Raw genomic sequence first — 281807 nt, forward strand, 5'->3', positions numbered from 1 at the left:
CATTTCCCCTGTTGCCTGGGGGGGGGGGGCTTACAAGGCCTTAGAATGCCTTCTGAGGGCCAGAGAGGGTGTGTGGGGCATACTCGCAGGAAAGTGTGCAGGATTGCACCCTGAGCTCCAGAGCCTGTGCATGTCTACTCAGCAGTAAGTCCCATTATATTCAGTGGGGCTTACTCCCAGGAAAGCATGGCTGGGACTGCAGCCTCAGTCTCTGGGCGGGATGCGGGTCAGCCCAGACAAGGCAGAGGCGTGGTGTTCCCCCCACAGGGCGCAGGCGTCCTCCAGCCGGTGGGGCAGCAGCTTTGGCCGGAAGCGCTTGCCTACCCCGGCTCTGCCTGGGCCGGACGGCGGCAGGCTGTGCTGGAGCCCGGGCAGCTCTCGCTCCTCCGAGGGCTCCTGGCGACGAACACGGCGGCAGCTGCGCAGGCCGAGGACACCCTGCCGGGCGGGCTGCCGCTCGCGCACCTCTGGGCCAGCAGCGCTCGCAGGGCTGAAATTCTTCCCCGGTGGCAGGGAGCAGGCCGGAGGTTCGGCCCTCGCAGCGCTTCGAGTAAACTCCGACGCCGGCTCGGCTGTGCCGAGCAAGGCCCGGACGCTGCCTTTGCGTCACCATGGCAACGACCAGCGCTTCCACTGCGGTTGCGCACCCCTCTGGCCTAAGCGCCGGAAGATCAGCGCAGTCAGGACACGCGTGCGCTCGGACTCGCCCTTGGGAAGTTGCGCGGCGACGGGAGGCGGGCGAAGCTCCCTCCTCAGCCCCCGGATTGGCTGCCGCGTGTCGAGTCTGTTGCAGCCGCTCCTTCCTATAGGCTCGTTCTTCGGCGGAGGCGCCCTGAGGCTGAGGCGGCGACAGGATTGGTCGGAGGCTGCGCCGCGCAGCGGGGCCGCGCCCGGATTGGGCCGCCCGGGAGGGAGGCGGGACCCGGGTGCCGAGGGCAGAGCGTGGGTTGGCCGCTCCGTGTGGTGGTGCGAGCGGAGCCGCCTGAGGGGAGCCGAGCTTCGGCGCGCGCCGTCAGGGAGGCAACTGAAGGCGGCGGCCCTCCCGCCCACGGCGGAGAAGTAAGTGCTGCTCCTCCGCGCAGCGGCGTGGAGTCTCCCTTCCCGGCCCTGAGTGTGGAGCTGCCGACTGGCCGCTACTCTTCCCCCCCGCCTCCTGGGCACGCAGGGAGCGCCCCACGGCCTCCCTCCTCTCTGCAGCGGCCACGGCCCGGCGAGGGGGGCAGGCTGGGGCCCCTTCCCGGCCCCCTTGTGCAGCCTCGGCCAGCCTGAGGAGGACTGCGGAGTGGACTCGCGGCCGCCAGGACGGGCCGGAACTGCAGCGCCTCTCGGGGCGCGCTGGAGTGCAGGTGCAGAGCCCAGCTGGGTCGCGCTTGGCGCCTTCCCGAAGCCGGCCCGCTTGGGCTCCTCTCTCCTTGGGCGTTCCGGATCCCATCAGTACTCGGGAGCCCAGTCCTGCCCACGCTTTCCTGGGAGTAAGCCCCATTGGCTATACTTCTGAGTAGACATGCATAGGGCTGGACTCTCAGTCTGTCATCCTGTCCTCACTTTCCTGGGAGTAAGCCCCAGTGACTCTGATGGGACTTGCTTCTGACTAGATAGGCATAGGGCTGGACTCTAAGGCTGCTATCCTGTCCACACTTTCCTGCTAGTAACGCCCATTGAAGACCATGGGACTTAGCTCTGGACAGATATGCATAGGATTGTGCTGTCGGTTCAAGGAGTGCAGGTCCTACAGTCTCATGGAGAACCTTATCATAGCTAATGGAATCTCCTTGTCTGGATGAAGCAGAAGTCAGTAGACGTGAGGTGACATGTCCTTTGCCTGACCACATGCCCATATGGCCAGCCAGGGAAGGTGATGCTGTATTCTCCCTGGAAGGTGCGTTCCCACCTCTTGTATACAGGGCAGTGCATACTGTACTGCTGGCCTGGGTGTTCATAGAGGTACAGGTGTGTAAGACACAAAGTGTGTGGCCTTTGTAGAACACTTGAGGTCTCTAAGTGCCCTGTGAGTCTGTATTGTCTTCCCTACTTCTTTTGCCTGTGGACTCTTTGCTGAGTGGCCAGATAAGAAGAAAGCACTGGGTTGCCTGATATTTAGGGTGTTGCTGGAGGCAAATCCAGCTCGGAATGCCTATACAGTAGAGGGGTGTGACACAAATACAGCACTGAGCTTGAGCCCAACTTCTGGGCTGCTACCTGAGCGAATCAGCACCAGTTGCTGATGGACAGCAGTGCATACAGCTTGTTTCTTTGGGGAAAAGCAGTGTACCTTTGAGCAAACTGGACATTGCAGGTAAATGAATGTAATAGAGCAGGGGTGCCCAAACCCTGGCTCTGGGGCCACTTGCGGCCCTCGAGGACTCCCAGTTTGGCCCACGGGGAGCCCCCAGTCTCCAGTCAACCTCTGGCTGGAGCCTGCACTGGCCTGACACAGCTGCACTCAGCATGACCCCCAACTGTTCAACCTCTTGTGTGAGTTGTGGAACAAGGGCTCCCTCCAATGCTTGCTGTGTCATATCTGTGATGCAACAGTGGCAGCAAAGAAAAAGCTGGCCTTGCTTTGTGCAAGTCGTTTTATAGGCCTTGAGCTATTGCAAGACCTTCATTCATTTGTATAAGTTCCATTTCTAATATATTCATTTATGTAAATTTATTCAAATTTGAAATGTAAATTCATTCTTTTTTCCCTGGCCCTCTGACACAGTGTCAGAGAGATGGTGGCCCTCCTGCCGAAAAGTTTGGACATCCCTGTAATAGAGTTCTGATGTTTTAAAGTTGAAAGCAATTTTTAAAAGGCTGCCGAGGTGCAGCGGTGTCAGTACAGTGCAGTATTTGGACTAGGAATATGGTGAGCCATGTTCTCTCCCCACTCATTTGTGAAGCTTGCTGGGCAGTCTGGGACCAGTCACTAGCTCTCAGCCTAACCTACTGGTAGCTTGCAGGGTTATGATGATAGAATGAGAGAATCCTTGTACACTATCTTGAAATCCTTGGAGGAAGGTTGGTATGGAAATAGCAATAGCAAGAGCGGCCTTCACCCAGGTAGCCAGTGGAGGAGAAGAGTAGAGGCTTGTTCCTGTGTTTTGGAAAAGTTCAGAACATCTCACTGCATTCCAGACCTCTCTAATGTTGAATGCAAAGTCTGGGAGATCCACTATTCTCCTGTCTCACTCAAATAAAAAATTCACTTACTAATGGCAAGGTAGCATAGCAATTTGCCTCGTGTGTTCAGAATGGCCCCCAAAATACTTTCTTGCTGCAAAACTTCAGATGTGGGTTACAAGGGTAAATACCCATCTAGGAAAATGTGCACCCTCAAACCATGGTTTCATTTTCAATGTGTCTGAGTTCGCATGTGGGGGGAGAGGGGAGAAGCAGCTTGAGAGAAGGTAATGATTTTGAGCAGGGAGACAGTGGGGTAAAGTTTAAGGAGTTCCTTTCTACTGTTTCTGTAGTCAAAATCTTAGTGTTCTTAGGATGCTTTGCTGTATAATGTGTAGTTTGGCCCTTGGTTTTCTGTAAGTTTGCAAGTTTAATATTCCTATATGGAAGGCCTTTTTGCATAAGAAAAAAACATAGAACCCACGTGTTTATCATGGTGTGCAATAGATGAGTTGTCTCCTGCCTTTATGTATAGTGAACAGATACTGGAAAGTTATTCTGTGCAAATATATGCAGCAAAATTCTTCCACAAGTAGTTGTCACCTATGTGATCTATACATGGGAAGTACCTTTTGAGTAGGGATTTTAGTTATCCTTACTTTTAAGTAACTCTGGACAGAGGATGCCTGCCTTTTTAGATGTAGATCTACATTGTTGCAAATCAGTTAGTTCAGCCTTACCTTATGCATATGGATATCTATGGACAGAATGCCAGTGTTCTGCTCTTGTCAGAAGCAGTACGGTGCTTCTTTGATTTGGTTCTAACTCAGAACTTCCAAGCTTGGACAGTCACTAAATGTGCCATGGTGGCCAAGTTTCAGTGTATTTGTTGTGCCTTTTTGAAATGTACTATGTCCAGTCAATTAGTTGGAACAATAATTGCAATGCTTATGTCCCATCTTAATAATAATAATACTGGCATTTGTATACTGCCTTTTTAGTAATTGGATTACTCCAATTACTTTGTTCAAGGCGGTTCACATAGGCAGGCTATCTCTAAACCCCCAAGGGGATTTTTACAATAACAGAAAGGTTCTATCTTTCAAGAACCGCACAACATTTCAGATGGATCTTTCATGGTCTGATATCACTTTTGGTCCCCAGTTGCCTCCCACGCTGGCTGACAAGCAGCTCCTTCATCTCTCACTTGAAGGGTAGCCAGGACGCTTCTTCGCTCACACCAAAGAGCAGGTGGAGTAATTCAGCTCAGCTGCTTCAAAGTCTCGCCATTCACAGAGCTGCTGGTGGCCTCGAACTGGTGACCTTCAGGTGTTCTCTTCGGGCTCACGGAGGCTCTACTCTCTAGACCAGACCTCCTGTCTGGTCTTATGTATATTTCCTTGGAAGTAAATGTACTTAGGTGGCAGCTGTTGCAATTTATTATAGATGCATGTGGTTTACGTATAGAAAATACACTGAATCCTTCTTTAGCTCTGTGGCCACCACCCTTTCTTTTGCCATTCTCTCATATAAACAACTTTGCTTAAACTTCAAAACATGTAAATTTATACAAAGAACCAAAGATTTTTTGACACACTAGTGTCCTATTTTCAGGTGAAAGCTATTACTGTTCCTGAGTGATATCGATTTCATCGTGGAAATCTTAAAATAATCCTATTGAAATATAACTTACAAGTTCTCCATGTGTATGCAGTATTACATATATGTTTGCACTGAGTTCATTGTACCATATGTTATCTAACAACAGTTTTATAGCAGATCATCATTTTGTTGCAGTAAAAATTCTGCTGTCTGTCTATTGCTATAAACACAAAACTGTTTTTCTATTTCATTAAGCAATATAACTTTGCTAGTAGTTTTCCATTACTGAACACCACAAGAAGACAAAGGTAGAGTGAGAAGGTCTATAGAGATTGCATGGTGTTGAGAGTTACTTTGGATTATTTGCCCATGGAAAGCATTCTCCCTTCTGTCTCGAACATATAGTTGTCATGGAGGAATATCAAGAATTTATTTAACCTCTCATACTTGGCGGAGTTCATTTCCCAACAGATATCCAGGTAACTGGAAGTCTCTTTTTACTATACACTCTCTCTTCTTTGGAAATTCGGCTGTTTGTTTCTGAATGGCATCATCCCAGTCTTCCCTCTGGCTTGGTGGCCTTTCACATTGCTCCACAGTTATCTCACTGTCCCTTCCCTTTGGTTTTTACCCAAATGCTCTCATCCAACCTTCCTTTTCACCTTCATGTATTTTGTTGCAAACACAAAACTTCCTTAAATATATGGCACTACTCTGTCTTTCCTGTTTTGTCTATTCGTCTTGAATAAGTTACCGCAGTCCACTCAGGCACCTCATCCTGCTAGGTTCCAAAGACTCCTCCTAGATTGTATTCACTTTAGCATCAGTTCTAGTTCATCTTGCTTGTTCCCTATGCTTTGTGCCGTGGTGTAGAGACAGCTGAAGTCACAGGTAGACCCACCAATCTTCTCTTCCAAATGTCCCTCATACTGGCATTTCCCATCATTGAAGTCCCAGACAGCTCTACATTACCTTTTTTGACCTTCAGCATTGCATTAACCATGGAGTCCTCTTCCACCCCCATGTGGCTTAGTTTAAAACCTCCCTGGCTGGGCTCACAAACTTATTCAAAATACTGTACAGTTTTCCTGGTCATTGGGATGTAGCCTATCACTTGTTAAAAGATGTCCATCTTGGAAGCATAGACCACGGTAATCAAACACTTGGAAGTTTGGGCTCTTAGTGAGTTTGAAACCAGCTCCTGTTGTGTCTCCGTGTCAGCACCCCTTTCAAAATTTGGAGATTTTTTTCTATTTTTGGAAGGCATACTTTGTTTTGGATTCTCACTTAAAATACTTTCTGCGTATCCCCAACGTCCAGGAGCAAGCAGTTCTTTGAAAGGTGATGGTGGAAATCTTGTTTAAAGCTCTGTCATTGTCCTTGTTAACTTTGTTAGTTTCTTTTTCCTAGTGACCACAGAAACCAAAGTGCTATTCCTTTGAGTACTTTGCTCCAAAAAAGTCAAGAGAAAAGGCCAGAGAGGAAACTGAATTTCTTCTGGAAGGTGGTAGTGATGATTCTGTGCTTTTGAGATTTATACCATATTAGCAAACTTGTGCTGTTGTTGCATTTGACTCCTCACTTCTAAAACTACTGCCAAACTATAATGGACATGCTAATAGAATATTCTGTGTCAAAATCGCTGTCCTTTTGGGTGTGTGTGTCTGAAATTGTCATGGGCTGTGGCTTCTTAAACATTTTGAACAAAATCTTAGAAAGCATTGGTGCACAGCAGTACAAAGGGAAGTTGGAATTGGCTCCAGAAAAGAGTGTTGGTGAGTCTGTTTTCTCATGGTGGTTGATCTTTTCTGCACCTGCCATCTTTTGTAATGAGTAAATGTGGGGGAAAGATAGAAAACAAAGTGGGCATGCACGGGATTGTGAGCTGACTAAGATAGAACCACAGCATGCTTGTTCTATCTGAGGGTTGGAAGAGATTAAAAAAGGAGAAAGCCTTCATAAGAACATAAGAACATAAGAACAGCCCCACTGGATCAGGCCATAGGCCCATCTAGTCCAGCTTCCTGTATCTCACAGCGGCCCACCAAATGCCCCAGGGAGCACACCAGATAACAAGAGACCTCGTCCTGGTGCTCTCCCCTACATCTGGCATTCTGACTTAACCCATTCCTAAAATCAGGAGGTTGCGCATACACATCATGGCTTGTACCCCATAATGGATTTTTCCTCCAGAAACTCGTCCAATCCCCTTTTAAAGGCGTCTAGGCTAGACGCCAGCACCACATCCTGTGGCAAGGAGTTCCACAGACTGACCACGCGCTGAGTAAAGAAATATTTTCTTTTGTCTGTCCTAACCCGCCCAACACTCAATTTTAGTGGATGTCCCCTGGTTCTGGTATTATGTGAGAGTGTAAAGAGCATCTCCCTATCCACTCTGTCCATCCCCTGCATAATTTTGTATGTCTCAATCATGTCCCCCCTCAAGCGTCTCTTTTCTAGGCTGAAGAGGCCCAAACGCCGTAGCCTTTCCTCATAAGGAAGGTGCCCCAGCCCCGTAATCAGCTTAGTCGCTCTCTTTTGCACCTTTTCCATTTCCACTATGTCTTTTTTGAGATGCGGCGACCAGAACTGGACACAATACTCCAGGTGTGGCCTTACCAACGATTTGTACAACGGCATTATAATATTAGCCGTTTTGTTCTCAATACCCTTCCTAATGATCCCAAGCATAGAATTGGCCTTCTTCACTGCCGCCGCACATTGGGTCGACACTTTCATCGACCTGTCCACCACCACCCCAAGATCTCTCTCCTGATCTGTCACAGACAGCTCAGAACCCATCAGCCTATATCTAAAGTTTTGATTTTTTGCCCCAATGTGCATGACTTTACACTTACTGACATTGAAGCGCATCTGCCATTTTGCTGCCCATTCTGCCAGTCTGGAGAGATCCTTTTGGAGCTCCTCACAATCACTTCTGGTCTTTACCACTCGGAAAAGTTTGGTGTCGTCTGCAAACTTAGCCACTTCACTTCTCAACCCTGTCTCCAGGTCATTTATGAAGAGGTTGAAAAGCACCGGTCCCAGGACAGATCCTTGGGGCACACCGCTTTTCACCTCTCTCCATTGTGAAAATTGCCCATTGACACCCACTCTCTGCTTCCTGGCCTCCAACCAGTTCTCAATCCACGAGAGGACCTGTCCTCTAATTCCCTGACTGTGGAGTTTTTTCAGTAGCCTTTGGTGAGGGACCGTGTCAAATGCCTTCTGAAAGTCCAGATATATAATGTCCACGGGTTCTCCCGCATCCACATGCCTGTTGACCTTTTCATGAGGCTAGGGAGCCTGTTGTTGTGGCATGCAGTCTTTTCTAGGCTTTCCCTCCTTCCTCCTAGGTTCTTAGGGTTGGTGAGGTGAAGCCAAAGTGGTCTTTCTTCCACTTAATTGTTGGGCTGCGAAGTTGGAAAGGGAGACATAGGTTTTGCCATGCAGAGCTTACTTTGTAGTCTCGACAGTTGTTGGCACTGAAGAGCAAAGCAGCTTTGTCCTCTGAGGAGTCAGGTGGGAGAAATAATGAGAGGGAGAACTTAGGACACTGGAGTGGCATGTGGGTAATTTTCCTCTCTAGAATATTTGAAACATTCATATACACAACCTTGGCAAATTGCTGGTAAAATTTAGACTCTTGAATGGTCCTGGAGGCTAAATTTAGGCTTTTAGGCAGGAAGCTGAAAGCCAGGACCTCAAAGGTAGCGTTCTCTGAAGTGCTACCTGTTCCATGCGCAGGGCCAGCTAGGCAGGCGGAGATCAGGGGTCTCAATGCGTGGATGAGATGGTGGTGTAGGGAAGAGGGGTTTAGATTCGTTAGGCACTGGGGAACGTTTTGGGACAAGCGGGGCCTGTACAAGAGGGACGGGCTCCATTTGAACCAGAATGGAACCAGACTGCTGGCGCATAACATTAAAAAGGTGGCAGAGCAGCTTTTAAACTGATCCCTGGGGGAAGGCCGACAGGAGCCGAGGGGCATCCGGTTCGGGACTCCTCATCCCTATGGGATGAGGATAGGGAGGTTAGAGAACAACAAGACAAAGGCAGAGTAGGAGAAGAAACTGGGAAAGATAGGGTGATGGGATGTGATAGACGGTTTGGCACAATGAGAGGATGCGGGGACAAAGGAGCAAATAAGCAGCCCATCCTGGGGCATTCCGTGTATAAATGCTTTTATGTGAATGCCCGAAGTCTACGAGCAAAGGTGGGAGAACTGGAATGTCTGGTGACAAGGGAAAATATTGACATAGTGGGCATAACGGAAACCTGGTGGAATGCGGAGAATCAGTGGGATACCGCAATCCCGGGCTATAAACTCTACAGGAGGGACAGGCAGGGGCGTGTTGGAGGTGGGATGGCCCTTTATGTTAAGGAAGGGATAGAATCCAGCAAAGTAGAGATTGAAGGTGGGTCCGACTCCACCGTAGAATCTCTGTGGGTTAAATTACCAGGCTTGTGCAGCGATGTAATACTGGGGGCGTGCTATCGTTCTCCAGACCAGAAATCTGATGGGGAACTTGAAATAAGGAAACAGATCAGGGAGGTGACAAGGAGGGACAGGGTTGTAATCATGGGGGACTTCAATTATCCTCATATTGACTGGGTCAATTTGTGTTCTGGTCACGATAAGGAAACCGGATTTCTTGACGTGCTAAATGACTGTGGCTTAGATCAGCTAGTCACAGAGCCCACCAGAGGACAGGTGACTCTGGATTTAATTTTGTGCGGTACGCAGGACCTGGTTAGAGATGTAAACGTTACTGAGCCATTGGGGAACAGTGATCATGCTGCGATCCGTTTTGACGTGCATGTTGGGGGAAGAATACTAGGCAAATCTCTAACAAAAACCCTTGACTTCTGATGGGCGGACTTCCCTCAAATGAGGAGGCTGGTTAGAAGGAGGTTGAAAGGGAGGGTAAAAAGAGTCCAATCTCTCCAGAGTGCATTGAGGCTGCTTAAAACAACAGTAATAGAGGCCCAGCAGAAGTGTATACCGCAAAGAAAGAAGGGCTCCACTAAATCCAGGAGGGTGCCTGCATGGCTAACCAGCCAGGTTAGAGAGGCTGTGAAGGGCAAGGAAGCTTCCTTCCGTAAATGGAAGTCTTGCCCTAGTGAGGAGAATAAAAAGGAACATAAACTGTGGCAAAAGAAATGTAAGAAGGTGATATGGGAGGCCAAGAGAGACTATGAGGAACGCATGGCCAGCAACATTAAGGGGAATAATAAAAGCTTCCTCAAATATGTTAGAAGCAGGAAACCCGCCAGAGAAGCGGTTGGCCCTCTGGATAGTGAGGGAGGGAAAGGGGAGATAAAAGGAGACTTAGAGATGGCAGAGAAATTAAATGAGTTCTTTGCATCTGTCTTCACGGCAGAAGACCTCGGGCAGATACCGCTGCCTGAACGGCCCCTCCTAACCGAGGAGTTAAGTCAGATAGAGGTTAAAAGAGAAGATGTTTCAGACCTCATTGATAAATTAAAGATCAATAAGTCACCGGGCCCTGATGGCATCCACCCAAGGGTTATTAAGGAGTTGAAGAATGAAGTTGCAGATCTCTTGACTAAGGTATGCAACTTGTCCCTCAAAACGGCCACGGTGCCAGAAGATTGGAGGATAGCAAATGTCACGCCTATTTTTAAAAAGGGAAAGAGGGGGGACCCGGGAAACTATAGGCCGGTCAGCCTAACATCCATACCGGGTAAGATGGTGGAATGCCTCATCAAAGATAGGATCTCAAAACACATAGACGAACAGGCCTTGCTGAGGGAGAGTCAGCATGGCTTCTGTAAGGGTAAGTCTTGCCTCACGAAACTTATAGAATTCTTTGAAAAGGTCAACAGGCATGTGGATGCGGGAGAACCCGTGGACATTATATATCTGGACTTTCAGAAGGCGTTTGACACGGTCCCTCACCAAAGGCTACTGAAAAAACTCCACAATCAGGGAATTAGAGGACAGGTCCTCTCATGGATTGAGAACTGGTTGGAGGCCAGGAAGCAGAGAGTGGGTGTCAATGGGCAATTTTCACAATGGAGAGAGGTGAAAAGCGGTGTGCCCCAAGGATCTGTCCTGGGACCGGTGCTTTTCAACCTCTTCATAAATGACCTGGAGACAGGGTTGAGCAGTGAAGTGGCTAAGTTTGCAGACGACACCAAACTTTTCCGAGTGGTGAAGACCAGAAGTGATTGTGAGGAGCTCCAGAAGGATCTCTCCAGACTGGCAGAATGGGCAGCAAAATGGCAGATGCGCTTCAATGTCAGTAAGTGTAAAGTCATGCACATTGGGGCAAAAAATCAAAACTTTAGATATAGGCTGATGGGTTCTGAGCTGTCTGTGACAGATCAGGAGAAAGATCTTGGGGTGGTGGTGGACAGGTCGATGAAAGTGTCGACCCAATGTGCGGCGGCAGTGAAGAAGGCCAATTCTATGCTTGGGATCATTAGGAAGGGTATTGAGAATAAAACGGCTAGTATTATAATGCCGTTGTACAAATCTATGGTAAGGCCACACCTGGAGTATTGTGTCCAGTTCTGGTCGCCGCATCTCAAAAAAGACATAGTGGAAATGGAAAAGGTGCAAAAGAGAGCGACTAAGCTGATTATGGGGCTGGGGCACCTTCCTTATGAGGAAAGGCTACGGCGTTTGGGCCTCTTCAGCCTAGAAAAGAGACGCTTGAGGGGGGACATGATTGAGACATACAAAATTATGCAGGGAATGGACAGAGTGGATAGGGACAGAGTGGATAGGGAGATGCTCTTTACACTCTCACATAATACCAGAACCAGGGGACATCCACTAAAATTGAGTGTTGGGTGGGTTAGGACAGACAAAAGAAAATATTTCTTTACTCAGCGTGTGGTCAGTCTGTGGAACTCCTTGCCACAGGATGTGGTGCTGGCGTCTAGCCCTAGACACCTTTAAAAGGGGATTGGACAAGTTTCTGGAGGAAAAATCCATTATGGGGTACAAGCCATGATGTGTATGCGCAACCTCCTGATTTTAGGAATGGGTTAAATCAGAATGCCAGATGTAGGGGAGGGCACCAGGATGAGGTCTCTTGTTTTCTGGTGTGCTCCCTGGGGCATTTGGTGGGCTGCTGTGAGATACAGGAAGCTGGACTAGATGGGCCTATGGCCTGATCCAGTGGGGCTGTTCTTATGTTCTTATGATCTTTGGCAAGTCCCTTCACAAGTCTAATGAGAAGCATTGTGTTGAACTAAACAGTGGTCAGGGATTATGAAAAAGTGTTGGAGTAAATGGTCCATGTCATCATGATGAAAGATTAACAGAAAGTTGTCCAAAGGCTCAGTGCCCCATGGAGCTGGTTATCAAGCAAGTAGTATAAATATCTAATCTTTGATCAACTATAAGGTATATGGATCTGTTGTTCAGGCTGGAAAAACCCTTCAGTGTTTTTCTGAAACTCCCCCTAGATGTCAGGGACATCTCAGTGTTAGGCATCAGAGTACAAAGCAAGTTCTCCAGCTTTATTTCTTGTTTTATTGATGTTGCCTCCTAAAGGACTTTCTGATTTTCAGATTGAATACTATGAAAGCAACTGTTATATGAAGTGTTGAACAACTTACTGCAGACTGATAGATGGTAGAGATGGAAATTTGGTCTGATTTGGAATCATAATAACCTTAAGTATATACAATATGAACAAAGGAAATAGGAGCAGTCCATTCACCTCCTCAGATAATCCAGAAAGACTGAAAATTCTTAGAGTATACAACTGACCACTGCAACTTGCTGCAGCAGGTAGAATGATGGTGACTTGCCTGCCTGGTGCAAAAGTTGCAAATGTCACACATCATCTAGGTTGGCTAGTGAACAGTGCTGAGGTGAAGGCATTAGTCATAGTGCACATTGGGTACCAGTGACTTTGGGAAGTATGGAAGAGGGTTCCAGGAAGCCAAATTTTAGGTTATTGGGTAGAATACCCAGATCACCAGGTTAGTATTTTTTAAAATGCTATCTCATGTGCAAAGCCAACTAGACAGTGGAGTGAGGGTGTCTCAGTGCATAGGGGAGACAGTAGTATTAGGAGGAGGGGATTTGTTAAATAGTAGGTAATAATGCTGAACCTGCACAAAAGGGACGGACTGCATTGCATCTGAAATGGGCTCAAGCTCCTGGTTCTTAACAGTAAAAGGGACCAGTGGCTTTAAATTGACCTTTAGAGGAAAGCTGACAGGATCTGGGCAGCATCTGGTTTGAGCCAGAGCATCCCTCCAGGGGTTGGGTAGCAAACATAGATTGTACTGAAAAAAGGGAACAACTTAAAGGTGGAGGCGGTGACTTGGAATTACACTGCCCACCAACAAGGTAATTCTGTCATTCCAGAGGTCAACTGGGGTTTCAACAGGCAAGTGGAAAATCCCCAAGAGCCATCTGGAAACGAAGCCAAAGCGGATCCATTCAGTCTCTGGGGGCAGACCGTTTTTACCAGATCTCTACCCCTGCAGAGATTAGAAGCTGCACCAAACCTAAATCCAACCAAATTCATGATCTGGCCACGACAACAGAATTATCACAAATTTCCCATCCTGAGGATGTAGACAGGATTCTCTGGAGTGTGAGACCATCTTCTTGCCAGCTCGACCCTTGTCCAGCGTGACTAATTAAAGCTGCTGGGGAGGGCTGGCCAAGTGGGCAGGGAGGGTAGTGAATTCATCTCTGAGGGAGGGAGTGATGCGGCCGACCTTGAAGCAGGTGGCAGTTGGCCCCTTCCTGAATAAACCCTCCCTGGATCCCACTAATTTGAACAACTTTCAGCCATTCTTAAACAGTCTGTTTTGGGGCAAGGTGTTCGATTGGTTTGTGGTGTCTCAGCTTCAGAGGGTCCTGGAGGAAGCTGATTATCTACATTTTTTCCAGTCTGGCTTCAGGCTGGGGTTTGGGACAGAGACAGCCTTGGTGGGTGACCTGCGCCAGGGAATGGACAAGGGGAATGCATCCCTGTTAGTCCTCTTGGACCTGTCTGCAGCCTTCGGCACCATTGACCATGGCTACAGCTGCTGTCAGTCACACCCAGGGCAAAGAATGCTAAAGGAAGTGATGTTGTGGGAGATATGTTCATATTGGGTTGGTTTACTTTAGCAACAGTGTATGGATGTAACCAGAAGTGAAATATCAAGTTGCATCATGTTGTATTGTACTGTAATTGGTTTAAGAGAGATTTGCCTTTGTGTGCAATTAGGGGAAGAAAATTAGACTAGTAATTTTATAAACTTGACCAGTTACAGGTGGTGCCTCATTATCCACACTGTTGGCAACCTTCAGTCTCGAAAGACTATGGTATCGCGCTCTGAAAGGTGGTTCTGGAACAGCGTCTAGTGTGGCTGAAAAGGCCAATTTGGGAGTGAATTATTATTCACTCAGATCATTATCCACAAGGTAACTGTTTTTGGACCACCACCACCCCCACGTATAAGCAAATCCACAGTTTTCAGCCCCTTACACCCTCCAAAGGGGATCAGAGTTGTGCTTTGTTCACCTCTGGAGGGCTTTCTGAGAAGCTGCGCGCAGAATAAAGTCTGCAGAATGACCGGAAAAACTCTACTTCAGGTTTCCAAAGGGAAACCAGAAGTGACTTTTTAATGCCGGGGAGGCCCAGGGAAACCACGAAAGGCATTGGGAAGCCTTTCATGGTTTCCCTGGGCCTCTTAATATTTTATAAGACATTAAAAATGTTTTTTGGCCATTCTGAAACCTGCAGAGGCTGCAAGTAGATGCACACAGCCTCTGCAGGCTTCAGAAAGTCCTCTGGAGGCGACCGGAGCAAAGCACTTCAGTCGTTTAGACTCCCAAGTTCTTGCATGAGGGCAGACTTCAGTCTGATATTGCCCTGAGACAGGCTAGTGACAAGTGCCTATAGTGAGCTTGTTCCTTCTGCACCTGGCTATGAGGTATCTTACAGCCTTGATTCAGATAAGTAGCACTTAAGTGCCTGTGACCTATCTTTCCAAAGAGGCAGTTCACATGCATGGTTTTCACTCTTAATTCGAAAGCGGTGATGTTTCCGGTTGGTGAAAGAGCCACATGTTCCAAATTGCTTGTAATGACAGGGGAAAACAGAATGGGGTAAAGACTCCAGACGGAGATGGCCCTCCTATGCCTTCTGGTGTGCCAAGTTTCCTTAGAAAACTTACCATATTTGGCCGTTACCTACAGCTGATGAGCTCCAAGAAGAGCGAAACCTTTTAAAACAGGTCCTGTAGTATTGGCCTAAAAAGCTGTTCTTTATGTGGCTTGTCTGCCCTCAGCTTTTTCAGTACTTCTCAAATAAGCAAAACAGGTAAATTGTGAAGTCAGGGGTGCCTGAGGCAGGTCTGCCACTTGCCCATAAGGTGCCTTTGTGCAAATGAAAAAAAGACCCCCTCTTCCTCACTGTGCTTGCTGACAGAAATAATGGTCCTCTGGTCTCCTTCTCTTGTCTGTGATGTGAATGTGATGCTCTTGTGCAGTGCACAACCATATGCAGTGACTCTGGTCTGAGACTACTCAGTTTGGGGAATTTTAGCCCATCCTACTCTAGAGGCTAAAATATATCCAGTGATTCTTTAGGAAACCTTTTCTATTCCTCTGCCCCTCATCTTCTGCTTTACCTTCCTGTTATTGAATGCATTTTATTTTTACCATCTACCCTCTTATGTCAGAAAAGATGCAAAGAAAGAACTTGTTAAATTCTTTTTTAAAATTTAGTGATCTCTCCAACATTGCAAAAATCTCTCTTGGCTTCATGAGAAGAATTTGGGCTGCTGCTCATGCCTGGTTCAGAGTTCTTGGTCTTTCCTGAAATCCAGCTTGACATAAGAGTCAAGCCCAGTTTTTACCCATTTCTAAGGTGTGTCCTTGAAATCCACTCATTCTGATAACTGGCCTCTCTTAGAGAGCTGGTAGAATGTGGGAATCAGATGGGCAGGTTGTATGTTCTTACCCAGCAGTTTTTCTAAGAATAGCTGGACTCTGTGTTAGAGAAGGGAGTTTGTGCCTCTCCAGTGGAATGTAAATGGGAGATAGGAGGCTGTTGCGGCTCCTTTGAAACCACTAGCCCAATAGCATCAAGACTTTCTTTCTGGTAGTTTTCTAGTGATGAATGTGGAACACTAATGTAGCAAAATCAGCTGAAACAGCAGTTTTACACAGCATCTGGCTGGAAAGGAGCCAAGCATGAGAGCTGCTTACAAGGGTGTCAGAAAATATGAAGGGTTACTTTCCTTACTGCTCAAGTTCATTAACTCATTCATACAAATGAGTTATGACAAGTAAGGCAGACTTACTTCCAGGATCCTTTCACCCTCTTCTCTCCCCTGTCCCTCATTCTGCTTGTGCCACCTAGAATCTGTATTAAAGAAACTGGGTGCAAAGGTTTATTTAAACTGCTGGCATCTACTTCCTGCTAGACATACTCCAGTTCTCATTTCCCCAAGTAATAATTGTTCACTTAGCGCAGTGGTTTCTATTGGCTGTTTCCCGTGTGACTTGCCAGAACGTATTAATATCGAAACTACTTAGTTTTTAAGTCCCACTCCAAGAGGTTGACTTTATTAGAAGAGAATTCTTAGCTGAAACCCTGACTTTGTGTCTTTAGGATGATTGAGGAGAGTGGAAAGAGGAGAAGGACTGTAGCGGAGAAGAGACAGCTGTTCATGGAAATGAGTAAGTAGGACACTTTATGTGTACAGCACAACTGAAGAGTATATTGCAGCCCTTTTATAGAATGTGTGCAGATCCTGTTTCCTCTCCAGGCAGAGCGGGATTATCAAGTCAAAGCATCAGGGGCTGGTTCCCTTCAGTTCATGTTGCCTTTCATTTTCCAGTCACTCCTGTTGGTGATCTTTCACATGTTTTGCTGTTTGTGCAACATTTCCTTCATTCTGTGAATTCATAATGGCATGCCATGTACCTTCAGGCATGACCAAGTGCCCTGCTCAGCTGTGGTGAGAGCAGCCCCCTATCCCATGCCCTTGCTGCTCGTGCCTGCTTCAGTCCTGGTTCCATTTCTTGGTATCTGAAAATATGCCAGATGGAACTAGGTTGAGCAGGCTATTGCATTTTGTTTTGTAAGTTCAATCTTGCATTATGGCGGTGTTTCATTTTTGCCATTTTAGACGGCCCCAACCACTCCAGAGGAGTCTGTGCACTCTTTGAGAGATGCTTCTGGTAGAGTCATGGAACTAGGAAAGTCCTGGTAGATTTCCTGTTGCCCTGACAGTTCCTGCGTTCACTGTTCAGCCTGTAACAGTAGTATCTATGTTTGGGTTCTAAAGCACCTGGCATAGAACTGATCCAAACTTTCAAACAAACCGATCTCTTAAAAGGGTGAGGACTCTACATCTACCTTAGATTGTTAAGCTTGAATTTACAATCTTCCTTGTGTAAATGTTGATGTTGAAAAATAGTAAACAACCCACCCTGCTCCCACTCTGTCTTTTATCATATTGTTACAAAGACTCTTCTCCGCTAGTATCTGTGACAATTTCGGCCACAACTGTTCAGGAAACTCCTACTTGACATGAACTGTTGTGTTCTAGAGGAAAATTGTAGTTCTCACAGTAAAGAGGAATCAATACCTGGGCCCAGTGGATGTTTGCTAAAGGAGAATCTGTCCTTGCCTTTACCCTGCAATGACAGCCAGAAGTGAAAATCAGAATTTCTGACCCAATCAAGGAAGTGGAAATGTACATAAGAGCAGCCCCACTGGATCAGGCCATAGGCCCATCTAGTCCAACTTCCTGTATCTCACAGCGGCCCCACCAGATGCCCCAGGGAGCACACCAGATAACAAGAGACCTGCATCCTGGTGCCCTCCCTTGCATCTGACATAGCCCATTTCTAAAATCAGGAGGTTGCTCATACACATCATGGCTTGTAACCCGTAATGGATTTTTCCTCCAGAATCTTGTCCAATCCCCCTTTAAAGGCATCCAGGCCAGATGCCATCACCACATCCTGTGGCAAGGAGTTCCACAGACCAACCACACACTGAGTAAAGATATTTTCTTTTGTCTGTCCTAACTCTCCCAACACTCAATTTTAGTGGATGTCCACTGGTTCTGGTGTTGCATGAGAGTGTAAAGAGCATCTCTCTATCCACTTTATCCTTCCCATGCATCATTTTGTATGTCTCAATCATGTCCCCCCTCAGGCGTCTCTTTTCTAGTCTGAAGAGGCCCAAACGCCGTGGCCTTTCCTCATAAGGAAGGTGCCCCAGCCCAGCAGTTTCCCTCTTTTGCACCTTTTCCATTTCAACTATATCCTTTTTGAGATGCGGCAACCAGAAGTGGACACAATACTCTAGGTATGGCCTTACCGTAGTTTTGTACAACGGCATTATAATATTAGTCGTTTTGTTCTCAATACCTTTTCTAATGAAATACCTTTTCTAATGATCCCAAGTATAGAATTGGCCTTCTTTACTTCTTTACTGCCGCCGCACATTAGGGTGACACTGTCATCAACCTGTCCACCACCACCCCAAGATCTCTCTCTTGATCTGTCACAGACAGCTCAGAACCCATTAGCATATCTGTGAAGTTTTGATTTTTTGCCCCAATGTGCATGACTTTACACTTACTTACATTGAAACGCATCTGCCATTTTGCTGCCCATTCTGCCAGTCTGGAGAGATCCTTCTGGAGTTCCTCACAATCGCTTCTGGTCTTCAGCACTTGGGAAAGTTTGGTGTTGTCTGCAAACTTTGCCACCTTACTGCTCAACCCTGTCTCCAGGTCATTTATAGAGAGGTTGAAGAGCACTGGCCCCAGGACAGATCCTTGGGGCACACCGCTTTTCACCTCTCTCCATTGTGAAAATTGCCCATTGACACCCACTCTCTGTTTCCTGGTTTTCAACCAGGTCTCAATCCAAGAGAGGACCTGCCCTCTAATTCCCTGACTGTGGAGTTTTTCCAGTAGCCTTTGGTGAGGGACCGTGTTGAACGCCTTCTGAAAGTCCAGATATATAATGTCCACGGGTTCTCCCGCATCCACATGGCTGTTGACCTTTTCAAAGAATTCTAAAAGGTTTGTGAGGCAAGACTTGCCCTTACAGAAGCCATGCTGATTCTCCCTCAGCAAGGCTTGTTTGTTTGTGTGGTTTGAGATTCTATCTTTAATGAGGCGTTCCACCATCTTACCCGGTATGGATGTTAGGCTGACTGGCCTATAGTTTCCCAGGTCCCCCCCCTTTCCCTTTTTAAAAATAGGCGTGACATTTGCTATCCTCCAATCCTCTGGCACCGTGGCCGTTTTGAGGGACAAGTTGCATATTTTAGTCAAGAGATCAGCAACTTCATTCTTCAATTCCTTAATAACTCTAGGGTGGATGCCATCAGAGCCCGGTGACTTATTGATCTTTAATTTATCAATGAGGTCTGAAATATCTTCTCTTTGAACCTCTATCTGATATAATTCTTTAGTCAGGAGGGGCTGTTCGGGCAGCGGTATCTGCCCGAGGTCTTCTGCCGTGAAGACAGATGCAAAGAACTCATTTAATTTCTCTGCCATCTCTAAGTCTCCTTTTATCTCCCGTTTCCCTCCCTCACCATCCAGAGGGTCAGTTGCTTCTTTGGCGGGTTTCCTGCTTCTAACATATTTGAAGAAGCTTTTATTATTCCCCTTAATGTTGCTGGCCATGCGTTCCTCATAGTCTCGCTTGGCCTCCAGTATCACCTTGTTACATTTCTTTTGCCACAGTTTATGTTCCTTTTTATTCTCCTCATTAGGGCAAGACTTCCATTTACGGAAGGAAGCTTCCTTACCCTTTACGGCCTCTCTAACTAGGCTGGTTAGCCATGCGGGCACCCTCCGGGACTTAGTGGAGCCCTTCTTCCTTTGCGGTATACACTTCTGCTGGGCCTCTATTACTGTTGATTTGAGCAACCACCATGCCGTCTGTAGAGACTGCACTCTTTTTACCTTCCCTTTCAACCTGCTTCTAACCAGCCTCCTCATTTGAGGGAAGTCCGCTCGTTGGAAGTCAAGGGTTTTTGTGAGAGATTTGCCTGGTATTCTTCCCCCGACATGCATATCGAAACGGATCGCAGCATGATCACTGTTCCCCAGTGGCTCAGTAACATTGACATCTCTAACCAGGTCCTGAGTACTGCACAATATTAAATCCAGAGTCACCTGTCCTCTGGTGGGCTCCATGACTAGCTGCTCTAAGGCACAGTCATTTAGCTTGTCAAGGAATCCAGTCTCCTTTTCGTGACCAGAACACAAATTGACCCAGTCAATATGAGGATAATTGAAGTCCCCCATGATTACAACCCTGTCCCTCCTTGTCACCTTCCTGATCTGTTTCCTCATTTCAAGGTCCCCTTCCGGTTTCTGGTCTAGAGGACGATAGTACGCCCCCAATATTACATCACTCCTCAGGGCTGGTAATTTAACCCATAGAGATTCTATGGAGTCGGACCCACCTTCAGTGTCTAGTTTGCTGGATTCTATCCCTTCCTTAACATAAATGGTCATCCCACCTCCAACACGCCCCTCCCTGTCCCTCCTGTAGAGTTTATAGTGGTATCCCACTGATATTCCGCATGTAGGCAAAGTGATTAACCTTTGGGCTGTACTGCTTCAGTTTGTAGGTAAGGAACATGACTCTGTGCTCTTTCATACAGAGAAAGATGTCAGGTCAGGTAGTAAGGTTTTTACTCAGCTTTTCCCCTGGCATGTTAGTTAATGGTGTGCAGGGAGCTTTTTCTATACAGAATTCATCCTGCTGGTGGCAAGGGAGCTCAATCGATAGAATTGATGTCATCCATGCAGATTTCCCATCTTAGTGAGAGGCCTTCAAACGTGGCTGAAATGGGCACTGGCCATCTCTAACGCATCTAACTCTGATCTTTTCCCAACATAAAATAGAAATACTTTTGATTATTTCTCTTTCGTGCCTTAACAGGGGCTCAGAATTTTGATGTCATCAGATTGTCAACATATCGGACTGCCTGCAAACTGAGATTTGTGCAAAAAAGATGTAATCGTAAGTAAAATGTTGATTTTCTGTGAACTATTTTTTAAGATGCAATTACCATTTTTCCCAGAACACGTCTTATTGCTCTAGTTCAGTCTTAAGAACGATTCAAGTCAAAATCTTCTACCTTTGGAAAACATGGATACAATTTTTAAAATAAAAGTGCAAAATTTATTTCTTAAGAGATTTATATCCTGCACTTTCCCTTCCCACAAGGGAGTTGCTCAAAGCAATTTATAAGAGTAAATGCATTAAAAAATTAAAATTAAAAAGCAGCAGAACCATAAAAATAATAGCAGTAGATGCTGAAGAGGGCACCCCAACAAAAGCCAATCTTCCCTCCTGTGGGAAAGAGTTCTGCAACTTGAAAGACTATGTTGGTGTGGGGGGAGAACCACAAAGTGACTGAGGCAACCACATGTTCTCTATAGAGGCAAAGTTCATGATCCAACAATGAACAAAAGTGATGTTGTGTCTTCCTACAATTCAGTCCCTGCTTGCTTGCATCATGTCTGTGTACACTTGTGCTGATCCATATGGAGCACAAGGCAGAATCAGGTTAGGGAAACCAGAAGGCTGACCAAGGGGAGTAGTGCCTAGTGGTTATCGTTCAGCATACCCCTTCCTGCTCTCCAATTTACTGATTTATTGGGTCAGCAGCTGCAGTGGGGAAGAGGTGGAATTGATGAATATCTGTTGCTACCATCCTAGCTGAAGGAAACCAGATTGGGGGGGGGGAGCATCTAAGAAAAACGTCTCCTTCTAGGATAGTACTGAACCCACTGGTGGTTCTTTCAAACCAAATCGCAGCGGCATCTGTGAGCGATCAGATGTGACAATTCACTGAATCTTCAATTAACATGGACTAGTAAGCGGTGTTCAACATGCATGTTCTGGAGGTTATGCTTTGCATATTTACTTACACATGCCCCCAAACATGCATGTCTAAGGGTCTTTTAACCTTTGGTCAAGATGCGCACGCTCCACGAACTGTCAGCATAAGAACAGAAGGAAACTTAGGAGTAACTTGGCATCCACTCAGTTGCAGACAATGAATTTATTGAGAATAATTAAGATAATTAATAAAAGCAATGATGTCAGGTAATTTAAAAATGCATACAGTTGAAGAAAGAGATGGTTTTTAAGTATATTGATGAAACATCTTCCAGGAAAAACAGAGGCAGAAGCAATGCTTAACAGAAGGGGGATGTTACCTGTTCTTAAAGCCAGAGAAGAATTCAGCTCTGAGGGAGGTGCTGGTTGAAGCGACACACTCGAATTCCACTTATACTTCCATTCACATTATCTTACTAAACATAATTTTCTCTGGGGGAAGGTGCAGAGGGAGACGGGGTTCAAAGTCTATAGTACGATTTCATTCATTTAAAAAGAAAGCAACTTCGGTTTAGCCTACACCTGCCTCTAATCTTAAGGGATGTCATTAATCGCCTGTTTTTTCCTCATATATTTTGCCTGTTTTTCTGTATTTTTGGACACTTAACTCTCAAGAACAGTGGTTCTCAAACTTTTAGCACTGGGATGTACTTTTTAGAATGAGAATCTGTCAGGACCCACCAGAAGTGACATCATCAAGCAGGAAAATTTTTAGCAATCCTTGTTAAAAGCATATACACAGTAGCCTGTTAAAAGTACAGATGTATCACATTTCCCCAAATGCAGTCACATCCCCTCATCAAGTCTAATAAATTAAAAATAAAGTACTGAAATGAATGGGGACCAACCTGAAATTGGCTCGTGACCCACCTAGTGGTCCCAAACCACAGTTTGAGAAACACTGCTCCAGAAAGTCTGGTGCAAATTCAGCAACCTAAAAAGTTGCTGGGACATACTTTGCAGGCAGCCATTGCCCTTTGTTCGAAGATCCATTGTCTCTAGCCCCATGTATGCTTGTAGATTGGGGAATTCTTCCACATCTGGAGTAGTTTGACAGTAGCTGCACTGAATGCAGCAACTTGCAGTTTCCAGCAGGGGGAGTCAGAACCCCAAGAACCCTTACCCAGAGTCATCCAGACCCTCTTGGAGTTTGTAGGCTTAGCTGGAGTGAAAAGGAACAAGCAAAGCAAATGTAATTCCCATGTCTTTCTCGAAATACAGTCCCTAATGCCAGATCTGGAAAAACATACTTTGTGCTGACCTTGAGAGATCTAGTTCTGATGGTGTGGCATTATGGCTGGAATGAGAAGAAACCACCTGGGCACTCCATCCCACCCCTTGTCTTCCAATTGGGCTCAGGTCATGTGCCACTCTTAGTGGGGAGGCTTGGCTAGGATGGAAAGAAAGAGCAAACCATGTTTTTTTCAAAATTGTGTTACAAACAAAGAACCTCAGAGCAGCATTCCAACAAAGGGCTGCTGTACCCAAGATGTTAGGCAGTCTCCCTGGGTGACTACAGCTTTCCAAAATCTTCTTGGGACTAGAAATGTCCAACAAAGATGGAAAATATGGGGAACACCCCAGTCGTATGTGTCACTTCTGGTGGCCTATGGAGATACTGGTAGGTCTGTGCTGTGCTCGGGCAGGCTTGGAGGAGTTGTCCACTGCAGTGCTCTGAGAGGAAGTGGAGCAGTAGCCGCCATAGGAGTAGCTGCCTTTAGGAGGGTGACTTGCCCCCTCATAATGCTGTCCTGATCAAGCATTAATGAGCTGTTAAGTGGTAGTCAAATGTCAGCATGCCTGAATCAAGCAACTAGGGACAAAGTAAGGGATTTCTCTCTCTGGGCGGTTTCAGACAAAGTGTTAAACCATGGGATAACCCTTCATGGATGTAGAGCTCCTCTCTGTGCTCTCAATAAATGGGTCACTCTGCAATTGACAAAGAAATGACTACTTCCTGGATGTGGGAAATATATTACCTTTCCTGGATTATGTCATCAGGTTACCTGATTGGAGGAGTAGGACCCACCTGGCTCCAAGGGGGGGAACATGAATAGGTCTGTGGCCTGAAAGAAGTGGCAACCATGTTCTCTTCCACATGGGTGTTTGGTCATTTGTAGAGGGACAGTCTCTTTTGAGAATCTCACATTTGTATAGTTTGGGGTCAGCATCCCTTTTTTTGTGTCCTTGAGAGAGTCTGCCCCAAATTACACTGGGCACATGTGTACGGATACCTTTTGGTTCTGAGGACCTGTTTAAAGCTCACTTGGTCTGTTCGTGATTTGGCGCTTCTTCACCTTTTCCCATTTGTATAAAAAAACCAAGTGGTGAAAAATTTCTCCCCCAACTCTTGAATAGAGTGTTTTCCCATATGTTTTCACTGTGTGCGCTTGACCTGTTCTACCTTTGCCCTTCTCTTGACCACCTCCTCCCAAGGAGTGTCTTCACTTTCTTCATCCTGTGATGGACTGGATAATGCACTGCAAGTTGGGGAGCAATCCTCCCATTAGCCTATGTGGAGGGGTTGTTGTTCTCTGATAGAGCCTCTCTTTCTTTGCATGCAGAAGGGTTCAGTTCTTCGACTAGGGCTGAGGCAAAACCCTGTATCCAGTCTTGGCAAACTAGTGCCAGTCTAGTAAATGGATCAATGGCAGGTAGACAAGACTGCACCTGAGCAGGCAGTAGAGACCATATAACTAAGCCTAATTCTGGCAGTGCCACATTAAGGTTGCAGTACAAAATGCTTCGAGAAGAATGGAGCCTGAAGTGTGGTCTGAACACTGTTATAGGATGGGGAGAATGGTGAGTCTAGAGGTCCACTCTTGCTTGATGTTTCTGGTTAAGGCGCTAGCTAGTTACATAGACTGTTTCTGTGTAGAAGATTCATTCTCCAAACATTACTGCATCATATAGGAGGAATGCTGCTTTTTCTACTAAGAAAATTTGAAGCTAGAGTTCTGATTGTTGTTGTTGTTGTTGTTGATGGGAGATGTGTTATTTAGTAGTACGACTTGTCTTTCCCTTTTCCCTTTAGTTCACCTTGTGGATATCTGGAATATGATAGAAGCCTTTCGAGACAATGGCCTTAATACGTTGGATCATAACACGGAAATCAACGTGTCTCGACTAGAAACCATAATTTCATCCATTTACTACCAGCTGAATAAACGCCTTCCTTCTACTCACCAAATCAGTGTGGAGCAATCCATCAGCCTTCTCCTCAATTTCATGATAGCAGCATATGACAGGTGAGCGATTCCACTTTTGCAGTAGTCTCTGTTGTTTCTGACCAAAGGTTTGTGAACTGAGAGCCTGAAGTTGTCTTGTTCCTAACTTGGAGCATGTGGTGTTCTTAGTCTTCAGCAGATCATTCCCATCTTTCACCCACAGAAGCTTGTTTGAGCAAGATTGCTTGATATATTTATTTCCCATCCATTAAGGAACCTTACAAAATTTCGTAAAGTTACAATAAAACAAACGAATGGCAATCAGCACTGGATAAGTCAGGAATTGTATGAGTCACACTAATAATAAATGAAGCTTTTTTTGGCCTTTTCAGTCATTCTGAGGCTTGCCATGGCTGCAGGCAGTTGTGTACGTCCTCTGCAGGCCTTAGAAAGCCTCCAGAGGTGAGGGGAGCCCAGCAACCCTTGACTCTGGAGGGGCATGCAAGTGGAGGGACTCTGGGGGTTAATTGGAGGACTCTGGGCTTAATTGAAACCTTGGATATGGAGACACCCTGTACTGCCCTGCCTTAAGCAGTGTTTCCCACTAAGGTGTTACTAGTTGCACAGCTAGTAAAAAAGTGGACTGTGGTTGGGTAGCAGTAACTGAACATTCAGTTGTACTAAAGTGTAACCCTGACTTCTGAAGGCAAGTGTAATGAGAAGCAGCATCTGAAAAGGTGTTGCCAAGTAGCCACAGTGATGGAACTGGCTGAGGCTTTCTTTGTAAGTCTGGTTGAAGCCAAAGGTCCTCCATGTAGTCCTGTAACCTGTTATTGTACTGCACACGAATGCATGGCGAAAATAAGTGCTACTTGCATTTGTAACCAGCACTCAGCTTAAACACCTATGTTCCTTACTTAGATTTGCTGCCTTCCCTTCTTTGGAGGTTTTTGGGGTGATTCTCCAAAACCTTTCTACATGTTAGCTTCTCGTTCTGCAAGATTTTCAGTTGGCTGGAGTGTAATCCTAGGACTTCTTTTCCCTATCCCAGCTGGCAGTGAGATGAATGATGGAGTTACATGCAGCCAGCTTCCAGCTACCAACCTCATGCCTCCAGAACATAGGTCCCCAAACTTTTAGGCTTCGTGACCCACCTCAATGTCTGCAATGGGTTGCAGGGCTGCGAGGCATTATGAGGTATGACATGGAAGTCACATCTGGGTCACACAGTGCATGAGCCGCATCATTAGCCACGTGGTGTTGAGCCTCATAATGCAGTACACTCCCAAACTGTGTGTCACAACCTGATTTTTGGGACCCACCACAACCAGGAAGCTGCAGGCAGCCCAGGGTGAGACACAACACAACACAACACAACACAACCAATGATGCCTGCCAGCTGCCTGGTCACAGCAGACCATGACCCACTAAAAATTGGGTTGCCACCCATAGTTTGAGAATTGCTCTAGAAACAACTGTGTGGTGATCTTGTGAGGTTGCCACGATCCACCCTACACTGCTGTGTGGAAGAGGAAAGGCACACAATCTGTGCACCTTGCTCTTCCCATGTACCCTGGCAGACAGAAGGATAGTTGCTGCTATCAGAAAGGCTGAAGTGGGGGGGGGGTACCCTACCTCACTCTACCTGCCATCTGGGGGAAGTTCAGTTACTGTGCTGGAGATGCATGGCCTTGGTTTTTCTTTGAATCCTCTTTCTTTCTCTCCTTGTTGTCCCCCATTTTCAGTCCATTGTAAAATCATACTGTTCTTTCAGTTTGTAGTCTTTCTAAAATAGGACCCTTCCTCACTATCTCATCCTCACCAAATACTGATGTGCATCCTGGTCACTTTTCACCTCAGTTACTGGATAACTTTACTTTTCTGATCTTTTGTCACCTCCCATCTGTCCAGTCTTCTGCAGCAAAACTCATCCACCGTGCCCTGCCCTTACATAAATCCCTGCGCTTGGCTTCTTCTCTGTCCACTTCTGTGTCCTGCATAAACTTCTTATCCTCAGCTATATGCCTTGTTTTCCCCTTCCCTCTCCCCCTTTATTTGGATATCGTGCTACCCTGTTTCACAAGGCCTTTAAAACATCCTTCGATTCTTTTGGCCTGCAGATTTGGGGTCTCAACGCTCTCTCTGTCCCTGGGCACCTCTGCGTTCCTTGACCTTTGTTCCATGGATCTGTTCCCTTTTCCACAGGTCTGAATTTGTGAAGCCGCCTTTTGGCCCTTCCTTCCCCATCCAAAAGAAAAAATGGAACATATCTTGGATGTTAGGAGGGCCTTGAGTTTTTATTTCCAGGACCCATAAGTTTTTCTTCTCAATGCTAGAACCAGGCTGGGTCATTCATTAAAACTGATTAGTGGGAGATTTAGGGTAGGCAAAAGAATGGACTTCTACACACAGTGTATAGTTAGTCTGAGGAATGTGTTGCTACCAGATGTGGTGATGGCCTAGAATGGATGGTTTCAAAAGGGGATTGGACAAGTGACTATCTCTATAGGATCAGGCAAAGGGGAGCTGTGCCAGATGCAACTTTTGCCTTTCTGTCCTGCTAGGAGAATTCACAAAGGCAGCTGGTGAGCCACACTGGGCAACAGGTGGCTGGACTAGAGGGGCCTCCTTAGACTTGATGCAGGAGCGTTTTCTTATGTTGACGCTTTTGTTCCTCAACAACAGAAGAGCTAAGGACTTCAACTTGTTTAGACTGGCTTGTGGGTGAAGCAGTTGACTGCATGCTCTGGAAAAGAGACAGAATATGTAGTTTTTGTTTGAAAAGCAGTATATAAATACAGTGGTTCCTCTTTTTCCGCAGATTTGAAACCCATGGATTTGGCCCACCTGGTTCTGAACCTCCTGGAAGTGACCAGAGGTTGCCTCTGGAGGTCTTCTGAGTCATGGGGAAGCCATGTACGGAAACCAGAAGTTCTGCAGACATTCTGAGGCATGGGGAGGATTTCATTATCTGCGGTTTTCTGCATCCGTGGGGGTTCCAGAAACAGAACCCCCATGGGTGCTGAGGACCAACCTGTATTCTTAATACAGGTGGGGCCTCCATATCCGTAGATTCTGAATTCCCGAATCTGTCTCAACACTGGTCCCCCAGACTCATGTAGAGCCAGACTTGGCCCCACCTGAGCCCTCTGGAGATGACCAGAGCTCTGCTCCATCACTTCTGGAGGGCTTTCTGAAGACTGCAGAGGTAGCGTGTGTCTGCCCACTATCCCTGCGGGCTTCAGAATGGCTGTTCCTGGCCAAAAATGCAACTTCTAGTTTCCTGAGGGAAAACAGAAGTGACTTTTTTCAGCCATATAAGGCATTCTGAGGCCCAGGAAAGCCCACCAGTGGGCTCAGAATGCCTTATATGGCAAAAAAAGTCACTTCTGGTTTCCTTCAGGAAACTGGAAGTTGCATCTTTTGACCAGAGACAGCCCATTCTGAAACCTGCAGAGGCAGTGGGCAGTTGCGCACTACCTCTATGGGCTTCGGAAAGCCCTCCAGAGGCGATTGGAGCACGGCTCTAGTCCCCTTCAGAGGGCTTAAAGGGACTGATCACAAATTTGGTTATCTGCTTATTTCAGCATCTGTCAGGGGATAGAGAATGGATCCCCCGTGGATACCAAGGCCCCACCTGTAATTGTTACCCTGGTGGAAGTGTTACTTGTGGTGTTTGCTTGTTTCTCTTTAGGGTAGAAGTTCCTATTCTTGACCTGCCATAAGACTGAAAACTTGACAACTGATCAAGTGAGAGAAAAGCAGGCTGTGTTAAGGTGAAAATACTGCCTGGGTTATATTTCAGTAAAATGTCAAAACTTGTGGATTGGTAGCATCCTGAGATTTTTGGTGTGATTTTTTTCCCCTAACTTACCTGTGTGTGAGAGCCCAAAGAAATTTCTGTAGCAAGAAGACTTTGGAGTTTGCCCAGGTGGTAAGGCTTCTGTTCTTTTCTGTGTGGAATACTGAGTATTGGGATTGTACATGTTCTTCATTCTGCAGGAGCTGCAGATGTTTCCAGTATCCACTGGGCTGAATGCTGGCAATGGCTGTGTACCTGCATGTTGTGTCTTCTCTTATTTTTGCTCCCCTTCCCACACTGATCATATTGATCCTTTTTGCACTTTACTTACCTCTCCTGCTTACCTCAACACTTCTCCTTGAAATCTGAACTCTACATATCTCTGTGTTTCTGTCAACCCACACATGGAAGCACATGACTTTGGTCTGGTGGTCTCGGATCGCTGTAATAACTGGAAGACCTTGACTAGCTCTCTACTCATTGGTTCCCACTGCTTCTCTCAAAGAGTCAAACTGGCTTTCATGCCTATTCTGCAAAGGCACTGCATCTGTGGCGGAGAAGCCAGAAGCCTGTATGTTTTGCTCATGTAATTACAGTATGTAAATCATCCTGCACTAAACATGTCTGGGATGGTTAACACAAAAAGAACAAAAAATAGATGAGAGCAAGAAATACACAATGCAACAACTATGAATAAAATAGCTTCTGCTTGGTGGCAAGGACTGGAGCCATGCTGGTGCTCACAGATAAGTGCCAGAGAAGGCAGGAAAGGCAAACTTCTGAGTAGGATCTGCCACATGCCCTTAGAGAGGGAGCTAACCTTTGGGGCTGCCTCTTGCAGCAGGAAAGGTATGAAGCAGAAGAAACAAGTGGGTTTTTTCCTGTAAGATAATGTTTCTGCCGGATGGGTTAGGACACCATGTGGCTCCAGCACCCATCTGTGGGTGCCTGCCTTGCATCTTATGTTCTTCCTTGCCTTCTCAACCATCAACATCAGTAACCACCGCCTACTTCTAGTAGCCTCCAGCACTCCCTCTACACCATCTTGGGCAACCAGAAGTCACCAGTTATTAGTGTGAATGTTCGATGACTATTCCCTTGACCCTACAATCCCATTGTTTCTTATGAGAAAAAATGTTTTTAACTAACAGGTTTTTGGATTTCCAGGAACACAAGCCCCATGTAAATTGAGAGCTGCCTGTGCAATCCCAATTGCTAGCTACTTAGTGTTGCCTCAGGATCCTGACTTTTGCCTTTGATGGGTAATAAATAGATGTCTTCTATGACCCAGCAGCTGGTCCCAGTGGCAGACCTGGCAAAACATAACCAAGCACCCTTATGCTTAAGAAATTAAGCGGTAATGATGCCACTGGGTGAGAGGAAACCACCTGGTCACTCCAGCTCAACTCTTTATCTAGATGGGGTGACATTGGCTACCCAGCTGGTGGGCATGTGCCAGTCTCAGCAGGAGGCTTAGCTAGGAGCTGTTGTCCCTGAAGGATGCCCAGGTGTATATATATAGAGAGAGTGATACAGTATGCATCAAGCTAGCTGTGACTTTTGGGGAATGGCATTTCAGACTCCTGGAGAAGCATGCCAGGGAAATGGCTGCTGCATATGGAATTGCAGACAGTCTCTATGGGAGGCTGCAGCATCCCAAAGCCCTCTGGGGGCTAGAATGGCCAAAATTAAGGGAAATCAGTAAAAAAAGGAGAAAATCAAGGCATTCATAATCACTCACATGCACTTGCTTTGTAATGCAAACCCAACTGTGATTTCTCAGGCTGTACATTCAGCAAAACAGAAGCCTGTGCAGTTGGTATAAGAAAACTTGGATGCATCCGAAGTGGCTACAACTTCTTCTACAGCATCCTTAATGGCTTTTCAGTGGGGTGCTGCCCTGGTACAGGTAGTATAAGGAATTGGCTAAATCCGTTTATCTGATGTTGGGGAAATGACACTGGCAAGTGGACCGGTTCATATTTGCGGCCCTGGGGAGCTTTGAAAAATTGCAAGACAATCCAGTCGGATCCCCGTTCTAAGCAAAATCTGAAGGGCAAAATCTTTAAGTTCGGTTCCTCTTGATGTGGGAGACACATTTGGAGGTGGTTGGCAGCAACTGTATGCCCGATCTTGTCTGATCTCAGAAGTTAAGCAGGGTCAGGCCTGGTTAGTACTTGGATGGGAGACCGCCTGGGAATACTGGGTGCTGTAGGCTTATACCATAGTCTTTCGAGACTGAAGGTTGCCAACCAAATTTGGAGGTGGTTGTAGGAACTGGTAAAGCTCAAAGAGGATGGGGAAATATTCCAGCTTAGCTTCAGAGTTGGAAGAACCCAAGATTCCCCCTTGCTAGCAGAGTGGAGCTTTCCAGAGAGCAGCAAGTTCAGGGTATTGCCCTAAGAAGTCCCTGATCTTGTTTAACAGTCCCCAAGGCTAGTGGCAGTGACTGCAGAATTCTGTGCTTGGATACAGTAAGAGGGAGTAGCCTTCCTCTTGGTCTGAACCAAATGTCCTTCCATATGGCCTCTGGATAAAAGTGTGAATGTCTGACCACCTTCATGTGTCCTGGATTGTGCTTTTGTTGTCATCATTGTTGAAGTAGTTAGGAGCATGTGTGGATACACACTTGTCTTTCTCCAGCAGTAACTTGAGACTTCTGTGAGGTAATTGTGGTCTTTCTTTTACAGTGAGGGCCATGGGAAGTTGACAGTATTTTCCATAAAAGCAATGTTGGCAACTATGTGTGGTGGGAAAATCCTGGACAAGTTAAGATGTGAGTATTTTAAGGAAATGTCCTCTTGGAGGAAAATCTTTCTACTTGCTGTATTGGCACAGATTATGTTGACTGAGAGTAACTGTCTACTGCTTTCTTCATTTGGTTGGCCGGAATTCGTTTATTACTGGTAATGAATTCCACTCATGGAACACAAAAATTATTCCATACTATGATTGTTTTTGTTCTACAGTAAAAAGGGAATTTTTGGCAAATACAGGCATGTTTGCACTTTTTTTTTCTGTGCCAAGTTCATGCCTGAGTTTTACTTAATCAGAATTCACTTAAACCCCAAATGGCTATGTGGGTGTGTTTGTGGTGAGTGCTCATTATCTGCCTGTTTTCTGAATTTGAAACACCCTGGAATATGCCTTGGCCATTCTCTTGATCATGTTTTCACAAAATCTGACCCTTAACATCCTTCCTTGATTGACCCAGCTCCCAGAATCCTTGGCACCTTTTTTTTGCTAAGTCCCACCCTTTCACTTCTTCCCTCCTTGCTCTGTGCTCAGGACTTACCTCCTTTTTCAACACCAAAATGGATGTAGTCCATTCTGTTCTTGCCTCCTCTGGCTGCCTCCTCCCCCTCTTTTGCCTCTCTCTCACACACTCAATGAATGGACTGCCCTCTTGTTCTCACCAAACCCAGTTTCCCATGCCTGCTCATTTTCCAGTTCCTAGTTTCCTTATCCCCTGTCTGTTATCCCCATTACCACATCACCATCCTGTTGCTCCTGTTTGTTTTTTGCTTTCATCCAGTATGCCACTATCTCCCCATCCTCAAAAAGCTATCCATTGACCCACTCTCTGTCTCCAGCTACTGTGTGGTCTCACTTCACCTCCAGATGTGCTTTGGCTGCCTGAACTTCACTTTTGCCTCATCTGCTTTTGCCCCCCTTTAATCTGGCTTTCACCTCAGCAGTCCACTTGAGACTGTCCTCCCAAGTCACCTCTGATCTTCTAACTGCCAAATCAAAAGGCTGCTCCATTCTGTTCTCATCCTCTTTAACCTCTGTGCTATTTTGTTATATTTGTTTGCTTGATTCCAGGTATGCCTGAGGTTTTCATGACTCTGTCCTCAAAGGTTTTTTTTCCTACCTGTCTGATCCTTTGTTCAGTGTTTTCACAGAGGGACGGGCTGGCTTCACTGGCAGGGGCTCTCCAAGGCTCTGTTCCTTCTCCTTAGTACTTTATCTCCAGTACTGTCCCTGGCTAACCTCAGCTTTCAGTATCATGTATATGTGCAGACAATACCCAGCTATACCCCAGAACTTTCTCCAGCTAACATTTCTTCTTGGCTTTGTAGCCAAGCTCAGTATGTCCAAGATAGAGTTTATTATTTTTCCTCCCAAGCCATCCTCACCTTATCTGTTGTTGTTATGCGTTTACAGTGTCCCTCTCTGCACTGTTGAACAGTCTTGATGCCTTGACTTTGACTCTTTTCTCTCTTCTCTTCCATTCCCCAAAGTGTGTTTCTTCTTTTTGCAATATTGATAGGATCTGGCTTTCTGCCCCCTCAGCTAAAACACTGGTTCATACCCTGAGTCTCTTGTCTCGACTTCTGAAACCTCCTCCCCTCTGGTCTTCTGTGGTCTCATCTTAGACCCCTCACTTCCATCAAGCATCCGGCTGCCATAACCATTCATCACTCACATTGCTACGGCCATGTTGTCACCAATCCTCCTTCAATCCCTTTGTTCATTCCTTGTCTGCTCCAGAATCCAGTGTAAGTGTGTGCCTGGCATGAAGAAGGGGTAATTTGATTTTGGAAGAGAGCTCTTGGTGTGTTTAGCTTATTTGGAGAGTGTTTGTGTTTTGGGGGTGCTTGTGTGTTGTGAATAGGACGAGAAATCTACTCAAAGCAATCCATGGTGTTTACTCCCATGTAATTATATTGTAACTGAAGGGAAAACTAGCACATAGGTGTAAAGAAGATAGTGGATGGTCAGAGTGACACTGCTGAATATGATTTCTTAAAGCCAATGTATCCTAAATTGGTGGGGGAAATGTGCTGGTTGTAATCTGTACTGAACAGCTATTGTTTCGTACCCCCTTTAGCACAGAAAAAAAAAATATTTCTTTGCCCAGTGAGTAATCTGTGGAATGCCTTACATTTCACCCACAACTTTGATGGGCTTCCTCAGAGGCTACAGGAAGTTACTGTAGCCTCTGAGGAGCCCATTAAAGTTGTGGTTGAAATGTAAGATGCTAGTTTTTAGTGTAGTTCTTTTTATCATTGGCATTAGTTTTTGGCTTATTTTAGTTTCAGTTTTTTTAGTCAGATTCCAGTTTTAGTTTCCAGTGTTAGTTTTTAGTGTTAGCTCTTAATTCTTGTTTTTTTAGCCTCTATTTTCAGTTTTATTTTTAGTTTCTAAACTTTTATTGAGGTTTTCAGTTTAGTTTTATAGCATTAGTGATTTTTTTTAGCTTTGAGCTCTAGTTTGGACCATGGCGTTCAAGCTGGGGTAAAAACTGTTGTAGTCTAGTATGGAGCCCAGCTGTGAAAGCCTTCGTATGTTTAGTACCATATATACTTAACTCAAAAAATGTATGCCTTAAAATTGACCCTGCAAACGAGTATATACAGAAGCCCTCTGAATGCCAGATGAAGGGAGTTGCAGCAGGGTACAGGTATCTTCTTGTCTTAGAATCATAGAATTGGAAGGCACCTAACGGGTCATCTAGTCCAACCCCCTGCCTGTAGGAGGAAATCTTTCTAGAACATCTCCAGCAGGTGCTTGTTGAACCTCTGCAAGCTCCCTTGACTGCTTCCTGGGGCATCTGATGGGTCCGTCACAGCTTCAGCTGAAGCCAGCAAAGGGATGTAAAGCTAGCTGTTGTCTGCATAATAATGTCACATATCAACCCCCTGAATGATATCTCCCGTGGTTTCATGGAGAAACTGTTGGTGTATAGAACTGAACCCTGTGGAACACAACAAATCTGTGGTACTGAATGTACTTTTTAGTTACATAAGACAGTGGCATTTTTGTTTTCTGGTTTTTTGGCCATAACTTTTGATAGAATGGAGATATTTCACTCTGGTTTTTTATTCTATCTGCTGTAAATTACACATTGAATGGTATATAACATGGTAGTATTATTCCTATAAACCCTGATTTTAGCGCATCGCCCCCCCAGTGCATGTCACCCAGTGCAGACTGCACCCCGCTAGCTTTGCCACTGGCTTAAAGTATTAGTATTACCTCTCCTTTTACTCCAAATTCAGCTGGTCACCAAATCATGCCACAAGAGTATAAGAATTTGGCCTTCACTTGTGTTCAATTGGCAAAAACTAGTTTCCTTAATTTAGAACAGACCAATGAGACTGATTGTTCGAAGAGCCAATGAGATGTTATGACACAGCATGGAACCAATAAGGTGTTAGTAAGGTGATACGGGGTGTGTGACCCCATTAGTGACCAAAATCATGATTTGTAGGAATAATACCATCATGTTATATACCATTTGATGCGTAATTTACAGCAGAATGCAATGAAAGAAACCGCTTTGAACTATCTCTATTCTATCAAAAGGTATGACCAAAAAGCCAGCAGGGGTGGGGCAATAGTATATCACCATTCTTTCAAATTGTAAAAATCCCTATTTAATAAGGGATTTAAATAAAGCCTGCCTATGTAAACCGCCTTGAATAAAGTCTTGAATAAAGACCAAGAAAGGCGGTATATAAATATCTGTTATTATTATTATCACCATGCCTACCACCCAGGTCTTTGCCTCGCCCACTGCATGGGAGGAGGTCCATCATGGGGGTTACACGCTGGCCTCCCGTACTGGGTGGTGCAAACCCTCGTGATGCTGCTGCTTTGAGCGTGTTCCAAAGCGTGAAAGATGTTATCCATGGATAAAGAGAGAGTTTAGAGAGGGTGGCTTGGAAGGAAAGATGTCTTGGATATATTGCATTTGAGACATCAGTGAAGCATCCAAACAGAATACATCAGACAGGCTAATGGAGGGTGAGAGTTCTAGGATAGGGATGTGTATCATTTGCATGTAGATGGTTCTCAGAGCTGTGAGAATGAATGAAGGAAATGTGACTGAATGAAGGGATTGCGAAGGGCTCCAGAAGGATCTCTCCAAACTGGGAGAATGGACAGCAAAATGGCAGAGGCGCTTCAATGTAAGTAAGTGTAAAATAAGGCACATTGGGGTAAAAATTCAACACATATATGCTCCCTGATGCATCTGGTGGGCCACTGTTATATGGGAAGCTGAACTAGATGGGCTTATGGCCTGATTCAGCAGGCTCTTCTTATGTTCTTCTGATGTCATCCTGAGATTACATGTAGAGTGAAAATCGCCACTGGCCCAGACAATTAGAGATGTTGAAAGAGAACTGCTATGATGGGAGTCTTACAACTGTGTGTGATCAGCTGTAGCCTAGAGGTCAAAATGGGATTAGGACAGACATTTCCAGTTGGCAATAAGGAGATTGGTGATTTGTATGAGAGTAATGCTGTATTTTCCTGTAAATAGTATGAGAAGCTGTTTGGCTTTCCTCCCCCATCAGCAAAGCCAAGGTGCCCCATCATTGGTTTACTCCGCACCATACATGATGCATTTTGCTCAGAACACAGGGTCTTTATTTCCAGTGTCAGCTGCTTTATATTCTGTATTTGGTTTTATTCCTGCTGCTGTACCTTAGTGTTTGAATTTATTACATTTTTGTTTCAATTTTTGTAAGCTGCTTTGTTGTTCACACTGCAAACAGGATATTAATATAACCATCTGGCATGTTGGTTTGCTCTTCACTTCATTCTATCTCTGATCCATTTTCTATTTTTCCCCTGCTGTGCTAATTTTATTGCTAAAGCTTTTAATTACCACTGTACTAGATGGTGCCAAACATTTAAGAATCACATTTAATTCCCTCATACCATTCCTTCAAAACTTCTTTATCCAAATACACCGAAGGATTTGGACTGTAAGTCCCTTTTAAAAAGTAATAATCTTGTTAAATGCTTCTGCCAGTCTTCCTGCCCCACTAGCCTGAAAGATTTAGAAAAGTTTTTCAGTAATTGGCAGATACAAAAACCGTGAACAGAAGGCTGGGAGTGTGACCACAAGATGTTCTTCATCTTCCCCATTGGATTCAAATTAGAGTTTGAGGTGGGATGGCTTTGTTGCAAATTAAGCCAATTCTTTGTCTATTGTGAAGAAGTGGTATGGCTTGGGTCCACCTGAGAAGTGGGATTGTATCATATTTCTCTTCTAATCCCTGATTTTAAACGCAGTTCTCAAATAAGTTGTAAGGAGTGCTAAGTGGTGGGTTTTTTTTATACCACAAAGATATTTTTTGAACTGTAGTTAATCAAATGTGGTTTTTGGTTTGGTTTTTAGATATTTTCTCTCAAATGTCAGATTCCAATGGCTTGATGATATTTTCAAAGTTTGACCAGTTTCTCAGAGAGGTTCTGAAACTTCCAACAGCTGTATTTGAAGGTCCTTCTTTTGGATACACAGAAAATTCTGTGCGAACATGCTTTTCTCAGCAGGTAAGGTCAATACTAGAGAGTATAGAGAAGTTGTCTTAAAGGCTTGAGGTCTGGAAACCTAAAGGAGTCTCAGAAACTTGTGTCAATAACTTAGTAACTACAATTTGGTGAACTGTTTTCCCCATAAAATGAGATCTTCAGAGCTGGGGGGGGGGCTTGTGTATGTATTTTCTTGCTTCCCCACCACCACCACCACCACCACCTTAAGACATTTTCCTTACCCCAGAGGTTTATCTCATGTTAAAGTGTGATGGTTAGTCATGCTTTATTGTAATCAACCTCCTTGGTCAATAATATGTCCAAAATTTAGCCAGATACAGTTTATTTTCTGTGAACAAAATTTTCAAATAAGATTCCATGTATCGACTATAGTGAGAGTCTTTTGAAAAAAGTAGTTTGAAATCCTTTTGCTTCTGTGTTTTGTGTGTATTTTGTATAACAGCTGTATTTACAGGACCATCCATCAAGGCTACTCTCCAGGACTAGGCTGGCTTTCCTCCTTGGAAAGTTGGCATTTGGCTTGTTGGCAATCTGCCAACAGCTAGGAGGACAATATTTATGTGTTTAAAATATTTATACTTCCCCCTTCCAAGTGCCCAAGGTGGCTTGCAAAATTCATAAAATTACAATAGCAACATAGCCAAAACCACCAACAAAGTAACTAAACAAAAGAAAACCAACAGAACTAAGGTGGAAAGACAAGTATGAGGGAAGCAGTTGTGTTGCCTACCTAATGGGAACATGGTGCTAAAAGGAACTGGGAAGCCACAAGGGAGAAGGAGAGTGTATGTTTTCCAGGGACAAGGATCATGAGATCTGGCTGCTCTTTGAATTTTAACCATGGTGGCAAGTTTGAACAGGCTTGTTTTAAGCTTCTCCATTATCTCAGGTGCCCCATCTTGCAATGCACCTTATATTTAAAGATGATGTTCTTGAATGTACTGTGGAAAGAGAGAAACTCCAGATGGTTTGCTAAAGTCACAAGACATGGGACTAACTGAGTGATGCAATATGTAGATTGCTACTAGAATTTGACTGCTTAACATGGCCAGTTATTCTTCTCAGGTTTGTGTATCATCTGTTTATTCAAAACTAGCAATGGAATCTGTTGTTCGTAGTTAAGCATACTGGTTCTGATGAATATTCTCTTTTCATTTATGAAACAGAACATAGTTCTCTCTGATTCATGCCTGACTTCTCTCAACAGAAAAAGGTTATGCTAAACATGTTCTTGGATACATTAATGGCTGATCCCCCACCGCAGTGCCTTGTGTGGCTGCCTCTCATGCACAGACTTGCCCATGTTGAAAATGGTAAGTTGAATCCTGTGCATGTCCGTTTAAATCTCTTTGTGTGACTTTCCTTCTGACAGAAAGTTTATGTATTTCACTGATCTGTTATGGTGTGAGTTGTGAAGGAGTGATGGGCATCTCCAAACATGAATTGCCAGGAAACTGCATCTAATTGGACCAGAACATGCAGCTAGAGTGTCTATACAAACTTATAGCAATGTTCAAATTGCCTCCTGAAGTTAATAGCTTCCTGTTAAGCTTGATCTAGTTTTTTTTCACGCATACAGGCTGTTGGAAGGCAACTTGAACATCTCTATAAGTTTGTAAGCTTGAGTGAGTAGTGGTGAGAGAAAGGGTCCTCTCAGTGCTGGTCTCTAAATGTGATATTCCCTCCTGTGCAAATTACAATCAGCCCCCTCCCTGCATACTTTCTGCTGAGGCTTGAAGACTTTTTAAAAATTCAAATAGGTTTTGGTGGTGAGCAGGGGAGATGGCACAGTCAGGACTGCTGTTGGAATTATGGTTCAGGTGATGCTTTACACTTGGGTGAGTCTTCCTTTCCACTGGAGTCCCTCAGCACTAAATAGGTCATCTGATGCAGTATTGTGGTCACGAGCGTGAACTGTAAACTGAGAAAATGCCCCAATATCTCAGGTCTCCTGTTTCTCCTGCACTGCCCCTACCATTGTGTAGGGAGGACTACACTGGCCTCAGTCCTTCTGGATCAGGTTCACGGGGCCCACCTAGACCAGTACACTGCTTTCCACAGTGACCCAGCAGCAGCACCATTGGGAAGTCCACTAAGAGGCACACCTCTCTCACCATTGCTCCCCTATTGCTGGATTCCAAGGCAGGCTGTTGCAGAACTTGGAGGGAGTGTAGACCCGTCATGGTTAGCGGACCTCCAACCTACCATGAAGGTTACTGTGAAGTTTACTGAGGATGTGTGAAGCATTTGGATCACTTAGCGAAAGTGCTGTTAATGCTCCATTTCATCACTGATGACAATGATAGCAAGTTTCAGTCATCCCAGTAGGCTATGAATGGGCTTTTGTTGCATACTCTTCATAAGCTGCCCCAGAAGAGTGCTTGAAAATGGCAAAAGGGTGCTGCCAGGGGCTCTTCCTTTGGGGTATGTTTATTCCAATTCCTCTGTCTACATTAGCTCCCACGTTATTTCTGAGTCTAACACAGAGTGTTGGTAATGCCCTAAAAAGGGTATCTGAAGGACCACTTATTCCTGCATGATATTGCTCACCTACTGAAGTTGCCAGATCAAGTTCTGCTCTGTGTTCTCCAGCCTGGGTATGAGGAATGGTTACAGCACCCAAACTCTAAACCTTCTTTCACAGGAGGCCTGTCTTGCTCCCTCCCTGTTGGCCTTTAGAAAAACAGTGCACGCTAGCTTTCTGAGGCTAGTCTTTGGCTCAGGGAAATGGTTTCCCTTGGCAGCAGTTCTTGAGATTCTCTTCTCATCTTAAATTGTTATTTCATATTGCTTTGAAAATTGTTTTTATTTTATCTTTGTAGGCTGATTTGATTGGTCAAAAAGGGCACATACCTTTTAGAATAAATTTTGGGGGGGGGGGGGGAAACAGCACTGTTGCCCTGGAGAGGCAGCTGTGAAGTGACTTCCTTCATTGTATCCCAGATTGCAACTCATCTCACTGTAGCCTCACCCTGCTATTTCTGTTTCTTGCTATCAGCCAAGAATGATGGGGTTGTGAGATGCAAAAGAGGGTATCCAAAAAAGTTATATTTGGGGCTTCTTAGTTTAAAAAAAAAAAGTGTTGAAGGAAGGGGCATGGCTGGGCTGATGAAATTATGTATGGTGTGGAGACAGGGGTAGAGAAGAAGTTTGTCTTCCTCTCTCACAACTTTAGGATCAGGGCTCATCCATTGAAACTGATTGGCAGGAAATCTAGGCCAGACAAAGAGGTGGTACTTCACCCAGAGTATAACTTTTGCAGAGGAATGTCTTGTTCAGGAATAAGCTGTTTGTTCTTCAGGAAGCAATTCTCACTGTTTCTCTTCCCCCTGCTTACACCTTCAAGTCTTCCATCCAGTGGAGTGCTCTTACTGTCGGTGTGAGAGCATGATGGGCTTCCGGTACCGATGCCAGCAGTGCCACAACTACCAGCTCTGTCAAAACTGTTTTTGGCGCGGCCATGCGAATGGCCCTCACAGCAACCAGCATCAGATGAAGGAGCATTCCTCTTGGGTAATCCTTGTCTCATGCCATGTTATCCTGAAGTGTCTTTTGCTTTTCTAGTGTTATGTACATTGTGCAGTGGGCATGATAAAAACTAGAATATTTGGGGCAGAGACTACTTAGCCTCAGAAGTTGTCCTTAGGTAACTCCCCTCGTTGCCCTTCTGTTGAAATGGCAGGCTAGTAGCTTGTTGATCTTGCAACAGCTACAGAGTTAACTTTAAGTCCTTTTTTTAAGGTCTCTTCCTAGGCTTTTTTGAAGGTGACTCATTTTTATCTGATTTTTCACTCAAGATTCAAAGCAGCAAACAAACAATCCAACCCAAGATGACAAATCAATAATTACAACAAAACCAGCGTTAAAATGGTCAACAAAAACAGCTGCTAACCCAAGGTGCAGCTTCTCTGTCACCAGGCAAATCTTATCAGAGCCTAAGAACAGCCAAGCCGCTCCCTTCAGATGCTCTTTGCAGGCACCCAGATCCCTTTCTGAGTGTGGAACTGAGCAGGCCTTGTGGTCCCTCTCTCTGGAGGTCTTGAATCCAAGGCAAAATGCATAGCTCGAAAGCTTTGAGTATTTGCCGAAACCACAAAATAAAATAGTTAGAAAAATAGGAGATGTGCCAAATAGTATTTGAGAAAAACTATTTAGAACAGCGTTTCTCAACATTTGCCCCACCATACAACTTTGCACAGTCCACCTATTGGAAATACCACTGGAAGGAACTGCTGATGACATCATCACCAGTTATGTCTGAGTTGGGAGACCAGATGTGATGCAACAAACACTGATAAGAGGCTCAAGGTGGACGGGAGGGCTTTTTCGAGCATGTGAAAAGTGTTCTTTGGAGCTCTGTCTGCCAAACCTTCTACTGATGTTTCTTGCATTGTGTCATTGGTCTCGCTGCCAGACAACAGGTATCCAGGGGTTCCATGAGTGCCACCAGATACCACCTCAAGTACCACCAGTGGTACCCAGACTACTGGTTGAGAAACACTGATTTAGGAGATTTTGCCCCACTCATCATATCAGAATTTTACAGTATTAGCTTGGTATGCAAGAATTAGTTTGGTATCTAGGCCTGATTAGTGGTTAATACATTGAAGTGCCTGTTTTCTGAAAAGAGGTGGTGCTGAAAAGAAGAGCAAATGCAAAAGGTGGCAACCACAGCAAAGGCGTACAAGGAAAGACTATAATGTTTGGGAGTTTTTAGCTTGGAAAAAAGGCAGTTAACCTGTTTTTGCCCAGCCCACAGGTGTACACATTTGGTCCCTGTTGCATATATTCAACATTGGGCAGAAATGGCTTAAAGGGGAACATGATTGAGACTTATGAAATTATGCATGGTATGAAGAGAGAAGGGGTTTTTTTCCTCTCTTATATCCAGCAGAAGTGATTGGCACAAGATTTAAGTCAGACAAAGAGGACTTTTTCACACCGCAAATCTTTAGTCTGGGATTTGCTGACACAAGATGTGGTCATGATCACAAGCTTGGATGGCATTAAAAGGGAATTGGATAAAATTATGGCTACTAGTCAGGATGGCTGTGCAGTATGTACAGGTTCAGGGACAATCTACCTTTTAATGAGTTGCAAAGGATCAATGGTGGTAGAGGGGATACCTTTCTCTCCTGTTTATGGGCTTCCTGGAGGCAGTTGGTGGACCACTGTGGGGGATGGGATGCTGGACAAGATTACCTTTGGCCTGATCCAGCAGGGCTGTCCTTACGTTCTGAAATATTTGTGGTTAACTATTCTTTAGTCATCTCAAAAAGTACAGAACATAATAAAAGATGACAGGTAGTTGCCCATCTCATCTCTTGGATAGAACAGTGTTCCCTTTAGATGGGGCATTGGCTGAAGAGCTGGCCTGAATTTCCCAAAGGTCACAGCATTCCTTTTGGAATGTCATCTTTTCCCAGTGCATATGAAACATGCCTTTTGCAGAGATCAGAGCTGTTGTCCTAAAGGAACTGGTCAACAGAATGAGGCCCTCTTGCAAGACTCATCCAGAATGCCAGAGGGGAGTATTGCTAATGGAACTGGTGGGTAAGGTCTATAAGCATAACTGGGCTGATTCTCTTCACTAGCCAGCTGGAGGGTGCAGAGCGGGAGAACTGTATGTTTCTGACAGTAGGGAGGTAGCTGATGAAATGCATAAAAGGAGGGTAACGGAGATGAACAGAGGATGGACCATTATTGGTCCATCTAGCTTCATGTTGTCTACATAGCAGGCTGCATTTCAAGGGGGATCTTTCCTAGCCCCACCAGGGGAGACCAGGGACTGGACTCCTGCATGTTGAATAATGTTTCCAGCAGGGGGCAGGATTGGCTCAAGTACAACTGCAAGAATCCTGGTTTTCTGTTTCTACTTTAGGGTTGGAATTGTGGAGTTGCTACAATGGAGAGCAGCCTGATAGGCTTGTCCCCCTCTACGTGCAGCTTGTTTTTCCTTGTTAACTCAGATTGGTTTCTCTTAGAGAGCAGAGTGAGGGACACTCGAGTTTGTCTCATGTGTTGTACCCAGCAGTTGTGCAGTGTTTCAAGTAAGCAGCAACCTGCTTCAGCTTCTCTTTACATTGCTTTGTAGCTGCTGGTTTGCTCTTCGGTTGACTCTGTCAGCCATTGGTTTGCTTTCTTGGTGAGCGTCTTTAATACAGGAGGAGTGGAAATGTGTTTGGCCCTTGTGGTTTATCTCATTGTGGTGTTTAGATCAAACTCCTAATTAAAAACAAGGCTTTTACTGTTCTCTGAAAATGAATATTGTATGTGGCTTTTAGATTCCAGCCCTGTTTATGGCATCAATTCTACTGGAGCACTACTGCTTTCCTGCTAAGCAGATTGTGTGTTTGCACATGGGGGTTATTCCTGCATGAAAGCAGACATGCACTACTGGTGGGTGGGGCTGGAATCCATAGCTGTACCTGTGCACATGCAACCTGTTACATCTTTTGTACTGGGGACAGCTACATTTCTGAATGAGAAGAAACTTCTTCCCCCTGTAGCAATGCCTTGCAACCTCATCCTGCATACATCTGACTGTTGTTTGATTAGGATAACTTGTTTGTTTCTACAGTGGTCACCATCCATGTACTTGGAGTATGCTCCAGGGTGCTCAGGGGTGGAGTGGGTTGGATGAACATGTTCTCACACATGTGCACACTTTCTGCAGGTGCAGCAAGAGTTTCAATAAGTGTGATGTGGCAGGTTCCCGCCCTTCGTGCATGCTGTGGCATGAACATCTTTTGAACCTTTCATATGTACTCTTTTCATTCTTGTGCATGCTAGAAGTCAGATTTATAGTCGCAACCCATTTAGACGCTATAGTTAGATAGTATAGCATTTGATAGAATCCAGGTAAGAATTGTGGCACTTGCATATACCTGGCATTTATTTATCAACAATAGTTGGGGGTGGGTGTAGTTGACATAATGATATCAACCACAAATCCTTACAGGAGCTTTGTTATGCTGGGACACTTGGGCCTTTAACTGGTTCTCACAGAGTTTTGGAATCCGTGCTGTTCCAATATCAACATGAACCCACTGGTCAGCGGATCTGAGCTGATGTGTCACCAGTATGCAGATTATGCCCATCTTCCCACATCTTCTGAGTTGTTGGATGTTCTAAACCAGGGGTGTCCAAAGTTTTTGGCTGGAGGGCCACATCATCTCTCTGACGCTGTGTCAAGGGCTGGGGGGGAAAAAAGAATTAATTTACATTTAAAATTTGAATAAATTTGCATAAGTTTACATAAATGAATATATTAAAGATGAATTTATATGAATGAATGATGGTCTTGCAGTAGCTCAAGGCCTAGAAAAGGCCTTGCACAAAGCAAGACTGGCCTTTCCTTTGCTGCCTCTGCTGCATCACAGACATGAAACAGCAAGCAGTGGAGGGAGCCCTCATCCCACAGCTCACGCGAGAGGTCAAACAGTCGCCCTCACGTTGAGAGCAGTTGTGTCGAGCCAGTGTGGGCTCCAACAAATCTCCGGAGAGCCATTGGAGACTTGGGGCTCCCTGAGGGCCGCATTGAGAAGCCTCGAGGGCCGCATGTTGCCCCAGGGCCGGGGTTTGGGCACCCCTGTTCTAAACCATCACAACCATATAAGGTAGTGGTGGGCCAGATGTGGACCAGCAAGTTGGAACTTAATCCAGACAAGATCAGAGGGCTACGGGGGAACAGTATGTCAGTGAAAGTACTTCTTCACTGCATGATGGAAATGTTTCCATTTGTGCAGCTAATTGCTATCTCCCAAGTAACTTTTTGTATTAATTAGGGAATGCACAGACAGACAGGAGGAAGGGGGTGGAAAGCATGTGAGAAATTCATTTAACAAAAATAAGGATTTGACTTTTGTTGACTTTGACTTTCAAAAATGTGAAGAGAAATAAATCAGAATAATGTGAGAGGAACAGACCCACTGTTCTGCTGTTGAAGCAGATGAGTTTACTGAACTACACAGATGTTTGTAATCCAGAGATTCCATGGTGCCACTTTACTGTGCCTGACCTTCCACCTCCCCCTTTGCTCTCTACTACAACACTCTTGTTTCCTATTCTCTTACTGGGAGGTGGTGTTCTGCTGTCTTGTTGGTTCTTACAGGCCTCCTTGATCAAAGGGATCTGTGGTGGTTACTCTCTCACTACGTAAACATCTAAAGACATCTTGCCTCTCTGAAGGAGGGTGAGCCATCAAAGAGACTGTCTTGAGATGGATTTGCCCTGTTCCCTTCACAGGGGGCATTTGCAGGCTGGAATTCAAAATGTCTGTGTGCATGCGTGAGTGCGTGCCTGTGCATTCTGTTCCACAATCTACCATTGCAAATAAAAGCAGTCGGTTTGAGTATCTCTGCTTCGCTTTTTTAAAAGAGAAAGTGAGAAGGGGGATTTAATTCTTGTTGCTGCCGTGTCTAGTTAGCAGATGCTTGGGCCATGTTTGCTTTGAAGGCTGAGAAGACAGGCACTTGCCCTATTCTAGCCCATCCTTCTTTGCTCTTTCTTCCTAATTTCCTGCCAAAATTATGTGTGTTTTCCTATTGCAATATTTAGAAAAGGCTTATCAGGACGCTGAGCTTAAAAAAATCTCTAGTACTTAGTGGTCCATACTGCATAGTTGCAATCTCATGCTGAAACCACAGATTGGAGGCAAGTTAGCCCCTACAATCTGTGGCTTCCCCACATAGCCAGGGGATACTTGTTCAATCAGGGAAGTATTGCTGATCTTCCTAATGTAAAAAATTTGAAAGACTACTAAATAAAACATTGGTTTTCACTGTATTACTACTTTTGGTTTTTAGCGTGTGCTCCTCTGAAAAACTTCCCAAAGCAAATATGAGGTCTTGTACATGACTGTCCTCTTCACAAGGTGGTCTCCAAAATGGGACTCTTTGCATTGTACACTGTAGCAACCTAGTAACAGTGTGGGGGAAGAAAATGGCTTATGGTACTGTATTAGATTCCCAGTGTAGTTTCAGCTGTCTGCTGACATGTCTTGAGCATTGAGAACTCTGCAGCTTTTGATGCAGGACTGAAGTTCTTCTTCTGTACCGTGCTGCACAGATTGATATGCTGTTAATACCAGTCTCTGTGTTTAATTCTTTCTAAAAAAACAGAAATCGCCTGCCAAGAAGCTGAGCCATGCCATTAGTAAATCTCTTGGTTGTGTACCCACTAGAGAGCCTCCTCACCCTGTATATCCGGAACAGCCAGAGAAGCCCCTTGACCTTGCTCATATAGTGTGAGTATCTGTTTCTGTCCTCTTCATCAAAATACAATTTGTTTTGTTCAGTTTTTCTGAAGCTTTTCCAAAGCTTTTTTCCTGAGGCTTTTCTGTGGACTGTCTTGTTGGTCAGAATGGCTCATCTAGGCACACATGTGCTCTCTTGCTCTCTCTTGTACATTAAACTTTGTTCTGGACAGATGGCTAAAAATGGTGTGAAGAGAACCTCTTCTTGAAAAAGGTCGCAACTTCTGTGGAATGGGTGTACTTCGTTGCTTTTGGGGAAGTGCCTTTCAGATCGTTCCAGGACTGATCAGCAACTTGGTCTTTTCAGTCATGTGCAGTTGTTCAGTGCCATCTTATCTCAGCATGTCATTCTGTAATTCATGCTTGTACGGGTCTGGCTTTATCATTGTCAAATAGGCAGGGCTAATGTGGAGGTGCCTTCCAGTGAGTTGATTCTGACTTAGCATTTGGCCTTGGTAAGATACCTTTCCAAAATAAGGTGTGAACACGTACATGTGGACAAGTTAAAGTGGCACCTGTCATTCATTTAAGTTTTCTAGCTATCCATATAACCTGTGTGAGCAGGATCTGTCAGCAATTTAGAATCTTCATAAAAGAATTTAGATTGTCTCTTATACTACCGGTATGAATTTGTGTATTTAGTTTTTGCGCAGCTGCCAAGGACCACCTTGTTGACACTATTGCTGTCATGTGAAAGAATCCTGACTCTTTCACTGGGCTGCTTTTTTCAAGGGTTTTGTGTGGTTTCTGGAAAATCTTCTACAAAAATATTTTTGTAATGTCAGTTAAATGCATAATTTTGTTAATTTCATCAAAACTTGTTTCCAAAATCTGTTCATGCACTTCCAAAACAATTCTTTTTGTGTGTGTTTGGCCTTCATTCCATATCATTTGAAATATTAAGGCTTTCTTTAGAATATATGAATTTTGTAATTTATTGACAAACTATTCTTAACGTAGAAAGGTTACAGCTTTGTATTTTAGTACCACAAGTATATCCTACAACCACATACCTCCCTCTTTGTCATGTAATGATATAAGCCTGGTGACAAGAAACTGGTTGCACAAAATTTTTATAATCATAGTAATAAAATGTGTTCATATATGCACTGCCTTCAGTGTGCATGATAGGTTTGTGTCCCAAGGAACTCCCAAATGGGAGACAGTAGCAGGAGGAGTGAGGAAGTGGGACCAGGTTAAGTGATGGTGGCGGAATATGCAGCTATTTATCTTGTGTGGATTGTAGGATAAAGAGATTAAAATGTGATGCCTGAGCCTTCCTGGAAAGGTACAATTTGATAAGGGATTTGATGGAAGTGAGGAGACTTCTTTACGAAGTCTCTAAAGACTTTCTTCTAAAAGAAAATTGGACAACTTGATAGGGCAAAAGTCCATCACAGTTTATAAGCCATGATGACTAAATGCAATTTCTGGGTTTTAGAGGTAGCCTGTCTCTGAATGCCAGATGTAAGCACATAGCAACAGGATACAGGTATCACGTTGTCTTGAGGACTCCCTGAGGCCACTGTGAGATGGTCCCTAGGTCTGATCCAGCAGTGTTGTTCTGATGTTCTTATGGTTTTATGAGACCTTGTGCAGATATTCGGGAAGCATAAGGGGCAGCGAGGGAGAAGCGGCAAAGTGGTTCAAGAGAGTAGGAGACTTTCAGACAGCTGAGCTGGATCTGGGACCATTGGGGAAGCCAGTGTAGGTGTTTAAGGAAGGGCCTAATGTAATTGGAGCTACAAGAGGTGAATGATGTGGATGGCTTAAGCTGAATGGAGGCCAGAGCACTGGCTGCTTCTAAAGTTTCCTAACTGATCATAAATTGGTCATTTTTGTCATTTCTCCTCTATACACTTGTATGTGCCACTTAAAAATAAAGTGTATTTCAGAAATATACAGACCTCAAAATATACAGTCCTGTAGCAAAGGACATTCTGGGATTTTTTTGATGCACATTTAGTGAAAATTCTGGTCTTAAAAGTTAGGCTGTAGAAGTTGGCAAATAGATTTTTGTTCTCTTGGTAGTACTGATAAGTACTTTAGTGGAACAGATGTTCTCTGCCAGCAGTATTAGATGATAGTATTAGTCACTGCATTTCCTGGAAACATGTTACTCAGAAGCTTCCAATTAGCATGTAGTCCCCACTTTATACATTGTTGCTTTGAAGGCAGAGGAACTGAGGAAGCTGGGGAGCACACATTTTGCCAGTACCATCAGAGGTTGCTTAGCACTAGAGAGGCAAAGGCACTCAAGTGCCCTACCAAACAAATGGCACGTAGCAGCCCTGACCACTTGGCAGAACATCCACCATTGAACGGTATCTAGGAATGTACTGGAAATGGGAGCTGCCTTCCACCAAGATGGTCCATCTAGCTCAGTATTGTCAACACTGACTGGCAGCAGCCCTTCCCCAGAGTTGCAGGCAGGAATTTTTCTCTGCCCTAACTGGCGATGCTCCTGCTAGAGGTGGAACTTGGGAGGACCTTCTGAATGCAAAGCAGGAGTGGCTTGGCTGTTGAACCATGGCACCACCCATTCAGTTCAACTTACTGCCTGGTAAGTATGCACAAGGCTGCAATCTTTGTCACTCATAAGACACCTCTGCATGGGCCTGATTGAGAGAAGCCAGGCAGTTGTACTACACCAACTAGAATGGAGTAGATTCATTACTCCCAGTGATGCATTTTAGCTCAGAGGAAATTGTGTTGTAATTGAAATTTAATTATCCTTCATTGTTCTTTGGAACAATTTTATGTAAATGATTAAATCCTAAACCACCTCCAGGGTCTCTTGCTAAGTGTGGTAATTTTTTTTCCAAATTATTACATAATTGGGAAACTTCAAACATTAATTCTAGAAGGAAAAAAAAGACAAGCAAAGCTTGTTTTTAAAATTCAGAAATAAAGATATGCTCCAAATTGCTGTGATTCCAGAGTACAAGGGGCTATCTGTAGTGGTGCTTTGGAAAAGCAATTAGAGAAGGGAACAAATACTTTCCTTCTGATGTCGCTGTGTATTCCTTCAAATGCAGATTAGGCTCTGAAAAATTATCATAAAGCAAACTAAGCTGTGATGGAAATGGCTGCAGGTAAGCCTGGAGCATCTTGCCTTGAAAAGAATCAGCCTGTTTCTACCAAGAAACAAGTGCCTGAGAGACTGAGCTGCAAATTGGGGCGTCCCCAGGGTGAACATCACTTCTGGCATGAATTATCATAAGGCCACTTCAGGCAATCCATTCCCTTTCAGCCTTAGTCTTCCCATCTGCAGTCTGGTGAGTAGAATGCTTAGCAGGGTTGTGGTAAAGACAACAGCAGGAAGAGAAATTTGAAGAGCTTTGTACACTCAAGCAGTACTATGTTCATAGTACTGCTTGAGAACAGAACAGTAATTCCTTGTTCTACGAGCTTGAATTGTTTCATGAAAACTGTTCATGAGAATTGGTATAGCAAAACCATTTCCCCTATAGGATCCTGTGTTTCTGATGGGCTTCTGAGCTCAAACATTTTCCCCTCAAATCCAAAAATTGACCCAGATAGCAGAAAATTCCTGATTATGAAAACAGCACAATTTGTATTCAACTATTGATGTAATTACCTTAAAGTACCTTAGGGCACAATCCTAACCCACTTTCCAGCACTGACATAAGAGCTATGCAGCTCCGAGGTAAGGGAACACACATTCATTTATTTTAAGGAGGCCTCCGTGAGTACCACCCACCTGCAGAATGCAGCACACACCCCACTGCAACAGCTATACCAGTGCTGAAAAGTTGGTTAGGATTTGGGCCTTCGTGTATCATTGTAATTACTAACACTCACCAAATGTCAATACCCTTTCCTCTCTCCCACAAACGCTTACTGGTTTCCAAACTCTCCCTGAGTGTTTAGGAACCACTGCTCTAGTGGATTATCTGTCTTGGGAACGAAACAGGGAGAGTGTGTCCCTGTAAGTTATGCTGAACTTTGCAGTGGCTTTCAGCACCATTGACCATGGTATCCTTCTGGATCACTTTTCAGGGATGAGTCCTGGAGTCAGGAATGAGTCTTATTGCCTTTCATTCTTCCTGCACGGTAGGTTCTAGAAGTTTGTTCTGGTGGACTCCTGGTTGATGGACAAAAAAGGAGGTTATGACAACTGTACTGAAATGCCAAAATGTGGAACAAACAGATGGTAGAATGGAAAGGGGAGTGCTTTCATTTAACACATTGAAACAAACCCTTTTCCAAGGGACTTGCTGTAAAACATGATAATATAGCTTTTAAAATCATCAAACATCATAGACATTAAACGTTTACAAAATATAAGAACTAAAATTTAAAAATGTATTTGCGAGTACATTATACATAATTCTACAATAAAATACCCTGTAGAATAAACCCAAGCTACTTTGAAAATAAACCAAGAAATTAAGATAAAGAGTAATACTCCCATAAATGTCAATTTCTGTCTTAGTTGGTAGCAACAAAGACAGGGTCTTTAAAGGGCCACTTAAAGATGAGCCATTTTGCTTTACAGACTACAGACTATGACTACAGAGCACATAGAGTACAATCTATAGAAGCATGAAGTGAAATTCTTAGCAGGCAGGTATGTGTTTATAAATGGCCATAGAAGAACTAAAAAAAAAAAAAAAAGTAGAGTGAATTCACAAGAAGATACATAACAAAGCAGATGAACAGAAACTTCCAAAAAAGTTCAAAGGTCTTTCTGTCTACCTGTCTTTCTTTCTGCCTGTCTTTCTTTCTGTTTTTCTTTCCCAACACACCTGCAACCTGGAGGCATAATTCTTGTCTCAGTACAATGAATAACCTGAGGCTAGAGTCTCTTAATACTGAGAAAAACCTTTTGAAGAAACCTTTAAATGAAAATACGTACTCTGACTTTGGCATTTGGTTCTGTTGTCTGATTCCTGAAACCAAAAAAATAGAATCACGTCTATATGATTCTAGAAATTACATAAGTGTTCCATTATGAAAAGATCATATGATCTATGTCATTAAATCTGTGGAACTATAGATCCTAGTTTGAGCATCTACTCTGTTTTCTTCTTTTAAAAAGTGATGTCACCTGGCCTAAATGTCTTTAAAGGGGGGATTGGGCAGATTTATGGAGGAAAAGTCCATGTTGTTGGCAACCTTCAGTCTCGAGAGACTATGGTATCATGCTCTGAAAGGTGGTTTTGGAACATCGTCTAGTGTGGCTGAAAAGGCCAATTCGGGAGTGACAATCCCTTCCACACTGGGAGCAAGTGCAGTCTGTCCCTGGTCTGTCTCCCTGGCTATGGGCCTTCCTTCTTTGCCTCTTTGCCTCAGACTGTTGGCCAAGTGTCTCTTCAAACTGGGAAAGGCCATGCTGCACAGTCTGCCTCCAAGCGGGCCGCTCAGAGGCCAGGGTTTCCCACTTGTTGAGGTCTACTCCTAAGGCCTTCAGATCCCTCTTGCAGATGTCCTTGTATCGCAGCTGTGGTCTACCTGTAGGGCGCTTTCCTTGCACGAGTTCTCCATAGAGGAGATCCTTTGGGATCCGGCCATCATCATCATCATCCATCCATCATCATCATCCGGCCAACAGGTCCACCACTGATATGGTATTCTCCCTTAGACAACTGCAGGAGAAATGCAGGGAACAGCAACAGCCACTAACATACCAAGATCCAGGTCTATAGAGCTTGCGTCCTGAGTACACTTCTGTACTGCAGTGAGTCATGGACTCTTCGCTCACAACAGGAGAGGAAACTGAACGCTTTCCACATGCGCTGCCTCCGACGCATTCTCGGCATCACCTGGCAGGACAAAGTTCCAAACAACACAGTCCTGGAACGTGCTGGAATCCCTAGCATGTATGCACTGCTGAAACAGAGACGCCTGCGTTGGCTCGGTCATGTCGTGAGAATGGATGATGGCCGGATCCCAAAGGAGGAAAGGTCCAGAATGGGTTAAAAGCCATGATGGCTATATGCAGCCTTTGGGTTTTAGAGGTAACCTATCTCTGAATGCCAGATGCAAGGGAGTAGCGATGGGATACAGGTATCTTGTTTTCTGGAGGGCTTCTCTGGTAGGCTACAGTGAGATATAGGAAACTGGACTGGATGGACCCTTGGCCCATCTATACGGCGGAAGAGGCAGTGCTGCTGCATTCTTAAGTGCAATGTCCATGTGGACGGTGACCCTGAGGTATTTGATCCTGGCAGAACCTCAAATGTGACCCTCTTCAATATAAAGGAGTCTCACAGTGTACCAAAAGATCCTTTATATTTCTTGTTCTTTTATATTTATATGAAAAGAGTCTTCTGAAAAACAGATTTGCCAGTTAAACTAACCTTCATCTTTGTCAAATCAAGTCAAGTTTCTTGCTAAGTTCTAGTTCAGCAGCTTCTCCCTGGTGAATTCCTTTACATTCCTATGCTGTATGATGGTGACTCTCAAGTCAGCAGTAGAGTGACCTGGTTTCTAGACATTGCTGTGCCTCATGTCACTTGACTTCTTTGTCTTATGGAGATAGCAGAGTGGCACTGTTGGCAGGTGGTGGCATCTATTTTTATTCATTTGTTTTATTGTTATACGTTTTGAAAGGTTTATATCCCACCTTCCTACCCTTTTGAGAGCTCAAAGCAGCTCATGCAGTACAAAAGATAGAACAATAGAAATGGTCAGTGAAAAGCTATACATTAAAAGCATCTGATAAAGACCAATGGCACCTCAGTTAAATGCAGTTGGAGGATCAGAAAGTAAATGTTCCTCTGAGGGGGTAGCTGCTGCTGTTCCTCCAATGACAATGTTGCCTGAGTGTGTCTGGGCAACTTCAGAGTTGGCATCTGTGTTTGCATGTCTACCATGTGGCCTGTGAGCTGTTTCAGGCTGGGGAGTGGGGACTGCCAATAAGCAAGAACAGATCCACAAGGTCTGTGAGAGGGGAAGTGTCATCATCCAAAATGGGTTGTAGGTCATGTGTTGCCATGTGTTGGAGCAGTTTTAGCTGGGGGCTGTAGGTGACAACCAGTGGCGTGATGTCCCCTTCCCTGCTGGGCCTATTGTGTACCAGTCTGGCCCTATCAGTCTGTCTTTTGGGTTCTGGGATGGGCATTATATTTTTGAGGATGTCTGGAACAAATGTGTGTTCTGAGTAGGCGCATGTGGGTTTTGCATACAGCTTTGCTGTTGTGTCTGGAAAGGGAACCTACTGCATTGACTGGTTCAGACTCGGAAGTTGTCGAAGTCATGGTGACATTTCTCCCAGGCCCATGGATTGGGATTGAGATGATAGCGATGTAATTAGTGTGTGTCAGATAGAGGCTTTTGTTCCTAGTCAGCCATGAAAGTGTTGATATACTGTGTAGCTGTGTGTGTCCATGGTGGTGCCATTGACCTGAAGATACAACTCTGAAATAATGATGAATAAAGATAAAGTGGCAAGGCCGACAGCTAGAGGTGCTGCAGTATCATTGGGGATGATATTTCTGCTAGCTAGTCGTCTTCATGGGGATATAGGTGAGCAGGGTTCCTCCATCCATGTTTGCTGGAATGATGGTCTCTGAGAGAGTGTAACTTGATGGTGGTGTTCTCAGAGTGCCTTGCAAATAGCTGGGAATGCTTATGGTGTAGGGTTTGAGACCAGAGGCCATGCAACCCAACATCTCCACCATGGTAATGCCAATGCCTGAAACAGTGGGTTGCCCAAGTCTGCCTGGTCTGCATTTTGTGAGCAGCAGGTTGAAGGCTCCTGGCTTCTGCACTTCAGTAGGAAATCCTCCGATCAGCTGTATACTTCATCTTGGGATTTCTCTATGAGATCTGCAGCTAGAGCCCTATAGAATGTGGTGCTGTAAAGCTGCCTGTCACTATAGTCCAATCCGTGCATGATGATCACTACTCATTCCAAGGCAGGTAAACAGCAAGGTCATTTACTAGAAGTTCTGGAGCAGGCCTCAATGATGTTTTAAAGCAGTTAAAAAAACACACAGACAAAGCATAAGTAAGTGGGACAAACATCTTTGAATACAGGATGATGGAAGCAAGTGCACTCCTACATATCTTGCTTGAAGTCAGCTTCACATGCAACTGTTTAGTCCTTCCTGCTCAAAACCTTGTCCCGCTGTGCCTCTGCATGGACCAGGGGACATCCACTAAAACTGAGTGTTGGGAGAGTTAGGACAGGCAAAAGAAAATATTTCTTTCTCAGCATGTAGTGGGTCTGTGGAACTCCTTGCCACAGCATGTGGTGATGGCATCAGAACTAGGTGCCTTTCAAAGGTAATTGGACAAATTTTTGAAGAAAAAGTCCATCACGGGTTACAAGCCAAGATGTGCATGTGCAACCTCTGATTTTGGAAATTGATTATGTCAGAATGCCAGATGCAGGTGAGGGCACCAGGATGCAGGTCTCTTGTTGTCTTGTGTGCTCCCTGAGGCATTTGGTGGGCCACTGTGAGATACAGGAAGCTGGACTAGATGGGTTTATAGTCTGATCCAGTGGGGCTGTTCGTATGTTGGCCCAGTTAGGGGCACTAGCTGGTCTTTGTCAGGCACCTTGCTCTCAGAGGCCAGCTGGATGCCAATTCTTGATGCTCAAAGTATTTTGGTGATCACATTCTGAGTGAAATAAAAGTGCAGGTTTGGGTGGAATAGCCACTGTGTTTAGAGTGATTGCTTCCCCTTATGTGTGCATTTCTGAGGGAGCACCTCTGTGCAAAGATTCTTGATGTGTGTTCTTGCCATCCCTCCATGAGGACCTTCTTCTGCATCCTTCCTTTTTGTTCTAATCTTGGTCTTCTTCTCCAGACACTTCTGTGCTATCAAGTTTTAAAATGCAGTAAGTTGGCCCTTGTGGCAATTGCAGTTGCTGGATATGCTTTGAAAAAGGCCATTTCTCTGTTGTCTGACAAGAATTTGAAGTTATGGTGATCTGGGCCTGTTGCCACAGGCAGCTCAGATGCATTGATGATCAGTCACATAAGTGCTTCCGTAAGTTCATCAGCTGCTTCCCTAGAACCAGCAAATGTAGATGGAGAAGGAGCTGTCCAGGCTGAGCTGCCACTCACATTTCTGTAAAAGGGAAATGTGGGACAAATGGAGACAGAGGCTGTTCCATCCCTGTGGGTGGAAGGGATCGGTGGGGGTAGAATTGGCTCCTTTCTTATCTTGGCTGCATAGATGCTGAAGTGGGCATGTTGTTGGCTACCTTACCAAGGGGTGTCGTGGTGGCACCTGCTCCCCCTGAAAGCAGCCGTTTGCAAAAGGAGATCCTTGGTCATGTGACACTTCTGTTTCCTTAGAGACAGGCACAGAGGAGTGCCGCCCTTGAATGCCTCGTCGGTAAAGAAAGGAAGAGGCATTTGTCACTGAGCACCGCCGAAGGTTTGCTGCGTTTGCTTCTATTTCTCCTTTGCTGCTTTAGAGCTGGCAGGACCGTTGCCTGTACTTATAGGAGCGTGAGACCCAAGCGAAGCAGCAGCAGCAGCAGCATCCCCAGAAGTTCATCTTTCCTAGCAGTTGTTTATGGCTCTTTGTTACGGAGGCTGTGTAGTGCTCAGGATGGAGCTGTCGTAAGATTGGGTTGCTGGTGCTCCCCCCTCCCCTTTGGCTGCTGTGAACAGATTGCAGCAGTGGCTGGGGAGGGCAAGCAGGTAACACCACAGAGCATCTTATCTAACAGTGTTGAAAAGGTAACTTATGCATGGCTGTTGTTTGTTTGAAATACCTTTGAAAGGAGCATCTTGCAGTCAGTTTAGCTATGAATAGACTTGGTTGGATTGGGGGAGGAGAAGCAGCTCTGGCAGTTCCTCGAACTCAGTTGTTCATATTTCATCTCAGTGAGAACAGCTATTGGAGCCTGGATTGAGGATGGGTAGATCTTAACGTTTGGCATCACTGGTCACTGAAGAATTGCTCCAGAGATTACACACAGCAGTCTTCAAGTTGTCCTTGGTTACTTCTCTGTACCGGACCCTTTGTGAATGAATTCTACCCCTCAGTTCTCATTCACACACACGCACATGGAGAAGTTTTAATATGAATGCAGATCAAATACTTCACTTTTGAGCACGCTGATCATACTCTTCCAGCTTAACATTTGTTTTTTAATGCTAGCCTTCTAGTCCAGATGCTCTTCAGGTGTCCTCTCCAGTGAAACAAAACTTGTGTCGTAAGTTGAGATGCCACTTAAAGAAAGATATGCATGACTGTTAAAGCCTCTTTGCTGTTTTCAAGGATGGATGGGGATATCCAACCAGACTACGTGGCAGCAGGAGGCCTTTATCGTGCTGCCATCAGAGTCTGGAGGAGTGAAACATTACTCTATGCCCAGAGCACTCAGAGTAGCTCATATCAGGACTGTGTTCCATTTTCAGGTTGGGTAGATGGCTTCCACAGTCACAATTCTCCTCCTAGTCACCATGCCCTTCTGAGGTTTTGATGGCTTTGTTTTAATGTCCTGTTGTTGCTGTTGCTTTAATTTTTATGATTTATTTTTGTTTATAAAATGCTGTGAGCCCTGGGAGGGGAAAGACAGGTAACGCATACTTCAGAATAATGCAAATAAATAAATAACTGTGGTAGCAGAAGTTTTGGCTAATTAATGAATCCAGAAAATAGCCATAGATGGCTCTAGTTGCTTGAACTCCTAAGACAGGATAGCAGAATGGCTCCATGTTGATTGTGTGGCTCTATTTGTTCATCATACATTTCCAGTGACCACTGGGGTAGTGGCTGTCTTCATTCTGACATGGAAGGAAGCCGGGGGGGGGGGGAAGAGATCTTGTGGGTGCCACCAATTTCAAAGGGATGGAAGTAAGTATGAGCCAGTTTTGAGAGATGAAAAGTATGCAGCAGATGTTACTTCTAACTAGCTCCTCTGAAACAGTGAGATTAGTTTGAGTATGTAGCTTCCAGCTTGGCACCTTTTTGCTTAAGTGGCCTGTTGAATGGGATTTGCAGAGCTGAGTTCAAATTTAGCCTCTCCCCCCATAGTTGGATTGGTAACTTTGAATTAATCTCTCCTTACCTTGGTTCCCCATCTGTGGAATTATTACCATCATTATCTCCTAAAATGATGGGAAATTCAATCTGGTTATTGCCCCATCAGCAAGTGTGTCCTGTAGCAACATCAGTAGAGAAACAGAGAAGAGCTGCCTCTCTTGCTTCTTTCCTTTCTGCTGCTGCTCAAACCAGAAAAGATTAAGTGCTTAAAGAACAATTAGAGTCCTTCCCACCACCACCCCAAGTTATAAAGAAACCGTTGGCCAATATCTTCTGTCATGACAGATTGTGTTTGCACTTGGAACCTAACAGAGTTGTGTTGCATCAGTTTTCATCCTTCAGTGAACTTAGACAGAAAGGACAATAATGCCCCAGCACTAACCCCCACCTGGAGGTTTTGAGAACCTCAGTCGTTGAAGGGGAGAAGGAGCATGAATGTGCAATAAAGAATGTTATCCCAGGACAAATGCAGAAAAACAACCACTTTGAGACAGGATGTAGTGAGAAGTGAATTTGAAAATGCAGGTTTTGAAAAACATTCTAGAGATGCAGGTTGCCCTTTGTCCTGTCCTGCTAACCTCCTTCAGACTGTGGTCTGTCTCTGTCCTGTAACTGCGTTTGTACATATGTTCCACCCACAGCAGGCTTCAGAATGGCTCCTACAGCCAAAAAACAACTTCTGGTTTCCCCAAGGGAAACCCCAAGGGAAACCAGAAGTGATGTTTTAATGCCTTTTAAATCATTCTGAAGCCCAGGGAAGCACTGCGGGGACACATGTATCCACTGTGGGCTTCAGAAAGCCCTCCAGAGGGCTTAAGGCAGTGGTTCTCGAACTTTTCTGGCTCGTGCCTCCCCTGATCTTTGTAGCCATTGGCCACAGCTCCCCATTACAACACCTCACCTCAGTTACCCCCAAAATGGGGATGAAGATGTTATAATTATACACTAGAAACAAGGCTGCCAGCACTCTGAGGCTACAATCCTAACCACACTTACCTGAGAGTAAGCCTCATTGAACAAAATAGGACTTACTTCTGAGTAGACCTGGTTAGGATTGTGCGCAACACACCTGGAGGGTTTTGGAAAGGAGGGGGGAAGAGATGAATTTGCTGGGGGAGGGCAAGACTTTGTTTTGTGCATATCAGCTAATTGCAAACTGATGCAAACTGAGACCTAGAGACTGTTTGGCTGGAATCCTAACCCCACTTCCCTGGGAGTAAGTTCCATTGAACATAATAGGACTTACTTCTGAGTAGACCTAGCTAGGATTGTGCCTTTTGTCTTACAATAGTAGCCAACAGAGTACCCCCCCCCCCAAAAGGAGGCAGGAGGAAAAAGGGGAATGGCTAAAAAGGAATGGGATTTTTATTTTTAATCAGTTTTTGGAGACAAAGCCATCAAGAGTGGCTTTTTTCTTTTTTGAAGGGGGAGAAAAAAGAGAAAGTTGAGGAGCCTTGGTTAAGCTGACACAGACCCCAAGCTTATGTAGGTCTACTCAGAAGTAAGCCTCATTTGAGTCAATGGGGCTTACTCCCAGGAAAGTGTGGAAAGGATTGCAGCCACACCCAGCAAGATTACAACTCACCCCAAAGTAGATGGGGGCTGCTCACACACATACACCCAACATGCAGATGCCACCCCTGTTCCCCCCAGGCAAGATAGAGGAATGCAGGCTGGGGCATTTGGACACCCCCCCCCCCACTAGGAGCAGGCTGGCTCCTTCCTTCCCAAGCAGAGGAAAGCGCTGCACTGCCTGTACTTACTTTGAAGCCTGCCAGGAGCTCGCCCTATGCTGATGAGATGCAGCAGCTCCACACTCCTCTCTCCTCCAGTCTTGACCAATCCCAGGATGTCCAGGGTGAGGGGCACACTGGGAAATGTAGTCCTTGGGGCAAGGTTGCACATGGAGAGAGCTCCATGATGAGATGCTGCACCTTTGCCTGCCTGCCCAGTCAGCCTTCTCTCCTACCTCCCCCACCATGTTTCACACGCCCTCACAGCCTCATGCTGCCCCACCCACCTCGTTCATAGCTGCAGAAAAGCAGCAAGTAAGCAGGCAGCACATGCAGCAGAGCAGAGCAGCCTCTCTCCCTGAGATGCCTGGTGATGCCCCTGGAGACTAGCCATGCCTCACTAGGGAGGCAGGACGCACAGATTGAATACCTCAGGCTTAAGGGGAAGAAAATCGAGAATTACTTTATCCATGATTTTCAGTATTCACAGAGGGTCTGAGAATAGATCCCACAAAATTTCAATAAAATACAATAAAACATGCAAAGTCCCAGTAGCTAAATCAGCAAAAAACATAATAAAGCAGTAAAAACAATAAAAAACCAGCAGCAAATTATTTCTTCTTCTTTAATCCTTAGCGGGCACTTGGAGAGCAGGTTGTCCACTCAACCAATACGCTACTGTGTATGCCTCTGGGATCCATGTGTCATTCATGACAGGCTTCCACTCTTGGCAGTTGTTGGTGATATTTCTAACCTTGTCAATGGTCAATTGCTCATTTAGCATAGATGAATGAGTTTGATAAGATTTCAATGCAGTTTCTTACCTGGCTTCTAAAGGAGGAGCATGGTCACTCTTCTGCAGTGACCAAAACTAGGAAACCAGGCAAATTATTTTTTAAAAAGCCACTAATTTACAATATAAAAATGAAGGCTAAAACAGCAGGATAATCTTGGGCTGAGCGCCAGCAGAGAGAATGCCAAATGGAACATCTTGAGTCTCCGACAGAAGATTAACAGGGAAGGTGTTGATCTTAACTCAAAAGGGAGGAACTCCAAAGTTGGGGCGCCACTAACAAGAAGGCACAACCCCCTATGGCTCTCAACTTGGCCTCAGTCAATATGGTGGAGTCCAAGGAAGGGTTTCTTCAGGAGAGTGCCCAGGTTGTATACACTAGAAAGAATCTTGGGTAACACAACCAGCAGTTACCTGGGTGAACTCAAGTGGACCAACCAACATGCAGTCCAGATTGCAGTAGATAGGAGCGATTTTATCTGTGTAATGCATAACCAACAGGTCACAGGAAGCAACTCCATAGTCACTCCTTTCCCCCAGGAAAGCCAGGTGAAGCAAACCATGAATAACCCACGACAGCACAACTGGACAGCTTTCCTCAGGTGTAGAACTGGTGAGATAAAATCTACGATTACTGCCACAGAGTAGGGGAGCTCCTGTGGGAGCTTTCCCCTTCGTTCAGTTGGACTTGTCATGGGTTTTGTGTCACTATCATTCAGGGCGTCTGCCTAACTGTCTCTTGTGCAAAGCCCTTCAGCAATCTAGGGAACCAGCTTATCTCTGCGACAAGGCAGAGGCCATTCAGCAGCAGTCTGATCCAGAGCCCTGAACATCTCCCATTCCAGAGATTGACCAGGGCCTCAAGTGAGTCACCAGCTCTGACAAAAGGAAAATCCCCCATCATCAGGAATCCACCTGGATCCATAAGCCTGGAGGTGGACCATGCAATTTGACCCCATCTCTGTCAAGGGAAGGGGCCATGATAATCCTAGACCACCCCACCAGGAAGTTGTCTGTTCATGACAAAGGAATGAACCCAGATCACAGCCACCTGTCCAGCAGTAAGCACCAATTTCAGCTTGTGCCCCCCCCCCACGTGTGTCAGGGCCACAGTCAACTGAAACAGGCCCAAGATGGCTGTGAAATACTGAGCTGCCCCCACACCGGGGACTCAGCCTGAACACTGAAGTCCTCCAGAACCAACATCTGGGGGCACTCCAAGGACAGGGCCACGATCACCCTGGCTAGCTCAGGTAACAAGATTGTTGGGTAGCAAGGCAAGCAGTGCGCCAACAGAATCCCTAGTCTGTCTCTCCTGTTCAGCATCACACAAAGGCATTCATACTTGGGGACCATGGGCAGGGCATCCATGACTCAACCTCCCAACCCCTGTAGTCGGGGCTGCTGCAGCACCTGGAAACCTGGTAGACAAAGCTGGGAAAGACCAACCCCTCCTGCCTCATGCAACAGATCTCTGTGGTGCAAGCCTGCTCAGCACCTTAGTCCAGGACTAGGTTTTGGATTAGGCTGCTCTTGTCTTTCACTGACCCAGTTTATAACAGCAGCACCTTCAGGCTGCAAGGGTCATTGCCAGGACCTCTGATGGCTACAAGTTGGATGAGTTGCTAGAAGGTGGGAGGGTACATATATGTCTAGTCCTCCTTCCCCTGAAACAGCTAGCCTCGCCCCCACCACAATATCATACTGGCCCATCACCCAAACAATAGTGATGGCATCCTTCTGCCCGAATCCTCTTCCTTCTCTAGTTAGGTATCCAAAAATAAGGAGAAATAAACCAAAACAGAGCTTTCCTTGCACCTCTCAAAGAAAATTCTGCCCAAGGAGATAGCAAAAAATGCCGCTCCATCCAGGAGTCTTGCAGTGTCATTATTTTGAAGCAACACAAGTGAGAAGGGCTTGTATTGTTCTCTCATCCGTCCCTTTGAATTATTCTTTGATGCAAGGAGATGTGTTCTGTCCTAAAGCAGCATAAGAAAAACTGAAGTTTGAGACTGGATCTTTTCCAGAAATGTGCTACTTCCAGGTTACTAGCACCACACCATTAATCCTACTCGGCCTCAGAGTGAAATTCAAGGTCACCTGGAGAGAGAGAGAGAGAGAGATGACCCCTTTCTCCTTGCTCACTCTATCTGGTTTCTTCTGGTTTCCTTTTTAAAGTTAGAATTCTCAGGTATGATTTCTCACTTGTTGCTAAGGAAGTGAAACAGTGATCTTAGAACTTCAGGTGCCATCCTGATCAGGATTCCTCTTGTTCCTATGTGTGAGAGAAAACAAGGGAACTACTCCTTCAGGTCTTGAAGGAGTGGCTATAGTTCAGTGGTAGAGCTCTTGCTTAAATGAAGAAGGTACCAAGCTGAAACATTTCCCTCTCTGATGTTTTGGAGAGTCACTGCCACTTAAGGATGTTGACCAAGGTAGACCAGTGATGCTGCATGTGTTCATAAGGCTGTTTCTGCTTTCTAAAAGCTTTCTAAAATGACTGTGTAGAGGTAGGAGCCAGTGTTCCCCCTCCCCCAAGCCATGCAGCTCAAAGCAACTCATGCATGGCAACTCAGAAGTTTGGCAATGTCACGTGATCAGTTTGGAAGTTTGGCAATGACACTGAGCATCCAGAGACTGCATCACACTTGCCCAGACCCCTTGCAGGGAATATAAGTGGTAGCATCGTATTCCCATTGCGCAGCTCTGAAGCTCCTGCTGGCTCTGAAAGGCCCACTGGGCCTCATGCACAGCATATGGGAATCTGTTTCAGCTCCTGGATAGTCAGGAAACCATTAAGTTTCAACATTTGGATTGTCTTTTACTTGTACACATAGTGGTTGATGAAAACAGACTGCAGCTGGAGGGGAATTCAGTTTCTGTGGGTGATGCAGAAGCTAGAAAGCCACCCAGCCGCATCATGGAGATTCCTTATTCTGTAGGCACAATTGTGTCAAGAGGGAGTGGAATGATTTTAGGTCATGCTTTCAACTTGACAAAGAGTGGTTGCAATTGTGGTTCTTTTTCAAATGTTGTTGGGTGCCTTCTCCTTTTATCTTGGGAGCCACAGGTCCAGTTCCCTTTGATCAGTTTAGGCAGCAGTACATGGCTTTTTTATCTGGAGAAGCTTGTTCATGCAACATTTTAAGGAGAGGCTTGTTCATGCAATATAATTGCACAGGCAGTACCACATTCACACCAATGTTGGGTCACACCTCTTTCCACCTGTTCCAAACTACTGCTTTTCAGTTTTCCACTCATAGTCTCTGCCAGTCTTAACCTAGTCAATCGGTTTTTTAGCCGATTGGAGTCTGGTCATGGCTCCTTGCATAAAACAGACATTGCAGCATTTTCTCTCTGCTCTTTGTGATGGGTGTCAGCTGTTCTAGATCCTGCTCTGTGGACTTGCAAATACCTTTTTTGGAGCACACTGTATGTAGTGGTATGGTTTGAGTGAACTCCAGTAGCACTGTGTGCAGTTTTTGTAGTTAGTTTGCTTAAAGGTTCCATTTCATGGGACCAGGAGGGAGGGGAGGTTGTATCTGTGTGGGAATGCTAGCGCACAAACCCCACTATATATTTCTTGAATACAAAATCTTGTTTACAACAAATGAATTAGAGGGGAAATGGAGGAGGTAGGAGTAGAGGAGGCACTTTACAGAAATGAGCATTAGAGGTCATTGTAAACCATGGGGTGAGGAGAGGCAGCTGGCAGGTGCAAGTGCACCTCTGTGATACACCTTTGCTGGAGTTGTAGGTGGGGAAACACTGCTTGAAAGTGGCCTCTATGACCTGGTCACTACAGAGGTAAATGCCAAATGGGTACACTCTCTGGAACACATAGCATTAGGAGTTTCTTCAGTGATGTACCTTGCCTTGTCTCCTGTGGAATGGGAAGAACTGTTGTTTGGCAGCACAGGGCAAGCTTCCAGCTGTTCTGTGTACTGATGTGTGTTCCTTTGGGTCCCCTGAGTTGACTGCATGGCTTTGCTGTTTGGTTTAGTCATGGAGCCGGTGGCTTGGTATTTGAAGCCCAGGTTCCTCTGAAGGCCTCCATGTTGCATGTTTGATGCAGCCCTCTCAAAGAGGGCATCTTGCTGGGCTTTTGATTATTTTTACTCTGCCAGCCAAAGTGGGTGAATCATTTTCTTTCTTTGCTTTCCCAGCAGAGAAGAAAGATACTGGCAACACTGGCTTTAATACTCCTTGCTCTCTGGTGTAATTGGGGAAATGCTGTTCTTGAATTGTGCATGTGACATGGGGAGGAGGAGCTCCCCTTTCTCTTGCTAAGTGAGGAGGCCTTACCTTGAGGCAGCTCCAGAAAGCAACCTTCCTGTGGCCTTCTGCCTTGAATCTTTTGCTGCCTGAACTGAAGGCAGGCTCCTGTATTGTTCCCAGTAGTGCTAAGTGTGCAGACTTGTCACTACTCTTATGCAGCTGAGAGAGAAGGCATTGATCAGCTACTCTTGCAACAGCATGACATGGGGGAGCTATTAACTGAACAGACTAAAAAGCTTTCTTGGGGGAAAAAACAGGAGCAGCAGCCTGAGGAACCAGAGTGTGGCTGGTGTGTGCTGACTACAGAAATCTCTTGGACCAAGGTGGTCATATTTAGATTTGTTGCACTCATTACAATGTGGGATTCAAGGAGAACTGGGAGGGCAGAGGTATTGGTAGACCTGAGAAGACTCTACGATACCCTGTCTCGCCCAATGAGAGATGAACAAGCTGTGTGCTTAAAATGAACATGCAGTGGCCACTGGAGCTGCTCACTCTTGTTCATGTGCATCCTGTGTGGTGTTTAGGTTTTTAACTTCCTACCATCTAGAGATGAAATTTGTCACACACTCTGCCTTCATTTTTTCTGGTAGCAGTCCTATGCTGCTGGTTAGCCTGGAAGAGTGGTCTGTATAAGGGTCTTCCTCACCTGAATCTCTGAACCCAGCTCCACACAATTCCTTCACTGCCACTTGGGAGGGCCTTGCAATTCTTGGCAAGAGCGATGAGGAAAGAGGGTCCTGTAATGGTGCAGCCACAATTGGCTAAATCTTCTGAGAAGGGAGTTCAGGTACACGAACCATGGAATGAAGAGCACTTATTAAGGAAACAAGAGTGGGAACCTCAAAGTCACACACAAGCCAGTGCTTCTGCCCCAATCAACATGTTCCAGATTGGGGTCTCCCTCAGGGACTATGGAATACAGTTTTTCCAAGGAGCTGCATGAAGTGGCCCCATGTTTTGCACAAAAGAACAGAATGATAGGAAGTCTATTCTTAGAGGCAGATTCCTTCAGTGTGCAGAATGGAAGCACTGTGGCTGAAAGTATGTGAGCCTTGCTTATGTGTCTTTTGAGGCTCTCCCTCCTATACAAACTCATGGGCTGCATGTGCCAGCCTTCCTTGCTATATTTCAGCTGGCAGTGAATGGGTTCCTTGCAGACTTGGTTAATCCGTTATGAGATGAGGACAGGGGAATGTTTGTGATTTGCAAGCAGAGAGAATTACCTGCTGGGAGCTATCCACCAGGATTCTCTACTGCACAGCCTCCTCTCATTTCATGCTGGAATCCCAGGGACACCTCATGACCATGAGTGGGGATTGCACTGCAGCTGTGCTTATGGCTTCCTTCCTTTTAAGGTTCACAATGTCAGACCATGTTTTGTGTGGCTGGAAGGGAGCCTCAACAGGATGACAGCCCATGTACAAGGCACTTGGGTGCTTCTCAGTTTGAAATTTGGGGTGCCCTAAACCTTGGCTGCTAAAAACTTGTGTGTGCCTATAGTACATTAAATTAACCCAGCAACTTAACATGTATCATATGTCCCCCTCTTTGTTGGAAGATCAAGTTAGGGGAGTAACAATTGACCACCTTTTCCAAAAGAGACAGATTTCTTGAATTCTGTCACAGAGGGACTTCTTATGCAGCTGAAGCTCCTCGAGACACAAGTCAGGCTCTTCTCCAATAGCTTTGTTTGCTGGAATGCATTTGTGTGTAACCAAGGTAGCTGTGTGGGCTATTATTTAATAAATGTTTTCTTTAAGAAGGGCACAGAGTGACCAGTCCTGCACCTTCCAAGGAAAAAGTAACCAAGGCAAAGTAAATAAAAAATTAGCTTCTTTGATAAGGACCTCAAACTTAGTAGTAGAAAGGGATAAGAGAAGTTAGTGCCTTAGGCCTGTGCAGCCTCTTCAGTTGCCTCCACAAGTTGATTTTGTTTCCAACTTCAGGTTCTTGACCATAATATGCCATAAACACTTTCTCTTTCAGCCCATCTCGGCCTCTTGCCAACATGAATGACACCATGGTTGCCCACGTGGTCTCTGGAGCTCCCACTCCAACAAAAAGGTAGGTGTGCTCAGTGTTGGCAAAAGTGGGGGTGGGAAGTTGCTGCATCTACTCTGGGGCCTCTGCATTCATGGTGCCAAGAGAGAAGAGTGAGAAGTGTGGCTCCTCTTCCTATAACTTCCTAAAACAGCAGTTGGATTTGCAGCCTCTGCTTTTTAGGGTGTTTCTCCTCCATCCCATAGGTGGAGTAGCTTCCAAGCTACTTGGGGCTCCCTGAGAGTGAAACATTGGAAATTACTCTTTTTTTCTCTCCCCCCACTTGTCACTGCAGAAGACAGAATTTTTCTCCCGTTGCCTGCAGAGGCCCTGAACAGCAGCTGAAGTGAGTCGGCTGTTGCCTGGGAACTGTAGCAGACTGTGGCTGATGTTCTGCATGGAGAGATTGGGTCCTTCTCCCTCTTTATGTGTTGAAGATGCAGCCTGACTGCTGCCTGTAGCACGTTGGGGTCGCACCTTGACCCACACTCAGCATTAGTGAGCAGATAGTCAATTGCTGATGCTTTTGAAAGGGCTGCAGCCAGAGACAATAAAGCAAAGGATGATTGACTTGTATGGTCTTCACGTTAAGCTCCTTTAGTTGTTTTAATGACTAATATGGTTTTGTTTAATTTGTGTTATATGTAAAGGGTGTCTTTTGTTGTTTTTTTCCTTCCCTTCCCTTTTTCCCTACTCTAAACAAGAGTGTAATTTAGAAGAGTCTTTACTGGCTCAGACACCAAAGGTTTATTATGTTAAGAGGCATAAGAGGTCCATCGAGCCCTCCCTATCACCTTGCATGGTGCATGTGGCCATTTTCTGGGGGGAGGGCAGAGCACGAACTGACACTCTGCTTGAGAATTGAAGGAGCCAAGTGGTGAAGAGAAAGAGAGAGCAAGAAACTATGTTATGGTGATTCAGTGAGGACACTGTAGCCCACTGTGTGAGGAGAGGGGAATACAACCTGTGCACTTTCCACAGCTCCCCATTAGGGTGTTTGTGCTAGACCAGTGTTTCTCAAACTGTGGGTCAGGACCCACTAGATGGGTTGCGAGCTAATATCAGGCAGGTCCCCATTCATTTCAATATTTTATTTTTAATATATTAGACTTGATGCTATTATGGTATGTGGCTGTTCTTTTAACAGCTACTATGTATATTCTTTTAACAATGATAGTCAATGGGACTTACTCCTGGGTAAGTGTGGATAGGATTGCAGCCTAGGATTGTTAAAAATTGTCCTGCTTGATGATGTCACTTCCGGTCATGGCATCACTTCTGGTGGGTCCTGACAGATTCTCATTCTTAAAAGTAGGTCCCGGTGCTAAATGTGTGAGAATCACTATGCTAGACTGTTCCTCTGCACAGAAGCCCAGTGCTGAAGAAGCAGCCAGTAATCCACATGCCCTGTCCAATTCCAGCTCATCCGTGACACAAGACCTTGTAGCTGTGGTGGTCTGCAAGAGAGTGAGGGACAATTGCTCTGGTCGAACTGAAACAGGATGGAGAAGTCTTCAGAAATAAAAATGGGTTATGAAAGGGGACATTTGAGCAAAGTTCAAATATTTTAAAAAGCAGACATTTGAAATTAGGCTAAAACAAGTCTTGGAATTAGAGACAGATGAAATGAAACCCTAACCTGGTTAGACTTTTCCCCAGCAGTGTACTTCGTCATTCCCTTTTTTCACCTCCAGGCTCTGAGGGGTTTGACAGCAGTTCACATTTAAGTCTGTAAGTGCTGGAATAAAATGTGTTCTGTCTCAGTCCAGTCCTTTCTTTCACGGAGTTCAGGGAATCAAGGATTTTCCAACTAATTCTTCCAAAAGAAGAATGCTGTAATTCAGCCCCCATGACCTCCCCTTGGCCATGATCAGGTGTGGAGACTTGGCCAATAGACATTTGTGAGCACAACCATCAGGGTGCTGGAGTTTTCCTAGTGGCTTGTTGTTCTGTCTGTTCTAGATGTCAGCCACATTAGCACTGTCGATACAGGAGATTAAGCCTTTCCTATGGGTGTGTTAGTTAGTCTGGATGGCATAGCTGTTCTGGCTGATTAAGGCAAACCAGCACCATGTTACGTACACAAAGATTCTCAATGATGGAGAAGCGTTCTGTCCACCACATATTCCTGTGGCACTAGGTGTGCTTGCAGATTTGTTCTTTTTACCTTTTATATTTTTTTCTGGTTTTGACTAATAGCATGGTGTGGAAGTCCATGCAAAACTGCCCCAGACCATGGTGGGAGTAGGGTTGCTTCAGCACTTAACCCTTGCCATAGTTAGTACTCCAGTCACAGACCCTCCTCCTATGCATCATTGATAGTTTTAAAAAGCTTCAGTTCAGAACTCCGACACCCAAGGCCTTACTGGCACCCAGCAGCAAAAAAAGGTTCCTTGGGGATTGCAAGGAAAGTGAGGGCAGAGCATTCTCGTCCTCTCTCAGGAAGGCCACTCTGGGTCTCTTGGGATAGACCAGCTGATGCCACATGCACGCTTCTCTCAGGCTAGTTAGGCAAAAACACGCACACGCAAACACCCCACCTTGTGAATCACATGTGGCTTTATTTATGTAAGATTCTTCTGGGATTTGTTTCCCTCCCGTGGCTGCATTCCTGGTAGAGATGACAGAACCAGCAGGGAAACCAGCAGTTGCTCTCCTCCTGATGAATATAGGAGAACACCACATTTCACTCTGGTTTTTTGCATTGCATTCCGCTTGAAATTCCACATCCAACGGTATATAATATGATGGGGTTACTCCTAATCACCACGATGTTAGCATGTCACCCCCCTGTGCGCGTCACTCGGTGCAGACCATACCCCCTAGCGACGCCACTGAGTGTGCCTGCTACAACTGGCAACGCATGTAGTAAGGTGTATTCAAAACTTGTCTAGCTCTTTCACTGGTTGATGTTGGGAGTCAGCCGTCTGCTATGTCTCTGAGAGAGGTCTTGAACCTAGAGGCAGCTGGAGCTCTTCTGCAGTGGCCAGCTGGGTTGTAGCAGGTGTCACCCTCTCAGCTGAAGTTAACTGTTCTGTCAAATAAACGTGGGTCCTGTCTTCCTTGTGTCCCTGGCTGGTTGCTTTCTTGGAAAGCAGGAGGTTGTTCCTAACTGCAAACCGTACCAGTGCAGATCAAGCAGCTGCCAGCTATGCAAGTTCTTTGTGGCAGCCCTTACAGAAGTGTAGAGAGCAGTAGCCTTCTCTGCCTCAAGCAGAAGCTTCAGTCACCCAATTTGCCACTTAGGTTCCATCCAAAATGAGCATGTTGAGACCTCTGAGGTTAAAAGAGAAGATGTTTCAGACCTCATTGATAAATTAAAGATCAATAAGTCACCGGGCCCTGATGGCATCCACCCAAGGGTTATTAAGGAATTGAAGAATGAAGTTGCAGATCTCTTGACTAAGGTATGCAACTTGTCCCTCAAAACGGCCACAGTGCCAGAAGATTGGAGGATAGCAAATGTCACGCCTATTTTTAAAAAGGGAAAGAGGGGGGACCCGGGAAACTATAGGCCGGTCAGCCTAACATCCATACCGGGTAAGATGGTGGAATGCCTCATCAAAGATAGGATCTCAAAACACATAGACAAACAGGCCTTGCTGAGGGAGAGTCAGCATGGCTTCTGTAAGGGTAAGTCTTGCCTCACGAACCTTATAGAATTCTCTGAAAAGGTCAACAGGCATGTGGATGCGGGAGAACCCGTGGACATTATATATCTGGACTTTCAGAAGGCGTTTGACACGGTCCCTCACCAAAGGCTACTGAAAAAACTCCACAATCAGGGAATTAGAGGACAGGTCCTCTCGTGGATTGAAAACTGGTTGGAGGCCAGGAAGCAGAGAGTGGGTGTCAATGGGCAATTTTCACAATGGAGAGAGGTGAAAAGCGGTGTACCCCAAGGATCTGTCCTGGGACCGGTGCTTTTCAACCTCTTCATAAATGACCTGGAGACAGGGTTGAGCAGTGAAGTGGCTAAGTTTGCAGACGACACCAAACTTTTCCGAGTGGTAAAGACCAGAAGTGATTGTGAGGAGCTCCAGAAGGATCTCTCCAGACTGGCAGAATGGGCAGCAAAATGGCAGATGCGCTTCAATGTCAGTAAGTGTAAAGTCATGCACATTGGGGCAAAAAATCAAAACTTTAGATATAGGCTGATGGGTTCTGAGCTGTCTGTGACAGATCAGAAGAGAGATCTTGGGGTGGTGGTGGACAGGTCGATGAAAGTGTCGACCCAATGTGCGGCGGCAGTGAAGAAGGCCAATTCTATGCTTGGGATCATTAGGCAGGGTATTGAGAACAAAACGGCTAGTATTATAATGCCGTTGTACAAATCTATGGTAAGGCCACACCTGGAGTATTGTGTCCAGTTCTGGTCACCGCATCTCAAAAAAGACATAGTGGAAATGGAAAAGGTGCAAAAGAGAGCGACTAAGATGATTAATGGGCTGGGGCACCTTCCTTGTGAGGAAAGGCTACGGCGTTTGGGCCTCTTCAGCCTAGAAAAGAGACGCTTGAGGGGGGACATGATTGAGACATACAAAATTATGCAGGGAATGGACAGAGTGGATAGGGAGATGCTCTTTACACTCTCACATAATACCAGAACCAGGGGACATCCACTAAAATTGAGTGTTGGGCGGGTTAGGACAGACAAAAGAAAATATTTCTTTACTCAGCGCGTGGTCGGTCTGTGGAACTCCTTGCCACAGGATGTGGTGCTGGCGTCTAGCCTAGACGCCATTACAAGGGGATTGGACGAGTTTCTGGAGGAAAAATCCATTATGGGCTACAAGCCATGATGTGTATGCGCAACCTCCTGATTTTAGAAATGGGTTAAGTCAGAATGCCAGATGTAGGGGAGGGCACCAGGATGAGGTCTCTTGTTATCTGGTGTGCTCCCTGGGGCATTTGGTGGGCCGCTGTGAGATACAGGAAGCTGGACTAGATGGGCCTATGGCCTGATCCAGTGGGGCTGTTCTTATGTTCTTATGTTCTTTGCCCAAGTCAGCCTCCATTCTGACCAACACGTGCCCTTCTTCAGGGCTGTCATTCTGTTCTGTAAAATGCTCTAGCAGAATCCTTGCAATGTTGATATTCTGCATTACTGAACCAATCTGGTGTCCTGGGAAGAGGGTCCTGGATTCAGTGCTGCCTCTCCACCTTTTTTCTGCTCTTCAAGTGACCCTGTGATGGTTCTCTTGTATTGGGCAGGGGAAAGCCGACCCCACCCCTGTTAACCATTCACCAGAGTGTTCCTCCCTGTGGCAGCTTGCTGGTGTTTCTTCTACATTTTTTTTCAGACTGGGATCCCTTTTGAGACAAGAGACTATTTACTTACTTACTTACTTATTTTGCTATGTAAAATGTTTTGTAAAACTTTTCTTAAAGTGATAATTACATAATAATAATCTCAGGCTTCAGAAAAAAGAGCCTCTTGTCCTCCCCCGTCAATATGCTACTGCCTTTAAAAAAAAAAGCAGCTATTGAAGGATGGCGTATGCTGTCTATTAACTATCAACTGTTATAATATCTGTACATTGGCAAAGCAGTTCAAAATGCACAAAACACATTCACCAAGCCTGTGGACTCCTGAGTTTGAGAAAAACAACTTTTGTTCTCCAGCAGTGAGCATCTTTTTTGCAGGACTTTCTCTTTGAAGCTTTGAGCTCCTGTTTTGCTATCCCTTCCTCCCCACTGTAAAGATGCCACATAAGTTTTAGGGAGAACTTGCTGGTGGTTACATGGAGTGTCTGTTTCCTGCTGCTGGGACTGCTGTTTGGTGAGCTCACAAAATGTTACAAGCAGCAGTTCAAGTCGACTGGAATGTACAACTTGAAAGCATTATGTAGTGTCATAAGAACATAAGAAGAGCCCTCAGGCCAAAGGCCATCTAGTCCAGCTTCCTTTATCCCACAGTAGCCTGATATCCTTGTAAATATCCACACATCATCAAATGGTTTGGGAAAAGTGGTTGCTCAGAATTGGACAGTGATCTGATCTTGGCTGCTGTGCAGTTGGGGCCATGTTTCCAGGCAGTGACAGCAGAAGTGCACCTGTTCATGTGTTCTGTTGCCAGGTTCACCAGCTCACAAAATGGGGCAAAGTGGGGACAGCTCTGCATCGCTGGGCTTCCTGCATCACTGACAGTGTATAGTCGATCTGCATGCTAGTCTCGGACTAGGTAGTGCTATCAAAACGCAACTGTTGAACTAGGAGACCAACAAATTAAAACCTCTTTATGGCTACAGCCGCCAAGGCAACAATAGCCACTTCTTTAAATACATTGAAAGCCTTTTGGAGAGGTGGTTTGACTGTTAGATAACATGGGAATAAAAAGGAAGCTTAACAAGGGTAGGAAGGTTGCAGAGAAGCTGAACAAATTCTCTGCATCTGTCTTCACTACATGCCTGAATTGACCTTCTCAGAGAGGGAGTCTGAAGAATTAAGGGTGCAATCCTACCCAGAGGCTTCCGCTGGGGAAGGGGAACTTTTCCCCTTCCCTCTGGGTAAGGCGCCTTTTCTCTACGGATCTCCTTGGACTTGTGCCACCTCCTGAGGTGGCACAAGTCCAAGGAGAGTGGAGCTGCATGAAGTTGCTGCAAGCTCCCTGGAAATGGGGGTTGGGATTCAGCATAAGCGCTGCATCCCAGCCCTGCCTCCCGCTCCCTGCTCCCGGGGCCACCCACCAGCTGCCCTCCCTCTGCCCAGGACACCACCTTCCCGCCTCCTCCCTACCCACCCCAGAAGCTTGCATCAGCCCAACTGGGCTGTTGCAAGCCTCAGCAAGGAAACCAGTGCGGAGGCTTGTGTCAGCTTCTGCAGGCCGGCACTCCTCTGAGCCCTGGCCCAACTTCCTCCTGAGGAGGGACTTCCGCCGGCCCATGGGCACCTCTGGATTGCATCCAAAGTCCAACAAAAGTGACAAGGGGTGATGTTATAGAGCACACTGACAAATCAGAGCACAACAAATCACTGGCTACAGATTAGTATCCAGCCAAGAATTTAAATGTGAAATTGTTCATCTTTTATCAAAAATGTGTACAGTAAACTGTATTTAAATTGTCCACCATGCCGGAGGAGTGGGAGGTAGCTGCTGTACAGCTGATTTTTTTTTAAAGGTGACTGACTGCAGCATACCCTGAATAAGTTTTAAAGGTGGTGTTGGGGGCCTCTTGTGAGGCACTCTGGCCATGTGGATGTTCTGAACAATTTCACCATGTTTCATGCACCCCCCCCCCCCAATTCATATCAGAAGCAAATAAACCCACAAAGTCTCGTGATACATTTAGCATAATCTGCAGTTTGGTGCTAACAATGCTGTTTGGAGGAAGTTGTATTAGGGTGGCAGATGACTCCTTTTTCCAAGAGGTTGTTGTACCCTCCATTGTGACAGTCAGTCCTTCTCCAGAAGTTCCTTGCACATTTCAATTTTTTCCCATGTTTGTGCTTTTTAAGTTTCCTTGTTGAAACTATAATTTTCCATTTGCAAGTTCAGCAGTTAGTCCACCACGCATTGTGTTGCTTCATCTTTTATTTCTGTTGTGTTTTGCTTCCTTTGCTTTCATCACTACTAGGTTGCAGTACAGCCTGTCCCCCTCCAATCAGCTCAGCGATGAGCATGCACTGATAGCAGCCTATGTGAGTCGACTACAGAGTGGCGCACGGTTAGTGTTAGGAGCCTGAGCTGGGTGGGGGTTGGGGTGTAATGAATACTCTCTTCCCCCGGACAAAATGGCTGAAAGTTCTGAAACTTGTACATTAAGCTTGTTCATGAAGCTGATTCTCCCAGCTTTGTGGACACATGACATTGTCTCAAGTCATAAGCAACTCTGGCCTGTGCTTTGGTTTAGTTCTTGCTTGATACTCTAGCACAGCTTCTAGTTTCTGTTGGGTCACAACATTACTTGGCAGCCTTGATTGAATTTGCCTGTGCCACAGGACAGTTCTACCCTCATATGTCAGTTTTAGAGGTGGAACTGAGAATGATGTGAGGGATGGGCATTTCTGAGGTTTGGTGTCTGATTTGGTGTAATGTTGCCTTGCCTGTGTTGCTATGCTGGAGCAACGAATAGTGACTGGAACATCTCAACTTTTTCTCCTTCAGCAGCGTTCTGGACAGCCCCAGCAGACTAGATGAAGAGCACAGGTTAATTGCCCGGTATGCTGCCAGATTGGCTGCCGAAGCTGGAAATGTGGTAAGCAACCAGATGATCCCACTCTCTAGGCATCTTCCTTTTGATTGCTCCTCTCTGATAATCAGGTTGCAAAGTTCTAGCTCCAGCAGGGATGCTCCTTGTGTTCCCAGGTTCCTCAAGTGGCCTTTGGGGGAGAATGTGAGTCGGGAGAGCCTAAAAATTACTCCTCTTAAGTAAGAGTCATGCCTATAGCCTTGCAGTCCCAGGCGGGCAGTGGCACAGAATCCGTGTCACAATTAAAATGGCCCTGGTGGTGGTAGACGCCCAACCACAGCCGAGTGTTGGCCAGCTGAGCGCAGGGGCAGATATATGTCCTTAAAACCTGCAGCTATGGATAAAAGAGGGTGGTGGAAACAGGGGAGGAACCAGAAGGAGAGAAAAGAGGCATAGAACAGAGAGAGGGAGCAGCAGTGTTTGTCAGCTGCTGCAAAAATAACAGAGACTGGTGATGCCTTCAGGGTGAAGAATATTGGAGAAGTTACTTCTGCAGGAATGTTATTTAAGCTGAAATCTTCAATGTTTCCAGTGGCATTAAATGACTTGCTCCCAAGTTCTCTTGCTGGGAGAACATTGTCTGGGCCAATCATCTCCTACTTGATGAATGTTGCAGTTAATGGGGAGAGATCTTGGGGTGGTGGTGGACAGCTCGATGAAAGTGTCGACCCAATGTGCGGCTGCAGTGAAGAAGGCCAATTCTAGGCTTGGGATCATGAGAAAATGTATTGAGAACAAAACAGCTAATATTATAATGCCACTGTACAAATCAATAGTAAGGCCACACCTGCAGTATTGCGTCCACTTCTGGTCCCCTCATCTCAAAAAGGACATAGTGGAAATGGAAAAGGTGCAAAAGAGAGCGACTAAGATGATTACTGGGCTGGGGCACCTTCCTTATGAGGAAAGGCTACGGCATTTGGTCCTCTTCAGCCTAGAAAAGAGACGCCTGAGGGGGGACATGATTGAGACATCCAAAATTATGCAAGGCATGGACAGAGTGGATAGAGATGCTCTTTAGATTCTCACACAACACCAGAACCAGGGGACATCCACTAAAATTGAGTGTTGGGAGAGTTAGGACAGACAAAAGAGAATATTTCTTTACTCAGCGTGTGGTTGGTCTGTGGAACTCCTTGTCACAGGATGTGGTGATGGCATCTGCCCTGGATGCCTTTAAAAGGGGATTGGACAAGTTTCTGGAGGAAAAATCCATTACGGGTTACAAGCCATGATGTTTTTGTGCAACCTCCTGATTTTAGAAATGGGCTATGTCAGATGCAAGGGAGGGCACCAGGATTCAGGTCTCTTTTTATAAGGTGTGCTCCCTGGGGCATTTGGTGGGATGCTGTGAGATATAGGAAGCTGGACTAGATGGGCCTATGGCCTGATCCAGTGGGGCTGTTCTTATATTCTTGAGAACATTAGAAGAGCCCTGCTGGCTCAGACCAAGGGCCCGTCTAGTCCATCTTCCTGCATCTCACAGCAGCCCACCAAGGAGCACTCAAGACAACATGAGACTGTATAAGAACATAAGAACAGCCCCACTGGATCAGGCCGTAGGCCCATCTAGTCCAGCTTCCTGTATCTCACAGCGGCCCACCAAATGCCCCAGGGAGCACACCAGATAACAAGAGACCTCATCCTGGTGCCCTCCCTTGCATCTGGCATTCTGACATAACCCATTTCTAAAATCAGGAGGTTGCACATACACATCATGGCTTGTACCCCATAATGGATCTTTCCTCCAGAAACTTGTCCAATCCCCTTGTAAAGGCGTCTAGGCTAGACGCCATCACCACATCCTGTGGCAAGGAGTTCCACAGACCGACCACACGCTGAGTAAAGAAATATTTTTTTTGTCTGTCCTAACCCGCCCAACACTCAATTTTAGTGGATGTCCCCTGGTTCTGGTATTATGTGAGAGTGTAAAGAGCATCTCCCTATCCACTCTGTCCATCCCCTGCATAATTTTGTATGTCTCAATCATGTCCCCCCTCAGGCGTCACTTTTCTAGGCTGAAGAGGCCCAAACGCCGTAGCCTTTCCTCATAAGGAAGGTGCCCCAGCCCATTAATCATCTTAGTCTCTCTCTTTTGCACCTTTTCCATTTCCACTATATCCTTTTTGAGATGCGGCGACCAGAACTGGACACAATACTCCAGGTGTGGCCTTACCATAGATTTGTACAACGGCATTATAATACTAGCCGTTTTGTTCTCAATACCCTTCCTAATGATCCCAAGCATAGAATTGGCCTTCTTCACTGCCGCCGCACATTGGGTCGACACTTTCATCGACCTGTCCACCACCACCACCCCAAGATCTCTCTCCTGATCTGTCACAGACAGCTCAGAACCCATCAGCCTATATCTAAAGTTTTGATTTTTTGCCCCAATGTGCATGACTTTACACTTACTGACATTGAAGCGCATCTGCCATTTTGCTGCCCATTCTGCCAGTCTGGAGAGATCCTTCTGGAGCTCCTCACAATCACTTCTGGTCTTTACCACTCGGAAAAGTTTGGTGTCGTCTGCAAACTTAGCCACTTCACTGCTCAACCCTGTCTCCAGGTCATTTATGAAGAGGTTGAAAAGCACCGGTCCCAGGACAGATCCTAGGGGCACACCGCTTTTCACCTCTCTCCATTGTGAAAATTGCCCATTGACACCCACTCTCTGCTTCCTGGCCTCCAACCAGTTTTCAATCCACGAGAGGACCTGTCCTCTAATTCCCTGATTGTGGAGTTTTTTCAGTAGCCTTTGGTGAGGGACCGTGTCAAACGCCTTCTGAAAGTCCAGATATATAATGTCCACGGGTTCTCCCGCATCCACATGCCTGTTGACCTTTTCAGAGAATTCTATAAGGTTCGTGAGGCAAGACTTACCCTTACAGAAGCCATGCTGACTCTCCCTCAGCAAGGCCTGTTTGTCTATGTGTTTTGAGATCCTATCTTTGATGAGGCATTCCACCATCTTACCCGGTATGGATGTTAGGCTGACCGGCCTATAGTTTCTCGGGTCCCCCCTCTTTCCCTTTTTAAAAATAGGTGTGACATTTGCTATCCTCCAATCTTCTGGCACCGTGGCCGTTTTGAGGGACAAGTTGCATAACATAGTCAAGAGGTCTGCAAACTCATTCTTCAATTCCTTAATAACTCTTGGGTGGATGCCATCAGGGCCCGGTGACTTATTGATCTTTAATTTATCAATGAGGTCTGAAACATCTTCTCTTTTAACCTCTATCTGACTTAACTCCTCGGTCAGGTGGGGCCGTTCGGGTAGCGGTATCTGCCCGAGGTCTTCTGCCGTGAAGACAGATGCAAAGAACTCATTTAATTTCTCTGCCATCTCTAAGTCTCCTTTTATCTCCCCTTTCCCTCCCTCACTATCCAGAGGGCCAACCGCTTCTCTGGCGGGTTTCCTGCTTCTAACATATTTGAAGAAGCTTTTATTATTCCCCTTAATGTTGCTGGCCATGCGTTCCTCATAGTCTCGCTTGGCCTCCAGTATCACCTTCTTACATTTCTTTTGCCACAGTTTATGTTCCTTTTTATTCTCCTCATTAGGGCAAGACTTCCATTTACGGAAGGAAGCTTCCTTGCCCTTCACAGCCTCTCTAACTTGGCTGGTTAGCCATTCGGGCACCCTCCTGGATTTAGTGGAGCCCTTCTTTCTTTGCGGTATACACCTCTGCTGGGCCTCTATTACTGTTGTTTTAAGCAGCCTCCATGCACTCTGGAGAGATTGGACTCTTTTTACCCTCCCTTTCAACCTCCTTCTAACCAGCCTCCTCATTTGAGGGAAGTCCGCCCGTCGGAAGTCAAGGGTTTTTGTTAGAGATTTGCCTGGTATTCTTCCCCCAACGTGCATGTCAAAACAGATCGCAGCATAATCACTGTTCCCCAATGGCTCAGTAACGTTTACATCTCTAACCAGGTCCTGCGTACCGCACAATATTAAATCCAGAGTCACCTGTCCTCTGGTGGGCTCTGTGACTAGCTGATCTAAGCCACAGTCATTTAGCACGTCAAGAAATCCGGTTTCCTTATCGTGACCAGAACACAAATTACCCAGTCAATATGAGGATAATTGAAGTCCCCCATGATTACAACCCTGTCCCTCCTTGTCACCTCCCTGATCTGTTTCCTCATTTCAAGGTCCCCATCTGATTTCTGGTCTGGAGAACGATAGCACGCCCCCAGTATTACATCGCTGCACAAGCCTGGTAATTTAACCCACAGAGATTCTACGGTGGAGTCGGACCCACCTTCAATCTCTACTTTGCTGGATTCTATCCCTTCCTTAACATAAACGGCCACCCCACCTCCAACACGCCCCTGCCTGTCCCTCCTGTAGAGTTTATAGCCCGGGATTGCGATATCCCACTGATTCTCCGCATTCCACCAGGTTTCCGTTATGCCCACTATGTCAATATTTTCCCTTGTCACCAGACATTCCAGTTCTCCCACCTTTGCTCGTAGACTTCGGGCATTCGCATAAAAGCATTTGTACACAGAATGCCCCAGGATGCACTGCTTATTCTCTCCTTTGTCCCCGCATCCTCTCATTGTGCCAAACCGTCTATCACATCCCATCACCCTATCTTTCCCAGTTTCTTCTCCTACTCTGCCTTTGTCTTATTGTTCTCTAACCTCCCCATCCTCATCCCATAGGGATGAGGAGTCCCGAACCGGATGCCCCTCGGCTCCTGTCGGCCTTCCCCCAGGGATCAGTTTAAAAGCTGCTCTGCCACCTTTTTAATGTTATGCGCCAGCAGTCTGGTTCCATTCTGGTTCAAGTGGAGCCCGTCCCTCTTGTACAGGCCCCGCTTGTCCCAAAAAGTTCCCCAGTGCCTAACGAATCTAAACCCCTCCTCCCTACACCACCGTCTCATTCACGCATTGAGACCCCTGATCTCCGCCTGCCTAGCTGGCCCTGCGTGTGGAACAGGTAGCACTTCAGAGAACGCTACCTTTGAGGTCCTGGCTTTCAGCTTCCTGCCTAAAAGCCTAAATTTGGCCTCCAGGACCTCCCAGCTACACTTGCCCACGTCGTTGGTGCCGACATGCACCACAGCCGCTACCTCTCCCCCAGCACTGTCTACTAGCCTGTCTAGACAAGAAATGATGTCCGCAACCTTCGCACCAGGCAGGCAAGTCACCATGCGGTCCTCACATCCGTCGCAAACCCCCCACTCTATGTTTCTAATAATTGAATCCCCCACTACAAGAAGCCCCCGACCCCCCTCCCGCCGAGGAGTATCCCGAGTGTGTTCGGATACGGGCCCATCCCCTGGAGAAGGGGTCCCCCCTAGGGGATTGTTTCCCTCCTCTCCAGGATGACATCCTCCAGTCCCGAGATTTCCCACCCGGGCAGCCGAGGAGCTGCACGCCTGAGGTTGGGACGAAGCCTGATCGTCCCCAGAAGTCTCCCCACGGTCCCCCTCTGCCTGCCTGCGCTTCTCCAGGTTGGCCACCAAGGCTTCAAGGGAGCGGACGCGTTCCCTGAGACCCTGGAGCTCCTTGCACCGAGGACACACCCATGACTTATGCCCCAGAGGCATATAATCATACATGTGGCACTCAATGCAGAACACTGGATAGCCCCCACCCTGCTGCTGGCTGTCTGACTGCATAGCTTTTTGTTGTTGTTGTTGTTTTATTTAGGAGTCCCTTTATAAACCCTACACTCGATAGCAGCCCTCTTCTCAAGGGAAGAGAAGGGCAGTGTATGGGGCCCTGGCCTCCTCGCCCTGCTGCTGAACTCGCCCAGATGCTAAACTCTCGTGCCTTACCTGGCACTTAGTTCCCGAGGCACTGGGTTCCCAGAGGCCACACGCGTTTGGAGAGAGCCTCACGCGATGGCTGGCCTAGCTTTATACTCCTGGCTGGCTCCTCCTCCCTCCTTCCTTCCTGGTTGAAAGGGGGCTGGCCTTCCCAGGTGAGTTTACAAAAGCTCAGGAAGGCAAACGGCTGCTGATGGGCGTGGCCTACTCTGCAGGCTCCTGAATGGACTGCTTGGATTAGCCTAATAGGGCTCTTAATGGGTTGGGAATTGCTCCTTACTAGGTTCTTTCCCTCCTAGTTCTGTTCTCTTAGGCTGGACTTTTTTTGTAACCTCAAGCTAGTTTTTATTTGGGTTTGTTTAATTATCTTGTTTGTTTAATTATCTTGTATCTTGTTGCATTCCCTTGTATCTGGCATTCAGAGATTGTCTACTTCTAAAACCTGATGTTCTCCAGAGCTGCAGCCTTGTAGAACAGGCAAGCGTAGGTGTAGCTGTAAGTGCTCACACAAGGCACTGCACACTTCTGAACATGTGCATCACCTCTTCCCCATTGTGGCTTTACCATTCCCTGGCTAGCGAACAAGAAGAGTAGCTTCTGCTTTTTGGCTCCTCGAGCCTGACACAATTGTGTGCCGGATCCCACATTCCTGCTTGAATACATGGGATCAGACCCTGGCGCTGCAGGAGGACCCAGGAGTAATACTGAAAACATGTTGTCTGAATGGCTTGTGCACACAGAGCCAGTCTTTGGCTCCTGTATAAGACATCAGGGTGTCTTTGGTTAATCCTTCAATTGTATGAAAAGATGTGCACAAGGACTCTTCTGATTGAGGTGGGTAGAGAGCCACTTGCTCCTCCAGTGGAAGTGAAGTTGATTGACTGTACTTGGAAAAGAAAGGCCCCTTCTTTGCACAGGGCATCATTTGCTCATGAAATTTTCCACCACATCCTGCACTGATGGCCTCTAACAGTGCTGTGCACCCCAAATGAGGCCAGTGCCATTGTACAGCTTGCTGCTTGCCAAGAGGAGATGGCAGTGTGCTGTTCCACTGGATGGCAGTCTGCACTGGTCTCCTTCTGAGACCAAAGAAGCACTGCCATTTCCGGAAGAGAGTGCTGATAATTCTGCCTCCCTTTTGGGGGGGGCGGCGAGGGTGACAGAAGGACCACTTCTGGATATTGTGTTGTGGCTCTGTTGCAGCAAAAGGCTTTCAAACTTTGCTTCTGCCAGGAAGTCTCACTTGGTGGCTTTGGGCAAGCCATCCCTCTCAGTCTTCTATTCTGCACTTTGGGGCAAATAAGACTGACCCACCTTACAGGGTTGTTGTAAGGATGATATCAAGATAAAGCCCATGGAATACTTGGAAAGTGCTATTCCAAAGCACCATGGTGGTGGAGTTATCTCACCACAGACACCATGCTGTTCACTTGCTGTAAGAGTTGGGTTAGTGTCACAGTCAGGAGCCATTCCATCTCACCATGCCCAGGGAACCAGGAAAAAGAAGCAACTAGGAGCTGAAGGAAGATAAAGTGGTTTTTTGTGGAGTTCTGGTTTCCAACTGGGACTGAGAAGACTCCATTCTCCTGTGTCATCCAGGGGGGGAGGGCACTCCAAACTTCAGTGTTAGGACACCCTCTTCAGACCTGCCTCATAGTCCAACAGCAGGGTTCATGTTGGGAACTTCATATTCTCCTTTATCTCTACTTCTTTCCTTTAATTTTTGCCCAAGTAGCCTTCCTGTTCCCTCCTTCCCCTTTTTCCTTGCCTCCTTTCCCCAGTTAGGGGACAGGTAGACAATCACATAGTGAGGGGGGGAAAGAAAGCCATTGGTGGCTCAGGGAAGCTTGTAGATGCTGTAAATGGGCCATACTCAAGCACAGGGGGCAGCAGCTACCAGCTCACTCAGCAGCGTGCAAATGCAAGACTTGTAGGCTGGTTCAGATGATGCCTCCTCCACCCCACCTGAGGTTGTGCTCCAGAGGGGCCTCCTTGCATGCATCCTCACATCGTGAACTAACACTCAGCTGAATGACTCCCCTTGAGATCCAAGCAGGCAAGCTTTGAAGACCTGGTCTCCGGTCACTGGAAAGGCCAGTGTTCAGTGTTGGGAAGCATCTCCTCTCGGGCAGGTCAGGTGACAAGTCTTTCTGAGGGGAGAGGCTCCCAACTCCCCAGACCGTCCTTGCCTCTGAAGGTACTGCAGGTTTTTCTTGGAGCTCTGTTAGCTCCAGTCATCTCCCATGGAGAAGTAAAGGGCCAGTGAGCCCTCAAATTTTCCTGTTTTCCAGGGAGGCAAGAAACCTTTTCCCTCTTTTTAGTGGCTGAGGCCAGAGATAAAGCTTGTGACTCATGCAAGGAAGGGCCTGGCATGAGTGTATCCAATCAAGGGTCACTCAACACTCCTAACTTGGGAAGAGCTTTTCTTGTAGATAAAGGAAGTGGCAGCTGAACAGTTCAGAGAGGCTAACCCCTCCCCATCCAGGTTTTCAGTAAATACAAGAAGGGCCTTGCAGAAGGGGCATTCCACGGCAAAACAGCACAGTTACCCTCATCCAGTCCCAACTGTTGGCATTGGCCATGCACTGGGTCTAGAAGCTTCCCTTGGAAAAACTCTGCTCTCCATTCATAGCAGGTGCTTAGAAATAAACCTGACATCCCCAAGCTCTGTCCTCAGCCTTTGGTTCTCCTTTTCTCTGAATTGCTGTACTGATGGTGAAGGTGGTAATTATTGCGAAGCATCAGTCAGATTTGCTTACAGCTCCCTGTGGAAGTCTGTGTTTCCAACAGGCCTTGTTGCCATTAGCTGCTCCACTGAGTCTAGGGCACAGACCATACGTGTCATTTCTGCTCTCTTCTGGCAGGCTGGGCAACACAGTCTTCTCAGATCCTAACACAGTCAAAAATGAGGGCAGTTGTTTTGAGGTTTTGTCTTCTTTCCTTTCTTTCTTAAATATAAAATCAAGGTGGCTTACAAGGTGCAGCATAAGGTCACCAGCAAACTATGAATGAAACTAATAACTTAGACCTGCAGCCATTTAGACAACTCAGTGAGATGTTGTTTTAGGCCCCTGATTGGGCTTGGCCTACTTACTATTTTTCAGTAAGCAGTCTCTGGATTGGGACCACCCAGCATGTGTGGGAGGGCGGCTGCAGTGTTCTGATCCAGATCCTGCTCTCCTTTGTGCAACTGCTATTTGCCCTGGAGAAAAGCTCCCTTTTGTGCCATAACTTATGGGCAAAGCTGGAGTTGCTGCCTGGAAACAGTACACTTTGCAACCTTTTTTGGAGTTCTTTTGCTGTCTTTATGTTCAGTGGGGTGTTCTGTACTGCTGGGGATGGTGCAGTGTGTGTGTGTATGTATGTGTTTCAACCAAGTGTTGCTGCGTCTTGAATTGAAGCTTTTTGTATGTTGTTATAACTAGCCACGCCCACCAACAGACCTTGGGTTCAACTTTGATGCCAACAAGCAACAAAGGCAGCTGATAGCTGAGCTGGAAAACAAGAACAGGTAAGAGGGCTACAGGGGGAGGGGAAAATGTCAGCAAGAGTGTGTGCCACTTGCTCACAATCACATTCATTGATCTTGGTCTGCCAAGTGATGAAAGGGTGTATAAGGCAGTGCTACCCCTGCTTTTTCATGCAGGAGGTCTCCATAGGTTAAGTCCCTGGCAGCAGCATCTCCAGATAGCTCTTCTCTGCCTGAGACCTGGTGAGACACTTCCTAATAGTTAGCTCTCATGCACCCCTTTCTGCTCTCCACTTTCCCTTTTTACTGGATCAACAGATGAATAGGGGAGAGGATACTGCTATATCTGTCCACTGTTACCATTCCAGACTAAGGAAATCAGGCCAAGGAGGGCCAACTGAAAGAAGAAATCTTCCCAGGAGAGCCCAGAGCCCCAGGGGTTCTTGTCAGACATGAGAACCAATTGCAGCAGTTTTTTCCAACTAGTGTGCTGTGGCACATTGGTGTTCTGTGAATGAGCCACAGGTCTGCCATAGGAATTTTATAGGGTCATATATTAGTAGGACCATTAGGGGATGTGATGTCTTGTCAATTGTAAAAAAGCTGATGGTGTGCTTTGTCAATTTTAGCACCTTGTCAGTGTGCCATGAGATTAAAAAAGTTGAAAATTGCTGATCTGTTGAATTACTTGTGAACATTGAGTAGTCAGGCAAAAGATGAAAATATAACTAATTTTTTTAAAAATCCAAGAAGAAATCCAAGGTAAAATGGGGAAAGGAGCTGGGGAAAAGACCAACAAGCAGCTGATGGAAACTGCCTGACCTCAACTGGATGGACGCAAAGAAATATCTCAACCAAATTGGATGCAGTAACCAGTAATGCCCAGCAGAGGGAGCTTGTATGCTACTCAAGAATAAAGCACACAAAACCCCAATGCTGTCACACAGAAAAAGGGGGAGACGTAGGACGCAATCCTATCCTGCGCTGGAACAGGCAAGCCAAGAGGATAGTGGCCAGAAGCGACTTAGCCAGAGGCAAGGGGAAACCTTTCCCCTTATCCCTTGGTAAGGGGCGCTGGCCCCTATGGGTCTCCTCAGACTTGTGCCACCTCTGGAGATGGCGCAAGTCCAAGGAGAGCGGAGCGGCTTTAAGCCGCTCTGTTCCCCCCAGGAACGGGGGTTGGGATCCGGCATAACTGCTGGATCCCAGCCCCGCCTCCCTCACCCCACCCGCCCCTGGGAAAACCCACCGCCCTCCCTCTCCCCTCTGGGCCGACACAAGCATCAGAGGGGAAGCCTGTGCAGAGGCTTATATCATCTTTCGCAGGCTGGTGCTTCTCGGAGCGCTGGCCCGGCTTCCTCTCGAGGAGGCGTAAACATGCTTTACGGCACGTTTGCGACCCTCCCAGGCCAGCGCAAGGGACTTGCACCAGCCAAAGTCCATTCTAGGATTGTGCCCTTACTCTCTATGGCCCCTGAGTGCAGGATTAGAACCAGTGAGCTGAAACTATAGGGAAGTAGATTTAGGCTGATATAAGGAAGAGTTTCCCCAGTGCAAGAGCTGCCTGGTGCTGGAACAGCCTACCTCCTGCACCTGTGGCTTTCCCTCATTGGAGTTTTTCAAGCAGAGGCTGGAGGTACTGCAGCACTTGCTTGCACTGAGCAGGGCATTGGACTAGATAATTTTCAAGGTCTCTCTTCCAATTCTAACAGTCTCAATTCTAACCATCTAAGAAGCTCAAGCAGCATATGCATCCAGGGCCTCAGACTCTGCTGTGGCTAGTGCACCATAGATCAGGTCCTTTCCCCTTTACTGTTGAGGAGGAACCAGCTTCCACATTGCAGGGCATAGGTCCTGGTGTGAGTTACTGATGTCTATGAGGCCCTTTCCTGGACTGTGCTGTGCTTGCATCCAGTCTTCAGATCCTGAACAGAGAACATTCTGCCAAAAGCTTTGGGGAGCAGGAGGGGGTGATGCTTCCTTTTGTCTTCTTGACTTGTGCAGAGAGATACTGCAGGAAATTCAGCGACTCAGGCTGGAGCATGAACAGGCCTCCCAGCCAACTCCGGAGAAAGCCCAGCAGAATCCCACCCTACTGGCAGAACTGCGGCTTTTGCGGTAAGGAAGAGCAGACTCGTTGGTCATAGAGTGTCCTGTGAATCATTGGTGAGATCCTTACTTTCCATCCTCACAACTACCCAAGAAGGTAGTTGACATAGTGGGCATAACGGAAACCTGGTGGAATGCGGAGAATCAGTGGGATACCGCAATCCCGGGCTATAAACTCTACAGGAGGGACAGGCAGGGGCGTGTTGGAGGTGGGGTGGCCCTTTATGTTAAGGAAGGGATAGAATCCAGCAAAGTAGAGATTGAAGGTGGGTCCAACTCCACCGTAGAATCTCTGTGGGTTAAATTACCAGGCTTGTGCAGCAATGTAATACTGGGGGCGTGCTATCGTCCTCCAGACCAGAAATCTGATGGGGACCTTGAAATGAGGAAACAGATCAGGGAGGTGACAAGGAAGGACAGGGTTGTAATCATGGGGGACTTCAATTATCCTCATATTGACTGGGTCAATTTGTGTTCTGGTCACGATAAGGAAACCGGATTTCTTGACGTGCTAAATGACTGTGGCTTAGATCAGCTAGTCACGGAGCCCACCAGAGGACAGGTGACTCTGGATTTAATTTTGTGCGGTACGCAGGACCTGGTTAGAGATGTAAACGTTACTGAGCCATTGGGGAACAGTGATCATGCTGCGATCCGTTTTGACGTGCACGTTGGGGGAAGAATACCAGGCAAATCTCTAACAAAAACCCTTGACTTCCGACGGGCGGACTTCCCTCAAATGAGGAGGCTGGTTAGAAGGAGGTTGAAAGGGAGGGTAAAAAGAGTCCAGTCTCTCCAGAGTGCATGGAGGCTGCTTAAAACAACAGTAATAGAGGCCCAGCAGAGGTGTATACCGCAAAGAAAGAAGGGTTCCACTAAATCCAGGAGAGTGCCCGCATGGCTAACCAGCCAAGTTAGAGAGGCTGTGAAGGGCAAGGAAGCTTCCTTCCATAAATGGAAGTCTTGCCCTAATGAAGAGAATAAAAAGGAACATAAACTGTGGCAAAAGAAATGTAAGAAGGTGATAGGGGAGGCCAAGCGAGACTATGAGGAACGTATGGCCAGCAACATTAAGGGGAATAATAAAAGCTTCCTCAAATATGTTAGAAGCAGGAAACCCGCCAGAGAAGCGGTTGGCCCTCATAAGAACATAAGAACATAAGAACAGCCCCACTGGATCAGGCCATAGGCCCATCTAGTCCAGCTTCCTGTATCTCACAGCGGCCCACCAAATGCCCCAGGGAGCACACCAGATAACAAGAGACCTCGTCCTGGTGCTCTCCCCTACATCTGGCATTCTGACTTAACCCATTCCTAAAATCAGGAGGTTGCGCATACACATCATGGCTTGTACCCCATAATGGATTTTTCCTCCAGAAACTCGTCCAATCCCCTTTTAAAGGCGTCTAGGCTAGACGCCAGCACCACATCCTGTGGCAAGGAGTTCCACAGACCGACCACGCGCTGAGTAAAGAAATATTTTCTTTTGTCTGTCCTAACCCGCCCAACACTCAATTTTAGTGGATGTCCCCTGGTTCTGGTATTATGTGAGAGTGTAAAGAGCATCTCCCTATCCACTCTGTCCATCCCCTGCATAATTTTGTATGTCTCAATCATGTCCCCCCTCAAGCGTCTCTTTTCTAGGCTGAAGAGGCCCAAACGCCGTAGCCTTTCCTCATAAGGAAGGTGCCCCAGCCCCGTAATCATCTTAGTCGCTCTCTTTTGCACCTTTTCCATTTCCACTATGTCTTTTTTGAGATGCGGCGACCAGAACTGGACACAATACTCCAGGTGTGGCCTTACCATCGATTTGTACAACGGCATTATAATACTAGCCGTTTTGTTCTCAATACCCTTCCTAATGATCCCAAGCATAGAATTGGCCTTCTTCACTGCCGCCGCACATTGGGTCGACACTTTCATCGACCTGTCCACCACCACCCCAAGATCTCTCTCCTGATCTGTCACAGACAGCTCAGAACCCATCAGCCTATATCTAAAGTTTTGATTTTTTGCCCCAATGTGCATGACTTTACACTTACTGACATTGAAGCGCATCTGCCATTTTGCTGCCCATTCTGCCAGTCTGGAGAGATCCTTCTGGAGCTCCTCACAATCACTTCTGGTCTTTACCACTCGGAAAAGTTTGGTGTCGTCTGCAAACTTAGCCACTTCACTGCTCAACCCTGTCTCCAGGTCATTTATGAAGAGGTTGAAAAGCACCGGTCCCAGGACAGATCCTTGGGGCACACCGCTTTTCACCTCTCTCCATTCTGAAAATTGCCCATTGACACCCACTCTCTGCTTCCTGGCCTCCAACCAGTTCTCAATCCACGAGAGGACCTGTCCTCTAATTCCCTGACTGTGGAGTTTTTTCAGTAGCCTTTGGTGAGGGACCGTGTCAAACGCCTTCTGAAAGTCCAGATATATAATGTCCACGGGTTCTCCCGCATCCACATGCCTGTTGACCTTTTCAAAGAATTCTATAAGGTTTGTGAGGCAAGACTTACCCTTACAGAAGCCATGCTGACTCTCCCTCAGCAAGGCCTGCTCGTCTATGTGTTTTGAGATCCTATCTTTGATGAGGCATTCCACCATCTTACCCGGTATGGATGTTAGGCTGACCGGCCTATAGTTTCCCGGGTCCCCCCTCTTTCCCTTTTTAAAAATAGGCGTGACATTTGCTATCCTCCAATCTTCTGGTACCGTGGCTGTTTTGAGGGACAAGTTGCATACCTTAGTCAAGAGATCTGCAACTTCATTCTTCAATTCCTTAATAACCCTTGGGTGTATGCCATCAGGGCCCGGTGACTTATTGATCTTTAATTTATCAATGAGGTCTGAAACATCTTCTCTTTTAACCTCTATCTGACTTAACTCCTCGGTTAGGAGGGGCCGTTCGGGCAGCGGTATCTGCCCGAGGTCTTCTGCCGTGAAGACAGAAGCAAAGAACTCATTTAATTTCTCTGCCATCTCTAAGTCTCCTTTTATCTCTCCTTTCCCTCCCTCACCATCCAGAGGGCCAACCGCTTCTCTGGCGGGTTTCCTGCTTCTAACATATTTGAAGAAGCTTTTATTATTCCCCTTAATGTTGCTGGCCATGCGTTCCTCATAGTCTCGCTTGGCCTCCCCTATCACCTTCTTACATTTCTTTTGCCACAGTTTATGTTCCTTTTTATTCTCTTCATTAGGGCAAGACTTCCATTTACGGAAGGAAGCTTCCTTGCCCTTCACAGCCTCTCTAACTTGGCTGGTTAGCCATGCGGGCACTCTCCTGGATTTAGTGGAACCCTTCTTTCTTTGCGGTATACACCTCTGCTGGGCCTCTATTACTGTTGTTTTAAGCAGCCTCCATGCACTCTGGAGAGACTGGACTCTTTTTACCCTCCCTTTCAACCTCCTTCTAACCAGCCTCCTCATTTGAGGGAAGTCCGCCCGTCGGAAGTCAAGGGTTTTTGTTAGAGATTTGCTTGGTATTCTTCCCCCAACGTGCACGTCAAAACGGATCGCAGCATGATCACTGTTCCCCAATGGCTCAGTAACGTTTACATCTCTAACCAGGTCCTGCGTACTGCACAAAATTAAATCCAGAGTCACCTGTCCTCTGGTGGGCTCCTTGACTAGCTGATCTAAGCCACAGTCATTCAGCACGTCAAGAAATCCGGTTTCCTTATCGTGACCAGAACACAAATTGACCCAGTCAATATGAGGATAATTGAAGTCCCCCATGATTACAACCCTGTCCTTCCTTGTCACCTCCCTGATCTGTTTCCTCATTTCAAGGTCCCCATCAGATTTCTGGTCTGGAGGACGATAGCACGCCCCCAGTATTACATCGCTGCACAAGCCTGGTAATTTAACCCACAGAGATTCTACGGTGGAGTCGGACCCACCTTCAATCTCTACTTTGCTGGATTCTATCCCTTCCTTAACATAAAGGGCCACCCCACCTCCAACACGCCCCTGCCTGTCCCTCCTGTAGAGTTTATAGCCCGGGATTGCGGTATCCCACTGATTCTCCGCATTCCACCAGGTTTCCGTTATGCCCACTATGTCAATATTTTCCCTTGTCACCAGACATTCCAGTTCTCCCACCTTTGCTCGTAGACTTCGGGCATTCGCATAAAAGCATTTATACACGGAATGCCCCAGGATGGGCTGCTTATTCGCTCCTTTGTCCCCGCATCCTCTCATTGTGCCAAACCGTCTATCACGTCCCATCACCCTACCTTTCCCAATTTCTTCTCCTACCCTGCCTTTGTCTTGTTGTTCTCTAACCTCCCCATCCTCATCCCATAGGGATGAGGAGTCCCGAACCGGATGCCCCTCGGCTCCTGTCGGCCTTCCCCCAGGGATCAGTTTAAAAGCTGCTCTGCCACCTTTTTAATGTTATGCACCAGCAGTCTGGTTCCATTCTGGTTCAAATGGAGCCCGTCCCTCTTGTACAGGCCCCGCTTGTCCCAAAACGTTCCCCAGTGCCTAACGAATCTAAACCCCTCCTCCCTACACCACCGTCTCATCCACGCATTGAGACCCCTGATCTCCGCCTGCCTAGCTGGCCCTGCGCGTGGAACAGGTAGCACTTCAGAGAACGCTACCTTTGAGGTCCTGGCTTTCAGCTTCCTGCCTAAAAGCCTAAATTTGGCCTCCAGGACCTCCCAGCTACACTTGCCCACGTCGTTGGTGCCGACATGCACCACAGCCGCTACCTCTCCACCAGCACTGTCTACTAGCCTGTCTAGACGAGAAGTGATGTCCGCAACCTTCGCACCAGGCAGGCAAGTCACCATGCGGTCCTCACATCCGTCGCAAACCCCCCTCTCTATGTTTCTAATAATCGAATCCCCCACTACAAGAAGCCCCCGACCCCCCTCCCGCCGAGGAGTATCCCGAGTGCGCTCGGATACAGGCCCATCCCCTGGAGAAGGGATCCCCCCTAGGGGATTGTTTCCCTCCTCTCCAGGATGACGTCCTCCAGTCCCGAGACTTCCCACCCGGGCAGCCGAGGAGCTGCACGCCTGAGGTTGGGACGAAGCCTGATCGTCCCCGGAAGTCTCCCCACAGTCCTCCTCTGGCTGCCTGCGCTTCTCCAGGTCGGCCACCAAGGCTTCAAGGGAGCGGACGCGTTCCCTGAGAGCCTGGAGCTCCTTGCACCGAGGACACACCCATGACTTATGCCCCAGAGGCATATAATCATACATGTGGCACTCGATGCAGAACACTGGATAGCCCCCACCCTGCTGCTGGCTGTCTGACTGCATAGCTTTTTTGTTGTTGTTGTTGTTGTTTTATTTATGGGTCCTTTTAAAAACCGTACACTGGATAGCAGCCCTTTTCTCTAGGGAAGAGGAAGGGCAGTGTATGGGGCCCTGGCCTCCTAGCCCTGCCGCTGAACTCGCCCAGATGCTAAACTCTTGTGCCTTACCTGGCACTTAGTTCCCAGAGGTGATGGTGAGGGAGGGAAAGGGGAGATAAAAGGAGACTTAGAGATGGCAGAGAAATTAAATGAGTTCTTTGCATCTGTCTTCACGGCAGAAGACCTCGGGCAGATACTGCTGCCCGAACGGCCCTTCCTAACCGAGGAGTTAAGTCAGATAGAGGTTAAAAGAGAAGATGTTAACCAGATAGAGGTTAAAAGAGAAGATGTTTCAGACCTCATTGATAAATTAAAGATCAATAAGTCACCGGGCCCTGATGGCATCCACCCAAGGGTTATTAAGGAATTGAAGAATGAAGTTGCAGATCTCTTGACTAAGGTATGCAACTTGTCCCTCAAAACGGCCACAGTGCCAGAAGATTGGAGGATAGCAAATGTCACGCCTATTTTTAAAAAGGGAAAGAGGGGGGACCCGGGAAACTATAGGCCGGTCAGCCTAACATCCATACCGGGTAAGATGGTGGAATGCCTCATCAAAGATAGGATCTCAAAACACATAGACAAACAGGCCTTGCTGAGGGAGAGTCAGCATGGCTTCTGTAAGGGTAAGTCTTGCCTCACAAACCTTATAGAATTCTTTGAAAAGGTCAACAGGCATGTGGATGCGGGAGAACCCGTGGACATTATATATCTGGACTTTCAGAAGGCGTTTGACACGGTCCCTCACCAAAGGCTACTGAAAAAACTCCACAGTCAGGGAATTAGAGGACAGGTCCTCTCGTGGATTGAGAACTGGTTGGAGGCCAGGAAGCAGAGAGTGGGTGTCAATGGGCAATTTTCACAATGGAGAGAGGTGAAAAGCGGTGTGCCCAAGGATCTGTCCTGGGACCGGTGCTTTTCAACCTCTTCATAAATGACCTGGAGACAGGGTTGAGCAGTGAAGTGGCTAAGTTTGCAGACGACACCAAACTTTTCCGAGTGGTAAAGACCAGAAGTGATTGTGAGGAGCTCCAGAAGGATCTGTCCAGACTGGCAGAATGGGCAGCAAAATGGCAGATGCGCTTCAGTGTCAGTAAGTGTAAAGTCATGCACATTGGGGCAAAAAATCAAAACTTTAGATATAGGCTGATGGGTTCTGAGCTGTCTGTGACAGATCAGGAGAGAGATCTTGGGGTGGTGGTGGACAGGTCGATGAAAGTGTCGACCCAATGTGCGGCGGCAGTGAAGAAGGCCAATTCTATGCTTGGGATCATTAGGAAGGGTATTGAGAACAAAACGGTTAGTATTATAATGCCGTTGTACAAATCGATGGTAAGGCCACACCTGGAGTATTGTGTCCAGTTCTGGTCGCCGCATCTCAAAAAAGACATAGTGGAAATGGAAAAGGTGCAAAAGAGAGCGACTAAGATGATTACGGGGCTGGGGCACCTTCCTTATGAGGAAAGGCTACAGCGTTTGGGCCTCTTCAGCCTAGAAAAGAGACGCTTGAGGGGGGACATGATTGAGACATACAAAATTATGCAGGGGATGGACAGAGTGGATAGGGAGATGCTCTTAACACTCTCACATAATACCAGAACCAGGGGACATCCACTAAAATTGAGTGTTGGGCGGGTTAGGACAGACAAAAGAAAATATTTCTTTACTCAGCACGTGGTCGGTTTGTGGAACTCCTTGCCACAGGATGTGGTGGCGGCGTCTAGCCTAGACGCCTTTAAAAGGGGATTGGACGAGTTTCTGGAGGAAAAATCCATTATGGGGTACAAGCCATGATGTGTATGCGCAACCTCCTGATTTTAGAAATGGGTTAAGTCAGAATGCCAGATGTAGGGGAGAGCACCAGGATGAGGTCTCTTGTTATCTGGTGTGCTCCCTGGGGCATTTGGTGGGCCGCTGTGAGATACAGGAAGCTGGACTAGATGGGCCTATGGCCTGATCCAGTGGGGCTGTTCTTATGTTCTTATGTTCTTAAGGGGGGCCACTGTGCTAGTCATACTCCACTCATACGTACTGAGGGCTGTGGATGGGTACTGGAGGGCTGTGTGGGTGTGGATGGGTGTGTGGTGGCTTCATGGCCTTTTGGGAGCACTGGCAAAATGGTACTCCCCTGCAAGTAGCCCATTTCTCCTTTCTCATCTGAGCAGGCAAAGGAAAGATGAGCTGGAACAGCGAATGTCTGCCCTGCAGGAAAGCCGGAGGGAGTTGATGGTTCAGTTGGAAGGGCTGATGAAACTGCTCAAGGTAAGGCATGGCCCCTATTGTGCTGCGAGGCAGACAGCGACCCATCTGGCCCTGCATTGCCTCTTCTAACATCCAGAAGCTCTGGTGTCTGTCCCTGAGGGACTGAACCTGCAATGTGCTCTGCCGCTGTGCTGCTGCAGCCCCTGGCCAGCTGCTGTGGGATGAACCTTCTTGGTGGTTCAAGCATCTGAAAATGGTACATCTGTGCTAAATCTTGCCATGTGGGTGTGGAGTGCTACAGTGCACTGTGGCCCTGGGCAAGCTTCGCTGAATGGCAATAGTGCTGGTCAGGTGCTGCTGATCTGGCAGTGATTGGTAGCTGCCCATCAACAGGAGCTGACAAAAGCTGGGAGCTGGTATCAGCCCTCAAGAGCAGCTGAAAAAGGAAGGTGCAGGGAGAGTGAGTCAGAGGAGAGATAAAGGAGGGAAGAGAAGGTGGGAAGGAGGAAGGAAAGGATGAGAAGGGAAAGAGAAGAAGGAACTGAGAAAGGAAAATATGGGGCAAGGTAAAAAAAAATGAAGGCGAGGACCTGGGCTCACTTAGAGAAAGGGAACGTGTGCTAGACCTCCAAGGAGATTGAGCAGGACTGGCAGGAGAGGTGAAGCCCAAAGAAGAGGAACCTCTTGCCTACAGCCTGAGCTGCACAATTGGAATTGGCCCTTCTAAGCTTAAGAAGCAGAAGTGCATCCTGACAGGAAAACCCAGAGCCCCCATTCATACAGGCACATCCACAAGACTTGAGAGATCCTGTGGAGGGGGACCCGGGAACCCACCTTGCCCAACAGATTGGCTGGGTCCTGTGCAATTCCCATTCTCCCTGACTTACTGAGCAACACGGGGTGTCTACCTGACATAATTTAGAGATGGCTGACTGAGCACTGATTATTCCAAGACCAAGATGAAGATGCCCCCTTTGTTTTCATGTTCAGTTTTTGGTTTTCTCCTCCCCTTCTCTAGCACTTGTGTCTCACTCAAATGTCATGTCCCTCTTCCAAGGCTTATCCCATCTCCCTTGGGATGAGGAGGAGGCAGGGGGCACCGCCACTGTTAGTCTGCTGCCTGGTACAGCAGCCTACTGCCCTTTTGTGTTGCCAGAGAGCAATGCAGGGCCTACCTGGCTCTTCCTGTTCCCTCCCTGCAGTCTTTCAAAGGCCATCACCCTTCTTCTGAGCTCCTCCCAGATCAGGTAAGGCACACTTCTCACAGAGGCCCCAGGTGGACTCTTCCGTTTGTCTTCCCTGCAGTTGGTCCTGTGCAGTCGGTGAGACTGAGCCTGTTTCCCCAGGGGGACTGAGGAGAGTGTGTGCAATGCCGACATTTGTCTATCTGCTTTGAGCAGGACTGATGTTTCCTTGCTAATGTTCCAAACCCCTCCCCCCTCTCAGACTCCTGGGTTCTATCTTACAACTCCAGTTGAGGGATGTCTGGTAGCAGGCCTGGAAGACAAGAAGAGGAGAGCCTGAGCTGAGACTAGGCTAAGCCATCCAGGGTCTGTCTTGGGGCAAGGAGACAGTTCTTCCTGTCATTCTGCATCCTCATTCCTCTGTGGCCTTCTGCATCTGCAGGCACCAGTGTTTCTCATGGGCGTTTGTGTCTGCCCTTCCTTTCAGTAGCGTGATTAACTGTCCTCTCTCTCTCTCTCCCCCCCCCCTGTTTTCTTGTTGTCAACATTGATAGGAAGAGGAACAAAAGCAGGCAGTAAGTGGAAGTCCCTTGTCTTTTTTACCTTGATTCTGCATGAAAACCTGTGTGTGTGTTTGTGTGTGTGTGTGTGTGTGTGTGTTCTCCCCACCATGAGAGTGAATGCATAAAAGCAAAGGATTATTTTTTTCTCTCCGTGGCTGCTGAGAGAGTCACTTCTGAGAGATTCTTCTTGGTGTCTTCAACATTTCGAATGAGGCCATTTCCCTTCCTTAGGGAGCCTGGACTTATTAACCCTTCCCATACTTACTTACTTTCACAAATTAAGTTTGCTTACCTGACTGAGTGATTAATGAATTAATCCTGCTGGTTGTTTGTGACATATGCATGATCAACAAGACCTGGGAGTGGAGATTCTCCCTCCCTGTGCATTATTCTGCCTGGTTGTCTGTGATGGTCTCCTTTCCTCTTTGGAGAATGCCTGCATTGAGCTGATGCCCATGCATGGAAAGGGGCCACACCGCCTCCTGTCTTGTCCAGAGAAAGGGAGTGTGTGCCTGCCCCTTCCTTAGGAGCCGCCCTGCTGTAGCCCTCCTGCTCCTTTTTGCCCAGCAGTAGCTTGGAATCCACTCCAGAGGGAGCCCTTTTTCCTTCCTAAGCAAGCCGTCGTAATGGTGGCAGCAGCAGCAGCAGCAATCGGGCTTCAGTTCTGAATCTGGTGACTGAGATGCTCCAAGCTCCTGGCTTCACTGGGGGATTTGCACACCCCATAGCTTTGCACCATACCCACTGGCTGACTTGGGAGAGGAAAAACACATCTGCTGCACCTGTGAACAAATGTTCTTACTCTCAGAGCCCTGCTAGTTGTGAATAGTGCTCTCTGAAGACCAGGATGAAAATGTTCCACTGAAACAAAAGCAACTTTCACTTCTGGACTAGGGTCACGTACACACAGCTTCTGGATAATTCCATGTTCTGATCCTTCAGCACCTGAGCAAATGGGAGGTGGTGGTTTGTGCAAAATGTCCCAGAGAACCTGTCTTGTTACAGTTGCTTCCCAGAACCCCCTCATCACTGAACTCTTCACAGTTTCCTGCTGTCTTGATATGACAGATTTTTGCCTGCCTGAAAAATCAAACCAGTATTGGCTTTCACATTTGGTCTTACCTAGAAAAGATCACTGTGTCTTTTAGAAGTCTTTGCAGTGACATTTGGCCCTTTATTTTCAAAGAAATGCAGAGACCCTGTGAACTGCCTCAGCTACATGTCACAAACAGAGCTGAGTGAAGGCAGCTTCTGGGGGTTGCCTACATGTGCCGGTAGCAGTCCCTGGGGGCTCAAGGGTTTTGTCTTCCAGGGCACAGCAGAAGTGTCATATTTCTCTCAGTGGAAGAAGAGACTGTCCCCCTACAAATTAGCTGCTACCTGCCCTCTCCGACTCACCTGTCTACCTGTAGACTTTTAAGTGCCAGTTTTTAGACCCAGCAAGATCCCAATTTTCTGGCTAAGTTTCAGAAAGAAGAACTGAAAAAAGACTTCCAAGAGTCACTGGTCTGACTGGGGGAGAAGCGGCTCCTCCAAGAAGCAATGTGTAGGTTTCTCAGACTCAATTTGTGATAGGGGGTTTCATGCACACTGATTTTCAAAGGGAACTTCCTAATGCATCTTCTACATCCTGAGGACACTTTGGAAAAAGAGTGCACAGCAAATCAAAGCTCTAGGCATGGAGCATTCACATGATTCCTTCTGCACATGAACTTGGGAATGAGCCCTGCTAGAGCTCAGATGGCATCTACTGAGGTTCAGCTGTCTTCTTTTTACTCAAGCAAGAGTGGCTGTGACTTTTTTTTAGGCAGGAGGTCTGGTCTAGAGGATAGAGCCTCCGTCTGCCTGAAGATAACATCCACAAGGTCGCCAGTTCGAGGCCACCGGCACCGTGCGACCTTGGAGCAGCTGACAAGCTGAAGCCGAGCAATTCCATCTGCTCTGAGCGTGGGAGGATGGAAGCCAGAATGTGAAGCCAGATCGGAATGAAACACCTTGAATGTAGTCGTTCTTGAAAGAAAGAACCTTCTTTGAAATTGTAAAAATCCCTATTTAATAGGGATTTAATAAAGCCTGCCTATGTAAACCGCCTTGAATAAAGTCTTGAATAAAGACCAAGAAAGGCGGTATATAAATACCTGTTATTATTATTATTATTAACATTGTCTGTGATGATCCTATGTGAAAAGTTGAGGGGGAGCAAAGGCAGCTGTATCTAGAGTTCTGTTCTGTTGAGGTGAGGAGGGTGTGATGCGGTGGGGTGTATGCAGAAAGACTGTTGGAACTGGGGGAGAGGAAAGCCTGTTGGGCTTCATTTCCACATCCTGCAGGAGGGGGAGTCTGGCTGGAAGGCACAGGAACACATGGCCACTGTTGTGAGACTGCTGAATGTAGATGATGCCTTCAGGCTTTTCTGATTCCAGAAAGTGGAAGAGACTGAAAGAAAAAGAAGCCCAAACAAAGGAAGCTTTGTGCTAATGAGGTTGGCAGAAAGGTGTAGTACCTGTCTTGGAAACAAACTCCGTCCCTCTGGGATTAGGAGCTGTGGCTGTTGCTGCTGAAGAAAACAGAATAGTCCTGGGAGGAAGGGCTTGTGGCATCAGTTGCTTTTGCCAGCGTTTGCTGTTGTCTGGAAGACCTGTCATGAAAGCAATAAGAACACATCTCCCCCTTCTGGGTTAGGAACCTTCTTTTGACAGGTAATGAGGATGAGCTTGTGGATTAGTTGACAAGTCTGCCTGCAGAACAGCAACAGACCCAAGGAGGAAGTGGAAAAGGGGTCATTTTCTGCATAGTTCCTTCTTGACCCCCAGCTAAGAGGGAGGTAGTTGCCCAGGGGCTTCTGCTTGTTGGCCTGAGGAGCTTAAGAACTGGTATGAAGGGTTCACATTTGAACCTGGTAGTGCTGTCACCTCCTGGCACATCTGATGTGACTCCCCACACATGTTGCACTGGAGAGGGTCAGTAGTATAGAGGGGTCAAGGGGTTGATGTCTGCTCTTTGTTGGCCCTGACTTGGTCTCCTTCCCTTGAGGTTTATCTGGAGTTAGCACCAACACAGCTGCAGAGGAAGCCTAAGCCCAGATGGTTTCCCTGCAGTCCCCATGTGTGCACTCATATCATACCAGCCTGGAGAAATGCTGTCCCATTCTAAGCCACTGCAGTGAGCCATTCTGTCTGCTAGTTTCCACTTTGAGCATGATGGTGGAGATGCTCTGTAGCAAGGAAGAGGCCTGCCTTCCCTTAACCCCCCCCACACACACACACACTGAGTGTTGTCACAGGAAACCAGACCAGGAAGCCGTCTTGTGGATGTGTCCTTACAGTGACACTTTGCTCCACTCTTTTTGAAGCTCTTGGACTATCAGAGGCCCATCAGGGACTGCTCTGCCCAGAGAAGTGGCATTTGGATGTGTGAAGTTGATGCTGCTATGCAGTCTCCCTTGGGAAGACCTAGTGGAATGGACTGAGTTTCCTGTTGGGAGTTGGGAAGACTTGTTTTGACCTCTTCTTGGTTCACTTGCTAGAGTGAGCTGGAACTGGCTGTTTTGTAGGCTCCTTCTTTCAGAATAGATTCTTCAGCCTGGACTGTGCATATGTGGAGAGAGGGTTGGATGTACCTTTTGCCAGAGGGCTGGATGAAGTGGCGTTGTGGGCCTTCCACAATGAGATGAACACTCCTGTGGTTCTACAAAAGAGGGCAACAAGGGCTCTTCCCTTTGACGACCCCCTCTCTGTTCCTGGCCACTCAGCAGTTCCTGCGTGCAGAAGTTAATCATTACGGCAGAGTTTGTGTTAGCTCTGCTGCACAGTCCCACTCCCTCTTTCCAAGGGAGGAGCTGCACTCCGTGCTGCCTCAGTCATTTACTCTGGCCTGAAACTTGGTGTGCAACCTCAAGGGGAGAAAAGGGGGCTGAGAAGGGGGTCTACAGTCACATGCTGTTGTTTCTAAGCCAGTTGAGCTGTTTTGCATTTACCCTGGGATTCTCTCAGGCATGTGCATGCAAACCTGCTGCTTAGACCTTGACGTCCTCCGCCATTTTAGCTATTTCTGGTTCCCTCGATCCGCTGCCTCAACAGCCCCCACATACAGGTTCCACAAGCCACAGCCGTCACAAGGCCCCCGGTCTGTTTTGGTGCACTTAACTTAATTACGTGATTCTGAACAATGAAATACAAACTGCCGGACGTGACAGGCACTCTCCTGCCTTGTAATCCTGCTGATCCTGCCTGCTCGTTTTCCTCCCGCATTTGATTGGACAGCTGTACTTTTTTGGGAGAAGCCAGTGCCAGCAGAGGCCCAAAATAGAACATGCGAAATGGACCGTGCACGTCTCTCTCCCTCTACTGTACATTGCTGACAGGGCGCCAGAAGTGCATGCCGTGGCCGCCACTCAGAGCTGCACGAAAGCACCTTTCCCTGCTGTGTTTCTGTGCAGCCGAAGCGAAGCCAGGACCCAGGAGGAGGGTGGCGCCTGTTTTGTTTAAACGCGTAGCTGCAAAAGCAGCAGCAGGAGACAGCCGTGTGAGGGTGAAGCGCCTGACTCATTCCACAGCCCTGCTCCCAGGGTTAACAGGAGTTTCTGAATGCTTTGGAGAAGTTATTAGTCTGCTGTAGTAATAATTTTTTTACAGGCCCCTTTATGGGGATTGTTCTTGGTTGTACTGTAATATACAAAGAAATGGGGCAGGAAGCAAGGGGCCCACTTGACGGAATATGCTGTGGTTGAGGTGCGGTGAGGCCAGTTCCACACAAGGAGAAGAGCTGTCCACCCTCTGGCTGTGGGCTTCAACTGACCATTCCCAGCACCCCTGTTGTCAGGATTCATAACGCAGCATATGTTTTTACAGGCTGGCACTGGGATGGCTTTTCACTTGCACCTCTGCGTGGTGGGACTCCCATGTTAAGACATGGCTAGGAATGGCTTCTCTGTCTGAAGTCAGAAAAAACTTTCCAGGAAAGTTTTCCTGGAAAACTGCAGGAGATTGCAAAGAACAAAAAGTAAAACGTGTAATGGTGGGAGAGAGATGCTGGTGTGCCAGGCCGCAGAGCCTTGGCTGGGAAAAAGAAGAAGGCAACTTGGTTTAAGACCTGGTAGTGGATTCTGGGACTCCTGAAGGGCAGCAGAGTGGGAGGTGGACAGATCTGACCCAAGAAGGACCATCCATTGGGAAGTCCTCCTTCTATGTGAGCTCTACTGAGGGGAATGTACAGCTGTCAGTCACCAACATGGGGCTTATACAGAAGGAGAGATTCTCCACAGATGGCACTCTGTGCTAATTAGCCTGGGTGTGGGTATAAGGGTGGGGTGTGGGCACAAAATGCCTGTGGCTGGCCCAGAAGCTCAGAGTTGCACACTATCTTGGCAAGCTCTTGTTCTTCCATCTGTGTTTTACCAGGTAATGCTATCAGGTCACTTGCTGGAGAGAACAAGTTGGTAGGAGTGCCTTTCCTCAGCCACTACTTTCCCCCTGCAAACCTCCCCCCAAGTAATTCCCACACCCCAGCCATCATGAGAAGGAACATGGCCAGTGGGGGAGGGACTGTGTAGGAAACCATGGACTTGGGACCCCTGTGGCTACTGCATAAGGTGCAGCTCCAGCCTAAGGATGCCAGTGACATGCTCCAGAAGTCAGAAAGGAGGGGAAGCAAATGCCAGCAGCCTTGTTTGATGCTTTGCAACATGAAGCCCAGAGAGTGTTGAGAATCTGGCAGTGAAGAGCTCCCTGCTTATCCCACTGGAGAGGAGAAGTTCACTGCTTTCTCTAAGGCTACCAAGTTGACAGGCATTAGTATGAAGCAAGCAACAGCATGCAAATCCAGAGGAGGTCTCTGCCTTAGCCTTTCTCATTAATAGAGCCAGTGGAATTTCTCTTGCTGGATCAATGCTATCCCATACCACATTCCATAGCTTGAAGTTGAGGAACCAGGATACATGTTCTTATCAGGAATAAATTGTCCTGCGCCAGCTTTATAAAACCAGAATTTTCCCCAGTTCATTGGCACTATGTGACGTTTGAGCTGTTGTGTTAGCATTTGGTGACACATTGGAAAATGTCCTCACGTGAAAAGAGATTTTCCTGTTTCACACACATCATCCTTGTTGGCAGGGATGTGGAGTGACTCTGACCTATCATGGGGAAGAAGGTACGGTTGTGTGTGAGATTCCAGGCCAGTTGTAGAACTCACACTTGGCGTGGAAAAGACTTCAGGTTCTGTCATTTTGGTCCTGTCTGTGTGTTTCATTTTGGAAGCAACAGCCCCAGGAGCCCCCAGTCCAGATCAGGACTGCATTATATGCCTAGAGGCACATCTCCACACTGCTGTCCTGATTGGGGCCTTGTGGCTGCTTCCCAGGACAGCCATGCAGGGCCAGACCGCAGGCTAAGTCCAATTGGTTTGGCCTGTAGCCTCATGTGACAGTCCTTGGTGGGGTGAACCAGTGATTTGTTTCTTCCTAGTGCAAGTTCAGATATGTTCCAAGGTATTCAATAGGCCTCCTGCTGGATGCCTAGTAAAACTCTACCTGTGCCCATATAGTATGGACCTGAGCCAGTGCCCTTCCTGGCCTTCCTACAACATTTCAGTAACAATATACCTTTATTGAGTTTTTAAAACATGGCAGATGGAACTCGAAGCAGCAAAAATGGCAGATAATGTTACCTCCTGTCAGAAACAGCTGAATGGTCTCAGAGAAATGCGAACTCATGTTGATGTCCTAGCTGATGATGTTCTGGTGCTCCAAGGGTGCAGTTCTCCTGGACTCGGTAAGCACACCTAGCCTTATAGCCAGCCATATGTGTCACTAATTGGTCTTCTTGTTGGCAACTTTGCTTGCACTTACAGCAGCGCACTTCTACAGCTCCCATAGATTTCAGTGAGGCTTGTGCAGGAGAACTTTTCAATGACTTGAACCTATTCTGCATACAGTTTATTTGCAAAATTCTGCAAGAGTGAAATATCACAGCAAGCCAACTTTATTTTTAGTTTGACATCCAAGATGTATTTTCAGTTCTTAAATGACTTGGAATGTAGAGCCAGCCTGTCCTTTGCATTTCAGTTCCTGGTGGTAACCCTGCTTCCTTGCCTTACTTGTCCAGCCTCTTGGCTGGGAAAAATGAAGTAGGGTGACAATCTGGACAATTCTTATTTCTGCAGCTGTTTGAACCTCAAGAGTATCTACCTATTGCTGCTCTGTGCTGCAGACATACCCAAACCAGTGTGGCTGAGAATTTGTGTTTCTCCTGTTGCTAATTTGAAAGTACTTGCAAAGTAAAAAATTACCTGTGTGGAGTTTTTCAGAAGGGGTGGATGCTCATTCTGAACGCATCAAGTTCCTGCAGTACGCATGCTCATGTGGAACTACATTGCTTGCTTGTCCAACACCTGCCCTACCCAGTCCCCCTACAAGGGGACAGTGCCTGTGGGCTATTGTGTTTTAAGCCCAGATAGAGAAACCCCCTCCCCTTGGCCCTCTTCCCCCAAGATTACAGGAAGTGACTACCTCACTGTGAAACTCATGTTTGAGGTGATTCTAGCCTCCTGTCACAGCAGTGAAGTTGGAGGTAGAACAAAATAACCCACACAGGATACCAGACCGACCATTCTGATTGTGCTTCCTGCTCCAGCATTCTTTACTCTCCTTGAGGCTAGTGCAACTCAAAATGGTGGGCTGCAGACTGGTGCCAGTCTGCAAGCCTTTTGGGTGCTGTTTCAAAGTGGTTTTCTAGTGAAAAAACAATAGTATAGCATAATTTTAAAATCTCATCGGACTTCCATCAAGACTAATTTTCAGTAGATAGAGCTGACAATGTTAAATAGTATTATGTTTTCAGAAGCACATATAATGATGATGATTATGCCACAGCACCTACGGACATACTGTTATTACACTTGAATTGGAAGATAGCTGACTAGCCTGACAGAATTGCCAAATTTGGGTCCATTTCATTCTACGCTGTCCCAGGCACTAGCCAGCTAGGTGCCTCACTCTCCAAGCAAGGTGTAAAGGCATTTGTCACCCTCTGCCTTTGGTCCACAGAACACTTTGCAGTCTCTGAAAACAGAAGTGTTTTCAGTGCATTTCTGGCTGTTGGAGCTGGTAGATGATGGCATATCTCTCCACCACATAGTCACTTATACCCTTCAAAATGTTTTTTCAATGCCGTTGTCCATTGCAGTAACCTGTGGCGATGAGTCCACAGATGAATTGCTCACTGTATTAAGCAGACCTCCCTTTTGTTTCTTTTATGCTACCAGCCTATCAAATTCAGTGGGTGGGGATCCTCAGGTCAGCTGGATCTGTTTCAGAAACTGAAGAAGTGGCTGCTCAAATTCTATGGCTCTCTGACAAAAATATCCACTAGCTCTGGTTGCTCTTTGAGTGAACTGTTTAAATGACAGGCTAGTTGGCCAACCCACATCACAGTGCCAGAATCAGGCTCTTGGACTAGACAGTTACTCATTCTTCTGCTGCTGCGCATACCTTCACATTTCACGGTGACAGTACTGTTGCTTGACCACCTTGCTCATGACTCCAGGCTTCATTTCTTCCTCTGGTTCCCCACCATATGCTGACTCCTAGACCATCCTGATCTGCCAGCTCCTCTTGCCTGCTCACCTGGAGAGCTGGAGTGGAGGGTTATTTAGTTGTGCCTTGGAGTTGGGTCTTAGTTGGCTGCCTGCCCAAAGTCACATCCTCCTGTGACCTTTGCACCTACTGTTTTCTGGAGACTGGCTCAGGCCTGTAGTTCTGGGCTTGAGTCCTACCAGCACACCACTGCCTCCCAGCTGCTTAGTCCCTGGCACACTCTCCTCCCATGACATTTTCTATGGTGTTGCTGGCTTACTGAGGGTCTGCAGCAAATGCAGAATCGCTGTTGGGGGAGGATGTTGGCTGGTGGATATTAATATTTGGAAGCTGAGGTCGCCTCCTGCTTACTGGCTTGTTTGCTTCTGTTATGCTGTCAGTGTACCTGGTGCTTGACAGTGGGTGGAGGACAGGCTCCTGCCCTGAAGGGCTTGCAGTAAAGAGGGAAGGAGGGCTTTGGAGAGAAGATGAAGTGTTCTGTCTTGGACATGTGGCACTTGAGGCAGTGGTGAAGCATCCAAGCAAAAGTGTCAGACAGTCAGAAGTGTAAGGTTGCAGGAAAAAAGATCTAGAGCAGAGAGGTGGACCTGGGTCTTGTCAGCATAGAGGTGGGATGGGAAACCCTGAAATTTGATGAGGCGACCCATGGACAATGTGCAGAGCACAAATGGCAAAGGATCTAGAACAAAACCGCAGCAGACTCTTAAGAGACAGAGCAGGAAAGCAGTGGAAACACTGAAAAAACATCTGCTCCTGCAACCAGAATTTGAAAGCTCACCAGCCAAAAAGCTTGGTTGCCTGTTTATTTCCAGGTGTGTTTTAGGGTGCTGACTTTAGCCTCTAAAGCCCTAAACATCTTGGGGTCAAAGCATGTTAATGGCTATCCCTACCTATGCATGAATCTACCCCATTCCCTAAGGCACTGGTCTCCAAACCACAAACTGCTGTGCTCCAAGATTCTCCGTCTGGGTGCAGTGTGGTGGTAGTGAAGCCTTTCTGTTCTGTGCCGCAGCCAACGTCCATCACCCCGATCTTTGCACATACACCGGGCAGCCACTTTCAATGCCTGTAGCCCCAGAAGGCTCTGCACCCTGTCTTCCTAACAGAAGTACCTGCCCAGTGCGAATCTGTGTGAAGTTTGGAGGCATTGAATGTTGACTGCAGCATGGAACGGTAAGACTTCACCATGCTGCACCGCACCCAGACAGAGAATCTTTTCACACCAGATCTGGCCCGTGGGCCAGGGTTTGGCAGCTCCTGCTTAAAGGCAATCTGAAGAGATTCTCTGTATCCCGCTGCCATCTGGGAACACTGAGAGGCCTTTCTCACTGGTGGCCACTCTGACTGTGGAACTCCTTCCTTCGTGAAGTACAGCTGGCAGCCTGCTTTTCAGTGGAGGCCGAAGGCTTTTGCTTCAGCAGATTGTTCTGCTTCTGTTTGCACATTTGCTTTCTCAGTGTTTGTCTCTCACTTTTGGGCTGATTGTTTTTTTTCTGCTGCTGCTTCTGCTTCAATTTTTGTTTAATTAATAATTTCCTCTCTTGATTTTAAGTCTCCCTGTGTTCAACTGGAGAAAGGCAAGACGTGATTTTTTCACTAAATAAATAATGCACTGGTGCTCTTATTTCTGGGCCATCATTAAGAGGAAGAGATGGACACAGTGAATGCATAGTCCTGCTGGTTGCTTAGGGTCAGGAAGTCTCTAGCAGAGAGTTCCCGTTTCTCTCCATTGTGTTCCTGGATCTTGCAAGAGAAGCCCCTGGAGGCTTCTGTGTTGTTTATCTTAATTGTTTCCCCAGCAAGGGCTGGAACCTGTTGGGAGTGTTGGCATGATGACTGACGGTCGTGTTTCATTTCAAAATCTGCAGTGTTGTCCCTCTTTCGCTGGGAAGGAGAGTTCCAAATTAATTGGTTGCTGCTTTTGCTTGTAGAGATTACGTTCTTAATGCAGAAATGAATTTTTTCCTCTGTCAGTTTCTATTATTGGTGTGTGTGAGGAAAGGATTCAGGGGAGAGCAGGGCAATAAGCAGCTGACTTTGAGCAACTCTCCCTTGGCCACATTTGTCTGAATCCAACTCTGTGATTGTCCCCACCTTTCTCCGCTGTTCAGTGACATTAATTCTTGTGATATGTTAGATATAATTGGCTTTGCATGTGCGCGCATGTAGGGATGCATGTTAACTTGTTTGGTCCAAGAATATGCACTGTAAGGTTTCATTGATGCCTAATTATGAGTTTATATGGCATTCAAAATTTTGTAGACCTCAACCCCAACATTAAGCTGCTCCACTAGAAGGCGACATGCCACCTCTTTTGCATCTTCTGTCCTTTGCCCCCAGCTGCCACCTGATTATTCAGCATTCACATCTGAGATTCATATACAGGAGCAACATATTTGATCTACTGTTCGGCCCAAATTCTGGGACATTATGAGTTTTCTTTGATTGAAGTACTAAAGCATGAGGACATCTCTTCCTTTATGGCGTACACAGAGCCACAAAACCAAGCACACCAGGTGTCTTGACACATACCCAGTCTCTGAGCACTTCCTTGTAATGTCACAAACAATAGGTCTTGTTGGAGGAGTCCTTGACAGCCCCTTCCCATGCCAACATCTCCCATCCCAAAAAGTGGAGCAGTGTTTGGTGTGGGAGAGTCATTGTGTGGTCCATGTCTTCTGACATTACTGAAAATGCACACTGCAGTGACTCCTGTCCCACAAAGACAGAAGGGGTTCAAGTTCTTTTCATAAGCGTGAATCAGCGCAGAGGCTGAAGTGAGTTCAGAGGTTGTCTGTACTGTTCTTAGAGCGAGACTGCGTTTTGTTTTTCTGACACTGCAAAGCCACTCTCAGTGCAGGCCATGAGCCTGTAACCCAGCAGAGCAAGGAGACCAGAACAGCTGGATACAAGGATGGCTGCAGAAAACCCCAGTCATTCTGCAGTGATGGATGTGGACTGCTGCCTTTCTCAGAGGCTCCTTTTAGCACCAAGGTTCTTGGGGGGGGGGCAGACATTCCCCACTGCCTATGTTTGTGTTGGCATTGGCACGAATTGGTCATGATGAAACTTGATCTAGTCACCAAAAAGATTCTGAGAAAGAGCATCTTAGAGGCAGAAGTTGGGGAATAGCAGTCTGTGTCTACTCAGGCCTGCAGATCTGCCATGTCACTGAGCAGGCTCCTGCAATGTCCCTCTGGGTCTGCTCTGTGCCTGGGGTCAGCTACTGTGGTGCAGATCCCAGCATTCCTCCAGTGAAACTCTGTAAAAGCCCACGTCATCTCACCTTCCTGGTGTTGTAGCCAGACCTCCTTCCACTCCACTGATGGCAGGTGGTTTCCATAGTAGCAAATGCGGGGGGGGGGGGGGGGGGGTTGGGTTCTAAATTTTTAAATTTTTATTTTAATGATAAAGACCAGATGAAGCTACACAAGCTGAACAAGGGAAGATCTGCAGGCCTGTACATTTTTAATGGGGTAATTACCATATTAGTCACAAGCATTCAGCCCCAGCCAGCCACTATGCTTCTCACTGTCTGTGCTTAGCAGATACCACAGGAACACACACATTCAGTCCCTTTCAGCAAATGAAGGGCCGCAGCAAAAGAAGAACCAGGGCTCTGCTGTTTCCCCAGATGCAACCTGATGAGGACAAGACTCAGTAGATAAGAATCAGAATTGGGGGGGGGAGTCCATAGGGTGACCACAATGCAGGCCCCACACAATTTGGGATTCTTTCTTCCTCCCCTACCTTCTCTTGAAAAGCATCTGGGATGGTATGGGTGTCTCCAGAACACTCCTTCCGAGTTGTTGCTTTCAGAGTCACCTTTTGAACTGTGGTCAGCAATTCAGGCCCCTGTGGTGTGGGCCTTGCCCTGACTACCCTGGTTGAAGGGAAAACACTGCATCTCCCACACAGACACACACAGCAGCCCTGGATGATGGGGGAGTGCAGGAGAGAGGGTGTTTCTCTTTTTGTAGCAACCTCAGTCTCGGAGGAAGGGGATTATCCCCTGACTGAGGAGAGGAGAGGTCTCTACAAGGCATGACCTTGCCAGCTTCCCAAACTGCACAACTGCTTAGCAGCTATTCCTCAGCACCAGGCTGCAAGGGTTGAAGGTCCTGCTGGGTCCACCACCCTTTCTCCTGGAAGTGCCCTCAGAATGGCGCAACATCATGTCCTAGCATAATTCCTGTGGCATCCTGGGGGAATATGGTGGTTGGATAGCACCTGCTCCCGTGAAGAGTATGAGCACTTCCAGTGCCACCATTATTGTTCACTTGTCAGGATCCAGTAGTGACCTGCCTCTACACAACAAAGAACTTTGTACATGCTCCAAGATCAAAGGCCTCCCACCATGTTCACTGCCTGGGAATGGCATCTCTTCAGATCAACCCTAGTCACAACACAGGATTCCAAAAAAGCATCTGGACAAACGTGCAACTACTGGAGACATTGTTGACAATATTGAGAGGAAATTGGCCCTTTCTTTGCCTGCCAGAGGATGTGGTGGTGAAGCAGAGCGTTGATCTGGTCAAGGCAACCGAAGGTAGAAAGCTGGCAGAGAGTCGCAGCTGCAGATAAGGAGACGCCTCTGCATGGCAGTCTCAGGAAAGTCTCAGCCTCAGCTACCTGAGGAAAGACTTAAGTGAAGGATCCTGCTAACCATCCGACTCAGCAGAAGGCTGGTGGCTGACTGGGGTGTCACCTGCCCAAGCGGCTTCTGGTAGAACTAGTGCCCTTGGTGGACTCTCGCTGCTAGAGCTGTGGGCTGCAGAGCTTGTGTCCTCTGCACCAGAGGTACTTGGGACCCAAACAGGACCTGTCACAAGGCAAGCAAGAGCAGTGACCCTGCCCTCTCCCAAACCAACCCAGCTAAATAAATATCATTGACCTGCCTTTCCTCCCCCAGGAGCGGTTGCTCAAGGCAGTGTACCACAATTAAAAATTAAAACAATATATCCATAGAATCAGGTTAAACAAAAGAAGACCAGAAAGCTAGTGTCGGGAAAAGGGGGGATCAACAGGACGATCCCAAAAGACACAGAGAGCCCCCTTAGTTGGAGGGAGTACTCCATAGTACATGCTCCAAGAGCATGGGTGAAATGATTGAACCCTGTGAGTTGCTGAAGGCCACAGCATCAAGCAGGAATCCTGTAGTTCCACTTTCTGGAACTTGCCCTCCAGGAAGGATCAAAGCCACCATAATATGTTATCACCAAACCTCATCTGGCTAGGTGCTTCAGAAGGATACTGTGGCTGATATTAGCAGAAGCTACTGAGAGGTCCCACAGAACCAACACGTGCTCACTGCCCTGGTGTACACCATCAGTGAGGCGCCTAACATCATTTCTGGCCCAGACCCTGGTTGGAAATTATGCCTGGATTGGTCCAGGTAAAGCATCATTAAGGTCATGTGCTGAATAGACCATCCCTTTGGGATGCAGTGGATGTTCTGCTGAAAGGTGGAAGGTGCTTGTTCAGAAATGCAAAAATTGCTGGATTTCATCAGCATCCAATTCTGCTTTTCCATCTTTGTTAAGCTGGTTGATTTAATCTCTTAACAGTGCCATTTTGGGATGACTGGATTGCAGATACTTGTCACTGAGGGACTTTCTGCACCTCAGTTCTTTTGCCCTGTGCATTGTACAGAAACTGAGAGCAGCCGCCTGGTGGATGGAGGCTCCTCTGCCCCATGCAGCAGTGTCTGTCTGCTTTCCTGGTCTCTTGTCTATCTCTGCCCTCCATACTGTCCATGGAGAGGGGAATGGGGCAGTTTTTGGCTGTCCAACCAACAAGGCTGAATTCAGCTGTCCATGTGGGATAAACACAGTATTTGGTTGTCTAGGTGTCAGCTTGATCTACTGCATGCACCTCTGCTTCTGAGGGAAGCTACTAGGACAAATGTGGCCTGCTTCTCAAGAAAATATTCATAAGCATTGTATACTTAGGTGTCTGACTTCAAAAGGAATATCACCCTTTCCAAGCTACTCCAGAAGGGCTGAAACTGGGGCTTTCTGCTCACAACTGATTATTTGCTGTAGGCAGAGATGTATAGTCATTTTTCCACTGAGCAACCCTGACCTTGCCATCCATCCCTGTTCCTGATCAACCTCTGCAACTCTACCTTCCCCACAAATTCAGCACGTGCTGTTAACGTAACAGCCAGTTTCTAACATGGTGGTGAGATCCTGGAGCCTGCCAGGTGGGAATAGCTCAGAGTCTAGACAGCTCCTCAGTCTTCAGATGGCTTTAGAAATTAGTGTGAACCTTCTTGCAAGTGTGGGTTGTTCGTTGCCATCTAGTTTCTGGTCTCCAGGGCAAGCTACTGTTTTATTTTTATTTTTTCCTTTATCAGAGCTAAGGCTTTCAGGAGTTGCTTAATGGTCCATGAGCTACACATACACACATCAGGAGCTGCATGTCATGGGGTGACTTTGGGGTCAGTTCTGCCTGAGAATGTGTCACTAAACTGAAAGCATGTGGTGCTGGGGTTCCACTACCCAGTACCACCTGCCCAGTTTGAAGAGCTGATTGAGAAGAAGAGGCATTGACTAAACTGGGTTCCATGTCTTATTTAGGCTCAAGCAGCAGGTTCTCCACATACCTCACCCACCCACGGAACTGGCCGCCCGATGCCAATGCCAGTCAGGTCCACATCTGCTGGCTCTACCCCAACGCACGTGCCCCAAGATTCACTTGCTGGTGTTGGCGGAGATGTTCAGGAAGCTTTTGCTCAAGGTGAGTGTACTGTGAAAACCAAGGTGCTCCCTCTGCTACCTTGTGTGTGTGTGTGTGTGTAACAAAAGAAGAGCCCCACTGAATCAGGCTGAAGACCCATCTAGTACAAATTCCTGTATCTCACAGTGGCCCACCAAATTCCTAAGGGAGCATACAAGACAAGAAGATACCTGTATCCTGTTGCCACTCCCTTGCACCTGGCATTCTGAGGTAGCCTTCTTCTAAAACCAGAAGGTTGCACATGCCCATCATGGCTTGTAACTTGTTACTAACAGAAATCTGTCCAACTCCCTTTTGAAGGCATCTAGGCTAGATGCCATCACCACGTTCTGTGGCAAGGAGTCCCACAAATTAATTACACACTGGGTAAAGAAGTATTTTCTTTTGTCTGTTCAAACTCTCCCAGCGCTCAATTTTAATGGATGTCCCTTGGTTCTGATGTTGTGTGAGAGGGAAATCTCTCTATTCACACTATCCATTCGCTGCATAATTTCATACGTCTCAGTCATGTGCCCCCTCAGGTGCTTTTTTTCTATACTGAAGAGCCCCAAGCATTGTAGCCTTTCCCCTTAATGGAAGTGTCCTAGCCTAGTGATAATTTTGGTCACTCCCTTTCCCAGTTCCACTATATCTTTCTTGAGATGTGGCAACCAGAACTGTATGCAGTACTTCAGATTGCAGCCTTACCAACAATTGTACGATGGCATTATAATATTGACTTTTCAGTGCCCATATTGGCCTTTTTTAATGATCCCCAGAATGGAATTGGCCTTCTTCACTGCTGCTGCACACTGGGTCAAAATGGTTGTCACACACAAGGTGGGGAGGGCTTGCTTGTTTGCTGTGGTTCCCGAGAGCAGGACTACGATCAATGGGTTGAAGCTACAGAGAAAGTAGGTTTAGGTTAAACATGAGGAAGAATATCTTCACTGTAAGAGCTATCTGGTACTGGAACTCTCTTCCTCCTGCAGTGGTGAGCATTGGAGGTTTTCAGGCAAAGGCTGGAGGGTTAGGGATGCAGTGTAGGCAGATTCCTTCCAGTACTTGCCGGAAAGCAGGAGCAATTTCAGCCGGGAAGGGGAGGGGGAACGGGAGATATACCTGTTCATAATGTGTGTGATGCCTTTTGGCCAAAAGCCCCCAAGGCAGCTCACGCCAATAACAAACTACAGTGAGTGTAATTAAAAGAAGCTGCAAGAGAATCAAAAGGGAGGAGGCATCAGCATCAACGGGACAACAGTTCCCGTTCAGTTCTGGGATTCCAGGGTGCCCAGCTATTTTGAGTTTGTGCTTCTTGGAAAGGTGCATCTTCATGTTTTTTCTCTTCCATTTCTTCCCCAGGAACCCGACGAAACCTCCGTAACGATCTGCTGGTAGCAGCTGATTCAATTACCAACACGATGTCATCTTTGGTGAAGGAACTTCATTCAGGTAAGCAGCAAACTTTCTATGTGGACATAAGCAAGGGAGCCAGCAGGCCCAGCCAGCATCCTCACAACTTGGTATTTGCGGAGTTTGCTCTGAAGTCATGTTTTCACTGGTGAAATCTGCCCAAAGGTCACACAGGACAGACTAGTTTAAGAAAACCAAAGGAGCTGCTTCTTTGAAACAAAGAAGGCTCATACAGAGTACCCTCCCACAGAGGTGCCAGCTGGTGGATGTCCTCATTTGGGCCAGGTGACCCCCAGCTCCTCCAGCTCTCCAGTAGTCAGGTATTCTGGAGCTGCCCACAAGCAGGAGATGAAGGTAACAGCCCTCTCCCACCATTGCCTCCCTGCACACTGCCTCTGACCATGAAGGTAGTACATGGCCACCCTGACTAGTTGCCTTTGATAGATTTAAGATCCTCCATGAATTTGCCCAACCCCCTTTCAAAGCCATCCAGGCTAGTGGCCAGCACTGCCTCTTGTGGTAGCAGATGCCACACACTGATTATGTACTATGTGCTTTTGACCTTCAGAGCTGCGGACTGCTGGGTGGTAAGGCTGTGGCTTCACAAAAGGGATAGGTCTTGGCAAGATTTTTCCCAATCACCCTGACAAAATCCTGGTCAATCTGTAACAAGTGGGACTTGTTCTGTCAGCAGCTGCTGAAGTTTTGTGTGCTGTGTTGAACCATTTGCCATGCAGGGAGGTGATAAATGAAACAGATTCCAGGCTTCTACTTAAAGATGCAGATACTCCAGGTGAAAAGGTCCTGAAAATTCCTTAGGGCCCAATCCTATCCAACTTTCCAGGGCTGATGCAACTGTGCCAGTGGGGTGTGCACTGCATCCTGTGGTGGGGCAGCAGTTGTGGAGGCTTCCTCAATGTAAGGAAATGTTTATTCCCTCACCTTGGGGCTGCACTGCAGCTGCCTCAGTGCTAGAAAGCTGGATCGAATTGGGCCCTTAGATCCCTCCATCTGTGAAACTCAAACCTGACATTAGTATTTTGCAGGCAGAACCACCCATTATATTCCAATGTCCCATTGGTTTGTCTTATGTCTCCCCTCCTTGCTATGCCTGGCATCTGTGTTCAGTGTGGCCTCAGGTATCATAGTCTGTACAATTGTGCAATGCAACCTGAAATTCCCTGTCTGGCCAGCAGCCTCTGGGGTTCACAGGGAAGGGAAATGTGCTTCTGCAAGAAGAAGTTCAGCTTTGATTCAAACAGAGGAGCAGGTAGCAGCCCTGCTTCTTCCCCACCCCCTGCAAAACATGTTGACTTGTAGTCTTGCCTCACTTGGCTTTGGATGCAGGTATCGGGTGGAGGGTGTATGACTCTGGCACTCCAGGTCTCTGTGATAATGCACAGCTGGTTATCCTGGGGAAAACATTTAAGTCCACGTGCTCTTGTGCAGCCCAGAAACACTGTGGAAAGTCAGTCATGCCTCCCACTGGTCCAATATCTCTGTCAGCTCCATAGTTGGGTTTCAGTGCCCTCTCCAAGTACCTTGCTAGGTCCTGCGGCACCATTTAAGGACTCTCCCTACAGCAAGCTTGTTGCTGGTATGTTTCTTCTCTCTCTTGTCTTCCCATGTTTTTAACCTTTTCTCTCTCCCCCACCCGTGGTTATACCTTTGAATCTCTGCTACCTTCCCCACAGCTGCTTCCTTGGCACTTATAGGGCAACAGGTCCCACCCACCTAAGGACTAGGACTGACGAGAGTGGAGGCCATGACCAACACTTCCTAGGGAGCTGCTGCCTCTTGAGTGTAGGGCTTTCCTCTTTCACAACGGCTTCTGGAGTGGAGCATCCTGAGCCCTCCAGGAATTGCCCATTGGTTCTGCCAACCTACAGGCCTTTCTTTCCAGCCTGTGTCCTCAAAAGAGACTGTCTGGAGTGCTCTGCTTGCAACCAGGCCAAACAGGGGCAGGGGGCATGTTCTGCTGTTATCCTCACACTCCACACAAAAGGCAGCCAAGTCCACCTGCTGTAGCAGCCCTTCTCAGAGCATCTCTTTGTTGGCTTCCCATCTGGCCCTCTCACTGCTTACAGCCATGTGCTTTTTGTCTGGAAGGAGAAGGAGGAGGAGAAGAGGATGAGGACAAGATGCAGAACGGAAAGGACAGAGGTAAAAACAAAACCCGCTCTTTCTCCACCCAGTGTTGGACAGGGATATGGAGGGCAAGAAGGAGGTTTTATCTAATGCCCCCTCCTATCCCCTGATGGCATAACTAATGTTGCACTGGTGGAGGCTGCTTTGCAGCTATTGTAAAACAACCTCTGCCAACGTGCGCAGTGGGCCCACTGGTGGGGAGGCCACAGTGGCCTCCTATGTGGCGGTGGGTCCACAGTCATCCACCGTGGCAGGTAAGCCTGTGCAGGGTTTTAGATGGAAGTGGGGAGAGGTTGAAAGGAGCAGGAGAGGGCAGACTGGAGAAAGGAATGGGACAATGATGGGGGCTTGGAGGGGGGTGGGATTGGCAGCAGTGGTGCATGCCAAATCCTGAGCCCCTTCCTGACCTGATCCACCTGAGCCATGTGGACTTGCACCAGTGATTGAAAAATGTCCCCTTACCTCAAAGAGACCTCCAGCTGCCAAAAATTCCCCGTGGAATGCAGCACAAGTTATGCCAGTGCTACTGCACTGCTGCACAGGGATTTAGGTAGGATTGGGCTGTAACTGTCTGTATTTGCTTCTTTAACAGTGTGCAGCTGAATGTAATGGCACTTTAGAATGAGAGGACAGGAGCTTTCTGTTCCACGCCACAACATCCTTTTGTCGCACCCAATCTCCCCCCAGCCTCGTGCCAACCAGGCATACCCCCTGAGAAACTGGGGCACAGAGTTATCTGAGACAACAGGAAATGGAAGTGGCTAGCCAATGCAAGGCTGTGAGGGGGGAAATCAGGCACGATGAAAGGATGCTGCAGCACAGAACAGAAATCTCCATGCTATGGGGACAGCTTTTCCATGGCCCTGGATCAGGCCCATGGGTCCATTTGGTGCTGCTGTCCTATAGCATTCAGCAGGAATCCTCAGCAGGCCTCTTGATTTTGGGAGACTGTTTCAGATGCCCCCCCCCCAAATGCTATGGGGTAGTTGTGGTTGGTGAAGACCAGCCACCACTGACCTTGGAGAACCCCTTTGCTGAAAACCACCCTTTAACCCAGCCATTTTCAACCACTGTGCCGTGGCACACTGGTGTGCCACGAGTGGTCCACAGGTGTGCCAGTGGAATTTGGGGGAAGGTCATTTATTAGTAGGGCCAATGGGGATGTGAGCCCTCCGCTGGCAGCATGGTGTGCCTTGTCAATTGTCAAAAACCTCATGGTGTGCCTTGACAATTTTAGTGGCCTTGTCAATGTGCCATGAGATGAAAAAAGTTGAAAATTGCTCTAACCTCTACCATCTGTGGCTTCGTGTCCTTGTAAACCGATGGCAACTGCAGTTTTCTCCCTGCAGGGACTGCCTTTGCCCCAGTACAAACTGCCCCAGTGTTCAAGGATGCAACAGCTCAGCTGCTTGACGGAACTGGGCAAGAGCAATGGTTCTTGCACCCTTGCAGTTGGCTAAAAGTTTGCTGCCAGCCATAATCCAAATGGCTAGAACCTTGTGTGTTCCTGTCTCTGTGAGATGATTGAGTGGGCTCTCATCACCACTTCCATCCTGCCAAGAAGTTTCATGGTCCAGACCAGAGCACCAGCACTTGCTGGATGACTACTTTCAAAAGAAACCCACCTTGTGCTGTCTCTCAACCACTTTGGGAGACTGGTAAAAACACTGTTCCTCTGCCTGGCATCTGGGAGTCCTTTATTAGTGCAAGAGACTATTCCCCACACCAAGAGGAGAGATGCGTGTTGTGGTTGGGTTCAGCTTTCTTGTGCTGTGTTTCTGTGATTCATTTTGCTCTTTGGCTGTAAGCTGCCTTGAGAACCTGTTTTGAAGGTAGGATACGTTTAACTACGAAAAGAAAGAAGCCACACTAGAATGGAGAGGGCTTTTGTGGTGGCAGCTGCTGCAGGCTAGCTTGTGATGAACTTTTCAGCCACTACTTTTGTCTCTCCATTGCCTTGTAGGTTAAAGGGAAGACTCCGGACTGACCAGCATCCAGGTAAGTATGTGGGCCTTCTAACTCCAGGCAGGGAGAGCCAATGTGTTGCCTGCCAACCAAGCTGGAAACCAGCTGCAGGACTGCCTGCCATGCTGGCCCCTACAGACAGCCAGGATCCAATCTGTTTCAGAGAGCAGCTCTACTGGCCTTGGCTTTTATGTTTTGCAGAAATCAAAAACATGCAGGTATTATGGGCTGGTAGAGGTGTTTTGAGGGCATCTGTCCCACTGCCACTGCTGCCAGCCATGGCCCAGAGGAGCTCTGACATGAACCTCTCACTCTCTGGTCCAGAAGAGAAGGCTCTGCCTGCAGCAGAAGAGCTACCTAGTTAGCCAGGCTGCCTCTGATTCTGTTGGGAGGGGCTATCCAAAAGGAGCTGGGTGCTGAATGCTCTTGGGGTCAAGAGCCCATGTGCTCTGCACATGGCAAGATGATTCTGGCCATCTCACTCGAGAGGAGTCCTGCTGACATGCAGGAAAGTGAATTCATCCTGGAGAGCTTTCAGGCCTTCTCTGCTTCTGTGTCTTTAGGACCAGCCATGCTCTTTCCACTGGTTTCAAGCTGTGTCGCTCACTCTGGGCGGGCAACAGGGGTCTCACTCACTGCTCTGTGTCTTGGAATAGGTACAGAGATGCAAGCGCCCACTCTAAAGACACCTCCACATCCTTCAGACAAGGCATGTTCCAGCCGACACATCCGCCATCATGAAGCCGTGACACCAGACCACAGCTTGCAGGGAAGCAGCTGCCTTGGGACAGACTGAGCAGTTTCCCGGATGGGGTGTGTGTGTGAATCCCCTTAGGCCTGCATGTCCTGTTTCCATGGGTGTTCCAGTGCTTTGTGGACAGAACTTCCTCTCAGTTTCAAAGAGGAAACTTTGGGGAGTGGTTTCTGTTAAGCCAAGCTGCCCCCCAGCAACATGCCCTGGTTTTCCAACCCAGAGAGCAGCACCCTTCATCATGCACTGGCAGTTTCATTTGTGTCCTTCAGCCCCTTGCACGCACACAGTGAAAAGCAGGCTGGCTGCTGATTGCATTTTTCCTCATGCACAGCGCGGACAGAATGCTAGGCACTAACTCTTGGCAGCTGCACCCTTTACTTTCTGAAAATGCCTCTCTGTCTGTGAATGTGTGGTTGCCTGGGTCGTCTGTGGGTGTACAGTACAGGTCAGGGTAAGCTGGGTCAGGAGAGGTCCCTGGGCCAAGGAGAGGTGGTTGAGTAGGAGGCTGATGGTCCTAACCTGCAGGGAGCAAGCTATGGGGCAGTTTCTCTTCTGCAAGCTCCTGTTGAGTGGAAGAGGCACTGAAGCACATGCTTGTCTTCCAGATACCCTTTGTCTTTCTCCTGGTAGTCACACTGGGCCTGGCTCAAGAGAACCTCCCAGTGGGATGTACTCCATGTTAGCTAATGTGACAGGTTGCTTTGTGGCTTCTCCACTTGAGCACCCAAATGTCCTGTGCCATCTCTGATGCCAGGGGGAGTAGAATGGCATTTGGGGGCTGCCCTATGGAGATTCCACACTCAGGGAGATAAGCACAGCTGCCTTTCTCAGCCAGCATGCCAGCTCCAAAACCGACTTTTGGAAAGAAAAAATTATTCTTGCCCTTTGGATGCTGGCATCAGAGGCCAGTCTCTCAACAGGATGGCGTACTCACTAGAGCACATTTGTGGTTTGCCCTTCAGTTGGAAGGATTCTCTGCTTCTTCCTGATGTTTTGGAAGGTGGCTGCTGTTGGATAAACCAGTGGCATGAATGTATAAAGGGCAGTGTGTAAGCAAGCAATAAATGACTGAGTCGATTGACCATGCTGGCTCTTGTGGGAGGGCCTTGCTAGTTCCATGTTCCCCTTTGTGAGGGAAGATGAAAGTGATCAGCTCTGTTGCTTAGCGGGCAAGTCCAATGGATGGACTGTATTGAGGACAGGCTGTGAAGCAGACCAAGATGGGGTCATCTGCCTGAGAGCCTGAGTTGGGCACCTGTCTGCCTGGCAACTAGGGAGAGGGGTCCTAAGTGCCCCCATTTGCCTACTCTCTATCACTCATGGCCTTTTTCTTGCTCAGGATGGGCAAAGAAGATAGGCCAAGCTTCAAAATGCCCAATGTGTTCTAGCTTAGGAGACCCTTCTCTTTAAGCTAGCTGTGATTCCTATGCGCATAGTGAAATCTGCATCCAGAAAACAGAGGGAAATAAGCTATTGCCCCAAGCCACCTTTAGGTGATGACACTCGGGGTGTGCCTGGGTTGTCATCCCAGAGGCTGTCCATCTAGGCTAGTATTCTGCCTACAGCCTGAGAGGCTGACACATTTCTTCCCAGGATCTGGTCACAGGTGGCATCTCAGCTACCATGGCTAATGGCTGTTGGTGGACTGCCCCACCTTGTTCAAAGCCACTTCTGCTAGTGCCATCATAACTGGGGGCAACTGTCTTGCAAGCTTACCAGTGTTACAGATGTTGCAGTATCCTGGCACATTTGCAAGGCCGTGTCTAAGAAGTCATCATAAGGACAGGAGGCCCCCAATGTTATGCTGGCTGTGTGGGAGAGGGAAAGGGAGCCAGGGAGATGAGTCTGGAAAAGCTTTTGCCTCACTCTTGCACATTCTTTGTGCAAATTGACTTAGGGTACCTGCCAAGGCTGTCTGCATTTTCATGCCCCCCCCCAGGATGTTCACCTGCAACATTATTTGCCCAAAGTGCCAGACTTTCTGGTCCCCAAACCACTGCCTTGTCCTACATTCATTTCAGAGCCCACTCTGTCCCCTCCCCATTCTCCAAGGTGGGGTTGGAGCAGCAGGACTATTGAGGCATCTGGTCCTAGCCCCACACCATAAGGAAAGGCAGGTGCTTCTGGAGCAAAGATGGGGAGCCGTCTTTGGTGCCTGTAGTGTGGAGCACCCATCATATGAGTTTGCCTCTCTCTCCCCTGCCTCTGTCCACCCCACTGTGGCAGCCGACAGGAGCAGAGGAGGCTGCCTCCACTGAGTCAGACCGTGATGGATCCCTCGGGCTTGGCAAAACTGGCTAGCAGCTGCTCTCCCCAGTCCCAGGCAGTCATTTCTCACTGCCCTGCCTGGAGATGCTGCTGGGGCTGGCCCTGGAGGACCTTCCAAATGCCAAGCGGGGGTGGGGCAGGGTTCTTCAGGCTGGTCTACGAAGAGTGCCTGTGCGGGTCCATCAGGTGACTTAGTGCACCTTTGGGCTGGCCCTGAGCAGCAGCTCTCTGCTCAAAGACCTGGTCAGCCCTGCCACCTGTTTCCCCCTCTGCAGGCAGCCTCTGTCCCTTCCAAGGCTCTCACGGCTGCTCTCCCTCTCCTGGCTGAGCCCTCGGATAGGTGAGCACAGCCATGTCTGTGCTTGGGCAAGCCATGACTAGATGGACAAGTGAGGTGTACAGCATGCACTTGAGAACTGCCCCTCGGTGCCACGCTTTGGATCTCTTCACCCTCAGCACCGTAGATTTTCACCTACAAAGCGATTTGGCAGGGTGCTTCATATTTCCAACGCTGGAGGGGTTGTGGGCTGGTTTCCAGCCAAGCTGTAAGCCTGCCTGAGAGGGTGAGAGATGGAAAGGCAGCTGAACCCTCTCCATTTTCCAGAGCAGCTTGGAAACATTTCCCTCGCCTGCAGCACTTGGGCGTGGAAGACAGGTGTGCTGCTGAGCCCCAAGGCTGCCTTCTATCTGAAGATTGGCAGCCTCAACTGGGCTTAGTGACAGAAACATTTGACCTTATGCGGAACTGTCAGGCTGAGCCCAGGTGCCCCTATTGCACTCCTGTGGCATCTGCCACTGCTGCCTGGTTTCTGGGTCCCCACATCCATAGTGTTCATAGGGCTGCTTTTCCTGTGCCTGCAAGGAGGAGAGGAGGAGAATACCAGATTCTGCCAGAGGAGAATACCTCTGAGATCATGCAGAGTTTCTTTGCCAGACCACTGCAAGGACTGGAACATCTGATATGCCGCACTGACTTCTTGCTCCAGAATTGTGGGGTGTAGGAAAAAATGGTTGGCAGGTGAAAGAGGGCAAAAGCGAGGGCCCAGCTGCTTTCCCAGGCATCAGACATTAAGAAAAGAAATGGAAAGTATATTTACTGTTCTGCAAGAGGAGATGTGTTTTCTGGCAAGGGAGCCTGTTCATTGCAGAGGCCGCAGCTGCGGAGTGGCTCTTCTGTCGGCAGCCCCCAGGTGGGAGGGGGAGGGAGGAGCCTCAGCTCAGCAACAGAACTCCCAGTTGCTTGCAGAAGACCCCAGAGGCAGTGCCTCAGCAGTACATTGCTGGTCTGGATGTACCATAACTGGCCCACTCAGGAGAAGGCAGCTCATCACTCAGGCTGCTGCTGTCTCTTCACCACTTTTCCTCTTGCTCGTTTCTGGTGTGGTCTCCAGTTGGGAGGTTCTGCTGTTGCAGCTGAGGCAAAAACAAGCTCCAGCAGTTGTGATGCCAGCTTTGTCCCAACCTGCAGGACTTCCACTTTGTGGACAATTCTGGGGGACACTTGCAGGACTGTGCAATGTATACTTGCATGGGCCTCTTCAGCCTAGAAAAGTGGTGCCTGAGGTGAAAGGTGGCTGGAAGAGCAGGGCCCTGCCCCAAAGGTGGCCCTTCCCTGTGTGTCTGGAGCAGCCAGGCCAAGTAGCATGTGAATATTGGGGTGGTGGGCCAGAAGGCTGCTAGTGAGCAGCCAGCCCAAGGCCCAGAGCTGAGCTGGCCTGAGCTGCTTTCAGGTTACTGGAGAGGGAGAGCCCTGTTACTGCCTGGCTTTGGAGCATGCTCATTTCCCCTCAGCACCCTCCATCCATCCTCTGAGAATCTGGGTTGCAGCAAAAAAAGGAGAAGCTACAAGCATAGCCAGAGCATCTGGACTGCCACTTCTTGATGGAATTGGTTCTGCCGAGGACAGAGCAAGCCCGGGGATTGCAGGCAGAGCGCAGTTGCTGCTGGTGAGGGAGCGTGCTACCAGAAGTGGTCCCTTCGCTTCAGGTGTTCAATCTCTCTTTTAAACCTGGTTTTTCCTCTTGCCCTTCTGGCAACTGGCTTTAAAGGAAAGCAAATGCCAGCAAGGTAGTTTTGTGAAACCCTCCTGAGCAGCGCCAGCTTCAAGGGACCCTGGTAGGAAGAGGTTAAGAGCCTCTCAACAGCCCGGATGTTAACAGTTGCTTGAAGGCTCCTGATGGCCATTCCCCACCCACCCCAATATGTCCGCCACACACGGGATGCTTATATCACAAGGAACATCTGTGGCTGGTTAATCCCCTAGTCCCAGTAGGTCCTTCCCCTGTGGGTGTTTGCAGAGCAAGACTTCTCACAAGTTGCCAGCCCATCTGAGCTGGGAGCGCAAACTGCAAGCCAGCTGCCTCCCTGCTTCTGAAGCAAGTGTTCATTTTTGGTGTGCTCAGTTATTGCCTTGGCTCCTGGGGAGACACCTGGACCTGCCATATCAAGGTCACTGAGCAGCCCAGTGAGAGAGTTCTTTGGCAGGCAGAGCTGCCTTTGCCTCTTGCCTTCATTCTCAGATCTCTGGGTAAGAACATAAGAAGAGCCCATCTAGCTCATCATCCTTTTTCTCACAGTGGCCCACCAGATGCCTCAGAGAGCACACAAGACAAGTTACCTGTCTGGTATTCCCTTGCCTCTGGTGACTCAGCAAGAGGGTCACAGTACTGAGAGGGGTTCCAGGGAAGGTAACTGAATGGGCTATCCAGGCATAGTGGGAATGTACAGGGCACCAGCTGTGGTAGATTTCTGGGCATGGCATCATAAGAGCCTGCCCATCAATGAGAGGGTGCCACTATTTCCCTTGCAGGGACTGTTTTGCCAGTGCCTGGGGGAAGCACCTTCCATGCCAGAATTCCTGTGAGCTGCACAGATTGTGTCCCAAAGGTTTTTAGCTAGTTAAAGGAAATGTCACTGTGTTGCAAAGTAGGTTTTGTGACGCACTGTTTAGAAGTTCAGCCACAAATGCTGCAAATGTGAGCAAAGAGGAAGGAGTGCTTCTTTGGTGGGGCTGCTGGCAGATTTTTGGAAGCTCCCATAAGAGGAGGAGAATGTAGCTGGGGCTGAGGCATGGGGAGCACCAACCCCAGACAGAAAGCAAGGCCAAGTTTCCCATGTTGTTGTTGGGGAGCAGAATCCAGGCCTGTCAAGTAGTTAGTGAGGGAGACAGCACACCCCCTTCTCCTCCCAGGCACCACCACCTGGCTCACACCTCTGCAGCTCATGGCTGCAAGAGTCTTGGTCACAGCCAGCATGTTTTCAGAGGCTCCCATCTTACTGAAGAGGAAGCAGCATGCACTCCAATGCATGATGGTGGTGAGAAGGGCAGGGAAGATGACCTTTTGGGTGTGGTCTGAAGTTGGCCTCCCAGCACTGGCTGGTATTGCTTCCTCACAAGGGTCTTGATAGTCAGGACATGAAGACAGTGACACATCTGCGTAAGCAGCTCACACCATGAATCTGTGAAAGAGTGCTTTCCTGGTGGCAGGTCTGTGGTGGTTCTCAGTGACCTTCAACTGGCACCCGATGCTTCCTTGGCCCCAACATTCTGCTCCCAAATCTGGCTCGGTACTGGTTCAGTGTGGGGGATCTTTGTAATCATTCTGGTTTACAACTGCTTCTCCACGTGTGAGTGAGTGTGTGGGTGAGAGAGAGTATGAATGTGAACTGGGTGCAAGTGTGAATGTTTTCATAAAAATATGTTAAAAATATCTGAGAGATTCTGTACATGTTGGGAACGAATCTAATAGAAAACCCTAAACTGGAAGCCACGTTCTCTCATCTGCCAAATATTTAATAAACAAGTCCCATCCCTCTCATCTTGCATATGCCCTGAATATCCGGCAGAACTGTCCTGCGCTTGATAGCAGATGTTGGCTGCAGGCCATAAACCCGGGAGCCAGAAAACTCCCTTTGCCTCTCTGAGCAGCAATAACAGCAATGTGAGAAGAGTGATGCGGCTCCTTTCCAAATGCCACCTGTTAGAGGTAGAGAGGGGCACCTCTTCCCTAAGCCCTTGACAATCCTCCTCCTGGCCAAGTGGGGGGATCCTTTTGCCAGATTCAAAGGTCTTAAGAACCTGGTCAAAGATTCAGATTCAAGATTCAAAGGTCTTAAGAACCACATGAGGCAAGTTCCTAAAACAGTTGTGCGTTGAGCAATCCTACAACTCCCAAGATCCTCACAGTGGGTTGAACGGGTGTGCCCCCAAATTCCCTGATATATATTGTGGAGAATATATATTGCTATTCAACAAAAAAGTTCACAAAGCTATTTACATAGCTGACTAGATTAATTAGTGGTTCCTTGCCCCCAAAAGGGATCCCAATATGAAATGATGCACAGGGAATGCCAGCAGGCAGCCACTGGGAGATGCTCCACTAAAAAATTGAAGAGGGGCAGCTGCTCCCCCACTGCTATCTCTTAAGAGGAGCCCCACTTTCAAAGCTGCCATTAGCCTTACACATGTCTGCTGTGCACAGTGGCTGCTGCTACCACAGTTCCTCCTTGTGGTACTACCCACAGACGACAACAAAACAAGAATACCCAGGGCTGAGCCTTGGGTACAGTCATGTCCCATCCCCCATCTCCGTCTTCCCCTCACAAAGAAAAATGAGAGAGAGGGACAGTTTGGGCTGATGCGGCCTTCAAGACCTAGGTATGGAGCTGGATAGGAGTTTTCCATGGCATTCCATCTACTGTGCCAGTGGGCTGGAATACATCAAACCCATTTCATGAAAATGGTCCCTACTGAAATCATGAGGTTGTCTGCAGTGGGTCTAGGATCAAGAAGTAAAAATTTCTGCCCAGGAGCATCCCCCCCAAACCACAGCTTTTCTCAGCCCTTCCTTTGTAGGGAAAAATATTTAACTCTTCCTCTCCTCCCCCAGCCACATTCTTGCTCCAGGGACTAGGTAGCAATTATCTCCTGCTTCCCATGTGAGAGAAACACTGATGGGGAGAGTTGAGAAAGATGCAAATGATCCATCAGAAGCAGATGGTTATACGGGATAAACAGAGGGCCCTGGATGTGGGGCAGTTAGTTGTGGATAGCCAGGCATCTCCAGCTCCATTGAGCTTCCTCTGGAATGTGTGAGAATTGTAGACCAGCTACAGCAAAGCACCACATGTGGAGCTGTGTGTTGGGATGTGCTCCAGCAAAGAGGAGCAGGCCCTTCTCCTCCCAGAACTGACTCCTGTACAATGTACAGGCCCCAGAAACGAGTCCAGCCCACCTTGGCTTGGTCCTGCTGCTACAAGTGGGCCTGCCTCTTCAGGTTGGTATGTATACTGCAGGCAGGACTTTCTGGGCAGCAAAATGCTTTGCAAACCTGTACCCTGTGAAATAAGTGACCATTCTTTTCATTTTATAGAAGAGGGAACTGCAGCTCTGAGTGGCTTGACTTGCTTTGCCTGAGGCCACCCACAGCATCCAGGGCAGGGCTGGTTTTCCTATCCAAGTCCACACTGAGAATGTGATTGACTTGAGGCAGTCACGTGTAATTTCACAAAGGAGACATGAGTTCTCCTTTAGTAGTTAGGTGCACTGAAATAGCTAACAGAGCTGGCCCCAAACCCAAAGCTTCTTCCAGCCTGAGAATGCTGAGTCTCACAGGAAAGCATCAGTTTTGTGTCCTGTGACCCGCCCTACACACCCATTACCCTTTTTCCTGGGATGTGGCACCACACTCAGCAGAGACTCCTTCCACCTGTGCAACTAAGGGAGAGATGTGCCCTCATTATCACTGCCTAGAGAAAAGCATCATTCATCACTGCCTGGTGCCAGGAATGCCTGTTTCCATTGAAGAGGGTGAAGTGAGGAGTTCAGGTAAGCATCTTCTTCATTCACAGTCACACAAGACAAATCACTTCTTCAGTCCTCACACAGTAAATCCCTCAATGCAGGCAAAGAGGGTTTTTTGCAAGTAGTTGTAACCCCCAAGTCCCTGGAAGTGGCTCTAGGCCCTGAGTAGCATTTGCTGCCAGGCCACAGAGAGGGGGCTTCAGGAGAAGGTCCAAGAGCTGTGGGCCAGTGAGGGCTCCTGGGACTCTTCCTTGAAGGAACACTACAAAGGGCCTCCTAGCTTCTCCTGGACAGTCAGTGCAGACCCATCCGTTGCTCTCTTGCGGCAATAGGTTCATCCTTGCCTGACTTCCCTGGCTGGGCTTTTGGCTCCAAGCAGCATCTTTTCAGGTCTCTGACTTTAAGTCCTCTTCCTGGGATAATTAGGGGAAGCCACAAAAGACCCCTGTGGTGCCATTGAGCATGTGTTGGTGCCTAATGAGGAGGCGAGCACTGAGTGACAAGACTGCACTGTCCAGCCAGGAGGCCGCCTGAGCAGTGAGGAGGTCAGCAGTGCCTATGGAAGGTGAAGGGTCGTGCTTGCTCCAAGTGTGTGTGTGTGGGGGGGGGGGGGAATGAATTTACAAAGCCCTGTCTAGGGTGAAGGAGAAAGAAAGACAGAAGGAGAAACACCGGCCTTCTGCTCCTGCTGTCCATGTGTTTGCATTTGGCATCTTGCACATCCAAACGTTCTGTGGTAATAAGTTCCATAGTCTAGTTACACACTGTATGAAGTCCCTCCTTTTGTTTGTGATCTCCTGCCAATCAGTTTCATTGGATGGCCCAGCCTGATTCTTGCGAGAGAGGGAGAAAAGCTTCTCTCTACCCTCCCTCTCCCCACTATGCACAATTCTATAGGTCAAAGTCTTGTCCCCCCTTGGCTGTCTTTTATTCCCAAGCCCAAAAAAACCCCAACCATTGTAGCCTTTCCTCTTACATATGGTGCTCCAGCCATTTGATTGCCTGCTCTTGCACTTCTTCCATCTCCACAACATGCTCCTTGAGATGCAGCAACCAGAGCAACACACCGTGTTCCCAAAGTGGTTGAACCATAGATTTACACAAAGGCAATGTAATATTAGCAGCCTTCTCTATCCTTTTCCTAATAACCCCTAGCATGGAATTTGCTGTCTTTGCTGCTGTATGTCGCTATCCACCACCACTCCAAGATCTCTTTCCTGGTTCCTATTCAACAGCTCAGGCCCCATCAGAGTCCATGTGCAGTTGGGATCTTTCGCCCCAACATGCGTCACTTTACACTGATCAGCAATGAACTGCATTTGCCACTTGGTTGCCAATTCATTCAGAGCAGGGGAGAGTTCTTTTGGAGCCTTTCACAACCTGCTTTGTATTCTACCACTCTGAATAGTTTGGCTTCATCCGAAACTTGGCCCCTTTGCTGTTTAGCCCTAACTCCAGGCCATTTATAACCAATTTAAAAAGGACCAGCCCCAAGACAGATCCTTGGTGGACCCCATTTCTTACTTCCTTCCACTGTGGAAAATTGCTCATTTAATTCCTAATGCTTCCTGTACTTTAACCAGTTACCAATCCACAAAAGGATCTGTCCTCTTATTCCACAGCTGCTCGGTTGACCCCTGAGCCTTTGCTGATGGATTTTGTCAAAAACTTTTTGAAAGCCCAGGTATACATTGTCAGCTGGTTACCTCCATCACGTGCCTGTTGACATACTCAAAGATCTCTAGAAGGTTAGTGAGGCAGCAGAACTTGCCTTTGCAGAAACCAAGCTGATTTTCCTTCAGCAAGGCTTCTTCTTCTAAATGGTTCATATTTTTTTATTTAATTACATTTTTTACCAATTTACCCGAACTAAATGTTGAGCTGATTGGCCTGTAATTTCCCTGATTCCCCCTTGAATCCTTCTTTATATGTAGTTGTTAGGGTGGCTACTTTTCAGTCCCCTGGAAGTCAATTTAAGAACAGGTCATGTGTTTGTGAGATCAGCCATTTCATATTTGAGTTCTCTGAGCACACTGGAGTAGATGCCATCTGGCCCCATGACATGTTATATTTGTCAATATACTCCAGAATCTCATCCCTTGTCACCTCTGTTGGACTCAATTCATCCATCTCTGAGGTCAGGTATGAATATCAGTCCTGCATCTTCCATGGTGAAGACAGATGCAAAGAATTCAGTAGGCTACTCTGCAGTCTCTTTCTTGAAGACTCCCTTGAATTCCCTTCTGGAGGAAAAATCCATTACGGGGTACAAGCCATGATGTGTATGTGCAACCTCCTGATTTTAGAAATGGGTTATGCCAGATGCAAGGGAGGGCACCAGGATGAGGTCTCTTGTTATCTGGTATGCTCCCTGGGGCATTTGGTGGGCCGCTGTGAGATACAGGAAGCTGGACCTATGGCCTGATCCAGTGGGGCTGTTCTTATGTTCTTATGTCCCTCGTTATCTAATGGTCCAACCACCTCCCTGGGCAGGTTTCCTGCTTCAGATATGTCTGAAGCAGTTTTTAGCCATGTAGTTCTTGCATCCTGAACTGTTTGTTTCCATTTCTTTTCCCAGAGTTTGTGCTCCTTTTTGTTCTCATTTGGGAAAGACATCCATTTTCTGAAGGAGGCCACCTTGCTTTTTACAGCTTCCTTGACTTCATGTGGGAGCTGTGCTCCCAAATGGACCTGCTGGCGCCTTTCTTACTTAGTGCGGTACCGACTAGCTGAGCTTCTCTTATTGTGGTTCTAATGCACTCTGCAGAGGCTTGACCCCCTTAGCCGCCTTTTTACTCGGCCCCACATTTTTGAGAACAGCAGTTTGGCAGTACAGTGTCCACTTGTATGGCCTGCTGCAAGCTCTGCTCTGTCATCTATTCTGAGAGGCACATGCTCAGATGTAACAGAGCACAGCAGAAACAGGAAGGGTAAAGGGGGGAGGGTCAGGCAACTGTATTTCAAAAACCCATTGTCTCTCCTGCAGTGTGGAAGGAATGAGGCAATTTCACATGTAGCTGAATGTACAAGGACCGTGTCTGGAAGCGCCCATGGGCACAGCTGCAGTCTGCAGTCTCTTAATCCATAACATTTTGCAGACAAGGAAGACTTCCCTGAAAACTCCCTGCATTTCTCATGGGTCATGTGGCCCTGCAGGACGCAACTTTCCAGAGTGTTGTCCAAAGCTCAGCCACTTCCGCCTGTGTCCTTAATGACCGGAACACATTCAGTGCAACTGACTGGCAGACAAGAGTGAGATAATGGTTGGATTAACCTGGGCAAGGCTATTTGCACCTGATGACTTGGCATTATAAATATACAGAGCTGCCAAAGTGAGCCAAATCATTGATCCACCATTGGCCCCCAACACTGCCTACTCTCTCATGCAAAGCAGCTTTCTAAAGCATCAGACAGAGAGGCCTTTCCCAGACTTGCTGCCTGAGGGTTCCTTTCTAGCTTGAGATGCTAAAGCAGCCATTTTCAACCACTGTGCCGTGGCACACTGGTGTGCTGCGAATGGTCCCCAGGTATGCCGTGGGAGTTGGTGGAGGGTCATTTATTAATAGGTTTATTGGGGATATAAGCCCCCCACCAACAGCAAGGTGTGCCTTGTCAATTGTCCAAAAACTGATGGTGTGCCTTGACAATTTTAGTACCTTGTCAGTGTGCCAGGAGATGAAAAAGGTTGAAAATCACTGCGCTAAAGGCTAACCCTGCTGCTTCTTCATGCAAATTAGAAGCTCAGCCCCTCCCCCCATGTTATCTTTGCCTAAGATGCCTGGAGGGAGCTCCAGGGTTCCTGAGAGGCATGTGAAGAAGGCTAGAGGGATGTATGTCTGGTGCAACTCTAGCTTCACCAGTGGAACTGTTTGTCCCTGGCCTTGGGGCCAACAGCCCAGTGTTCGGATGCACAACTACCCAGCCTCCCTGATTAGAGGCTCCCCTCTGTCCAGCAGTCACCTGTGGCAGTAGTTCAAGGCATGTCCCTAAGGAGGCAAAAGACTTTGGCCTGAAGGTAAGGAAGGGGTGGGTCTCTCATGGGGCTGCTCAGGCTCATCGGATCAGAGACAGCACATGGATGCCAGAGCAAGGTGGGGCTGTTATTGCTCATTAGCAGCCCTGGGAAGCAGTGCAGACTTCTGTGTGCTTGGGCTGCTGGAATCAGGAACAGCAGGCATTTGGCACACAGCAAATGGGGAGGTCAAAGGGCACCATGGTGCTAATCGGAGGGGATTGTGCTGCCACTCCTCGGTCAAAGGTCTGAGAAGGTCACTCTGCATGGTGCCGGCCGAATGAGTGGGTTTTCTTTGCCCTCAAGTTGGGCCAGGATGCCAAAGAACAAACAAGGTTGGAAGGGGCACCAGTCCATCTGGCCCACCACTCTGTCTCCAGCAGTGGTCAGTCAGAAACCTGGAGAGCTCAAAGCAGTTGCCTCCTGCAGCTTGTCCCCAGAATGTGGTCCTCACCTTTGAGCAGGGAGGCTCATGCTTGCGGCCATCAGCAGGGCTGCCAGCCATGGACAACTTGCTCTGTTGATTCACAGCTTTTGAAATGCTGTTTGTGCCAGAGGTATCCACAAATCCCTGCACTGTCGAACTTCGATGGTGCACAGATTACAGAGCTCCACTGAGAAAAGTGAGGAGATTCAGCCATGCCGGGACAGGTCTCTAAACGTCAAGTAGGGAGCTGAATTGGACGCCCAATTTTTGCATAGTCTCCTCTGTGTCCCTGGAGAAACAGACACTGCATTTTAAGAGAAAGATGTGTTTTGAAATACAGCCATTGTTTTGCTTGGGGTGGCTCTGTGGCCAGGTCTGAACCACATGGCTGCTGGAGCAGCAGAATTTCTCACTTGCCGTGGTTGCCAATGAGGATTTTGTAAACAGCTAATGCAGAGTGAGGTGCTATAAATGAAATCCACTCTTTTTAGCAGCAGGTGCTCAGCACAACACTTTGGCATACCAGAACTGCAGACCAGGTGGTAGTCCAGGGAACCTGTCTCAGGTGGCCTGCCAGCATTCCAACCAGCCCTCTCCTGGTTACACTGCAGGATCCGAACGTGGCACCGATGTCACTGAAGAGCCCAACTGCTGGATCAGACCAGTAACCCTTTCCCACAGTGGCCAACCAAACAGCTAGGAAGCCCACCAGCAGGAAATGGGAAAATTACCTTCTGCCATGGCTGTTCCTCTCCAGCAGCTGCCTCTGGTCCTGGAGATTCAATGAGAGCCATCATGGCGAATGGCTATGGCCCAGTATCCACGACTGATCCCCAAGGTGGAAGAAAACACTTTTGTATGCAGGGATCTGCATATCAGTTTTTATTCATGCTGTAAAAACAAATTTGTTTCCTCAGATGTTACAGGAACGTTGGTGGCTGCTGCTTTGCTGACTTAACATGTATTTGTCCTGAGCAGTTGGCTGGTTGGCTTGGGCCACTGGGCTGGCTTTGGCTAGGCTACTGGACTGCTGTGCCTCAGGCTGGTTGCAGCAATATGGGAGAAAGACATTCCATTGGATGGCATGAATGCAGCCAAACTGGGACAACTGTCGCTTTGCAGCAGGGAAGGAGCCAGCCCATCTCTCTGGATCAGCACAAGGAACACTTGATTTGAGAATGAAAGGGGAGAAGGGATGCGGCAATCCTGATTGGAGAAGAGGCTCAAATGTTTCAGGCTGGGCACATGTGCTAGACCCAGGCCCTGTCTGGTTGGAACCTACCCTTGCTCCTCTTGTTCCTGTTCCCCACCCCCATACAGAGGCCTTCTCTGCTCTCCTTGCTTCTTCTGAATGCCTGATGGTTTCACACCTCATGCCTCTGGGGTTTGATCTCATACTCAATTCCAAAGTGAAGGCAGTGGTCCCTCAGTGCCCCATGAGTCTCACTGTCTGAAGTCTAGCAGAAAGCAAAAGGAACCTCTTCCCTTGCTGGCTCATTAACCCTTCAGAGGGCACCTGCATGGATGGACAAGTGCAATGATGGCTGGCAGGCAGGCAGAATGTCCCTTCCATTCCCAGGGAAATAGGCCCAGAACTGTCACTGCCACTACAGGCTCATGGCATCTGTAACTGAGTAACCATGACCCCAGGGGACAGCTCTACCACTGCACCCCTCCACCTGGCTTCTCCCCCAGCACTAACCCAGTTAGAAGGGGGCATGTATGGCACAGGAATACCCCCACTCTGGTGGCCCATGAGTGGCAAAGGGAAGGAAGCTCAGGAGGCCAGACTGGCTGTCATATTAGCATAGAGGAGGCCACAAGGTGGGGTAGCATCTTCCCCTTACTTTTACTAGACTTCAGACAGTGAGCCTCATAGGGCACCGAGGGGCCACTGCATTCACTTTGGGATTGAGTACGAGATCAAACCCCAGAGGCACTGGGGCACTCAGAAGAAGCAGGGAGAGTAGAGAAGGCCTGGGCAGGGCAGGGCAGGGCAGGAGAGGTTGGGGAGGGTCTAGGAGTGAAGAACTGGAAGTAAAGGTGTAAGGCTTGAGGGCTGGTTCTGGAGGAGAGTGTGGGTGAAATGGGAGGCTTTTGTGGTAGCATGCAAACCCCACCCCTTCCTGGAACAAAGTGGGTTCCAATCCAGTGCCTGTATGTGCTAGTCTCTCCTCCTGAGGGGACCCAACTGCAGTGTGGCCTCAGGCAGCTAGGCAAGCACCTCCTCTCTGGCTGGTCATGATCCAGCATTGGCTTTGTTCTTGGGGCCCTCAAGGCAGTAAAGGGTGGTTTTCAGAGTGAATCCAGTGGTCCAGAGAGTGGATGCCACATTACCTAGGTCCTTGGCTCTTGGGGGGGGGGGGTCCAAGGAGGATCTGCCTGACATGCTTGCCTGTGAATCCAATTAGGGCAACTGGGTTGGGGGCCTGTAATGTCCATAGCGGGCAAGGACCCTGCCCCTGGTGTGCGACTGAACCTGGGGGGCTTACCCTGTTGATGACGGGTGGCCCTCGACGGAGAGAAGGACAGGAGACAGACACGGCCACTTTGCCTGGTTTACTTGAGTCAGACGTTTAACATTCATGGGACCCATTACGTCTCCTCAGGGGTAAGGCACAAGTACTGCCAGGACTGGGCCCCCAGTACTTTTGGCTTACGTAGGCCCTTCTGGCTTACACAGACTTGTGCCACTGGCACACACTAGGATCATTCCCCAACCCCTCGAGGTTCCAGGTGGAGCTCCCTGGCTGGTACCAGTTGCCCCAGGATATGGGTTCCCCAGAGGTCGGTTGCCTTCAGCACTGGTGTTCGGGGTCAGCCCAGATGTCCTCAGGAGGGCCCCAGGCACCTCAGTGTTTGGACCTCGATCAGCTGGCCACCGTTGGGGAGAGTTGGCTGGGAGTCCTCAGGCCTATAGCCTTGCTTCTCCTGAGGTCACCCCAGGGGCCCAGGCAGGTCCCAGATCTGGGAGCTCCCAGTTCCGGCTCACTCTCTCAAGGACCAAGGCAGTCAAGTTCCCTTTTGGGTCATGGACCTGCAGAATAAGGCCAGGATTTCTACCCCCTCTGGCCTTTCCTCCAGCATTGCTGCTGCCTGGGAAGGAGTGACCTCTCCCTAGGCTGCCTAGGCTGCTAATGAAGCCAGTGTCTGGCTTAGCCGGCCCCATCCTTTCCATTCAGGTGGCTGTTTGATGCTCTCAGGAGGCCCTGGGCCCTACTCCCAGGGAGATGCCCTGCCTGGGGGCCCAGTCCTGGCACTACTTGTGCCTTACCCCTGAGGAGACCCCTACCCATGAGGAGACCCCTGCTCCTGAGGAAACCCTGGCCACTGGGGCTGGGCGCAGGTGACAGGGCCCCAGAAGCAAAGGGTGTTTAGTAGTTAAGTGACCAAACAAACACATATCGGCTTGAAGCACCTTTGCCCCTGCTGTCTGTTTTCCCTCTCATGGCTTGCAAAGCTTCTCAGTGACGCTTTCTGTCATGCTCTCTGTTTGCTGTTTGGCCTTTGGCAAGAGGGGGGTCCAGGTGATGGGCAAAGGAGGTCAGAGGTGTCAGTCAAGGCTCCTTTGAACTGGGTCAATTATCTTGGAGTTGTGACATGCCCCCCCCCCCAACCCTGCAGCCTGGGGTGGCTCTGCTTATTGCTCCAGCTCAGGGATTCAGGGATGGAAGTAACTGGAGGGCACAATCTCCCCAGGCCACTGCTCCTTTTGCCCTCTGCTTGTCCATCTTCTGGTGGCCCTTCTCTGCTCCTGCTTTCCAAAGTCCAAGGTGTGGCCTCTCCCATGACTTTGAACCAATGCCCCTCCAGCTTTGCATTCCTTTGCCTCGTACTCCTTTCTAAGCCGCCTGCTTACTCTCCCTTGCAGCCACCACAACCTTGGATCGTGGGCAATCTTGGAGGATGCTGCCCACTGCTGAAGCACCTGCTTGGGAGACTTGAGCCCACCTCCACGGGGGCACTTGCCATGCGCCTCTTGCTGGGACAGCTTTGCCTGGCCTCATGTCCTGTTTTCTTGGCTCCCTGCTTACTGCTTAGCTTCTTTCTGATTGGGGCATTGTTGTGTGTTTTTTTTAATTGGTTTAATTTCATTTATGTTTTGTAGGGTTCCACCCCTGAAGGGGCCTGGGGCAGGCTTGTTCTAGCCCCGGGATGCCTCAGATTGGTTTGAGGGGGAGGGGTTTCCAGCACCCTTGTCCTCCTCCCTAGCAGAGCTGCCAAACCTGGCTTAGGAGCAGGCGCTATTTACCTCACAGCTCCCTGCTTCACACTGACTGCCTCTCATCCCTGGCTTCCCTGTTTTATGGAGCAAGCAAGCCCCCTTTGGCCCCTCCCCTTCCTCCAGGTAGGGCAGAAAAGGCCCTTCCTGTTCCTGGCTTGTTTCCCTCAGTGTTACCTTTTCGCCTGGCCAGCCTCCCCTGCCTGGGGTGAGCCAACACACTGGCGTACCTGGGGAGGCAGACGGGGCAAATGCCCCAAGAGCCGACCTTCCAGGGGTGCCTCTTGGAGCCTCGCCCCTGCCCCCCCGAAGTGCCCAGGAGCGCTGTGGAGAGGCAGCTTACTGCCTCTCCGTCAGTGCCTCGGCACCGACTGAGCCACCCGCCTCCCCTCCTCCTTTATGACAGGCGCCCTAGAGAGGCACTGACGCTCTAGGGCGCCCATCTTGTCTCCTCCTATAAAGGAGGGTGGGCGGCCCAATCGGTGCCGAGACGCTGCCTGGGAGGCAGTTTCCTGCTGCGCCCCTGCTCCGCCTCTGAGAATGTCCCTCAGAGGCGGAGTGGAAGCAGCACGTGCCTCCTCCAACTTTGGAGGAGATGCGTGTCACTTCCCGGCCCGGGTTGCCCCTGCTCCGCCTCAGAAGGCATCCCTCCAAGACAGAGGGGAAGTTCCCAGCCCGGGTCGCCCCTGCTCCACCTCGGAGACACCTGCCGCTTCCCGGCCCCCACAGAGACTTCTGCGCGGACGTCTCCACTGCAGCAGTCTGGGGCTGCTGGAAGCAGCCCCAGACCGCTGCCAGGGAGACCCCCGTGGCGCAGAAGGCTCCGTGGGGGCTGCCTCCTCCGTTTCCCCTTATTTTCAAAGGGGGAACGGAGGAGGCAGCTGCCCAGAAGTAATTGCGGTGACAATGATGTCACAGCAATTACTTCTGGGTCAGGTGTGCGGGGGGCAGAGAAGGGGGGGCAAAATGGGATGTGGGGGGTGGAATACTGGGGGTTGCCCCAGGCGCAGGGATCCCCAGGAATGCCACTGAGCCAACCCTTTCTGCCCCCCTCAAGGACAGGGAAGCCACCCCATCCTGGACATTGGGTCCCTGCTCCAGGGTAAGTCAGGGGGTCAGGGACTCTGGGGGGGGACCCTGACAAGTTTAAAATGTGTAAATTACCCTTCCATATACCAAGGACAAATGCTCCCGTGCCTCCTGGTATGGGGAGTGGACAAGCCAATATAGCAACATTCTGCACAGGGACAGATCTTTTTCAATTTCAATTTTACCATTTCTTCTTGTTTCACTTTTCTACATTTCTATACTTAAGGCTGGGCCTAGGAGAGGAGGGTAAAGGGGGTAATTTGTACCCGGGCCCAGGTCAGAAAAGGGGCCCAGAAGCCAAAGGAGGGAACCCAGAAATGACCTGGGATCTTACATTTTCCAATCTCACCCAAACTCACTGACCACATGGGATGCACATGGCGCATGGCTGCAAGTACTGCCAGAAGCCACATTTACCAGGCCCAGGAATGCGTACATTCCTTAACAGTGTCGCATCTAGGAGAAAACTGGCCTGCTCCAAGAGCTCTTTGGCTTGTGGATCTGCTTCCATGATGGAGTGGATGGGAGCTCAGGGACACAGCTTCCAGGTTACAACTGCTGCAGAAATGCTGTCCACCCCATTGCCCCTCCCAGTCTTTCACCCCTCCCTCTTTGGGAAGGGGCCCCAAAGAAAGTTTGTACCCCCTGATAGGACTCCTCTTGGAGGCCCTGACTTGAGGTGATTCACAACCCATAACAATGATACAATTGCTCTAATGCAGGGGTGTCCAAACTTTTTGGCAGGAGGGCCACATCATCTCTCTGACACTGTGTTGGGGGCCAGAAATAAAATTTGAATAAATTTACATAAATGAATATATTAGAGATGGAACTTATATGATTGAATGAAGGTCTTGCAATCGCGCAAGGCTTACAAAAAGCCTTGCACAAAGCAAGCCCAGTGTTTCCTTTGCTTCTGCTGCTGCATTACAGATGTCAAACAGCAAGTAGCCCTTGTTGCACAGCTCATGCGAGAGGTCAAACAGTCACCCTCATGCTGAGAACAGTTGCGTTGGTCCAGTGCAGGCTCCAGAAAGTCTCCAGAGGGCCAGAGGTTCATTGGAGACTGGAAGTTCTCTGCGGGCCAGATTGGGAGTCCCTGAGGGCCACAAGTGGCCCCCGGGCCGGGGTTTGGGCACCCCTGCTCTAATGCATAACACAATTGCACTCTGTAACAAACTAAATCAAAATGAATACAAATGAAAAGTGTAACTAACACAACAGTCATGCTAATGCCGATTAACATACTAATGACAGAAGCAAGACAGACATCTTGGCCCTGAGGCGCTTTCCCCAGAATTTATTTATTTAGTTTTCACATTTTAAAGGCAGGCTAAGTGGGGGTTTGACCCTAGATATTGCAGGTTGAAGTTCAACTCCCAAATCACCACACCATCCTGGCTCTCAACAGAATGGTCTCTCCTCCCCACAATCTCTGGCAGATCTGAGTTTGCATAAGCCCACACACACTGCTTTGCTACCATCTTGCTCAGTGCACCATTTGACTGGGCAGTTCTAAAACGATCCTCCAATAACCAAGCCTAAAAGAATGACAGAATACAGATGTTTTGCCTCTTGGGTCAGGTGGCCAGCGGCTTAATGCAAGTAAACCTGCTTCATGCTTCAAACCTGCTGCCATGCAGCAGACCCCTGGAAAGGCTGGACTCCCCTCTCCCAAACGCAATGTGCAGGGCTGCAAGTTTGCCCAGTATCCCTGCTTTCTCAGCCTAAGCTGCTGCCCTCCCAGGTCTCCTGATGATGACTTGGTAGCAGCTCCTCTCTGTGGCCCTTTGCGCCTGACCCTGGGAAAAGTCAGCAGTGGCCTCCAGGGCCTCTTGATCCGCTGCAGCCTCCCCCTCCCCCACTCAGCCTAGTTGGGCAACCCCTATGTTGGCTGCCAGATGACCCGGGTCCAGGCTAATGAGCCCCATTCTTGTCTGCACCATTTAATGGCCCAGCATTGTCATGGCAGTGACTCCCTTGGCTCCCATCCATCACCATAAAATGACTGCTTCTTTCAGTTTCAGGCTGTGAAGATGACCTACACACCTTCCTTTCTCACTCTGGTCCCTCCCTCCTGGCTCGCCACATTAATGATTGAGGATCTAGGAATGCAGTGGGGTTATCAGGGTGGCAGTAGCAGGTAAACAGTGGGAAGGAAAAGCAGCCTCACTGCATTCAAGACTCAGGCATGGCTGGGGGAGCCAAGGGGGTAGGCAGGCTCAGCACAGAGAAGGAGGCAGAACACCAGAAAGACCAGTTCTCCCTGGACTTGCCATGACGGTCGCAGCCTGCTCAGGGCAGCCTTCACAGCTCACCTTTTCCCACAGTGACCATGGGCAGTTCTTGGCCAATTCTGAAGGGAAGTCATTTTGGCACCCTTTTCCTGGATGCTGTTGGAAGGGATCATTCATTTGCAGGCCTGCTTTTCTCACTGGGAACTCAAGCAGATTTTGCAGGCCAGCAACACATTTTGAACTTAGCCTGTGCACACTGGTCAGGGGGAGGCCCAACTCCTACTTGGAAAACCACATAGATTGAATGTAGCCGCATCACTGTTCAATTTGGAGAGGGACCCCCCCCCAGCATTTGCCATTTGCTTCAGGCTCCAGAAGCAAATGCGCAGAAGCAAACTCTTGTTCTGGGCCCGGCTGTGACAAGCCTTTCCCAGCCCAGCAGGGCTTAATTTCTCAGCCACCTGCATGGAAGGGCACCCTCAGAGCTGGCTATCTTGCACTCCCTCCTCTCTCCTGAAGTCTGAGGAGCTGCAGCAGTTACTTAAGGGCTTCCTCTGTGTCAGGTGCCAATGAATGTGCATAATCTAGTCCTCCTCATACCTTCAGTTAAAGCAGCTGTGGGAACATCTCCCCCCACTTCCAAATCCCATCCCTTCCCACAGCTGTTTTTCCTTGACAAGACACATGTGTGTGGGGGTGGGTGGGAAATGTACTCTGCACCTACTTAGGAGTAACTCTGGTCTGAACCCCAAGCCTGCTTGGCTGACTCAGGTCACAGATTCAGCCCAGCTCAGGCTTGTGCCAGCCTCACTCCTCTTGATGCCCCGGGGATGCACAGAAGAGCCAAAGCTCCTTGCAGGGCAATAGGAGGATGAAGGAGGTGCCCAGGTGACCCCCCAGTCTCTCAGGAGAGACTTTCCCTCTTCCTGATGCTCTCAAGCCTCTCCTACTTGGGCAGAAGCTGCAGCCAACTTATTCAATGCATGTCCCAGGGCTCTGCTAGGTTCCCATGCAGCTTCTGCTTCTGTAGGGCTTGCACAGGAGAACTTCCCTGTGGATTGTGCCCCTTGTTAATGCTGGGGCAGCAGAAATGCCACTTGGTGCCTCTGGCACCTCCAGCACCAATGGGCCCAGCTCTGCTCAGCCAGTCTCCTCCTTGAGGCATCTGAGGCAGTCCTGGGTTCCAGAGATCCAATCAGCAGTTTCTCCTCCATTCCCGTTCACCGAAGGGCTGAATTTGTGCCAGGATTCACCAGGCCTTGGTTCCCTAATGCTCCCTAACCTGGAGCAACATCGGACAAGCAGGTGCCCTGAGTCAGGGGCAGACTGCCTTTCTCTCACTCTCTCTCAACCCTGAGACTCCCGACACCCAACACCATGAGTACTTGGGAGAAGTGCTTCCAGAATAGGTGAGATTATTTCCAGCCTTTCCAGGTCTGCTTTTCTTGAAACCTGGCACAGCTTCAGAGAGGCCTTTGGAAAGTGGCTGGCAACTCCCATCTCTACACCCTGCTTTTGATGCAGCCCCGGGCCAGCAACAGAGCTCTGTGTGGCAACACAGAAAGCCCATGAGTTGCATTGTGGCATGAGGAGTAAAGAGGCCAGTCAGCCTTGCTAGTTCTCAGATACTCCCACCAACACACCTTTCAGCAGCGACTCCAGTGCCCGAAGGTCCTTGCCCCCCCCCCAGCCTTGGCTGAAGGCAGTGACACCCCTGAACAAAACAGGACGAGGCCATGCACAACTCTCAAGAATGAAAAACTAGATACATCAGGAGCAAGTCTACCCTTCCTGTGCTCTGGCCTTCTGTGAGTAGCTGAGCCCCCTCCCAAGAAGTGCAGAATGGGAGGTCACCCTTTGGCAGGTCTCCGGAGACCCCATGTTCCACGCTGCAGCAAATGCTGGGACCAGGTTGCTGAGGATGTGGGAGCAAAGCCTTGCACTGCCCCCCCCCCCGGGTGTGCTGGGCCCTACAACTGTCACCAGTACTGAGAGGTCTGTGGTAGCCCAGCCAAGCAGAGCCTCTGATAGGCGCTCAGTCAGTGCTTGACCACTGCCCTGCCCCCTCCATCAATTAGTTAGAGGAAGTGCCCAGACCTACCAAGCAAGATGTCCTCTCTGATAGCATAGTCCAACGTTAATGTGCAGTCATTCTGTTGCGGAGCTGGGGCAGTTGCGGCAATGCACCTTGGGTAGTGAGAAGCAGCTGCTCTGAAGAACAGTGGACTTGGAAGAAGTTGCACAAGCGAGTCAAGCCACAGGCTGTAAATGCTTAGAGCAAGGGAACCCTTAGAGCTTGCTCATGGCAGCCATGAATCACTGCCAGTAGGAGCGCCTTTCGTGCATCACTGTGCCAAGCGCTGCCATCAAGCCTCCCCCAAACGCCCACACCTTCCTTGGAGCCCCACTTTCTTAGAATGGGGATCTGAGATGGCAGCTCAAGACAGAAGGAGGTAGTCACAGGGCAACTAGTCAGCAGCTGCTCTCATGACTAAGCAGGCGTGGGGGTGAGGCAGGGGAGGTGTGTGTCAGCAACTCCTCTTAGGGCTATTGAGTTAGCAACTGATTGGTGATGACAGCACCTAAACCTGGGCTCATTAGTCAAGAAATGAGAGTTTGTGAAGGCTCAAGGCAGAGCAAGGAGGAACATGCCTTGGGAAGCCTGTCTGGAGGAAGGGCAGGAGGCTCACAATTGGATCCAAAGGGGCAGGAAGTTACCTCCGCTGCCACCTCCTGCCAGGCAGGCTGTCTCTGCATCCCTCTCACCCAGGACTGAGCACAGCTGAGAAGCTCTAGGGCTTCAGGGTCTCTTCCGAACCCACAGAGAGATGCTGCCAGACCTTGGACTTGGCCCCACCTGCATTCAAAGTAGGGGCTGCAGCACCAGCAATCCTGTGGCTAGGGTAGGTCTGGGTCTGGTCAGTTGGACATGGGAAGCTACCCTTTTCTTTCATGCTCTGCCCAGACCCCTAAAGCCCAAAGAAGGGGCCTGTGGAATACAAAAGGTCTGCAAACCAGCACATGCCTGAAGCACTATGTAGGGGGATGGAACGCCTTACCTGGAAAATTTGATGCATCCTTTCCCCCAGTTGGTAATGGTATGCACATGGGCTTATGAGTCCCATGCACAATCCCTTGAGTCTGCCACAAGCATATGGGGTGGCATCCATATTGGCAGCCTGGAGGCTTCCATGGGTCGTGTGCACAAAATTAGTGCCCTAGAGAGACCCCAGCAGGCATTTGCTTCCCAGTGAATGTTTTCACTTTTCCAACAGTTTCCACATAGAAAGCAGCTAAGTGTATGGATCAGTGTCATACGAAGCTTGCAGCCAGACGTGTGTATGCAGGCCCTGAGTGCCAGGCCATGGGGGCCAGGAGCCCAGTATCATATGGGGGACAACTGGGGTGGCATACCCCCCTTCCACAGCAGGTGTTTTCCAGGCTGTCTGCGGATGGGGGCGGGAGCACAGTGCTTGTCACTTAAAGTGGCAAGTGCTGCAAAGTTGGGCCCACTCTTCACCTCCATTTGGCTTCAAAATGGAGCTATTCTGGAAGTGAGGGGGGATGCCAGGCACAGGTGCAGGGGGTGACACAGTAATGCAAGGGGTCACCCCAGCCCGGGTGCCATGAGGCCCTGGGATGCTTCTGGTGTGGAGCAGTGCCTGGGGGGCTGCATTTGGAGGTGGAGCAGCTGGGCCATGAACCTCTTTGACAAGAGTCACCGGTTTAACTTTCCTCACAGGGTGTTAAAAGTGCCAATCTCAGATAACTGGGGAATGGGCCAGCTAGGAATACAGCAATGAAAGAAGCAGACCAGTTCCCATGACCCAACTGCATGCTGGGAATGGGATTGAACCGATGCATGGTGAGAGATGCATCAAAAGGGGGCAGGCTCCAGGGAGAACCTAGGCTTTGTCTCCTGGCAACTGCCAAGCAAAGCCTGTGATACCCATTTAACGTTGCCCTGTGCCAAGAGAAACCCTTTGAACAACAAGCCCAGAAACACCAGATGTGTAGGCAGGGTCCTTGCTTGGAGACTACTGCCAGTTAAGACAGGTGCTTTTGTCACTGACCAATGTGTGTCACGGGCTCCTAATTTAGCACCCGCCTCCTTGGTGAATTCAGGTCAGCCTAACAGAGCCCCCACCCCCGCCTGCAATGTGTCTCAGCCTCTGCAAATTGGCACCTGTCACAGCAACTTCACACTGAAGGCGCTTTGACAATGAGCATGTTTCTGGAGGTGCAGCTGGGCCACACTAGGGCAGGGAGGAGGCGAGTACCTCCCTCCCTGTAGCATCAGCCTAGTTGGCAGGAGGAGCTGGACCTCTGGGGAAGAAGCTGAAGAGAGCAGGAAGAATTTTCCTCCTGGGGAAGCCACAAGAAGGGAGGCCGCAGAGAGAGAGGGAGAGAGATCTAATCCATGGAAGGAGGCCTTCACTGTGCAAAGAACTGAGAGCTCCAAGGCCTCGGCTCCATTTCCAGCTTTAACAAGTCCTCAGCCGTACCCAGAGAGCTGATCTTGGCATGGGGCACTTCGTGGTCAACATCACTGCCCTGGAATAGATTCGACTGTCAGGTGGTCCTTGGCTAGTGCTGAAGAGTCTCCTTAGATGCCTGCAGTGCCTGCCCTTGTATAGCTAGTTTTTTTCTGTAGTCCTTTAGGCAGCACTCCCCAGTTTGCCTGAATGAGCCTTGAGCTGACCTGGGACCAAGCAATTTGGTTCCTCTCCAGGATGCGTTGCTTGGAACTCTTCTTTCATTCCACTTGTGGACCCAAAGACCAAGGTTCCACTTGACTGCGAACTGTGCTCAGTACACAGATGTTCTCCACTAGCCTGCCTATCTCTGCTGAGCGCTGGCCTTAGGGCAGGACCTGCTGGGACCTGGATAACCTGGAGCCCAAAAGCCAAGAGCAAATTCGAGGAGACCTGAACTGAGCCCCCTTCAACCTCTGCCAGCAACATAGGACTCACCTGCACACGAACAACCACACCATGCTCTTCCCCATCCTTGGACCTTTCTCATTCCACCCAGCAGCAGCCAATTGGTCGTGTGACTACTGTGCCATGCTGTCCTGTCTCTCAAGCCAATGAGGGCATGGCGTGATCTGGCAGCTGCGCACACTTGGTTTGGAAGAGGGAGAGAAAGAAGCAGCAAGGCAACAAGGTCCATGTCATAGTGACATCTTGGTTAGACTACTGTAAAACACCCTACATGGGACTACCCCTGAAAACGGTTTGGAAATTGCAGTTAGTGCAGAATGCAGCAACTTGGGTGTCACTGGGGCTTTGCATGTGGGATTTGCTATGCTGTTGCTCCGGCAGCTGCACTGACTGCCCACTCCTTTCTGAGCCCAGTTCAAGGCTGATGACCATTAAAGCCCTATACAGCATAGGAACGGGGTCCCTGAAGGATCACCCTCTCATATATTCCTGCACATCCCCCGCAGTCATCAGAGAGTGCCCTTCCCAGGACACCACCACCATCTGAAGCCAAGGGGACGGTGGCAAGGTGCAGGGCCTTCTCAGTTATGGCACCAAACCTTAGGAACCAGCTGCCAGAAGATCTGAGGGCAGCCTCTTGGGTACATGGTTTCTAGAAGGGTTTTGAAGACCCTTCTGTTTTGCCTGGCCTTTGGGATGGAGGTACTCCCTAGGGACCCAACTTTTATGCTGCTCTACATTATCCACTATCTGCTCTTTTATTGTTATTTTTAAAAATTTGGTTTTAATAGTTTTTATCTTAATATTTTATTCTGATGCTTTTATTTTGATGTATTTATGTTTTGTTCTACACTGCTTTGCATTTTTTAAAAAGCAGTATAAAAATCCTTTGAATGAATGAATGAATGAATGAATGAATGAATGAATGATAGATTAGATAGATAGGAGGGGAGGGAGTGGGTGGGCGACTGAGGGGGATCAGTGCTCAACCACAGCAGCCTTCAAATGCAGCAGGTCTCCTGCAGGACTTCCCTCACCTCTAGTCCTGGCCACTGTCCAACCTATGCAGACCTGAGCTCAAAACACAGTTGTGGTGGCAGCACTGCTGTGACCTCCCCAAAGATGAGATGTGATTCACTCCAGAACTGACCAGGCCCAGATTGTTCATTTCAGCAAGGTTCAGATGATCTTTTAGACCATGTGCTGAGATGCATGCTGCTGGGGCCATGCTGAATATTCTGTCCTCAGTCCGTTAAGTCATCAGGTGGAGACTGCCTGTGCCACCATAAAGGGCTTCCCTATGTGCATGGATGAATGGTGGGGCTGACCCATGGATGTGTGATGAAGAGCCTGGCACTCACCCTTCAGAGCAGAGATGGGCTTCTCATCTCTTGTAAAGCACCCTGCACACTGGTGTGGAATTACCTCCCCCAGAGACTTTAGTTTTTAAGCCTCTCATGAAGACCTCTCTCTTTGCTGGGCTTCTGTTGTATAATGTGCTGCTACTGCTTTTAGCTGTCATCCTGTGTTTTTACTGCCATCCTCCTTTGAACTGCTTTTGCTTGCCTTTGTTTTAAGCTGTTTTATTGTTTTCACTGTTGCAAGCCACAGCGTTGGTGCCTCTATGGGGGTGGAAGGATGGGGTAGAACATGGGCAGGCTGGGAAGTGGCTGGCTGGGCACACATCCTTTAACTGGGACACCTCAAAAGATGCAGCAGGACCAGCCTGTCTTGGTGTCTTGTCCTTCACGTTGTGAAAGATGCAAGCAGCTCTCCTTTGCTAGAACAAATGCTTTCTTTTCAGTTGTCCTTGGAGAGTTCTTGATTTTTTTTATTTTAAAACATTTTCCCCCTGCCTTTCCCCTCACATAGATGAGTAACAGCATTTAAAGCAACACACTCAAGAAAAGTGCATAAAACACCATAAAAACACACAATAAAAAATAATCGAGGTGCAAAAATGGAGGAGACACGTAAGCAGCAAACAGTAAAGGGAGATGATCAAAGGGAACGAAAGGGGTTTTGAGCCCTTTCCTAGTTCCAAGGGGAGATCTGGGCTCCCTTCTTCTCCAGTCTTCTTCACCTGCTGCTTCTTGCGTGCTCTCTCTCTCCCTGCTGCCCCTCTGTCTTTAGTACATGACCAGCTTTGTCAAGACAGCCTTCCCTCTTACATCTACTATTGCACCTCTGGAAGCCACAGCCAGGTTGCTGAGTTGGCATCAAGGATTCATTCCTTGAAGAGCACTGACACTTTGTTTCCACTTGCCAGGCTTGGGGTGCTCATTAGGTCCAGCTTCATTTGCAAGAGGAGCCCCAAGAGTACAATTCCACACCAACCTGTGAATAAGGAGGGCAGCCCAGACCTCAAGTCTTCCATTGTCTGACAAGAGGTGAGATCCAGTCAAAGTGTTTATTGAAATCGGTGACAGAGCAGCATCTGCAAGAGAAACACACAGGTGGGATTGCCAACTACCTTCTCCCAACAGGGCTGTGGTGCCATTACAAACGATCCAGCAAGCAGTCAAGTAACAAGTGCCTCTAAGATCTGGCTTCACCTGTTGGTTCACTGCCTGCCATGGAGTTTGCAAAGCCACACAAGAGCTGGCTGGAGGTGGGTTAGCAATGTTGCCAACAGTAGCTGAGCTCACACTCTTCGAGGCTGGCAAGCAGGCAGGCAGGCCATAGGAGAATGTGTGGCATCTGCACCATGCAATCACCTGTGGGACAGTTACCTGTGAGGAGCAAGGAGAAACACAAACAAGAATTTGACAACAGCATCAGCCACACTTGTTCTCTGGCTTGAGATGCACACTCAGTATTTGTGGGAAGAGTGGTGCCACCAGAGTGTACATGCAGTGGTGCCTGTTGGGGGACAAGAGCACAGAGGCATGGGGCATTATCTTCATTACCTTTTCCTCTGGGGGAGGGCGGCTGCAGTGGAACTCTGCATTGTTCAAGGTGCAGTCCTGAAAAATGAGAGGCTGTGATGAGTGTTTGGCCAGTAGCAGCAATGGTTGGAATATCTGGCAATCTGTGAAAGGGAGCAAACACTCCCAGATTTTAGCTGTTGCAAAAGGAAGGGATGGTTTGGTAACACAGCTGATAGTAGAGACACATTTGATAATCCTGGAGGGTCAGAATGGGGGGGGGGTAGAGATATGAGAGGGAGATGCAGCACCAATACATTGCAGCTTGGAATTCCCTCTCCTGCCCTTTGCTTACCTGTGTGGGGTGCATTGTGCTTGCTTCCCTTGCTGGGGTGATAAGGTGGAGATTCCCCTTGTCTGTGGAGTCACATTCTCCTGGGGCTGACACACACAAGAAGTCTGAGAAGACAAGAGTTAAACTATTTTGCCATACACATTGTGGGAGACAAGAAGTTGTGTGAGCGACTAAGATGATTACGGGGCTGGGGCACCTTCCTTATGAGGAAAGGCTACGGCGTTTGGGCCTCTTCAGCCTAGAAAAGAGACGCTTGAGGGGGGACATGATTGAGACATACAAAATTATGCAGGGGATGGACAGAGTGGATAGGGAGATGCTCTTTACACTCTCACATAATACCAGAACCAGGGGACATCCACTAAAATTGAGTGTTGGGCGGGTTAGGACAGACAAAAGAAAATATTTCTTTACTCAGCGCGTGGTCAGTCTGTGGAACTCCTTGCCACAGGATGTGGTGCTGGCGTCTAGCCTAGATGCCTTTAAAAGGGGATTGGACGAGTTTCTGGAGGAAAAATCCATTATGGGGTACAAGCCATGATGTGTATGCGCAACCTCCTGATTTTAGGAATGGGTTAAGTCAGAATGCCAGATGTAGGGGAGAGCACCAGGACGAGGTCTCTTGTTATCTGGTGTGCTCCCTGGGGCATTTGGTGGGCCGCTGTGAGATACAGGAAGCTGGACTAGATGGGCCTATGGCCTGATCCAGTGGGGCTGTTCTTATGTTCTTATGTTCTTATGTGTGAGCAAAGGCCCCCTTTGTGCATTAAGTGGCCTCTCACCATCACCAAAGTTCCCCTTTGAGAGACCAGAGGGGTACAGCCCCTTGCCATGTGTCTGTTCATCTGAACTGTAGTCTCCCTGCCAAGGGCTTAAGTATTGGGGTGGGTGTCATGTGGCATGCAGTGTGCTGCCAGATGTAGTCTAAACTACACTATATTGTAGGAAAGTGGACGGGGCAAGGGTACTTGCAAAGTTTTTTTTTTTAGCATTTCAAAAACTTTTTGCGACCCACCGAAAATCAGCTTGTGACCCACTGGTGGGTCCTGACCCACAGTTTGGGAAACACATTTTTAGCATATTTTCTTTAAAGCTTCTGTATGAAACAGATAGAACAAGCTTTGCTGATGGAGAATCGGTATGGCTTCCATAAAGTTAAGTCTTGCCTCACATATCTTTTAGAGTTCTTTGATAAGGTCAACAGGCATGTGGATGTGGGCAAACCTGTGGATGTATAACTGACCATTCAGAAGGTGTTTGATGCAGTCCCTCACAAAAGGCTCCTGAGAAAAATCCATAGTTAAGGAATAAAAGGGCAGGCCCTCTTAGGAACTGGTGAAAGAACAAGGGAGTGGGCGTCAATGGGCAATTTTCACAGTGGAGAGAGGTGAAAAGCAGTGTGCCCCAATGATCGGTCTTGGAACTTGTGCTTTTCAACTTGTTCATAAATGACCTGAAGGGGTCATTGAGTAAGCAAGGAGATGGCCAAGTTTTTGGATGACACTAAACTTTTCTGAGTGGTGAAGTCTGGAAGAGATCATGAAGGATTTCTCCAAACTGATGCACAATGGGGCAAGAAATCAAAACTTCACATAGACACTATGGGTTCTGAGCAAGTGACTGTGAAGGCCAATTTTAAAAAAAGGATTGAGAATTAGACAGTCAATATTATTATAGCACTGTACAAACCAAAGGTGAGGCAACATGTAGAGTACTGTGTCCAGTTCTGGTCACCACAACACAAAAAGGATACAGTGGAACTGGAAAAGGTGCAGAAGAGAGCAGCCACAGGATAAGAGGGCTGGGGCACCTCTCTTATGAGGAAAGGTTAAAATGTTTGGGGTTCTTCAGAAGGCACCTAACGGGAGACATGATTGAGACATATAAAATTATACAATGGATTGACAAAGGGAAGTTCTTTTTTCCTGTCACACAGCCCCAGAAACCAGGGGGCATCCATCCAAACTGAGCAGTGGGGAAGTTAGAACAGACTGCAAATACTGCATAACTTTCCCCAGCAAGTAATTAATCTGTGGAACTCCTTGTCGCAGGATGTTGTGATGGCACTTGGCCTAAATGCCTTTCAAAGGGTTTTGGATGGATTGCTGGAAGAAAAATCCATCACAGGTGACAAGCCATGGTGGCTGCATGCAACCTCTGGGTAGTAGAGGTGGCCTGTCTCTGGCTGCCAGATGCAAGACAGTGGCAACAGGATATGAGCATCGTGTGGTCTTGTGTGCTCCCAGAGGCATGTGGTGGGCCACTGTGGGATACACGAAGCTGGACTAGATGGGCTCTGGCCCTGATCCAGTGGTTCTTATGGTTACTCAGAAGTAAGCTCCAGTGAGTTCAATGCACTTTAGCCCAAGAAAGCAGACAGAGGCTCTTTTCTGACCCTCTCCCAGGTGTGCAGGGCTTATCCTGAGCCTGCAGGGCTGGAAAAGGCAGCTTGAAAGCCCCAAGCAGCCCCCATCCCAGGTACCTAACCCAGCACAGCGGTTCTTGGAACGAGGGCGAGCCTGCGGCTCAGCGCCAGGACGCCGCTTGCTTCCAGGCAACCCCTCCAGCGCCCTCCGTCCGCTCTGCAGGCGGGGTCGGGCAGGGATCTTCTGCGTTGCGGCGCTAGGACCAGCCCGGCCGCCAGGCTCTCGGGCTCCCCCTCCCGGCCCGCGGCAGCGCTGCAGGCCGAGCGCGCCCGAGCCCAGCCGAGGCAGTCCGAGCCGAGCGGCTTCGTTGCTGCAGTGGAGGCGGCGGGCGAGGCCTCCTACCCGGGCAGGGCAAGGCAAGAGGGAGCGCGGAAGGAGGACCAGGACCCCCCTCCCTCTCCCGGGAAGGAAGCGGCGGCGGCTGCAGCAGGAGCAACGCTGGGATCCAAGGTAGGAAAGGGGGCGCGGGGAGGGGAGAGGAGAGGAGAGGAGGGGGGCTGACACTTTGCGAAGGAGGAGATGGCGGGGGAGCTGTCTGTGCCCAGCCGGCCCCCCCGCAGCCTGGAGGGGGATCTGGCTTTGACATTCGGGGCTGGGGCAGAGGAGCTGGCGGAGCCCCTCCTTCCACGCCTTGGCTGCGTTGCATGTTTGCCAGGCTTGCAGCGCCCTCCCCCCGCGCCCGCTTGTTGCATTCTATGGCATTGCACGGAAATGGAAGGTCCCCCCTTCGAGATCCGTGCACGGGGGGGGGGGGGAGATAGTAGCAGCAGCAGCAGCAGCAGCGCCTCCTCCTCCTCCGAGTTCTCTTCCTCCCCCCCTTTCGAGCCGCTTCCGCCTGGCACAGGGATGGGCATGGAAGGGGGGCTGGCAGCGGGGTGTCCCTTTCTGGGGCTTGCCCAGCCCTCCCCCTTCCTCCTGCAGATTGCACTGAACTTGAACTTAATGCATCCAAGCGGGAGGAGTGGAAGGAAGCTTGGCACGGGGGGGGCAACGCTGCCCCTCCCGTGTATATTTGTCTGCGCGCGCGCGCACGGGGACCCCGACTTTCCATTTTCGCAGACGTGTCTCGCCCTCTGCAGTGCTCCGCTGCAGGAGCAGCAAAGATGCATTTGGGATGTTGCCGAGGGGCGCGGGCGGGGAGAGGTGAGCTGTCGGGGGCAGGAAGCCGGTCCCGCGTCCCCCCCAAATTCCCCTGCAAAGCGGAATTCTGCTGCGCCCCGCCGCGCTTGCAGGAGGAGGGCAGAGCGGAAAACATGGCAGCCTGGCATGACCCTCGGGGGGGGGGGCTCCGAGAGTGATCCCCCGTTCTCCTGCAAGAGGCTCGCGGGGAGCACGGCAGGCATGGGGGGGTTGCAGGAGGACGTCAAAGGCGGCTCAGGTGTTCTTTGGGGGCGGGGGCTCCCCTCCAGCTCCTGCGTTCAGCGCCGATCTCTTCTTCCCCCACCTGTAGCTGGAGCTGGGGGGGCACTTTCTCCGCCTCTGCACCCGATCTGGTGCGCCCTCCCCCCGCGGCCCGGTCGCAGACCGTGGGGGACAGTCCTGCTGCACCGAGAGCGGCTGCCTGGTTTCCAGGGCACCTCGCCTTCACCCCCCGCCGCCAGCGCCAGCTAGTCGCGGGCGGGGGGGCAGGAGGAGTCGCTGCCTCGCATGTGTCGGGGGCGCCTGTCACCCTCTCTGCGGGAGGCGGGGGCCGCGGTGCCCTTGACGGCTGTGCGGTGCTGCTGCTGAAGGGCAAACGGGGGGGGGGATTGTGCAGCTTGGCTCATCCTTGCTAGGGGAGGGGCCCTCTGACTCCAGCCCCTCCCGGGTTTTTTTTTCCTGCAAGCCCCCCCCCCCCGCTTTGCGTGCACGGCTGGGTGCCAGCTGCCAGGCTCCTCCCCCTCCCCCTCCTCTTGCCTCCCCCTCCTTCCTCCCCCCCCCCCGCCGCTTGAGGGGGTGCTTTCTAGCTTTGCTGCACACGCTGCACCAGCCTGACCCACTGAACTGGGGCCCGGCCCGGCAACAGAGCTGCAGGGGCTGGGGGGCAGAAGAAGCTGCTCTGTGCGCGCCCAGCGCAGGAAGGCAGGCCTGAGCAGCCCCGCTGCTTCCAGCTGCCAGGTTGGGGAGCCTGTGCAGAGATCCTCCCCTCGAGAGGAATGCAGAGCAGCAGGGGAGACCAGAGGCCTTCATTTCCCCCCCCTCCTCCCCACTGCTGCCATCAGGACGTCTCCTTGCTGGGCGTCAGGCTGGCATACAACCCCCTCTCCTGAACTGAGTTGAACCGCTTAGCTCCTTATGGATGGCCCACCCCCTCTCCTGGCAGTGTGCAGCGCCTTGCACCTAAGATTGGCATGCTGTTGACCTTGGTGTGTTTTCCTGGGGATCTTCTACCACTGGGCCTGTATGGGGAGCCCTTCAGACTCTGGAGAGCCTCAGGCAGGAAGCTGGAAGGGTCAGCTGAGGACTGTATACTGTCCAGATACAAGCCCCACCAGGGTGCCTTGCAGGTGCCTCTTGCGTGGTGCCCAATGCTGCTGGCACCTCACTGGGCCAATCCAGCTTCAAGGCCAACTGCCTGTCCAGCCTCTTAGGGGTCTGGCTAAGTTTCTGCCCTTCAGTTCCTCTTTGTGTTTGTGAAGATATGAAGTAGGGGCCAAGTACACAGATGCTTGGAGAAAGGGACTTGGGCTGGGGGAGCTGCTGCCACAAGGATGCAGTCTGGCTGTGGATGTTTTTGGACCTCAAGTCCTGGCCACCTTGGCCCTTCCATCGCTTAGCTTTTTGGAGAGGGAAGGAAGATTCCTGTCTAGAAACCTCAGCCTCATATTCTTCAGGTCCAGCAGCTTTGAAAGGTCCTGACAATAAGGGGAGAGAGGCTGACCTTTTGTGAGCTGGGGATTGGGGGGGCACTCTCAATAACCCTTCACATGCTGGGTCAGCTGGAAATGTCCTGGCAGGAGCCCTTTCTCCTTCCAATTAGATGTCGAAAAACATTTGAGGAGATAATGGATGTGACTTGTCGAGGGCAACTTGGTGGCGGGGGTGTTGGGGGGGAGCAGCTTTTCAGGCCCCTTCTCTTAGAGTAGGAGGATTAGATTCCCAGTGAGACTGCCTCACTTCCTTGGGATAATCTCTACATTTCTCAGTGCCTTAGAAGGACACACTTGATTGTCATGAGAAACTGGGTGGGGGGAGAAAGACATATACACAGCACACACACCAGGAATGTTTGCATTTAAAAACTTGGCAGAATCCCACATTTTGGTCTCGCCTTGCAAATTTCCTTTGAAGGGCGGGGACCCGCCTCTCCCCCTTCCCCTCATCTTCCCAGGGCTCACTATTGGTATTTGTTAGTAATTTGAAGCTCCAGGGGACAACAGGTCTTCCAGTGGCAGCCACCAGCCTTCTCCCTTCAACTCTCACCCTTCAACCCTCACACCTCCTGTCTTTTGAGACCTTGAGGGGCACTTCCCAGCCCTGGGCAACAGGAGGGCAGACGGGCCGTGACCTCAGCTGAGACCTTCTGATCTCTCCACCTGTGAAGACAATGCCCCCCCCCACCACTGGGACAGGCAGCCTGCTGTTCTCCTTCTAGCGCAGGCCTGATGAGCGGCTTCCCCAAGGAGGACTCCCCAGTGGAGACTGCAAGAGGGAACTGGGGTTGCCTAGCTAGCACTCAGCGGGGAGGTCGACCGAAGGCGCACATGGAAAGTGGGAAGCTATCTGCTGCCTCATGTGCCTGCTTGTGGATTTGGGCACATTGGCGCAAACCCTCTCTGTGCGTGTGGGCTCAAAAAACAAGCTCTGTGCTGCAAAGCTCTGGCTGTTGTCCTAGCCATGTGGGAACATTGTGGTTTTTCTCATGTGGGATAGCTGCATTTTTGACCCCAGCGAATGGTGGCTTGAGACAAGCACGGCCTGCCCTGCTGGTGGTGAGAGCACCTGTTCTGTTGGAGGCAAGGGGTTTGGGTTTCGCTGTGGGTCCCTTCCCAGTGAAAGGAGTGTGTCAAGGGAGAGGAGTCCTTGCCACTTTTTTCCTGATCCAAGCCGCTGTTTGCAGGAAGTCCAGTTTGATGCCTGGTTTCAGCTTGTCTGAAAGGCTTGATATGCCAGTGTCCTGGCATGGCCCTGATGTTAGGGCAGCTTGACACTTGGAGGGTGATGCTCTGGCCTGGCTCACTGGTCTGTTTCTCAGCTCAGTAGCTCCTTGAATTCTTATTCTGACTGTTTGTCTCATCATGGCCAATATTTTGCTAGCACTTAATGAAGATCTCTGTTTTTCTTGAGTGAATAACAAACCATTTGTTGTTCGTCCTGCTTGTTGCCTAAAATGGATAGAGGGATCTTTTCTCTTTCAAGAGGGTGGACTGGCCAGAAATCGGATTAAAAACCTGCACTTTTAATCCATGTTTAATGAAGTGGTTGATTTGACTGTGCCAGTGAATCAATTCAGGTTTTTGGTCCATCTTGATTTCATGCACACCCAGAGCACCATGTGAGCAGGGGCAACGTTGTTTGAGACCTGGTGTGAATCTGTCCCCACCATTGACTAGAATGAGGAAGATGCTATTTTTTTGCTTTGAGATTTCTGCCTGTGTGTCAGAGTTTGGAGTGAGTTGAGCAGGAGAGCATGTTTGTCTCCAAAGTGGCCTGACCCACACTGTTGTGTGGAGTGTTTCCCTTTTTGGAAGCTGATGTGGGAAAACTCCTTTTCCTGTGTGGTCACAGTAAGAATTGCAAGGTAGGGATTAAGAAGGCTTGTATGTCCTGCAAGCCTCCTCCTCTTGCAAGCTTTGGAGAAGTGTCCGGTCAGTTGGTTCTTCTGGATCTGCTCCAAGGCTTAGTAGGGACTGCCCCAGCTCACAGAAGCAGCAGCAGCTTCCGGTGGCTGGCTTAGAGGGGCATGTGGTTGTGATCCTGAATGTGCTGTCTCAGTGGATGTCAGCATGGTGCTGCTGGGTCTCAGATAAACTAGTTTTGCTGAGTCTACTTTCTTCCACCTGCCAAAAGACCTTTTCCAGTCTCAGAGAGTTTATCTTTGCCATTGCTGGGGATGGGGTATTGGGTCCATGGTCATCTGTCCTACCTCTCTGTGTAGGTGCTGAATGCTGCATTTGCAGTTGGCACTTTGGATCTACTGCCTTGGGTGTGAAGGGAACACGCATGTCGTAGATGAGAGTAGACTTGCCAAGGCCAGCTCCTTTCCACCTGAAGGGGAGATGCACACTTGTGGATGTTTGGCGGAGTATTTGACCACAGACATTGTGATTAGCCAAATGTGTCTCACCAGATGGAGCCACAGCCTTTATTGCTTGTGGCTATGAATTTATTGCAGGCGTATATTGGGAGTGATAAGGCCAAGGGGGTTCTGTCCTCTGAAACCACCCATCCCTGGGAGGTCCTGGCAAAGTAGTGCTGACTTGGTTTCTCTCTGATTGGCCAAAATCTTACACATGTTGTAGGCTGGCAAGACCTGAGGAAGCCTTGTGGGCAAGAGCTCTGCTGACTGAGCTTACTGGGTGCTGAGTCGGTGACAGCCTGTTGCCTGCAGGAGGGGGTGAGTGTGACTTGGGGAGAATGATGCTTCCTCTTTTGAGTCATTCCCTGCCTATGCCCCAGCAGGGGCTGAGGGGTGTGTGGTGCCTTGAGGGATGGACATGCTCCAAACACTGAGAGCTTTGTGGGGAGGTCTGCAATTCAGCAGCAGAGCTGACCCAGCTTAGCAAGGAGAAAGTCCCTGCAACTTCTCCAGGCAGGGCTAGGAAAGACTTTTCTTGTTGGGAGAGTGGAGCAGACGGTACCAATCCAGATTAACCCCCAAGGTCGGCTCAGCACCAAGCAGCTTCGTCAGGAACTCTCAGCATGCTCCTGGTTTAACATTCAATAATAATAATAATAATAATAATAATAATAATAATAATAATAATAATAATAATAATACTGGTATTTATATGCCGCCTTTAAGGTCATCGGATTATTCCTCTGACTTTATTCAAGGCAGTTTACATAGGCAGGCAATCTCTAAACCCCCGAGGGGATTTTTACAATAGCAGAAAGGTTCTATCAAGAACTGTACAACATCTCAGATGGATCTTTCTCGGTCTGGTGTCACTTCTGGTCCCCAGTTGCCTCCCACGCTGGCTGACAAGCAGCTCCATCATTTTTCACTTGAAAGGCAGCTAAGATGCTTCTTCGCTCACGCCAAAGAGCAGGTGGAATAACTTCACTCAGCTGCTTCAAGGTCTCGACATTCACAGAGCTGCTGGTGGTGATGTTATCTTCAGGCTAACGAAGACTCTACAGCCCAGAAGTGGGTCTTGTACCCAGAGACTTTCTGACACCTAACCCCCTCCCAGCATGAACTGGTTGTTTTGTTCCTTCTTCTTCCATGAGTGCCTTAGTTGCTTCTGCCTAGCTCTTATTCCCCTGGCCTTTATAATGCCTTATAAAGCATTAAAGTTTTATTGTAATACTGGAAGTCATTTTTTTTTTTTTGGCCTTTCGGCCATGCTAAACTCAGCTCCCCTTACCTCAGGTGCATGAGGGGGGCAGAGTGCCCTATGGATCTGATTCATGGTTAAGTGAAACCGCATATACAGGATCCGCAGATAGAGCCTCCCCATGTCAAAGAGCTGCATGTGGCTTGTGAGCCATGGTTTGGCCTTGTGCTAAAATGTGGTGGTGGCCCCCAGTTTAGGACCCCTTTGAAAAGAACCAGTGAGAACATTGTGACAGAATGAGTCCTTGGCAGGAGGGCTCCTTTTCAGAACCCCATTCATCCCGGCCTGGAAAACTTGCAGCACTTTTTCGCCCTCATGGGTATGAAGGGAGATTTGGGAATGGGGAAAGAAAAAGGACAGCCCTTTCCCTTCCCACCCTCCTGCTATACTACTATGCAGCACACAAGGGCTCAGCGTTGTTTGAAGCTGTCTGTTTGCCCTGGCTATGTGCATTTTATAGTTGCACACTGCAGGTGCGGATGGGAGGTTTCTTGAGAGTGCAGATGGTATCTCTTTGGGAGGGGAATTGGTTTAACTTTATGACATACATCCCCCAATCCTAATTATTTTCTTTTAGGATACTGTTGAGCAAGCCCAGCTTGTCCTTGAAGCAACATGAAATTGTTTCATCAAGCAGCAAAGCTGGAAGAGCTGTCAACTGAAAGTGCCTAGCCTGTCTGTTGCCCTCTCTAGCCTACCACTCTGGTCAGCACTCCAGTTCTCTCTTGGCTGTCTGAGAGGGAGTTACAAGAGGACTTAGGAAGTGTGGGGGACAAAAAACTGACGTGGCTCCAGATCACCTCTTCTGTCCACCCAGCTGTTTATGAAAGCACTGTGTGGGTAGGAGAGGGAATCGGGAGCCCACTCCTCCCCTTTGCTTACCTGGAACTGTGTTCGGCACACAGCCTGCCTATTCTAGGCCACAAATGAATAGGAGCAGAGCCTGCAAAACAAGAGTAGCACAGAGGAGGGAAGCCCTGTGCCGAGAGCAGTCCCAGGTAAGTGAGGGGGGCATGGCACTGCCCTCCTCTTCCTTTTCTGCTGGGGCAGGGAGGTGTGCAAGGTAAGGGAGCGGAAACTGCTCCCCTGGGAGAAGGATTGTGTTTGTGAGGCTGCTCAGCCAGCGCTCGAGCAGCAGCTTACAAAAGGGTGACTGCTCAGTGAGTGCTGGAGCAGCAGCTTTTTGGTTTCGCTCGGGGAAGGGAAGCAGAGGGGAAAGGAGACAGGCTGGACAGGAGGTTGGATACCTGTTAGATACCCTCTGGCGTGATGGTCCTTGGGTGGCAGGGGAGTGAGGGTTGCCTGACCCAGCACCAGCATCCACAAACTGCAGAGCAGATGGTTGAATGAGGAATACAAGGGATCTGTGACTGCTTTTTATGCTTAAGTACCCATAGGAAAGTATGGGGCACTTGTGGGATTCCGTCATCAAGAACCCTTCTTTTGTGTCTTGATCTTTGTTTGCTCATCCCTTGCTTGAGTGGGTGTTGCTCTTGTTTTACAGCCTGCGAGGGTGCGGCAACATACATAACATGGTGAAGGAATACACCAGATAGGATTGGCAGGATACTCGTAGGTGAGCAGAGAAGGCTGACTCCAGAACCTTGCAGGATGGTTCTATGCATGCCACAGGGCAGAGCCCCCCAGCCTGGGCCAGGGGACCCCCATAGCAAGCAAGGCCTCTCATGGATTCCTCCCAAAGAAATGAAAGCAAAGCCAGGGTAGGAGGGGGAGGGTGACGGAAGAGTTTCTAATGTGTTTGACAAGGGCTTTTGTTTGCTGAGAGCCCCTCTTGCACCACGTGGACAGAGCTACCTGTGCCCACTGTGCAGCTTTGCAAAGATTGGCTTGTGGACAAGCACCCCGAGTCATGCAAAGTGTGCGCTGGAGTATCCTTGACATTGGAGCACTGAGTGGCTTGCAATGGCTGAGCAGACTGCTGTGTTTGAGGTTTGCCCTCTGATGCTTATGCCCCAGCCTCATCAACGGATGTATGATGCATTCTAATGTCATGCAGTCCCTGCTTTAAGGAGCTGACACAGATGTTGACACTAAAGAGAACAGCAGAGAGGGCTGAGGGGTAGCCCAGGGTGAATGTGAGCAACTGCAAGCTTATGCTGGCCGGAGGTGGTCACAGGCGGTGCATTGTGGCCATTCTTTTTTCCTCTCTGTAGATCCATCTAATTGATGATAGCACTTCCCACACTTGGTGACGTGGACTTGAGCTGCCCATAGTGAATGTTAGTCTTTCAGGAGAGTCTTTGGCCCAGGCCACAGGTGCGCAGAAATAGGCATTTTCAACCAAATAAGCACACTTTTGGAAGCAAAACTTGTATGAATTTCCTTGTCCAGCAGACATCCGTGAGCTTTTTTGCCACAGGATATCCAAGTATCTGTTTCTGACTTTTTCACTTCTTAATCTGTAATTCTGGAATCTTCTTTTTCAGTTTTTTGCAGATAGTTGCAAAACCCATAGTGGCATACCTAGGGGGTGCAAAGGGGAGCAAATGCGCTGGACGTTGTGCTTGGGAGGGTGGCGCTGTGACCCTCTTGCCTCCCCAAGTACTCTGAGAACTGCCCCCCAGGTACATCAAGGAGTGCAGTCACTGTCAGCCTGGTTCCGGACCACTCTGAGGGCCGCCCCGTCTCCTTTCTTTAAAAGAGAGGAGAGCGGGGCAGAACTCTGACCAGCAGGGAACTGCACCGAGAGTGGCTGCAGGAACCAGAAGTGGCACGCATCTTCTCCAAAATAGGAGAAGGTAGCCATATGGAAGTAATTGTGTTGACAATGACATCACCACAATTACTTCCAGGTCAGGGGCGGAGAGGGGCAAAGACAGCGGTGACCTCGGGCAGGGAAGAGCCCAGGACTGCCTTTGAAAACCCACATGGTTTTCTATTTCCATGAGTAAAACACATAGATGAACAAGCCTTGCTGAGGGAGAATCAGCATGGCTTCTATAAGGGTAAGTTTTGCCTCACAAACCTTATAGAATTCTTTGAAAAGGTCAACAGGCATGTGGATGTGGGAGAACCCATGGACATTATATATCTGGACTTTCAGAAGGCGTTTGACACGGTCCATCACCAAAGGCTACTGAAAAAACTCCACAGTCAGGGAATTAGAGGACAGGTCCTCTCGTGGATTGAGAACTGGTTGAAGACCAGGAAGCAGAGAGTGGGTGTCAATGGGCAATTTTCACAATGGAGAGAGGTGAAAAGCGGTGTGCCCCTAGGATCTGTCCTGGGACCGGTGCTTTTCAACCTCTTCATAAATGACCTGGAGACAGGGTTGAGCAGTGAGGTGGCTAAGTTTGCAGACGACACCAAACTTTTCCGAGTGGTGAAGACCAGAAGTGATTGTGAGGAGCTCCAGAAGGATCTCTCCAAACTGGCAGAAAGGGCAGCAAAACGGCAGATGCGTTTCAATATAAGTAAGTGTAAAGTCATGTACATTGGGGCGAAAAATCAAAACTTCACATATAGGCTAATAGGTTCTGAGCTGTCTGTGACAGATCAGGAAAGACATCTTGGGGTGGTGGTGGACAGGTCGATGAAAGTGTCGACCCAATGTGCAGCGGCAGTGAAGAAGGCCAATTCTATGCTTGGGATCATTAGAAAAGGTATTGAGAACAAAACGGCTAATATTATAATGCCGTTGTACAAATCGATGGTAAGGCCCACACCGGGAGTATTGCGTCCAGGTCTGGTCACCACATCTCAAAAAGGACATAGTAGAAATGGAAAAGGTGCAAAAGAGGGCAACTAAGATAATTACTGGGCTGGGGCACCTTCCTTATAAGGAAAGGCTATGGCGTTTGGGCCTCTTCAGCCTAGAAAAGAGACGCCTGAGGGGGGACAAGATTGAGATATACAAAATTATGCATAGGAAGGATAAAGTGGATAAAGAGATGCTCTTTACACTCTCACATAACACCAGAACCAGGGGACATCCACTAAAATTGAGTGTTGGGAGAGTTAGGACAGACAAAAGAAAATATTTCTTTACTCAGCGTACGGTTGGTCTGTGGAACTCCTTGCCACAGGATGTGGTGACGGCATCTGGCCTGGACGCCTTTAAAAGGGGATTGGACAAGTTTCTGGAGGAAAAATCCATTACAGGTTACAAGCCATGACGTGTATGTGCAACCTCCTGATTTTAGAAATGGGCTATGTCAGAATGCCAGGTGCAAGGGAGGGCACCAGGATGCAGGTCTCTTGTTATCTGGTGTGCTCCCTGGGGCATTTGGTGGGCTGCTGTGAGATACAGGAAACTGGACTAGATGGGCCTATGGCCTGATCCAGTGGCGCTGTTCCTATGTTCTTGAGACACCAGAGGAGGTGAGCCTGCATCCTAGACTGGCTCCCAGCATAGCTTTCTTTGCATAACGCCCTCTCGTTGTTCTGGGTTTTAAAGGGCAGCTGTCTCTGTCCCTTGTTTGTGGCAAGCGAAAGCAGCTTTTGCTTGATCTTTTGCTGTATCTGCTTGGGATGGGGGGGAGGACAGTCAAGGGAGCCCTCTCTAGTCAGAGCTTTGATCTTCCTCCCACAGGTGAGGGAAAGTGGGAGTTGCTGCTTATTTACATTGCCCTGGGCATGACTACCCAGAAGTAAGTCTTCGGGTGCAATCCAGCCCTTGACTTGGGCCAGTGCAAGTCATAAGGCATGTTTGCACCTCCTTGGGAGGAAGCCGGGCCAGCGCTCAGAGAGGAAAATAAAAAATTGCACTCCAAAGGGCAAACCCTGGGGGAAGCCCCCACCCCCCTTTTGTCTGGCAAGTGCTGCTGGGATATGTGCAGACCCAGGAAGTCTGCTAAAGTTGTGGTCCCAAATCCCACATTAGTGGAAGCTTACAGATGTGGTTTCCCGTGGAATAACTGCCTGGGGTTGGGCCTTCGTCTTGGATCCAGAGAACTGCAAGTGGTGCAGAGGTCATAGACTGGGTCTTCTTCCCTTTCCCTACCTTACAGGTCACCAGGGCACTGAAATGCTGATCTTGAGGCTTAGGGGAACCCCAGGAATAGTGTAAGGTGTGGCACTGCCAATAGAGGGGGGGAGTTAGTGGAAAATTACCCCATGTCCTCAGAAGTTCCATATCGCTCGCACAAGCTGTGGTTGAGATGTAACTTTTGATGATTTTGCTGCAAGCGTCTTGCTCAGCTTCACTTCTTGCTCCATTTCTCTGACTTATTTTTCTTCAGTTTGCCTGGGCGTTCTTGGAGATGCATATAAGCTTAAAATTGCAGAATCAACACCAGAACCAGGGGATATCCACTAAAATTGGATGGCAGGAGAGTTAGAATGGACAAAAGGGAATATTTCTTTACTCTGTGAGTAATTAAACTGTGGAACACTTTCCTACAGGATGTTGAGATGGCACCTGGCCTAGGCCTTTCAAAGGGGATTGGACAGATACAGTGGGTTTTCCTTTTCTGCAGGCTTGACCTTTGTAGATTTGAGCATCTGTGGATGCTGAGCACACAGCTGAAGGGCCTCACTGGAAGTGACTTTTTGTCACATTCGGGAAACATTCTGGGGTGTGGGAAGACTCCTCAGAAGTCCTCGCGGACACAACTGGAAGCCACTTTAAGTTTGCATCGGCAACTTCCGAATGTGTCCTGAAGTGTACTGAAACGTGTGGAGATCAGGTGTGGCCCCTGAAGGGACGGCCTCAGCCTCTAGGTTGCACCCCATCCTGGAGATGTAATTATAACAGATTTTGGTACTCATGGGGAATCCTGGAAGGGATCCCCTGCGGATACCAAGGACCCATCGTATATGGAGGAAAAGCCCATCATGGATTACAAGCCATGACGACTTTAGACAACCTCTGGGTTTTAGATATAGGCGGGCTACCTCAGAATGCCAGATGCAAGGAAGTAGTAGCAGGATGAGTATCTTGTTGCCTTGAATACTCGCTGAGGCATTTGGGCCACTGTGAGATACAGGAAGATGGCGAGATGGACCCTGGTTCTGACCCAGCAGGGCTCATCTTATATTCTTATGTTCTAAACTTGTCTCCGAAACTGTAATGGCCCAAAAGGATGATAAAGCAAAGTTAGGTGAGGAGGGGGAGAGTCTGTCACGGAAGCATTTGTAGGCCAGTCTTCAATTTTCCTCTCACGCAAGTTAGGCATTGGCGGGGTGGTGATCTGCTGTCACTGCCAAGTCATCTGGATGTCTTCTGAATGCATCTTGTGGCAGTCGGCAAATGCTCCAGAAGGTCTCTGGATGGTTCGCGAGCTATATATATGCAGGCTCTGTCAGCTTTCTCAGTGCATTTCTTAAGTTAACAGTATAAACTGGCTTTGGAAGAAAGTGGGGGGAAAACTGGAGCAGAGTCCGAAAGTTGGACGCAGGTGTCTTGGACGGTGCCTTAGCACGGGTGCTAAGCGGATTCTGTCGCTTAGCAGCTGTTTTTGCACCAAAAAGTCAGCTCAGTTTTGGTGGTTCTGTTTTACACGTGCCAGAAGGCCATCTTTCTGTGTTTGACTTTTGTTGGAATCGAAGGTTGATCAGCTTCGCTGAAGTCATTTTGCCTTGGCCCTGCTGTGTGCTCTGGGAAACCGATGCCCCCTTCAGATTCTAGAGGTTGTCCCTGGGTGTGTTGCTGCTCCAGGCGAGCGCAGAGGTGGCTGTCCACTGCAGCTGGAGCCACTTCTGCTTTCATAGGGCAGTTCAGCAGGAAGGGCTTGTGGTGGTGGTGGTGGTGGGATCTTAAAAGGCACCTGCCACACTTCTTCTGGCCTCCTGGCTATGAAATACACTGGAGCCCCCTGGAGGCTCATCCCTTCTCTTCCCAGTTTGGCGTCTCATCAGAGTGACTCCTCTTGCAGACCAGAGTGATTGGCAGACTCCAGGCGGCTCTACTTTCTGCGTGGGAGAGAGTCGTGTTGGGAATGATCCCTCCCCACAACCCCTCAAGGGGGGAGCACCAGCCCCCGTCCTACTTGAAATGGAGTGAGGCACTGCTGAGTGAGCAGCAGTGGGAGGAAGACTGTGGCCCAGCCAATGGCAGCGTGGGGGCTGATGGGAGCCTGGCTGTCTTTGCTGTGCACAGTCCACAAGGAGAAGAGAGGGGAGCATCCCAGGAAGGAAGGGAGGGAAGCTTGGTTGAGCTCCAGACCTGCCTGAGAGGGGTGAGTGGTGCCTACGGAGCAGCTTCTTCCTCTGCTGGCAAGTGGGCTGGCAGCCCAGGCGTGACAGAAGGCAGCTGCCTTTGGAAGAGACTCTGGGTGCAGGGACGGGGCTTCCTTGGTCTCTTTTCTCCTCTAGGGTGATCCCAGTCGGGCTATTTTTAGCTCCCTATGCTGGAAGGAAATCAAAAAGCTCTTTCCAGGAGGAGCTGTGTGTGCCGCTTCCTTGGTATGGGGAGAGAGAAGACAGATAGGTGGGCTGACTGATACGTGTTTGGTTTGGAAAGATGTGAGTGGTGGCTTCAAAAGGGTCTTTTCTTCCTGCTCTTCCTATTTAAGGCACAGGGTGGCTTATATGGAGCTCCCAGGAACTGGATCAGGCCTGTATCCATGTAGCTCCATCAACTCTATAGCCATGAAGAGTCCCCTGCCAGCCCCTTCAGTGGCTTGCTTGACAGCAGAGAGTAGTGGGATGGGTGGCACGTTGGCCATGCGCCAGAGACCCTGCCAAAGCCATACTGGGAAGGCAAAATGCTATGCCATGGAGTTGGGTGTTGGGAAGTAGCCATGGCACAGAATTCCATATCAGTAACATTCTTGTCCTCCTACAGGGATCTGACTGGTCTCAGTGGGGAAATTGGTCAGTGTAAGGAGGACTTTGGAGGGGGTTGCTGGTGTTTCCTATGTCGTTTTGTCTTTCTCTGTGGCTTGGCTCGCTTCTTTCAGTGTGGCACCCCGTGGCATGAGCTGTGCATGTGGCAGTGGTAGGGCTGCTCTCTCACACACTCCATGTGTGTGTTCATGTTTGTAACTGCTGGGGGGAGGGTGTTGGTGCCATTTCCTTCTCAGCCGTTGTGGAAAGAAGGGAGGGTTGGGTGCCTGGCTGAGTGGACAGCAGTTCCTGGAGTGGTGTGGTCTTGGTAGGAGTGAGGCTAAGGAGTTGTTCAAGTGTCAGATACTTTCAGTGTGGGTAGGCAACCTGCGGGAACTGGCCCCCCTTCTCTGCTGCAGAGTGTCTGCTTGCCCCAGCTCATGTAGGAAAAAGCAAGGCTGCCCCAGGGTCCAGCCTGAGGCTGACATGTGTGCATGGTGTGGCGGTTTCTCCCCGTGCGGCAGGTGTGCTTACTTGAAAGGCTGACCAGACTTAAGAGTGTGGCCAGTGGCCCCTGAGGGCACCTTCCATGCCACCCCAGGCTCTGGCTTTCTTCTCCAGCTGCACTCCTGAAGCAGCAACTGAAGTGCCTAAGTGCTAGAAGTGTCTCTGGCAGCAGCAGCAGCAGCAGACCTGTGGTTAATATGTCCTTGGCTTTTCCATAGCAACAGGTGCTGGACTTCCGTCTCCTGCGTGGGGCAGCTGCTGCCTGGGGGTGGGGGAAGTCTTTGGGCTGGATGAGTGTTGGAGGGGGAGGGGGTATTTTCCATTGCTGGGTGGGCTGGGATGGGAGGGCCGTGGCACGGGGGGGGGGCCAGCCTGTCTGAGTCAAGGCTGTGGCTTGTTAATGATTGCCCACAGCAGGGATGGGAGAGGCCCTGGCAGCGGCTCCCCATCTGTGGACACGCAGAGTCTGACCCCCACCCTCCATCTCTCTCTTTCTCCTTGCAGGTGGCAGGGAAACCAGAACAGACACGTCAGCAAGAAGAGGGGCCCCCTTTGCCACCGGGAGCAGCTCAGCCAATTCTGTCTAAATTGTGCTTTGAGTTTGGATCTTTTTGTAAATTGGGCCTTGCAAGCAATCATTGGCAGCTCTCTGTGACTGCCCTGCTTCCTGCACGATGCCGTCCAATGGGCCTGTTGACACTACCAGCCTTGCTGCAGACCGGGAAGCAGCTGATGCTCACAAGGTAAGGGGTCTGAACTGGAGCCTGGATCTGTCCCTGGCTCCTCCCCACAACACAGCTGCCTGCATGAGGAACGGGAGCTCCCTCCACTGTGCAATGCTCATGACTTCTGTGTCTCCAGCATAGGAGAGATTTTAGTCCTGTTCAGGTTTGGGGGGTGAGAACCTCTGCTGTGATGGGGTAGCTGAGGGATGGCTGAACTGCAACTGCACGGATAGATCGGATGCACCTTGGATGTTATAGGACCAAACCAAAAGTGGGGAAAACCCTTCAGGAAAACCCCTAAGGGCTGCTAAGACACAAGAGAGCTTCAAACCCCCATCGTGCTATGTGCTGTGCCCACAGGACAGTCTGCCATTGCCACATATCCAGCACAGGAGTGGGCAGAGGGGGGAACGAATGTAGTTCAGTGGGAAAGCTGCCTGCTAGACATGCAGACAGTTTCCAGTTCAGTCCCCGGCAGCATCTCCAGGTAGAACTGGGAAAGACCTCTGGGAAGCTGCTGCCAGTCACTGTGCAGACAAGCCTGAGCTCAGTGGGGAGCCGTCGTGGTCTGACTTGTGAGAGGCGTTTCCTGTGCTCCAGGAGTTGCAGACCATGTGCTGGGAGGTGGTGCGGGGGCCAGGTGCGCTGTGTGAGTGCCTTCAGCCTTCTTCTAAAGCCCCCTGGGACCGAGAGGTATGTGAGGGAGGTGATGAAAAAGGATAGTATAGTGCCACAGGTCCCACCTAAAGCACTTGTGCTGCTTGGCACATGAAGGAGACCCTTCCATAGTTATCAGAATTGCTGTGCTGAATCAGCCCAAGGGGTCCAGCACACTGCTTCCTGCAGTGGGCAGTGCCACACCCACACCCAATGCCACACTAGAAAACTCACAAGCAAGTCATAATGGTGATCGCCAGCCCCTGCATGTACTTGTCAGGCATCTTGCACCTGAACATGGCAGTCCTGCACTCACTGTTCACCAGGGGTGCACCAGGAGTACACTTTGTTCTGGACAACGTTGCATCCAAATTGTTACTTTTTCTCTCCTTCCCACTGGAACCTGTCCTGGTTTCTGTTAAATTGCTTGTTTGTAATGATTTCTGAAGCTTCCAGAGTAAGGGTAGTGCATTTATTTGTGGACAGAACTGATACAGCACTCTTCTTATCTTCTCTTGTTTTGGAAGTGTGGTTTGTGACATGTTTGCTGATATTTATGAATTTACAACATACTCCACCTTCCTCAATTGATTCATTGTGGCTGTCAACCATAACTGTAATGACGAATTCATATTCATAACGAATATGAATACAGTGGAATAAACAGCGATAAGAATAAACAGAGAGAACAGTAGAAAAAATTTCAAAAAACCCGAATGCTGAGGAAGAGGCAGCAGACTGATGAAGGACTGTTGAAACAAGAAAGCCACCAGTAGGCTCCCAGAAGTGAAAGGGTGTGTGTGTGTGTGTGTGTGTGTGTGAGAGAGAGAGAGAGAGAGAGAGAGAGAGAGAGAGAGAGAGAGAGAGACCTCCCTTCTCTTTCTTTCCTGTATCCCTCTCTACTACACCCCATTCGAAAGTGCTGGTCCTTCATTATCAAGGCAAAATGAAGTGACACATACAAGGGACGTTTAATCTTATTTTGCAGTGACACTGTTGTGGGACTGTTGCAGAGGTAACAGGAAGGGACATCTGCTAATTTCACAAAACGAGGGACAGAAAGGGCCACCCAGTGACAGTGTGTGTATAATGTCTTTGATGCAAAACAATCCCCCTTGCGTGAACTCTTTTTCGCCCCAAGAAGGAGCTATGGTAGCAGCAGCATGTGAGCCAGGGCTGTGAGAACTCCTGAGGAAATTATCTCCCCTGTGTTGGATGATACTGCACTCCTGAGCCACTCAGAGTAGGACGCTATGGTGTGCAAGTGGATTGCATGGGAAGCAGGGGATGTGGCAGTTCCAGCAGGCAGCAGTCTGTCAAACCACACAGCAGCCTCTGCGCTTTTGTCTGGGGTGGTTGTGGTGGTATATCAGTTCAAGAGGTTTTGCAGCCAACCTACTGTTTCTGGAACAGACCCTCGGTGTCCTTCCCAGTTTCCTGTCAGAATCTGTTTTCTCAAGCAATGGGTTGAATTGGGTTTTGTGTCCAACCTACATTAGGCACACTCAGGCATAAGAATTTTTGGAATCAAGGGTCCCTTGCTTGCCAGTGAGCAAGAGCGGCTCCCCTGCCAGGATGCATTTTGATGCTTTGCTTGCATAGTCAGTTGTCACATCTCTCTGCCCTGCAGATGCTACTGTGGATTTGATTTTTAAACCCAGAGGTTCAGTGCTCTCCTGTGAAGGGTTTATTTCCCTAGGCAGCCCCCACCCACCCAGCATGGGATAGTGGCAGCAGATATAAACTAGCAAGGTACTCCCCTGTTCAAGGAAGGGAAAGCAGATAACAGGATGGAGTGCATGACCACTAGGCAATCACTCAGTCAGCCTTCCTTCTCCTGGTGCCCTTCCCTGACAGGTAAATAGAAGAAGTTAGGAATCAATTGGTCTTGCACTAGGTTTATAAATTAGGTATGTAAACTATAAACATCAAGGAATTGCTTAAGACAAAAGCAATTTGGAACTGGAAATACAACTCCACTCTTAGGTTTGACTTACCTTTTGGCAAGTGAAAAGAAAGAGATACTGATCCCTCCCCCCCATGTGCAGAGCAGTAAGGATTTGGTTTAATCAGTGAAGGATATTGTGTAGGTATTTTTGTTCCTGTTATAAGGATCTGGGTGCTTCACACAACCCCTTTTTAACGTCAACCGTTTTTGAGTAGACTAGATATTCCTAAATTTGCAGGTGTTTTGGGAAAAGTGAAAGCCTTGTGACAATGGAGGAAGTTGCAATGCCATTCAAAATCCCTGGGTCCAGATGGCTTAATTTCTGAATTTTATAAGCTATTTTGTAAAGAAACTATCTGAGGTACCCTTCGTCAAATGGATTTAGAAAGTGCATAGCTACATGGCTAACCCTTTTCAGTCGAGCACATGCGTAGTTTTACCCTCTGGTGCTAATATCACCTTCTTACCTGGTTTACTAACCCTTGTACATGCAACATGAAATTGCCCTTGAGAGAAGCAATCTTGTCTCGCATCAATGCCAGCCTGTTTTAAGAAGTGTCTCTGGGACTTATCATTGCGCACTCTGAACAGGCATTGCAGTTGAAAGGCTAGTCTGACTGGGTGACTGGGATGCGTGGAATAAATACAGCTTCCCTTTCTGCACATCCTTTAAAAAAGGCAGCGCTGATGACATTGTGTCTGAGGACCTGGATTTGGAACCATTGCAGAGTTTCAGTGGATGCAGATGATGTAAAAACATTCCAGGTGTGTCAACCTGTCAAGTAAGATGGTGGACTGGCATTGCGGGGGGACTCGTGTGTTGAGGAATTTGACAGGGGAGTTCACTGTCTGTTCTGTGTTTATTGCCGTATCAAACGAACGCCGTCTGGGTGCTTTTACTGCCTTCTTCATAAAACACACTTCATCTCGACATGCAGTTTTTATTAGCGATCCATAAGCAAGAACCATGCCAAATGTCAGCTTCCTAGCAGAACGGGAAACAGGAGATCCAATGATGAGTACGTGAATCAAGCTTTTGTTTTTGCAGGCGTCTCCCCTATATCCGCGGGTCCGGTATCCATGGTTTCACTTCTCCATAGTTCTCCACGCCCTCCCCCCTCTGCTCCCCATGCCCATTACCTTTATTTTTCTTTATTTTATTTTACTTTTTCACTTAACACGGAACGAGTGTCTTGCTTAATACAGGAAAGCGACATGCAGGCAGGCAGCCTGCGCACTGAAGGGACACAGCCAGAATGTTGATAGAAAGCAGGAACTATCCTGCTTCTTGTTAATGTTCGGTTATGTTAATGTTCTAGTGCACAGGCTCTCTGCCTCGCTGTCATGTTCCTATGTTGAGCAAGAAAGGAAAAGAAGGTAAAGAAAAACGAAGGTAATGGTAATGTGGCGGGGGGGGGGTGTTGTACAGTACTTTATGTAGGGTTCCCCAATATCTGCAGTTTCTGTATCCGCAGGAGTGGGCGCCCAGAACGGAACACCCGTGTTTACGCAGTACAGATAATACCCTCTTTAGTGAAGGCAATTAATGAAACTATTTGAGTGAAAACACTTACGGTAGAGCTATTCAAACTGGGGCGTCACAACCTGGCAGCCCTGGCCTCTGCTCCCTTAAGGGGCGGGGACAGGGGGAAGGCAGCAACGTTTTCCCCAGGATCGTGTTGCTAAGGGGGGCTGCAGGGACTGGGATGCACTCACCAGTCCCAGCAGCAGCCAGTCGGGGGTGCGGGGAGCCCTGCGTGAGTGTCTGCAGGGCTCCCCAACGTTCCAGAAGTGAAAGTGGAGCGATTGTGCTCCACTTCCACAAAACCAGATGTGGAGGGCATTTGCTCCGCTTTCACCTTTGGAAGGCTGGGGAGCCCTACAGACACTTGCGCAGGGCTCCCCACGCCCCAGGATGGCTGCTGCAGGGACTGGTGAGTACATCCCAGTCCCTGCAGCCCCCAGTCCTGGGGATCGCATTGCTGCCTCCCCCCCCCCGCCCCTGTCGCCTCCCTCCCCTCCCCTGCAAGGACTTACTGCAGTTCTCAAACTCACTGAGAGTTTGAAAACCACCGCAGGCTTATGGGGATTAATTGTGACTCAGAAGCCCAAGTAATGGGTCCAACCTTTCAACCTCACCTTTGGTTGTGGCTTCAGTTTGTGGCTTCTAAGCTGAACAACTTGATCCCCGCCCAAATAGACCCTGGCCTGATCGGTTTAATCACCTGTTGTTTTGAGCCATTGGGATTTTGTGTTTTCTTGTATTTTACTGAATTTTTAAATTTTAATCTTTATCATCAGCTGCCTTAAACAACCCATTTTGTGGGAGAAATAGTCAGGATAGAAATATTTTAAACCAGGGCCTTTAAATTAAGGGAATTAGAATGTCTTCTAATATTCACTAGTTGATAGACATAATTTACAGTGTGAACAGTTGTAATCGGAGAGGGACTGCTCTTTTTTGATGCTAAAAAGCATTTGACTGCTGTGAATAGAAATATTTACCAACTGTGTTGCTGCTTTAGCCTGGGGAGATTGCTTCAAGGAATGGGTGCAGTTAATGTACGGAAACCCAGCTGCCCAGATACTGGCAAATAGATATTTGTTGGAGAGAAACAAGGCAGGAACGGCATCTCTCTCAGCCTGTTGGATCTTTGGCTGTAGCTGCATTGATGGCTGGATGGATGGCTGGATGGATGGATGGATGGATGGATGGATGGATGGATGGATGGATTTATTTATTTATTTATTTATTTATTTATTTATTTATTTCCTGCCTTTCCCATGCCAAAGCAAATGCCCAAGGTGGCTTACAAAGCTCCATAACAAAAGTACAAGTAACGCAATAGGTAAAAAGAAAAATATCAAAGCATTAAAGACATTAGTTTTAACAATAAAACATAAAAACAAGACAAAACAAACTTAACACATATAATTGAGCCATTGGGATAGCAAATTAGTCTAGGGAGTCAGAGCCCAATCCTGATGGGGTGCCCAAGGTTGGCACGCACTGTCGCAAAAGTGCCATAAGGCCCCCCTGTGACAGTTAGCACCAGCCCAGTGCTGGAGCTGGCCCAGTGCAAGTCTGCACTGGGCCAGTGCCAGAGACCGGCTGGACACTGTCTGGTGCTTCGGGTGAGTGCAGGGCGGCAGAGAGTGATTCGGGTGTGGCGGGAGGCATTCTGGGGTGGGGAGAGCGTGGGGGGAGGCGGGGCAAGGGGAGGGAGCAGGGCAGGAGGAGGCAGCTCCACCAGATCCATTGCCCCAGGTTGAGTCACAGGGCTGCTTTACTCTACACTGCCTAAACAGCCAGTGGAGAGTCAAATAGGCCCATTGTGGGGCTTCTTACCTTACCCAGGGGAAGGAGACAAATGTCCCCTTCCCCCGAGGAGTGTTGGGAGCTGCCATTTTGGTGCTGCTGCAGCCCTGGGCACCAGGCAGCTCAGGAGTGGGCTGTTGGTTAAGCCACTGTAGTATATCGGAGGCAAAGAGGGCAAATATTCACTCAGCAACCAAATGCCAGACGAAACAGGTATGTTTTGAGCCCTTGCCAAAAAGTCATGTGGGAGGGAGTTGTTCTCAATTCCCCTGGAAGGGAATCACATAGTTGTGGCACCACTACAGAGAAGGGTTTGCCCTCGAGCCAATTCCCCTCTCACTTGGTATAGAGGCGGAACCTTCAGAAGAGTTCCCTCAGATGACCTAAGAAAGCAAGTTGGAATGTATGGAAGGAGGCAGTCTTTCAGTTAGCCTGGACCCAGATCATGAAGGTTAGAGCTAGTACTTGAATTGGGACCAGAAACGAATAGGTAACCAATGTAGCTGCTGAAGCAGTGGTCCAGCAGAGTCATATCATCTAGCACCCATAACCACTTGAGCCGCCACATTCTGTGCCAGTTGCACCCTTCGAACCGTTCTTGCCACATGGATGCAATGGGACATGGGGAATCCAGGATAGTTTTCTATGCTGCTGATATTGTTCAGTTTGCCAAACAGCTAAATTCAGATAGGAAGACTGTGGAATTTTCAAAGGAGTTTAAGGGGATTTCTGGATGCCAGTGAGTCTCAATGGCTGGGACTGAATATTTCTAGATCACAACTGAACAAGTTAATAAAGTTCCCTTGGAAAAATGCCCTGGTGAAATACCTGCAGGATTTTGTTGGAAGAGAACTTTCAGTACTTGGTGATGAAAAACCATATGAAGTCCCAACAGGAGGCTGAATCTAATATGGAAAGATGTGCTTAATTGCAGATTTCACAACCAGAACAAATTTTGAAGTTTAGAATGAATATCTTGCCAACACTTTCATTTATATTTGTTAATCTTGCAGTGAAAGGAGAACAGTGGATTTTGGAAACATGGCTGAAAATTTTTTGAGATATACAGGGGATCCCATATCCACTGTTTCACTTATCTGTGGATTGGGGATCTGCAGGGCCCCCTTGCCCTCAGGGACCCTCAGGGCCCACTTCCCTTGCTTCTGGAGAGTCTTTTGAGCCCAGCAGGGATCGCCCGTGTCCACCCGTGGCTTCTGCTGGGATCAGAATGACTGTAAGTAGTGAAAAACGCCACTTCTGGTATTTTCAGCAAAACTAGAAATGACATTTTTATACCTTTAAAAGGCATTATGAGGACTGGTGAAGCACACTCAGCCTCTACTGGGCTCATAAGATCCTCCAGAGGCAAGAGGAGCTCCCTCGCCTTCTGAGGGTGGGGGAGGCATCCCCCCGTATCCACAAATTCATGTGTCTGCAGGGGGTTCTGGACTGAAACCCTAAGGATACGGAGGCATGCCTGTATTTGAGAAAAGAACTGCCCCAAGTGGCGGCTAGAGCAGTGTATGAAGAGAGATGGTAGTAGCCTAGCAGTAGTGGAGGCCTAGCAATAGCGACCTAGCAGTCTTCCCTTTTCCTGTTTCCCACCTTTCTTTTGTTGGATACACAGCTGAATGGAGAAAAACCTTGGTGGACTATCCACTGCCACCAGCTCAGGCTATAAGACCAGAGAGAAGAACCATCTGGGCAAAAACCTGTTTCCAAGAGATCCTGTTAAAATCCCGAAGCATCTGCAGACGTGACAATCCATTGAACTTCTGCCTAATCAGAGATCAGGCAGACTAAGGGTTTAATAGAACAAGTTTTATTTAAAAATCTAAACAGTGAAAGGAGAAGAAATTGGGGGGGGGGTGATAGCAGTTTGGGGGAAAACATTAGAGACCAAAGTGGAATTGCCAAAGTTGCAGTTACCACCAATGTCCTGTAATGGAGCCATAATCTGTTTGCCTTGTGCTTGCTGGGAGAACTTTATAAATGGTCTGAATTAAAACAGAAAACTGACAAAACCTAGCTAAAAATTTTCCCTGTCTATGTCGCTTTCATGTAGGAATCTCCACCCCTATTCACTTACTGTGTGGCAAGTGGTGCCTCTCTCTGAACCCCATGGAGTGGGCTGTCAGGCAGCTGGAAGGGAAAAACTGAGCATTCTTGTGTGCTGGGGGTTTTACATTCTGCTGGGATGACTTCAATGCACTCTCTGGTTGTTTCCTCCAACCAGATAGCCTGGAACCTGATAGGCAAGAATCCAAGCCAGGTCTTCAGGCACATTCCAATTTCTGATTGAAACTTACTAACAGGCCAAAGAGAAGCTGAATTCCCCCTCATGGCTAATGGCAACTGCAAGGCAAAATCACAATAACTGCCTGTAGGACGATTCCAGCAGTGAGTGGCACAGACACTGTTGGTGAGAAAAAGGTGCCCAAAATATGGGAAAACTGGCAAAAGTATGTAGGAACACCAGGGAAACACATGGAGATTAAACCACCAGAGATCTGTTTAGGAGCCAACTGGCAGTCACGTGCCAAGCTCACAACTTCAGATGGGTTTCAATAAATCTTGTACATTGCAATAGCTTTGAAATGAGCAAAGGACCTGAAATAATGGCTAGAAAAATAATTTGTGGAACATATTATTTATTTAATTAAAAGATTCATATACCACCTTTCCTATACACAAGGCGGTGCTGAAAAATTGAAAATATAATACATTGAAAAAATACACAAATAAAAACACTAAACACAATTTTAAAACAATACAGGATTAAACTATACGAATAAAAATATTAAAACAATGGCATAAAATCAGTGACTGAAGATAAAAAGAGTCCCTCCAAACCAAGTGAAATAAGTTTTTAGATCCCTCCAGAAACCATATAAAGAGGAGGCTGTTCTCAAATACTTTGATTGCTGATTCCAGAGATGTGGTGCCACAACAGAAAAGGCCCTGCATCTTGTCGCCATCCCCTTGGCTTCCAATGGCAGCGATATCCTAAGCAGGGCCCTGTCTGATACCCCAGGCCTACAAAATTGAGAGTCAGAAAAGTTTTTCCCAAACTTTATGGTGGTTTGATATGAATTTGGGGTGCCGATTCCAACAATGGTATAGCCCTATCACAACTAGTTTTGGAGATATAGTATAGCCTCATTAGTCAATGGTTCAAGCAGCTTCCTCATGAGGAAGCCATGGTGTAAGCTTCCTCATGAGGAAACTGCTTGAACCATTCACTAAAGAGGCTATGCCGTATCTCCAAAACTAGACGTGATAGGGCAAAACGGATGCCATTTCTGGAATCAGCACCCCAAATATACCCAGGAATCGGTGTAACGTTTAAGGAAGCAAAATGTGTGTTGGCCTGTGTAATTGTAGGGGTCATGCAGGATTCTATGGGGGAAAGCAGTCCTTGACATCCTATGCCATACAGGGCTTCAAAAGTCATCATCAATATCTCGAATTGGGCTTGGAGTAGAACAGGCAGCCAGTGCAGCCACCAGAGCAATGGCTTGGCAAACTCAGCACACCAAGCTCCAGTGAATAACTGGGCTGCTGCATTCTGCACTAACTGCAGCTTCCAAACCATTTTCAAGGGTTGCCCCATGTAGAATGCAGTAGTCTAAGCAAGAATGCACCAGGGCATGGACCATCATAGCCAGATCCAACTGACTCAAATATGGTCTCAGCTGATACATCAGCTGGAACGTTGGTCTTTACTTGTTTATTTAATTCTGTACTTCTGGAAAAAAAAGAGAGCGAGGGAGGAAGGAGAGAGGCGGGTGGCAGACAGGCTGCAAGATGAAGAGGCATATGGAGAAGTGGGAGGAAAGAACCTTGGAGCCAGGAGATGGGGATCATGGCTGACGGCGAGAACCTTGGCTTGGTGTAGAGAGCAGTGGTGAGGAGCAGCTGGTGCAGTGGATGATGGATATCAATCTTGGGGGGGACAGGGACTACATGGCAGTGGTGGCAAGGAAAGCACCTATGCGGAGGCTGTAGCTGTCCAAGGGTGCTGCAGTAATGGATGGGGGTCTTTAGAGTAGGGGTGTCCAAACATTTTAGCAAGAGGGCCACATCATCTCTCTGACACTGAGTTGGGGGCCGGGAAAAAAAGAATTAATTTATGTTTAAAATTTGAATAAACTTACATAAATGAATATATTAGAGACAGAACTTATATGAATGAATGAAGATCTCATGATAACTCAAGGCCTATAAAAGACCTTGTGCAAAGCAAGGTCGGTTTCACAGACACGAAACAGCAAGAGACAGAGGGAGCCTTTAGCCCGCAGTTTGTGCGAGAGGTCAAGCAGTTGGCCCTCGCGCTGAGAGTAGTTGTGTTGGGCCAGCGTGTGCTCCAGCAAGTTTCCGGAGGGCCAGAGGCTCATTGGAAACTGGGGGTTCCCCGTGGGCCAGATTGGGGGTCCCTAAGGGCCGCAAATGTCCCCCGGGCCCAAGTTTGGGCACCTCTGCTCTAGAAGGAGCACAGTGCAGCTGGAAGGGTGCTGCAAGACAGCCTGGCAGGGCAGCATTCACGGTTGTGGTTGCCCTTTGGCTCTCAAAGGTTTCAGTGGGCATCCGGAAAGTATGGCATGGGGGAAAGACTCAGTGTGGGAAACAATTGCCTGGCGTGCTGTCCATGAAAAAGCCCATTTAACCCCAACCAACAGACATATGATTAGGATTTGATTTTTTTCTATCACATCCCCTTATGTTTCCTCATATTGGGACCTTCTTTGCCGGTGCGTCCTCTTGCCCAGTTTGGAGTGATCGTTTTGGAGCTCTTCAGCATCTGCTTTGGCCAGTATTAATGTCATCAGTGTCAAGCAGATAGCAGAAGTTTTCGGGGGGGGGGAGGCAGAATGAGAGCATGTAGGAGGGCGATTTAAGTTGGTCCTGGCAGGAGGAGGCGGGTTGAAGGAGTAGAAAAGTGAGGAAAAGCAAAAGCTACAGAAAGGAGGAAAGCGGGGAGAGCCAGTAGCACAGAGGAAGGAGAGAGGAACAGTAAAAGTACCAGCCCAGACAGGTGGGGTGAAGGAAGGAGTGGGGCTACAAAAGGGAGGAGCCAAGCAGGGCTGGCCTTAGGCAATTTGACCAATTTAACCAAATTGGGCCCTGTGCCTGGAGGGGCTCCACAGTGGGGTGACAAGCGGAGCATTGCCGCTGGATGGTCCTCCAACCCTCCCACCCACCTCTGGGTCTGATTGGCTTGATATAGGCCCCCCCAGAAGCAGTTGGTGGTGATGTTGCTGCTGAGTGCCTCGGTACTGCTGCTCATCCTGAGTAGGGGGCACTGTAAAAATGTTTTGCATTGGGCTCCACTGCCACCCCTGGAGCCAAAAAAGCAAAGGACCAAGGCTGGAACATGTGATAGGCGAGAAGCAGGGGAAGGGAGAGCTGAGAGAGGCAATACAGAAGAGCCTTTGCAGAAGGGAAGGGAAGGGAAGGCTTTTCCTGCGATTCACTGAGATTTAGCCTGAGATGTACTAGATTAAAGTTAGACAGAGAGTACACTTACATTCTACCTGCACAGATGCTTAACTCACTGTCTTTTCTTAATTTGGCCCAGGAGGCACACTTACTGCTTGCAGAAAGGGGCAGTCCCTAACCCCTTTGAAGCATAGCTGCCCTCTGGACTACCAGGGGCAGTTGCAGATACCAATAAAAACGGGGCAGAGAAGGGACCGCTGTAGATGGGGACAGTGGTGGGAAAATACAAGGAGGAAAGGGAGACTGACAGTATTGAGAAGGGGACAAAATGTGGAGGAAGACAGCAGAGCAGAATCATATAGTTGGAAGGGATCTACAAGAACATCAAGTTCTACCCCCTGCTAGTGCAGGTAATCCTACAACATTCCTGATAGGTAGCTATCCAGCAATTGCATGAAGTGCTCCAGGATGGAGACTCTACCACCTTCTGAGGCAGACTGTTCCACTGCCACATAGTTGGTACTATCAGGATGTTCTTCCTAATGCTTAGTCAAAATCCCCTTGTAATTTAAACTTGTTTGTCCTGGTCCTGCACTCTGGAGCAACCAAGCTGCTCCATCCTCCACATAACAATCCTTTATAATTGTTGTCATGTCACCATGGTTGGTCCTTTTCCAAACTTGCCCAACTCCTTCAATCTGTCCTCGCAGAGCATGGGCTACAGCCCTTCTTCATCCTAGTCTACCTCCCCTAGGCCCGGTCAGGTATGCAGCCAAGAATTGCATTTGCCTGCTTTGCTGTTGTGTTACTCTGGTGACTTATGTTTGGTTTGTTGTCTACTCCAGGGGTGTCCAAAGTTTTTGGCAGGAGGGCCACATCACCTCTCTGACACTGTGTTGGGGGCCGGGGGGAAAAGAAGAATTAATTTACATTTAAAATTTGAATAAATTTACATAAGTTTATGGTATTGGCAACCTTCAGTCTCGAAAGACTATGGTATCGCGCTCTGAAAGGTGGTTCTGGCACAGCGTCTAGTGTGGCTGAAAAGGCCAATCCGGGAGTGACAATCCCTTCCACACCGGGAGCAAGTGCAGTCTGTCCCTGGTCTGTCTCCCTGGCTATGGGCCTTCCTTCTTTGCCTCTTAGCCTCAGACTGTTGGCAAAGTGTCTCTTCAAACTGGGAAAGGCCATGCTGCACAGCCTGCCTCCAAGCGGGCCGCTCAGAGGCCAGGGTTTCCCACTTGTTGAGGTCCATCCCTAAGGCCTTCAGATCCCTCTTGCAGATGTCCTTGTATCGCAGCTGTGGTCTACCTGTAGGGCGCTTTCCTTGCATGAGTTCTCCATAGAGGAGATCCTTTGGGATCCGGCCATCATCCATTCTCACGACATGACCAAGCCAACGCAGGCGTCTCTGTTTCAGCAGTGAATACATGCTAGGGATTCCAGCACGTTCCAGGACTGTGTTGTTTGGAACTTTGTCCTGCCAGGTGATGCCGAGGATGCGTCGGAGGCAGCGCATATGGAAAGCGCTCAGTTTCCTCTCCTGTTGTGGGCGAAGAGTCCATGACTCGCTGCAGTACAGAAGTGTACTCAGGACGCAAGCTCTGTAGACCTGGATCTTGGTATGTTCCATCAGCTTCTTGTTGGACCAGACTCTCTTTGTGAGTCTGGAAAACGTGGTAGCTGCTTTACCGATGCGCCTGTTTAGCTCGGCATCGAGAGAATGAGTGTCGGAGATCGTTGAGCCAAGGTACACAAAGTCATGGACAACCTCCAGTTCATGCTCAGAGATTGTAATGCAGGGAGGTGAGTCCACATCCTGAACCATGACCTGTGTTTTCTTCAGGCTGATTGTCAGTCCAAAATCTTGGCAGGCCTTGCTAAAACGATCCATGAGCTGCTGGAGATCTTTGGCAGAGTGGGTAGTGACAGCTGCATCGTCGGCAAAGAGGAAGTCACGCAGACATTTCAGCTGGACTTTGGATTTTGCTCTCAGTCTGGAGAGGTTGAAGAGCTTTCCGTCTGATCTGGTCCGGAGATAGATGCCTTCTGTTGCAGTTCCAAAGGCCTGCTTCAGCAGGACAGCGAAGAAAATCCCAAACAAGGTTGGTGCAAGAACACAGCCCTGCTTCACTCCGCTTCGGATGTCAAAAGGGTCTGATGTGGAGCCATCGAAGACAACAGTGCCCTTCATGTCCTTGTGGAAGGATCTGATGATGCTGAGGAGCCTGGGTGGACATCCAATCTTGGGGAGAATCTTGAAGAGGCCGTCTCTGCTGACCAGGTCGAAAGCCTTTGTGAGATCTATGAAGGCTATAAAGAGTGGCTGTCGTTGTTCCCTGCATTTCTCCTGCAGTTGTCTAAGGGAGAATACCATATCAGTGGTGGACCTGTTGGCTCGGAATCCACACTGCGATTCTGGATAGACGCTCTCTGCAAGTACCTGGAGCCTCTTTAGTACAACTCGGGCAAACAGCTTTCCTACAACGCTAAGGAGAGAGATGCCGCGGTAGTTGTTGCAGTCACCCCTGTCACCTTTGTTCTTGTACAGCGTGATGATGTTTGCATCCCTCATGTCTTGAGGTACTCCACCTTCTCTCCAGCAGAGACAGAGGATTTCATGCAGCTCAGTGACGATGATCTCTTTGCAGCATTTTAGGACTTCAGCAGGGATGCTGTCTTTTCCAGGTGCCTTGCCAAAGGCAAGGGAGTCCAGGGCCACGTGAAGTTCTTCTAGGGTTGGTTCACTGTCAAGCTCTTCCAGCACAGGCAGGCACTCAATGTTGTTCAGTGCTTCTTCGGTGACTACATTTTCTCTGGAATATAGCTCAGAGTAGTGCTGCACCCAGCGTTCCATCTGCTGCGCCCGATCCTGGATGACCTCGCCTGTGGCAGACTTCAGAGGGGCAATTTTCTTCTGTGTTGGACCTAGGGCCTGCTTGATACCATCATACATCCCCTTGATGTTGCCCGTGTCAGCTGCTATCTGTATCTCGGAACAGAGCTGGAGCCAGTAGTCGTTAGCACATCTCCTGGCAGTCTGTTGGACTTTGCTGCGAGCAGTTCGGAGGACCTGCAGGTTGCGCTCACTGGGACAGACCTTGTATGCTGCTTGAGCTCTCCTCTTTTCCTCAATGACTGGTGTCAACTCCTCAGAGTGGGCTTCAAACCAGTCTGCCGCCTTGTTGGTCTTCTTGCCGAATATGGACAAGGCGGTGTTGTAAACGGTATTCTTGAAATGTTCCCATCTGCTGGATGCGTTTGCGTCGGCCGGGCCTGGAAGAGATTCCTCAAGCGCTTGTGCAAATTCCTCCACTTTTCTCTGATCCCGGGTCTTGCTGGTATCAATGCGAGGTCTTCCTTCCTTTTTCGTGTGATACAGTCGCTTTGTTTGCAGTTTCACTCTGCTGCACACCAGGGAGTGGTCAGTGTCGCAGGCAGCACCATGATAACTGCGTGTGATCTTGATGCTGGGAAGGCTGGAGCGTCTGGTGAGGATCAGGTCGAGCTGGTGCCAGTGCTTTGATCTTGGATGTCTCCAAGAGACTCTATGTTGGGGCTTTGTGTTGAAGAATGTGTTGCTGACACAGAGACCGTGATGACAGCAAAACTCTAGCAGGCGTTGGCCATTTTCGTTCATCCTCCCAGTGCCAAACTGACCTAAGCAAGTGGGCCATGAACTGTTATCAGCACCAACTCTAGCATTGAAATCGCCGAGGATGAACAATGGCTCTTTTACAGGGATTTTCTTGACAGTGGTGGCCAGGTCATCATAGAATTTGTCTTTGGCTTCTGCTGGAGACGACAGAGTCGGTGCATAAGCACTGATGAGAGTGATAGGTCCTGCTGATGACTGGAGCTGCAGGGACAAAATTCTTTCACTTCCCACAGTAGGTGGGATGATGGATTTCAGCAGGGTATTTCTGACCGCAAAGCCAACGCCATGTTCCCTGGTTTCGTTTGGTGGTTTTCCCTGCCAGAAAAATGAGAAATTTCTCTCCTTGACAGATCCGGAATCTGGCAGCCTAGTCTCTTGAAGGGCGACGATGTCCATCTGCAGTCTGCTCAGCTCCATGTCGATGACAGCTGTTTTGCGTGCGTCGTCTATTTCTTGCAGGTCATCAGAGAAGCCAGGTGTCATTGTCCTAACGTTCCAGGTGCCCAGCTTTAGGGCAGTAGTTTTCTGTTTTCTGTTGCATGGTGCAGAGTTGTCGATCCGCTTGTCGGTTTTCACCCTAAACCCCACGCACCCCATGAGGTTAACGGACCGTGGCGAGGCAACACCTTACTGGCTGGGGACTGCCCAGCTTAAGGCGGGCGGTAGCTGCCCAATGAGATGCAATGATCTCTCCCACCGTCGGAAGCAGCCCCTGGCGTCATGCTCTACGCCAATCGAGCGAAGACTTATAACCGGTAAACTGCTGCTTCCCGTGTTGTGCCGACGCCGTATGGCGAAGTTGGAGTGTCCTCTCCAGTGCGCGAAGCCTGGGTAAAGAAGGTATGGAGGATAGGCTGTTACCCATGCAGCAAATCCCCCCTCTCCACGTCGCTGGAATGGTCCAATGGAAAGGCAGAAGCCAATACGGTTGGTTTCAGCGGCGTCGCAGGAGTTGCCAGAACGTGACTGTGTTCAGCCATGAACTGCCTAAGGGACTCCGGCTCCTGATTTTGCCTCGAGGTTGACTCCTGAAGCCTTTTCCAGAACTGGATGTAGCCACAAGGCAGTGGAGGTTTGAGGTCAGAGTTTCCTTCTCTTAGATGAGCTGCCTTCCTAGGCTGACGAGTCCCATCTACCCGGTGGCTGTTTAGTTTACATCTACATAAGTTTACATAAATGAATATATTAAAGATGGACTTATATGAATGAATGAAGGTCTTGCAATAGCTCAAGGCCTATAAAAGGCCTTGCACAAAGCAAGGCTGGCCTTTCCTTTGCTGCTGCTACTGCATCACAGACGTGAAAGAGCAAGCAGTGGAGGGAGCTCTCATCCCACAGCTCACATGAGAGGTCAAACAGTTGCCCTCATGCTGAGAGAAGTTGCGTTGGGCCAGTGCGGGCTTCAACAAATCTCCAGAGGGCCAGAGGCTCATTGGAGACTGGGGACTCCCTGAGGGCCGCACTGAGAGGCCTCGAGGGCCACAAGTGGCCCCCGGGCCGGGGTTTGGGCACCCCTGGTCTACTCAAACACCCAGTTCTTTTTCACATGTGCTACTGCCTAGGCAAGTATCCCCAGTCTTATATTTCTGCTTCTGACTTTTCTGCCCAAGTGCAGAACTTTACATTTTTCCCTGTCGAAGTCGATTTTGTTCAGGTTGGCCCAGATCATTATCCTGTCAAGATCATTTTTGATCTTGTTGCTATCCTCTAGAAATGCTTCACAATTCGGTATTGACTGCAGATTTAATGTCCATCTCCTATATCCAGGTCATTTATAAAGATATTGAACAACTCCAGGCCCAAGACAGGGACCTGAGGCACCCTACCTACTGCTTCCCTTCAGGTCAACAAGGAGTCATCAGCAAGCACTTTCTGGGTACAGTCTGTCAGACAGCTATGGATCCACTCGGCATGCTCTAGCCTGCATCCTACTAGCTTGTCCATCAGTGTGTCATAGGGAACCTTGTCTAAAGCCTTTCTGAAATCCAGATATGTCCACAGCATCCTCCCGATTTACTGAGCAAATCACTTTATCATAGAAGAGAATAAAATTTGTATGGTAAGACTTGTGCTTGAGAAAACCATGCTGGCTCTTGGCAATTATCGCCCTCCCTCTAAAACACTCACAGACAGACCATTTAGTGATTTGCTCCGACACCTTCCCAGGTGTCGACATCAAGCCACCAGGTTAGTAGTTACCCAGACCTTTTTTCTGTTCTTGAAGATAGGGACCACATTTGCTTGCCTCCAGTTTCCCACCACTTCTCTAGGAGTTCTCGGAGATTATAGGCAGAGACTCGGAGACAATATTTACCAGTTCTTCAGTCACCCTTAGGGTGCAACTCATCTGACCTCAAAGACTTGAATTCATTTAGATCAGCTGAGTCAGGGATGTCAAACTAGTTTCATATAGTGGGCTGAATAGCATTCATGGCTCCTGTTGAGGGCTAGTTGTGACATCATTAAGCAGGAAGTGACATCATTAAGTAGATGATGACCAGAAATAAGCACTTTATTCTCACCTAAGAACTCATTAGCTGCAACTGACAAAAGAAAGATATGCCAGTCTTGACCATAATTTCAAGATATGAGAGAGCACAATTATCACAGTGGCAGCCCAGCCCTACATAAGATCCCTGCCTCAGTGCAGTGGCACCAGTGCAGGCTATGCTGGATCCCACAGGAGAATTCAGCAGGTGGAAAGGGAACATTTGTCCCTTTGCCCCAAGGAAAACTCCAGCTGCTGCTATGGATCAACTTGGACCTGTGCCAGCAATATTGCTGGTGCAAGTCTGTGATGACCTGTGTTGGTGGATCAGGCCAAGGAAGGGGGATAGAATATGGTGCAAACCAATCTGCCCATCCCGCCACCCTGTAACACCCCTCCCTGTCCTCCCCCACCCCTGCGCTGCATAGTGCAAAACATACCCCTTTCTGGGTGAAGGAGACGGACCTTAAGGTATTCCAGTTCCACACTGCATGGTGCTTTAAAAGTAATTGCCTGCACTTTCAATTGGGTTCAGAGCTCAATCGGTGTCACAGCTGTCTAAAGGAGATGTCACTAGGGCATGGACCACAATCACCAGATTCAGATGGTTCAGGTGCAGTCACAGCAGGCTCGCTGGCTGATACTGGCAGTCCTGGGAGAGCTGTGTATCCAGGAGGGCGCCCAGGCTGCGCACCTCCTCTTTCAGAGGACATGTTATCTTGTTCGAAGCAAGCTGAGAATCTGCATCTTGGTCTTCCAGATCAGGAGGACTTTGGTCTGATCCAGATTGAATTTCAATCCTCATCCAAGCTCCAAACACTTCCAGACAGCACTCCAGAAATTCAATAACCCCCTTGGAAACAGGTGAAGAGAGCTGGATGTGGTCCACATATTGGTAACACCCAACTCCAAATCCCTGAATGGCCTCCCCCAGTGGTTTCATGAGGTGCAACCCTCAGTGTTGCGTCCACCTTGGAGTCATCTCCCTCTTCCATGTGGCTTAGATTAAAGACTTCCCAATTAGGCTGGCAAACATCTTCCCAAATATGTTTAACCTGTCATTGTGAAGTGTAAATCATTTCTCACCAGAGTTGTTCATCCCAGAAATGTAGACCAACCCTTCTCGTTGACAGCCATTTGCTCCTTTCCAGTATTTTTTTCCCTTTGCATGCCACAACCCTCCACCAGAAGCACTGAGTGTAGTGCTAGGATCCTGGAATACCATTGAGATTGTGAGTAGCCCATGAATGTTCACACATCACCTGTCCAATTTAGAGTAGGTTTAGAAACTTTGGCAATGCCAACACTCTTTGGATTTCACTGGTAGGTGAAATGTATTTGTTATCAAAGTTGCATACCACCTTTCTCAATAGACTCAAGGTGGTTTTCATAGGCAGGCTGGATATAAATCTATTTTTCAAAGAGATTTTGACAAGTTTTATACCATGAGACAGTCTTACAGAGTTTCCTTTCATAGTGCACTGGTCATCCTGGCTACCGGCTCTTGCACTTTCCAAGCTCTCGCAGCCAGCTGCAACTAAGCTTTAGACTGGTTTCCCATGGATGTTGTCTGTTTTTTTGCCAGTTGACTCCTACACACTCTACTACTCCACACAGGCATGCCAGCGACCTTCATCTCCCATCCAAGTAACCAAGCCTGCTTAGCTTTTTCAGCCAAGGTGACATCTCAGCCTTCAGACTGCACCTCCTGCCCAGAAATCCACACACACACACATGCGTGGAGCAATTAGTTATTTGATTTTCTCTGAGACTGCTTTGAGAACTTTTTGTTGAAAAGCAGTATATAAATACTGTTGTTGTTGTTTATATTAACAACAACAACAACATCATGAAGACAAAAAATAGCTACCTATCCTAGGTCTTTGGGAAGAACTCAAAAGGTGGATTCAAACAAAATCCAGTCAAAAACAACACGACTGTGCAAAAATATGATAATGATAATGATGGTGATGGTGATGGTGATGGTGATGGTGATGGCTTGGCTCTCTTTGGCTATCATCCAAACCTGTGAAAACAGGGTCTGACTGGACCAGTCTTAAGACATCAACAAAAACCAACATGCACATTGAATCCTTTAGCCTTCTGGCTGAGGCCCTGATAGTCTTTTGCCATTTGTTCAAGGCTGTCGGACAATGTGTTCCCACATGAAACCTCAGGGAAGGGTGATATTTGTTGGCCCTCATGAGCCTTGGCAACCCTTCCATCAGATCCTTGATTGTCATCCTAGGAGACTGCACACATACCAAGCTCAGTTGGCATGGGGTCAGTCTCCAACTGCCACTACCTGTCTCTTCCACATGGCTGTGCCACATGGGGGCAGCAGCAATGGTTCTGGGTTGCTTGGCACCACAACTGGGAGAGTTACAAGAGGGAACCTGGGCAGTACGTTGGGACACCAGGCTCAGGAAGCCACCTCAGGGAAGTCCTAAATGGAGTAGGGAGGGAGGGTTTGAGTCATGGACCCCCATGCACCCAGTCTTGCCAAGGACACTTGTCTGGTGTGTAAGCTCAACAACTTAGTTCTGCTCTGTCCCAGGCCTGTGCACTGTCATACTGTCACTTCTGACTTGCCTGACCCCACCACATTTCCCATCCCACTCAGTGTCTTCTGAAAAAAACAGGCGTCTTGGCTCTGCTTTTCCCTCTTTAGATCAGGCTCCAGCACTGCTCCCCATCTCCAGTATCACAGTCTTCCTGGACAATTGAATAGTGCTCCTTTGCTTCTGTACAGCCCCACTGGATCAGGCCCATCTAGTCCAGCTTCCTGTATCTCACAGCGGCCCACCAAATGCCCCAGGGAGCACACCAGATAACGAGAGACCTCATCCTGGTGCCCTCCCTTGCATCTGACACTCTGACATAGCCCATTTCTAAAATCAGGAGGTTGCGCATACACATCATGGCTTGTACTCCGTAATGGATTTTTCCTCCAGAAACTTGTCCAATCCCCCTTTAAAAGTGTCCAGGCCAGATGCCGTCACCACATCCTGTGGCAAGGAGTTCCACAGACCAACCACATGCCGAGTAAAGAAATAATTTCTTTTGTCTGTCCTAACCCTCCCAACACTCAATTTTAGTGGATGTCCCCTGGTCCTGGTGTTATGTGAGAGTGTAAAGAGCATCTCCCTATCCACTCTATCCATCCCCCGCATAATTTTGTATGTCTCAATCATGTCCCCCTTCAGGCGTTTCTTTCCTCGGCTGAAGAGGCCCAAACACCGTAGCCTTTCCTCATAAGGAAGATGCCCCAGCCCATCTTAGTGGGCTCTCTTTTGCACCTTTTCCATTTCCACTATGTCCTTTTTGAGATGTGGCAACCAGAACTGGACACAATACTCCAGGTGTGGCCTTTTCATCGATTTGTACAACGGCATTATAATATTAGCTGTTTTGTTCTCAATACTTTTTCTAATGATCCCAAGCATAGAATTGGCCTTCTTTACTGCCGCCGCACATTGGGTCGACACTTTTATCGACCTGTCCACCCCCCCCCATGGTGTCATGGAGTGTGTTCTTCCACCTTTTTCCCGTCACCAAGAGGATCACCTCATAGGCACCCTCTTGCAGTTCTTTGCTCCTGTTTTCTAGAGATGGAGCAAAGCTTCTCACCTTGGTGGAGGGATGCATTCTGGGAAGAAAAGGAGCAGGCCAGTCTGACTGTGAGCAGTGAACCAACCCACCACAGAAGGGGAGGTTTGCAGGCTCTTCCTCCACCCATATTGTGTGTGCTTGTGAGAGTGGCATGGCTGAGTGTCTGGGGTGCTGAGCCTCCTTGCAGTCTAACCCACAGTCTTGTCATGTGTGATGTCTCTTTCTCCACCCAGCAGGGCGAAGAGGAGCCTGATGAGAGTCGGAACAAGGAGGACAAACCAGATCCAGGGATACCTGTGAGGAAAGCGGGGCGGCCGGGCAGGAAGCGCAAGCAACCAGTGGTGAGTGGCAGCGCTGTTGTAATGCTGCAGGAGGCATTCTGGGAGGGTGCAAAGTATGGCTCTTCCTAACCTTTGTTATGGTATCTTTTGGTTCCCCATGAGGAGAGGCCAGATGGGTTCCCTAGGCCACTGGCAGGAGAGTCTGCTTTGACCAACTGGGCTGTGGAAGTCCTGCCAAGGTCCCTCCTATGCTGAAGGAGTCCCCTGGTGATCAGAGATGTTTATACTGGCCTGTGTGTTTTCAGTTTTACTGTTCAGGCAAAAAAAAGTGTTCTAAAATTGTTATGAAAGCAAGCTGCTAGTCCTTATGGCTACCTAGAAAAGGTTTCGAATGTATAGCCAGCAACTGGTGAAATGACAGAATCTATAGAGGAGATATGAGCAAGGGGGCCCAGTGGTTATAAGGACAAAGTAATGGGGAGGTCAACTCTCTATGGCTACCCTTCCCTTGACCCATCAGCCCATGTTAGCCCATTCTCTCTGTTTCCCCTCTCTCATTTCTTACCCTCCAACCTGAAGTGTGTTGACTTGAAAACAGAATAAATTATGCAAACTAAATGGTATGCAAATCTGCTGGATTTACTTGCATAGCATGTTCTAAGGCTCCTGCCATTTGGCATATGACATCTACGCATGACCAAGGACAGAGTATCTCTCTGTAGCTTCTGCGATTTCAGCTCTGAGTCTGCCCAGAGCAACTCAGCTCAGGGCTGCCTGAACACTGCAGACAAGATGGGTGGCTGAGGAAGTTGGTGTAGCAGGCTATGCAGTAGAAAGGCCTGGGAAGACACTGGGTGGCCGCCTCAAGAAGATGCCTTTGAGCTGCCAGGCCCTCTCGACTGCATGCGCAAAGGGGGCAGCATGCCTGCTTGCATCTGGCCAGGAGAGTACTTCACTGCTGGCCTCTGCCATCATGCTCTGGGCTTGCACAAGACCTTTGCATGGGTCACAGAGGCTTCCCCTTACTGACGCAGTGATCTGTGCATGTGAACTTGTGGCTGCTTTGCTTATGTGCCTTCAGGACGGAGGCAGCTTGGCCTCAGTGCTTGATCCCTGCCCCTTGCTTGCCTATACCTTAGGAGGCTCAGGTGCAGACTTCTAGCACATTGCTGTGCAGATAGGGAGCAGCTGGGCTTCTCTCTCATCAGGGTGGTGGGGAAATTTGGCAGGCTTCCAGCTCCTCTAATATTTGGAATGATCCTAAAATATCTCTCTTGTTGGCATCCTTCAGTCTCGGAAGACTATGGTGTCACGCTCTGAATGGTGGTTCTGGAACAGAGTGTCCTCTCCAGTGCGTGAAGCCTGGGTAAAGTAGGTATGGAGGATAGGCTGTTACCCATGCAGCAAATCCCCCCTCTCCACGTCGCTGAATTGGTCCAATGGAAAGGCAGAGGCCAATACGGCTGGTTCCAGTGGCGTCGCAGGAGTTGCCAGAACGTGACTGTGTTCAGCCATGAACTGCCTCAGGGACTCCGGCTCCGGATTTTGCCTCGAGGTGGACTCCTGAAGCCTTTTCCATAACTGGATGTAGCCACAAGGCAGTGGAGGTTTGGGATCAGAGTTTTCCTTCTCTCAGATGAGCTGCCTTCCCAGGCTGATAAGTCCCATCTACCCGGTGGCTGTTTAGTCCCCTCTTACGACAAGTACAGCCAAACTGAGGGCCTATTCTTATCCCCAGCCCCCAGGGGAATCCTAAAATATACACATCCTCAATTTGTTGTTTGGAGGGGAGGAGGTGGGAGATGACTGTTGCCTATGGAAGTGGATGATTTCTGCACACCCTGGACTGTGTGTTGTCTTCTTAAGAGAGAAACTACTCTGCAGTGTGCAGATGCTCAGCGCACTTTCCTTTCCTATTCCTCCTCCGTGTACCTTTTTAATAGCAAGATCATCTCTCTTTGCCCCTCAGTTCATAGCCTTCTTTCTAGACTGGCCATGGTCCCCTTGCCATTTCCCCACCACTTGCCTACTTGTTGTAAATTCACCCTCCTCTAGCTTGGCCTTGGTCTGGTAACTTTTGCTTCATAAATACTAGCCTGGCACCATGGAGTGATCTGGGAGAGGCCACTTGGGAGGCGGCAGCTTCTTCAGAGCTGATGTTTTGTCTCTGCTAGAAAGAGTCCAGCAGGTTTCTGACTTCCCTTGTGGGATCAGTCAGGGAATAGTTTTTTGGCATGACCTCTCTGGTCCTGAGAGCACCTTGAAGCCAGCAGCCTCCAAGAATAGCAGCATGGCCTTGGCTGGAGGGGGAGGAAATCTTGGGGTCTGTGTGCCTATACTCTCCCCCCCCCCAACCTGGCTACACCTTCTCCAGCTTTAAGGCACGCACCTTCAGCCATACACATCCCTTGGCTGGATGCATGCATGGACATGCCCGTCACATCTGGTAAAACACCCAGAGTCCTGCATTCATGCACTCCTCCAGGGCACACGCAGGTCATGCTTTCTGGATGCTTCTGCTCTTTCAGGGGCAAAGGTCCATGTTCCTGACTCATAAGCTGTAGCTTACAGCAGGTATTGTGAAAGATGCTGAATCTAAGAATTGGCTTGCAGGTCACATGTAGACAGCTTCCACTGCTGTCCCACCTTTGGCCTCCCAGGGTAAGATGGGGCCTTTATGTTGCACATGTACTCTCCTCAGCATAATTCCTTTTGCATAAGGAATATCTAACCGATTATCTGCTTCTGTGTGTGAACCTGCTCTGGTGCTGAGGTTTTCTCTGAAGGTCCTACTCTGGGAGGTGACTGGTGATGGAGCTTTCTCAGTGATGGCTCCCCAAGGCTCTTTGACTGGCACCAGTCTATTAAGTTTGCAATGCCAGGTCAAAAGGGTTGCACTTGTCTGCATTTCTAATAGGGATTTTCTCAGCTGCTTTTCAGTTTTATTGTGGCTCTGTAGATTTTATGCTATCTTCTGCTACATGTTGCTTTATTTTGTAAACAGTATTGATTTTGTGTTGTTTTAATGATGTGTTGAAGTGTTAATTTGTCAGCTGCTCTGAAATGGTATCAAACTGAAAAGGAGAGATTCTGTCCCCTAAATAAACACATGAAGTAAGGAGCTTGCTTTAAATAAATGAAATGAGACAAAACAAGCATTTTCTCCGCCAGTCTAATCTGCTCCTAGTGCAGAGGATCACCTCAGCAGGAGGCCACCCTGTGTTTTGGATGGTTGTATCAATTGGCCCATCATGAGAATGTGTCTGTCCCATTCAGATATCAACTCTGATGTGGATTCAGCTGCTGAGTATGAAATAACTGTTGCTGTTCTTCAGGAGGAACTTCCTTTGTGTTGGATTCCTCCTCCTGCCCCAGGGCTTTGCTCATCCTTTGTGTTTGCTGACTTACAAAGAAAAGCAAAACCCTTTGGGCAAAAGGTGTGGCCTAGAATTCAGACTATCCATTTTAAGCAAATGTAGCAGACTAAATGTAGATTCTTCTTGAAAGTTTAGTCTTGTCCACTTTAAGGCAGCCTTCTGAAAGAGATTTCAGCTGGATCTTTAGCAAACCTCCAGGGAAAGCTCTTCTGCCTGGGTGGTGCATAGATGAGATGCTTAAGAGGAGATGCTTCTGCATTAACAGGATGGGCCCTGGTGGTTCCTTCTATGTCCAGAGAGTGGACTGAACCTGGGGCACCTGTTATGCAGGGGATGGACAGAGTGGATAGAGAGATGCTCTTTACACTCTCACATAACACCAGAACCAGGGGACATCCACTAAAATTGAGTGTTGGGAGGGTTAGGACAGATGAAAATATTTCTTTACTCGGCATGTGGTCAGTCTGTGGAACTCCTTGCCACAGGATGTGGTGATGGCATCTGGCCTGGATGCCTTTAAAGGGGGATTGGACAAGTTTCTGGAGGAAAAATCCATTATGGGTTACAAGCCATGATGTGTATGTGCAACCTCCTGATTTTAGAAATGGGCTATGTCAGAAGGCCAGATGCAAGGGAGGGCACCAGGATGCAGGTCTCTTGTTATCTGGTGTGCTCCCTGGGGCATTTGGTGGGCTGCTGTGAGATACAGGAAGCTGGACTAGATGGGCCTATGGCCTGATCCAGTGGGGCTGTTCTTATGTTCTCCGGAGGAGCACTCCTTTGAGCTTGCCTGTTTCAGCACTGCCCCTCTGGGAGCCCAATCTTATGCTTGTCTATTCAGAAGTAGATCCCATTATAGTCAATAGAGCTTACTCCCTGGTAAGTGTGCATAGAATTGCAGCTGAGACAGCAGCAGATTGAGGGGGCCTTAGCTGGTTCTGGCAGGCTCTTTCAAACCCATGGATAGCAGGGCGTGTTCTTCCTGGACCAGGCATAGCGACCCTGTGCTGAACGGGCTGGACTTGGAGAGAGAGGAAGGTGGAATTGAGCAACTGCTACCTGGGCTGGGCCAGGCCCTCCTTACACAGCTGGAGCCTGGGGGCTCTGTCACCAACCCCACTTTCTTCCCCTTGCAATCTCAGGAGGTTCCTTCTTGACATTTTCCTTCTCCGGGTTTCAGACTGGGAACCTTTGCACCTTCATAACCTCATTAGGCTGAGGTGAGGGGCAGATTCAGTAACCGCCAGTTGAGCTCTGCAAGGAGATAACTCAGACAAATGAGCTAAGGAATGTGCTGCTACATGAAATGCCAAAAATATTGGGGTCTCTCATGGCAGGCAGCCCTGGAAGAAAATTCCTTTCTGACTGTAGCAGTAGCATACCAGGGGTGGGTGGGTGGGGGGAGCCCTGGTCTACCTGCTGCTTTGAATGCCGGGTAGTCCCAGCCTCCCCTGGGGGATCTCGAGCTGAAAAACAGGTCTACCCATGGCTTTGAACAGCCGAAGGTGGGGTGGTGGGAACAGTCCATCCTGGGTACCAGTGGCACTAGGTACACCACTGAACTGTAGCACAGTCATCTCTCCCAGTGCTTGTTTGCCTTGCAAGGGGCTTCCTTCCCACTCCCAGTGAGGGATTCACAGCCTCTGGTGCTGGGACCCCCCCCCCATCTCGCTGGGAGCACTGTGGGGTTGCTTGGCCAAGGGGGCCATGGGAATGGCTCGCCCTCCCAACTGTGGGCTTCATGCAGTCTCCTTTGCTCTGCTCTTTCTCTTTGCCTTGTGCAGCTGCAACCTGATCTCTGACAATGATGCCAGGGCAGAGATGTGAAGATGTTGGCTGCCAGCCACAAACTGGGGCAGTTGGAGAAGGGCTGCTGCTGTGCACCATTCCTGGCTGCTTCCTGAAACTGGATCTGGCCAGGCAGAGGATTGTCCTGCCCATAGCCAGGAGGAAGGCAAGGTTGCTGTATGGCTGGGGAGGGGGGAAGGAGAAAGAAGAGAGCTGGATGGCAGCCAAGCTGCTGTCTCTCTTTTGCCAAAGGCAAGGCATGGAGTGGTTGCAGCTGCATCCCCAAAGTCTTGGTGTGTTTAAAGAACCAGTATGCTCTGGGAGTTGAGGCATGAACAGGTGGGGTGTGCAGTTACCTCAGTAGGGAAACCAAAGTTGCCTCACATCTCCCCATAGCACATTCAGGGGTGGCGTGTGTGCGAGAGTGTGTGTTTGTGTGTAAAATGGGGCATTAGTGCTGTGCAGAATTCGGCATCTTGCTAGTTGCAATTTTCATGTTTTTAAAGAAGTAAGTTTCTAGTCCTTACTGCTGTGGGGTTGGAGGAGGCTGTTCAAAGATATATCAGCAGTGCCTGGTGAGGAGCCCAGCAGTGCCTCCTCTGGAGCACTGTGTTGAACCCTGTGCGCAATTCAAAGAAAATGTTGGCAGATGGGAAAGGAGGTCTACAGGAAAGTTAGGAGAAGCCTCAACAGCAGGCAAGCACTATGAAGATGGGTGGGCTCCAGGGGGACCAAAGTAGGGGGGGGGAGGACAAAGAGAGAGGACAGATAAGTGAAAGGCTGTTGGATTGATGGGAGTCAGAGGAAGATGGGCTCAGATTCTGTTATGTGAAAATCCCCCCTTTTTGCCTTTTAGCTGTGATTTTCTCTCTATTTATCTGGTTATGCTATTATGGACTATAATATCATGCAAACTAAACTGTTCTCCCAGCATACAGGCACATTTCCAGGACTTTGGTCAAGCCACAAGCTCATGGTTACACAACTACCACCAACCCCCCCCCCCCAGTCACACATTATTCCAGGAAGTTTTAATCCAATCACTGTTTAAGCATCTCCTACATTACTGTATGCAAACTTGAACTACCTTCAAGGATTTTGGTGTTGAAATTCTGTTTCTGTTTCATTGTGTTGTACCTACATCATGTATTTTTTCCCCCACACAGTCTTTGTTAAGTTCCCCCTTCTAGGAAGCCAGCCATTGACCCCCTGATTGAATTTTGCTGATAACTGATACATACATCCTGATCCCCATTCAAATGTATAAGCGTTACTCCAAGCACCCAGCTTTGTGCTAGCAATCAAGCTACCTTCCAGCTCAGTCTGTCTCCCAACCCCTTATAAGAGAGGGCTTCTTCTCACACACTCTCTCTCTCCAAGGCCCAACACATTTGTGTTGTGTCAGAGGGTTCCCTCCACAGGACTCTCCCCCCCCCCAACTGTTCTACAGAACAGGTAACTATCTTGCGCCTGGAACTCTTTTCCTTCCCCCCCCTTTCCTCCTATCCCCATCTTCAGTTAGCAGCTGGGATTGGCATAGCAGGGACCCCTAAAATCCTTCCCTACAACCCCCTTCCTTTTTCTGTTTTCCTCAGATGCACCAAATACTCTTCACACGCAACCACCATGAATGCTGGGTACCAAGAAATATATTTCTCCATGTGTTTACCTTTGTTATTTTGTAATAAACCATAATCTTTTATAGAAAATTACCTTTCTCTCAGTCTCCTCTTTAAGCAAAAGGGAATTTCTCTGCATTACGCCATCTTGTTATCCAGCCTAGGATCCTAATGTTCCAATAAGGGCAGTGTAATAATTCCCCTAAACAAAACTGCCCTTTTGGTAACAATTCCTGTCTGGTCAGCACTTGGAGCCAGCAATGAATGGCAGAGGAGAAAACGCCTTGCAAACAGATGCTTATAAATTGGGCCTGTTTTGGAATGCTTTTTGTGCCCCAGAAGACCCTCAGCTAAAACATGCTGTGCCCACAGAGAGAGATTTTGAATTATATTTTCTGTACCTTTTGGAGGTTGCTTTTCACATGAACTTTGGCAGCCAGTAGCACAACTTCTGTGGGTAGATAGTCAGAGACCAAACCATGCATTTGTTGAAAATCTGCAATTGGAACCCCCAGTGTAATTTTCTTTGCAGCCACCACAGGATCAGGGCTGTGGGGTGGTGGCCCCAATCTTTTCTCTTCATGCCAGTTCCCCCTCCCCACCTGTAAGATTCCCTTTCCACAGTTAATAGCAGGGGTGCATGTATGTGTGTGTATGTAGACACTGGGGAGGAGGGGATGGGTTTAAATTGGGGCTGTAGCATGGGTGCAGATTGGGGCTGCAGCATAGGTAGTCCTCCCCCCTTCTCTGTGCTAAGGTTGCAGTCCAAATCCCTCCTCTCTAGGAGCTTGTTTTTCGAGAAGAAAAAAATGGGGAGTTCTAGCCACGAAGCACCATGTGTATGACCCTTGCCTAGGATTAGTATTGCTGTTGTGTCTTGGGGTGATCCCTGTTGAGAGAATGGTGAGCCAGTTGTACCTTTGGAGGAGAAAAGGCTCCTGCCTGGTTCTCAAGCCAGGAGTTTGACTTGGCCTGACTCCAAAGGCTTGCGGTCTGAAGAAACAGTCCAAGACTAACAGGCAAGTGGAATCCCATGTCTACTTCATCATTACAGAACAGGTGGATGGAAGTTATCTTCCATCTTAGAGCAACTGATTGGTTGTTGATGGAGGGATGAAGGGCGCTTGCTTGGGTGGCTGTTGCTGCTTGGAATTACCATGACTTCGCTTTGGAGCTGGACGCGTGCCCTTGCAGGAGACCTGGACCACATTCACTAATAAGGAAACATGGAAGCACCTCACCTGCCCGAGGCTAGTTGGAAGGTGCCCCATACAACAGACAGTGCTGGGAACCTCACTGCAGCCCTGAGCCCGGCCCCTCTGCTTGAGCCTGAGCATAGCTGACTTGGCCACAGCTTCATCAGCACACCACAGGCGGTCTATTTCTGGTTTCCTTCTGCTCCCCTGCACTTACCGTCTCTATGGCTGCCTGTTTCCTGGTCCTCTGAGGCCTTGTCAGTGTGATCTGGGTGTACAGCTGCTTACCTCAGAATAAGCTGCTTACAGCTGCTTACTACAAGAAGAAGCAACAGTCCATGGCATGAGCCTACAAAGGGTGTGGTCTCTCTGTGGTGTGAAGGTGTTACACATGACAAGAGGCTGTCTGGCCAGCTTCCCAGAGCCTAGTGAGCAGGGATGTCTTTTTTGTTCTCTCCAGAGTGGGCTGATGACTGCTGTAGTTCCAGTGGCCAAGGGGACTGTCTGAAATGAGATGTCTGGGGGAGAGGGTGGGTGGGGATATAGCTGTGAAAGGAGTAAAGGAGGTATGTCGGTGGGAAAAGGACAGGCTGTTACAAGGGAGAAGGACTCACCAAGACAGAGCTGCTCCTTCATCCAGTCCTTCCCACTAACCAGGTCTGGGTTGCTGAACTGACGACCTCCTGTGGGTTGAAAGGGCTGCTGCTAAATGCTTTCAAAATGCACTAAGTAGGTGATATAGATGGTATAGTGACAGCAGATGCAACCACAGTCATAACCCATGCACCCCCAATCCAACCCAACCAGCCTACAGTGACCAATACAGCCTACAGTAGAGGTGTTTTATTTTTTTTTCCAAATTTTGGGGAGAATGAGAAGTGCAGAAAGTGGGGTTATGTGTTTTTATTTTGTTATCGCAGGAAAATCACACATCTACTGATGAGTCTTCCCAGAAAAGCTGCTGAAAGATCACTGGTGTGTCCTGCCACCTTGTGTAGTTTGCTTGGTGGCGACATGAAAAAGGGCCTTCCCAGTGGCACTCCTGCGATGTGGAATCCCTTACCCCAGGGCTTTTCAAACTGGGGTGTTGCAACACCCCAGCCTGTGGGCCCTGGCCCCTGCCACTTTAAGGGGTGGGGGCAGCCTGCGGCAGCAGTAAAAAAGGCCATGCACATTGGCCTTTGGCAGTGGCCTTTGGCCATGCACATTGGCACATTGGCAGCAGTAAAGAAGGCCATGTCATGCACATTGGGGCAAAAAATCAAAACTTTAGATATAGGCTGATGGGTTCTGAGATGTCTGTGACAGATCAGGAGAGAGATCTTGGGGTGGTGGTGGACAGGTCGATGAAAGTGTCGACCCAATGTGCGGCGGCAGTGAAGAAGGCCAATTCTATGCTTGGGATCATTAGGAAGGGTATTGAGAACAAAACGGCTAGTATTATAATGCCGTTGTACAAATCTATGGTAAGGCCACACCTGGAGTATTGTGTCCAGTTCTGGTCGCCGCATCTCAAAAAAGACATAGTGGAAATGGAAAAGGTGCAAAAGAGAGCGACTAAGATGATTACGGGGCTGGGGCACCTTCCTTATGAGGAAAGGCTACGGCGTTTGGGCCTCTTCAGCCTAGAAAAGAGACGCCTGAGGGGGGACATGATTGAGACATACAAAATTATGCAGGGGATGGACAGAGTGGACAGGGAGATGCTCTTTACACTCTCACATAATACCAGAACCAGGGGACATCCACTAAAATTGAGTGTTGGGAGAGTTAGAACAGACAAGAGAAAATATTTCTTTACTCAGTGTGTGGTTGGTCTGTGGAACTCCTTGCCACAGGATGTGGTGACGGCATCTGGCCTGGACGCCTTTAAAAGGGGATTGGACAAGTTTCTGGAGGAAAAATCCATTACGGGTTACAAGCCATGATGTGTATGCACAACCTCCTGATTTTAGAAATGGGCTATGTCAGAATGCCAGATGCAAGGGAGGGCACCAGGATGAGGTCTCTTGTTATCTGATGTGCTCCCTGGGGCATTTGGTGGGCCGCTGTGAGATACAGGAAGCTGGACTAGATGGGCCTATGGCCTGATCCAGTGGGGCTGTTCTTATGTTCTTATGAGGCAGTGTCGCGCGTCACTCAGGGGGGCTGCAGGGGCTTGGGTACACGTACCCAAGCCCCTGCAGCCCCCCGGGGGTGCGGGGAGCCCAGCGCGACCTGCTGACTGGAGCCCCGCTGCAAGTCACGCCGGGCTCCCTGCAGCCCCCCTGGGCAACGGATCCTGGGGATTGCGCAGCTGCCTTCCCCCGCTCCTGCTGCCTCCACCCTCCCGCCCACGCAGGAACCACTGCCTTACCCTATACTGTATGTCTGTCTCCTTTTGGAGATCAGAAGACTGGGCTCTTCTCACAGGTCTTTCCTAAGATTTTTCCAAATGGTCACAGTCTTGAGTTTTGTTTGCTACATATGCTTTGGGGTTTGCTTAACTGCTGCTGTTTTTTATTATGTTTTTGTACTGGCCTGATCATTGCCTTGAGACCCCACAGGGAGAAAAGAGGGACCAAAATGTGTGGTGTTGGTCATGCATGATCTGGAGTGTGGTAGGCTGGTGATGCAGAAAAGGGGTGTGTGAGAGGTACCCAGCCAGAGTCTTGCCCATCATGGCACTGTTGGTGTTGTATGTGTGTCCACCCTGGGAAGGATTGGCCTGCCTACCTCTTTGCTGGAGTTTCCCTGTCTGCCCATGGAAAGGGAATCCTGCCTGTTTGTAGAGTTCTCCTGGTGCCTGGTCTCCACCCGCTGTTGAATTGTGAAGGCCAGATCTGGATATTTGTGGCTTCCACACTCTTGGATACTTTTCTGTAGGGAGAGGTGAGGTGCTCATGCCATTGGCTCTGTCTCAGTGTGGCTGGGTTCACCGAAGCTGAGCTGTGCTCCTGGCAGTGCACCAGTGAGAACAGGCATGGCTCTAGGATCTAGGGGGGAGCTTGGCTCCTTTGCAGAAGTCCACATGGTTGGTTTGGTTGCTGTGGGCAGGGAGGAGCTAGAAGGGAATTCCCAGATGGTGCAGCTGAGCTCCCTTCTTTGGTCCAGCTGGGTTTTTGTACCTCTGTTCGGTTGGTGCATGAAGAGAGCTGGTGTGTGCTCTTTGGGAACTGCAGGGAGTGAATGAGCAGGGCTGCTAAGGGGACTTGCCCAGAAGAAGGTATAATGTGCTATGGAAACAGCCCTGCTACCAGCAGCGCATGGTAGCTTTGTAGATCTGTGGGGGAAATGAGGTGGCAAAGTGAAGTCAGGGTCTGTTTCACTTTCTAAGGAAGTACGTCTTTGGAGAGGGGGCGGAGGGGGCTCGTTCCGCCACAGAGCAGTGCAGGAAACCTCCATCATCAGGAGCCGGTGTGGGCAAGTGGCAGCTGGTGCCAGGCTGGCCGGGAAAGCTCCCAGGGGCTGCTGCAGGGTAAGATCCTGACAATCTCAATTGTGGGGAGGCTCCATTCACAGGGCAGGGGTGTAATCCTATAAGACTTGGCAAAGAACCAGACAAGTACAAAGTGGCCATGAGGGCAAGCTCAAGGCATCTTGGGACTTGTAGTTCCCAAGGATGCAGTTGTGCTATGTTAGGAGGAAGCAGGTTCACGAGGCCTAACTCAGAAGATTTAAGGCCACCATCCGCTAGAGATCTTCTCTGTTCAAGCATTGTTGAGTGGAATGAGAACTGTGCAAGAAGACCTGTCGTAAACACTGTTCTGGAGCAAGTGGAGCTGGACCCTGTCTCTTTGGCATCCCTCCACAGTTCTATGCATTTGAGCATCTGTAATGCGACTAGCACATTCCTCATGGCCGCTGACTCACTCTGTGGCTGTGTGTAGGCTCCAGCACATGCTTCACCTGACTTCACTGCAGAAATCAGCAGGCAGGTCAAGTGATCTCCTCACATGTTGCGCCTTGGTGTGAATGGGGTAATGGCTGGACCTGTGGAGTGGTCTGATGTCATCAGCCAGTCCCAAGCAGAAAGGAGCCCCCCCCCCCCGTCCTGGTTCCCAAGTTCATGCTGGGGAATTTCTGCATGCAAAGCAGGGGCAGCTCTACCCATCAAGCTGGGGGATCTCACTTATCTAATCTCTTTTCCCATGCTGGGAAGACTGGAAGCCCAGGTTCTGTTCTCCTTTCTTGTCTTTAGCCTGTTGTTCCTCGATTTTTCCAAATGTGCTGATTGCGTAGTACATATCAGTCTTTTCCAGTATCATTCATCGGAAGTTACCCTGAGGATAACTGAATAGAAATCAGCAAAACTGAGTGCTAAGGTGACTGTTTCGAACTGCTCAGCATGGTCACACCAAGGTCCCAGGGGAGCCCAGCAGTCTTGCCAGAGGTCCCCAGAGCCACTGGTTGAAGGACCTGTGGCAAAGTCAGATTTTGGGGAGGTGCCAGTTAGGAATCTCCCCTGCCCCTCTCCTTGGAACACTGGTGCCCTCGATGCTTCCTGCACAAAGCCTTATCTGTGTGTCATGAATCTGCCCTGGGCAAAGGACAGGGAAGGGCAGTTCCTTTTCTACCTCAAATGCATCACCCTCCATTGTGCTGTGAGGGCCAGTGTGCTGTTGAATGTCAGCTTGTCTCTGCCTTAGTTCTCCCTTCCATAAATAATGCAGGTCTCCTTCACGGGGTCTGTTGTGAAGGCAAATAACACTGCCAGGCATTTTTTATGCAACTGAGACACGTGACAGAAATGGCAAGAATAAACCAACCCACTAGGTCACCGTAGATTCCCATTCCTCTCTGCACTGTCTGCATCACTCTGTACAAACGTCTGCTTCACCTTAATTGCTGCCTCCCCCTGGTGGGGAGAAAAGAGGGAGGTACCTGGTACGCTCCCCCTGTGAAGACTTGACTGAAGGGGCACTTGGGCAGTTGCCATGTGCTTGGGCTGTGCAGTCCTCACTCATTGGTTCCCATCTGTTGTCTTAGATGCCTGCATACTGATGCTCTGTCTTGGTATCAAACAAACAAATGAGGTGGGGAGAACTGAACAGGTGGTGCTGGAAGTGGGGGAGGCAATGGCTGTGCAGCCTTTGAATCCAGAGGCTGGGGGCTTCTGTTCTTGGCTAGTGCTCAGGATGTGTAGCACCTCACCCTCCTTGGTCACTTCAGGAAGGTTGCATCAGTTTGACTAGCCACCTTTCTGAGTAGGCCCCATGTATTCTGTGGGATGTTCTCCCATGTGAGTGTGTGTAGGAATGTGCATTTGATTTCATTTATTGTAGTCACTGTTGGAGGAATCTTAAAAAATTGGTTTCCTCTTTAGGGGGTAAGCAGAGTAGCTTCAGCAGCAGAACCCCCCCCCCCCTTCCTCTTGCTGGGAATCAACCCCAGGGAAGCTCCCACACTCAGCTGACTGCTAATCAAGAAAGACAAGCGACAATGGCTGGTTGAAGTTGCAAAAGAAAGTCATTTACTCACGGTTCCATAGAAGCATATGTTACAGCATCTGATTATGATCAGAGGTTACACTAAACTTGAGATAACAAGGCCCTGGAGCTGCCTCGTCCTGCGTGTGCCATGTGGTCAAGATGACGTTGCCAGCAGAGCCCTGCTGTGACCCATCTTGTCAGATCAGTGTTCAGTGAGGAAGAGGGGAAGAGAGGAGCCTGCTGGGAGGGAAGGGAAGGATATAGTGTCTGGGCCACACCCCCACACAGGTCATCCAAAGGGGACAGGTAAAGTGTAGGGTCACTGGGCCATGGCTTAACCCTTTCAGGACAGTATCCTGCCACCTCTGGACAGCAGACGGAGTTGCACCAAACTCCAACAGTCACTGTTTATTCAGAACATTTTTATTCCACTCTTCTGTCACAAAAGTATTCCCCTGGACCACTAAAAATCAGGTTGAAAAACATAACAAAATATCATGTGAGTTTAAACCAAAAACAGCAAAGCCTCACCATATTTAAACTACTGAAATCTGCCAACTTTAAGGTGGGATGTAACAAAGATGGGTCTTGATAAACAATCAGTAAATAATTGTTTACTTACTTACCTAAGAAGACTTAGGACTTCTGTGCACCTCCTTTTCTGACTGACTGGCAGCACTTCACTGGTTATCTCCATCACTCTTTCAACAATCCTGCCAAGTTGGCTTCATTCTGTGTCTTGGTATGATCCTCTGGGACAGAATCTGACAGTGGCTTGCTGTGGGGCTGAGCCCTTGTTTGAGTCAGGGCCTTGGGCTTCCATCCTAGCTGGTGCTCTGAATCATTGTGTGGCATTGGTGCATTCCCTGAAAGAATTCTAAGAATTGCAGCTGAGTGAGAAAAGGGGAAGTGCAATGCTCGGGGTCCCCTGGGGTTCTCTGAGTATTTAAAAAGCACAACACTCTGGCTGCACTATGACATTATACTGTAAGGCATTTGGGTGAATGTAACCTCTTCAGTACCTGTGCTTTTCAGCCAGTGGCATGAGTGCCACTGGTGGTACTTTGCAGTATGGCACTTGGCCACATAGAGAATTCTACATGTATGCGAAGTTCCACCACTACTGTGGGGACCATGTGGCACTGCTCTATCTGGCCCAACCCACTGGGACTGCAGTGGGCCAGCAGTAAGGTATGGCCTGGGTCCTGTCCTTTAACAGAGGAATGCGGGAGTGATCAGGAGGCAGCAGCAACCGGAGAAACTTCTTTGGTGCTGTCAGAATGGTTGGGGTCACGTCTCAGCTCCTGCTGTCCCTGGAGGAAGTGCTGCTTGCAAAAACATCTCCATTTGCACCCCACAGAATTGTCAGGCACCATGGGACAGATTTGTGCACAAACAGCAGCATACAACTAAACATTTCAAGCGGCTCATCTGGTGAGGAGGGTATAATCTGGGTGTTACAAACATTTTCTTTCTGGTATCTCCAAATGTGTTGGGGGGGGCAGCATGACCTGCAGGGGGAGGGAGCTTCTTGGCAAGGCAGCAACCAGGTCAGTTCGCCCTCACCTCCTGTAGCAGCTTGATGAAGGATGAAACCACCATGCAGGATGGGAAGTACCTCACCATTAGGCTGCCACATTCCCTCTTCTCCCCAACCAAATAGAAAGTTTTGTTTACCCCAAGGGACATCACCTTGTAGCCATGTCATAAGAAGGATATTTTTATTATGGGTGAACTCAGTAACTGAAGAAAACCATTTGCACATGCTAAAAAGGATTTTGGGGCTGGGATCATTTCAGAGAGCTCCCATCCTGTATTTGCCATTAAAAATGGCACACAGTACGTTTTTCAAAGATAACTGCACAACTTGTGGTTGGTGTTTGTCGTACACTTGGGTCTCACTCCCAGGGTTTTGGGTGCTCAGAGTTGTTGGTTCTGAACCCTAGAGCCCTCAAAGATCCCTGTTCGGTAGTACTGCCACCACCCTGTAAGAGCCAGTGCCTCAGTCCAGGGAACCGAGACCCTAGGCTTAACTATATCCCTTGTAGGCACTGAGCACTTTCTTTAAAGTCTCAGTCCTCAAGTCACTAGTCCTCAGTGAGGATTTTTGGTAGCTTGCTGAACGGCTAGGCAGGATTCTGAACCTTTGTCCCCAACAGACAATGAACCAACATGATAAAAAGATTTTCTACTTTATTAAATACATAGGGTTACAAAAGGTTACAAAAGGCAGCAAATGCTAGAGGCATAAAACTTCTAGGAAACATAACAGCATAAAACAACAAAGCTAACTGGCTAACTCTATTATTTCCTAACCCTCACCTGGGTCAGCTTCTTTTGTAGATCCTCAGGCCAGTTACCTATGGCCACATGGTCCTGGCAGGGCAGGATGTGCACCCACCACCTCTCTCACCAAGAGACAAGGAACAAAGACCCTGTCCTCTGGAAGTGGGGCTGGAAGCTTGCCCTCTCAGCTCTTCCCTCCCCCTGGAGATCTGCAGCTGCATTCCATCCTTGATGGGCGTCTTTCTGGCTGCCTAGGTGCTACATTATCACCTTCCATTGAGATGTAAATCCTAGCAGCTAGGAAATGCAAGCCACTTCTGTGTTACTGTTTTAGCTTGGTTCAGGCCTTGCAATGCTACTAGGCCTGAACTGTACATATCCATGACAGTGTTAAGAAGAACAGAGGCCAGAAGGGGTAGTTAGGATGGAGCTGGAAAAGACGAGGAAGCCAGCACTGCTCTTGCAAGGAGCATCAGTGCTGCACATTCAGCTGCAGCAGGAAAGCAGTGCTCCAGGGGTTGTCCTGCTTCACTCAGCTACAGTGCTGGAGCCCTGAGAGTCAACCATCTGTGTGTTTTGTGAAAAGATTTATATGCCACCCTTACAGGCACACAGGGCAGCGCACCGCAAAAGACAACAACAGCAAAACATTGAAGAAGTGATTACAGGAATAAATGAAGCAGACTGTGCACAGCCCACACAGAGCCCCTGGAAGGGGCCACCGCTGTCATTTCAGCTGCTAGACCTGTCATCACTGCAGTGAAGCTGCATTTGCTGCCTCCTGGAAAGCAGCTTCTTCTTAGATGAATTGAAAATATTTATGGGTCACTTTTCTGCCCCAGACAAGAGGCCCCTAAGCCAGTTTTCCATTTCAAGTAAACCATGTAAAGCTACTTGAAAACAAGACTGTAACCCACAAAGTGCCATCTGTTTGCAGCCCCAGTTGGCACCTGGCATCAAGCAAGTGCTTTTTGACCAAGCCAAACGGCTGGCCCTCAAGGCTCAGATACCAAAGAAGCCTGTTTAAGAGCAGAGAGCAAATGGCTACTGCCAGAAGAAGGCGTCAAAGCATCTTCTGAAGGCAGAGCCTCTTGACAAGTCCCTTTCCTGTCTTTCCCATATGCCTGCTCTCTTCCAGCTGAGAAAGTAGAGCCCAGAGTGACAAAGTTCTCACCTGGGCAGAATGCCCCCTGCAGTGGCAGTGTCAGAAATCAGGCTCACTGTTCTGCCCAATGCCCTCTGCCTCCCTCCTGCTCCTTGCCTTCCCCAGGAGAGCAGGTGAGAATTCCATGCCTCTGCCCCCCACCATAAACCAGAGGGGCCTGCAAATTATTGTCTTTGGCACTCTGATGTGGTGGAGATCGATGTTCGACAGAAGGCTGCCTGCTGACTGGGTCCTGCAAATGCTGGATTTGTACCATGTCTTGTTTTGAAGGTGCTTCCATATCCTTATCACCTTTGAAAGCCATCATTGCCTGTCATTTCTGTTCCATTAAGGTTTCCCATGGGGAGGTTTGACAAGTTTTTGTAATGCTTAAAAAACTTGCTTGACCAGAGAGCATAAAAGAATGTGTTTCATTCCATTTTTTTTTCTTTATGGAGCGTGCAGTGCCATACCTTGTTCTCTTCCCCTTTCCCATGTTATCCTCCGAATAACCCAGAGAGAGGCTGACACAAGGTCTCCCAGTGCATCACTGAGGGGAGGTTCAAGCCCAGGCCTCCCTGGTCCTGACTTCACACCTCAAGCACTATGCCACATTGTCTTTTGTGCTGTGGCTCATGATGGCGCTGTCAGGGCTCTGGAGGTTTCTTGTCTGCAGTATCCCAGCAGTGAGAAACCTTCATCCACTTCAAGCACAGTTGGTGCTTCCTGGAATGCTGCGAACATCCCTCCCTTGCTTTGGAAGATGCACAGGCATTTGTGGCCCTGGCAGGTGCCCCTCCCCCAGCAGTCTGTTAAGGATCAGCTCTGAGTCTCTGTAGTCCAGGGAGGCGTGAAGGAGCACAGGACTGAATGCTCACCCCTCATCCCCTTGGTTTTGGTCTTCAGGTGGAGAGTGGCGAAGCCCCCAAAGACACAGCCTCAGCACCAAAGTGCCCCCCGCCTTCCCACAACACCAGCCCCATGGAACAAGTGCCCAATGGTGACGCAGAGATGGGCAGCCCAGAGAAGAGCAGCACCCCTACCCTGAAGGGCAGGCAGCGGAATGAGAACGAACCCAGCAGTCTCCCAGATGGGGAAGCAGGACGGGCCCTGGAAAATGGACACTGCACCCCCAAGGATGGCTTGGACCCACCTGCCAGTGAAGGTGAGTTGGGGGAGCGCTGCGTTGGTTGCTGGCTTCATAAACAAGTGCCTTGTTAGCATGGTGTAACCAGGACTAACAGATGGGTCGGGCTGGAGGGTTGTGGGAGTCCATCCGAGCAGAGCACAGCCGGTTGAGTTGAGGCAGGCCAGGGCAAGGAGAAGAGCATAGTATGAAGAGTAGTGGGGGGCCAAGACTTGTCCAAGAAACTGGTAGTGTGCAAAATGAGTAACAGGCATGCTTGTGGGGTCCTGAGGAACTTGTCTACTCCCTGGAACAGTTTTACGCTTTTGGTGAACTGGGAGCTCTTCATAAGGCAGTGACTGGAGACCCCTGCTTGAAGCATGGGAGCAGTGGGGCTGCCCCTGAGGAGCCACTGGTTCCCTGGCATGTACACCTGCGCTCCAAATAGTGAAGCTAGGAGGAAGCCTGCCTCCCAGGATGGCTGCAGGACAAGCCCTCTTCCCTGCAGGAGGTGATGGGTTGGGTAACTGACAGTTCCTGTTCCCTGTGAGTGCTGGGTAGGAAAAAAGCATGGGGAGGACAAAGCGAAACATCCATTGCCGGCCCTTTCCTATTATTCCCCAGTGAAGTGAGCTAATTGGGAGCCAGTCACATGGCCCAGTGTGTCCCAGCTGAGCCAGTGGAGGGGGGACTTGGTGTCAGTTCTCCTTTAGGCACAGCTTAGCGGAATGGCTGCTGAGAGAGGCAGTTCGAGGACAGCAGAAATCCAGTGGCATTTCCCAGGCAGTTGCTGGAATCATCCTCGGAGAGAGACAGGGACTGCTCCTGGGGCAATCATCCTTTTTTCAGGGAGTCTGACCTTTGAAAATGTGGATTTGTTTCAGGCTCCTCACCAGTTTTTGACTGCCTGCTTCTGGTTCAGACACTCCTGTGAGTGCTGCCTCTTGCCTGGGGGCAGTTAGAAGCAGGGCCTTGTCTGTGTCCTGCCTCCCTTTGGAAACCCAGCATGTGGGTGGCCTGGTGTCTGCCTTGTCACTCAGCCAATGGGCAAAGGAGGTCCTGCAGGTCTCAACTGCAGTCTTAGGAAGTCACCCCCAAGAAATGCCTAGCTGCTGGATCAGGCCCATTTAGCCCAGCAGCCTGTTTCCCACCAGCTGCCCCAATGGGAAGCCCACAAGTAGGAGATTCAGAGGCAACCCTCTCTCTTGCCATTGCTTCCTCCCTCCCTCCACCCCCACAGCTGGTGTTCAGAGAGACATAGAGATACTAAAGCTGGTGAGGGGCCAAGAGTGCCTGTTCTGTCCTTGGAGTTCTTGGAGGGCAACTGCTGTGAATAGGTCCCTTTTGGACTTGCACCGCAACAGGCACTCCCTGAGATCCCCCCCCCCCCGAAAACAGTGCCCTCACTGAGTGCAATCTGCAAGGCTTGTCAAGTGTCTTCTTCTCCCTTCAGCTCCAGAATGACTATCCTCGGGGCTTGCAAAATGTTTGGATTAGCCTCACATTTGTGAAGCACCCTGATTGAGCCTTTGATGCACCTGCATAAAGGCAAGAAGCTGGTTGTCAGGGTGGCAGGAGCAGCAGCTGCCAGTGAAGGAGGGGGAGAGGCTGCAGAGTGTCACTGTCAAGAGAGGGGGCCACAAGTGCAGGAGAGAAGGCTGTTTGGCAAGTAGTGATGGTTGGCGAGTTAGATTTGATCTGGCCACGTGTTTCAGCATGGAGGGCACTAAAGGTTGCCATGTGAATGTCATGTTTTTAACTGCTGTTCTGAAGTTAGGAAGGTTGCCTGCCTTTTTAAAAGGGGGTGTCATATGTGGAGAACGCCTGTTGCTCAGGCAGCAGCCAGGCCTAAGACACTTGAGTGGCACTTCCTTTGCTAGCCAAGAAGTTCTCCTGCAGAGTCCTCACTGAGATTAGTGGCTGTCCACTGCTGTGGGCCTTGCGCAGGACAACTTCCCAGTGGATGGGACTGCTTCAGGAGGCAACTTTCCTCACGGTGGGAATGCCTGTTACTGAAATAAAGAAGAGTCCAAGCTGAGCCCTATGGTGGTAGTGTTTTTACTATGGGGTAGGCAGTGACCCCTATTTCCATCCCCAGCCCCTTTTTCAGCCTCCCCTAAGAGAATTTGCTCTCTCTTCTGTCTCTTAACCCCCTGAAGGGAATTTTGCCCTGCCCCAGAACTCCAGAGGGGTGCTTTTGTGGAGCGGTCTTGAGTGCTCAATTCCTTGTTCCCAGGGAGCTTAGATTTCCTACTGGCAGGAAGCCTGCGAAGGGAGGGGTCTTCTCAAGTGCTGTCGTGCCAGGCCTGTTCCATGTGAAGGGGCCTCCTTTGGGCAGAGACAGCTTTGCCAGGTGGATGTACTGAAAGTGTGGGGGGGGGGAGGTGCCACAGTGCCTGTTTGGAGAAGCACTGAGATGTTCTGGAATGTCCTTTGTGGAGTGGGCTCTCATGGTGGGGTTGCCTCATCTGTGCTGGAGTAAGAAGATCCGTAGAAGCCAGCACTGGGCATCCCTGTTCAAGAGGAAAAGGGGCAGGGGGCTTTTACTAGAGAGCAGATACAGGCTGAGGCACTCGCATCTCTGTAGTTGCCAGGAAAAGAGAACCATGTGGGATGCGTGTGCGTGCGTGTGTGTGTGTGTCACGCAGAGGTTTTTCCTGTGTTTAGAAACACAGGGGAACAAAGAGGAACACGGCTTGGACAAGAATCAGTGTGGCGGAGCTACAGGAAAGCACAGAAATACAGTATATTAAATGCCAATTTGATTTTTAAAAATGGGGGAACTGTAACATTCAGTTAATTAGAAGGTATCCTTGAATAATCAGGCAGCGGAACTTTTAATACAAAACCTGCTGGTGGCGAACAGCATCCCAGAAGAGGCATTCTCTCTGACACTGAGTGTGTGAGAAGGAGAGGGTGAAGGAGGAAAGCCTCCTATGCCTCTCCAGGGCCTGCCTGCTGTGACACAGGAGCAGGAGCAGCACATCAAAAACAAGGGTTCCCCTGGCTTCACACCTCTGGTTTTTACCCATATGCAAATTTATGCAAATATGATCCATTGATGAATTGACTGAAACCTTGTCAAGAGAGATTTGGGCAGTGCAATCCTAACTTGCACTGGAACAGGCAGGTCAGCGGGCCTGCACTGTATCCAGCCCAAGTTTGGGGCTGGCTGTGGCTTGGCCCAAGGCAAGAGGAAATAATTCCCCTTACCCCATGTCGTGTAGCAGCATCCCCAATGGGTCTACTCAGAGCTGCGCCACCTAAATCAGTGGCGCAAATCCAAGCAGCCAAGAGCTAGGATCTGGCCTAAGTGCCGGATCCTGTCCCTGCTTCCCACTCACCGCCCGCCCATGGGGCCTCCTGCCCTCCCCTGCCCCAAAACACTTTCCTCCTGCCCTCCCTATACCCCTCTCAGACCCCTGTACTGGCCTGAAAAGGCCAGTGCAAACTTACTGGGCCCGGGAGTTGCATCAGTGCAGGGAGGCCAGTGCACGCCCTTGCACCAGCCTACCCAATTCACAAGTCAGTGCAAATGGACCTTACAGCAGTTTGTGACAGTCCCGGGTCACCGCAAGGAACTTACACCAGCCCAAGAGCACTTTGGGATTGTGCCCTGAGATATTTAATTGGCAGTCCTAATTTTTTTTAATAAATAAAAAAATTGAACAGATTCCTGGGCAGAATATTTTATATGTGAAAACAGAATGAGAAAATAAGGGAACGGGAACGTTCTAGGAAGGAAGGTTGACCCTGTGTTGGCTCTTTGCAGCTTGTGGCTTGGAATGCCTTGTGCAGGTTCCCTGGAACTCTGCTCTGCCGACTCCTGACTGCCCTGCCTGGGCAGGATGAGGCACATTTGTCTGAGAGGCTGCCAGATGGCACAGAGGGTGGTGGGTCAGAGTATCATTTTAGATTTTATTTGGTGGGCACCCAAATCCCATGGGAGTCATTGTTTACTATCATTTGAGAATATGAGTTGCGCATTTGAATGTGTCACACCTGGGTTCACATGTGGCAGGCATATTGGAATTTGCACGCAATCTTCTATCAGTATACTGTCTTGCCCTCCCCACCCACCCCTTTTGCACCTGCACTATAGTCCACATGTTCCCACTCACATTCTGGTAGCCTCTGCACTGCCCTTCAGCCCCTTACTGTCTCTAGCCTCCCATTGTCCTGTTGCCTTCCCCTGGAACCCAGTGTATTTGACACTATTTTGAGCTGAGCTGTAGCCTCCATTACCTGTGAGGAGGTGTGATGTAGAGATAACACAGGAAACCAGCCAGCAGCTCTGCAGGGAGAGCTGAGCAAATCTGCAACAAGACCAGAGTCACCCTTCCTTCCCTAGGCCCCACTTCAGTTCCTGTTCACTTGTGGGGTGATTTCAGGTGAGGCATGTCCTTCTCCTCCCAATTCATTGGGGTTAGTTTCCACCTCCATCAGGAAAGAGGCACCTCTGGCAGACACCGCTGACAGAGGTGACCTCCCCCTCTGAGAACAGATGTAGAGTGGTTCAGGTTGAACTTAATGGAACAAACAGAAAAGAAAGTTGTTAGAGAAAGGCTCCCCCCCCCCCATAATATTAGTACTCAAGATCACTCAATGAAACTTGAGGAAATTCAGGGTAAGTGCAAGAGAGGCTTTCTTCTCACCATGCAGAATTGGTCCAACTCGCCATTGTGTGATGTATTGATGGCAAATGGCTTCAATGTTTTTGAAGATGAGACATGTTCATGGAGGAGAAGTCTCTTGGTGGCTGTTAGGTGTAACATTAAATGGAAGCTCTTGGTACAAAGACAGTTTACCCACTGAGTATGAACAGCCCACTTTGGGCTGGTCCAGCATCATCCAGGTCTTTGTAATGTTGAGGGACAGAGCATTGAATGAAAGAACATCAGCCCAGTCAAGATGGGAATTAGAGGAAAGGGGCTTCCAGCACTCACCCTGCTCTTTTTGTTTGCAGGGGCTTTATGCAGGAAAGGGGGGTTGTCTGCCCATCCCCTCACAGATCAAAAGTGAGAAGCTGGCTGTACTCTGTCCCTGCATGCCTGACTTCCACATATTCCCATCCACCAGGGTGCGTGACCCAGGTGCATTTGATCTCTGTAGCCAGCATACACCAGGCAGCCCCTCCTTGGCTTCTGGCACTCACTCTGCTCTTTCCGTTTGCAGGCAAAGAAGAGAAGGAAGAAAACCACTACAATTCCCTGAAAATGGAGGCAAGTTCTTTTTGCCGGTCTAGAGGCAGAACTCATGGAGTGCAAGTAGCTCTCCCTGCCTTGGGAGGATCCTGGTTCAAGCCCCTGTAATGGAGACAGGTTCCTGGGTTAAGTGGCCTTCCCAGTGGCTGCGTGCTGGACTTGCCCTGGTAGCTTAGACCATGCTAGCCCTGAGCACATCTTCAGGTGCATCTGAAATAAGGCTTGCTGTGTTCCTTACTCCCCCAAGGCACTTGACAGTTATAGGCCCAGTCATTTGAGCACCTACTCAGTGGCCTGCCTCCTGTTTCCCCTCATGCTTTGTGCAGGCTGTCTGCCCCCTTTAAAAAAAAACACCTTTGTTTTAAAGCACCCTCTGAACTCTTATTCATAGCTTGCATCTCCTTATCTTAAAAACAACAACAACAGAATGAAATAGATTTCTGAACAATTGAAAAACTGCTTTGATGAGCCAAGGTGTGGAGGTGAATTTGTGATGTCACTAATTTCAGACAATCAGTGCTGTGCATCTGCATCAGATATGCAGAGCAGATCTGACTGGGCTATCTTTCTCTGAGAATCCCTCCCAGCCCTACAGCTCTAGATTCCTTTTTATGTCACAAGGGCCACTGCCCCTCCATTGTTGCATTGCACAATGTAAGTGAAATTGGGGTTTAGCTTGTTTCCAAGTGTCCATTGCCAGTGTGGAATTTGGAAATCAGCTCTGGAAGTAGCACCATTCTGATTTAAGCTTCCAGTTTTGAAAATGCAAGGGTCTCATTTTACTACTCATTCTGAGACCCCTGAGCCAGGTGAGATCCGAAACCAGAGGAAGACACAGCAGGACTTTTGGTGATCAGAGCTGAATGGTTTCTGGTGCTACACAGTCCCTTCCTCAACCAGGGTTGGCAAAAGCCAAATGACTGGTGCAGATTCTCCATTTGGACACAATTGATGCCACCAAGTTGATTTGTTTCTGGTTCAGGATGTGAGGCTCTCACAATGCTTGGTATAATTCTGGAGCCTGCTTTTCCCTTTGAATGCCGCCCCCTCACCTCGGTCTCTGCATGCAGGGATCCCGAGGTCGCCTGCGTGGAGGACTGGGCTGTGAGTCAAGCCTGCGCCCCAGGCCCATGCCACGTCTGACCTTCCAGGCCGGGGATCCCTACTACATCAGCAAGAGGAAGAGGGATGAGTGGCTGGCCCGGTGGAAGAGGGAGGTGAGTCAACACACCGGCACCTATGTCCTTGGCCGTTGCGCATCCTCCTGGACTGACAGGAGGCGGGTCCTGGTAAACATTATGGCGCTAGCCAGGCTTCAGCCTCCCCCTCGCTCTCATCTTGACTCCCTCACTTGTTTGTCAGTACGAAGGCTATTGCTTCTTTCCATCCCTTCCCCAAGCTTTCCTCCGCAATGGTGTTGGTCCCTTGGTTGGTTTGCAGATGCAAATAATCTCTTGTGCACTGTTATGGGTTTTCTGCAAAGAACTAAAACATCTGTGCCCCCCTGCAAACCACTTGGACATCGAGACTGAGTAACAAGGTTTTGCATTTTGCAGTAACTTGATTTCACAATCACTGCTGCTTTTTAGGTGATGCTGAGAATCTGTGAGGGAGGGGGCTGGAATCCACTTCACTTCCCCAAACTGCTATTCCTGGGTTGCTGTGAGGGAAGCCATGACGGTTATAGTCCATGTTGGCATCCTTTAGTCTCGGAAGACTATGGTATCGCGCTCTGAATGGTGGTTCTGGAACAGTGTCCTCTCCAGTGCGCAAAGCCTGGGTAAAGTAGGTATGGAGGATAGGCTGTTACCCATGCAGCAAATCCCCCCTCTCCACATTGCTGAAATGGTCCAATGGAAATGCAGGAGCCAAGCGGCGTTGCAGGAGTTGCTAGAGCGTGACTGTATACAGCTGCAAACTGCCTCAGGGACTCCGGCTCCGGATTTTGCCTTGAGGTTGACTTCTGAAGCCTTTTCCATAACTGGATGTGGAACATAACATAACACTCCATAACAAGGCAGTGGAGGTTTGGGATCAGAGTTTTCCTTCTCTCAGATGAGCTGCCTTCCCAGGCTAAGGAGTCCCATCTACCCTCCCCTCTTACGCCTCTTAGTCGCCTCTTATGACAAGTACAGCCAAACTGAGGGCCTATTCTTATCCCCCAGGGGAGTTATAGTGGGAACAGCTTAGGCAGGGCCTCTGTGTTAGTGAGTGTTTACAAGGTTGTACTTGGCTTGCAGTGTGGTGGGGTGTGGCCAACTGATGAGAGCTGCTTTGAGGTGAGAGCAGGAAGGACTGTTGTCTGTTCTGGGGAGATAAGTTGCTGGGCTCCGTGTCAGAACATAGGAAGAGCCTTGCTGGATCGGCTCCAAGGCCCCCCATTTCCCACAGTGGCCAGCCAGAGACCTCTGAGAAGCCCATAAGCAGGAGAGGAGGATAGACTTCTCTGCCACTGTTGCTCTTCTGCAACTGGGTTTCAGAGGCAGGCTGTTAATGCAAGTAGATCCGTGGTTTTCCTTGACTTTTTGCGATTCCCTCTTTCAACCATCTAAATCCTACAGTGACCATCACCGCGTCATGTTAAGTATGTGGTTCATGAAGAACTGTCTGTTTGAAATCTCCCATGTTGCAGCTCTTGGTTCTAGAGTTCTCTCTTGCCACCTTGTGCATAATCTGGTATGATCCCAGCCCTGCTGTCCTGGGCATCTTTCTGTGCCTGCCTCACGTCAGTGTTGCACAAGCCTTGCAGGACCCTGCATTTCCCATTGGGCATGTTGTGTGGGAGTGCAGGAAGCTTTGGTGCTTGTGCTAAATACAAGAAAACAGCCACATAGACTGATTGGGGTCAGCAACCCCCCTTTCTCTGACCATAAAATTAAAGTCATTCAGAGCCATGAAAAGGGCTGGTTGGGAGGGCACTCATCTCCCTCCAATATCTCTCTGCTGAGCAAGGCCATGTATCTTCTACAGAGATGCTGCACAAGAGCAGGAATGGGGCCTGAGTGCAAAAAGTCCACACCCCAAGAATCTTAACTTCACTTTCTGTTCTCCAGGCTGCAAAGATCACCTTGTCAAATATCACTTTGCAAGTCTGTGGAGAAAACCTAGAAACATCATTGATGGGGGGGGGGCACATTTAGCAAGGCTTCTGGTGATGAGGAGGGAAGGGAGAATTCAGTGCTCTGCATGGGCCTTCCTAGAATCAGAAAGAGTTGTGCAAAATAAGTACGTGTGCCATTTTCCATAATCTTATCTAGGAGACAGGTCAGCATGAAATTAGTGTTTGATTAAAACTCACTCCATACTTGATTCATTGATAACTTGGCTTTTCAGCCTTCTGGTCCCCAAGGCAGCACTATAGAGCCTAGTGGTCAGGAGTGCCTCAGCCATGGATCTACACTTGCTGGTTCCTACTGGTGAGCTTTAGCCAGAGAGAGCGTGGCTTATGCAAGGCCACCCAAGGAAAGCAGCAAAGTTTTGTCCCGGTCTAAGCTGCCAGGTTCCACATTCAGTGCGAGTCACTTCCTATACCAAAATGTGGAGGATGGGGTTGTGGTGGACCAGACAGAGGTGGTCTGCTTCTGTGACTGTTACACCCAAGGAGACTATGCTGGATTACCCAAAAACACCAAGTTTGGCCTGAGTGGGGCCAGTCCAGTATCTCCTTTTTCCCATGTTGCTTTCCTCCATGGTCACTGGTCCTCTTGATGGCTCATGTTCCAGTACCCTGCCCAGGCCAGATGCACAGCACAGGCGGGTTTCTGAGATAAACCTGTAGAATTCCCACGTAGGGCCTTTCACTGTGCTTGTTGTTGGGGAAGAGGCTGGAAGCAGCCTCAAGTTGGGCTGCTGTGGTCCCTAGCATGCCCTGGAGAGGCTGGCTGGCCCTGTCTCTCACCAGGTGCAGCTCCTAAGCTCAATCCCCTCCAGCTCAGGTGCACTATTGGTTTTCCATTGCACAAAGGAGCTTCTGAGCTGCCAAATAGCTGTGCTTAGCACTCCTATGAGGGGGCTCTGTGCATCTGCACAGCTGTGATTGTACCACAAAGGTCCAAGCTTTGTCATTCTTTCCTCTTTAACATTTTGGGTCAGACTGTAATTACATTCTACCTTGTCTTACTCTACTTGTAGAAAATGGAAAATAGATGTAACCAGATGTTGTTGTCCAAGAAAAACGTGATGGCTGTGAGCAGTTTCTGTTCACGGTCTAGCGCCAGGATGTATGTGTGTGTGTGTGTTGCTGAGGGGAGGGGGGCTTTAGGCAGGAGATGAAACTGCTCAGTAGAAGACACCATTTGGTCTCATTCTCTGCCCTCTACCCTGGCCTCCCAGTTCCTTCCCATCTGCCCTTATGTGTGTTTGATGCCCCTCTCTCAAAATCCAAGCCCTCCTTTCTTAGTTGTGTCAAAATGATAGAACAAAAAATGGAACCGTCTGCAGTGGGCAAGTATGCAGCTCATGTTAATCAGATTGTACCCACACAGAACATTGTCTAGTTTTGTGGATGCCAAGTGGGCAGTGCTGCCCAGCCAGTGTTTAAGTTCTTTAGAAGACTGAAGAGTTCTCTAAGATTGTCTTGTCCATTCCCAGCCTCCTCAGTTCAGGATTAAGAGACTCTCAGTGCATTGGCCTAGAAGTTGTTGGTCAAAGCATCAGCGGATCTGCCTGCTATGAATGTGTGAAGTAGCTCTTGCTTTCAGTTGTTTCTGCTCTTCACAATGGAGTCCTTTCCCACTCTGCTCTATGGACAGTTGGGCTGTGAATGGCATTCCCAAGGCTGCTTTGTGGGCTCCACGGCAAGAACAGCATCCCAAGGATCCAGACTGAGACCTTCTCTTGCCTTTTGTTCCTCAGATTCCTCCCCCTCTGCACCAAGGAATGTTCCTGCAAATGTTATTAGTTTTGTTATTGAAGAATAAAGAGTCAGATCCCTGGACTTGAGTGGCTCACAATGTAGCAGTAATACAAGGGACGCAGCACTCATGGGGGAAATAGAGGCACTGGGGAAGGAGGGGTTGGTTTCTCATTTGCGCTGACTAAGGCTTCTTTCTGACAGAGTAAGGGGATGTGGAAATTGTGCAGGACACTTGACAACAAGAGTGTGTTTTGCAGAGGGAGGTGAAGGAAGTAAGGGGGCAGTATCACGGTATTGAGGAGCACAGAGGAGAAGATTGGAGTCTAAGGGAACAGAAGAGCTTCAGGCATCTCAGGCTGGAGAAGCTAGAAGAGAGAGTGAAGGTCCCAGGCAAGAGCATAGTGGATGTGAGAGCTGAGAGGCAGGGAGGGGCGAGGCCATTGAGGGCTTTGAAGGACAAGGAGCTTGTGCTGGGTTCAGGAAGTTCAAGCAGGGACTTAACAAGGAGCATCAAATGGTTGGAGCACAAGAAAAGCCCAGCGGCTGGGTCAGGCTCAAGGGTCTCATCCTGTGTCCCACAGTGACTCACCAGCTGTACCTGGGAAGTTCACAAGCAGGAGAGAGAGGCATGTTTCTCTCTCACCACTTTTCCCCTGCAGCTGGGATTCACTGGCAGCCTGCTGCTGGATCTTGAGGTTGCATGTGACCATCAGGATTAGTAGTCATCAATAGACCCATCCTCTGTGAATGTGTCCAATCTGCCTTTAAAGCCATCAACACTAGTGGCCATCACTACACCTTGTGCTGAATTCCACAGACTAATGATACGCTGTGTGAAGAAGTACCTCCTTATGTCTGCCCTAAATTGCCTGCCAATCAGTTTCATTGGATGACTCAGCCAGGCTCTAGTATTGTAGGAGAGGGAGAAAATCTCTTCTCAATCCCCCTTCTCCACATCATGCCCAATTTTATAAGCCTCAATCATGCCCTATCCTATCTGACTTTCCAGCACTAATGCATTCACTGTGCAGCCCTAAGATAAGGGAACAAAGTTCCCTTACCTTGAGGAGGCCTCCATGACGGCCAGTCCAACCACATGTTGCAGCACACACCCCATTGGCATGGGCTGCATTGGCATTAGAAAGCTGGATAGAAGTGGGCCTCAAATTTAGCCTTTCCTGGTATAGAAAGTGTTCCATTCCTCTGATTATTTTGGTTGTCTTCTCTTGCGCCTTCTCTACAACATACTCCTCAAGATATGGTAACCAGAACTATACACAGTATTTCAAATGTGGCTACACAATGGACATTTCCATTGAGTGGACTTTGCTCCTTTCCCTTCTGCTGCACACTTGGTTGACTATTTCATTTACTCTCCACTGTGACCCCAAGACCTTGTTCCTGGTTTGGTTTGTCACCAACAGCTCAGGTGCCATCGGTGTATATGTGACTGGGGTATTTTTACCCCAATGTGCATCATTTAACACGCCATTTAAGACGTTTAATCATTTCTGCCATTTGGTTGCCCATTCACCCAGATTGGAGCGGCCCTTTTAGAGCTCTTCGTAATCTGCTTTAATTATTACCAACCTTAATTCTTTGATGTCGTTTGCAAATTTGGTCACCTTGCTGCTTCAGAGAACTCCACATCACATGTGGACAAGTTAAAAATCACCAGTCCCAGGACAGATCCTTGTAAGTCCACACTTCCCTTCCCCCCATTTTGTCCAGTTTATTCCTACACTCTGTTTCCTGCTCATTAACTAGTTACTAATCCATAAATGGACCTGTCTGTCCTCTTATTCCACAGCTGCTATTGAAGAGCAGCATTTTCACATTTGGGCTCCTTGAGAGCCCCTGGGGTGGGTGCTATTTGGACCTAGTGCTTTGGTAATTTTTATTTTTAGGCTATGCTCCAGAACCTCATCCTTTATTGCTTCTGTTTGACTTGGTTCTTAAGCCTCCCCCCCCCAAAAGTCAGTTCAGACATAGGGATCTGTCCAACTTCATCTGTAGTGAAGACATGCAAAGAATTCACTCATTTCCTCTGCAATTTCAGTATCCCAGTTAAGCTTCCTTTTTATGCACACGTCATCTAACGGCCCAATGGTCACTCTCACAGCCCTTGCTCTGTCACCACATGATGACCCAGATGGTGTAATTTGCTTCCCTGTTGTACTCAAAAGTAGGGGATCAGCCTGCGCCTGTCTGTCCAAGCCTTCAAAGTGCTCTTTGCAGCACCTCTGAAAACAGTGGAAGTGAGAAGTCGTGGAGTTTTGCTTGAACTTGGAGGTGGTCAGGGGTCAGCTGGCTCAAACTAGTACTGCATTCTCAGCCCTCTGGCAGGAGCTCCATAAGAGATGGAGATGGCTGCTGGTACTGAGAGTATCTTGCAAGAGAACTCAGGGCTCCATCCATATTTTGAAACCCCTGACCAGTGCTCCCACTCTCACTTAGACATCTGAGATGGGAAGAGAAAACTGTAAGCGTCTTTTAGATGAGAACATGTTTTGTAACCCCAGGAGTTACAAGGGCAGTCAAAGATGTATGATATAATGTCCTCGTCCGTATAGGCATGTATGTAGGCTCTTCCCAAAAAACATTTTTGCGAAAGGGCTCTTTCAGACTTCCTGTGCTTAAGTGATTTCTCAACTAAATGTGGTCTGGGGCCCTCAGATAAAATGCAAGAGGCCTTGGGCTTCTCCATCAGTTTTCTCTGGCTGGAAAGTTTGCATCCAGTTAAAAGGCACCCCCTCTTCTCCTCTCATCTCCTATCCTGCCTGACTTGCTTTATATGGGATTTGGTTTTAGCAAATATTGCTAGTTGTTGGGCCTGCAAGATCCATGCCTAATCCCAAGCTCAAATGTGCCCCAGCAGTGCTAAAATCAGAGCATCACAAAGGAAGCACCAACCTTTCATCATGGTCATCTGAACAAAGAGGGTGTTTTTTTTTTGTTTTTTGTTTTTGGCAAACCCTTCATTTACTGCTCCAGCTAAGAACCCTGTGAGGTAGGTTAGGCTGAGATACAGTGATGTGTGTAAGCCCACATAGACAGACTCATGTTGCCCAAGTCCAGCTTCCATGCAAGGCATTGTCTCCACTTACCCTTTGGCATTCTATCAGGGATTCCCCTCCTTTCAATATTTTTACTGCCTGGTAGTGTGTGTACCAGTTTGCCTATTTGCTATCCTTCATAAGCATATTCGCCTTTTTGGTGTGTTTTTTGTTGTTGTTTCTGACTTCACATCCCACCCCCCCAGGAAGGAGTTACACACTCATCAAACTTACCAGTGACAAAGTTTGACACACATTCTCATATGTAATTTGAAGCAAACATCCACCTGCAAAAAAAGTACAAGGGACTGAAGACGTATGCACTGGAAACAAGCTAAAATGTGCAGAGCTCACAACAAACAACGTAGCCATTCAGGCTGTCAGCCGGACTAGACATAAATTTGTTCAAGTTTGTTGTTGTGCCTGTGAAAGAAGTGACATCAGAGGCTTGCTCTGTATCCAGTTTCTCTTCCATCCGTGGCATATATTGGTCTTTTTCTATCTCCCCTTGTTTTCTCTTTCTTAGTGTGACTGTATAACTTCCAACCATTTGTGCAAGACAAACTGAGAGAAGTAGCCTTTATTGAGTCTTTGATGCAAAGGAAGGGTCTGCTACGGTGACCTCTCCTCCCAGCATGCATGGCTGTATCTGTCCTGAAACAGTTGTCTGACTGCAGGGCATGCTGCGTTGGAGATGCATTCCTGAGGCTGCTTGGTGCATTGGGATGAGGCTCATGGCTCATGGGCCATGAGCGAGTGTCAAATCACCAGGACCCAGACCAGGCTGTGGGGCCGGAGGCTTTGCCTTCAGAGCTAATGCACAGGGCAGGAGGCCAGTTACTGTCTCTGGTGGGAGCCTGCCTGGAAGGATTAGGGTTCTGGTGGACTGCGCAGGGTTGCCTCCCCCCTCCTAGGTACATTGGCTGGGGGCTCCCTTCTTGGCTGCATGCAGCTGTGCCCTGCCCCCCTTTGGCCTTGCTGCACCTGGCCCGCCAGGAGTCTGAGGTGGCAATTGCTGTGGCTCTGTGTGTGCTAACACCCTCCTCTCCTTTACCTTTCTCCCACAGACTGATAACCCACCGGCAGCTCAGCTCGACAAGGTTCGTGGCGCACCTTTGGGGTTTTGGGGGGGAGGCTTGTCTCTCATGTGGCCTTCATATTGGGGCTTGTGTGCTGGGCGTGTGGATGCGCACACATGCAAACATGCATTCACATCCTCCCATGCGTGTGCCCACTGCCATAGAATTGTCCTTGCTCATGCACACTTGCACACACTCCAGCACAACCATATACTTTGTGCTTTGCTTCTGTATGATGATGTGATTTTGAAACCACGGGGGAGGGGATGGTGGTCACTTGTTGCTGCTGGGTGTGCATGAGCCCCTCCCCACTAGCCCAACCTCCCTCTCTTTTGCATCCAAGGCCAAGCCTCTCTTCTGCCAAACCTGGGTATCAAAGAATGCCGATGCCCAGTGGGAAACCCACTGATGCTTCTGGAGAATTCAACACTGTCAACAGTGATGGGAGCTGAGCTGGTGTGCAGGCTCTTGGTGTAGGCACCCCCTTCTGGGGAAACACATTTGCACTGTTTACATATAGCAAGGCAGAGTTCCCATACCAGCAACCCAGGTCCTATCCTTGCAAGGAGGTTTACCAGAGGCTGTGTATTTCACACTAAAAACACCTTACCAAGTGCATCTCACCTGCACTCTCAAAAGTGTGTCTTGGCAGCCTGAAGGACTACAAATGTGCTCATGTCATTTTCATTGAAGCTGAGTTCTGTAGCCTATGTTGTGTTCTGCAGCTTTTCTTCACCCTTGCAGAATTGCAGCTTCCACGCAGCCTAGAGAAAACATCTAGCTTCCCTACCAATTTTGTCTCTTGGTGTTGCAGCTTTTGGTAGCTGAGCTGGTGTGATCAATCATCTAAAGCTCTAAGGGCAGACTAAAATTAGTTCCCGCTGCACCTCCCCAACCCCTGGCTGACCACTGGGACTGGCAACAAGTAAAGACTGAGGGGCCTGGGATTCTTGAAAGGGCACTCTGGCCCTCTTATTCACTGCGCCAGAGTGAGTGAAAGAAGATCCCGAAAGGTGACTTTTTCTTCCCAGTTGTGTCCCAGACTAGGCAAGTGGTCAAGAGCTGCAGGCAAGTGACCATTGAATGGTGCTTAATTCAGGGAGATCCCAGGTTCAGTTCCTGGCAGCATCTCCTCTAAGCAGGGCTGGAGAGACCTGTCTATGTCACCTTGGAGAGCTGCTGTCCAACCAGAGTGGACAGTAGAGGCTAAACAGACCAGTGGTCTTGACTCTGCATAAGGGAGCTGTGTGTTCATGACTGACTGATGGAATTCTGTGCTGTGAGGTCTGGTGATGGCCTTTAGCTAATTTAGCTAGCTTTTTAAAAAGTAATTCATGGAGGATGGGTCTGGCAGTGGCTATTAGCCAGGATACCTAAACCCAGCTCAGATCTAATTGTACTGTACCTCCAAATATCAGTGCTTGGGAGGCTATTGCCTGCGGACTTTCTGTTGAGGCATCTGGTGGGACACTGTGGGAAAATGAATGCTGGGCTAAATGGGCCTCCTGGGCCTAGGTCAGGCAGGCAGTGGAGCTTCCGTAGCACTGATGAGCCTTGAACTTGTTTCTTGTTTGGAATCCATTTTGAACTCTGGTGTTTAACCATAATAGTGAATCCTCTTTATTCCCAAATGTGGAAAGATTAACTATTCCTTCCCTGTATAGTCCCCTGAATGGCTCATGATTGATGCTGTGCCTTGTTTTCATCGTGTTTGAATTTGATGGATGAATTAATCAGTTCAACCTAAAGCCAGGTAGTTCATTGATCTTCAAATATTTGGCAGTCCAACTTCCTTTAAATGGGATTTCTTAGTAGCTCTGTCAGTCTTCAGATAGGAACATGCTGGATTGCTCCCATAAGAAAAAGGGATTCCTGCAACACATGAGGCCTGTTTGGCCTTCAGCTCCTGCATACCTGTGCTTCTGGCTTGACTTGTCCCTGACCTACTGCAGGTGCACGTGCAAGATACAATCTCTGTGTGTGTGTGTGTGTGATTTTCAGTGGTGCAGAAGCTGTGTAGATGCAAGAGACCTGAGCTTGGGGCAGAGTGCCTGTCTTGCATGCAGGAGGCCCCAGGGAGGGCTGAGAAGAATTCCTGCCTGAGCCCTGGAGAGCAGCTGCCAGGCAGTGCTGACACAGACCAGTGGTCTGATTGGGTGTGTGGCAGCAAGCAGCTTTGCCTCATGCACCAACATGCTAACCTTCACTTCTTGCCCAGTGGTTGCCGGCATGGCTGCTCCAGAGCCAAAATGTCAGATACTGCTGGAGAGGCATGAGAACACTGGAGGTAGTCAGCTGTGCTCCAGACACCCCTACCAGTGGAGTGGAGGAGGGTACAGTAGAAGCTGGAAGGATCCCTTCCACAGAAACTCTGGAACAAGACAGGAGGAAAATAAGAGATACTGTCACCAGTGGTGACAGTATTTGTTGAGTGAAGGCTAGTATTGGGGGAGAGGGGATGAATCAAAGAGCAAAGATGAGGCAGGCAAAAGAAGAGAGCAAGTCAAGATAGTCAAGTCAAGTGTGAAGTGGCCTTTGATTAGCCTGGCACTGCTACTGGAATTCTGGGTCACCACAGTCTTGTGTGGAAAGGTGTGTGCTGGATGGAGCAAGGGCGCCCTGCCACAGCAAGGATGTGGCACCATGCTGCTCATGGATCCATTGTGTCTTTTGCAATGCCAGACCTTGAATGTGTTGTGGGCTGTTAGGTGGCTATGTGCAAGGCTACCTATGCTGTTTTAGCTACCCCTAGGGCTCTGTTGGGTCCCCAGTAAGGATGTTTTGCTGCCACAATGGGCCCCGAGGAATATTACTGCCTCAAGAATGAATCTAGCCATCTCTCTCTTTTCCCATGACTTTGCATCCTTCCCATTTACAAAGGAATTCCTGACTTCTTCCATTTCCCCCCTTTTATCCTCACAGTGCAGTTAGGCAGGCTAGGCTGAGACATTTGAACCCAGATCTCCAAATCCAGTACTCCATCTATTGCACAGGGAGATGATCAAGGTTTATATCACAAGGTTATATTCCCCCATGGAGGTGGGGGGAAATGGAGGAAGAGCATGTGTTCAGCTTCTCTTGTAATACTGGAACTCAGGGTTACATTGATGGGCAGGAGAAGTCCTTTACATAATACAGTTAAAGTGTGGAACTGCCACAGGATGTGGTGATGGCTGCTGGCTGAGACTGCTTTAAAAGTGGATTAGGCAAATTCATGGGAAAGGAGACATTTACCATGGACTATCAGATGTGGTAGCTAACAAGCCCTACTGTTGCCAACACTGCTCCTCACATCTGTTATGCCTGCATTCTCTGGCAATCTGTTGCCAACACTGCTCCTTCACATGAACATGTGTGACCTACATGTGACATGCCCACATAACTAAAATTGGCTAGCAATGTGACAAGGTTTGGGATAGTTGACATGGATGAGCAGTGCAACCAATCTCAAAGTGCCTCAAAATTAGGCTAACAGTAACCACAAGACAGAGCTTTTCAAAGAAGATAAAGAGTTTATTAAAGAAATAATCTTTTGGATTAGAGAGAGAGAGAGAGAGAGAGAGATCAAAAGGGGGGAAATCACCTATCCTAGTCTGCTGGTTTGCTTGAGTGTGATGTGCTTCTTGAACAGCAAGGGATGTGCTTCTTGAACAGCAAGGCAGGACAAATTCCCAGGTTCCTTCCCAGGGCAAGGCAAGGTGTGTGCTGGGCAAGGTGCTGGGCACCTTGTTCCCAGGGCACAGCAAGTTCCCAAGTTATTCCAAAGTTAAATGCCAGGCTGTACTCCCCCACTGCTCTCCTCTTCTGTGCTATGTCTTGTCTTGTGTCTTGTCTTCTTATCTTGTTCTGTTCTTTTTTCCCTCTGTCTACTCTGCTTCTAGAGCAGGGAAGTTATAGGACTTTTCACAAAGGAAACAAAGGAATATCTGCAGGACAAAGGAGTTTGGAGAGCTTCTTGAGTGATGCATTTCCAGCTTCCTGGCCTTGATTGAGTTTCTTGATGGCCCATCCAGGAAGTTTCTACTGAACAATGGTGTGGCAGGGTGTGTTATCTCAAGTGGAAGGACTTCTTATAGCTTCTTGACCTTGATTGGGTTTTCCAGGAGGACACAAAAGAGCTTGATGGCCCATCCAGAAAGTTTCTACTGAACAATAGTGTAGCAGGGTGTATTATCTCAGGTGGAAGGACTTCTTGGCATAGAGTCTGAAAAGGAACTACCCAGTTGGGCAATTGTAGTTCAATTTAACATTCAGGCAGGACTTGTTCTTGCTAGCTATCCTTTGTGAGACCTCAAGCACCCAGATCTAATCAACCTTAGAGGGGCCTTTCCTTGGGAGCCAGCAAAATCTTATCCCTTTTCACATCAGGGAGGCCTGCTAGACTCTGAAACCAAGATGGACACATGATTGGGGAAAGAGGGTGTTTGTAACACTGCTGTTGGGCTTCCCATTGGGCATCTGGCCCTTGCTGAAGACAGTGTCCAAAAGAGAGGCCCTAGACCCTCCGCAAGGTGTGAATAGCTCTTGCCCCTCTCTAAGGATATCTTCTCAGGAAGACCCCTGTGCAATCATTTGTGGAGGAGATGCCTGCCCTCTATGCCCAGGATCAGCTGCAGCAAGGGTGGGGGACACGAACAAGGGAGTGCCCCTACCCAGTAGCAGGCCACACTCCAGCACACACCTTGCACTCCCTCCCTTCCTCTTTCTGGCCCTGCTGTTCCTCGCTCCTGCTTCAGTGCTGGGTCTCCCTAGCAACAGGTCCCCTTGTGCTTCCTCAGCCTGGCTATTTATAGCTCTGCCTGGCAGCCACTTGCCCCTGGCATTAAGGAAACAGAAGGCAGGGCCAGGGAGGTCCCTGCCTGTTGAAGCAGAGTCCACATGTCTGTGCATGTGAGCCATAACCTCTTGCAGAGGAGAGGGCTGCCCTGGTGTGTGCCCCTCTGTGTGGGGCTTCCCCAGGGGTCTAGGGTTTCTCAGCATGTAGGAGATGCAGATCCCCCTTCACCTTTTAGCACTTCAGTGCCTTGACTTTGGATGCGTCAAGGGGGGCTGACCCCAAGATGGTCCTGAGTGAGTGCTGCTCAGGTGAAGGACATATGCAACCTCACATGGCTGGGAGAAGAGCTGCACCTTTTCTATGCACAAATCACAGAATTACAGACTACTGTAGCTGGAAGATACCTTGGAGGTCATCTAGTCCAACCTCCTGTTCAGCATAGGTGACTACAGCATCCCTTAGAGGTGACCATCCAGCCTCTGCTTGAAAACTTCCAATGAGAGAGAGCCCACTAATGCACAAGGTAGGCTGTTCCAGTACTGGACAGCTGTTGCAGTCAGGGAGTCTAGCCTAAATCTGCTTCCTTGTGGCTTCAACCCATGGTTCTAGGCCTTCCGTTCAGGAACCACAGCAAGTAAGCAAGCCTTCCTCTCCTTGCATGCAACAGCCCTTCAGATACTCAAAGACAATTTATCAGGTTTCCCCTTAGTCTTCTCCTCTCTGGGCTAAAAATGCCCACCTCTTTTAGCCACTCCTCACAGGGCTTCTCAAATTCCAGACCCCTCACCATCTTCACTGCCCTCCTCTGTATGTGCTCCAGTGTATCATTGTCCCTTCTCAATCATGATATCCAAAACTGGATGCAGAATTCCAAGTGAGATTTGATAGAGCAGAACTATTACATCCCGGCTCTTTGATCTGGGCTCTTTGCCTTGGCAAATGTTGCCCAGCAGTCCATTTGCTTTTCTCCACACTGCTGGCTCATGTTCAGATTGTGATCCACAGGCAGCCCAATCCTATGTAACTCCCTGCACAATGATACAATGGTGCCGATGAGGTTTCCATTGTCTCCTGCAGGGGAGTTTTGGCATGATGAGGCATCCTCAGGGTAAGGGACCTGGGAAGCCGGTTAGAATTGGGTGGGCACTGCTGCCACTGAACTAGCCCTCTTCCCAGGTTCTGTTCATCTCCTCGCCCTGTCACAGCCTTGTTCTGTTTTCAAATGAATTTTGTGTAAAGTCATCCACACAAAAACATGTACATTACAAAAACATGTAATGTGCAAATTGCCCTTGTGAACACAGATTCAGCATGGTCAGCACTGGTAACTGAGAGACGATTATTATATTGCACTACACATTGAGAAGACAGGACACTAGAAGAAGAAGCTAGTTCAGAGTGGTCATGCAGACATCAGGGTCTATCTTGGACTGTATCACTTCAGATTGCAGGTGCAAGATCACATGTCTCTGTGTGTCCCCCATATGAAAAACACCTTGCACACAGAAAGCCAGCAGAATACTTAAGTAATGGCCTGCCTATAGCCTGGAACAGGACAAGCAAGGATGATCTGTTCAACATAGCATGATCTGGCTCAAAAAGATCCTGTTACATAAGAACAGCCCCACTGGATCAGGCCATAGGCCCATCTAGTCCAGCTTCCTGTATCTCACAGCAGCCCACCAAATGCCCCCGGGAGCACACCAGATAACAAGAGACCTGCATCCTGGTGCCCTCCCTTGCATCTGACAAAGCCCATTTCTAAAATCAGGAAGTTGCTCACACACATCATGGCTTGTAACCCCTAATGGATTTTTCCTCCAGAAACTTGTCCAATCCTCTTTCAAAGGCATCTAGGCCAGATGCCATCACCACAAATGTGGCAAGGAGTTCCACAGACCAACCACACGCTGAGTAAAGAAAGACAGAAAATAACAGGCTACAAACTGAGTAGAAACCAGGGGCAACTCTTGCCTGTAGGAGGTGTAAGATTGTCTGTGAGTCTTCCTGGGTTAGTTGCAGAAGCAAAGCTTCTTCCTGGATTGAGTCTACAATCCTAACCACATGGGATTGTGGATAGGATCTTATCCCTTACCTGAGAGTAAGTTCCATTAAGTAGGGATTACCTCTGAGTAGACACGCATATGCTTGTGCGATTATACAATTTATATCCCACTTTTGTCCCCAATAAAAGCTGCATGAATTTGTCCCCAATTCATGGCTGCTCACAAAAGGTACAAAATATAATTAGATGTACTGTATACAACTATAACAATAGAAATACAAATCAAAATCACAGAAGCCACAGTTGGTGCATGCCTGCCTGGTCTTGCCTCCTGCTGTGGCCTGGCCTGAGGTCAGGAAGAGCAGTTTTTGTAATGCATTGAGCAAAATACTTGCATGAGGGAGGCAGGAGGATGCCTGGGCTTTCTGGAAAAGAACACTTCCCCCCCCCCCAGGCCTGGGGGGGTAGTTCTGTCAGTGCTCAGAAACTCATCCCCCTTCATGTTGGTAGTTTCTGCCTTCTGCAGCATGGGCTTGTATAACTTGCCCCCCTCTTCTGGCCTTGCCTGTGGCTGGATGTGAATGAGGTGATGGGGAGAGGAAGGAGGAGGCCAAAGGTAAGGTGGGGGGGGGGAGAGGGGTTGGATTTTGTGACCCTGCCTGACCAAGGACTAATTCCTTGGAGCTTTCCGATGTGGCAGAGATGGGCCACTTGTGTTGTGGCACCTTTGAGCCCAGAGAAATTGGACAATTGGGAGATGCATTTCAGTCAGGAGGGAGGGACAAACTGGCTGGTGACCAGGCTGAAGAGAGAGGTGGGGGCTGGCACTTTGGGTTTTGCATGAGTCAGACATGGGGGGGGGCATACTTGCCAATCATTTCTGTGGTTGTGCCCAAATCCCCTCCTCTCCATTGGGTCCCATGCTCAGAAGTCTTGAGAAAGGGAGGCGGAGTTTCCTATGATACCCACTGGAAGAAAGTGAAAAGCAGGAGGCTCTCCTGGTGTTTAGGCCTTACCTTCTCAAAAAGAACCCCCCCCCCGCCCCGTTAGAATGGAGGCAGTTGTGAATGCCTGAGCATGTCCTGGCCTGGTGTGCTGGGATGGTTTGCTGTCCCAGAGATTTTTCCAGCATGCAGTCACAGAGCAGCATGTGATGTGATATGGCTTCCTGGCGGGCTTGGTGTCTCTCACCATATGAAATATGGCCTCTGCCAGTCCTTGAGGGCATCCTCAGAGCCTCTGCTTGGTCCATGCAAACCATCCCTTTCCCTCCACTGGCCGTTGGTCCCCTCTTGCTGCGCTCCAGGTGTGCACCTCCCCTGGACTGAAAGGAGCTAGTAGGGCCAGTTTCCATTTGCTACTTCAAGAAGCAGGTGCCTGGGAGAGGTGGTGACCCTCGGAGCTGCGGGTAGCAGGAAAGCAAATTGCCCCCCCCCTTAGTTGGCTGGAGCCAGAGCAGACACACTCCAGCCTGTGGGAGGGACCTGCGGCTCTCCCCCTCCGGAACAGCGGCCAGTGCCGGTGCTCCTTCCCTCCCCTGCGCCTGGGTCACTGTCCCCGTCGCCGTCGTTTCGCCTGCCTGGCTTGGGGGCGACCAGAGTTGTGCAAGCGGAGGACGTGGGGACAAGGACTGGAGCAGGGATGCTCCGCTGGGGGACGGGGAGGGAGAGCCGCCGCCCCCTCGGGCAGTCCTTCAGGGTGGCAGGAGCCCGTCTGCTCCTTGCACGCACCGCCTGTCCCGCTCGCCCGCGGTCCCCGTCCAGGGGGAGACCTCGCAAGGGGGAGCGAGCGCCTCCGAGGTCCCGTCGAGGAGCTCCCCCTGCCCTGAGCAGGCTCCGGGGACAGAGCCGGGCACCAGCCCCGAGGGGGCGTCCGCAGCCCCCTCCCCAACTCCGGAGCTGCCTGGTGTGAACGTGGCAGCGCCTAACTCCGGAGCCGCTTCGGGGGAGGGGGAATCCCGCAGCGGCGCCCCCCGCCCCGCGCCGCCTTGCTCGCAGCCAACCAGGAGCGCCGCGCCGCCTCACGTGGCCCGGAGTTTCCCAGACAAAGAACCTCGGCGGCGCGGCCCCCTCCCCCGCGGGCCCCCCGCCCCCTCCGGCCCCCTCCGGTCCCCCTCCTTCCCGCCCCCTTGGCAGGACCGCGGCTGCTGCTGCTACTGCTGCAACACCGGGACATGCGGGCAGGTATGGAGGGGGAGGGGGGTCTTCGGCGCCCCCCGCCCCATTTGCAAAGAGTGCGATGGAGGCTTAGCGGGGGTGCAACCTTGTGGGGCGAGGGGGCCCTCTGTGCTCCCCTCCCAAAGAAAAAGGGTCGTGGTCCCAGAGAGAACTTGGAGGGGGTGGCGAGCGAAACATCCCCTTGCAAAGTCTTTCTCCCCTTCCTCACTTTGGAAGAAGTGAGCCTCGAGGGCTTCGGACGGGGGTGGGTCAGGATCACCAACTTCTATCAGAAAGTTACTTGGGGGGGGTTCGTTCCCTTGTCCTCTGCCCTGCAGTCTTTGGAAGTTTTCAAACGCAGGGTGGGGGTGAAGCTACAGTGGGGACTCCTGCCCCCTCCAGCTGCAGCTGCAGCAGCAGGGGTCCCAGGATACGCAAGGCAAGGGGTGCTTTCCTGGGGAGGGGGCCAGGATGGGAGGTTGCCCTTCTCCACCAGCTCTCCATTTTCTCTGGGGATGTGAGGCACTTTTGGGAGGCCCTAAAGTTTGACTGAGGAGGGGGCTTGCACTGGAGGGGAGCTTTTCCATGTGGACTCCCTGCCCCACCTGGAGCTCTCTACACCTCTCAGACCTGCCTTCCTTCCTTCCTTCCATCAAAGGCAAAATGTGTTGGGGGGGCTGCAAGTGTGACCCGCGGTGTGTAGGGGAAAGGGTGGGTCTCAGCAGTGCTCACTGGGGGCTTCACAGGCAAAGGCTTGCCAGGGAAGGCAGGATTGGCAGCTCTGCTTTGAAACGGGGCAGGGGGGGAGGGGAGAAGAACAAAGCCTGTGGACACCCCCCCCCCCATTCAGATATGCCAGGAAGGGGTAGCAGAGCTCCAAAGCAGGCGCTGTTTGAAGGAAAAGACTTACTCACTGCTGGTGCTGCTACTGCCCTCTCCTTTGCTGAATGCTTTCTAAAGTCTGCTACTGATATTCCCCTTGTACAGCTTGGGTAACTGAGGCTGGCAGAAAGTGTGACTTGTCCAGTACTATGCAATGAGTCTATTAGCTGAGACTGAACTTGTGTTCAGATCCAGGTCTAATGTTCCTCTGAATAATATTTCTCAACTGAATTGTTTGTTCTAAGAAAGAGTTGGTTAGGCAGGTTTTTGCCTCTCTGCAAATGGATGGTACAGAGTTTGGTGAGGACTCAAGCAGTGCACATGGTGCTGTTTGTCACATGACAGGTCAGTCTGGCTGATGGCCTTTGGGTGGGTGTGACCTCACCTTCCTGGCTAGACCTGTAATTCCCAGGTCCTAACAACAAATCTGCCTCCCGAAGGCATTTGCTTTCTGGCCCCTACTGTGGTCTGAGTAATCTTGCCAGCCTGCTAGTGCTGTTTCAGCCTCCATTGCCCTTTCTCGGGCCTCTTGCCTCCTTGACCAGCTTGCTGAGCACAGTTGCCCCCCTCCAAGTGGTCTAGGTACCCCCTAGGTCCTGGGGTATCTTGTTCCTGACTGAGTCTGGGGAGGGACCACCATGGTTCTGTGTCTACAGGGTTGATCTCCATACTTTCAAGGAATGTTGTAGACAGTTCAGGAGAAAATAGGGGAAAGGTTAGGAGGCACAGTGGGTATGTTTTAGCGATGAAGCCTCAAAAGTTCACTGAGAGAATCCAGCTTCACACTCCATATAGTCCGGGTGATGTAGGTTTGTGGCCTCTTAGCAACAGCAAACATACCAGTTCAGAATTCCTGCATCAATCAGTGAATGGCTCAGTGAAACGATCCAGATGGTGCAAGTCAGAGAGCTGAATGGCACACAGACACAGGAGGACTATGGTGGCGGCCCACCCACATGCAGAATCCTACAGCCAGTCTGAAGTGGGATCTCCTTCCAGATTCCCAAAGATGGTGGTTGCTTGTCCCTCCACTCAGCTTCTCTTTGCATTGTGATGCACCCAAGTTGAGCCACTGGAGAGCCAGACTTCCCCGTAAACTGTTGGTTAAACCAAGAATGGAGTGTATCCCTTGGGCTAAACTCAAGCAGACAATGTGCAGAAGCCTGTGAGTCTCCTTCTGATTCTGAATTGCTCCTGCGGTGCACCAGGTGTGCAAACTCCTGCAGGCAACCAATTTTCTTGTCACTGCTGCTTGTACTGTGAACAACTCAGCCCTCTCACATCTCTGCAAACAGGTTGTGCAGGCTTTACTTTTGCTTCCTAAACCTGTTTGAAAGAGAGGATCGTGTGGACCACAAGAAATCTCCACTCAAAAACAATTGTTTGGCCCAGCTTTAGATGAGAGACTTGCAAATTTGTCTGCCTTGTTAGGGCCACTCAGACCAGCAGCATGTGTGTTAAGGTGGCTGTTCTTAACTGTGAGTTTCACACAGCTTCAACATTTAGCAATCTCTCCTCCAACTGCCCCCACACTGTTGAATTTGAGGGAAGCCTCTCCAGCTGGTGTTCAGGTGGAGATTGGTCAAGGTCAAGACCCACTTTGTGTCTCCCTGGCAAGACACAAAGTGGGCAAGACCCACTTTGTGTCTCCCTGGCAAGTGTTCAGCCAGAGCACTTTGGTGGTGGGGAAGGACTGCCCCTTACAGGTGCTCTTCCCCCTGCCTCTGGGGCTCCCAAGCTTTTCCTCAGTTAAGCACTTGTTCCTTACAGGTTCCCCATCCCCTGGTCCTGGCCTGATTGAGGAACTGGAACAGTTGCAGAGAAGCAACCTGGCACATCTGCCTCTTTCCTGGGTCTTTTGAGTTGAAATAGGAGCAAAGGACTCCTTGTTCTTGGCTTACATCCAGCAAAGAGTCCTGAGACACCTTCAGCCATGCTGTTGTGGCAAGAGGCTGCTTCCTCAGTTGTACAGAAAGCAGGCAGAGATGGCACCCATGCCAAGTCAACCCTGTGCAAGACTTGAAGGCCTGACTGCAAGAGTGGGCAAGCAGACCGCTTAGCTGCGGGATGCCATGACTCAGCATGTTTTTATCATGATTTGGAGCACACCCTGGCACGCACTCTCCCTATGTGTTGGGCATGATTGCGAGAGGGTGTGATTGGACCAGCAGGGACCTGCCTGGCTAAGTGTGGACTTGAACTTTGAGCATCCTAGTCAGGCCTGCCTGGTGCTGAGTCCTGAAGTAGAGGAGGTATGGAAGTGCCTTAGTCTGAGTGAAAGTTGGAGGCAGGATAAGTCCTGGACAAGGGCTCCTGAAGGCATGTCTTAAACTGCAGTTCTGGCTTTCGTCTTTAATCTGTTGGAATGGTACAATCTGTCTGAGATCATGTACTTTTAAAAAAAAAAAGAAGAGGGGTGGAAAAAACTGACCCCAGGGCCTGAACTGGATGATAAAACAGGTCTCTCAGCCTCTATGCCCACCCAAAGTGTGCATAGAGTTCAGATAGTGAACTTTGTGGAGTTCAGAGCACTGACTGCAGGCCCCTTAAGCAAAGCTTGTTTGTCATCCCCTGAGCTACCCCAATGGTCCTTGTTAGCCAGGGGCCCCTTGCCCATCACTTGGAACCTGTGTCTTGCTTTGCTGTATGACCTCTTGGGTAGCAAGGGAGCTGGAAACATGGTGTCCCTGGGGAAGCCCAGTACTCAGAGCAATGGGCACTTCCAGCGCTTCACGAATGGAAGCATGAATAGTCCATATGTTGCACATTTCCCACCTTGGTCTCCTGAATCCCTCCATCAGGATCCGCTCCTGTCATGGCCAGCATTGAGCTCAGCTGTTTTTGTTTCATGAGGTGGCAAAAACTGAGAACTGGAAATATTGACCTAGTTTGGATGTAGTCCTCAACTATGGTTGAATGCTCCGTGCCTGCATCTTGGTGTGTTGTCAGCTCGGCACTTCTCTTGTGCCAGTGAAAGTGGCTTGAAGACCTTTGCTTTTCCTTTCACTCAGTACAACCCTGTCACCTGTAAACTTGGGGAACATCTAGGTTCTCGCTCGAGTTTCATGAGCACAAACAGGCTCTGATTGCATCCTGGCTTGTTTTCACAGACTACTGCTAAGATAAGCCTAGGATAAGCAATTTTCACAATGGAGAGAGGTGAAAAGCGGTATGCCCCAAGGATCTGTCCTGGGACCGGTGCTTTTCAACCTCTTCATAAATGACCTGGAGACAGGGTTGAGCAGTGAAGTGGCTAAGTTTGCAGATGACACCAAACTTTTCCGAGTGGTAAAGACCAGAAGTGATTGTGAGGAGCTCCAGAAGGATCTCTCCAGACTGGCAGAATGGGCAGCAAAATGGCAGATGCGCTTCAATGTCAGTAAGTGTAAAGTCATGCACACTGGGGCAAAAAATCAAAACTTTAGATATAGGCTGATGGGTTCTGAGCTGTCTGTGACAGATCAGGAGAGAGATCTTGGGGTGGTGGTGGACAGGTCGATGAAAGTGTCGACCCAATGTGCAGCGGCAGTGAAGAAGGTCAATTCTATGCTTGGGATCATTAGGAAGGGTATTGAGAACAAAACAGCTAGTATTATAATGCCGTTGTACAAATCTATGGTAAGGCCACACCTGGAGTATTGTGTCCAGTTCTGGTCGCCGCATCTCAAAAAAGACATAGTGGAAATGGAAAAGGTGCAAAAGAGAGCGACTAAGATGATTACGGGGCTGGGGCACCTTCCTTATGAGGAAAGGCTACGGCGTTTGGGCCTCTTCAGCCTAGAAAAGAGACGCTTGAGGGGGGACACGTTTGAGACATACAAAATTATGCAGGGAATGGACAGAGTGGATAGGGAGATGCTCTTTACACTCTCACATAACACCAGAACCAGGGGACATCCACTAAAATTGAGTGTTGGGTGGGTTAGGACAGACAAAAGAAAATATTTCTTTACTCAGCGTGTGGTTGGTCTGTGGAATTCCTTGCCACAGGATGTGGTGCTGGCGTCTAGCCTAGACGCCTTTAAAAGGGGATTGGACGAGTTTCTGGAGGAAAAATCCATTATGGGGTACAAGCCATGATGTGTATGTGCAACCTCCTGATTTTAGAAATGGGTTAAGTCAGAATGCCAGATGTAGGGGAGGGCACCAGGATGAGGTCTCTTGTTATCTGGTGTGCTCCCTGGGGCATTTGGTGGGCTGCTGTGAGATACAGGAAGCTGGACTAGATGGGCCTATGGCCTGATCCAGTGGGGCTGTTCTTATGTTCTTATGTTCTTAAGCCGCTGTTCCCCAGGCAGTTCTCAGGGAAAGCTTGGAGGGGCTGAAGCTCCTTGCTGAGGGAGTGTTTGCATAGATGCTCTCTGAGTGTGCTGGACCTCCTTGGAACAGCTCCAGAAGGGGAGGCAGTGTTGTTCTGCCCACACTGCAGAGGCGAGACTTGAGCTGGAGGAGTCCTGACTTGGAGCTGCTTTGCTGCCCTATTAACTGTCCTGGCTGCTGTATCTCAGTCCATTTCCTAGCCTGTAACATGGGAAGCACGGCTGTTTATCTCACAGGGCAAACACTCAGGACAATCCTGACAGCTCTTCTCTGACCTGGGACACTAGTTCTTACTCCCTGGATGCTCCCTTTGTTTTCAGTGAGCCTCTGAACTCCAGAGCCTTCTGCCCCAGGGAAGCACACACCCACTCATTGAGGACCTGCCCTGACCTGGTCTGTGCATCCTGGGGCAGTGGCTGTGGATGTTGTTCATGAACTTCTGCTGGTGCCTGCCAATATTCCTTCTTGCAGATGTGACTGAGCAATTCCCAGCCTCTTCCAGCGAGTAGGTGGTGAATTGCCCCATTGTTTCCTCTCCACAGTAGGAAGAAGCTACACCTGCTGCATTTCTTCCTGCTCCATAAAACCTTAAAGGCACAGAACCTACTTCTTCTCACAGACATGCTAGAGGGACAGCCCCCCCCCCCCACAGTCTCTGGTGCAGATATCAGATCCTCTGAATTCAGCTTATTCTGGCTCTTTCCTCTGATGCAAGTGGGACAGCCTGTGGCTGACTGGTCAGTAGGCATGAGCTTGTGGGAGGGAGACTTGGGGCTCAGTCCTATCCAACTTTCCAGCACTGGTGCAGCTTCAATGGAGCCCCAAGATAAGGGAACAATTGTTCCTGTATGTGTTGAGGAGGCCTCTGTGCCTGTTTCCCACCACAGGATGCAGCGCATGCCCCATTGGCATGGCTGCACCGGCACTGGAAAATTGGATGGATTGGGCCCTTGGCTGCTCTGATATCTTGCCCTCTCCCACTTCAGTGAAGCCATCTTTAAGTATCTGAAGCAGGGCCTAGGAGAGAGTAATTTGTACCCGGGCCCAGGGTCAGAAAGGGGGCCCAGGAACCAAAGGGCGGGCCCAGAAGGTTCCTGGGATCTTACTTTCCAATCTCACCAAAACTCACTGTCTGCGCAGGATGCTGGGGGCACAACCACAGGCATGAAGTGGCAACTGCTGCTGCAAGCCATGCGCACCAGGCCCAGGAATGCATCCATGAACCTCCCTAACACAATGTCAAATCTGGGAGGAAACTGGCCTGTTACAGTAACTTTTTGGCTGGTGGATCCCATAACCGTGAAGGAGTGTATAGTGGTTCAGGGACACAGTTGCAGAACTACAGCTACTGCAGAAGTTCATTTTGGTGCACACAGCACACTGTCCATTCTAGTGCAAACCTAACCATGAAGATTCTAATTTTCTGCAATGTATTTTCTTTATTCCAAAGATTTTAGAGAGACTTTGGGTTTCCATATTACCTTATCTAGCTGCCAAAGCCTCATGATTAGGTAGACCTGGGCTCCACATCAAGAAGCCTGATAGACCTGGGCTCCAAAGATTATTCTGGCTGTCAGCACCCTCTCCCTGGCCTATTTCGCCCCCTCTTCTGCCTGCTCCCATTGCCACCTCCCCTTTGGGAAGGGGCCCAAAAGAAACTTTGTACCCCCTGATAAAATTCCTCTCAGAGGCCATGGTCTGAAGGGCTGTTGAACACAAGGAGGGGAGGGCTTGCTTGCTGTGGTTCCCAAGGGCAGGACTAGAATAATGGATTGAAGCCTCAGGGAAGTAGATTTAGGAAGGGGGATTTAGGATTTATTTAGATTTAAGATTTACACTGAAAAACCTGCCTTATGCCGTTGTGGGCTCCCTCATTGGAGGTTTTCAAGCAGAGGCTGGATGGTCACCTGTAAGGGATGCTGTAGTCACATGTGTTGACCAGGAGGTTGGACTAGATGACCTCCAAGGTCTAAGTCCCTTCCAACTATAGTAGTCAGTAATTCTTTAAGGCTGCTTACTGGGTATAATGTGCAACAACAGCAGAACAAGAGGCAGAACTGCAAGAAGGCATGATGCTCAGTGACTGGAAAAATTTAAGGCCTTCCAGAAATGTTGCTCTTTAGCTGCTGGCAAGAAGTGGGACAGACACACATTCAGTTCCACAGAGTTCGTAAGGACCTTGCTGAGAAGGCCCTATCATGCATCACCCATAGCCAAGCCCCAGAGGGTAGTGGGAGGTGCAGTATAGCCTTCCCCAACCTGCAGGGGCTGAGAAGTGAATATGAGGGAAGCTGGCCTCCAGTGCCATGTGGGCCTATACAGACACTAACCAGCATTTTGATTTTCACCTGGCCACAGACTGGTACCCAACGCTGGCAAATTAGGAAAGGTGCAAGTTGGTGGTGCCATATAACTATACCTGCCCAGTTCAGTGGGGCTGGCAATAGGACTACAATAGGGCTGGCTTCCTTATTAGGGTTTCAAGAATTGAAAATGAGCTGCATGTTAGTGAGGGAAGGGCCTTCTTCAGAGATGTCTGTGTAGACCTGTTTCTGTATTAGGATGTGCTTCTTTCAGAATTGTATATGGACAGAGGTGGGTTGTGAGAGGCATATTTATGGAAAGATCTGGAAAGTTGAATTGGTGGGCAACTCCATGAACTAACAGTGGTTTACTGTCAGTCCTTCAGCAAAAGCCTGGAGTCTCCAGAGGCTTCCTGTGGGGTGTGCACGGTGGTATGAGCAGCCACTATGAGACACGGGGGGGGGGGGGCAGCTGCAGAACCTTACTGGCCTGGTAGTGGTGTGGGGCCCCTCCTTGAAGTGAGTGCCTGCAGCCTGGACCCAGTTTCCAAACACACCTTGTAGGACAGTGTCCAGCAACCCTTCTTCAGCCTTAGCTGTGAAGGCCAGAGGCTCAAGCTGTGAAGGGCCTGTAAAGCTTTTTGTCTTCCTTATGCTGTGAAGATGATGCAGCCAAGAACAGCTGCATCTCAGTGGCTCCCAAGCAGATCCTCCCCAGGTTTATTTGTAGAGAGCCTTGCGGCTGGAGAACAAGCAAAGTCTGTATTGAGTCTCTGGCCCCACCTGCTGCATGGTGCCATTTTGTGAATGTCCTGTGACAGCCCAGTGCCGTTTTTTTGCCTGGTCCCCTTAGAGAGGCACTTCCTTCTGGGACCAGTGGGGGAGAAGTTGCTCTTTGGACCAGGTAAATTTTTTATTTTTAAAAATTGCACTGAATGTGCACAGAAGCAGCTGTGCTTTGTATGCACAGAATGGAGAGAGGGGCACTTTGTGTGTGTGTGTGTGTGTGTGTGAGAGAGAGAGAGAGAGAGAGAGAGCATTGGATTGAGCAAGAGCAGAAGCAGCTCTCACAACTTCCTGGACAGGAAGACTTGTGCATACAAAACCTTGAACACGTAGTGGGCGAATGTCTTTGATGGAGCTGGAGAGCAGGACAGTGGCCCCAGCTGGGTGGAGGATGTGGGAGACTTTTGTTCAGAAGGACGGTATGGGCGGGTGAGGGTTTGGGAGGGGCTCATTGTGGCTTCAGTTCTGGGTTTCTCCAGTGGGAACATGTGTGAGAGCTGCTGGTGGGATATGCAGGGTCACCTTGCAGCCTTGTGCTTGCAGCCTTGTGCAGCCGTACCCCTGTGGTGAGGTCACTACCCTTTGATTTAGTTCCATGTCAGGATCTTTTCCAGATTTGTTAGCCACCTTTGAGTGGCAGTAGCTTTCTGGTTGTTGCCAGAGCAGATCAGTCTGGTTGTTCAACCACCCCTCCTCCGAGTAGTGATGAAGTGAGACAGAACCTCCCTGGCAAAGGAATTCTGAGACCTGGCTGGCTGCTGGGGTGTGCCCAGAGTCCTTAGCCAGTCCCACCTTGGCAGTCCCTTTGGGTGACTTCCTGAATGCCCTCCTCGCTCATTTGCTTCAGAGGTAATCTGACCTGTGAAGAGGGGCAGGGCAGAATGTTAAGAGAGATGTTCCTTTCTTTGCCCCCTTTAGGAGTACTGGTGAGCACGTGGGTCCTGACGCTTCAGGAATGTTGCCTTCCTGCTTTCCCTACTTAGAAAGGAGAATAAAAAGCAGCTGCAGGTTCTGCATCCAGAATCCAGTTGTGGAACTGGAATAAATGATTCATGTTTGCATGGAGCTGGGGGGCACATAAACTTCAAATTTCTAAGTGTTTAATGGAAACTGGTATTGCATGGTTGCCAACATCCAGGATCCCATGCTCTCCCCCCCCCCCCCAGCATCTTTCTGCTGGAATATGGGCTGTTTGTATAGGCTCCTGAATGCCCTCTGTCTGTTCTGCCACCACTCCCTCAGCTGGATGCGTTGGCCCTTCCAGGGGTGAGTGACAGACCCTGCTTCCTCCCAGAGAATGTGAAGAGACGTCCTCATTCCCGCTTGCTTTTTATACTGATGCTATATTCTGTTACACTGTGCAAGGGCGTTGTGGCCTATTAGCTGGAGTCTTCAGCCTTTCTAAACCTTGGGTCCAGCTTGAACTCTAATCTGCAGCATGGGGGCACCCTTCATTTGTTGTCATGTCTGCCCATCTTCCCCCCCTCCCCATCCTGCTTGTTTTCTTCCTCTGTCTCTCCTCTTTGAAACTGGTGCAACCAAAGGTGATTGGTTGGCTACTGAGAGAAAGAGGGTACTGGATAGGCCTGTGGTGCGATCAGGCCATCTTATGTTCTTACCGTAGCCCACCAATTGCATGTAAGTGGGATCAAGAATTAAGTGTCAAGCTGTGAGTCCCAAGTATGGATCCCATCTCTTTGGCTATTATAAGGGCTCATAGTGTGATTTGGGCAAGTTAGCTCTCTTGGCCTCAGTCCCCCCCTCTGTAACATTGAAATACCAGCAGCTTCTCTCACAGGTTGTAAAGGCAAGTGTGACAGAGATCAAAAAGAGCCTTGCAAATGAAAAATGCTGCACGAGTTGGAAACAGTAAGAGGAAGGTTTTGTGTCCTGCCCTTTTCCAAGGGCTGTGGTGGATAAAATTACTCTGAAAAGCTGTGCTGAAGCTTGTTGTGTGTGGCAGAAATTGTGGGGTCCATGTGGGTGGCTGATGCCCAGGCGTCCGAGAGCTGCAAAATTGCCCTTTTCTCCCAGGGGCAGCTTGTTAGACGAATCCAGGTGTGCTCTCAAGCAGAAACCTTCCCTGCCCTGAGACAGATCAGGAGGGCTGACCGGACTGTGTGCTGCGTTTACTGAGCAATCCTAACCATATTTACTCAGACGTAAGCCCATTTACTTTCAGTGAGGCTTACTTCCAGGTAAGTAGACTTAGAAGTGCAGCCTTTGAGAGCATCTTTGGATCTTTCCTCCTCTGCCACCTCACCCCTGCTGGCTGTCTCTGCAGGCTGAGAAGAAAGCTAAGGTCATTGCTGGGATGAATGCGGTGGAGGAAACGCCACGGAGCGAGCCCCAGAAGGAGGAGGAGGCCAGTCCCCCAGCCTCGCAGCAGCCCACTGACCCTGCCTCTCCCAATGTGGCCACCACACCGGAGCCTGTGGGGCCTGACGCTGTGGACAAGAGCATGTCCAAGTCAGCTGACGACGAGCCAGAATACGAGGTGAGCAGTGCTCTTCTCTCCCCTGTGTCTGGTGCCCCCACCCCAGCCCCGTGCAGAGAGAGGCTCCAGCTCCCAGGCTAGAGTTTACACACTCCACAAGGCAGCTGCTTCTCCACCCTCAGCTCCCGATGTGTTCCCACCTCTCCTGCTCCCTTGCTTGATTCTGTCCCTCGTCAGGACTCCAGTGGTTCAGAAGGGAGAAGTTTTGCAAGTACACTTTCTCCGTTGCTGCTTTTCCTTCACATAGTGCCAGCTGTATGCCAGGTACTGCATGCATAGAGCACTTTCCCACCTGAGGAGGTACCCTCTGCATTAGAAAGATGAGACTGAGGAGAGGTCTGGTTTGGACAAATGCCTAGCAAGGGGGCACAGAAGTCAGGGAGAAAAGACTTTGCTGAACAGGGGCACTGTGACAAGAGGCTCTGGCTGGGGGAGCAGCATGAGAAGGAGATGAAGGGGATGCAACAGAAGAGGGGTGCATGCAGGGTAGAGGGAGAAGCAGGAAGGGGAGGTGAGAAGAAATGCAGCTCTTGGTCTGGGGGGGGGCAGAGGGGTTGAAAATGAGGTTCAGCAATTTGACTCTGATAGATAGCATGGGGATCTGGCGGGGTCCTGGGGTGTTTGTGTCCTGGTCAAAGGCATCCTGGTCATTGGTGTCCCTGGACCTTCCTTTACATCTGCATTCCACTATAACTGGGCAACTAACCCCATGTTGTATATCCTCAGCCTCTTATCCCATCCCATCTTATCCCATCCTTTTAAAAAAATAAAAAGTTCATAAATATACATACAGGTGTGTGTCGCTTAGCAATGTTCCAATAAACAACGAACTCATATATGACGATCCGTCACTGGATTGCTGTACAGTAAAAAAAAACCTCCTTACCTTTATGTTGATTGTGCCGAAATGCCTCGCTGAGAAGCCCCGAAGGCCCAGGTTGTATTGGGCCCACAGCCCACTTTATTTGCCTCCACGGGCCTCAAAGGCCCAGAAAAGCCTCCAGAAGCTACTTCCAGTTTTCGGAAGCAACTTCTGTTTGCTTTTGAAAACCGGCAGTAGCTTCTGGATGTTTCCGTGGGCCATTATGAGGACCGCAGAGGCCAACAGAGTGGGTTGCAGGCCTGGTGCAATCTGGAAAAGACTTTCAGGGCCTCCCAGTGAGACATTCCGGCACCACCAGCCCAAAGGTAAGGAATTAGGTTCTCATAACGACAACATCACATAATGGCAGGTTTCTGAGAACGTATCCCTGTAATTATGCAATGCATAACTGTATATTGTAGGGTTTTTCAAACTGAGGTGTTGCAACACCCCAGCCTGTGGGCCGTGGCCTCTGCCCCCTTAAGGGGCGGGGGCAGCCAGGAGGCAGGGAGGAAGCAGTGGCGTAATCCCCAAGATTGCGCCGCTGCCTTCTCCCCTTCCCCGCTGCCTTCCCCCCACCCCCACAAGTACTTACAGCGGTTTTCAAACTCCATGAGGGTTTGAAAACCGCTGGTATATTGGGGCACAAATGTCCGGGGCACAAACAGAATTGATGCATATTTCCAATACCAGAATGCATTTGACTGGGGCACAGTTGTTCAGGACACAGTGGTCCTGTCATTGAACGATTGCTCAGCCAACACCTCTGCACTTCTCAGAATTCTCTCTTCTGTGCAGCTGTGCGAGGCGCCCTCCAAGACATGAGGCCAGCCTGTAATTCTCCCCTTTGTCTGTTTTTTTCCCAACCACAGGATGGCCGGGGCTTTGGTATCGGGGAGCTGGTCTGGGGCAAGCTGCGTGGATTCTCCTGGTGGCCAGGTCGCATTGTGTCCTGGTGGATGACTGGCAGGAGCCGGGCTGCGGAGAGCACCCGCTGGGTTATGTGGTTTGGTGATGGGAAGTTCTCTGTGGTAAGTCGCTGAGCTGGGCCCAGAGAGGAGTGGTTCTGAGGGGGTGGCAGATTGGCAGGGACCCACCCATCCTTCAGCTCCCTAAGCACAAAACCAGGATTCTTTGCCCAGTAGTGTGAGCAAACTTGCAGTGTCCTAGTTATCTATTTCCAACATTTCTGTCCTGCTTTCTTGGTGAGATGACTCAATATTGCGCAACACATTCAGAAATTAACCAACGAAAAAGAATTAGACTAAAGCACCTTTAAAACTCTGGGTTAAAACAGCTGCAGTCCTGCCCTGTTGGAAAAGGAGGCGGGCTGAATCCTGGCATCCAGATGGTGAGCAGTGCTGAAGCTAGGCAGGTTCCCCACAGCAGCCTGTTCCAGTATCTTGGTGTCACCATAGAAAGGGCCCTGTCACTTATGCCATGCTTGAGATTTACTGTCTTCATGTGGCAGAAATGTGGCCTTTGTGGCCTTTCCTTTGTTTGATGAAGTTTTGTCCTGAGCCCATGAGCTGACTTGTTGACAACTGACAGGTGTCTATCAGCAGCCTTTCACTGCATTTTGGGTATGGAAAAGCTTTGTATCTGGTTGGGTTGGGGGGTGTGGGGGTGTGGAGAGGTTGTCCACATGCACAGATCTGAGATTGTGGCCACCATGGAAATTACACTAAGGCCCTCAAATTGCCCTGATGTTTGAGGTCTGAAACTCTGTATCACACTGTTCCCTGTTACTGGCAGGTCTGTGTGGAAAAGTTGCTCCCGCTCAGCTCCTTCTCCAGTGCTTTCCACCAGGCTACATACAATAAGCAGCCCATGTACCGGAAGGCCATCTATGAGGTGTTGCAGGTAAGCACTGCCTGGCATTGGTGGCTCCCACCTGCTTGGCTGGCGGGCCTACCTAACCCTCCTTTGCGTGGAAGTCAGTCAGAGGGGGAGAATGTGAGGCTGCCTTTCACATCCAGGGGCACCCCCTCTGTCCCAGATTTGTTGATTCCCAGAGAGGGACCCACCCACCCCTTTCAGTGGCAGGCCTGCCATTAACTAAAAGGGGCACGGAGCCTCTTGTACCTCTAGGACCGTGTGGAAGGTTCTCTGAGGCTCCTGATGCGGTTGGAAACTGTGCTTCCGGTTTGCTGAAAGCATAGTTTAAAATGTCAGGGAATCTTCAGGTAAGCTTCAGGTGTGCTCCAGGTAAGTGGGTGGGTGGCATCCAACTGGCAGGTGCCATCACGAACCTTTGCCCTGAGGAATAGGGCTGGGGAGGTCTACTACTGCCCCTGTGCCCACTCTCTTCAGTCAAGAACAAGGTTGCTCCATCACACAGCAGGGAGGAGAGACCCTCCTTGCTGGCAAAGTTACGCTGTGTCTGAGCTTAAGGGCAGTACCATCGCACAGTCCTGGAGGGATGGGAATCCCTTCCAGTCTTGATAATGTTCTTTTCCTCCTTCCCAGTGTGAAAGGGAAAGAAAACTGAAATTCTGCTCTGAGGGGAAAGCACCCACTTTCTTACCTTCAAGGGAACAATGAAGGTCCCTTTGGCTAGTGGCCTTCCTAAGGCAGCTGTTCATCTCTCCCCACAGGTGGCCAGTAGCAGAGCAGGCAAGATCTTCCCCTCCTGTCCAGAGAATGACGAAACTGACACCTCCAAAGTGGTGGAGATCCAGAACAAGCAGATGATTGAGTGGGCCCTGGGTGGGTTCCAGCCTTCTGGGCCTAAGGGCCTGGAGCCACCTGAAGGTAATGAAGCGGGGACTCTCCCAGTGCAGCTCTGGACCTCACTGGTTTCTTGCGCCTGAGGCACCTGGGGCAGAGGGCTCAGTCAGGCAGCTATGCCTCTGCTGCTCAGCACACCTCATGGGCAGATGAGACAAAGAAGGACCTCTGGAGCAAAGGGCCAGAGCTTGGCCAGCCCCAAGATGCAGCTCCTTGCTCCTATACCCACGTACCTCTTCCTGCCCCTCCAGAGGAACGCAACCCCTACAAGGAAGTTTACACAGAGATGTGGGTAGAGCCAGAAGCTGCTGCCTACGCCCCTCCTCCACCAGCTAAAAAGCCAAGGAAAAGCACTGCTGAGAAGCCCAAGGTCAAGGAGATCATAGATGAGCGCACCCGAGGTAAATATGAATCAGGGAGCCGCTCGTCCCCTTCTTATTCCCACTTGCTTTTTCCCTGCCAAACCACCTCTGAGGGCAGGAGGTGCAGAGGACCCCAGCCTCCTGTCACCCACTCAGCGTGTGCTCCTTGCCCCCCTGCCCTCAGCTCCCATTGGCCCTCCTGGCTCCTTTGGAGGTCTCGGATGGGAATCCCGCCATTCCCGCCATCACTGGAAAACAGCTTCTTCCCTGTGCTCCACCAGGCATTGGGGGTAGGGCTGACTCTGACCTCAGCTCACAGAAGGGTCCTTATATTGAGCCCAGGGGGTTGCTCACCCTGGCTGTGGCTCAGCCCAAAGACTGGATTTCCAGCCCTCCCCCCCCCCGCCCTTTGGATTGCTTGTCCCACCTCCCGGGATGGGTCACCTTGCTCCTTTGCTTGTGCTTGTCCTTAATGTCCTTTCTCCTTCCCAGAGCGTCTTGTTTATGAGGTTCGACAGAAATGCAGGAACATTGAAGGTGAGTGTGAGCAAGCATAGTTGTTGACTGAAAGAAGTGTGCCTTCTGCATAAAACTGGGTGCAGGGCTCCTTCCCCACAAGCACCAGGTGCTTGCCTCCAAAATCACGTAGTATCCATGTTCAGCTCCTCTGCAGGGAACAAATGAAATGGGGGCCCCTAGAGTGCTGGATACAGGAAGCAGCTCTGTGCAAATGAGAAGGACAGTATGTGCATTTTTCCTTGTTGCAGATCTCACTTCAACCAGTGTTGTTGCTGGGGAAGGTCTTTAATTTAGCTGGACCCAAAATGGTCTGACTGAGGCTAAGGCAGCTCCATAGAGACACATACGTGCACATACTGTGTACATGTTCTTGAGGCCAGCCCCTCCAACTTCCGCCTTCGAGCAGTCATCAGAACATCAGAAGAGCCCTGCTGGATCAGGCCACGGGGAGGGGGGGCACTGATTGTAAGATGGAGCAGAAAGAGCAGCATCCCTCTCTCCCACTCCCCAGTGTAAGACTCCCCTTTCTTTCCTTATCCCATTGTCCACACTCCAGATATCTGCATCTCCTGTGGAAGCCTCAACGTCACCTTGGAGCACCCTCTCTTCATTGGAGGAATGTGCCAAAACTGCAAGGTAGGAGGCAAAAACACCCGGGGGCAGGGAGAGAGAGCAGCAGGGCAGGGAAGTGAGAAGCTGGGCAGGGTGGGAGGAGGCAAAGGCCTGGCTGGCAGCAAGCATCAGCAAAAGGATGAGAAGGCAGTGCCAAGCAGTGCAGTGAAGGGATCTATGGAAAGATGGGGCCTCTGGTCTCACCATCCAGATGTCGAGGAAAATCACGCCGCAGTTATTTGGGAGCTGGACTTGGAGGCTGCAGCTTTCTCTGGGTTGGCCTCTTGGAGAACTGTCTCCTTTGAGAAAAACACCCATCAATCCAATTGGGAAATGTTTTGGGACCTGGTTCCTCAGTGAGCTGCTTCTGCACCAGGGGACTTTCGTCATTGGCTAGTGGAGAGCCAGCTAGGCCTGCTGCTTGCTGTGGAGAGCTGAGAGGGCTGTGTTGTGAAGGGGTTGCTGTGGCAGGTGGTCCTGGAGTAATCCTGGTTGTGCCCGTTTGGGTGGAAGTGGATGGAGGTTGCTTTGGCCCCTTTTGTAGGACTTGGAAGAGTGTGCCCATTTCCAGGAAAGACTGAGGCTTGATTCTCCTCTTGTGTGCTGGGGTGACTGCTCTCTGCAAGGCAACGTTCCTGTCTGAATTGTATTGTCAAAAGCACTCTGATGTGGTCCAGGTTAACAGCAAGGCCATATCTAATTCCTTTTAGTGGTTTTCGCTATCTAAGAGGCTTATTCAGACAATATATTTATTGTGCAGAAACGAACGGGAAAGTCCCCTTATCCAAAGAGGATGTAATCTTTGGACCTGAGAGGGAGAGACTGAGGGATCAGGAAAGGGACACTGAATGGCTAACTTTTTGGACCTGTGTTTGGCCCTAAAAGAGTTGGAGTCCACTGTGGACTTGGGGAAGTCAGGCACTCGCCTTTTGTATGGTGAGAATAATGTGGACAGTGAAGATTATGATGCAGTTTCCAAATGTAACTTCTGCATGGATGGCGGGGGAGGGATCACACGCCCATCACCCTGGCTGGGCTTGCCAGGAAGTTCCCTCACAGGCCTGTCCCCCCAGAACTGCTTTCTGGAATGCGCCTACCAGTACGATGACGACGGCTACCAGTCCTACTGTACCATCTGCTGTGGTGGCCGTGAAGTCCTCATGTGTGGGAACAACAACTGTTGCAGGTGAGCCTAGGGGTCCCATCCCCCCCCCCCGGTCTGTCCAACACTAGTAGCTCTTTCTAAGGCAGAGTCACTCCTCTGAAGGCTCCTCCTGGCTCTCTTGCCCTCGAAAAAGATGACTGAGCACACTGCTCATCACAGAGGAGGCGTGCTTTGTGCTTGGTGGGCCAGCAGGTGGAGGCTGGGGCTGCCTTCTGGGCAAGCTGCTGTTCCGAGGGGAAGCCACTCTGGTACTTGAGAGGGAAAGAGAAGTCCATTCTGCTGATGGCAAGAGGGACATCTTGGCTCATTAGTGCCCCCTGAAGCAGCTTGAGCTGGAAGGACTTGCTTGGGGGCTCCCAGCACATCTGTGCCAGGGGGGTTCTGTCACCAGCAGAGCTAGTCACAGTTTTCTGGGTGGTTGGTTGGTTCAACTGCTAAAGCTGACTGCTTGGTTGGCTCTGCAGGTGCTTCTGCGTAGAGTGTGTGGACTTGCTTGTGGGCCCAGGTGCTGCTCAAGCAGCCATCAAGGAGGACCCTTGGAACTGCTACATGTGTGGCCACAAGGGAATCTATGGCCTGCTCCGAAGGCGGGAAGACTGGCCCTCACGCCTCCAGATGTTTTTTGCCAACAATCACGACCAAGAGTTTGTGAGTTCAACGTGGGCTAGGAGAATAGTGTTGGGGTTCCAGATATTCTGCCATCAGGAAGGTTCAGGAGGCCTGCCAGGAAATCTGCCTCCACCCACTCGTTCAGTGGCATTGCAGTGGGAGCCTGCTGTGGGCACCCTCCTGAGAGGAGCTCTGGGAGTCTTTGGGTTCCTTTCTTCACAGTTCTTGGGCCCTGCCTGAACTGTGCCCGCCTCATACTGCCATGTGTTTTGCCAGGACCCACCAAAGGTTTACCCTCCAGTACCTGCTGAAAAGAGGAAACCCATCCGGGTGCTCTCGCTATTTGATGGCATTGCCACAGGTGAGCCTCATCCTCTCTGTCCAGTCATCAAGAAGTTTGGCAGCTGGACTGGGGCACAGGGAGTTCCTGAAGGCTGTAGAACAGCAGAGAAGGGTGGACAAGAGGTGACTTAGCAGCCATGGTGGGCCTAATGCGACTTGCCTGTTGGCATGTGGCACAATCTCCTTTTGTCAAAACGAGGGTGGTGTGCAGTTGTCAACCTGGTGGTGATAGTGATCCTCTCTCTTCTTGCTATCAGGCCTGTTGGTGCTGAAGGACTTGGGCATCCAGGTAGACCGGTATATTGCATCAGAAGTGTGTGAAGACTCTATCACGGTTGGAATGGTTCGCCACCAGGGCAAGATCATGTATGTTGGGGACGTCCGCAATGTCACCCAGAAACACGTACGTGGAGTGCTGGAGGGGGCTCTTCCTCCTATGGGTCTGCCCAGCCCCCAACCATTCTTGCCTCTCACAGCTGACTATTGCATCTCCCTGTTACAGATACAGGAGTGGGGTCCCTTTGACCTGGTGATTGGAGGGAGCCCCTGCAACGATCTCTCCATTGTCAATCCTGCCAGAAAGGGCCTTTATGGTAGGTGCCAATTCCACCCCTGCTGGAACCCATGAAGTCCATACTCTGTTAAAGTTGTTGAATTCATCTGGGCAACTAGTAGTCACACTCACAGGTTAGAATCCTCCTGGCATCGAAAAACATGCTGTGAGGGTTGGGGAAAAGACCCGCCTTCCCTTAGCCCTGTGGGTGTGAGATTGCCTTTCTAGAGAATCAGCAGGATTATTCAGAATGCCAGTTAATTGTGGATGTTAAAGCAAATAACTTTGTGGTGACCACTAGGCAGATGCTCGAGAAAGCACCATTGCACCATGGGGGGAGGGCATGGCTAAGACTGGGCCCATCTGTGGACTTGGTCAGCATTAAGAATGTACCAATCTTAGGATGGAGCCTTGGAAATTCCCAGCTACATTCACAAGCTGAGGAGGTGAATGAAGTGAGAGCCAGTGTTGTGTTGTGGCTCAGAGACAGAGCTGCGCATCAGGACTCCCCTGGTTGAATCTTGCCTCTGCCCAGAATTCTCTCTTAGTAGCCTTGACCAAGTCAGTCCTTCCCCATCTGCAGTGGGTGGAGAGTAAGATTCGCAGCACAATCTTGCACATGTCTATTCAGAAGTAAGTTCCATTGAATGAAGTGGGACTTATTCGCAGCTAATGTGTGTCTAGGATTGCTCCCTGACTCACCTAGAGTGTCTCTAGGGTTGCCTTAAGATAAGATGCATGAAAGTGCTTTGGAGTATTAGCAGGCACCAAACAACATCCAGAGCTGTTTCTGTATAACCTGGGGGGGGGGTGCCTTTCAGATCTTGTGTCCCAGAGATCACACACTCATCATGTCCAGAGGCCCTTTTGGTGGGTCTTGCAGTGTTCTGGTATCATGCCAGTGAAGGGGTCTTTCCTGAGCTGGGATCCCTCCACTGTGTACCTCGGTCACTTGCAAGCACACACCTCTCGCTGCCTTTGCTTTCCCAACCCAGAGGGTACAGGGCGGCTCTTCTTTGAGTTCTACCGTCTCCTGCATGAGGCTCGGCCCAAGGAGGGAGACGACCGGCCCTTCTTCTGGCTCTTTGAGAATGTGGTGGCCATGGGCGTCAGTGACAAAAGAGACATCTCTCGCTTCCTGGAGGTGAGGTGGGGGGTCTCTCCCCTAGCCAGTCCTCAGAATGTCTCTGGGTGGAAGAGCAAACCTTGCATGCTGCTGGATGGGGAGGGGGTGGGGGGCTAATGCAAGGGATTGTGATGCTAAGTCTGGATGTGTGAGATCTGAGCCACAGCAGCAGCTGCTGGGTTCAAGAAGTCCCTCCTTCCACTGGAGGGCTCTTGCAGGCTGATGTTGTCTGCCTGCCTATGATGAATTGCTTAAGGCTGATTCGCACATCTCCCTGTTTCTAAAGAAACCCAGAGTATGAAAGCATCCTTGTCAAAATGTGAAGCTGGGTTATGCATTAATAATCCACTCTCCAGAAACAGAAAATTCTTTGGCATTTCTCAGTGCTGGAAGCCCTTCACTACCCCATTCTTGTCTCATCCTTACTCTGAGGACAGGTTGGGGGGTCAGGAGTGCCAATTAAAGGGGACTGAACATACGGGTGCCCCACCCTGCACGTTTTATAAGGACTCATGATGGATGAGTGGCAAGGGCAGGGGATGGGTGGCAGTGGGAGTCTCCTGAGCAGTGGTGGAGGCCTGCAGGCCACCAATGGGAAGGGGGGAAGAGAGGGCAAGAATGGGGCCCTCTCTTGCTGCTGCACCAGGTGACTTTCCTGTCTTCCTCCTTTGGCTGCAGTCCAACCCAGTGATGATCGATGCCAAAGAGGTTTCCGCAGCGCACAGAGCCCGGTACTTCTGGGGGAACCTCCCCGGCATGAACAGGTTGGTCAAAGGCCTGGCTCAGCCACATGGTCCTCTGTTACTTTTGTTGAGATGTGTATCCTGCTCTCCCAGTGCAGCTTTTGGTTAATAAATGCAGTAAAAACCCACACCAGTAAGAGCAGCGCAGTACATACATGCATGTCCCTTGCTGGCAGCCAGTGAGTCTGTGTCTGTGCCACTGATAGTACTCTGCTCCTGCAGACCAAGAAGGAGGTAACTCTCAGAAATCTGGGCTCTCCCGATTGCTCCAAAGACCTCAGTGCATTTGGCAGACACAGGCGGTCATGATAATAATGCTACAAAAGAACCTGGCAAGTCAGCAGCTCTTCCTGTACCTAAAGAGTGAGCTTACGAGGGTTTGCTGCTCTTACTCATGTGTAGTTCCTTCCAGGGAGCTCAGGGTGGCATGTACGGGATTCCCTACTTCAGTCCTCACAGATACCATGAGAGGCCAGTGAGGTGACCTAGTGAGCTTTTTGAGCAAAGCAGTGTCCCCCAGTGCTCTAACTTCTTTCGAGCACTATTTTGCCATTGTCAGGGTGCATTGGAGAGACTGGTGTTGGGCTTTCCAGGAACAGCTGATTTGTTTTTTCCCCTCTAGGCCTCTGGCCTCAACTGTGAATGATAAGTTGGAACTACAGGAGTGTCTGGAACATGGCCGGATAGCCAAGGTAAGTCATTTATGGGCCTTTGGGGCCAGTTGGAGGGGGGCCACAAAGCAGTGGCAGGTGTCTCATTTCTCACTGGCTGAGCACCTTTACAGTCACACTAGACGCTGTTCCAGAACCACCATTCAGAGTGCGATACCATAGCCTTTCGCGACTGAAAGTTGCCAACATGGGGCCAGTTGGAAGGGGGCCACAAAGCAGTGGCAGGTGTCTCACTTCTCACTGTCTGAGCACCCATTCTAGCAGCTAGGAGCACCTGTGTTGTCTGAGCTGAGTAGCCCAGCAAGGGGGGGATGATACAAGCCAGCCTGTTGGGAAGGGGAGCCACCAGTTTTTTTGCCCGGGGGGGGGGGGGGATCATGGGCAGCTCCTCACAGCTCCAGTCCTCTTTTTGGTCCTCTTCCCATTCCAGTTCAGCAAAGTCCGCACCATCACCACACGCTCCAATTCCATCAAGCAGGGCAAGGATCAGCACTTCCCTGTTTTCATGAATGAAAAGGAAGACATCCTGTGGTGCACCGAGATGGAAAGGTGGGGGCAATGCTGGAGGGGTTGTCTGGCCAGGCCGGGGGGGGGGGTTTCTGAGGGCCCCTCCCTCTTTTGGACTTCCTCGTTTTCTCTTCCATTGCCTGACTGTATCCCAGGATGCTGAAACAGCCCTCTGGTCGAGGGGGGGCAATGGAAGCTCTGGAGCACCTCCCATCTGCTCTCAGACCAGCACGCCCACCTCAGAGCACCTGGCCAGCTGAAATGCTGGAGCTCTGCACTTCCACAGATAAAAGAGTGAAGCCCAAAGGTGGCACCTTTCGATAGATAGGAGTGCCTCCCCATCGGCCAGCCTGTACACTTGGCCTGTGGACTGCTGCCACCACACATCCTAATGTTCCTCCAATGTCCATAGGGTCTTTGGCTTCCCAGTCCACTACACAGATGTGTCCAACATGAGCCGCCTGGCCAGGCAGAGACTGCTGGGTCGCTCCTGGAGTGTGCCGGTGATCCGCCACCTCTTCGCCCCGCTGAAGGAGTACTTTGCCTGCGTTTAAAGAGGCGCACCCTCGGAACTGGCAAAGCGGAGGAGGAGGAGGAGGAGTCGTCTCAAACACAACCACCCCCAGGAACCGAAGAGAAGTGGCACCAGAACGGAGGAGGTGGCTGGTGGGCAAGAGGGAGGGAGGGAGTGAACGGCCCCCACAGATGAGCCGCTCCCGCCACCCACATCCTTGCCTGCCCTCGCCCCAATTTGAACGACCCCAATCAAACCGACCAGTCCCAGTTTCTGTTGGTCACCCTTTAATTTCCTGCTCTTTCTGGATGGGTTTGTCTGTTAGCCTGGTTTCTGCCTCTCCTGGGCTGAGCCATCAGTGATGTGGGCTCGCCCGCTGGCGCCACTGCCACAACAGAGGAAATTCCAGCCCAGCCCAAAGCTGAGCGGGCCTTGGGGCGACATTGCCCCTGCTCAGTTGAGGAGCACAAAAAGCAGGGTGTGGCGGGGGGACTGCCTTGCATTGATCTACGCCATTCCTGGGGGAGGCTACTAGCCCCCACCTGCCAGTCCCCCCAGGCCACACACTTTTCTTCAGTATTTGGGTGCCTACCATGCGGGAGACCTTGAAAAGCCCAGCTCCTACAGCCGCTCTTACCTCTTGTTTACAGTTTATATATATATGTGAGAGTTACGTGAAAGAAATGTCTATATATAAAAGGTACTGTTACTACTGTACAACTGACTTTCAAAATGGTGCTTCTACAACAGCGGAGGGGGCTGACGGCAGCTTCAGGTGCCAGCCCGCAGAAGGGGGGGCTCTTGGGAGCATTTGCACCCCCTTCTCATGGAGGGCAGGCTGGTGGGCAACAGAGAGAGGCACCAGTCTCCGCCCCGGGTGTCATGCAATAACACTCTCCTTTCCTCAAGGCAGGTGGCCCTCCCTTCAGCCACGGGCTGGCCAGCCTTCCTGCGGCGCTCCAAACAGCAGCCCTAAGATAACTGGTGCTTTCCTGTAATGGGCGCCTTCAGTGTGTCCTCCCTGGGTTCCCCCACTCACCCACCCAAAGTGCAGACTGGGAGGCAATAGGCACCCCGGGCTCAGGGCTTGTTCCGGCCTTCTCCAAACTCACAGACTGCAGTGTCCTTTGTAAGGCCTTTGATTCTGCCCCGTTCTCCATTTTTGTTCTTTGAATTGCAAACGTAGCTACAGAAAAGTTGTGGGGGTTGGGAGTTTGATAGGGAAAAGAGCCCACCCTCCATATGCCCTGTCGTTGCACCCCACCCTGTTCCTCCATGATCTCATGTGGTGTTTGGGCATCAGCACTTGTGCTGCCCCCCTTACCCCCATTTGTGGCTGATGTGAATTCCATAGTTCCTGTTTTGCTTGAGCAAACTCTGCCGGTGCTGTCCCCCCCCCCCAACATTAGGGGTGGAGAGGCCCCAGAATAGATGTGGGGAGTTCTCAGGGGAGGAGTGCCTCTGGACCCTTATTGGCTTCCCCTGCAAAGCCTGCCTGAGGAGACTGGTCCTTGGGTGGTGCTTTGCTCCTGCAGGCAAAGGGGAGAAGTGACCCTCTGCCCAAGAGCCTGTAAGGTGTCAGGGATGGCTGTTGGGCTCGGGTGCTCCTCGATGTGTGGACTTTGGGGTGCTTCTGCTGCTCCCAGCTGGGTCCTACGCCCTTGGTGCTAATGGGGAGATGGGCAGGGGATCCGCAGAAGCCAGCTCCCTGCCTCAGCAGCTCCCTTGTGCCTGCCTTCATAGGGGGCAGCAGCTCCCCTCTGCTCCCGTCTTCCTGCCCCCATGGTGCTCTCGGAGGCAGTGGGAAAGAGGCTGAGGCAACCCTCAGGAGCAGGCGGGAGTGTCTGGGGATGCCTGCAGGCCTCCCCTTCCCCCCACACTCTCCCAGCACAACCCCTCAGGTGGGCAAAGCAGTGGCAGCTGGCAAGGAAGGTGCCCATGTGGAAGGCCAGTTGCCAGTCTCGGTGCTAACATTTCAGGGAGTAGGGAGGGTGGACAGGTGCCTCCTCTCACTTCCCCTCAAACTGTGAAGGGTGCTGGGGTCTCGCTCAGGGCCAGTGGGGAAGGGAGGGTGGTGGAGCACTCTGCATGGAGGCCATGGGGTCATCTGCCTGGGGAGACACCACCACCACTACCACACACCTCCATGACAAGAACTCTCCCTTCTGCTCCCTTTGTCCTCTCCCCACCTTGGAGGTCCAATGGTTGCCTGTCAGTCTTGTGCAGAATTCTTCAGTGGGAGCCTTATTTTCCCCGATTATGCGTTTAGCAGGATTTCCAGTACCCCAGACCCACGTGCCCCAGTGGTGCAGGTGGGGGAAGAGGTCCCTCCTGGGCTTCTTCTAGTCTAGTCTCAGTGGTGCTAAATGGGGAACATGAGACCACTCCCAACAATGACCTGGCTTTTGGGGACCTTACCCCCAGGGCAATCTGAGCCAAGGGGCTGGCTTCAGGCAGCCTCTCCACGGCCAGTGAGAAGTGGCAAGGGCTGGGCTCCAGCCCTTTCCCCTCTGTGCTTGGAAGAAGCCTTTTCTGGGAAGAGGGGCATGCGGTCTCAGCAGTGATGCCCCTCAGCTCCCCAGAGCCTTCCTTTCAGTGACTTCTTGCCAAGTCGCAGGCCAGCCGCATTGTTCCCAAAGCCTGGGTCACGTGGGCAGTGGTATAGCTGGATTCCCCCGTTCCCCTCGGGTGTGACATTGGGCAAACAGCCCAACTTCAGCGAGTCCCATAGAGCAGACCCTCCTGGCCCCCTCCCCAAAGTGGATGTGACTCCTCGGGAAAGCCTTCTTGTCTGTCTTGTCCTTCCAGCTTCCCCGAGGAATTGGTCTTGGGCCTGTCTTGCTGTCTGCCACAGAATTCACCTGCTTCCCCCAGGGAGTGGGAGGTGGAGGGGAGACTGACTTGGAAAATGACTCGGCTCGGATCTCCTCTTTCTGGAAAGAGCCCTCTGTCAGGTTGCAGCCAGATCCCAACCCCCATTGCCTGAATTCCTTCGCTGTCTGCAGAGGGACAGGGTGACAACCAAGGTGCTAAACCATTTTATTACAGATCTCTATCTTTAACTTAAGTCTGCTGTCTGGACAATGACTGTTTTTGTTTTCTTGTAGTGGAGTTTAAAAGAGCTCTATTATTTTACTCTTATATATTATTATTAAAAAAAGGCATTTTAACTTTGTACTTGAAACTTAAAGGAAAGATTTCATGTGTTTTAGCCTAGGCATTGAAGTAGCTGAGACGCTTTACTGTTTGTGGGAAATCATGTATTCATGCTGAAGAATAAATTCTGTCGAGATCCTGGGAACTGCTCAGCCTGTTCCCTGCTCTCCAGCGGCCTCCCACCCAACATTCCATGCAGCTCCACCCAGACCCCCTTCTTCCCTCCTTCCCCAATTCCATCCTCTTTCCACCCCCCTCCACTTTTCTTTTCTAGGATCATTTTGGGATGCCCCATCCTTTCAGCCGCTTTTTTTTTTTTTTTAGAGTTGCTTCTATATTTATTGACAAATAAATAATGTACATTTCAGAGTATGGTTCTGTTCTGCCAGGGGGGGAGAAGGGAAGCCCAGCTCCCCAACCCCACAGGCGGGCTGTTGTATCTCTGTGTAAGTATTGCTCGTGACATAGCTGTTTTATAAACTAATTAAAAGGTCAATGGTGCAGCAGATGTTAGAAAGTCTGTCCGTTCCGCCTCCATCCCATCTTTTGCATTTGCTTTCATGCCCGGAACACTCAAATAAAGAAGGCTCTTGCTGATGTACTTGTGCTGGAGAACACTTGAATAAATGTTCTGTTTTGTGCAAAAAGAGAAGAAAACAGAAGGCTCTCTCTCTGCCGTCATGTGCTTTTTGTAGCCCTCTGGCTCTTGAGTGTTTGGGGAAGCTGCTGGGCTGAAGCAACCTGTGGGAGACCTAGTTGCATCAGGCTGGAGCCCACTAGCTCCAGACTTTGACATCTAGTAGGAAAATGGAGCATTCAAAGTGGGGAAATGACTCTTACTGTGGCTTACTCCCTGCATGTTTGGGTGGCTGTGTGTGTGAGAGAGAGAAACTGGTTTAATTTGTATCCTGCTTTTCAACAAAAACACTCAAAGGTGTTTATGAAGTAAAGTAAATGGGTCCCTGTACCCCAAGGGCTCACAATAAACAATTCACATCCACCCCCAGGGGAAGGTGCTGCAGCATCTTGCTTTTTTCAAATGACATAGTGGAGGGGGGGGTTGATGAGGGAAGTTACCTTCCCAGCGGAACTTTGCTCCATGGAAAGTCCAGCCTGAGTCTATGTGGCTTTTTGAGGGTCAAGGTGCTATCCTCACCTTCAAAGCAGCAAGTATTCCTAGGCTGGCGCTCCACTTCTGCTGGTAGCAATTCTTGTCCTCAGAGCCCTGGACTCCAGGAGCCACTATCAGAAACAGGGTGTTGGCTTTGCAGAGTCCGACAAACCTTCCCTGCCCTCAGGGCACTGCCGAGGTGCAGTGAATTTATGATAGGTGGAGAAGGAAATGGGAGTGCCTCAATAGCAGATGTTTCAAGGCTGACCCAGATGTTACACATGAAAAGCCCAGCTTCAGGTGAGCATCAGGACTGGAATGTCCCTTCCTCAGCTACCCATGTCAAGATAACAAGGCTGGTGCCTTGGAACAATCACTTGGATTTTGAACAGTGCTCTAGGAGGGCTGAATTCTCATGCACGTCCTGTGTATTTTTCTTGCTCTCTGACTGACATGAAGCAGTCCAAAGCCTGGGTGTTCAGCAGGGAGAGCTCCACCCCTCATAGGCCTCCCTCTCACTCCCTTCTCTGTGCTGCTCAAAGGGAGGGTTTGGGTCTGAGTAGCTCCACGGGCATTTAGTGTAAATGGAAACAAAAAAAATCAAATGCATTTCTGGGCATTTAAAACATGTATTTTGAAAGAGGTTTAAAGCATCAAAAAAAAAGAGTTCAGAAACCAGAATGCCTGGTTTCACAGGCTGCTCCCAGATGGCACCCCTCAAGAGTGGGGAGCCATGATTTCCTTACAGCCTACCATCAAAGCCCTGCTCTTGAGAGCCTGAGGGCCACACTACAGAAGACTTTCCTCATGGTTAGCTCTCAGGAGACCAGCATTGCCCTCCTAGCTGCCCCTCAGCAGGGCTTTCATGACATAAAGAGCCCTCCAAGCTCTGTGGATTCAGTCACTGCTTAGAGCCCTGAAACACACATTGAAAAGGGAGGGGAGCTAACTCCACCTTTTCAGCATGCTGCTTAGGTGGTGGTTAAATGGTGGCTTAACCGATGTATGTGGTAACTGATTGTAGGTGTGTGAGCAAAATCTGGGGAAGGGAAGGTGCCAGGTTTTGCTGCACATAGATCTCAGTTGGCTAAAATAGGTCCTTGGTTGCCCTCAGGTTGCCACATTCCAGAGCAACTAATTTAGGCAGCTGGCTTTGCCTTTGATGCCAATATGGTGCTTATTATGCCAATGGAGTGGTAAGTGGGGAGTGATTAAGCACCTCCATTCCAAATTGCCCCCTCCTAAGCAATGGGCCATTAAGGTTCTCTTACAAATGGTTGCATCTGACATGTTCTGCCCCACTTCTTCCCATAACAGAGCCTCAAGGTCACTTACAATAGCAATGTGTAGCTGAAGCCTCAAAGCCTAAATTAAAAACCAAATAACAGTCTTGGTATCTCAGATGTGCTTATTTAGAAGAAAGTCCCATTCAGGTCAGTGAGATCTACTTCCAGGTAAGCCTTGGCTGCACTCTTATATACACTTACAGGGGAGTAACTATATGAGGGTCCCCCTGAGTTGAATAGGATTTACTTCTGAGCAGGCAAGCATAGAATTGCACAGTAAAGGCTGATAAGACTATAGAGTACACATGTTCTCTGAATCAATCCCCTTGAATTTAATGGGGCTTATTTCTGAGTACATATGCATAGGATTACATGGAAATTTTATACATTTAAGCTACTGCCTAAGATGCACTATCCTATACAATTTGTAAAGAAGAGAAATGTATAGATGTCCTCCAAAGCTGGTAGATGAAGTCTGATGATGTGCTGTGCGATCTTAATAATTCTCTGCAGAGCTTTTTTGTCCCCTGCAGAGCAATTTCTGTACCACACCAAGATATCATAGGTTAGGACACTCTGAATGGTGCAACGATAGTAAGACACAAGCAGCTACTGTGACAAATTTAACCTCCCAAGCTTCCTCAGAAAATATAACCGCTTTTGTGCCTTTTTTTATCAACATGCTGGTGTTAATAGTCCATGAGAGGTCCTCTGTGATGTAAATACCTAGGAATTTGAAACTAGCAACCCTCTCCACCTCCTCACCATTTATGTATAATGGTATGTGTACATCCCTCTTTTTCTGGAAGTCAATTATAAGTTCTTTAGTTTTTTTGATGTTAAGTGAGATATTATTTTCTTTGCACTACAATAACAACTCCTGTACCTCCTTCCTATAAGCAGACTCATCATTCCCACTAACAAGCCCCACCACTGTAGTATCGTCTGCAAATAATTTCATTGGTGTTATGTGATGGGGTACAATCATGTGTATACAGGGAATAGAGGAAGGGGCTCAGCACACAGCCTTGGGGAGCTCCTGTATTTAATATCAGAGTGGAAGAATGATAAGAGCCCATCCTAACTGACTGTGGCCTATTTGTCAAAAAGTCCTTTATCCACAGACAAATGTCTTGCTGTATGCCCAAACTAGTCATTTTAAAAAACAGCCTGCTAGGTAGAGTGGTGTTAAAAGCAGAACTATAATTCACAAATAACAACCGTACATATGTACCCTGTTGTTCCAAATGACGAAGGACTGTATGTAAAACAATAGAGATGGCATCATCAGTTGACCTATTACTCCTGTATGCAAACTGACAAGGATCCAAGGTGGGTGGAAGAACACCAGCCTCTCAAAACACTTCATAATTACCAAAGTTAGAGCCACAGGTTGATAATCATTGAGAAAAGCAACTACTGTCTGCTTAGGAACTGGCACTATAACAGATGTCTTCAAGCAAGTAGGGACAGAGCACCTTGACAGAGATAAATTGAAAATATTTGTAAAATCTTCAGTCAGCTCTGCAGCGCAGTCTTTAAGGACCCATCCCGGAATTCCATCTGGGCCAGCTGCTTTCCGGATGTTAATATTCTGTAAAACCCGTCTCACATCATCAGGCTGCAGGACAAGTGGCAACGGACCAAGTAGGGGTAGGATTGCAGCCTAGGATAGTTAAAAAAATTTCTGCTTGATGATATCACTTCTGATGGGTCCTGACAGATTCTCATTCTAAAAAGTGGGTCCCAGTGCTAAAAGTTTGAGAACCACTGCACTAGAGAGTGTGCATTCATTTCCCACTCTGGTTGCTGCCACGACAGTAAAATATTTGCATGGGAGTAAGAGCCCAATCCTGTGGTCGGCGGCACAGCTCCGTACTGTGGGCCGTAGTCAAACATGCCATAAGGCACGTTTGTGGCGCTCACAGCCAGGCTCCCACCAGTGCTAGCCCAGCGCCAGCTGGTCCTGGGCTAGCGTCAGGCAGTGGCCCAGGTTCAGCGGCTCGGCGGTCTCATGGACCGCCTGGCTGTGAAACAGGAGGTGGGGGCATGTGGGAGGCGTTCCGGGGAGGGGGGAGGCCAGGGGGGCAGGTGGGAGGAGGATCCGCAGAGCTGAGTTTCGCAGGATCCAGGGCACTCATGGAGGGCGCCCTACACAAGCGCCATTGCAGGGCTGCTTACCTTACTCGGGGGAAGGGGATGGACGTCCCCTTCTCCTGAGGAGTCTCCCATGGTAGCGGCAGCCCTTTTCAGAGCCGCCGAGCTCAGGATTGGGCTGCCCATCACATTACCTCCAACTGCTGGCTGAACATAGGAACGCATTGTGGGAGAACTGACTTCCAGAGTCCTAGGTTGGGAGCTGAACCCTCCACAAGACAACCATCAGCAACACACAATTTTAACAAGGCATTCTCAAGAGGCAAGAGTAGGGGTGGCCACCTATCCCCTGCACAGAGCAGGGACTTGGATTTGATTACTCTCAGGGACCCCCCCCCCCACTTCTAACATTATCTGATTCTAGGTTCAAAAGAGGGTTGGTGATTTTCGGGGGGGGGGAGGAGTGGAATAGAGGGACTGTCCCTGGTAAACAGCAACAGTTGGACATATGCCTCAATACCACTGGAAATGAAAAATACCACTAAGTTACAAACTTCATGTAAATTTTAACCACTGAACAAAAGTATGTATTCTTCCTCATATGCCGTAATTTAGGATTGGGGGCAGTGGAAAAGAGAGGGGGCTTGGGCTTAGAAGGATGGCAACATTAAGATCTGGGTATGGAGGGCAGGTGATGTGTTGAGGTTTGCCATCACAGGCTCACCTCAGGCAGCTGGAAGCTGGGATTAGCTTGGAGGCTCACAAGAGGGTATGTGCGATTCATCTTGAACATTACTTTCTTTTAGATGTCTTGAACAGTAGTTCTCACACATTTAGCACCAAGACCCACTTTTTAGAATGAGAATCTGTCAGGACTCACCAGAAGTGATGTCATGACCAGAAGTGACATCATCAAGCAGGAAAATTTTTAACAATCCTACCCACACTTACCCAGGAGTAAGTGCCATTTACTATCATTGTTAAAAGCATATACCAAGTAACCTGTTAAAAGTACAGGTCTGTAACATTTCCCCAAATACAGTCACATACTATGGGAGCATCAAGTCTAATATATTAAAATAAAATATTGAAATGAATGGGAACCCACCTGAAATTGACTCACAACCCACCTAGTTGGTCCCAACCCACAGTTTGAGAAACAATGGTCTAGAAGACAGAGTACGCAATGTAGCCCAAATAATTGTGTTGTTGCTTCCCTCCTCACCACAAAAGTCCTCAGAAGAGTCTAAGTAAAGCTCTGGTAGATAAAAAGAAGGTGCTTATTGGTCATACAAAAGACACACCACAGCCACTTCCCAGATTATTTGCAAGCCCTTTCTCCCCATCCCTGGGCAAAGACAGTTCTGCTCCTGAACCCATGTTCCTTTTCTCTCCAGGGCAGAAGCAAGGTCTGCCCACAGACCAGACCAGACTGAGACACATAGGATTTTGGTACAGCTGTAACAGGGCAGCAGTATCCTCGCCTTCCCACCTAGCCACCCCCAGTAACAGCAATGGCAGGAGCTCATGGACTTTCTCATTCAGGTCTTATTTCATAGGTTAAAACACGTTTTCTAAAAAAAGTTTTTAACCCTGTTAAAACTGCTGTTGCAATGTCTGTGCTAGTCCAGTCCATTTTGCATTATAGTCTGGGGGCCTGTGGTGGAGAGAGAGTGGCTTAGGCCAGCCTTGCAGTGGGGCTGCAGGTTACTGGGAGAGTGGAGGCTGGCTTCACTTGCCATTGAAAGACCAACCCCACAGGAGACCCTTCAGGTGGCAGCAAATGTCATCCTCCTTAAATGCCTCCTCACACTCCTTGGGCAAATCTAGCTGCATGCAGAAACTGACGTCCTTGTAGATATTATCACATTTAGGGCACAATCCTAACCGGCAGTTGTGCTGGTATAGGTGGCCCTGGAGGGTCGCAAATGTGCCATAAAGCACATTTGCGCCTCCTTAGGTGGGAGCTGCAATGGCGCATTCTGATGTGCCGACACGCGGACGGAGACAGAAGCCTCTGCCGCGGCTCCCACGCCACCGCTTGTGTCGCCACGAGTGCACCGACATAAGCAGCAAAGGTAGGCATGGGGAGTGTGGGGAGGGAGCGGGAGGGGCGTTACTGGGCAGGGGGAGGTCACCCTTCACTATCTCATGGCAGTCACGGCTATGTCAAGATGAAATAGGAACCTCAGGGCCCAATCCTATCCAATTTTCCAGCACCGGTGTAGCTACAATGTAGGCCTGAAGTAAGAGAACAAGTGTAGTCATACCTTGAGGAAGCCTCTGTGACTGCCTGTCCACCACAGGATGCAGAGCACGCCCCATTGGTATGGCTGCACCGGCACTGGAAAATTGGATAGGATTGGGCCGTCAGTAGGCTACAGACTGTTATTCAATTGGAAGGGGATGCTGAAAATAAGCACAATGCAAATGTAATATGTGGGGAGAAGAAGGTTTCGAGTGCAACACAGAACCCTCTGCTTCACAAGTCCCTCAAATGAGGAGGCTGGTTAGAAGGAGGCTGAAAGGGAGGGTAAAAAGAGTCCAATCTTTCCAGAGTGCATGGAGGCTGCTTAAAACAACAGTAATAGAGGCCCAGCAGAGGTGTATACCGCAAAGAAAGAAGGGTTCCACTAAATCCAGGAGGGTGCCCGCATGGCTAACCAGCCAAGTTAGAGAGGCTGTGAAGGGCAAGGAAGCTTCCTTCCGTAAATGGAAGTCTTGCCCTAATGAGGAGTGTAAAAAGGAACATAAACTTTGACAAAAGAAATGTAAGAAGGTGATATGGGAGGCCAAGCGAGACTATGAGGAACGCATGGCCAGCAACATTAAGGGAAATAATAAAAGCTTCTTCAAATATGTTAGAAGCAGGAAACCCGCCAGAGAAGCGGTTGGCCCTCTGGATGGTGAGGGAGGGAAAGGGGAGATAAAAGGAGACTTAGAGATGGCAGAGAAATTAAATGAGTTCTTTGCATCTGTCTTCACGGCAGAAGACCTCGGGCAGATACCGCTGCCCGAACAGGCCCTCCTAACCGAGGAGTTAAGTCAGATAGAGGTTAAAAGAGAAGATGTTTCAGACCTCATTGATAAATTAAAGATCAATAAGTCACCAGGCCCTGATGGCATCCACCCAAGAGTTATTAAGGAATTGAAGAATGAAGTTGCAGATCTCTTGACTAAGGTATGCAACTTGTCCCTCAAAACGGCCACGGTGCCAGAAGATTGGAGGATAGCAAATGTCACGCCTATTTTTAAAAAGGGAAAGAGGGGGGACCCGGGAAACTATAGGCCGGTCAGCCTAACATTCATACCGGGTAAGATGGTGGAATGCCTCATCAAACATAGGATCTCAAAACACATAGACGAACAGGCCTTGCTGAGGGAGAATCAGCATGGCTTCTGTAAGGGTAAGTCTTGCCTCACTAACCTTATAGAATTCTTTGAAACGGTCAACAGGCATGTGGATGTGGGAGAACCCGTGGACATTATATATCTGGACTTTCAGAAGGCATTCGACACGGTCCCTCACCAAAGGCTACTGAAAAAACTCCACAGTCAGGGAATTAGAGGACAGGTCCTCTCATGGATTGAGAACTGGTTGGAGGCCAGGAAGCAGAGAGTGGATGTCAATGGGCAATTTTCACAATGGAGAAAGGTGAAAAGCGGTGTGCCCCTAGGATCTGTCCTGGGACCGGTGCTTTTCAACCTCTTCATAAATGACCTGGAGACAGGGGTGAGCAGTGAGGTGGCTAAGTTTGCAGACGACACCAAACTTTTTCGAGTGGTGAAGACCAGAAGTGATTGTGAGGAGCTCCAGAAAGATCTCTCCAGACTGGCAGAACGGCCAGCAAAATGGCAGATGCGCTTCAATGTCAGTAAGTGTAAAGTCATGCACATTGGGGCAAAAAATCAAAACTTTAGATATAGGCTGATGGGTTCTGAGCTGTCTGTGACAGATCAGGAGAGAGATCTTGGGGTGGTGGTGGACAGGTCGATGAAAGTGTCGACCCAATGTGCGGCGGCAGTGAAGAAGGCCAATTCTATGCTTGGGATCATTAGGAAGGGTATTGAGTACAAAACAGCTAATATTATAATGCCGTTATACAAATCTATGGTAAGGCCACACCTGGAGTATTGTGTCCAGTTCTGGTCGCCGCATCTCAAAAAAGACATAGTGGAAATGGAAAAGGTGCAAAAGAGAGCGACTAAGATGATTACGGGGCTGGGGCACCTTCCTTATGAGGAAAGGCTACGGTGTTTGGGCCTCTTCAGCCTAGAAAAGAGACGCCTGAGGGGGGACATGATTGAGACATACAAAATTATGCAGGGGATGGACAGAGTGGATAGGGACAGTGGTGGGATTCAAATAAATTAACAACAGGTTCTATGCCCTAATGACAATGTCCAGTCCCCCCAGTATCCCCCATCAGGTGTCCAGTAGCCCCCCCCCCCAGTATTCTCATCAATTATCCAGACACCCATGGGTGCACATGGGACGGGGTCAGGCCTGCTTGGGTCAGGGCTGTTTAGGGGAGGGGGGGTCAGGGTTGCATGGCAGAGGGGGTCAAGGCTGCTTGTGGGAAGGAGGGTCAGGGCTGCATGGGAGAGGGGGTCAGGGCTGCTTGGGGGTCAGGGCTGCTTATGGGAAGGGGAGTCACAAGTACCACCAGAAAGTACCACTCCAGGTACCTGTACAATTGGTTGAGAAACAGTGTCCTAGTCACTGGTCTCGCTGCCAGGCAGTCGATATCAGGAGGTCCCACAAGTACCATCAGAAAGTACCACTCAAATACCACTGGTGGTATCTGTACCACTGGTTGACAAACAATGTACGAGTGTAAATATGATAGTTTCACCCTCATACATTTCACTGCAGATACAATATTAATTAACTCATTTTTGCCCAGCCTACAGGTGTACACATTTGTTCCCTGCTGCAAATATGCAACATTGGGCAGAAATGGTGTAACTACTCAAAACATTCTCCTCCAGTTAGCATGAACCGAACTCCTGAGGACTCCATGAGATGAAACCAACTTCATCTGTATAAGTTATTATGCTATAAAGAGGCATGACGCTACTCACATGGTTAATCTGAGTTTGCTTCACATGTTGTCTATATAGTTAAAATCAGAATACAAATGCCCCTTTAACCATTGATTAAGGGACACCCCAGATTTTAAAAAATGAGGAAAAATACTGTGCCTACCACCAGATGCATAAAAATATAATTAACACCCTGAGGCAACTCTGAGTATAATTCAAGGATGCTCAAAGGAGCCAATCCCCTTCTGCATTTCATTAACAAAACTCTCCCCCACAGCTATTGCTGGAGAAGGAAGATGCCTGCAATAGTAACAGGACTGGGTGGTGTGTGTGTGTGTGTGTGGGTCAGTCACCTAGAGTGAGGCACAAGAAGCAGTCTCCCTCCCACTGCTCAGCCCTTCTGCAAATCAATGGGGAGGGGGCTTAAATGGAGCTAATGGAGCCCACCCCAAGAGCTGACAGGAGCAGGGGTGGGGGAGGAAGCCCAAGAGGAGCCTGCGGGGTGCTGCTACCTGCCTACTGCAGAAGAAGTAGCAACAAGTAGGGACTCTGCTCCTCTCCTCAGCTCGTTGCCCTAGTGAGGAGGAGGAAGGCAGCTGCCTGTGTGAGGCGCCCGCCCTTCCCAACTGCCGTGGCTTCCCCTCCTCCTTCTCCTAGGAGAGGAGCCGGCCAGGCGGGCATCGCAAAGCAGAGCAGAGTGGGGGAAGCTGCAGTCCCCTGAGGGAGCAGGCAGGGCTCCCCTTCGCCAGAGGGTTTCAGAAGTCAGTCCCATTCTCCTAAATGGGGCTTACTCCCAGGGAAGTGTGGACAGGATTGGTAGCCTCACAGCCCCAGCCTATGCCAGTCTCCTCAGAAGTCAGTCCCATTCTACTCAATGGGGCTTGCTCCCAGGGAAGTGTGGACAGGATTGGTAGCCTCACAGCCCCAGCCTATGCCAGTCTCCTCAGAAGTCAGTCCCATTCTACTCAATGGGGCTTGCTCCCAGGGAAGTGTGGACAGGATTGGTAGCCTCACAGCCCCAGCCTATGCCAGTCTCCTCAGAAGTCAGTCCCATTCTACTCAATGGGGCTTGCTCCCAGGGAAGTGTGGACAGGATTGGTAGCCTCACAGCCCCAGCCTATGCCAGTCTCCTCAGAAGTCAGTCCCATTCTAGCCAATGGGGCTTTCCACCCCATAGCATCCTCCCCTGGGCAGCTGTGTGCGTGCTGACCCCGATGGTGTGCATCTCAGGCTGCAATCCTGTCTACACTTACCTGGGAGTAAGCCCCACTGACTATAAGGGGGCTTACTTCTGAGTAGGTATGCCTAAGCTGGGGCTCTCACTTCTCCCTGGGAAGAAGCCTGAGAAGATGCACTGGTGGGAAGTTTGCCTCTCCCGCTCCCAGCCCTCCCCTTCCCCCCTCAGCAGCCCCCCCAGGCGCCCCCAGTCCCCAGAGCCACTTCCTTTGCCCACCTCCGCTGGCGGCCAGCCAGCCAGCGCGCTCTGCTGCCTGCCTCCCTCCCAGCACTGGGACCCCCCAGTGGGTCCCAGCGCTGCTCGCGGGGGTCCCTCTGGGGTGGGGGGAGCCATGGCTGCCTCCAGCAGGACCCCACGCAGGCTGCAGGTGCCTCTGCGAGGAGTGCAGCGTGGGAGGCGCAGGGGTGCGCGGCAGCAGCCTTGGGTGGCGCGGGGCGGAGCGGGACGCAGCATCCCGCGGGGCTGCTAACAGCTCGCGTGCGCTGCAGAGCTGGCGCCCGCCCACCAACAGCCCTACAGGCTGGCAGGCGGGGCTTGAGAGGTGCTCCGGAGCCTGCGCCGTGGGCAGGTGCAGCGAGGCTCTCACAGGGACCTGTCAAGGCGCGCGCTCCCCGGCGCCAGGCGCTCAGCTGCCGACAATCGGGCGCCTGCAAGAGGCCACATGGTGTGCAGCTGCCGCTGGCCGCTCCAGCCCCTGTGAGCAGCGCAGCCGGCGCTCTTTAACAAACGGTTCGCAGAACCAAGACGTACAATAAGAAACGGTTCTACAGAATAGGCGCGAACCGGCTGAATCCCACTACTGGATAGGGAGATGCTCTTTACACTCTCACATAATACCAGAACCAGGGGACATCCACTAAAATTGAGTGTTGGGCGGGTTAGGCTAGACAAAAGAAAATATTTCTTTACTCAGCGTGTGGTCGGTCTGTGGAACTCCTTGCCACAGGATGTGGTGATGGCGTGTAGCCTAGACGCCTTTAAAAGGGGATTGGACAAGTTTCTGGAGGAAAAATCCATTACGAGTTACAAGCCATGATGTGTATGCGCAACCTCCTGATTTTAGAAATGGGTTATGTCAGAATGCCAGATGCAAGGGAGGGCACCAGGATTAGGTCTCTTGTTATCTGGTGTGCTCCCTGGGGCATTTGGTGGGCCGCTGTGAGATACAGGAAGCTGGACTAGATGGGCCTATGGCCTGATCCAACAGGGCTGTTCTTATGTTCTTATGTTCATTGCAGGCCAGTCATCAGGGCAGTTTTGTATACCTGAAGATTCTATATTCAATAAAGCCAGAAAAATCAAAGAAACATAGGCTGCTTATCAAAGGGAGGAGGAAAAACCAGGCCAAATTGCCACTGTCACATATGGGCACCTTTGGCTAGGTTAGGGTGGTGCCACCACTTCTCTATGGTTAGATGGTTCCATATACAGGTTTCTGCAATGACAACATCTGAGATGATAACATCTTACTTATGTGGGGTCAGGGCTGAGGGCAAAAGAGCAGCTCTTGGCCTTCACTTCTTTCTAAGGACTGAGGAGAGCTGCAAGAAGTTGGTGCTCTCTCGTCTTTCCTTGCTGCAATTGGAAACTGGTGGGGTGGGTCTTTCTTCCTCCCAGTCAATGGACGAAAAGAGGTTTTAAAATTAATATTTGCATTTTTAAAATGTAGAATAACATAAAAAAGCCCTGCTAGAGCAGAGAAAATTCCCTCCAAACCAGCCTCCAGTTGGTGATTCACAACCACCAACCAAATCTGGCAAGGAAGCCCAGAAGTGGCACATGGTGGGTGGTAACCTGCCATTGCTCCTCAGCAACTGGTGTTCAAAAGCACACTCCTTGGGACCTGGCAGCAGCATATAACCATAGAGCTACATGTCCTCCATTGATTTCCCAATCCCCTTTTTCAGCCCATCACCACATCTTGTGGCAGGGAATTCCACAATTCCTGTGTGAAGAAGGGCCTCCTTTTGCCCATCCTGAATCTTTGTTCAGTCAACTTCACAGGAGGTTATATTAAGCTTCTCTTAATATAATCTGGTTTCAAATTATATCTGACTGTAAAGCAAACTAATACTTCATATAAAGTCAAGCAATTATGTTAAACCAATCCAAAATACTAGGAAGAGAGTACACTGATGTGTGTGTGTGTGGGGGGGGGGTGTCATTTGCCTGTACAGACATGTCTTCATGCTTCTGATCAGGTAGGGCTGATTCTGGGGTGAGGAAATACCCAAATGAACTCAGCCACTAAAGAATCATGGTTACCACTTTAGCAACTATGGGTTTTGGGGTACCATGCTGACATATCCTCAAGTGTCACAATCCTTAAGTGCCACAAGGAAGGAAGGAAGGAAGGAAGGAAGGAAGGAAGGAAGGAAGGAAGGAAGGAAGAGCCTGATGCTTTCCCAGGACTAAGGATGTGGAGAACAAGGTTCAAGGAATCATGTGGGGGGATGTTTTGTAGTTAAAGGGACTCTGTTGAGCAGGGATAAAGACATCTATTAAATTGCCTCCTTCTGAGTCCCAGCTCAGCCTGGAGAGGCATCAGAGATTCAACGGGACCTTCTGCTTGTAAAGCAAATTAGTTAAACAGGGTGACAACTTCATCTTGTCAGGACTGACTCTTGAGCCAAGCTGCCATGGAATGGGAGAGGGGAGGCTTCGTTGTAAGCTTTTGCTCCAGCTGAAAGCTGGGTACCCTCCAGCATTCATTGGGGAGGGGGCTAAATTTAGACTAAAACAGCAATGCTGATGGTAGTTCCCAGATCCTTGTTCGACGCAGACAAAGAACTAAAGGAGCAGCCTGGAGGAGAAACCCAGGGTGAGGTGTGCCAGGCTTTTCTTTCCTGCTTGCCCATGTTCGCTGTCCAAGGTACCAGTTGCTGCTGTCTTGCCTGCTCAGCAGAAGTTAGGTTTTGGGCAATGAAAGTGGTGGCTGTGAACAACGACAGTTCCATGCTTGGGATAATTAAAAATGGGATTGGGAACAAACACATGATATTATTATCCCATTGTGCAAATTGATGGTAAGGCCACATCTGGAGTACTGTTTACATATCTGGTTGCAACATCTCAAAAAGGATATAGTGGAACTGGAAATCGTGCAGAAGAGATTGACCAAAATGATTCGTGAGCTGAGCCACCCTTATGAGGAAAAGTTACAGTGTTTTGGGCTCTTCAGTTTAGAAAAAAGATGCCTGGAGGGAGCATGGTTGAGATGCACCAAACTATGCATGGAATGGATAGAGTGGATGGAGAGATGTTCTTTTCCCTCCCATACAACACCAGAACCAGGGACTAAAATTGAGTGGCAGGAGAGTTAGAACATACAAAAGAAAATTTCCTTACCCAGCATGTAATTAATCTGTGGAACTCCTTACCACAGGATGTTGTGATGGCACCTGGCCTAGATGCCTTTAAAAGGGAATTGCACAGATTTATGGAATAAAAGTCCATCACAGTTACAAGCCATGATGGGTATGTGCAACCTCCTGATTTTATGTAGGCTACCTCTGATTGCCAGGTACAAGGGAGTAGCAACAGGATACAGCTAACTTGTTGCCTTGTGTGCTCCCTGAGGCATCTGGTGGGCCACTGTAAGATACACAAAGCTGGACTAAAAGTGCCCTTTGCCTAATGCAGCAGGGCTCTTCTTATTTTCTTAGTACTACTCCAGCCTCCCTTTCTCTCTCCCCTTCCTCTGTTGTTTCCCTTGTGCCTATCTACACTGTAAGCCCCTTGGGGCAGGAACCTACCCCCTCATTCTGTGGAAAGCACTATGCACACTGATGGGACTCATTGAATTAGAGTGTTGGCCTTTGCCCAGGAGAGGGTGCCAAGATTATGTTCTGCATGCCTGAGAGCTGCCATGTTACCGTGGACACCTGCCTGCTACACCCCTTTCTCTGTTTCGTAAGCCTGCCTCTCCCACCAGCCTTTTCCAGTCTGAGGTGTTGCCAAATATCCCCTAGTTCTTCCATTCCCATTTTAACTCTTCCTGTTCCTTTTCTTCTTGTGGTCTCTTACTAGTTTGTCTTACTAGTTTAATCCTCTCTGACATGCCTGAAGCACACCTGGAGCTGCTCACCTCCACCCTACAATGATCCTCACTCATCAGGCCATGTTCACAGTGGCAGAAACCACTACCACTGACTGCAATGACTACACAACCACAGGCTTGCAGCATGCATTTTCCTTAAGCCAAGAGGGGGCTCTCTCCCTTGGAATCATACAATGTCCTGAAGACATTGAGCATTTTAAGCTCAACCTTAAGCATTGAGCATTTTAAGCTCAAGTCTCGAGCATTTAAGCTCAACCAGATCCCTTCCAACTCTATCATTCTGTCTTGTGTTCTGCCTGATCCCAATTTATTGGTCCTACTTCAGACTGTCTCTGGTATAAGCCTGAACATTCTAATTACCTGGATTACACATCATGCTCCTCTCCAGCATGGATTTTCCCACTACAGTCTATGCCAGTGCTCCAGGAAGGCTGGTCTTTTTCAAACCCTTACACTTGACTTGAGGGAAAGGCGGACAAAGGAGTTAGAAGCATGTGGGCTATCTCAATTCCTCTTCTTTCCCTTCCCAATTAACAGTGGAAGTAGAGGATGGCAGCCACCCAGCCAGGCTCCAGACTCAGCTGGCCACTTTTAGGTCACTCTGCCAGGCGCCACACTTGTGTGTACAGCGTAAGTCTTAAGATATGGCCGATAAAGTCTGGCTCAAGGCTGCAATTCTACACGCACTTCAGGAGATCACTGGAAGCTGGTAGGAACCCAGTCCTACCTCTGCCAGCACTGGCTGGCAGCCTCAAACAGGAATAGTGTCTACCTCAGAGCCCAATCCTATGCCTGTCTACTCAGGAGTACATCCCATTATAGTCAATGGGACTTACTCCCAGGAAAGTGTGGACTCCCACACTTTCCTACAATGGGACTTGCTTCTGAGTAGACAGGCATAAGACTGGGCTCAGGTTGCAATCCTATCCACACTTTCCTGGGAGTAAACCCCATTGACTACAACGAGACTTGCTTCTGAGTAGACAGGTATAAGGTTGGGCTCAGGCTGCAATCCTATCCACACTTTCCTGAGAGTAAACCCCATTGACTACAATGGGACTTCCTGCTGAGTAGACAGGTACAGGCTTGGGCTCTCGCCCTTCCCAGGAGCGCCAGGGAGCCTCGGAACGCCGGTGGCAGCGTCTTGCAGGGGCTGCAGCGTCCAGAGCAGAAAAGCCCCTGACGGGCAGACGGACGGTCCACGTGGCCTAGCTCCTTCGACGCCTCGCGCGCCGCCCCTCTACATCGCGGTCGTCATGGCAACCCCGCGCGCTCTCGGAGCCGAGGGTTGAGACGACCCTGCCCCCGCGCCGGTGCTGCGCTCGTCGGGAGTCGTAGTTCCCCGCCGCCTGGGGCTCTGCCCACCAGAGGCTGAAGAAGGGCTGCGATTGGCCGAGGCGGCCGCGAGGGAGGGAGGACCGGCCTCGTCCAGGGAAGCAGGTGAGCGCGGGCGCCAGAGGAGCGGGCAGGGCACAGCCGAGCAGCGAGCCGGTTGCGGGCGATACGAAGCGTGGGGTGAGTAGGAGGGGCGGCGGAGCCCCCCCCCCGCGAGAGGCAGGGAGCGCCCCCTCCCTGCCTTTGTCTCCGGCTTGGGGTCTCCCCCTCTGGGCAGGGGGCGCTCTTGCCCCCCCCGGTACCGGTGGGGGAAGGCCCGGTCGCCGGGCCCGGTGGCGATCTCGGCTGCCGTGCGGGGCGGCACGTGCCAGCAGCCCCGCCTGCCCCGACGCCCCTGCCCCTCTTTGTGCTGCTGGGCGCGGGCCTTTGTCTGGCTGCGCGGGCGCTGCCTGCTCCCGGGGGGAGGCGCTGTGCGGAGCCGGGAGGGGCTGCCGGGGTGTCCGCCGCTGGCTCCGGGCCGCCCTTTGTCGGGCTTGGCTGGCCGCCGCCCTTCCCCGCCCGTCCCCTTGGCTGGGCAGAGCAGCGCCTCGCCAGTCCTCCTCGACCCGCGGAGAAGGGGGGGTACGCCACCGCCCATCAGCAGCCCATCCCGGCTACTGCTGGGGGCATCCCTGGCTGGCAGGTGCTTTGTCGCCGTGGGGGATCTTTCTGCCCACGTGGGGGCGCGGGCTGGGCTTGCCACCCCGTCTCGTGGCGGAGGCGTGCCGCTCCCGGGGACCGGGCGCTCTCGCAGGGCCGCCCTGGAGCCTGGCTTGCCCGAGGAGCTGAGCATCCCTGGACGGGTCTCTCGCTGCCTCCAGGCCACCCTGCAGCAGGGACGGCGGTGCTGGCTGCGGGGACCCGCCCCGTCGCCGCTCTCTGAGCAGGAGGCCCCTATTGATCCAGTGACTCGCGATGGAGCCTAGTCAGAAGTAATCTTCTTGGCACAAGGATTATTGACCTGATGGAGGAGTTACTCCGGTTCACCCCCTCCTCAGGCTGGCCCCCATCCAGGCAGTAAATCTGCTGAGCAGAGAACCCCTGGGGAAAGAGAGAGGAATGAATTTGATTAGCAGGCACAGCTGCTGCTTCCCCCCCCCCTTTCGACTAGGCCCGAACTGCTCTCTGCAACTCCCAGGCCCATCTGGAGCAGAGAGGTGTGGTGGGTGGGGAGACAGGTGAAGCAGAGCCTCCCCTCCAGGATCCTCCTAAAAGCACTGCTGCCGTGGGAGACACCCAAGCACCCACAACCCATGCACTCTGTGCTCCCTCCCTTCTTGCTCTATGCATGGGTTGTGGGTGTTTGGGCACCTCACATGGCAGTGGCGCTTTTTGAAGGACTCTGGTGGGGTGGCTCTGCCTCACCTGCCTCCCCACCCACCACACATCTCTGATCTGGAGACAGTTCCTGGGGTTCATGTTGCACCTGGCTTGAGAGATGTTCAGTGTGCTGTAAAGAGAGAAGTAGCAACCCCCCACCTCTTTGGCGCATCTTCCCATCCACAGTTGAAGCGACTCCCCAGGGAGGGACTTCTTTGGAATCACTGTGTGGGGAGATGGTGTTTGATAGCTTCGTTTGTGGACAGGAAGCCAGGAGAGCAGATGTTGGTGTTTCTCCACTGTTTGGACCCTGGAGGGCAGAGGGCCCCCCAAGTCCTCTGTCCAAGTGTTGGCCATGATACTACTGGTGGTCAGTCTGTTCACCCTCTCCTTGGAACTGCCCTTGCATGTGAGCGGGAGGGGGCGTGGAGAATGCTTATGCTTCTGGAGGGTGCAAGGACTGAGAAGTTCCATCAGCTGCAGTCTTAAGTGGGTGTGGTTCTTGAGTTTGGCCCCATGGAAATGGACAGGTTGTGGCTTGGTCTCTCCGATCTGAGAAAATGTCTGTCTTGCTTCATTAAATGGCAGGCAGGATTTTTCCAGTGCTGGTAACCGGAAATTGGAAACACTTTTTGAGCATGGCTGACATCTGCCCAAGTATCTTGGTGGCTTTGGGGTTTTGCCTGTCTCAGTTGGTGCTTCCTTGCTGTACAGGGAAACCCAGTCTGCTGGCTGAGCAAAACATTTTCCCAAGTACAGTATTGAAAAGGGGCAGGGCAGGCTTATGTCTGGATCAAGTGCTGTGTGCTCTCTCAGGCCCTCGAAGTCCTCTTGTCCCCTTTTGCAAGTGAGCAGATGGTGCACCTCCTGTGTCAAGAGCCGAGGGTATCAGGGGTGAGCTGGTGACCCAGAACTGGGGAGGGAAGTGCCCTGACCCTTGGCGCTGCTTGGGGATGGGACGGACAGTAACTGCTTGTTGAGTCAGGTTGATCTTGGATGGGGGAAGGGGAGTGGGGCGGCAGACAATGGCTGCTTAGCGGCTCCTGCTCCTCCAGTCAGATGAAAACACAATGCTGCTCTGTGTGGGAGGCCTGTGCAAACTAACTGGCGGCAGCAGCATGGAGGATGGCTTTCACACTGGCTCTCTCTCACTGGTCAGGGTTGGCTTCACTGCATGAGCTGGCTGATTTTTTATTTTGAGCTATGGTTCTTGGCCTTGATGCTGCTCTTTAGAACGGCGGCCTTGATCTTGGCAATGTGTGCACAATTCTGTCTGGTCTTTCCTTGAGCAGTCATGGCTTGCCTGAGGCCACTTAGCTTGTGGCTGAAGTGAACCAGGAGCTTCCTGGCTCTTGCTCTTGGCTGTTGGACTGGAATCAGTCCTGCAGGAGCTGCAGCACCACATTGCATCCTCAGGGGAGTGGCCCTGGAGGGAAAGTGCCTTGGGCCAGCCCTATGCTGGGAAGGGAAGCTCTGTGTTCGAACAGGCATTCCTGTGAGGCATTGTTTCAGCAATGGTAGAGATGTTCGCTTTTTCTCTCAGGTAGCAGAGAGGATCCTTATACCTGCATGGTGCTATGATACTGTTTTTTTCCCCATGGTGATGAAGAGCACAGAGCAGCTTTTGCAGGACCTGCTTTCTCAGGAGACCAACTTTTTGCATTAAAAGCCTGGAGGAGTGATGTGAATGCAACAGTTTGAGCAGTGCTTATCCAGGGGTAGAACCCTTGTGTTGCTCCGAAAGCCCGTATATATATTGTGGGGGCTTTGGCACATGTTATTTTTCTGGAGTCCAGCACTTTGTCCACTCTGACAGGTTGGAGATGGAGCCAGACTTAAGTGCACCATGTGAAGTCTCCCTTCCTCTAATGCTTCTGACAAGAGACAGCTGAGAAGAAACTCTGTGGTTGCCAAGAGGACCCCCAAAAGTGGGAGAGGAGAGGGGTGATGGGGTCAGTGGCTAAAGGACAGAGGGAGTGGTGAGACTCTCTTTGATGCCTCACCCTTTGAGATAGTTTGCTGTGCCAGGCTGGGTCTTCCACTGATGAGGTCAACTCTGAGCGGCCATTGTGTCTTCCAGGCTTTGGTGCTGGTGTTCCTCTGTCTTGGCTCTTGTATGAGGTTTTGGTCTGGAGGAGGACCTGCCCAGTGGGTGGATTCTCATGGTTGGAGCACTGTCTATGACTTGCACAAACTTCAGAATGGCACCTGGCGCTAGAGACAAGGTATAGTCGAATCCCTTGTGGTAATATCAGCACTGGCTGGAAATGGCAAAATCAAGTAAGCAGGATTTATTGCTTTATTTCTCAGTGAGAATCATCTTTGGAAATGCTAATAACCAACAGAAAAGAAAAGCAGCAAAAAAGCATTTTGTGAGAACCCTTGCTTCCCCGTCTCTCTCTCTCTCTCTCTCTCTCTCTCTCTCTCTCTCTCTCTCTCTCTCTCTCTCTCTCTCTCTCTCTCTCTGAGACTCAGCTGGTTTTGCTGTCTTGGGCTCTTTTCTCCCCAGCTGCCAGTTCCAGGGAGGAAATGGAGCCAGGCCCGCTTCTCAGCCACCTCACAGCTAGCCAGCCTGCCTTGTTCCAGGCTCTTCCCGGTCAGTTCCAGAGCCAGCCTTGCTGTGCCCAAGAACTTTGGATCTCAAACTCATCTGTGACCTTCCACTCCATGGAATCCTTCTGGGGGGGCTCTGCCCCATGACTACCATTCTTCCCTCCGAAATAGTAGTAAATGCAGCAGTAGCCATGGCTGGTGCAGGTTCCAGTACCAAAGGGCTTGGCTCTGTGGGGCCTAAAAAATAGAACCTTCCCAGTCTGGAGAACAAGCCCTGTGAGGAAAGGGCTGCAGTGGGGACTGGGTACATTCGGCCTAGGGAAGAGAAGGTTGAGGAGAGGCAGAGTACCACCCAGTGCCTGGAGGGTGGATTCTATCCAAGGGCTTCAGTTACAGGAGGGTAGGTGGGGAGCAACTTCTCAACAGGAAGCACAGTTTGGCAATGGAGCCAGTTCCTGGGGTGGGGTGGCAGGGTCCCTCTTTCTCATGGTAGAGGTCTTCTAGTACAGCTGGGCAATCAGCCATCTGTCTTTTGGGGATATCTTGCTCTGGCTTTCCTGCAGCCAGCCAAGGAATTGACCTCGGAGGCTGCCAGGCATCCTGAAATTCTGATTCCAACAGTCCAAGATTAGTGGGGGGACAGAGCACCTGTTTGCCATGTGGTAAGTCCGAGGTTCAGTCAAAAAGACTTTAGCCATCAGTGCTGGGAAAGACCTTTCTCTACTTGAGACACAGGAGAGGTGCTTCCAGTTGTTCCCATACTGGATTAGTTCGATATAGAGAGTTGAAGCATTAAAAAAGAAAATTAATTCAGCAGAGATACTCTGAGGTTTAGCTCTCCTCTTTAGGTCAGGTTCAGACATTGACTGGAGAAAAACTGATTTGGTTACTGGTTCTGCAGTTCTGAGTTGACTTCCAAATGACTGAGGAGCGTCAAATGCTCTTGCAGTTGCCTCCATAAAATGAATTCAGTGAATCCCTGACTTGCCTATAGGTTCAGTTCCGGACACTTTTCTGAAAGTCAGACCAATGTAAGTCAGAACAGCACTATTATGTAGTCATGAGATCAGAAGGCTAGGTGGATTGTACCAGCTCAGCTGTCCTCAAGTCACAACACGGGATTACCTGTATATGACAGCGAACTTGAAGGAAGAGTATTCTATAGCATACAGTTTGCATGCACCAGGACCACATCTTCCAGAACTGTCTGTCATATTTGACCCCAAGAAGACTGTGAGGGGTGGGCTGGGTGTGACGTCAGGACGGATCTCCAGGGCATCCAGAAAACCTAGTACCCCCGTGCCTTAACCACAAATTTGAGTTTACTTCAAGTCTTCCCTATAAGAGAGTATCTGCTAAGTGGGGGTCGTGTCCTCACCGTCTTCCTATTCCATGTTGTTTGGTGCCTCCTTGAGCAGGCTGGCTGCCTCTAGATGAGCAGCACAGTTGGTCTCTGTTCTCAGTCTTGTCCTTCTTTGCCCCCCCCTTTTTTTTACCAGGAGGACTTCTATAGACAGTAGTATGTTGATCCAGTCTCTCACATCCTGGCCTGCTTCCTTGGATCAAGTGTGCTTGCTGCCGGTCCACCTTGGCTGTTGCAGTGTTCCTGGTAGCAGAGCCACCTACCATGCTCTCAGCAAGCCTGTAGGCACCAGAGGTGCCAAAGGTGGGAGTTGTGCAGTGACCACATAGCCCTTGGCAACCACCAGTCCATGCCACCCACTGGCGGCCAGTTGGGGTTTCCTGTGATTGGGCCAGTCTGTTTCCAGACAAGGACATTGCCCATGGTGGCTAAAAATGATTTTTCAAAATTAAAAAATTGGATTTTTTTTGCTTGGGGCCCTCAGTGTTATCAGGTTCTGTAGTCCTCTGTATAGATTTAAGTTAATTTTTCTATCTATTCAAGGGCTAATCTAGAAGATGCCATCAGAAAATGTTACTATTCTCAAACTGGTTTTGTATGTCAGGAATAACATGTGTGTTAAACTGCACATGGAGAGAAGGAGAAACAGATCTGAGCAGCTTTCTTGTTAAACTCTGAATGAATTTGTAGAGCTCTTCCCTCCACCCCTTATATCCTTGGAAGCCCTGGACCTCCAGGATTGCTTTCAGTGGACTTCTTGAGTGACTCTGAATCCTTAAGTGGGGCAGCCTGCCTGCTATCCCCTGTGTAGGCAGAGTCAAGCCCCCACCCACTCCCTCTATGCTCTTTCAAGGAGGTATTTCCATCTTGGGGGGGGGGGGTGGTTTGTCCCAACAGGATGGCAAGAAAATCCTGCTAATATTCATGGTTAACCTGTTGAACTGAAGATTATGAAAGGCCTGGAAGATGAACAAGTATCTGTTCAGTCTGTTTTGGTAGTTAAAATACAATTCATGTTCTGATATGACTGCAGAACTAATCTGAATATTTTCCAAAATAAATCATTGTTTAAAATGTATAGCATGGACCTTCCAGAAAGCGTTTCTTCTGCACTTTAAAAAAAAAACAACAATTCTGTAATTAAAGTCTTTTTGAATAGTGGTTTAAATTAAATCTACTTTGATAGCTCCAGATATTCTTTTAGTGTGTTCTTGGTATAGCAAGAGCAGAAAGCATAATTTTTTGTCCTTTTTTTCAAGTATTTTCATTTTTTGTTTCTTCAAGCAGTAAAGAACAACCAGTCTATAAATGTCTTTATATAAATCTGTTGTGCCTCTGCACTGAGAGTCCTGTGTATTGTTTGTGTTGCCCTATTTTGAAAAGCCATCTTTCTGTGACAAGTCTAAAACATTAGAGGGATTTTAGTTTAGAGAAAATACACTTGAGGGTACATGATATAGACTTCATAAAATTATTGATGATGCTGAAAGCACACTTTTCTCCCAGTCTTATAACACTATAATTTGGGACACGTGTTCCAGTTGAGAGGGTCAGGGCTCCCAGAATGGCAGCTTCCTTCAGAAGTCATGAAGCCAATGACACTCTGAGGTGTGTCAGCAGTTGCTACTTGCTTCACTGGTCATGGAGGGAGGTCTGTGCAAGGCAATTATCAAGGGCAGCAAAGGTGAGCTCCCTGTGCTGTGGCAGTGTACCTCTCATTTCCAGATGCCAGGGGCAAAGCAGCCAGAGAGCCATGCTTGTTTCAGCACTTACCAAGATGAAGCTCATGGATCAAAGGACCTTGGTGGGCAGACCTTCCTTCAATCAGATGTTGCTGCCAGCATGCCTGAACCAGGAAGACAGTATAGGCTACAAAGCCAGCCACATAGTTTTTTGCCTGGAATGTTGGTCTCCGGAAATCCCAGACAGTTTTCTTTATAGCCTTTCTCTCCTGCGGTAGCGAATAGCATTTTAAAACCATAAGATCATTTGAAGCAGAGCAAAGGACATTCTTTTCTTTGTCTCTGTCTGGGAGAATCCTCAGATGGAAGTATGCGTAGGAGACTAGAGAAGTGGCATATGCTGCGATTGGTCGATCAGTCCCTGTCTGACTCCACTTTCCTAATGGCTGGGAGAGGGGAGTTACAAAGGAGTCTGTCTTCTCTGCCTCACCTTTCTGCTCAGACCTCCTAATGTTTACTGGAGCACCAATAGGTGCCAAGTGCTGTATAGAATACAGCAGTGGTCCAGATCCTGCTTGGGGAGGAGTAACAGATGATAGGGAAGTAGATAGGGCTTCTGTCGAGCAAAGGGGATTTAGGCAGAGCTGTGGTTCCTCTTGGTTGCTTTTAACTAGCCAATATGAATGGCTCTGTCATGCATCTGGGCCAGAGTTATAGCGCTGCACACTTTTTTGTCCAGTAACAGATGGTGCTAACTAAGCAGTCCCCCACCCCACTGAAATAGCAGCCAGAGCCTCCATTTCTTTTCCTGCTGTGGTGCAACAGGACTTGGATCACTTTCTGAAATCACAGGATCTATAAATGGGTACAGAAGGTTCCCAGTGCCACAACTCTATTGCATTGCTGTGCATAAGGAGCCACAAGAGACTCACAGGCAGAGGCTGCCATGGCAGGACACCGTCCAAACAGCCCCTCCCTGGATTGGGAGGTTTACTGTATTTTGAGTAATTGGGAACGTAACCCATTGCAGAATGGGGAAGCTTCTCAGCCCCTTGGGTTGCCTGTGAAGGATGGGCTGTACCCCTTGCATGAGAAATCCCTAGCTTTTTTGAGATTAGGGTGTGAAAGGCTTGAAAAGGTTGAACCCTCTGCAAGAAGCCTTGCATCACAGAAAGCTATGAAGAAGGGAAAGTGGAGCCTTCTTTCTTCAGTGGTTGGAAGGGTAGCCCCAGTGACGAGCTGGGGCTTATTGGTGGCTGTGGGCCTGTAAAAAGTACATAAGAACATAAGAACAGCCCCACTGGATCAGGCCATAGGCCCATCTAGTCCAGCTTCCTGTATCTCACAGCGGCCCACCAAATGCCCCAGGGAGCACACCAGATAACAAGAGACCTCATCCTGGTGCCCTCCCCTACATCTGGCATTCTGACTTAACCCATTTCTAAAATCAGGAGGTTGCGCATACACATCATGGCTTGTACCCCATAATGGATTTTTCCTCCAGAAACTCGTCCAATCCCCTTTTAAAGGCGTCTAGGCTAGACGCCAGCACCACATCCTGTGGCAAGGAGTTCCACAGACCGACCACACGCTGAGTAAAGAAATATTTTCTTTTGTCTGTCCTAACCCGCCCAACACTCAATTTTAGTGGATGTCCCCTGGTTCTGGTATTATGTGAGAGTGTAAAGAGCATCTCCCTATCCACTCTGTCCATTCCCTGCATAATTTTGTATGTCTCAATCATGTCCCCCCTCAAGCGTCTCTTTTCTAGGCTGAAGAGGCCCAAATGCTGTAGCCTTTCCTCATAAGGAAGGTGCCCCAGCCCCGTAATCATCTTAGTTGCTCTCTTTTGCACCTTTTCCATTTCCACTATGTCTTTTTTGAGATGCGGCGACCAGAACTGGACACAGTACTCCAGGTGTGGCCTTACCATCGATTTGTACAACGGCATTATAATACTAGCCGTACTATAAGTACAATCTCTACCTTGGGAAAGCCACTCCCACATTGTGAATTATTGCACCCATTTCCTGAGGCAAAACTCTGTTCATGGCACTTCATGGTTGTGTGCATCATTCTGCAACGGAAACACCAGAGATGGGGTATAAATTGTCATTTGAAGAGACAGCATCCCTTTGCTCTGTGTTTGCTAGAAATGCAGAGCTGCTGCAGGAATTGAGATCCAGAAAGGAAATATGACCACAGTTCCCAGGAAAAAGAACTTAACTGCTTCCAAAGTTCGTGTGGTATCTCCGGCTGGCAGGCAGTGGGCATAGAAAAGGCTTCTTGCTGCATTTGGCTGCCCATCTGGTCCTACTGGACAAGTAGATGGCCTCCCACTACACAGGATGCTCTCCACTTTTCTCAGGTTATACCTAATGAAAAAAAATTCATCACAGTAGGAACACCAGATGTAGAGAAGACCTCAACTGAAACTCTTAACTTAGAGTCCACGTTTGGGCAGATCTGAGCAACTATATTTAGAAAAGTCTAGCAAATTGATCACAGTGAGACAACCTGAGTTCTCTGCCCCTCTTTAGGGGACCAGATTAAGAAAACCCAGAACAGATCAACTTCATTCAAGAAGTCTACCAAATAGGTTCATTGCGCTCAAGTCCCAGAAACCCAGGGAGCCTCTTGCTTTGCAGGGAGGCAGAGGCCATTTAGAAGCAATCATATACATGACTGGCCATTTTCTTATGCCAAAGGTTAATTAGAACTTCAGATATATTGCCAGCCTTAGCAGCTAGAAAATCTTTCAGAACCATCCAGTCTCCATTAGAGTTCATAGCCTCCAAAGGTGGACTATACGTATTGGTTCCCTCCCCTGCAGGGGTCAGGAGCTACATCCAGCCTTAACTGCACCAGGAAATTATCTGTTCATGACAAGGAGTAACTTTAATCTCCTCTGTGTCCAGGTCACCATCCATGTGTCCAGTGGTAAATACGAAGTCCAACACATATTCTGCCGCATGCATTGGGGAAGGTCTTAACAGAGACAGGCCTATGGTAGCTGTGAAATTCAGAGCCGCTCCTGTACCAAGGGCCTTGGTGTAGACACTGAAATCTTCCAAAATCGGAAACTGGGGGCACTACAGTGCCACACCAAGCATCACCCCAGCCAGCGTAGTTTGGGCAGCAGGAAGAGTGGTATTCAGCAGAATTCCAATCCTGTCTCACCCATTCAGCATTAAGCGGAAACACGTAAAGCCATTTCTGCCCAACGTTGCATATACACAACAGGGGAAAAATGTGAACCCCTGTGGACTGGACAGAAATGGGTTAATCCAGCAAACCACTGGTCAGGGCACCCGGAAAGGGGAATGGAATCATATAGATCATGGGCCTCCAGACTGACTCTCCAGACTCTGATCTGGCATTTCAAAATAATTATTCCAGGCGTGGTGGTGGCGAACCCTTGCTGTTCCATCACGTAGCCAGCAGTTTTTATGCCTAAACATTGCCAGTCCTCATGCCGGGGAGCTGCTTCCCCTAGAAATTGGGGCGTAGAGCTTTCTAGGGCAGTTTCCTAGAGATGCTCCCCATGCTTGGTTCGGCAACGTTCGGGAGTGAAAACTACTGGCTGTGCAGTGAAATGGTAAAGCTTTGCCACTGCCATGCCCAGAATAATCATTATGGTGCATCTTGGGCTGCGGTTTGATGGTTGCTGTCATAGGCCATCCTTACCCTGCCTCTTTGTTCCCAGAGTCTGGGGACAAGCAGATGCAGAAGACACATCAAATGTCTTTGTTAGTGTGGAGCCTGAGTCATAGCATATGCAAGTAATTTTATCAGTAGAGTCGCTAGGGAGTTGGTCCCAGTGGGCCGCTGAGTCCAGATGTAAAGCCCCTGTATCACTTAGCAATAGTGGCAGAAAAGTGTGCTGCTTTCATTGTTGTTGCCATGGGTTGGGCCCAGCCACTCCCCCCAACTCCTGACTTACTGTTCCAGGTGGGCCCAAGGGGGGAGGGGTGCAGCAGGTTAGCCCAGGGGGTGACTTGGCAAGGTCCCAGACAAGGCTGGGGCCTCGGGAAGAGACTAGCTGCAGGCACAGGGCCTCTAGAGTTACAAAGGAATGAGAGGATGGACTGGAGGCCCTGGTCCCTCTTGAGCCTGCCAGGTAGAAAGGGATGGGGCAGCCAGGCTTCCTCAAAAGGGAGACAGCCTGTGATGAAGGGAGAGAGCTTTGCTGGCAGAAGGGAGATACCACCTGAGAGCTGGAAATGCTACTCCAGCACTAAGGAGGAGAAGCAGGGTGATGTGAACCCCCTCCCCCCAGTGGCAGTCTGAGGCCTTACTCTGCTGGATCAGCCCCAGGAGGGGAACCACAAAGGCAACCCCACCCTGAACCCACCAAGCCCTACAGGTGTTTGAATAACCCGCCAGCGCTTGCCACCAGCAGACTGGAGCATGACAATGGCATAGCCCTGAAAATGGGCTCTAATCCAGTGCTTCCCAAACTGTGGGTCTGGGTCCAATTTTTGGTGGTTTATAAAACTGACAGGGCAGATTAGGCTTTGTGCATCAAGGGTTAAACAAGCTGCTAATTGGGGGGGAGCCCTGCTACCCAATCACCTTTATAGCCACACCCTTGGGCATTTATAAATCAGGCAGAAGCTTCCAAGGCCTCTAAAAAGCTTGGGAACCACTGTTCTAATCTGTGACCAGTCATGTTTGTTGTGAGTCTTCCTCCACCTTTGCTCAAAATGTGGCATTGCCAGAAGTTCCCCCACAAGCTAAGGTGCCAACTTGGCTCTCTGGCCAGGAAGAGGCTGCTCAGGTGCAATTGTATCAATAGCCCTGGTTATCTTCTTACTCCAGAGATCAACCAAAGCTGCTACAGGTTGACCAGCCCAAGGGACAGGAAAATTCCCCAGGACCATCACAGGAATCCATCTGAACCTGCAGAGCAGGTCTTTTATAGGCTCCTACCCTATACCAGAAGGAATTGTGGCCTTTACCTGAGCTTCCCTGTGCCACTTGACCATCACTTCCATAGGAAGGGTGTTGCTTGGTGCCAGTGTTTCACACTTTTAAGGGCTGGCATTCTGGAGCTGGGTTAACAAGACTCTATCAAAGGCATTCTCTTACTGTGAAGACTGTTCCAGCACAGGGCCATGTTCTCCCTTTAGGTGAAGCAAGGATGATGGTGCACATGACACTCTTTGCCCTAGATATGTATGGCTGTCTCAATGAGGCCATGCTGTGATCTGCTGGCAAAGTCTTCTTTAAACTGTTTCCTCAGGTGTCTCTCATCTCCTCTTCAGCACTCTGTCAGCACTCCCTACAAGGACTTCAAAACACAGAGCAGTGTAAAAATTTCTCTCTCTGGCAGTGTGTCATTGCTTGGAAGCTGCACACCCCCACTTTGCTCATTAAGCTTTCACCAGCCACTTCTGTTGTGGAAAAGAACCTTCTTTCATCTCTGCGCTGCAATGTACCAGTCATCAGTGGAGGAACTTGGCACTTTGGGGGGGTGGGGAAAGGTCCAGTTCTTGATCCCACAATGCCTTTGTTTGCATACTGCCCCTGTGCACTTTGTGTGCCTTTTTGAAAAATTCAGATGTGCATCTTCCTCTTTTCTTCCCCACCTGCTCAGGCTCAGCCCCAAGTCCTTCATGTCAGGCTGGGACAAGCATGTGTTGCATTCTGCAGCTCCCAAATTCTGATGCCTCAAGTGCAGGCCATTGGCCTCAGGAACGGAGGACAGGATTAAGATGTTCAAGAAACCACTTAATTTGGGTCCCATGTGTCTCTATTTCCTCAGGATGCATGTGGGAACTGGTTTGTTTAAGAGTAGTTCAGGAGGAGGCTGGGCTAAGCAGTTGGAACAGAGGCTGTCAGCACCCACCTAGGACACAAGGGCATCTATGTGTGGTGGTATCAACTGCTTTCTGTGTAGCTCTTTTTCATCTGCAAAACAATGGCTGGCATTGAGGTCCCAGCCTGCCACTGGAAATGTTGCATGTCAGTCACATGCCAAAGCAGTCCAAGCAGTCCCTGAGTAATGGGCTTGCAATTTTGAATCAACTAGAAAACTGGGGGAGGGGAATTCTGAGGGAATACCTCAGGAAGGAAGGAATAGCAAAGTTGCAGAGAAGGGGGAAATCTGATGAAGAGACTGGCCTGAGCATGAGTAAAGTATGTTCCTGATGGACAAACCTCTTCTAGAGCAGGTGAAACATCGTACCTGTGTTGAACTCGGTCTGCAAATCAGGGTTGATGGGGGCAGGCAGATATGGTGGCCTTGGCGTCAGTAGTTTGATCCCTTGGCAAGACCAATTCCTGTGGGAGGTCTGGCTTCTCTGACACATGCTGCTGCAGATTGCAGCCTATGTTTCTACCTCCTTGCCTATGGCAGCCCAGGGAGGCAGACCCACAGCTGTTGGCTACAGCTGTCCTGCAGGGGATCTCTCTGCACACAGAGAAGCAGCAGAGGTTATTTTGCTCTGGCATGCACTTTCCACAGGTCTCAGGACCCTGCCTTTGTGGATGGTGTAGTGCTGGTTCACTGGCTTGCCGAACTCCTTGCTCTAGTCCCACACTTGCAAAGTCTGTCAAAGTATTGGCCTTCCTTGCAGGGTGCAACATGGCCCACTTGTCAGAATCCTCTTTAGTGATCTCTCTGGTCTGGTTTGCAGCAGACATAAGCAAGGTTGGAAGATTCTCTCCTGTTCAGCGCTTCCCTGCTGTTATACAGGTGGCCTGTGGCTCTGGAGTTGATTCTTAAAAGCAGCTTCTCTTTCCAGCCAAGCAGGCTCTGCTGCCTCTTCCCAGGCCTGCCTTCAGTTCTCCCTCCCTCACCCCTCAATGCTCTTGTGGCAGTCCTGACTTATTTGGGTCTCTGCAAATAAGCTCCTCCCTTGGCTTCCAGCTTGTGGGAACACAATTCTGCTCTCCTTCTCTGCGAGCTTTCCTTGCCCCTCCTCCTTCAATTCCTGTTGCCCCTACACAATAGGAACTGATAACTGTGGGTTGTCTGATCCTCTGAGCCTGCAGCTGTCAGGTCTGCCATTGACTGTGCAGATTTCATGGCAAATCAGAGAGAAACTCTGTCGAATGGCCGATTGAATTGGCAGTGGCCGTTGTAGCTATATTCAAGGGGCCTCTCTTATCCAAAACAGACTGCTATGTATGTTGTAGATGGCCCCTTGAAAGTCTCTCTTCTTCAACTGCTCTTCAGCCACAAACTTGCATTGCTAATCCCATTTGGGTAGCCATGTGCTTTGGTGGCTGGTACCTGTACAAGTTGGAGCAAGCGTCTGTGTTTTTTGACTGTTGCTAGTATGTCCAGGGTGGAGTTTGATGGTGTGAACACTGAGAATCTGGATGGTCTCTTTTGAGAAGAACATGCCAAGCCCTCATGTCAGCTGAGATGAGCTTGAGGGCTTTGCTGGGGATGGTCAGGGTCAGGGTTAGGGATCACCACACCTGCTTTCCTTACATGTTTGCTGCCCTGGAGATGTCATAGATTCTCCTGCTGGTATCCAGGATTTCTTCAGGCAGATGGAATCATACCCCTTCAGGTTAGCCATGCAGTTTCCCCCCATGAGAAATTCTGCTTGCAGACTTCAATGTGGAATTTCAGTCTCTAGGCCTGGCAGTAGCAGGATGACATCACTTTTTCTCTGAGATGTTATGCCAGGGTTGGGAGAGTCTTGGGACAAGGTCCAGATTGGACTGACCCCACTATCGGATTGTAGCTTTGCTTTCAGTGACTATGAGGCAAGAGCCTGGTTTGGTAAGGATTGCTCTGTGTGTCACCAGAGCCACTTGTCATGCCCTGTTCCTCCTCCTGTTGCCTAGACCCTCACAGCTTTGAAGGGAAGGAAATGTGGATTGTATGTGACCAGGTGTGTCTGTTGGCAAGTGGCCCCGTGGCAAACGTCCATCCTGTCTCTTGCAGTTATCTTCCTCATGTCCATGCAGTGAAGACAGCAGTGTGTGAACACATGTGTTTGGTGTTGTCTCTGGGCTCCCTGAGCCTGACAAGTTAGTACTGCAATATGCGACTTTGTCTTGACAAGTTTCCTAAGCTTGGAAATGTGTGTGGCCAGCCCTTGGATGAGGGATGTGAGCCAGCAAAATGGACCCTGCAGCTTCCAGGAAGTTTCTCATCTCGCAGTATGAATTCCTTTGAGGCGGGAGCATAAGGAAAGATCTGCTGGATCAGACCAAATCCCCATCTGGTTCAGTATCCTGTTTCCCCAGCAGCAGCCTCTGGGAATTCCACAGTTCTTTCCCACCGTTATTGCTCTCTGTAATGGATGCTGAGAGGCAGACTACCTCTGATCCTAGAGGTCGTGTGTAATAGCCATTGTGACCTGTAGCCATTGATAGTTCTCTGGTCCTCCATGAATTAATTTGTCAATCCTCTTTTGAAACCTTCTTGGTGACAATGAATCCCACAGTCTGATTATGCTTTGTGTGGACTTCTCTTTTGTCCCTCCTAAGGCTCCTACC

At 49.2% G+C, this 281807-nt stretch overlaps 2 protein-coding genes and 2 long non-coding RNA genes across 13 annotated transcripts; 2 read left to right on the plus strand and 2 right to left on the minus strand.

The window, feature by feature from the left end:
* Window positions 1-955: 955 nt before the first annotated feature.
* Window positions 956-122473, plus strand: DTNB (dystrobrevin beta). 7 transcript variants are annotated; one of them, XM_066626767.1, is made up of 21 exons: window positions 956-1059; window positions 16311-16378; window positions 20627-20707; window positions 24627-24840; window positions 31252-31337; window positions 36699-36853; window positions 38061-38166; window positions 40200-40366; window positions 45976-46100; window positions 65883-65960; window positions 73514-73603; window positions 74044-74134; window positions 83340-83425; window positions 85388-85501; window positions 93014-93110; window positions 94789-94809; window positions 109969-110128; window positions 111470-111559; window positions 113630-113683; window positions 115632-115666; window positions 116290-122473. In XM_066626767.1, the coding sequence occupies exons 2-20, from the start codon at window positions 16312-16314 to the stop codon at window positions 115634-115636; spliced, it is 1887 nt and encodes a 628-aa protein (XP_066482864.1). In that variant the 5' UTR covers window positions 956-1059; window position 16311; the 3' UTR covers window positions 115637-115666; window positions 116290-122473. The 7 variants fall into 7 exon arrangements, 6 of the variants coding, with proteins under 6 accessions (XP_066482864.1, XP_066482860.1, XP_066482861.1 ...); XR_010794443.1 differs by having other exon boundaries at window positions 983-1059; window positions 113608-113683; XM_066626763.1 differs by having other exon boundaries at window positions 983-1059; window positions 74047-74134.
* Window positions 122474-143245: 20772 nt separating this feature from the next.
* LOC136650609 (uncharacterized) lies at window positions 143246-144787 on the minus strand. Its single transcript, XR_010794445.1, has 3 exons — window positions 144611-144787; window positions 144298-144354; window positions 143246-143825 (listed from the first exon to the last, which is right to left on the minus strand). It is a non-coding gene; the product is annotated as an uncharacterized lncRNA (long non-coding RNA).
* Window positions 144788-145753: 966 nt separating this feature from the next.
* LOC136650598 (uncharacterized) lies at window positions 145754-148701 on the minus strand. The gene is made up of 3 exons (XR_010794444.1): window positions 148481-148701; window positions 146364-146468; window positions 145754-145893 (listed from the first exon to the last, which is right to left on the minus strand). It is a non-coding gene; the product is annotated as an uncharacterized lncRNA (long non-coding RNA).
* Window positions 147324-250840, plus strand: DNMT3A (DNA methyltransferase 3 alpha). Of its 4 annotated transcripts, none has more exons than XM_066626769.1 (24): window positions 147324-147486; window positions 162255-162493; window positions 183830-183937; window positions 201605-201863; window positions 207000-207046; window positions 208099-208245; window positions 216007-216039; window positions 235532-235744; window positions 237479-237637; window positions 238362-238469; window positions 239204-239360; window positions 239588-239737; window positions 240191-240235; window positions 240774-240853; window positions 241903-242015; window positions 242459-242642; window positions 242880-242964; window positions 243203-243348; window positions 243448-243538; window positions 244494-244642; window positions 245303-245388; window positions 245990-246059; window positions 246469-246587; window positions 246958-250840. In XM_066626769.1, the coding sequence occupies exons 2-24, from the start codon at window positions 162425-162427 to the stop codon at window positions 247097-247099; spliced, it is 2760 nt and encodes a 919-aa protein (XP_066482866.1). In that variant the 5' UTR covers window positions 147324-147486; window positions 162255-162424; the 3' UTR covers window positions 247100-250840. The 4 variants fall into 4 exon arrangements, with proteins under 4 accessions (XP_066482866.1, XP_066482868.1, XP_066482869.1 ...); XM_066626771.1 differs by having other exon boundaries at window positions 183833-183937; XM_066626770.1 differs by lacking the exon at window positions 147324-147486 and adding an exon at window positions 148138-148179.
* Window positions 250841-281807: the final 30967 nt, after the last annotated feature.

This window comes from Tiliqua scincoides, chromosome 1 (genome assembly GCF_035046505.1).
Source record: "Tiliqua scincoides isolate rTilSci1 chromosome 1, rTilSci1.hap2, whole genome shotgun sequence".
NCBI classification, from domain to species: domain Eukaryota; kingdom Metazoa; phylum Chordata; class Lepidosauria; order Squamata; family Scincidae; genus Tiliqua; species Tiliqua scincoides.

Coding starts and splice junctions, on each gene's coding strand:
- DTNB (XM_066626767.1), top strand. CDS start 16,312: ATGATTGAGGAGAGTGGAAAGAGGAGAAGGACTGTAGCGGAGAAGAGA. Junction 73,604..74,043: donor CGACTACAGAGTGGCGCACG/GTTAGTGTTAGG, acceptor TTTCTCCTTCAG/CAGCGTTCTGGACAGCCCCA. Junction 110,129..111,469: donor TCAGGAAGCTTTTGCTCAAG/GTGAGTGTACTG, acceptor TTTCTTCCCCAG/GAACCCGACGAAACCTCCGT.
- DNMT3A (XM_066626769.1), top strand. CDS start 162,425: ATGCCGTCCAATGGGCCTGTTGACACTACCAGCCTTGCTGCAGACCGG. Junction 242,965..243,202: donor ATTTGATGGCATTGCCACAG/GTGAGCCTCATC, acceptor TCTTGCTATCAG/GCCTGTTGGTGCTGAAGGAC. Junction 243,349..243,447: donor GCAATGTCACCCAGAAACAC/GTACGTGGAGTG, acceptor TCCCTGTTACAG/ATACAGGAGTGGGGTCCCTT.